The 288,358-nt window shown below is 44.3% G+C and overlaps 2 protein-coding genes and 1 long non-coding RNA gene across 8 annotated transcripts; 2 read left to right on the plus strand and 1 right to left on the minus strand.

Annotated features, from left to right (window-relative positions):
* The first annotated feature begins 34,148 nt into the window (after positions 1 to 34,148).
* On the plus strand, positions 34,149 to 211,774 carry SYNPR (synaptoporin). 6 transcript variants are annotated; one of them, XM_048859025.2, is made up of 9 exons: positions 34,368 to 34,418; positions 34,511 to 34,576; positions 119,958 to 120,036; positions 120,623 to 120,706; positions 120,827 to 120,929; positions 160,934 to 161,058; positions 193,310 to 193,508; positions 208,276 to 208,467; positions 209,928 to 211,774. In XM_048859025.2, the coding sequence occupies exons 5-9, from the start codon at positions 120,879 to 120,881 to the stop codon at positions 210,210 to 210,212; spliced, it is 852 nt and encodes a 283-aa protein (XP_048714982.1). In that variant the 5' UTR covers positions 34,368 to 34,418; positions 34,511 to 34,576; positions 119,958 to 120,036; positions 120,623 to 120,706; positions 120,827 to 120,878; the 3' UTR covers positions 210,213 to 211,774. The 6 variants fall into 6 exon arrangements, with proteins under 6 accessions (XP_048714981.2, XP_048714982.1, XP_048714984.1 ...); XM_048859027.2 differs by lacking the exon at positions 120,623 to 120,706; XM_048859026.2 differs by lacking the exons at positions 34,368 to 34,418; positions 34,511 to 34,576 and adding an exon at positions 114,593 to 114,726.
* LOC125640491 (uncharacterized) lies at positions 199,897 to 204,763 on the minus strand. Its single transcript, XR_007357794.2, has 3 exons — positions 204,491 to 204,763; positions 204,306 to 204,406; positions 199,897 to 201,160 (listed from the first exon to the last, which is right to left on the minus strand). It is a non-coding gene; the product is annotated as an uncharacterized LOC125640491 (long non-coding RNA).
* A 12,688-nt stretch (positions 211,775 to 224,462) lies between the features above and the next one.
* SNTN (sentan, cilia apical structure protein) lies at positions 224,463 to 233,442 on the plus strand. The gene is made up of 4 exons (XM_048859030.2): positions 224,463 to 224,601; positions 225,651 to 225,685; positions 227,901 to 228,040; positions 231,611 to 233,442. Exons 1-4 carry the CDS (start codon positions 224,492 to 224,494, stop codon positions 231,767 to 231,769), a joined length of 444 nt encoding a protein of 147 aa, XP_048714987.1. The 5' UTR covers positions 224,463 to 224,491; the 3' UTR covers positions 231,770 to 233,442.
* The last annotated feature ends 54,916 nt before the right edge of the window (positions 233,443 to 288,358 follow it).

Raw genomic sequence — 288,358 nt, forward strand, 5'->3', positions numbered from 1 at the left:
AGGTGCGAATTAAAAATGCTAGTTAACATCAACTTTAAACAGTAGCAAAACATTGTCATCTATTAAATAGTGGTCAACTAACTGTGCAGGAATAATAAAATACCTCCTGACTTACGAGGAACATAAATGACTTTATACACTCAGATTTTTGGAGAACTACCTTTCAGAACTGCACAGGTAGCTGCTCATTTTGCAATCAAAATAATTAAATTTCCTAGGCTTACAATGACATTTTCCTAACAATTAGTTTACAGCAGACTTGGTTCTCCTGAAGAGCACATTACAACAGCGCCATAGACAACTATAAAGAGTCCCTAAATTTGAATGTCTCCACTAGCCAGACCATATTGTATCCAGAAAACATTCCGATTTTCTGTTTCCATTTGCACATAGATTTACACACTCATCTGAGCCTTTAGTATTATTTAGTTCAATAATACAGGGCCTGATTCTGGTCACACTTTTGTTGGTGTAAATCAGGAGTACCTACACTGATGTCAATGGAGTTAATCTGGTATGAAACTGGTGCAGGAGAATTGGGTGTTTTTAAGACTCTCTTGTTGTGTTGGATAGCCCAGATGCTTGACTAAGAAGTGCACACCGTAGCTCAGCAAGGGGTTCCCAAAGATGGCTTTCAGGCACTTTTGAGCTCCTTTTGATCCTGGGCAGGGTGTGTGCCAGTCAAGTCCCATGATATAACTTAGAGAAACTTGAAGGCTGCTCTCACTTGCAAGAGCAACCCACAGCCTCAAGGAGCCAACATAGCAGCCAACAACCCAAGATATAGGGCAGCTCTGACCATGCTCTCTCTTCCCCAGCTGCGGCCCACAAACACCTGCTACTGAGGGGCTCAGTCATGTTTCTGTAACATTTGTGCTTAGTGTATATCCTCATGTATCTGTCAAGTCCAACGTGATGGTGGGCAGAGAGGTCAAATTCCCCTAAATCCTGGGAAACGCTTCCAGAAGATACCAGGTGCCAGAGCCAATTCCAAATTGCTTTGCCATGTGGAGGGGCCAGGCAGAATGCTGAGGTCTAGGTCATGGTCCTTACCCAGCAAGAAAGGCTTACATCAGAGCTGGATGCAGAACAAAGAAGTCACTGCAGACGTCTGAGTTAGTGGTGGAGATGTGGACGGTGACCACCCTGTGAGTCAGAGAAATCTTGGCACAACAGTTAAAGTATTCTGAGCTTGCCTTTTATTTAGAGTACGAGGGTCTGGCAAGATCATCAGTGCAGTACGGCCTACCCCATTGTACCTCCAAAAATTGTGTCACCTCCAAAACTCATGAGATTTAAAAAAAAATCTTGTGATTTTTTTAAGCCAAAGGATAAATGTTGGGGTCCTTTTGATTTCCATTCGGATGTTTGAGCCCTTTGGGGGCCAGGCTTTCAAGGTTTTTCTTGTCTCAAATGAAAAGTGCTTTCCCAGTCTATCTTCTTTTAGCTCTGATTGTCTTTAATGATGTGAATCATTTTTGCCTTTCCTGTATTTCTCATCCTTTCACATTAATCAGTCTGCGTGTGTGGCAAAACACTGCATCACGTACATGACCACTCACAACAACAGCTTACAAAGAGACATTGATCATAAAGCACCTATTCCCAGCGAAGAGCGATTACCCAGACGAGAGAGAGCAATGCCATGTAATGTCACTGCAGCAGGGCTTTGGAGCTGACTGGGAAAGGTGGTGGAAATTGAAGTAGATGTTGGTGTGAAAGCATCCTCACTGAACACAAAGGAGTTAGCAAGGTGTAACATGAAAGCAGCAGTGATAAACGCACAAAGACCTTCCTTGGGAATGAAGGAGCGGCTCATGGAAATTGATGACGCAAGCCATAGTCAAAGATCCCAGCTTTTGATGAGGTCCAAGGAAATGTCATTTACCAAATTGGTGGTGGTGGTGGGGAATCTTTAAAGAAACCCACCCGTGCTGAGAGTTTCTAATAGTTTGCTTTTGGGCATGTGATTTCTAGAGAATCGTGCCCAGTGCATTGGCAAGGTATGTCACACCTTCTTCTAGCAGGCTTCCAAATGGGGGTTGCCCTCCTATGCTGACCTGGCCAGGGGCTGGCGCAGCTCTGCGTCCCATCAATGGGGAGCTCGGAAGGGGCTGTGCCATTGGTGGCAGAATCCGTTCTGAGCTCCTTGGCATGCAGGGCTCGGTGCTGCTTTCTACTGCCTGTATGTCTGGCCCCACCTCCTTTTGGTGACTCCCAACGTTTGGCCATCACAATGCAGCTGCTACACAGAAAGCTGGGAGATAGGAGCTTCTTGTGACCTTCCCCTCAACCTTTATTTCCACTCCTGGAATAGCCAGGCACAATCGGGCCCCCTTGAATGACGTCATCCTGCAAAATCCACTCTCCATTAGCCACCTTGTGAGCCACACAGCTACCTTATGGGAATAATGGCTTGGGAGCCAGTTCAATCCCATGCCTCCATCGCTAGAATAATGGCAAACTGAGGCTTCAATCTAGCCACCACTCGAATAGCTCGTCTCGCATGACTCTGTAGGACTATGCAGGGGAGTCAGTGTTTGCGGGCTCAAGGCTTTACTCTGATTCAGTAGCACACCTGGTGCTGTGTGCAAGCCTAGCGAGTTACTATGTCGGTGTGACTTGATGTTGGCAACCAGGACCAGGGCTCCGAGATGCTACGGTAATACAAATAATTAATAATAAGCTTGCCTTTTGCTAGCTGCAAAATGGGTTGTGCACATTGCTGGGGGTTAACAAGTAATGCATAATAATACTTGGCTGTTAAATGACTTGTTGCCTAAGTGATTGCCTCAGATGTTTTCCTGATGTGTAATATGTTTATTTCCAAAGAAATTCAGGAAGTAAAGGCATCTTTTTATTAAACGAATTAATGAGGATATAGTTAATGGGTGAGCTAGTTACAGGATCGAAAGGAAAGGAAAGGAAGATACCCATAAAGTTACCATTCTAGCTTATCTGCCAACTTCAGAGGGCTGGATTCCGATTCTCCGGAGGCCCCTTCCTCCCCGAGAGAGTCCATGTGTGGATTGTGATGTTGTCGAGTACACTGATTCGCTGCAGCAAGAGAGGACTTCCCCCCCAACTGGTTCTCCCTACAAGGCAGAAACACACCCCTCGGCTGCACTTAAATGTTGGGAGATTTTTTTCTGTTTAGCTTCTCAGTCAAGGTTGTCCTGAACAGTAAACATACAGCTTGAGTGTGAGCTGCATCAGCATCCATCTTTCATGCAATACATCCTTTCATTGTGATGAAAGAGCTATTCTGTAAAACATGCACTTCACTTATGACTACACCGTGTATTTGGGTTCGAGAATACAGATGCAGTCCTGTTCCAACTGCTATGCCTAGGAGCCAGTGACAGAATATAAAAATAGCTTTTGCTGTCAGCATGGCTTTTTCTTATTTGTATTCCAAGTATCATCACTTTGGCAGGCACAGGAAGCTCTTCTTGTTTGCATTTTATTTTGCCTGCAGAAAATTTATAGTTCAAATGACTTCTGTATGCTTCATCAGGCTAATTGGATGACAAATTGCTTGAACTACATAGCAGAGACCTCAGACAAACAGAAAATTGTAACAGAAGAAAAAAAATTACATGTATGATTTTGGTTGGAGTGAAGGATTTTTGTTCGGTAGCTACCTTTAATTATTTATTTAATTAATTAATTTGCCGGGCTTTAATGGAAAGAGTTGTGAAATAGAAATCAAGTTATTTACTCTGGTTGCAGGGATCTGTAGACTTAGACGATGTGTCCTTCAGTGAGACAAAGCCTTAGAAATGTCACCCATCCTTAACCACGGGAAAACAGCAACATGTTCGATTTTGACCTGCAACTTCCTACTTCCACGGTAGCCTCAGAAAGCACTAAGAAGAGCTTTATATCATGCTTATCTTATTGATAATGCTTGATGATTTGATGCTGCTCAGCATTGGGAGTTTAATAAACACTGCAAGAGTTGTCTGTATTGTTGGATGGAAGATAGCAGCAGTATTTTTTGTCTTTCTTGTCATGCTGGCTGACCTTGCCTGGAGCGATATAGAGCAAAGGCAATAATGATACATTGCCCCAGTTTGGAATGAGCCTTCGCACTGACTAATTGTTAGCATCTGGGCTTTGAGCTGCCCTTGGAAACACGTTTACCTCTTAATTTCTATTTAGTATTAATTTTCTGATATTTTCTACAACAAAGATTCCTTTTCTGGTCTGCTATTTATGTTACAGACAGAATTGTGGCACCATCTTCTGGATGAGTCTTTAGACAATTAAAAAGAAAATCCCAACAAAAGATCTTTCTGTCTCATTCTGAACAATGAGAAAGGCTTGAATAGTCATTAAATGCACTCTCCTAATTACAGCAGACTTCAGATAATTTAATTATGCAGGCCGTTTTGGAAACAGTGCTAAGAGCTACACTCAAAACACTTGATTACCAAATGTTATCCCAAGGGAACAAAAGTGTTTTGCTTGTGAAAAGCTACTTTCAAACCTTTCACAAAGAGGCTCATAGGAATAACTTCTTAAATATTAAACAGTGAGCCATTTTTTCCCTGGGATAATGCGATAGTACTATCTTATTGTACTATCATGTACTAGCTTATTATTATACCAAAGTGAATATTTGTGTTCCTTTTTGGCTGACTGTAGTTGACTCAAAAGGTTTTTTTTTATTGTGATGGACAAAACTTTAGCCCCTAATAAAGTCAGTACACCGAAGGTATCTGCATATATTGAAGTCAATGGGCTTCCATCCAATTACAACAGGGATAATAAAGTATAACATAGACTCTTCTGTATATACTGAAGTCAGTGGACCTATGTTATCTTACGCTAGTTGAAGCCACCACCCAGTATTTCTCTGGTTGTTAAGACAAGGCTGTATATGAACTGTCAGCTTTTGACTGAGGAGCATGGCAGTAAGCAGTGTAAATAGCTCACCAATTGAATTAATACATGGTGTGGATTGTTTGATGTTTTGTACATAGGCTCAGTAGGACTGGTTAAAAAAAAAAGTTTAAAAAATGCCAATATTTCCTCCCCACAATATTTTACTTGGTTATTTAGTTTGGAAAAAAATTCCATTTTTTTTTGTAAATCCAAAATATCACCACCAGAGCTATAGCTGCTTGAAAAAAAAATTAAAAATTTCACCCCCAAATGTGACGTTTTTAATTTCTTTGGAATTTTGAAATTTCAAAAACATTTTACTCTTTTTTTTTTTTTTTTTGGAAAAATCAAAAAAATCACCAGCAATTTGGTTCCCAGAGGCTAGGGTGGTGGTGTTTATATATCTCATTAGAGATGCAAAATATACAGAAATATAAATCAACTCATTCATATGTTTTAAAATGGCAACGATTTCTGCCCTCTAAGATGCAAACAGGCATCCTTCCTTAAAGTAAGTAGGGGTTTGAATAGGCAGAATTTGGTGGTTTTACTAATTTTTATGGTTGATATTAAAGCCAGCAGGACAGTGGGGTGGGAGGAGGTATTGTTTCATATTCTCTGTGTGTATATAAAGTCTGCTGCAGTTTCCACGGTAAACATCTGATGAAGTGAGCTGTAGCTCACGAAAGCTCATGCTCAAATAAATTGGTTAGTCTCTAAGGTGCCACAAGTACTCCTTTTCTTTTTGCGAATACAGACTAACACGGCTGTTCCTCTGAAACTTTACACAATGTAACTACACACAAACTTTCTTAATAAATACAGAATCATATCTGTCCAAGGTACTTATCTGGCCCCCCATTAGCAGAATCGTTAATGTATTTAAATTCACGACACCCCTGTGAGGTAGGGCAGTGCTATTACCCCATCATACACACTGGGAATTGAGGGACTAAGTGACTTGTCCAAGGTTGTACAGGAATCATAGAATATCAGGGTTCGAAGGGACCTCATCTAGTCCAACCCCCTGGAGGTCATCTAGTCTCAAAGCAGGACCAATCCCCAACTAAATCATCCCAGCCAGGGTGTTGTCAAGCCTTACCTTAAAAACTTCTAAGGAAGGAGATTCCACCACCTCCCTAGGTAACGCATTCCAGTGTTTCACCACTCTCCTAGTGAAAAAATTGTTCCTAATATCCAAGCTAAACCTCCCCCACTGCAACTTGAGACCATTACTCCTTGTTCTGTCATCTGCTACCACTGAGAACAGTCTAGAGCCATCCTCTTTGGAACCCCTTTCAGGTAGTTGAAAGCAGCTATCAAATCCCCCCTCATTCTTCTCTTCCGCCGACTAAACAATCCCAGTTCCCTCAGCCTCTCCTCATAACTCATGTGTTCCAGTCCCCTGTTGCCCTCCGCTGGACTCTTTTAGTTGCCCTCCGCTGGACTCTTTCCAATTTTTCTACATCCTTCTTGTAGTGTGGGGCCCAAAACTGGACACACTACTCCAGATGAGGCCTCACCAATGTCGAATAGAGGGGAACGATCACGTCCCTCGATCTGCTGGCAATGTCCCTACATATACATCCCAAAATGCCATTGGCCTTCTTGGCAACAAGGGCACACTGTTGACTCATATCCAGTTTCTCATCCACTGTAACCCCTAGGTCCTTTTCTGCAGAACTGCTGCCGAGCCATTCGGTCCCTAGTCTGTAGCGGTGCATGGGATTCTTCCGTCCTAAGTGCAGGACTCTGCACTTGTCCTTTTTGAACCTCATCAGATTTCTTTTGGCCCAATCCTCTCATTTGTCTAAGGCCCTCTGTATCCTATCCCTACCCTCCAGCGTATCTACCTCTCCTCCCAGTTGAGTGTCATCTGCAAACTTGCTGAGGGTGCAATCCACACCATCCTCCAGATCATTTATGAAGATATTGAACAAAACCGGCCTGAGGACCGACCCTTGGGGCACTCCACTTGATACCGGCTGCCAACTAGACATGGAGCCATTGATCACTACCCGTTGAGCCCGACAATCTAGCCAACTTTCTAACCACCTTATAGTCCATTCATCCAGCCCATACTTCTTTAACTTGCTGGCAAGAATACTGTGGGAGACAGTGTCAAAAGCTTTGCTAAAGTCAAGGAACAACACATCCACTGCTTTCCCCTCATCCACAGAGCCAGTTATCTCGTCATAGAAGGCAATTAGATTAGTCAGGCATGACTTGCCCTTGGTGAATCCATGCTGACTGTTCCTGATCACTTTCTTCTCCTCTAAGTGCTTCAGAATTGATTCCTTGAGGACCTGCTCCATGATTTTTCCAGGGACTGAGGTGAGGCTGACTGGCCTATAGTTCCCAGGATCCTCCTCCTTCCCTTTTTTAAAGATGGGCACTACATTAGCCTTTTTCCAGTCGTCCGGGACTTCCCCGATCGCCACGAGTTTTCAAAGATAGTGGCCAATGGCTCTGCAATCACATCCGCCAACTCCTTTAGCACTCTTGGCCCCATGGACTTGTGCTCGTCCAGCTTTTCTAAATAGTCCCGAACCACTTCTTTCTCCACAGAGGGCTGGTCACCTCCTTCCCATGCTGTGCTGCCCAGTGCAGTAGTCTGGGAACTGACCTTGTTCGTGAAGACAGAGGCAAAAAAAGCATTGAGTACATTAGCTTTTTCCACATCCTCTGTCACTAGGTTGCCTCCCTCATTCAGTAAGGGGCCCGCGCTTTCCTTGACTTTCTTCTTGTTGCTAACATACCTGAAGAAACCCTTCTTGTTACTCTTAACATCTCTTGCTAGCTGCAACTCCAAGTGTGATTTGGCCTTCCTGATTTCACTCCTGCATGCCCGAGCAATATTTTTTTACTCTTCCCTGGTCATTTGTCCAATCTTCCACTTCTTGTAAGCTTCTTTTGTAAGGAAGACTGTGGCAGAGCAAGAGAATTAAACCCAGGTCTCTGGAGGCCCAGGCTAGGGCCCTAACCACTAAACCAGTGGTTCTCAATCTGGGGTCCATGGCCCCCAGGGGGCCAAGACCCAGCTTCAGAGGGCTGTGGGGCCTTGCAGGTAAAGCCCAGCACCCCCACAGGGCTGAAACAAGTAGGGGGAGCTGCAGAGAGCCCTGGCACCCCCGCGGGTCTAAAGCCTGGAGCCCCAGTGCCCCCATGGGGCAGAAGTCCTGAGCAACTGACCCCCCACCCAGTGGCTGAAGTCTGGAGCTCTGAGCCTCTCCAACCTCCATGGCTGAAGCCCGGAGTCCCACAGGGCTAAAGCCCTGAGCGAGTCCCCCGACCTGGTGACTGAAGCCAGGAGCTCCGAGGCCCCTCCACTGGGCCTTGAAGTTTTTATAGTATGTTGGGGCAGGGCCTCAGAAAGAAAAAGACCCCCTGCACTAGACCATCATCCCTTGCTTCCTCATAGGGGCATTCCAAGCAGGTACTTTTCCTGTCTTAAATCAGCATGCCACCCTTCTTGGCACTTAGCTTTGCTAACAAAGTCACTCACAAAAACATGGACAGCTTTCTCCCCAGGCATGGTTGCTCCTAGCGCTCCCTACTCGGGACTGGTCAGCCCACCTCCTTTATATTCAGGTTGGATAAAGATGGTGCAATCTGCCTGAGACAGCAGAACCCACCGACCATTCCCCAGGAATATCAGCTTCCGCTAACAGGGCAGAGCGCTGCACACGCGCACTGCCAGCTTGTTACAAACTGAAACCCAGTTCAAGGTGCAAAAGTGCAGGTGTCATCTGCGAATGCAGTTACTCCATCTGCGCAAGCAAAACGCGGATATCTGAGCTCTCAGACGGCCAGTTACACATGATGATAACGTTCCACTAACACCATACTGTGCAAATCTCAGCAGAGGCGAGAATATCTCAAAATATGGCTCACGTAATTCTGAAAAGACGACTCAGTGAAAGCACTATAAACCTGCTCCAAAGCCCATTGATGTTAATGAGAGTCTTCTCTACCTGTCAATCAGAGTAACAATTTGTCTAGGAAATCGACAGGCAAATGACAATTTCTGCAAATTGAGCAAACTCCCAGAGAAGATACCGACCTGTAGGCCTGGGAATTCATTTATATTGATGCAATCCAAAACAGACCCTATCCTACTCCAAAGGAAAAGTTGCCAGCCTGGGGACAAGTATCACATTGCCTCTATATAAATCCATGGTACGCCCACATCTCGAATACTGTGTACAGATGTGGTCACCCCATCTCAAAAAAGATATATTGGAATTGGAAAAGCTTCAGAAAAGGGCGACAAAAATTATTAGGGGTATGAAACAGCTTCCGTATGAGGAGAGATTAATAAAACTGGGACTTTTCAGCTTGGAAAAGAGACGACTAAGGGGGGATATGATAGAAGTCTACAAAATCATGACTGGTGTGGAGAAAGTAGTTAAGGAATTGTTATTTACTCCTTCTCATAACACAAGAACTAGGGGTCACCAATTGAAATAAATAGGCAGCAGGTTTAAAACAAACAAAAGGAAGTACTTTTTCACACAACGCACAGGCAACATGCGGAGCTCCTTGCCAGAGGATGTTGTGAAGGCCAAGACTAGAACAGAGTTAAAAAAGAACTAGATAAATTCATGGCGGATAGGTCTATCAATGGCGATTAGCCAGGGTGGGTAGGGTCCATGTATTGTTAAGTAGCTCTGTTTCAATGGTCATTCAGGGCCTGGACATACAAGTGAGATCTGACTGGCCAGGCAGCCAGGTGAAAAATTAGAACTCAAAGGCCTGTGCAGGGAGCTGGATCCATCCTCCACCTACTGTCTGTGGGCTGGGACAGTAGCTGCCCCACCTCCATGCCAGCTGTACAGGGCAATGTTGGCCACTGGAGGCACGTAAACTGAAATCCATTGTCTCTCCCCTGCCCTGCCTCCCGGTCACACCAACATGTGAACCTGTGTGACCATTCAGTCATCTGACTCCCCTCCCCCGCACCTTGTGTAGTCCCTAAACTTTGTGCTGACCCACCATGCGCAGATTTAACTCTCCAAACGCCTGGACCTCCTTTGGTGAGGCTCAGAGATGGGATGGGCTGTAGAACAGAGTAGGACTCTCCAGTGCCTTTTAGGTTACGGATAGCAGGATATAGCAAAGGGAATTTAACCCTAGGCCTGACAGACAGAAGGCCTCAGCTCTACCTCTCAGCCAGAGCTGCAGGCCTGTAATCTGGGCCCACCTTTCAATCTCTATCCTAAATTGGTAGCCGTCCTGGTGCCTTTGAGACTAAGGGCCCATTTAGGAGTGGGGAGAATGATGGAAGCAGGATTGGACCCCAAGACTCCTCATCCTAGTAGGTAACAAGTCTCTAAAAATACACAGTGGGATAAAGGATCCAACTTTTCTTATAGCCAGCAAAAGAACAAATGCAAATGTGCTCTGGCAAGGTTCAACTGCACTGAGCTTCCCTGATGGGAGAACAAAATATAGTTCTCAGTTCATTGCTTCTGCTCCTTCAGGGACTCCAGCCAGACAAACAGAGACAAAATTCAAGGTTTATTGTCCAGTTCATCCACCTCAGATGCCAAGGATTTATTATCGTTCAGTCACAGCAGCCACCCATTTATCCCTGACAAGGTATTCTATTGTGTCTCATTTCCATACTCTGAACGGCACCAGCCATAATCTCTATCTTCTAATGGAAGCTGTTACAGACGTAAGTTCTATGGTGAATTAGATCTAGGTTAGGAAATTGAAGCAGTTCCTCACTCGTCTTTAGGGCTGGATCGTTGCGGTTTGAAATAGGAAAATCCTCCTTTGAAGAGCTTGGCTTATCCTTAGACATAATTAAGCTCCTGAGCGCCAAGCGTTGTCAAAATGCCCAGTAATGAGAGCAAGCGCCATGAGACCACGATGATAAGCAAAAAAGTTAGGGGGGGATCACTTCTAGATGAAATAAAACCAATAACAAGGACAGGAATCTTTCATGATCTCTCTCACACTCCTGCCATAACAAATACTTCTATAGGTATGCCTAGAAGACCCATCTGAGATCCCATTATGCTAGGCACTATACAGACACATAGGATGAGATAGACCATCGTCCCCCTCACCCCATGTCTCGAAGGGGTTGTTTCAATAGACACAACAGACCAAGGGTGGGAGAAAGGGAGTATTTTCCCTGTTGGGAAGCTGAAGAACAGAAAGATTAAGTGACTCAGGATCACCCAGGAAGTCTGTGACAAAGCTAGGAATTAAAATGATATCTCCTGTATCCCAGTCCAGTGCCTTCACCACAAGATCTTCCTTTCTCATGTTGTGGACTGAAGCACCCAGTCGTGTCCTCTCTCTTTCACTTTATGATGCTGTTGTACAGTTCACAACAGCCTGCCTTGGTATAACAGAAGCAAAATCTTTGGCATAGAGCACTGATTCTCTGGCATTGTCTCCTGCTTTAAAAATAAACCACTCCAGTTTTGCCTTGACATTTGACCAACCAGCAAAAGGCATTATCCTGCAACAAAGTCAATCCTACCAAATGTCATGTTTTAATTTACTCATATTTCTAGTAATTGAAAACATTAGGAATTAACAGTTGTGCAACAGATTGTGGAGAAATACTATGGTTAGACAATGTAAATTCATGATCCTGGATTATGGTATACGGCTGAGGTATGTATCAGATATTTGCAGTCATCCTCTTTGAGTTTATGGTAATGGACACAGGTGAAGTGGGTGGTCTTTATAAACACAGATCCAAAAAGATGTTTTCACGTCTTAACTATACAATGTGTAATTATATATTAAAAAAGCATGACTTTATGTATGGCATGATCGTGAGCATTGTCTGAAGAAAATCACTCGTGCTTCGTATAAACAAAAATCATGAGTTCTTCATCCACCTCCTGTCCTGATTTTTCACACTTGCTATCTGGTCACCCTAGTCTTAGTACCATTACATGAAGGGAATGTGACAAGGAAAAATTAAAGGTAAAATCAGCTAGACATCCAATAAATATTTAGGTTGCAACTCTATGAGGTAGTGTGATGGGATATACCATGCCCTTAGAGGCCCTCTGCTGGAGGCATTGTGGTCCTACCACACCCAGCCCCCAGAAAAGGAGCAGTGAAGGTGGGTCCTCCAGGCCTGCCTAGAAAGGCTGCAGGGAAGCAACCAATCAGAGTGCAGCAGGCTCAGTTAAAAGGCGCTGCGGGGCCTGAGCAGTTCAGTTGCTGGTTGGGACCAGAAGGATGAAGAAGGAGTAAGGGACTGTGAACCTCCACAGGTAAAGAGACTGGGAGAAACCCTGGTCAAGCAGGGACAGGACTGTTACAAGGTCTGCGGGCAAAGAAGCCTGAGAGAAGACCCTGAGAAATCAGGACAGAGACTAAGAAACTCTCCAGGCAAGGAGACCTGGAAGAGACCCTGCTCAAACAGGGAACAGACAGAGAACCCAAGAGGAGGAAGGGGCTATGTGGGAAGTGTCCCAGGGAGTAGCAGCAGCACCTATTGCAGGAAGCAGCATGTGGCTGTTTATAGGATTCCTGGGTCAGGACCCCCCACTGGCAGAGTGGCCAAAGGCCCAAGAAGGGGATAAGGCTTGTTTAAAGGCCAAGTGACGGGCAGGTCTTAAAGGGGCACCAGAGAATGGCTAAAGGACTTAGAGTCTTCATGGAAAAAGTCCTGGGGTCACTGCTCTATACCAGGGTAGACACGGACTTAAAGCTAGCCCAGAAGGGGCTGAGAACTGAGACAGGGCTGCAGATATTACCAATGGCAAAGGGACAGGCCCTGCTGGACCTCTTACCTGGGAAAGGGTTTGTTCATTTGTGCATTTGACTGTGTGACTTAGCCAGAGGGTGACAGCTCACACCACAAGGAGAGAGAGAGTGCAGGTTCACACCCAACCAACAGGAGGTGCTCATGAGGGGTGTCCATCACCTCAGGTAGAAACATTCTATGAACTCAGTTTTTACCCTTTTATCACAAGTCTCATGATATCTGATGCTTTTCTGAAAGCCCCGGATGCTGGAGTCAAGGGAAATTTTTAAGGTCAGGCTTGACAAAGCCCTGGCTGGGATGATTTAATTGGGGATCAGTCCTGCTTTGAGCAGGGGGTTGGACTAGATGACCTCCTGAGGTCCCTTCCAACCCTGATATTCTATGATTTCAATGAGAATCTCTGCTTTCAGTTTCTAGCCCCCAGGGATCCAAAAAAAAAGCTTAAACTTGACCTCCAGTGCATCCTAAATGCTCCCAAACCAGAAGGCAAATAAAAAGAACCCCTGGTTTATTTTTATTTTTGCACCTCTCATGATTCTGGGTTGCCTGACACATTGCCCTTGAATACTTAGGGTTGGCAGTACTGAAATTGGAAAACAAAATTTCAAGGCTACTAGTCACAGCAGGTGGCCCTGCAATGATCAGAATGGGAATTCATTCCAAAGCCAAGGCATTTGCAGCAGGCTGGTGAGGAAAGAAGTTTGCATTGTCCACAGGCAGCAGCATCCTCTCATAACTGAGCCACTGCCTGTTAGAGAAAAAGACATCAGGCCTGGGACAATCTGCTTTCATTTGCACTGCTGTTATGCCAGTGAAATTCCATTAATCTCAGTGGAAATGCTCCTGATTTATACCCTTTTGGGATCAGAATCAGGCCTTGCTGTATTTCCCCCTTCTGCTTGGGGTTATGGTTCTGCACCCTTCAGTGCAGTGGCAATGAGAGAATAAGGAGAGCAAGAGAATGGGCTAGAGAGAATGCTAATACTAGCAGCCTTTCCCCAAGAGAAAGCAGGATTCAGTGTGCTATTGACTGGAGTCTCCTTAAGACTATGAATCCTCAAGGAAGAGCCAAAGAGTCTGCCATCCTGCTCGCGCATCACAGCCATGTAGCAGTAGGGCGTAAACTCTTGGTTTTGATGAGGATAACCAGGGGGTGTGGAGCTTGGGATGGAGGCGATTTTCTTACACATCACCACTTACTAACAGCCACAATCAAGGGCCATGGGGCAAACAGCTGTTTATTTTCAAAATGGGGGGTTGGTCTATTTGTAATCCAGATTTGCTTAGAGGCCCCAAATCAAGGTCAGGACCCTGTTGTCCTCGGTGTTGTCCAAATGTGCTGGAAGAGGCAGTCCCTGACACTAATTGCTTAAAGTCTAAATACCTTAGACTTTATGATCCCCAAAATCCCTTACCCTGATGAATTTTAACAATATGAATTAAAGGTCTTGGGGGGGATATAGGGCCTGATCCAAAGCCCACTGAAGTCAATGGGAGTCGTTTCAATGCCTTTGGATCAGGCCCCTAGTGCATTTGACTAGATGAAGGCAATAGAGGGGGGGTTTTTACTGGTGAAATTAACACGATAGTGACAGAAGTCTGTCCTGAAAGGTCTGAAATGTGTTTGCTTCCAGATCCCTGTGTACCTTCATCTATCCCTGGCAGTGACTAAAGCCAAAAGTGCCCTCCGGGAAATTTGATCGCAAATTGCGATCTTAATAGTCAGTCTAAAAACAGTGTTTGCAAAGCAATATCATATCTGCTCAGAGGACACTGCTGCAAAGCGATCCCTGTGTGACAGCCTCTCGGCCCCAGATTTCATTATCGCCAGCATTAGGGAATACCATCTCTTAATTTCCTCTTAGATACATGTGCCCCCACCCTTGCAAACACACAGACCATTTAGAAACTAAAGGTGAAAAGTGCATCTCTCCAACCCTGCAGTGTTTTCCTGAGCAACAGAGAAACAAGACCGATAATGATTATTTGTTGCCAGGCTTGTCAAGTCAATGTGATGTCAATTTAGAGGAAGTTCAACTAAAAATAGCTGCCATGACAAATTATACTAGTTCCAAACAGCAAATGAATATTTATAAATGCTTAGGCGTCCCTGATTTTCACTGTGCACACTGGATAGTTTTGCCAGCCCAGATTAACATGTAAATATGCATATAATCAGGCAATTATATGCAAAAATTACTCTCGTCACCATGGAACAAGAAGTGTTTTTTTCTTACTGCTACGCTTTGCTATAAGGGCTGATATACTAAGTTCCCTTTACACTGCTCCAGTAAGTTACTCCCATTTAAAGGCCCTCTGCCAGAGTGGTGTAAAGGGACCTTAGCATAAACAAGACTCAGTCACAATAGCTGATTGCTAAAATGGAATTAGCATTTCATCTTCATTTTGGATTATTGTTAAAAGACACAGACAGTAGAAAGCAATTCCAGAATGCGGTGGGTATCGATTTGTTGTAAGCGCAAGATATTAAAACCTTATTTTTTGATTTATTATGGATGTGGACCCAATTTGTACTTTTGCAAAGCTAAAAAAACTCTGAAAACACATGGAATAATATCTGAAATATAAATATCTTAAATACAACTCTTACAATCCCCAATAACACCATTTTTTGGTCTAAAAAGAGCACATCTCTTGGATAAAGTGGTTTTTGTTTTGCATTCCACAATGTTTTTCTTTTTTAATCAGTTAATAAAATCATGGTCCTCTTCGACATTGGTTTAGCTGATCTGGGAGAATTGAATCCACAAGGTATTCAAACAAGAAAAATATCCATACTATGTTCCTATTGACACTACGAACAGGATTTTCATCTTAGTCTGATGAGTAGAACGTTCTGAAAATGCTCCTTAAATGTCTTGATTTTTCTCACTGCATGCATGTAATTTCCATTATTGTTAACAAGTTTAATCAAAGAAACAATATACCCTTTAGAAACGCTGAGGAGGATATTTGATTTTTCTTCACTAAATAGCTTAGATTTATTAAAGTGCCTGATAATTCTTAGGGAGTTTGTTAAAACAAAGCAACCTGTCCTCTGTTATTTCAGATAAAGGAAAATTAACATGTTTTGAAATAATTTTTAGAAGTGCTTTTAATTGCCTAAACAATATCTTTCTAAATGAATCCAATTATTTAAATAAATGGAACATTTAATATAGCTACTATACATGGCTATCCTCAGTTCTCGGATAAGCAGCCTATATTGCTGTGCGTTTAAACCAATACATCATACCAAAAATGCACTTCATGTCAACCTTTTCATGTCAATTACCATGACCTCAAAGATCTGAGCTGAAATAAGTCATGTGGTCTATGAGGCTGTATGTAGGGAAGTTTAAAAGCACTGAGAATGAAGAGTAATATGGAGTGGGAGCTCATTTGTATGAGTCCTTTCTCTGCTCTGTGGCTATGGCAGAGATCAGTATTTATTTATCTTTCCTTATGGACTTAAAAGGAACAATGACAAGTAAAATGTTACATCTATTATGTACACATATGTATCCATTTCCTTACTTTTGTTGCTGTTAATACCTTAGATTGTTAAAACAAAGAATTTTAAAAATCTAATTTACGCTCATTTAACTTTTTCCATTTTGTTCAGTTACACAATGCAAATCGACTAGTCTGTTTGCAGTGGTCCTTTCTGACGCTAAAATCTGACCACATGAATCTTTAGCACAGCAGGAGTGCTACAAAGGAAATGGAGTGAGAATCCTAGACCTGGCCTATATATTTTCCCATATATAATTTTGGATCCAGAAGTACAAAGTGCTTTGTGCTAAACACGGGGCCTTATTAAGGGAATATAGAGCCATCAGGTCAGGGACATGTAGGACCCTCTAACATGATGATATAGCATCCAGTGTCTGTGACTCTGTTTATATTAGGAATTGCCAAGGGTAGCCAGAATTTGACACACACGCCCTGGTAGACTGTACATAGAGAGTTTCTGTCCATAAAAAGGTCACATGCGTTGACCTTTTTACTCACAGCTCAGTAAAACACAGTCAAAACCTCCCCGTGGTGAAATCATGAAACATTCAAAGTTTCATCATATAATTTCAACTTGATCAGTGGTTCTCAAACTTTTGTACTGGTCACCACTTTCACATAGCAAGCCCCTTCCCCCCTCCCCAATTAATTTTTTTTTACCGTATTTAACGCCATTAAAAATGCTGGAGGCAAAGCAGGGTTTGGGGTGGAGGCTGACAGCTCGCAACCCCCCATGTAATAACCTCGTGACCCCCTGAGGGGCCCTGACTCCCAGTTTGAGAACCCCTGAACTTGATGAAAGTATAAAGTGTCCTGAGGTCGCTCATCTCACTTCAATTTCCTTTAACCTGGACTGAGCTTCAAGTTTGTAACAAAACCCCAAACCAGGCAAGTTTTCATTCGAGTATGACTATTTTGCATGACTAGCTCACAATACTATAGCAGGCTGCTGGACAGAGGAGGAGGAGATTCATGTTAAAATCCATGTTGCAAAAAAGAAAAATCTGTACATATTGAAAGAGTCCCTGTGGTGGGGCAGAGCCCCACCCCCTGAGAAAAAGGGCTGAACCAGGCCAGAGAGGCTGCTTGGACCAGCAGCCAATCAGTGAATGCCTGGGGAGAGCCAATCAGGGAAAAGGAAGTCGCAGCCAATCAGGACCGGGCTAGGTCCTATATAAAGGCTGCCCAGCTAGGGAGAAGGTAATCACTCCCTGGCCAGCAAGGGAGAAAGGCTGGCTCCTGACAAAAGGAGCAGCACCTTGGACAGAGCAGTGCTGCACAGGCTTGGGGAAGCAGATAGGGGTGAGATTGAAGCAATGGGCACTGCTGGTGGGTCCTGAAGCAGATGAGGACTGTCCTGAAGAAGATACCGCCGAGCAGGGAGCAACGCTTACCTTACTTTCTCTTGTCCCCTCAGGCCCACCAAATTCTGGTGTCTAAGTTAGACCCTGTTCTAGTGGTTTCCTCCTGACTGAGATACTGTGATAACAGCAGTAGACACCAGCCTGAAAATCCTGAGGTGGTGTTTTTTTTTTTTCCAAGTTTGCATATGCTTTTGGAATCAGAATTCCCTTCCTCTAGACTCCATCAGACCTAGAGAAGGTAAGGTGTTTTTCATTCCTCCCAACAAACTGAGACCCAGACATGGGAGGCAATGGGTGACAAAGACCCAGAATGAGACCAAAAAAATTCATGCAAGAAAAATTAAAATGCTATGGGGTTCCCTCTAGTAGTATAAGTTAACTCTTTCTAGAGCCTCAGTTTTGTGATTCTTTATTTCTGAGGTAAATGATTTCTAGTGATACCTAGAAATGGATGTCTAGGGAAATGGGTGTCACTGGGACTAAAGTGAGAGACACTCGAGAGGTCCAGATGTATTTTGATTTGGTCCATTGTGTCTTCACCTCTTTGACCGGCAGCCTATAAGTATAAATATTTGCTAGGTGAGGCTGGGGGGTAAGTTAAGGCAGGAATGTAATGAGCCTACAAGGTCTGTAAGACAATAGTTTAGCTAAACCAGGCAAAAGGCCCAAAACCATTAGCATAAGCAGCTAACCAGAGGTAACCCTAAATCAGTGGTTTCCAGACTTGTTCTGCTGCTTGTGCGGAGAAAGACCCTGGTGGGCTGGGCCGGTTTGTTTACCTGCCACGTCCGCAGGTTCGGCCAATCATGGCTCCCAGTGGCCGTGGTTCAGGCCAATGGGAGCTCCTGGAAGCGGCGTGGGCCGAGGGATGTATTGGCCGCCGCTTCCAGCAGCTCCCGTTGGCCTGGAGCAGGCCCCGCCGCTTCCAGCAGCTCCCGTTGGCCTGGAGCAGTGAACCGCGGCCACTGGGAGCCGCGATCGGCTGAACCTGCGGATGCGGCAGGTAAACAAACCGGCGTGGCCTGCCAGGGGCTTTCACCACACAGGCGGTGGAACAAGTTTGGGAACCACTGACCTAAATCATATTATATCACAAGATATAATGCTGTAATAACTAAACAGCTGACAGGAAACTACAGGATGCCAGTTTATATTAACTTAAAATATCTCAAGTTAGGAACGTCAGTAGATACCTGGCCACAAGAGTGACCTGGTAACTAATTGACATATAGGCTAATAAGGTAAGGTAAAAGGCCTAGTAACCTTCTATCCAAACCAGTGTGCCTTGGGAGATGCCAGGATGGTGACCGCTGGTGATAATGGTGGTGAGGATGACTAACACTTCCTGTTCTTTTGGAAGGGATGATGTGAGTATATGGATCCTCAGACACACATTCCATATTGTCTCTTAATGTTGCTGGGTTGGACTGTTTAACTTTATTAATTGTGTCAATAAAACTATTGCAAAGGCAGAAGGCTTTTCCTAAATGTGAGTATTTCAATCATGCATATTGCAGTTCCCAACTGAAGAGAGAGTCTAATAAGACTGGGCATTATCTTGGAAAAAGAACCTATTAAACCTGAGAGGAGTGAAGGGGAAGTCCTAAGTAATAAATACATAATCAACAGACCATGAAACAGGCCCCTCCAAAATGATGGCTCTGTGGATTCAGGGTACCTGTTCTGAAAACTAGCTTCTCCAAGTCCACCCAGCAATTCCCCATTCTCCCCCCTGCCATACCAAACCAAAGGCTGCCCTCCCCAGAGATCTATATATGAAGTCCTTAACTCTGCCCCTTAGCTCTACCTGTGGGTGGAGCTTCCTTTATAAAACTCCATCCTTCATTTTTGAAGCTTTTCTGTAGCTTTTAATGGTGCACCTACAATCTCTAGACTGGGCCTTCCTCCTGCTTCCAGTCTCCCTTCCCTTCTACTGGTACCTTCCTCGTCTCTGATCCATTTGCCTCCTTGTTTTCACTTCACTCATCTCTCCTCCCCAGGATGCCTTGTACTACTATCTCTTGCTTCATTTAACCATCCGTCTTGTGGCTTTCACTTCAGCTTCCCCTCTACTCAGGGGCATGCATATGGGGGCCACATGGCTCCCCAATAATCAAGGGCACAGAACTCCTCCAGCCCCAGGGCTGCAGGGAAGTGGGGGCGGAGCGATTTCCTGCTGGAGTCAGGGGCAGGGAGGGAAGAGTGAGTTCTGCCTCAGGCCCAGCAGGGGGGAACAGAACCCTCTTGCCCCCACAAAAGGCATCAAAGTTAAATTTGTGCACACGCCCCTGCCTCTACTCTAAACAACCACCCTGGCTCCCCCAGCAGCTAGATGGGATTCCAGGTAAGATCCCTTTTACTTCGAAGTCAGGGAATGAGGCCATTCAAAATAAATCATTGGAAATGGCTTCTATCTTGTTAAACAAATGACTGTTCACTGAGCTCCCACCAATAGGAAATGGCTTTTGGAAACTGTTTTGAGCCATGTTGCTGAATTTTCCATCTAGCTGAATTCCAGATGGGGTGTTTTGTATGACAATCTTGTGGTGTATGCTTGATTGATTAATTAATCACCCTCTCAATGAACCTGCTACAAATATCTGGTTATCATTTGACAAGTAAAAGTGATAAATTGGTTTGTTCTCCTTATGTTTTTTTTTCCTTTTTAAATCTTCTGTGAACATCCATTAAATCCCAACCTCAAAGCCTTACTGACTTAGCTTAATGGAATCAAGAAACTAATTCCGAGTAAGGCCTTTCTCATACTAGGCTCCTGCCTGAGAGGAGGGACAGCTTTGTGGGCAAGGCATTGGCTTGGCACATAAAAGAGCTGGGTTCATTTCCCGCCTCTGCCATGTATTTCCTGTGTGACCTTGGGTCCCGAAGTGTGAAATGGGAGTGGTGATTCCATTTTCCCACTTTTTGTATTGTCTGCTTCACTTCTAAACTCTGAAGTGGAGGGATTGTCTTGCTGTGCATGTACAATTGGTTGGCGCCTCTAATTGCCACCATAACAGAAATAATAATGCTGACAGGGTTGGTGCTGCCTTAAACCGGCAGGTTTGGCGTAAGATGATGGGCTCTCAGCTGTCCCTCCCCCCACCCCTTCCATGCTGGAGCCCCACTCCTGGTACAAAGGGATTCACTGAAAGAAGTGATGGTGACTCAAATTTCCTCCCTTTGATGAAGCTTGGGTGAAAGGAACAAGTTTTCCTCTTCTTTCGGCCCCTTTGTAAATAGATAAATTGGTGGGGACTTTTTGGCCCTTTATCTTTCAAGGCTTACTGAGCACGTGTGCCCCAAACCCCCTTCACAGAGTAATTCAGGCTTTGCCTCTCACTCTTGCACGCCAAAATGTTTTCCCAACTTAAATTCCATTCTCGTTTCCTTAGTTATGACAGTGGCCCCAGGTGGAACAACGACTGGGCATACTGAGTTTGGAAAAGATTTGTGAACCCATGCGCCAGTTGCAAGGCTTTAATGTTGCTGTGGCAAAGTGCAAATACTGGTTCAGAGCAGTGTTGGATCACAAATACATCTTACTGCAGACAGTCCCCAAGCATCCAGCTTCAGATGAATTTAGATAATTAAGTAGGAGTGAGGCAAAGTTTGACCCCTCCTCTTCCTCCATCCATAAGGCCTCTGATCTTTGTGCTAAGAGCACAAACTAGGTCCCTATTAGATCAATCTTCCTTTGTTTACATCTTTTTTTTACCTTAGTAAGTACCTCACCTTCATTTAAAACTACTAACATGGCAAATCATGCAAGTTTTCTACCCCTTTTTCTACAGTTTGCAAAAATGTTTGGTCAGGCAATTGGGGATTCCTTGTTCACCCTCATGCTCTTAATATGACGTGCAAAAAAAATGTAAGCTGTCTCTTTCCTGCTACCCTGGACTAGTTTTCATGTGTGCTACCTGTGGTCATACCTTGCTGCATGCTGTTCTACAGGAATTCTCAGAGCTGAAGTTTCTTTCCTTCAGAAAAATATTGCTACCCATTATACAAATGACAAACCCCCGTGCATGCCTTTCAGAGGTATTCTTTATCTGAATTCCAGTAGCACCTAGTGGCTCCAGCTGAGGTGAGGCCCTGGTGTGCTAAGCTCCGTTCAAATATTATAAGAGATAGTCCCTGCCCTAGAGAGTCTACAAACTAAAGCAAGACAGATTACATGATGAAACAAAGTAGTGTTATCCCTATTTTTACCAATGGGGACAGGCAGAGTGATTTACCAAAGATCACACAGTCAGTAGCAAATCTAGGACTTGACCCCAGAGTGCCATCCCAGTGCCTTATCCACAAGACCATCCTTCCTCAATGTAAATAAATGAAGTGTCTTCCTGTCTCCTGTAGCTGAGTGGATTATAGCTTTAGCTACAGTGAAGGGATGGGCAGTCAGGATGAGCAGTTCAGAGAGAACTAAATGTCATGTTAATTCATATGAAAAGGAATGTCTCTTGTGGTGTTTTTTTTAGCAGCCGTCTATTGGTTAAGTAATTTTCCCCATGATAGATAAGTCTTCAATTCTGAGGCACTGCTGATCATCTGCCCTCTAGATGAACGGGCAAGTAATTCAGTTTGTGAGCAGAATCTGAAGTTAAATCAAGCAGAGCTACTTACTGATACCTGAAGACATACAGCAGTTAGTTGCTCCATGAAACCAAAGGCTTGTGAATGCAGCTGGGAAACTGTAGCTGATGCATGAGAAATAGAAGCATTGTCTCATAACAAATTAATTACATACAGTTAAGGCCACAGTGGTGGGGCGCCTAACATGCCTGTCAAGTGTTTTTGAAACCTTACTTCTCAAAATCCATGATTTTTCCCTTTTGCAGTCCATTTTCCGTGCTGCCCTATGCTACTTGAAAAGAAGCTAATTGTGTATTTGAGCGTTACTGGATAATGCGGACAACAGAACTCGGCAACAACAGCCAAATCCTTTCTACCTGCCTATCTTAAATACTGCTCCGGCCTTCATTACTATAGTCTCCAAGCACCTCACAAGCTATCATCGCAACAAGTAGGGAAATACTGTTATCCACATTTTACAGATGTGGAACTGAGGCATGAAGGCCCAAATCCTGAAAGCACTTAGGCTCCTAACTTGCAGTGAAATAATGGATGTGAGGAGCCTAAACACCTTTGAGGATCAGAGCCTAAGGCCTTGGCTACACTTGAGAGTTAGAGCGCATTAAAGCAGACCCGGGTGCCCTAGCTCACTCCCTGTCCACACTGGCAAGGCTCGTAGAGCGCTCTGACTCCACGGCTAGAGCGCTCCGGGTACTCCACCTCGGCGAGAAGATGAACGCTTGTTGCGCATTGGCTGAAACACCCGGGCCTCAGTGTGATCGAGGTGTTGCACTACTGGTCTCCGATCAGCCTCTGGAAACTTCCCATAATCCCCTTAAGTCAAGTGGCCACTCTTGTCATTGTTTTGGAATCGCTGCAGGAATGCGGATAGGCCCTTTGAAAGCTCCGTTTCTGACAGCCGGCTGCTTATCTGCTCCGGGACAAAGCAACCATTAGCGTGGAATGCTGTGTGTGGGGGGGATCTTCTGCTGTCTGAACTTACAAGACACATGCTGATATGCTCTCAGCCCCCCCCCCTCTCTCCCCCCACATTCCCTGTCACACTCCACCCCAATCCCCCATTTGAAAAGCACTTTGCAGCCAGTTGCATGCTGGGATAGCTACCACAATGCCTTGTATCTGTCAGTGTGGACGGACTGCAGCGCTTTCCTTACTGCGCTCTACGAAGGCTGGTTTAACTCAAAGCACCGTACACCTGCAAGTGTAGCCATGCCCTAAGTAACTTGCCCGAGGTAATGCAGGAAATCTGTTGAGGAACAGGGAATTAAATCGGGTCTCCCAAGTCCCAGGCTCAGCACTGGGCCACCAATTTTGCTGTTATACCAGTGGAACCATGCTGGACTCAGGGTTGCATGAGTGTAACAGAGAGCTGAATTTTGACCACAGGTGTCTGCTTGTCCGAAGAGTGAAGATCAGATTCCTATACAATAATTCCTTGCTAGGTGCCTTGTGCTCTCTGTGCTGCACTCCATAGAATAAGCAACTGTTTGGAAAATAGTTTAACAAAAAGGCCTCCAAGCGATTTGTGACTCTCTCACTCCGTTGCTACAGCTGGAAGTCCCTAGTCCAGATCTTAGGTCTAGATCTTGGCTTCAAACCACAGATGGGAGGGGTGGCTGAGGCGGATTACCCTGGTCGCAGCTTGGGAGATCAGACATATTCTCTTGGGGTGCTGAGGGGAGTGCGTGCAGCTTTATCTGTGTCTGATTCTTTTAACAAGTCCACAGCGGTGGCTGTTGCTGTGCCCTTTGATAGGGCTGGGAGCAAAGGGTGAGGCTTTGGCCCTGCTCCAGTGTTAGTCAGTCCTACTTCCAACATTGAATTCAGCCCTGTGCAAAGGACCACTGCCACCTAAACCCACATCCCGGGAAGAGCTCTGTTGATGATTTATGTGTGCAGGTCCCGCCATGCAGAGCTCTCTGCATGACCACAGTCTCAAGGCTAAAGTAATGCAAAGGCCTTATGCTGGCTTCCCACACAAGGTTGTGTTTTGTTTTCAGTGAGCAAGGACTGAGGGGAAATGCTTGGCCTCTGCACGACTGCAAGGGAAGCAAAGATCTGTGCACTCTCCATCCTCTTGTGCCTAGCCCTGTGCAAATGAACAATTCTTTGCTCCCTCCATTGCACAAGCGGATCTGCTGCCTCTCAGTGCTAGTCTGCTGAAATTCATTTTCTCTCTTTAAAGAAAGCATAGCATTTAAACTTTTGCTTTGGCTAAGAGATTAAACAAAAAAAAGTAGGTCACATTTGAGGCTACCAACCTTGACAGAGTCCCTTTGAGAATTCAGAGAAACATTTTGGAATGAAAGAGAATATGACTGTCTGTGTTACTGGAGTTTATGTTCACGGGTTGCTTGCCCAGACACACTACTCTTGTTTTTTGTATTCTGATATGGAAAACCTAACCCAACTTAAATATGGCTGGTGGTCAATTATATTCTAGTGCCTTTAATGAGGGCATTTGATTAACAGTAATACATTGTGTTTGCGGCATCTGGCTTTGCTAAGTGATAATTATACAATGGTATTGTGATTGCTTAGTTTGAAATTTAGCCTGATTTTACTAAAAAGAAATAGTAGCATTAATTTTTGCTTTGCAGTAGTAGAGGGGTTTTTTTAGCTAAATTTGCTGAAATTTACTAATTACAGAATGCTCCTGTTTAAAGTACTAGAATAATATAATCTGGGAGCTAATATCTAAAAGGATGTGATTGATCTAGACAAGGGGTTGGATTTTTAATAGGGAAGGGGAAATTGAATTAAAAAAAAACTGACCTCAATCTTTGTCCAAAACTAAACTTCAAGCAAGCCTTCTTTGGATTTTGAAAAATGATTTATGGTGTCACTTTCCACTTAATTTCACCTGAACCGTATATTGAGTTACCAAAGAAAAACTGATATGGCTATTCTAGGTTTTCCTATGCAGTTGGAAGAAGAAAAAATCTGGAGACTATTTGCATCCGATGAAGTGAGCTGTAGCTCACAAAAGCTCATGCTCAAATAAATTGGTTAGTCTCTAAGGTGCCACAAGTCCTTCTTTTTTTTTTTTTTTTTTTTTTTTGAGACTATTTGTGACACTGGCAGGCCAGAGGCCAGCTCTTGCCCAGGCTGCAGGCATTAGCGAAGAATGGGGACACTTATAGGTGGAGACCAGACCAGTTCACCTGTATGTTAGTTTTGCTCAAAATCGGTATTCGTCTTATAAGAATATATTAGTGTTTACACTCCATGAAATGCTGGTAAATTGCTGCATGCATTAATCTCACTTGCAATGTCTGTTTTCCGTGCTATAAGGAAATAGGCAAGTTTTGCTATATAACTTTTGAAAAGGTTTGCTCTGAACTTGTGCACGTGGGTATGGTTCAAGTGCTGATTTTCTATTTATAATATTGTAGTGCCCAGAGCCCCAGTCGTGGACCGTTGTGTTAGGTGTGTACAAACACAGAACAAAAAGACATTCTGTGACCCAAAGAGCTTCCAATCAACTCCCTGTTAACCAGAATACCTTGGTATCCCTAAGGCTAATAGCAAGCAATGGCATCTGCCCTCAATTTTACAAATGCTTTGAGTATCCTCTGAGACTCTTGTAAGAATGATGTTTGCCTGTAAATACATCATGAAACAGAATAAAGAGACATCATGAGAAATCTGACTGCCTTGTAATGTTACTTAAAAGAAGCTATACTGAATATAGCAATGAAAATTAAATGCTTTAGTTTCTTCCAGAGGTGCCAGAATGGCACATGCCACATGCTAAAGATGCCTTTTCCTCCTCTGCTCCAAAATAATTGTCATTTAACCCATTTGAATTCTAACCACTGATTCATTAAGTAACTGTTTGTCCTTTTTTCCAAGCTGTTTTGCGCCAAAGCCAACATTTGTCTGTGTTCTGACTGTTTCTAGTTCTAAGTTGTAGCTGTTATGTTGCAATACTTTGGGGTCTCTTACTTCACTGGACACCTTTCCACTTGAAGGCAGTTAATGACTCCATTTGGCCCCATTTTATATGCATAAAGCATTTTATTGGAAAACAACACTTTACTGAGAATTATTTAAATTCAGAGATACGTGACTATGTCTGAGGAACGAACAATGGTTTCCTACCAGATCTGTATTGCTGGTGGTCTTTTGGCTTTGTTTTTTTGGTTGTTTTTGTTTTTTGTAGAGGTATGTTGGCAAATCTGCATCTTCCTATTTCAGTATTTACAGGATGTCGGTTGGTATTAGTAAATTTCCGATTGCAGATTGTCTCTGTGATAGTAAGACACCTTCTATTTTACACAGGTATTTGCTGTGTTACACATATTGAATACAAATGTATAACTATTGACGGCTCCTCACATAATTTTCCAAAAAGTTACTTAGAGTGACTGAGTTGTTGTCAAAAGCACATCCAATTTTGTAAGGGGGTGGAGAGGGGGGGCTTGTATTTGGCCTTAGCAACCATGGCATCAAGAGAAAACCCTCTGAAGCTGTTCTAGAGTCATTGTATTTCTACTGAAAGACGCTTGAAACGAATACTGGAGCAGCTATTCCTTACTTCGTATGGTCACAGGCGTTAAGCCCGGGAGAGACATTATGATCATTAAGTCTGACCTGCATAATACAGGCCAAAGAACCCCATGCATCGACTCAGCCAGCAAGCCCAATCATGTCTGGTTGAGCTAGAGCGTATATTCATACTATGGGCAACCGTCCCCTGTTACCTTTCCTCTCACAGCATGAAGAGGGTCATTCATGAAGAAAGGCTGCAGAATGGAACCTCCACAGCTGTGAGTGCCACTTCCATGCTATAACCGGCTCAGTCTCTTCACATGAGTTTTTCTTGGATTGCCAGAGCAGAGGTTACTGAAGTCTCTACACAACCTCCTGTGCAGCAGCCCAAGCGCCCTATTTGGCTACTGGAGGTGGAATTCCTATTTGCCCCAAAAGCAAATGTTTGTGGGGGGCTGCAGGTAGCTTTGGGATTGGACTTGTCATTCAGACAAAACGCAGCCATAGAAACAATCCACAAAGACAGTCAGATGAGTGAGTGAGCTAACAGGTCTTTTCCTGGGAATTAGTTGGGGAAAGCTTTGTGCCCTGTGTCATACAGGGGGTCAGACTAGACAATTACAATGTTCCCTGCTGGCTTTGCAATCTATGGATCCGTCTCTAACTCCTGTGGCTCAAACAGGGTCTAAATGTATCTGTTCGTTGCTGGGGCATGAGGTGAAGGTTCAGACACTCCTATTGCTGAGGCAGAACATGCTACAGAGAAATATTTTAATCTAATCACTACTGATAGCGACTAGATGTACAGCTTTTAAAAAAAAACTTCCTTTCCTTCTTGGGCATCTGCCAAGAGATAATACATGGTGAACAAATTTGATAACTGAGACCCACGAAGGGCATAATGATCCTCATCAGTATGGATCCTGAAAAGAGTGACAAGGGAGAGTGTGAGACTTAGTCCTAGTCTACACTAGAACCATCTGGTGTGCTAAGCACCATATGGTTCCCCGAATGTGTGTGTGTGTAAGACCTCAGACCACACACAACTGCCCCCAACACAAAACTGATATTACATCCACCAGTGAGTTTCAGCTTGCTATAACCATCTGGTCTTCCTCAGTGCCCATCTCTACCGATGCAATGCCACTATGGATGGCGATCGTTGATGGATTTGCCCTATCACATAGCAATCAAGTCATAGATTCAATACTGGAAATACAAGAATAGGGGGAAGGAAAAAAAAAAGCAGAAAAGACCTCAGGATCATCTAAAGAATAGAGGGAAAATATACATCTGCTACTTTTAATATTAGGTCCAAAAATAGTGTTTTAATGTTACCAAAATTCCCTTTGGAACATCAAAACAATGTAGATCCCTGGTAAAGTAAGTTAGAACAAGCCTTTCTCCAAGTTAAAAAAAAAAAATCTTTCTAGGCTGATGCAGCTCTCTGCCATGTCTCCAGGTTGAACACAGCCTTTGCAGCTTGGAAGAGGCCTCTGCCTAGGCCAGGTTCTGAAGCTAACTTCAGTTCCCGGTGAAGTCTTCGAAAGCCGGAGCCGGCCTCTGCCAAAGTTTGGATCCCAACCCAGACCCAGCTCTGAAAGACTTTAGCAGGCCTCTAATCAAGCTCCACTAAATACTGGCCAATTGGTTAACCCTCTCAGTGAAGTACCATTCTGTCTCAAGCCCCAGATAATCCTCCATTACCATCCCACGCTGATAACTGCTTAGGTGGCCTGTCTGATCTGCTTTCTGCACTTCGCTGCACAGCAGTCAAGAATAGAGTGACCAGATCACAAGAGTAAAATATCAGGACACATGTGGGGAGGGTAGCAGCCACAGGCTCACAGCCCCCACTGGAACCATGGAGGAGGGGGACACACAGCCGTAGGAAGCTGTGGGGAGGACACATGGCCCCAGCTCTGCCCTGCCCCTCAAGCCATGGGTCAGAGGCGCACGGCCCTGGCTCCGTCCCCTGCTGCAAGGGGGGTGTCTCAGGGCTGCAGCAGGGGGGTGGGGTGCTGACTCGGGGAGGGAGTTTGGGTGTGGGAGGGGGCTCAGGGCTGGGACAGGGGGAGGGGGTTGCGGGAGGGAGTGCAGGCTCTGGGAGGCGCTTACCTCAGGCAGCTCCCCAGAATTAGCAACATCTCCCTCTGGGTCCTAGGCAGAAGCGCAGCCAGGCAGCTCTGTGTGCTGCCTTGCCCCCAGGAGTCGCCTCGCAGCTCCCATTGGCCACAGTTCCCAGCCAATGGGAGCTGCAGAGCTGGCCCTCATGGCGAGGGCAGCACGCAGAGACCCCCAGCCCTCCCTGCACCTAGGACCCAGAGGGAGATGTTGCCATGGATCCGGGTAGGGAGCCTGCCAGCCTGATGCCAACCGGATGCCTGGCAGCCCTACAGTATCGAGACAAACGGTGTCCCGATCGCACATCGGTCGGGACACAGAACAAAGAGTTAAATATCAGGACGGTTCTGATTTTATCGGGATGTCTGGTCACCCTAGTCAAGAATCCACTTTGCTGTAAACTGTGCATCACAGCTGTCCTCTCCACCAGCTTCTCCGTTGCTTCCTCAGTCTTCTCGTCTTTCAGGCTTCAGCCCACGACACCTGTGCGCTTTGCCTTCCCTTTACGGCCACTCGAGCATGCTGCTTCTGCGCTGCTGCTGAGAAAGGGGTTGCTAGCAGTACACACACCATTGGGGCAGCAAGGGGGAGTCCGGACATGTGGGGATCTAGCACGTGATCCTGCAGGGCAGAGCCACAGAGAGGTTTTTAGGAGCCCGGGGCGAAGTCTGAATCTGCCCTTCCATTAGAATTATGACTGTGGGGAGGTGGACCATTGAAGCATGAGCCTGCATGGCATGCACCCTGCAGCAGTTGCTCCTGTCCCACAGGGCTGGGTCTGGCTTCCCACTTTGGGCATTGTGACCTGGCGGGTGGAGTTGCAGCACCACTCAGGTTTGGCTTGGTAGCCCCTTGATGGAGGGGCCACCAGGCCAAATGTGAGTAGCGTTGCCCCTTGTGCCAGGTTGCAACACCACTTGGTTCAGTGGCCCACTCAAATGGGGGGCCTGGGGCAAACTGCCCCTTTTGCTTCCTCTTCTGGGCAGCCCTATGGAAGGAATAAAGCTGCAGGAGGAAACCATGCCATGGTGGAGTGTGGGAGTCAGACATCACTGTACATGTTGACAAAAAGGCCTCTCTTGACCTGTTTGTCCATCTTTTGGATTGTCTTATAATGGCATTAGTTGGGGAAGTTCTTATAGAATCACAGAATATAGGGTTGGAAGAGACCTCAGGAGGTCATCTAGTCCCATCCCTAGCTCTAAGATGGAACAACACCAACTAAATCATCCCAGCCAAGGCTTTGTCAAGCCGGGCGTTAAAAAATTCTTCCTGAATTAGTGTTTGTGTTTTCTGCCATTCAAGAGAATGAGGTATGGGCTTGCCGAGTTCTGTAGATGGGGCTGATCACTATTTTTGCCTAGACAAACAAGTCCATGGTTCTTAAGTTGGTATGTTTAATTCTTAAACCGCTAATATCTGCATTTCTGCCATTTTAAATTGACCTTGATTTCTTACACAAAGAAAGAAGAGAGAGAAGAAAACAACGACCTGATTGTGATTTTCTACACCCAGAGTAATTGCAAGCTGGCATTGGCAGTTTTCTTATTACTCTGTTTTGTGAAGGAGCGAACGAGCATATTGGTTGGATAAGAAAGGTGGAGCATAAGAATTGTTGTCCCTGTATTGTGAATGTAATCTTTGAGAGGTGCGCTCCATGGTTTTGATGACCCGGTGAAAGAGGTTTCATCCCTCTGAAACATTTTTTTAACCTCTTTAGTCTCTCTACCCTTCATCACAAAGATTTATAATTGCACCTCTTCTGCATTTTTGGGAGGCACTGCTTACCAAGCACAGTCATACAGGTGTGAAAACGCAGTGGAATATAATTTAGCACAAACCTAATTTTAGTCTCTAGATCCTTACTCTCCCCTTCAGAGTTTCCAATTGCAGACCTTGCACATTTGCTTGTTTGAATGCAGGTTTGAGATTTTTTTTTTATGTAGTATCAAAAGGCGTGGGTCTTTGTTTCTTGAATTTGAGGTGTCATTAGTAGAATAAGATTTAGATTGGGAGCTTTAAAGTCAGTGAGACATTTCTACTGCTAAGATGTCTAAGGTTTTGTGTGCAAAGAGAGCAGCTGTGAAAGCCAAAAAAAGCATTTGTGTTTCAATGTGGCAGAATGTGCTAACAGCCATCTGGAAGACTCAATAAAGGATAGGGCAGATATTGGTCCATAACCAGACTGGTCCATTGGTGCCATGTTCATCTGAGGATTTCCATTCAAAGAGAGATCTGACCATGAACTGGCTCTGTGCTGAAATAGCATCAAATGATCATGAGCCACAAATGCCATTAGGTCATAAGGGAAGAAAATTGAAAAAAAAAGAAAAAGACAAAAGCACTTGCATATGTAAATCAAAATGCAAGCATAAAAAATTAAAAAGCAGGAAGCAAAATAATCCTGTGTTTCTTCCAGATGGCCCAGCTTTTCTTCAATGTGCCATGTATAATCTCTGAAAACTGTAGCCAAGTGTATTGGTAATAAATTACAGGAGTGTCTGTTAAGGATGGGATTTGCAAGAGGCTAAGGAAGGTAGGTGTCCGAATTCCACTGATAGTCAAATTGAGTTGGCCACTTAACTCCCTCCTTTGAAAATCCCAGCCTAAATTACCCAGGTCAAATTGTGATTGTGAGAAATGATCTTTCCCTATCCATCACAGGTTCATCCTGATTTTCAACTGCCCCTCTGTTAAACATTTCAGTATTATTTTTATCCTCCATTTTTGGAATTACGTGAACCTAAATCGATTCAACAAATCTCCAATTTATAAACTATTCTCTGTGAAAACTACTCTATTAAAGGAAAGGTACCATGAAAGCTACTCTAAATAGTAAGTACCGGTAAGTAGAATGGAAATCTCAGAACTAGCAGTCTGGGCAGTCATTTATATTAGTGCAAACTAAGTACAAATCTTTAGATGACATCTGAGGTGTTATCTAGGCTATGATCTTGGGATGGAATTGGAAACCTCTGAAGGAAGAAGGACAATGTGCTAGCTCTTTACATACAGTGGCCCTATTTCTTTGTCAGGTCTGGGGCAAGGTCCTCACATTAATCTACCAAAGCACCTCCACACTGGCCTGGAGATACAATGTCTAGGAGTCGGAGGATAACTTGCATCTCTCTGCACGTTCATTCTGTCGCAGCTACATTGAGATTACCAACAAAGAATGTCACGTGGTGATGGTGTGTTTTGGCTTAAGACCACTAATTCATTTCACCTGTACAACCAAACAGCCAGCATCTGTCTGATCACTAGAGTCCCTCAAAAATGCTCTATATTTTTCATTGAAATTTTTGAATGAAAAAAAAATTCTGTGGATTTTTCAGTTTTATTATTAAAAGAAAACTAAAATCTTTTTCAGTTTTTAACCTCTCACACACATGCGCTCTCTCTCCTTGTTTTTTCCCCTAGGAAGAAAGAATAGAAGTGTGTGTATATATATATACATTTTTTTCTTTAAAATTTTAATTTGGGTAAAAGTTATTTTGCATTTGAAAAAAATGTTTTGATGAATTTTTTTTCCCACTTCTGTTGCATGCTACAGATCTGGCTCAGATATGAATTGATGACCTTTGGATGAAAGACTCTGTGTAAAATTACCATTAGGCTCTGAGCAATTCAGTTACCCCCTAAACTGTTCTTGATTCCTAGACTTTCTAAAACTATGTTTTTAATGCAGTTTCTGTATTTATTTGTTTTTTTACAGCTCTAGACTGGAAAAGGCTAACCAAATTACTGATTTAAACTTTTGATTAGCTCCTTATGTGGAGTAACAGCTTCAGGTATTTAAAAAATGAAAATGCTTGGAAATGTACTTAAGGCCCAGATGGAGGCCCAGACACTGAATGTGCTTAACTATACCAGCATTCCTACTGAGACAATTTGTGGTAGTTAAATAAAGCATGTGCATAAATGTTTCCTGGATTGGGGCCTAAACCTGGAAATGCTAGCTGCAGAGCACGTGCAGTTGTTATGTAATAAGATGCTTCGCCCCCACCCTGCCCCACCTTCTCTTTATCCTTCACTTTAGCAGGACATAATTCCATCACAAAGTTCCCACTGTGATGTTCTTCATGTCAAAAGGAAATGAAACTCTGTCAGCGTGAGAGGGTGATGTAAAGGAGGAAAGACAAATGGGAAATGCTCTCAATGCCAGGTTATGGCAATGATATATTATTAAGGCTATGTTAGGAAATAATGCCAAGCCCCTTGTTCTGCTGTCAAGCAAATGTTACAAAAATGCCAGTGTGGGTCTCTGCAACTGGTAGGATGGCATAACAATTCGGTTGCCACATAAATTTATGTTTCACTGGGTCTAATGTAGAAAGTGCTCTGGGGTGGGGAATTATCTTGCATTTCACTTTTTAAATGTCAGATTGTGTATTAAGGGAGCAGGTTCGTTGAAGATTTTTAACATCGATGACTAGAACTGGTGGAAAGATGCTAAGATCTAGGAACGTTTTTTCTTGAATTTTTTTCCACGCAAAGAAATAATTGTCAGATTTTCTGACAAAACTCACTGATGGTGGTTGTTTTCACTTAGCTTTTTCTCTCCTTTTCCCCTTTGGCCTCCTCCTCCTTTTACCTTCCCCTCCCTTCACCTTTTCTCCTTTTGCAAGTAAAAATGCATGTCCAGTGATTTGCGGGGGGACTGAAGGAGGAGAAAAACAATTGGAGAAACAAATTTTAAAAATGGGAGGGATGTTCTGACAAACGCCCAAAGACACACAAACTGGACAGCTAAAATAATCCCTCAACATGTTTTTGTGAAAATATTTTTAATTTTAAAACCATTTTTTAAATAATTTTTCAGCCAGTTCCACGGCTGGAGAATGGTGTTCTGTAAGGCCGTTGAACTCCGGGCACTAAGCCCGCTGTGCGTTTGCAGGATCGGGGACCAGGTGGTCCGTGTCTCTTTGGCAAACCTGGGGGGTTAATAGACGGGTCAGTTTGCGATTGGGTTTTTTGGGTTGAAAAGGAGCCTCACAAATGTCTCAAAGCATCAATGCAGCTGCCCTCTAGGTCCCCTGGAACGGGGCTGCACCTCGCCATCCGCTTGGAACTCCCCGGTTCAGAGCCACCGGCACCTTCGCCGGCTTCCCAACTCCATAGGGTGCCCTAAGCCATCAGCTGGCCCCCTGCACCCCATCCCTTCGTGCCCCCATCGCTCGGGCTCCCCTTAGCCCCTCTCAGCCCTGCGGGGACCTTTCCCTCCACCCTGCCGCAGGCTCTGTAACCCGACAGCCTCCCGCCCCAAACTCACATCCCCACCCCGGCTCCCCTCGCTCCTCAGCTCGTCTCCTTCCCCCTCTGAGCCCCATGCCCACTGCCACCCCCAGCCCCTCCCGGGCAGCGCCCCTCCTTAGCTGCTCGCCTCCCCGCGCGGGCCCCGGGGCGCGCCCTGGCCTCCCCAGCCCAGCGCGCCCATGCCCGGGAAGGCGGGGCAGAGGCGCCCGGCCAGCCCCTCCCTTGCCTCCGCCCAGCGCGCTCGGCTGGCGTGTGCCTCAGCCCGGCGTGCCCGTGTGGAGGGAGCGCAGCGCCCGGCTCCTGGGTGGCTTCTCCGGGCGCGCAGCGGTCTCCAAGCGGCCTCTGGGCGCCTTGACGCGCTAGCCGGGGAGGGCAGTGAACTTTTGGGCGTCGGGGGCAGAGGCTTCGGAGCAGCGATGGAGGCGGTGAACCAGGTACGGGGAGAGGCGGCTTGGGGCAAGGGCCCGGGCCGGGGCTGGCTCTCGGTCTGCTCCATGATCCCGTCTTGTGTTTGCTTTCTCCCTAGCTCGCCTCCACGGGCACCTTCCGGGCGGTGAAGGAGCCGCTGGCTTTCCTGCGGGCGCTGGAATGGGTGAGTCGGAGGAGCTGGCTGGGGCGCGCCGCGCAGGGCAGAGGATGCGCCCTGGTTGGGCGAGGGGCTTGCAATGGGGCTGGGGGCTGCAGCTGGCTCCCAAGTGCCTGGAGCGGTCTGGAGCGGGCGAGGCGTTTGCCGGCGCTGGTGCCGGTTCGCGTGCCGGGGGCCGGTCCCCTGCTGGAGAAGCCCCTGCCGCGCGGTCTCCCCGTTTCCCCGGGGCTTGGGGAGGGAGAGACGTGCCTTGGCGGTGGGCTTGGTGCTCATCAGCTAGCTCCGACCCTGGCACGCCGAGTGCTGTTGTGTTCTTCCAGTTCCTGGCCATGGACTCCTGGCCGTGTTGAAGGCGCAGTGGTCGGTGTGTATGCGCCGAAGCCCTTCTGTCTCTGGGGGGGCACAGCCTGGATCGCCTCCTCCAGCCATGCTGGAGTGGGAGGGTGGAGGCAGAGACTTTCCAAAAGTGTAAACACAGAACAGGCGGCTGCGTGCACATGTTCCCCCTCGCAGCGAGCTAAGGAAACGGGTAGCGATGGACAAAGGAGACTTGGAAATGAGGGGGAGACAGCAAGGGGGAAAGGAAATAGGGACTGGGCTGGGGTAGCTCACACCATCCCAGCTAGCTTCCCCCGTCACCCTAGCTGCAAAGTTCTTTGGATTCTAGCACCCTCCCCTTTGGCTCCGCTCTTTGGCTGTCGTCCCCTTCCCTGCCCCCCAGATCCTTGCACACAAATAGAAGGGGAGGGAGAATTGTGTTGTTTTTTTCCATCCTCCATTAAAAAAAATCTTTATTGTACATTTAGCAAATTTGTCTCTAGGCTGAGCTGCAAAGGAGGCAAATAATGGGTTAGTGGCCACTGTTTCTCTGATCGTTATTCAGAGTGAAATCTGCAGGTCAAATGACACCCACTGCCAGTAGGTCTGAAGGAGGAGGAGAGGCTGTCTGAAGGGAAAGTTCAGAGCATGTCATGTAGGATTAATCACATTCGCCTAACGCTGAGTGGCTGGTAAATGTCAGATACATGTATGTTTGTGTGTTATACATGTGTGTGTAGATTAACATGTAGTGGGATATAGCAATCTCCTTTGAAGAGGTATATTTTGCTGTTTCGTGCATTTTTATATTCAAATTGCAAATTCGATATAGTGTTTCTGAGCCCAGCATTTCAATGTGCTGTAAGAATATGTATTCATATTGCTCTGAGCTGCTTGGGGACATTCTCTGCAATGATTCTCAAGAGGCGCTCTGCTCTTGTATGTATGTGTCTGTAACAGCCATGCTAAGCATTAGTGCTTCTGGATTTCTGGGGAACTTGGAACATCAGGTTTTGTATGGCAGGGTCAGGGAGTCCTGCCTGCATCAGTTTGTTAGCAGGGCCTGGGCACCTGTGAAATTTTTAAGGAAAGGGTGTTTTCTCTTGCCGAATGGGTATTAAATGTAATGGGCGGTCGTGTGTCCCTGTTATAATGTCACTCCTGACCCCATTTTTTATATGGATAATTTAGGCCAGCCAGGGGATAAACAATGGGAAGCTTTTGGTGCTTTCAATCGTTACGACTTATTTTCAAAGCTTACTGTAGTTGTGAACTGGAAACATTGGTATCTAAGCTATGTGTACAGTTTACAGCTTCCCTTGTGGTATTGACCAAAATGACCCTCCTCTGATGGCTGTCTGGGAAATGAGTCGGGGCTCTTCGTCCAGTTCCTTATGGACAAGTGTCCTCATCATAAAACTTGCCCCCCTTTCTTGGCGGTCTCCGTACAGCTCCCAAGCAAGGACCAACTCGGTCTAGAAACTGGGCCTCCCAGTTTCACGAGATGGTTCCTCTCCATCCATTAGGTTCTTCAGGCAGTGAGTGGAAGCCTGCACTGCTGCTCTCAGTGCTGAATTTGTGCTATGACTAAAGAGTGGACTTCATTCTCTAGGGCAAACCAGCCAGCACTAACATATGACAGCAAGCTCTTGTGGTCACGGGTGACATGCAAAACAAGGGTGTGGAACTCTTTGCCTGGTATCCTGTGTTCTTGCCAGCATATGAGTGTTATAGAGAGACATCTCTTGACTCCATTGAAGTACACTGGATTAAAGGGAGCTTTATGCATTGAGAGAGTGGGCAAACTGTACTCTTTTGCTACATGTCAGAGGGGTTGGGAAATAATTGTTCATTCTAAATAGATGTATGTGAAACTGAAAGTGCTGTTCAGTATCTGATGTTTAAAAGAGTGTGGATGATTTTAAAAACCTTTCATATGATCCATTTTTCTGCTTTTCCCAGTTTGCCTCCCCCCCCCCAATCTTTTTGCTCCTCTCTGCATCTCCCCTTGCAGTCCTTTCTCCCTGCCCTCCTAGTGCGTCTGCACTCTCTTTTATTCCCCACCTCTTCTGAACATTCATTTGTTAAGCACTTTAATTTTAAAACCAAGCACTCCTGCAGATTCTGTGGCAGCTCTCAAATTCCACAGCGGCACTTGATCAGAACAGTCAAAGTACAGCGCTAATTGCTGGATTTACAGCTGTTTCATTTTGGATGTTGAATGGCGTGTGAGTGATTTTTGTTTTATGCAAAAAGTGCTGACCACAGTGGAATTCATCAAAGCTGCTCATGTTGGTAGTGATGAGTTTTTCAGGACTTTATAGTCATAAACTATAAGGAGGCCTATCCAGTGTTGTGTGTTGGAGGTTTGATAGTGGAATTGTAATGCAATAAATTGAACTTTAAAGTATTTTTTTTAAAGATTTCAAAAGAAAATTTAAATAATTTTCTGATGCCACCTTTTTGCTCCTTTATGACGTGTAAAGTAGGCCTAAACTTTTTCTCAGCAACCACAAAACTCATAGCTTTTTCCTGATTGTGTTGTTTTTTTTAACCTTAGCAATATTAAGAAATGTCAAGTCTGTTCTTTCCTGATTTTGCTGAATCAGATATCTTTTTGTGCGCTGAGCTTTCTCACCATTGAATTGAACAGGCACTGGGAATCTTAACCACAAACATCCTTTTCTCCCAAAATGTTGCTCAGATTAGCCAAGTAGGCGTGTGTTTATTTAAAGAAATATTCTGAAAATAGAATTTTAAGCAGCCTGACTAGCAAATCACTCCCCCTGTCATTTGTTCCTCTTTTGTGATGTCATAATCCCACTAGTTTTCCCGTCAGAAGGGGTGTTCCAGGAGAGACCAGGTTTCAGTTTCTAAAGTGAAAAAGTAGTAGGAAACATACCGAGGTGGGGGAAAGCTCTTTATATATCATAAAGAAGCAAAAAAAAGTACCAAACTCCCTTCCCCTCCCCCCCCGCCCCTTCTGCCTAAATATGTCCCACTCGAGTCAGAAATTGCATTTGTGCATATGATTTTTCTGTGGAGAAATGGTGTTCTTCGCTTCCTGCTCTTACTGATCGTGTGGTGTTACTGTGGGATATTGAGCAGCTGCCATGTTTCATCGCAGAAGCGTCTGCATTCTGGGGAAGGGGTTTGATTATTACAACAAAGATGATAAAGAAAAGAATAACACGCTGATATAGGAAGTCAATCCTGTCTATCTGTTCATAAAGAGCTTTGGGAATCCTTCAGCGTGGACAGTGCTGCAGAAACACAAGGTGTTACGTTTATTTACTGAGATGACTTTGTCTTGATCTTACGGCAGACAGAGGGAATTAAACACCCTTGATATTTAGAAACAGGCCTCTCTGTTTTACTGTGCCAGATACAGCAGTCAAAAGTTCAGATGAGCACATTTTAAATGTAGTCCAGTCACAGCCTTTCATTGCTGTCAGTTAGGCCCCTAGAGAGAACAGTTTATAGGCTAAATTCATGATAATCAGTAACTATATTTATTATAAATACTGATTGCCACAGAGCTTTTGGAAGGGCTAGCAAACCTACAGCCCCATCACCACTGGAGAAGTAAGCACAAATATTTATAAATCTAGGTCACTGGTGGAATGGGTTTAGCGTCACAACCTTCTATGTCCACATCAAAAAAACACCACACAGCTGGGCAAAATTCAGCTTACATGCCAATCTTTTCTAAGAGGAGGACACAGACCTTGAAAAGCAGGGCGGTAGCAGACTGATGCAGGAGAAACTTACCCAAAGTGTACTGATGTGTGGTTTCTCTCTGTTTTCCAGTATCATCTTTTGATCAGCACCAAACATCTAAAGAGATAATGTTGCAAAAGGAAGCATTTTTAAAAGGGCTGATTTCTCTGGATAGCGATGCAAGTCTGTGTGTAATATATTTTTATTTATATTTCTCATGTACATCATCAGCTGCTTTGTAATCTCATTTCAAGCAAAATTATGGATTCAGGGGATTTAGAGACTAAATTGATTTAGGTCCAATAAAAGAAAGATGAGAAAAGAGGTTTGCAAGAGACTTTAACTATTAAGCAACGGAGGTGGATACTACTGCCAGTACAGAACAGTAACATTATAACATTGACAGATATATAATTCTTTGTGTAGTAAGACAATTAAGAGTTGCACTGTCTGGATTTTGTATATTTCACTTTTTTGAGCTAGTGTCAAAATGTTGGAAAGACTTCTCTAAAAGCAGTTCTGTCTGTTGTTCTTTCTTCCCTTGTTTGTTGTTGTTAGAAACATTTGCATGAAAAGAGGATATTTGTTTCTTAAGGATTCATCTGTTTCTGCTGCTTATTTCTCTCATTGCAAGCCTCAGCAGCCAGTTGCGATGTCACAAACAGAGCATTGCCAGTCAACTGAGAAATGGCTCTCGTACATGTGTTTCTGCCAACAACAAACAAGTTAGGAGGCAAGGAAAAGCAGAATTTTCTCTCAATATAGATATAGACACATATATGCTCACACCCATATATATGGTGCATGTGTATATACACAAAAATATATGGCATTATTGTAGGCAGAATTATTTGTAAATACAAGGTTTTTCCAAAGTACTTCTTAATGTTAGCCAAGTCTTGACGGATTTCTGCTTTTTCTCTGTCATTTGCTACAGCGCATGCAAAAGTTCATCCTCAAACGTGAAGTAACTTCTTGACTTTTTTATAATTCTATCTATAAAAAACAGTATGAGTCAAAGTATCATTTTTAATATCTACACCCAAACAGTGAAATTGCTGCAGGTTTAGGAGCCCAGGGTGCTATGATTGCCTTGGGCTCAAATAAATTTGTTAGTCTCTAAGGTTTCACAAGTACTCCTTTTCTTTTCACATTTATATTGTTGTTTTTAAAGCCGACGTCGTAAACTCAAGTCTGGAGAATCAAGTGTCATGTTAGCCTTGTCTACACTAGGCTTATTTCTGAGTTTTCCCACCAGTTCAGCTTCCCACGTAAGAGCCCTAATGTAGAGAAGGTGCTAAGTACCTTCCTGATCTGAACAGGATATAGACAGCACCTGGCTACCTGGAGCTCTTTCTACACTCATATGGTGGCAACAGTGGGGCCATTTTTGACAGAAAAAGCCTGGTGTCGATACTCCCCTAGAGTAAGCAGGTGCTGTTTTTACCAGGGAGGGACTAAGTCATTTACACTAAAGGACAAATCATAAGGCCAGATTTTCAAAAGTGCTCAGCGTGTAAACCCACCTCCCAACATTGTTACTGGTAGGGTTACATCGATGTTTAATTAATTGGTATTTTTACAGCCTGTTAATTAGTGACAGAAAACCCTGCAATGTAAATCAGAATGGGTATTTTAATCTGCCCACACTGTAATGTTCTGAAAAATGATCACTAGGTGTTTTGGATGAGACAATTGGCATTTGGACATTAAAATGCTTAGTGAACCTGAGATCTTTAAAATGAAGTACAGGATTTATGAGTTTAGATAATCATTATATATGAGCATCTTTATTATATGTGGCTGAGATTTGCAAAGCTGTACAGGGCAACTGGACATCCAACCTGCCCAATTTCTAATGGGAATTGTGCATTCCAATTCCCAAGTCATCTTCAGCACTCCATTGGTCAGCTGATTGGTCAGCATGCAGAGCCAGGGCAAGGCTGCTTCTATCAGTCTGTCACAAGTCACATTTGCCTTGACTCTGTAGCCTTTTGATTATGCCTTGCAAACATTACATAGATCTATGATACAAAGTTAAAGCTCTTGACAGACTGGTAGCAACGGCCTTGCTTTTGTCTCAGTGACAAGACGTAAATTCAGCTGAAGCTGTCCAGAGCGGAGTGCCGGTAAATATTTTCAACCCCTGTGGAGTTTTATAGCATGCTGGGGGCAGGAGGAATGCGGGGGGGGGGGGGAGGGTGTAGAAGGGGGGGGAGGAAATACTCTGAGAATTTAAGCCCTGCTCAATGCTGTTAGTCAGCTGACCCATAGAGTGTTTTAGTCAGATTGTTTTGCTTGATATACGAAAGGACATCGGAGCTGAATGCTACCAAGTGTGTCCTGAAAAGCCATCAGGAGAGATGGGCCTAGAAAAACATGTCATCCTGGATACTTTGGGTCATGAGGTAAAGGTTAGCATCTGTTTTAATTAAGACATTTCTGGATAGCAAGTTATTCTACAGACTGTATTACAGACCCATAGTTTTTAAAGCAGCCTCAAGCCATCCTTTACATTTCCCTGTGCGAGTTTGATTTCTGCCTTCCAATAAGGAAGCTATCCAACCACCTGATCTGTGCAAATGGGGAACTTACAAATGGAGGGCCTGTAATGGGAACTGTGTCAGATGGACCGCAGCACAGAATTGTTGAGGTCAGCAGGGCTACACATAGATGCAGGGATTTGCCAGGGTTGGGGCCAGGCCAAATGGCATACCAAGTGAGGAGTATCTTCAGCCCCTCACCGCCCATTTGTTAAACTTCTGAATACCTTATCTTTTTATTGCATTTGTAGCCCATTTCACGACTTTGCATGGTTTTTACATGTATGATTTATCACTGTCATATAAGACCATACATTTGCACGCTAGGATCTGTTAATCTGTATTTATTCATGCCAAGAAGTAACGGTATTTCTTTTATAGTGTTGCATAGATAGGGGTTCGATAGAGATCTCTGGCGTCTCATTAAATATGTCCTTTATTAGTAGCTACTCACACTCTTCAAGTCTTAAAACACAAGTAGACTTTCACAATTACACAATAAAACAAGGTTCATAATATCGCAGCTGGGCTCTCACATCACTTCGTTCTTATATCTCACTGACTGATTGGTGAAGCCATTCACCTTAAATACCCGGGAGGGCCTGGCTGACAACAGTGGAGGCTCAGGGAAAATGTAGTTCTCAAAGTCTGGAAGGTTTCCCAAGGTTCTATAAAGGTCCAGAACATTCTAGGAGGTTAGTGACAAACGAATCTGCATATGGAATACTGGAAACATGTCAAACATTCTATTTTTCCTTTTGTCGCTAACAACAAAAATAGCAGTCGTCTGCCCCTAAATCCATCCCTAGTCAGGGCCAGAAGAGGGATATTTGACCCTCATGCATTTAGAGCAGAGGTAGCCTTGTTGTCTGCCTGGTGATGCTTACACTACACTAGCAGCCAGATACTCCGTTATGAATTAGGCCCTGACTAAAGGTTGTGAAGCTGTGGCCCCTTCCCCACAGATCTGACACAGGCAGGGTCAGGGAGAGGGATACCATAGAACATGTGTCAAGCTGTCCTTTAGTGGCTCAAAAGCATAAGTAATAAGAAGCAGGGTGCAAACACTAAACTGGTTGTGAGTTCTACACTTAGATTTCACCAACCAATTATCAAGTGTAAATCCCTCACACACTATAACAGCCTTAATGTGGAGTCACAGACGGTCCCCTGGGGTACTCCGGTCTATCTTGCTACCCAGGTAAGCTTGTCTCTCTGAGGCCTGGTCCCTTTCACCAAAAGTCACAATACTATTCAGGGTGCTCCCAGTCCCAAAGGACTAGTCACTTACCCAGGTCAGTTGCTCCTTAGACCTCACACCAAAGATGATGCTTGTAGCAAATGCTATCATAATCTATCTAAAGATCCATTAACTAGGAAAAGGAAGTAAGAATTTTTTAAAGGTTAAAGCAGGTAAACATGCACACACAAATGAGTTACAGTTTTAAGTTTCAAAAGGTAATAGAAGCTTGTATAATAAGCAAACTCTATGTCCTAGGGCTACCCCAGGCTTAACACTGAGGATCTCTTGTTTAGGCCTAGAAAATCTTGCCCTGGAGAGTCCAAGCAGTATAGAGATACAGTTCCTCCTTGTTAGGGCTTTTTATTCCTTCCCTCCTTCGGTTTTGCATTGCAAACTTAGCGGATGGGAAGAATCCACTTGCACCTCTCCTCTTCATGGGGCGGGGGGGGGGGAGCACTCAGGGAGAAAGAACAATCAACAAAGTCTTTTGTCCTCTGATGTTTGTCTGGTGTTGATGGGTCTTTTGTGTGGGGCAGGACCTAATGCCTTCTGTTGGAAAGCCAGCATTTCACACTCATTCATGCCCCTTTGCGGTCTAGTGATTTGCCCCGTCACAGAGGCTGACAATGCAAATGCTCAGCTATTACCTTGTAACGTGGGATACAGATGTCATAAGTGAGATTAATGTAGGCAGCAATTTACAAACATTCAATCGAGTCTAAACAATGAGCACATTTTTATAATTCTAATACCTGTTTTAACAATACCTATACCAGGGTGAGCCAGACTCATTCCAGCTATGTGTTTGTCAGTATCCAGGTGAGGCACAGGGACCTTGGCATAAGCTGGCACCTCGTTTGCCAGTGTTACATTGTTCCGTTTTAAAAGTGACTATGAAACCATGTACAGTACTTGAATATAATTATGTCAGTGTCACATGAGTCGCTCTGACTAAGCATCATTACCTGGTTGATTGCTTATAGGCAGCATGGCATAATGTCATGTTGACTGTAAAGCATTGAAGAATGTACTAAGGGTTCTCTCATAGCGTGCTTAAATGACTCGACAAAGGTCACACGGTGAGTCACTGGTAGAGCTGTGAACTGAGCCCGATTGTTCTAGTAACCACCTGCTGTTGCTGTTTAGACAGCACTGTCACCCTTTGCTATGGAAACACCCTAAAATCATTAGTTATTTTACAAAAGCTTTATATATACCGTTAAAGGTGAGAGAAACCTCAAATCCCATTAACTTCAATAGGTTTTAAGCACATTGAATGTCTTGAACCACGGACTCAGCCTCTTGTGGCACCAGGCCCTAAGAACAGACCTAGTCCTGATAATTGGCATACAGCTTCACCCGAAGCTCAAACCAGGATCCCAGTGGCCTGCGGGTAGAAACTCTTCCACATGTATTATTTTTATTATTTGAGAGGGGCCGGTAGCCGGGTTCTCCATTTAAAATCGGGACCCTATTATGCTAGGTGGTGTCAAAGTACATTAAAAGACCACCTATACCAGTGGTTCTCAAACTTTTGTACTGGTGACCCCTTTCACATAGCAAGCCTCTGAGTGCAACCCCCCTTATAAATTAAAAACACATTTTTATATATTTAACTCCATTATAAATGCTGGAGGCAAAGCGGGGTTTGGGGTGGAAGCTGACAGCTCGTGACCCCCCATGTAATAACCTCGCAACCCCGACCCCAGTTTGAGAACCCCTGACCTATACCATGAAGAGCTCATAATCTAATTTAAGACAAGATGGAACAAGTTGTTGTTACAGTCCATAGATAGGATTGGGGTAAAGGAGGTAAAGCAATAAGAACACATGCAGGGTTGCCAACTCTCTGGATATTTAGTGCTTTTCTTAAAGCCTCAGCTCCTGGAGTCATGTGATTACATGAGACTCTCAGCTTTCACTTTAAAAAATAGTACATTTCTAGCCTTCATGGTAGCAGAGAAAAACTTGAAGATGCAAACTCTCAAGGTTCAAACACTGGAAGACAAATAAAAGAACTGCAAATCCATGAGTGATATAATCTCTTTTCTATGATAATCTCACAATGTTTGAATGTGTGGGGCTGGCAGTACTGCACATGTTAACGTAGTCTAACTCTGTGTATTAACTTGAAGGGAAGAAGTTGGACTTTACTCAGATCTTGCCAATAAGAGCTGTGCTATTTTTTTCTCCTCTGAAAGTTAGTGTTACAAAGTGAGCCTGGACAAAATAGGTTTTATGGATTTCAAATGACTTTTTTTTTTTTTTGATGACTTGAACATAAATTGGAGGCATGTGATTTCTGGTCTGAGTGGTTGTCTTTTAGCATTTAATCAATTAATTAAATTAAACACAAAAGTACGGTTGACAAGAGACAGTGGGATCAGTATTGATTTAATTCCTTCAGTAACTTTAAAATTAAAACCAACGAGGAGTATTTGTAGCACCTTAGAGACTAAAATTAAAATTGTCTGGATACAGATGCCTTTTCCCTTCAGTATTTGCTATATTATTTCATCTGTCTTGAGATGGGAACTTAAAGTGCTTTCATCAATGGAGAGCACAGTTGTTTACTTTATTGCTTTCTGTCTTGAAATACAAAGTCTTTGAAACTGTTTTTGATAGTGTTCATCAGAGAGTCAAAATATGACTCTCAGCGTCCAACAGAAAAACGTATAATGGGAGGACCGAGACAAACAGTCTGCTAGAGTTAGCTACATTCCTCTTTCCTTTTGTGGATATAACCTGTAGGCAGCAACCATATGTAAGGAAATAATCAATCAAATAAAGACTAGGAAAGATCATCCTTTACCGGTGATATGCTCTGCATCTAAAACGAAATGCATTGCAGCTGATAATAAGCATTTCTTTGAATAGCTAACTCCCTGCCTTTAATGACAGAACTAACCAGATCATCTATAATAATGCCCCCTGTGACTCCTAATAACTTTATAAATAGAGCTGGTTGTGAATTTTTTGAGGGGTTTTATCAGGTTTGATGAATCTTCCATTAAGAAGGTTTCTCAGGTCCAGGATGAAGTGTATTTGGGGCAGAGGGTTGAAACACTCATCTGAGTCTCCCACATCTCAGTAAGTGCCATAACCACAGAGCCATGAAACACTGCTGCACAAAATAGGAAACTCTTTGGAGTTATGTGGTCCCTGTTTGCTTTGGTAGGTATTTGTCATTAAAACGGGTGAGATCGGTTTTTGGTGAGGCTTCTTTGTGACGGAAGAAAAGCTGGTATTATCATCATGTGTGTGTGAACGTTCTAAGCACTCAAAATAGGGGCTGGGGAGAGAGACTGATTAATGCTAAATGTTTATTATATATGCAAGTCAAGAGTCTGTGAAGGGAAGAGCAAAAATGATTTGACTTTCAATGAAGAGGCATGGGGGCAGAGAACTGTGTCATTAGACACACTACAGTAATGTGTATCAGAAGTATTCTTGCCAATTTGTATCGGGGAGATGCTTCAGCCATTTCTTTCCTATACATTGACGTCTGCATGATTTCAGCCACTGGGTAAAAAGCCTTACAAATTGACATCTGTGGGTGCAGATCCTGCACAAAGGGCTGGGGAAGGCTGGGACACCAGAGAAGCTTTGCTCAGTGAGCAAGCTGCTACTGTTACGATTTGAAACCTGAGTTCTGGATCCCTGACTTGAAGGCCGTGGTAACTCTGGTTACGTTAACATTTTTTGTGTAGTGAGTTGCCTAGCAATCCAAAGAGAAGGTATCATTTCCCCCAGCCTCTGTATGTACATCTGTCCTAGAGAAAGGAACTCTCTAGTCCCTTTTTGCTGAAGCAATCACATGGTGGTACAGAAAGAACGTGATACTGTCCCAGGTACAGTACTGTGGGCATCCTAACATTCAGTTCCACACACAGGCAAATTCAGTCTTTCCCCTTTTGTATCAGAGGCCGTTAAACATCGTAACAGGACTGTAAAACAATACATAAAATAGCGCATAGCCACCTTTCTGTTTGGTCAGTAACATAACTTCGAAACAAGGGTACATATAACTCATATATTTTAATCTTCCGCTAGTGTCTCTAAAATTACTGTAAAAAGTACAAAAGATCACACAACATGCTATGTGGATGTGCTGCTTCTAAGGTGTCTTGTTAAGAATGGCATATGTATTGCAAAACGTGACGTAGTTGCTAAGGTCGTGACAGCGTGGTTTTATCTGGCAGAGTGCTGAACTTTGGCAAACTGTAAATTGTTGCTTCATTTACTCTGCATTATTTACTCTTATGGCTGTTTTGGGCACCATTTTGTCAGAAGAAGCTTTTTCACATTTAGAAGATTTTACTTTCTTAATCAGAATGACTGGAACCTTCCCCCCGCCCCCTTTGAGCAGGTGCTTAGAGTGCGTATATAATTATGGATTTTTCAGTGGCTCTAATTGTGATGCAAAATATTGTATTGTAATACGTTTGGCAATAGGATACATTCACCTAAGGAAGTTTTCCCAAAGAAGTACCACACAGTATAAATAAAGAACTATTTATTTCTTCGTTAGCAGATCATGCGTAACTGTGCACACACAGCCGAGTGTCTGATTTGTGTGCACGTATTACTTTTCTAATCCTAGCTAGTAACCTTTGAGTGGGCTAGAGTTCGCTTCATCGCCCTTCGCCGATGCCTAAAACCCCCAACTCCCATAAGAAAAGTAGCTGGAGACCCAGAGTTCGGGCTTTTAAGGATTTTCAGCAAGGACTGCATAGGGTCAGTCTCCCCACATTCAAGTCCCAAAAGGAACTAAAGAAATGAATTCAATTAAATAACTTTATAAAGTCTTATGATAAACAAATTAATAATCTAATTTTCACAGCATAACATAGCTATTTTATAATCCACACACAGTATCTTCACAGTTATACATAAACATAAATAAAGAAAACAAATTAAAATCTGAACAGTTCAGTCCCCACAGAAACACAGTGAGAAGAAACGGAGAGTTCCCAAAAGCTTAGGGTTAGTTCATCTAAGTCTCAGTTAGAGTCTTTGGCCACCAAATCTAAAACAACATCTTCCCTCTACTTGCTTGTAGGAATCTTCATGGAATCCAGGCAGACTCTTCCTCTGCTGAAATCACTGCTAGCCAGTCAGCTGCAAAATGCTTCAGGGTTAGGGACAACAGCCTGCTCCTGCGCTCAGCTTCTTCCAACTCACACAGGACACATGGCCTTCTGCAAAGCAGCTGCCCTGGCTGTGTGGTCTGACAGAGCCTGACCCCGGCACCAGTGAACCTATTGGACCAGACCCAAAACTACCACATCCAAATCCAGCAGCTTCTGGATGTGGAGTGCTAAATCTGCCTAGCAACAATGACCCAGACGCAACTCACTCCTACCTCCCCACAATGGGTCTCTTAGAGACAATTCTCCCTATTAGGCACATGGATTACAGGTGCGTGTACAAAGCCCAGCTTGAGCATGTGCTTGGAGGTCCATGCGCACTAATGCGCGTAGCTTTCCAAGACAGAGTTAAATAGTTGCATGCTTACATCCTTCAGAGTCCGTGCTGTCCTAGGTACCATATTAAACAAACTGAAGTCTAGCAAGTCCACCAAGTACGTGAGATGGTGCTTATGCCATACAGGTGTAAGTCAGTGGTGTAATGTCCAGTGTATGTAGGGTGACCAGATAGCAACTGTGAAAAAATGGGACAGAGGGTGGGGAGTAACAGGTGCCTATATAACAAAAAGTCCCCCAAAATGGGACTGTCCCTTTAAAAAAGGGACATCTGGTCACCCTAAGTGTATGTGAAAGGGGAATCAGGCCCCATATCTCTTGAATGACATGGTATTTAACCTGGAGCATTAGACCAAGATGCGGGAGCAGAAATCTGTGGAACATAAAGCTCTCATTAGGTTCAGGCCGTTTCAGAAGACAGGAAGTGTACACATCCAGAACCAAAGTTAGAAATAAATCGGATCTGATTGCCTTGCGACACTGCTGGCCTGTCAACTCGATCTTTATTCCATGAGAAATACCAGAAAGCGCTGCAGACGTTCAAGTAGAATATTCCTTTAGAAATACATGAAAGCAAAGTATTGAGGGAGAAAATTCCCCCAGAATTTCACCAAGAGAGGAATCCTGTCTAAAATGCTTGAGATTTTTTTATACCTGAGAGGAAGATCTACAGTGGCACTCCAGTGGAGTTTTGAATTTTTTAAAAAAATATTGGTTATATTCTAGTGGCGTTTTAGCCTCCTTTTCTGCTAATGTTAATGCTTTGCCTTAATGTGAAATTCCTTGGATGATGCAAATCTACCGTTTCTGTGGTTTGAAATTATAAACCGAAGCTCAGATCTTCTTATGCAGCAATTGGATATCTGAGTGGGATTTGGCTGTATGTGTTTGTTACATATTGATTGTTTCCATCGTCTCCTTTTATTGCCGTAAGGAGTTAGGCAAGCATGTAGTTCCTGAGTCACACCCCGGATGTAGGAGAGTTCATGGGAGCAGCACCTCTGAACTGGGATGCAGCAGGATTTGCCGTGTACTGTGAAGTTGGGAAACATGCTGTATCAGAAGACTTGCCAGACGCCTTCACCTTGTCTCTTCCTTTCCGGGCTCAGTCAGCTTTGAGCCAGGTATTAACAGCTATATGTAAAACGCTGTGCACTCGATGTCCTTGAGTGCCTTCTGCTGGCACCTTATCTATTGCCTAACTATTGACCTCTATTCAGGTATCTCTCTTTATTGTGCATTCTTGTAATGCCTGGAGAGAGAGAGATGGTGAGCAACCTGAGCCACTGCATTCCTGGCTTGAGGTGGGCTTTGGGGAATCTGCATCCAGATGTTCCCCTGACGGAATCAAGGCCCATAGTAGAAGTGTATTAATCTTCCTTGCCAGTCCATGAGTTAATTAGCTTGTGTTATGCCTCCTGAAAAACCCATAAGGCAGTCTTCACTGCTGTTATTTTCTTGTGATTGTAGGTGGCTCATGGCTGACACATGGCACCTATTATTGTCCCTGCTAATGATGCACATGCTCAGAGTCCAAGTTGTAATACTCCAAGAAACACCTTGTGCTTTACGTTCCTATATGGCCAACAAACATAGTGTTTCCAGGAACGCTGGACTCAAAGCCCAGCCCCTCCTGGTCTGACATTTGTCAGTAGTAGTGGAACTGCACGTGGGGCACGGAATAAAAGTCGGATGGTCAGAAGCAGCTGTTGTTCTAGCGGCAGGCACTAAATATTATGCTTTTTTCTCCCCTGCGTGTGACAGGTTTAAAGCTCCTTGGCTGAAAGGTCAACAGCAAATGAACATTTTTAGCGTGCCCTTTTCCGCTCCTTTACAGTGCATAGAGTTGGACTCAAACGTTTTGTTCCAAAGTTTATTTTCTCCTTGTGTTTAGCCTTAGAAATAGCTGCAATATTAAGTCCCGACTTCCTTGTTTTCACTAGAGCACAGAAGAAATGGAGTGGGATGGTTTTATCTATCTGGATTGAAACTGGAGGAGCCACTGCTCTCAGCCCCCAAATGAGCCTGCGGGATTCTGAGTCTTTCAGAGACAGTTTTTCTCCCAACTGTTTGGGAATTGGAGGCGATGAGGTTTCTAATTAAAATACACATTCAAAACAATGGGCTCCAAACAGTCTTCTCTGTTCTCAGAGGAGGACTGGGAAAGTTGTAGCTCAGGCTTCAGTCTGTGGTGTCATATTGTGGTGTTGCACTAAAAGAATGTGGGTTTCTTTCTGTCCACTATATTAGCTAGTTCACAGCAGAGGTCTATGAGTCTGCTCGTGCTTCTACTGCAGGGAGTTTGTTCTTTAGCTCAAGTGGTAGAGGCTCATGCTTCTGGTATTGAAGGTGCTGGTTTAACCTCCCCTGTCAGTTTGGAGAAGTTACTTTATGTTGTCCTAGTCCCTCCTACTGCCAAAGCATCCTCTTGCAAAAATAAAACATGGAAATCAAGGTTCGATGTTTTTAATATTAAAAAAAATGGAGAAAATAAAATTATGAAATAAAAAAGTTGAAGTTTGTGCATGACAGACGCCTTGTTATCCATGCCCAGGGATTGACCCAGGGCCCTCTGTAGCAACACGCATCAGCCTCTACAGCTAGAGTGTCAGAAGCAGGCTCTGTATGTGGGGGTTATAACACACGCATCATCTGTGCGTTGGGCACTGAAGGGGGATGTGACTCACTTTGACGTGTTGGTTACAAGGGCTTTTATATAGTGCTTTATTCATCCTTAGATTTTTAAAACGCTTCACAAAGGGCAGAAGGTAGCATTATCCCCGTTGTTGTCCGCTGTGCTGTGGTAGCCATATTGGTCCCAGGATACTAGACAAGGTGGGTGAGGTGATATCTTTTACTAGATCAGCTTCTGTTGGTGAGAGACACAAGCTTTCGAGCTTGTCTGAAGAAGAGCTGTTTGTAAGCTCGAAAACTTGTCTCCCCAAGAGAAGTTGGTCCAGTAAAATATATTACCTCCCCCACCTTATCTCTCTATTGTCCCCATTATGCAGCTGGGGAAACTGAATGATAGAGACACAAGTGACTAGCCCAAGATCACACAGTAGGTCACTGGCAGAGTAGGGAAGTGTCTAGTGGACCCTGCATCATTAATAAACACAACAAGAGCACAAACACACTTTTTTTTTAGCTTTGTAGTTCATCTCCAGCCAGTTAAAGCCATTAGATGTAGTTTGCGTCCACCATAAATCCATATAACTCTCCACCAGGATTTATTCTCCTCTTCACCAGCAGCACAATGGTTACTGTTGTTCTTTTGCCTTTGTCTCAGTGTTCACTTTAATGAAACTCTGCACTGGACGTAGGGTGGTACAAAATTCTGGATAAGGCTCTGATGTGACAGTAATGGCTGTGCAGGGCCAGGGCTGTAATGTGTGAAAGTGATTTGATCACTGTCATTCAAACGTCTAAGTGAAGAAATGGTTCCGCATTCCGACAGCTGGCATAAACTCATCCGGGGTGCAAGCAAGAGCGACTTGTGAAGGGAGCCTTGACCTCCCACCTGGCCCCCCCATTCTCTAAGCAAGAGCAACTTGTGAAGGGAACCTTGACCCCACACATGCACAGTCTGTACTGGGGTCTTGTTCATAGAAGGTTCTAGGCACTTCTTTGAGTGCTGAGTGGGTGCCCACAATGAAGCTCACCCCCCAAACCAGTGAGTCCTTTGATTCAAGTAGGATGGGGCCCCTGGTGATGAGGAATTATCCAGCTGAGGACACATCTTCTGTGTTGGGCACAAGGAGAGAAATATCCTGCCTTGAGGGATAACGCTTCCTGCATTTAGCTGGGTGTTTAGGTAGAGATTAAAAGAAAAAAAATCACATGTTTACTCTGGCAGTGAACTAGTGTTGAATCTGAACGGGTATTCAATCACCACACTCCAGCCCAGAGCAAGAGTGGTAAGTGGTTAGAAGTTTGGACTGTACAGAACCACCAGGGGAGGATGTTCATGTCAATGACAGATGGGGGGCAGGGGGTGTACAATCCTGAGGGAACTACACCTCAGATTGTGGGGAAGAGTTAGATTCAGTAGAGTCACAGCCCCATGTTTGAGACGGCAAACGCTCTGCATCAGGGACTGCTTCTGTGTTTGTACAGCACCCTGTACAATGGGACCTTGATCTTCCTTGGAGGCTTTGGCGGCTGCTACCATATAAATATTTATTAATGAATGAAAAGTGTTTTAAAATTAGGCAGTTTCCACAATCACTATTTGGGGCCTGTAATTTGAATATATCCCTCCAAAATCAAAGGCAAATGTGTGTTTTTTAAATCCAGCTTCTGATAAATCCAGCAAAGTCCTCGTGATTATCATCTACAAGGAGGGCAAGAGCATATGACTCGAATTTCGATCCCACTTTCAAATAAGATGCCTGCTAACAGATTAAACAATAGGCGCCTTCCTGCTTAATTTTAACATTTTAATTAATTCTTTGCTGCTGTGTCTCTTTGATCTCAGCGAGCTGATACATGCAGTGTCACTTAGTGTGTTAGAACAGTATTTTATGCTAATCTTGCATAAAGAAGCGGGGATGCATTTGAGTGTGAATGGTTCTTAAGGTGCAGAAGATACACTCTGCCAAGCATTGACTGTAGCACAAAATGACCTTTCAAACTGACTAGAGATAGGTGCATACAGAGAAACTATTCATGAATGTTTTGGAGACTTCTACGGCTATTTCTACACTACAGTCTTAAGTCGACCTATGTTAGGTCGACTTACAGCGACCGCATTAATTACTGCAGTGGCTGATGTCCACACTACCCTTCTGTCAGTGGTGTGTGTCCTCACTAGGAGCGCTTCCACTGAATGAAGAGGGGCAGTGGGGGGGACTGGGAGTCCCCTCAGTTCAACGCAGCTCCCCACCAGGAGCCCAGCTGCCCCCCACCATGGCTTCTCGCCTTCCTGCTCCCAGCTGGCAGTGGGGGAGTGGGAAGCTGCCTGGGGCTTCTTGTCTCCGGCACAGAGATCTGCGCCCAGAGTCTGGTTGGCTGCCATGCTCCCAGCCTGGAGCGGGGAGCCGGGACCCCAGGGGGCAGCATGGTTCCCACCGGGGAGCAGGGAGTCTGGGCACCAGCCCAAGCCGGGAACCTGGCTGGGGAGCCAGGAGATGGCTTTCTTTTCAATTTCATGGCTCTGCATTTCAGTGTGTACACCTCCACTGTTTTGTCGATGAAAGCTGACTTGTTGACAAAATTGTGTAGTGTAGACAAGGCTTTAGTAGACATTCACTTTGACCACATTTGGTCCTCTTTTTATGAGTGTTGCTGAAAGAAGAAGTTCTGTTTATACGATTTTTTGTGAAAAGATTTCAGGCCCAGAGCCGAGATTGGCTTATCTGTGAAACAAAATTCATTTCCAGTGGAAGCAATTTATAAATGTAGGTCATCCAAGTGAGGGACAGAAACAACACCATGTGACTTTGATGACCAGCTTGTCTATTGAATACTCTCAGTGGACAGTTTGAGGGTATTCCACAGGCTGGAATTTGTTCGCACAGAAAAATTAACATGGCTACTTCAAACTGTGAGCCAATTAGTAAAAACCTCAGTCTGTTTGTAAATAATGCGCACATGGGCAGAAAAGGGCTAAATTCACCAAGTGACGAGTTAGTACCCTGCATCCTCAGCTCCATTGATGAGCAGCCTTTGCAAATAAAGGAAGAGAAATAAGCCCTCCAGCAATGTGTTAAACTTTAATAGCAAAGAACTGTATTATAATGGGTTTCCCCGTTTCCATGAGCTGGGTTTGCAAGTGGCTGTGGTTTGAGAGAGGCAGGGGAACGGGGAATGTGGAAGCTGAAAGAAAAAGTTCTTGGGAGTGGGGTAGGGTAGGGTGGGGTGATATGGCATGTAACTGGCTTTTAGGGACTAGACACAGTGGCATGAAGGCTCCAGCTGGATTAAAAAGGGGTGTTGGTAAATGTTTTTTCCCTCCCCTCCCCCAGCCGGAAAATTTTAAACAAACTGAAAAGTAATTAATTTTTTGTCTAGATTTTTCTATGGAAAATGTCAGTTTTTTGGTCAAAATTTGAGTACCAGAATATTTCCACTGGAACACAATATTTCAACCAAAACTGAAATTTTTTACTTTGGGAATGCTGCTGCGGTGGGACTCATAGTTTGGGTGTGTCATGCGCCTGTTCTCTGTAGGCTCCCTGGTTGGACTACATCTCCCATGATGCACGATGGTTTCCCTTCTTGGAGAGGGGAGGTGGTATATCATGGGAATCCCTGACCATGGTGCATCATGGGAGATTAGGAACACCTGCCTATAGAGGAGAATGAATTGCATTCAGATGCTTTAGATCTTTGATTGTAACATGTGCCCAACCTTTACATGGTCAGAGCAGGTGCTTTTCAGAGCATTATGGAACCAGCATAATTCAAAGTCAATAGAAGGGAATTGCTTGTGTTAGGGACTACCTGGCCTGCTACCTCAATTCACTGGGTTTTCTATGTTCCCACTGCTCTCATTCATGGCAGTTCACTCTACAATAAGAGCACCAGGTCCAGCACAGAATCTGTGTTTTCAGATTGGTCTAGCTCTGAAAGATAATCGATGCTGGCTTCAGGGCGGGCCAACATATGCGGGGAAAGCTCAGCTTGCCACATAACAAGAATTCTGCTGCTTTAGAGAAAGTCACAGAGATGTTATGTAATTGAGCCCCCCTGTCTGCACTCCACTAGTGCCTGTTCTAAGGACAAGCATACGCCTCACTGGGGAAACTGCGTGGGATATTTGATTTTTTTATTATTATTATTTTTTACCATGCTACACACAGTGGAGTTACAAAAAGCAGGACAGTAGAATCTGGAGAATCCTCATATCATGCAGCTGCCCACACAATATTCATAGATTACAAGGCCGGAAGACACCATTGTGATCATAAAAAGAACAGGAGGACTTGTGGCACCTTAGAGACTAACCAATTTATTTGAGCATACGCTTTCGTGAGATACAGGTCACTGAATCCGATGAAGTGAGCTGTAGTTTACGAAAGCTTATGCTCAAATAAATTGGTTAGTCTCTAAGGTGCCACAAGTACTCCTTTTCTTTTTGTGAATACAGACTAACATGGCTGTTACTCTGAAACCTGTCATTGTGATCATGTAGAACATAGGTCACAGAACTTCCCCAACATAATTCCTAGGGCAGATATTTTAGCAAAACTTCCAGTCTTGATTTAAAAATTGTCAGTGATGGAGAATCTACCAGGGCCCTTGGTAAATTGTTCCGGTGGTTAATTTGTCTCATGTGATCTTTCTTGTGTGTGCTGTGTCCTGTCTCCCACAGCCCAACTGTCACCAGCTTTACGAAAGAGGGCACAAAGATTGAGGGGAAGTCCAGTGTGACCAACCCCAATTGTTAAAAACCATGAGATTGGCATTAAAATCTTGAGATTAAAAACAAAAAATCCATTTTGCATTCTCTTTATTTGCCTTCAGGTTTGACTCTTCAGAGTGTGTTTGGGGTCTGTTTCCAAGCTTTCCTTCTCAGCCATGAGGGCTGGAAGAGCATACATGTAAAAGAGAGCTGGAATTCTCATCTAATAATATGCCTCCAAGAGCTGAGGCATTAAGAAAAACACCAGCTATTGTGTGACTCACGATAGAATTGTGAGGGATGGCAGCCTTGGAAGTCTGAAGCTTTTGTTACAAAGCTGCACACCATAGTCAGTGCTGCTGTATGTTAGAATGAAGATAAAAGTCAAATGAATTTAGGGTGAAATTCACTCCTCTTACAGATACCCAGGTACTCTGGCTCTTTGCGGATGGAGAAGGGAGGGGCAGGGACATTGTGGTTTTCTGCCCCCACAACCCTCGGCTGTTGAACAGGATTTACACGTTCCCCAGTTGCTACCATTTCTGTCAAACCACCGCCCATCTGCATCAGTGGGATCTGGTGTTGGAGCTATTGGAGCTGGGTAAATGTGAATGTTGTGGCCTGTCCCTTGACTTCCTTCCATCTCAGCCTTCTGCCAGGATCTATGAGAGGCTGATAACTTTCTACAGTATGTAGGGATTGTGCAGGCCCATATACAGGGCTTAAATATGATGGCAGTCCTTATGTTGCCTTCTGCAACCTTGGTGAATTTCACCCTGAGTCCAGTCATTATGTTAATAAAACGTAGTACAGTAGAACCTCCCAGTCAGGAACACCTGCAGAATGGAGCTTGTTCATAACTGAAATGTTTGTAACTCTGAACAAAACGTTCTGGTTGTTCTTTCAAATGTTTACAACATTGAATTAATACAGCTTTGAAACTTCACTATGCAAAAGAAAAATGCTGCTTTTAACCATCTTAATTCAAACGAAACAAGCACAGAAAGAGTTTCCTTACTTTGTCAAGTCTTTTTTTAATTTTCCCTTTATTTTTTTAGTAGTTTACGTTTCACACAGTACTGTACTGTATTTACTTTCTTTTTTTTTTTTTTTGTCTCTGCTGCTTCTTGATTGCATACTTCTGGTTCCAAATGAGGTGTGTGGTTGACAGGTCAGTTTGTAACTCTGGTGTTCATGACTATGAGGGATGAAACTAAAGAGACAGTAACATATCCTAGTCCAGCTGGTGTGTAACTTCAGTTGTCATATTCTCCAGTACTAGTCTGATGTAGGGCAGGAGGACCATATACCTTCACTGCCAATAGGTAAAGCAAAATACATGATATAAATTCTGAATTGCATTTAATTTATTTTATGGCCACAGGTCAGTAACTTTATATAAGCTCCCTGGTGTGTTACATGTTTTTAAATAATACTTTATGTTAGCAGCAATAAAATATTGTATGGTATCCAATAACTTGTTCATCTGATTTGGAAGCAGAACTAAAAGCTGCAAGAGTCCATTGATATGTTGCTTGACATAAAAGAATATTCTGATAGTCTCAAGGGAGCAACAAATCATAATAAGGTGTATTAGTATCTGGGAAGGAGTTAGATAAAGGTAGGTAAGTTATAGCTTGTTACACAACAGAAGATGGCCTGTGACGGAACCTTCTCATCACTCCTACATCTGACCATCAGAACTGTCATGAAAATGGTCCTTGATGTGCCAGACCAGCTCTGGTTAGCAACTTAGGGGTAGCCTGAGGGCAGCTTTAAGTTGTGCAGTCTGCCGCAGCCCGCAACGGGCCGTTCCAGTAGCGAGGGGTTGCTAGAGTGCAGAGCTGCTTCGGCCATGCCTTCTAGAGCCAAGCAAGGATTGAGGGGGAGGTGGCACAGAGCTGCCTCACTGACTGCACGGCACCTAACACAGTGGGCTCCTGGTCTGTTTCCTCATATTGCTCATATGCAAAACAGCTGAGTCCATGGCAAGGCTGCAGTTGGACTGTCTTTAGGCACATAAACGTAGCTCTGATCTTATTGTATATTTAGGCTTTGTAAATCAACACTTAGAATTAAGCATCTAAGTCCAAGTGGTCAGGGAGTTTATGATCTTACACAAGTTAAGGTGCTTAAAACATGCTAAAAACCTCTTGGTGGTTCCCCCAGATGCGCTATCACTTAGCACTGATGCCAAAATTAGCTCAGTCGCAGAAAGAATACTTCCATTTACACTTGCTTTACTCTTCTGGAAATTGCGCCTTAGAAGCTTACGAGGGCTCTGTCCCAGAGAGCATTAAAGTCCCAGAAAGCCTCCGCAGGCTTTACCAGCACAAAGTATGATGAAATTAAAGCCAAGCAAAAGAAATGTGGTTAAACCTACACATCCCTTTGCTCTATTGTCGAGCACTCTCTAAGTAAACAACTGGGAAACCCCCCAGACCAGCTACTCTAAAGCTTTGGTTCTGCTTTGGGCATAAGAGCAGTCTGCTTCGTTTGAAAGAGATTCTAGCGATTTTCACATCCACCAAGCACTTCGGGATGTTTTCGACCTTCTCTGCTGAATAGGGCTCCAGATGAAGGAAATAAATTATCATAAATTAGAATAGATTACACTCTTCAGCATCATTACATCTGTCATTGTTTCTCTAACAGTGCCATTTATTTAACATTGATACACAATTTGACAGCAGTTACGCGTGTGTGTGTTATAAATATTGGCTAAATAGCAAATAGCAATCCAGTTCTAGCTCAATGTTAGATTCTATTTACTGTTACAAATTTGTATGACGATGTGTGGAGGAGAAGCATTAAAGGCATCATAGTATTGTTCTAGAACTATATTTGCTAGACACAGGCATGCCGGTATGTTACTTGGGAATGGTGTTTCTGAAAAGTACATATGGCCTCAAAGATAAAATCCCTGTTATCTCTCCAGTTCTTTAGTCCCCTTCCATTTTGAGACTGTTCCTGACTCTTCGTTACATTTAGATCTACAGCTAGCAAATAACTTTTTCTAAAATTTTAGCACATCATATTCAATTGGCTGCATTGTTTTTTCAGAAAACAAGGTAGTGAAAGTTTGACCACAGAAGCAATGGTTGTGTACACAGTATATAACACCAGGAGAGAGTCAAGCAAGTAAGATATCTCCTGCAGCTCCTCCCTTAGAGACTAGCGTGTCGTCAGAAAGAGACGAGAGAGATCAGAGGATGGCTGTCTACATTCACCCTACATTGACAGCTATTGCTAACTCTGAAACTAATGGCTGTTAAAACACACTGACAGCCTTTGATAGCTCTGTTTTTAGAGTGGGAGGGTGGATGCAAATCAGTTGCCAGATGTGTCTGTGGTTAACATTACTTGGGAGCTTTGCACAGCAAATTGGCTGAAGCCACAGTGAAATCTCTTTAGTGACCACTTATAGGAATAACATCAAAGGATAACAGAGAGTGGAAGTGTGCTTTGTACACTTCGAGATACCTTGTGGAGGTGTGAGGGGGCACACACAATAGTAGAGAGCAGGCTAACGAGTTTTCATGGGTTCAGCCATCACTAACGACACACCTGTAAGGCTCCTGCCGCCTGGAGAGAGGAGGCTTAAAAAGGGAAAGCCTGCTGCAGGAAGACTGGTGAGTGAGGGGAAGACTGCTGGCTTCAGGGACAGCTCAGCGAAGAGAGAGACATTTGCAGACCCTGCTGTCCATGAGATTGTATGGACCGGGTATAAAGGAGGGGCTGGAGGCAGACGCTAACTCTGATCAGCCTGCAGATAAGCCAAACCCTGAAGGGGAGACAAAAAGGCTGACCGACAAGCTGACCACCTTTTGTCTTTTTCTTTTACTCTGATTCTCCCTCTCACAGGTTGGGGGAGGGGGGCGTGTTTGGAGAATCCCTGGTGTGCCACAACCTGGGGAAGGATTCTGTAAGCTGCCCAAATTGTGGTGGGGTGGGGTGAGGCTCCCTCCTACCCACCCACTACAGGTGGTCTCAAGACAGAAGCTTGCCTAGTAAGGGTAGCGCTTCGTACAGATTTCACTGCACTTGTGTTTGTCAGCTGCAGCCTCTTGGCTACTTGAGTCTGTCCACGGCGGGACTCTCTCAGGTGCTGGTATTTCTCGGGCTTCCCAGCTGTGGGCTGGTGGTGCGGCACCCAACTGCACTTGTCCCAGAGACTGGCCATTTGCGGGGAGCTGGTGAAACAAAGTGTTTAGCCCATCTGAAGCACCTAATTCAGCCGTTCGGTGAAACATCAGGCTAGTGCCTTCCCCGAAGCAGTTTTCCTCCTGCTACAGTTATATGCTTCCGGTTCTATGGATGCTTAATTTGCCACTGTATAAGGCAACATAGAGTAACCTTAATGTCCGAGCTGACTCCAAGCGTGGCATGTGAAGGCTGCAGGATGTGCTCTTCAAGCTGTAAATTGCTAATGGCCTCTATGATGCCTGTGTGTTGAAAGCTGGGAAGAAAAATCCTACAGCTGTGTAATTTCAAGACCACTCTCCTGAAAGCTGCTGAGGGGAAACAGATAGGAATGTCCAAATGGAAACTGATTTACATTTTGCATCTTGCACAGCTCTTGGTTATCACAAGGAAAACAGCAAGCGGGGGCTGTTTCCTTTTTCTTTGGAGCTGGAGAGGTTTTGTTTATGGCAAGTGTGTTCTCATGCTGTTTGCTGAGGGGCCTCATTGGGCTGAAGCGCTGAAGGAAATAAATACTGGACTGTGGAAAGAGGCTTTCGAAGGACCTTTTTATTACGTAACTTGGCTGGATGGAAAAATGAACTAAAATAATCCAATTCGGTGCTGGCTAAGGGTGGTGCTGCAGTTCTCTGCTAATTTAGGTCAGCTCAGTCTGGAGGCTTCGGGGGCTACGGGTCTGTGCTTTCAAACCCAAGTAACTTTCATAGGGAATTCTAGCACTCCCGGGGTCCATCCAGCCCTCACTGACTTAAAAGGAGCTGGCTCAGGGCCTTGTAACCCAGGGAGCTGTCAGAATTTACCCTCTCATAACTGATCAATCACCCTTAATTTACTTTTTGAAATCAAAGGCAGAAAGTAATCAAAGAAACTCTCCCTTTTGTGTTTACAAGGCTAAAATCGGCAGATCCAGAAAGACAATAAGCCCATCTGTGCTCCTCCCCAGCACCCAGCAATGGCCAGACTGTTTCTCTTGCCAGGATGGCACTGGCCCAGTCCCCATCCTTGCCCAGCACTTATGCCCTGTCCAATGGCGTGGAAGCTGCAGAGGGAGAGTATACTCCTGCCTAGTTTTTGTATTATGTCTTAAGATATGGGAAGGGAGCATGCTGCTTAGTGGCTGCTGTTTCCCTCCTCCCCCACGCTCAGGGCATCCCCACCACCCTTTGTGTTACATAGTGGCCATGTTGTGTTAGAGGTATGGAGGGGTAGGAAGCAGGTAAGCTCTCAGGAGGTGTTACATGAAGTTATTTCCCCCCTCTGTACTGCTGTCCCAATGCACTTTTGTTCCCTATCCACAACCATGGGAGAGTGATAAGGCCCATCAACAATAAATTGCCAGTACGTGTTTGGTAGTTGGTGAGAGAAGAGTGAATGTGGTACCTGGCTAACCCACTGGTCAGCATTTGTTGCATCTCCTTTATTCTGCCTAATCCACAGAGCATGTTGGAGACCAGCTACAATGCCTGGCACCCGAGGTCAAGCTGTAGCGACCTTCATTCAGTCCATACTGTGTTGGCCAATTGTTGCCCATGACACATGTGTAGGCTTTGTTTGTTAAGCTGACACACAGGCTGGCTAATAAACTTCGAATGGACTGGTTGCAGGACGAAACACAGGGTTACAGTCCAGACAATGGCTGCTGTCAAGATGCATTAAGTCTATGGCCCAACAACCTTGACAGCATCTTTTCAAATTGCTAGTTCTTGTTAAAATGCATAATTCTGTTAGGAGTGAATAGAGCTGTGCAAATAACTGACTTCGTGGTAGGTAGGTCAAGTGAAAAATCAAACGAATTTGGGGTTGACCGAGAAGCTTTGTTCAATCCAATATGTTTAGTTTTTGTTTTAACTTTTTTTAAAAATTAAAATTGATCTAGAATTTGACACAAACTTATGAAATGTCTCAATTTTTTTCTAACACCCCCGGTAACAATTTGGCAAATTTGCCACAAATTAGCAAATATTTCCATCCACCTGAATTGGTATTTTTCAATGACAAATATCTGCCTGACAAGTGTTGCCCAGTTCTACTTCTGAATTTCTGAAAAGATAGGGTTTTAATTTTGATTGCCGTTTGTTTTTATAGGACATTCTCTAGTGTTTTGTTGCTTGAAACATACAATTTATTTTCCTGGGGAAGGTGCCTATACAGTCTATTTGCGTCAACCTGCTAAATTTTCACTTTCCCACACTTCTGCAACTATGTAATAAGGGTATATGGTAGGTGTTTATCAATCTTATTTCCTTTTATAAGTACCTAGAATTGCCCCTCCATCTCTCTGAGTAAATTTTGAGGAATGGCATTACCCATCTGTTGCTCCTTTAAATTGCAGGATCATATCAAAAGATGGTAGTATACTGTAGTCTCTTGGTAAGATGGGAGGCCCGCATGCTTTCTGGACTTAGATCAATGCTAAATCTCAGGATTTAAAAATATTGCAAGTGAAAAGTGTGCACGTGACTCCTACAGACCAACTCCATATCCCTTTCATTCTAAGGAGAATATGAAGATCACAGACATTCATTCCTCAGATGTCTGTTCCTCCCAAGAGGTAGACACATCTAAGGTTTCAGTTCGAAGTATTTAATCATAAATGTCAGTCCCTATTGTCAGATACACCGTGAGATCTAACATATGACTGCTAAATGTCACTAGTTAATAGACTATGTAGAAATAAGTAAATGGTAATGGACCAATTTTCCTCCGTAAAAGAAAAGAAATTCACCGGAGGCTGAAATTTAGTTGGGTGTGAGTCCAGGTGCTCCACTGATTGCAATCTGTAGCAAGGGGTCCTCTTTGCAGAAAGGGTATGCCTCACTTTAGACCTAAACACCCATATATCTCACGAACCTGGTGCTGTAAATTGTTTCTCACAAATGCAGAATCATGGAACAATCTGCTAAAGAAATGGATTATATGTAGTGTTTATAATTTTTGCAATGTTTTCTTGCTGTTTGCTTTGGGTTCTTATCTCCTTTGCCCCTCAGCAGGTAGAAAATTATACTTTTGGGTCAGCGAGGCTGAATGATGAAAACTTACATTCATTTTCTAATTTTCAAAGCAAGTGCACATTAAAATGTATAAGCGTCACAGTTTCCCTGTGTTTATACAAGATTAATATTTTAAAAAGGACATTTGATACATAAGTGCTAAAAATTATTTACATCTGGCCCATGCTGCAGAGATCAGAGCATTGTGATAAACTGGAGAATTAACAGGAGTACTTGTGGCACCTTAGAGACTAACAAAAAATTTATTTGAGCATAAGCTTTCGTGGGCTACAGCCTATTTCATCGGATGCATGTTAATAAAATCCCATTAGGGAATGCTCTTCAATTTTAAATGACTTAAAGGTTTTTCTGGGAGAGAATTTTGCCCACACTTTTCATGTCTTCAGTCACCCCCTAAAACAATTAAATATTATGCTGTGGCTGCTGAGAGATCTCCATATTGCTCATAATGCAGGGTAACCTATCGATTCTAAGCATATGTAAGCCACTGGTGAGTGTGTGTGTTAGAGGTCCCTCTCTGTGTGTCTGAGCTGCGGAGGATATGGCTCTTTTGCTCAAGCTGTAACAGCTCATGCTTTGAGCACTGGCGATCCCTGATATGTCAGCCAAGATGGCTACATTCAGGCCCTGATTCTCTAATCTGTTCCATTTGGGCAGACCCCTGCAGCTGTGAGGCGTCTCATTGGCCTCAGTGGAACTCTGCTTGGGAGTACAGTCCTGCCTGGGCAGATCCAGAGATGGGACTGGGCCCTTCATGTACAATTTTACATTTTTATTGAAACCTTTGGTCGTCTTCCTATATAAAAGGACACAGACCGTGGCTGCCCTTTCACGATGCTCTAGAATAGAGTTTAGTACTGTTACTGCAATATCATCCATGAATTCTAAATGGGAGGCTCTTAATCAGAAATAACGCCTCATCTAACAAATATTTTTCCTGCGTGGCCTTTTGGATGCCTAAAAGCCTGTGCAACGTGACGTGAATTACAATTGTGCCTTACTCATTCTTAACTTTTAGAGGCCTTCATCTCTCCACAATCGCCCTTTGAAGCATGCCTGACATGAAAGCATAATAAAGGAATTAATATACCAGGCCCAGCAAATACTTCTCATGTATGTTGCTTTTAAAAATTGTGATTGGCAGAGGATGAAGTGGAAGCAGTGCCAGCTTCTTACAGCCGGAAGTTCCTCTCTGATGAATTAGATAAATATGAAAAATGGGGTGTGTGTGTGTATATGTTTGCAGCTTAAAACTCTTTCTGGGTTTCAGCTGGAACATATTTGATGAAACAATGCGAAATTAGCTTTTTTAAGTATTTTGTTGAACTTTTCTTAATTATTTCGTTATAATGGTAAGGAACAAAGTGGAAGAATCAGTCTGCTCAATTATTACATCTAAATGCAGAGAAATTAGTCAGTCTCTCTCTTCCCCCAGGAGGATTAATCTTCCTGTGCTCTATTTCCAATGTCTACTAGAAAAAATGAAAGGCTTATCATCTAGCAAACATATGGTCTTAATCGCACAGGTCTGGCATATTTCTGGATTTATAGGCAGACAGTGGACTCTTACTTAGCTGGTCTTTTGTCGCACAAAAATAGACTTTCATTTATTTTTAACCACTTCATCTGGGTTTTGTAGTTGGAAACCTTGGGCCACAAATGTTGATGGCTCCAAGAACTGGTAATGAGATAGAGTTTTGCTGACTGCTGGAGACCGTTCCCTGCATGCAGGCCTGAAGGGGGTGTGGTCTAGTGGATGTAGCACTGGGCAGATATGCAGAAGGTGGGTTCTCTTTCTGGCTCTGCCACCAGCCTGTTGGGTGATCTTGGGCAAGTCACTTTTCTTCTTTGTGCCTCAGTTTCCCTCCCATTGTTTGTGTTGTCTGTTTAGATTGTAAGCTCTCTGGGGCAGGTCTTTAGCTCAGTGTGACTCTGATGGCACTACTGCAATACAAAGAATTCAAAAAGAGCAATAAATGGGCCAGTCTGGGGAGACCTGCACTGCACCTTCTGTGGATGACCAGAGGACATGGGTCCTCCAGGGCTCTCACCTGTATAAATGAGGTCAGCATCAGTTCTTTGGGAGTCCATTTGTATGGCACATAGAAAAACATTAAATTGCTTTTATATCATGATAGTGTGATGTCCAGCCCTTCTCACTCAGTCACCACGGAGTCCTGAAGGAACCTGAGGCACCAGTTCAGTGAGAAGCTTAAATTCGTGTGAAACTTAAGCATGTGCATATCCAGTGGTGCAAGTGGAATCCATTTCTTACTGGTATGCTGCCCCCCCGCCCTTCCCCCACCGGGGCCACGTGACCGCCTCACGTGACCCTCCGTGTGAGTCCTCCCCAGCCCAGCCCAGGACCCTCATGCTCTCCTCGCGTCCCCTCCCCATGATCCACTCCCCTTACCGGGAGCCGGGCTCCGTCTGTCCTCCTCCTGGTGGGTCTGCTTCCACGCCTGGTCTCCTCCACCTGTACAGCAGCCAGCTGCACCAGAGAACAGGGCTAGGGGTGATACCGCTGCCAGCATGGGGCCGCCTGCTGGCCCCACGTTCTGCTCCTTTCCCTGCTGCAGTTCCCAGGAGAGCCCTGAACCTATGTGCTTAAAGGTACAGATGTTCCTAAGTACCTTGCTGAAGCAGGACCTTCTAGCAGCATTTACTTCAGAACTGTGGCTAATTGTTTTGGTGTAGCACCTGGAGGCTTAGGTCCGAGTCCCTTTGTGCACATGGAATACAGGGAGGCACAGTACATGGGTGCTGGGGCCCAGTGTCACCTGTATAATATTCTTTTTCATATAGGTTCTTATACCGCACTCATCAGTGTAGTATCTGGGCACCTTCCTTTAGCACATTAAGCATGGTGACTAGACATCTGTCACATGTTTGTTCACTCATCCTGTCCTCTCAGGAAGAAAAACCAAGAAAACGGGGTGGGGTTTTCACGTCCCAGATGACGCAGGTTGAGAATCGCCATCTTTCTATGTTTCGGCACAAATCATTGCCCTTAAATTCAGAATTCTCTTCCCACAAATACTCTGTCATTTCCATACACTTTCCAGCTAGTCGCCCTTTTCTGTTAGAATATTGACAGAAGGGGATTTGTAGAAGCACCGGGAAAAACTTGTGGCCTTTTCATTTTCAGGGTTCTCGCAGCCCAGTTAGATTAATTTCTTATATCACCAATTACCCTCTGTAATTCATTTTTAATATTATGTTCATTACTGGCTGATCATTAGTTAATATACTGCTGTATTGTATTGCTCTATGTAAATTACATTCAGATATTCAAATTCGAACACCTGCTTTAAGGAGCGGATCCAAGTCCCACTGAAGTCTTTTTATTGTTTTGAACTGCGTTTTGGATCAGGCCTTAAAGCTACGTTTTGGTCTTTCAACTGCCAAAATGTACAATTCAAGGCCGGTTGCTTACTGACAAAATTTAAGGGAGCATTTCAAAATGTCAGAGTTCCTTTCCCAGAGACAAACCGGACTTGCATTTTTTTGTGCTCCCAGGTCACTGAGTGAAGGTCTACCTGAGTACGCGTGCAAAATCAGATGTCGTCACCACTTAACGTTTGTATGTGTCATTACCTAAAAACGTGAGCACCCTTTATGGATGCAGTTTGCATCTATGAGCTGCAGGGTTGGGCCACTCCTTTGCTGAAAGCCCACCGCTTAGTATATAATAAATGCACCAGATAAAACATGAAGCCCAGATAAGGAAGGGCTCTTCTCTTGGGTTACAATGGGGAAATTGGCCTTGAGTTTTGCAAAACAGAGTGATAGCTAGCTAAGGGGGAGTGCTTGTTTCCATCAATTATTTTGCATTATTGGGATTGCATTACTCACGGCAGTTTATTAATTAGTTGCTATTTTATACTTTATCTCAAAAATAAAACAACCCATAAAACTCATTCTGTATCATTCAGTTCCAAAAAAGCATTCCTCAAATTATGGTCTGTTCATGTCCCCTTTGGCTATCCATCTTCTTATCCGTGGCGACAGTAACTGGAGGGCATGGGATGGGCTACTGATGAATCACCTGATTATGTGGCCAAAGAAAACCCTGAGGTAAAACCTCTGTTACCAGAATAAATTGGGATTTTCTGCCAACTAATTGTTGGTGAAGCCTGCGGTAATGTTAGTTTCTGCTAGATGATGCATTATGGGAGCCAATTAGCCTTTGCTGGGACAAAGTAAGCTTTGATTAAGCAGATTCAGGTGCTCTCATTGCAAGTAACCTGTATTACTCATTGGACATGCAAGCATATCTGTTGGGTGTAATTATAAAATATTTTATAGGCGTGACCTATTTAAAACAAGGTTTTTGTTCACTACTGTTCCTCAGTTGTTTCCACAAATGCAGTTGCAACGTCTAATTCAGCAAATATAAGTGACTGGCCTGAGGAGTTAAAATATCTCCGTAAATATTTTCTGCTTCAGATGCTGAATATAATGAAGCCCACTCTGGTGGGTCTGGAAGCCATTTGAAAAGGCGTTGTGCTCTGTAGCAAGTCTTCAGGAGCAGTGGACTGGCAATACCATGATCCAAAGCTTGAATCAGTTGGAGAGTGATCCTGATCTGATAACGAACTGTGCCAATGAATTCTTGCCGTTGCCCTGAGCTTTGGATCAGGCCTGTAGCTCATGACTGTAGCAAGAGAGGTCCTGGGTTCGATTTCTGCTTATGACTGCCATGGGGTCATGTACAGGATGTGCATGTTTGGGAGTTTTGCAACATCAGGCCCTGAGGTTGGGGCGGGGGGGGGAGGGGAGGGGGGTGTGTGTGGTTTTTACTACTTCAGTGCTAGGAGCCACTAACCTTTGAATTAGCAATTGGGTAACTCATTAATGAGACTTCAGGAGCCTAAACCTTTTCCTAGTCTAGGTGACAGCTTAGCATGTCTACAGTGGAATAGTAGCCCCCTGTGTAGTTTAATGTTCAGGAAGAGGCAGATACAAGCAGGACAGAAACGTATCCATTGGGTGATAGAGAGTTTTTGGTGTGGTATGGGATTGGGCAAGCAGGAGTTTCCTGCAGGTGACATTTTCTTTAGCATCTGATGGACTGAGTGATTGTAGGGGTGTCCCAGCTCTTTCTTCCCAACCTCAGCCCTGTGCAACCTTTCAAGTTAACCAGGAATTGATCCATCCTTCAGTGTCCTGTGCAGGGCTCGTTCTAGGGGCAGATAAGCAGGGTGGTTGCCCTGGCGCCAAGTTCCAGGGTCACTGTACCACTTAACCAATTTTTTTTTTCTCAACTGCTCTTGGAGGTGCCAAAAACATCTTTCTGCTCTGGCTGGCAAAATGCCTCTGTCTGCTCCTGATTCTATGTTGTTGAATCTTCAGCGCAAGGGAGAGTTCATATCATGGGTGTGTGCAGAGACTACAAGCCAGGACACACAGATTTGGTCGAGATCTTTAACTTTGTATTAGGCAAAAGAAAAAAAATAGATTACCACCTTTCTTCTACACTCTATGATAGATGCATATACAATCCTAAAAATATATAGCACCAAAATTAAGGGACATAAAGAGCATAAATGCTCTCTTAATCATAGCAAATTAGTAGAAAAGGTGTAATTTTAAGCAAATTGTGACTTGTGATTCACAAACTGATTAAGAATGTATATGAAAGCCAGGCACAAATTGTATTTTGAGTCTTGTAACACATTCACTTTCCTTAATCAAATAAGGATGCTGCAGTTATTTATTTGGCATGTTTCATAATGAGCAACTAGGGTTCAAAAAACATCACACTGCATCACATGTGGTAGGTTTTGAGTTGGCTGACAGTATTGTTTAGTGGGACTTGTATAGAAGTTAAGCTGTTACTTATTCATTTAGGTTTCCAGCTAAGTGAACTGCTTACTTTGGGCCAAATTCTGCAAAACTCCCCTTGACTCATTACTATAAATATCTACCATCCTAGCATTTGGTAGGTAAGGTTTTTAGCCAAACGACTAGGTGTTTGGTGACAAAACAAGAGCTGAAATATTAATCACTTGGGTTTTGTCATACACACTTTGGGACTCATGAGTTTGCATATTGGAAATTTTGCTTTTTATTTGAGACTAGGCTCCCATTTTGACAAGTGCATGTGCTGATGTGTGCTCACTTCCGTGCACATAATGCCTGATATGTACATCTGTCATAGTCTACGCTGAATTCAATGCTTTGTGAAATAATGGATTTCACCTGGCATAAAGGTTTTAAAGCGAAATAAAGTTTTGCTAAATATAACAGGGTCTTGTAGGTCACTGTCTATGTTTTAAATGTAACGCAACTTGAATCTTTGTGTTGGAACACAAGTAAAGATTCTGGGAAACATTTCCTTATCAGAAGAGAGACTGTCCTTTTGGCTCTGGGCACAAGGCTGTGTGGAGTGCTGTAGTGAAAGAGCAGCAGACAAATTTGTTCTTTGTAGTCTCTCTTTTTCTTCTTCTGTAAATAGCAACCAATGATTAGAGTAGTACAATAACTATTTCTTTGGATAATGTTTGACGGTTTTGGCTCTAAGGCTTAGCTTTTACACCCACAAGTTTATAGGGGCTGGATGATTGGAAAGAATCTCTTAGCTTCAGTAGAATAAAAGTTTTGTGCCATTGTTTTGGCTCATAGTAGCTTGGATCAAAATCATTCATGTGCAGCTTCGGCATAGAAGGGTGGTGTAACATATATGATGTTATGCACTGAACCTGGAACACCCAAGTTCTTAGGCGGTTTGAAGATCTGGAAGAGGGCAGATGTCTTGAGAGCCAAGGGCCATTCGTATAATGTATAGATTAACTGGGTTACTTTTACTTGTAACACAGCATAAAACCGGATTAGCTCCTCAAGCCTTGAATGTTGTTGTTGTTCAGTGTTGTATATTTTTAATGGGTAGGTTGTTGTTGTTTTTTTGGTGGACCGCAGGAAAAAACAATGCACTCAAAGAATGCTTCAACTAAATTTTGCAGAATCTAGTACTGAACTGCAGACAGAATAAGCTCCCCATATAGGGCCTGTTCGTGAGTCCCTTACTGATTGAGTGAGTACCCTAAGTCTGCAATTTGTCCCATGTCATTCAATGGGAATGAAGTATTATTCAGTGTGACGGTGGCAGAATCTATCCTATCATTACTTCGGGGGCAGAAATCTGTTTTAAAGCATTTTCAGTGTTTATGAAATCGATCATCTATGCTTATCACCTTTCACCCTCTTTTGCCCTGAGAGAATCACAGAACTGGAAGGGACCTTGAGAGGTCATCTAGTCCAGTCCCCTGCACTCGTGGCAGGACTAATTATCTAGACCATCCCTGACAGGTGTTTGTCTAACGGACTCTTAAAAATCTCCAATGATGAAGATTCCACAACCTCCCTAGGCAATTTATTCCAGTGTTTAACCACCCTGACAGGAAGGAAGTTTTTCCTAATGTCCAACCTAAACCTCCCTTGCTGCAATTTAAGCCCATTGCTTCTCGTCCTATCCTCAGAGGTTAAGAAAAACAATTTTTCTTCCTCCTTCTTGTACCTTTTTATGTACTTGAAAACTGTTCGTATGTTCCCTCTCAGTCTTCTATTTTCCAGACTAAACAAACCCAATTTTTTCAATCTTCTCTCATAGGTCATAAAAAGAAAAGGAGGACTTGTGGCGCCTTAGAGACTAACAAATTTATTTGAGCATAAGCTTTCGTGAGCTACAGCTACACCTCACTTCTTAGGTCATGTTTTCTAGACCTTTAATCATTTTTGTTGCTCTTCTCTGGACTCTCTCCAATTTGTCCACATCTTTCCTGAAATGTGGCGCCCAGAACTGGACACAGTACTCCAGTTGAGGCCTAATCAGTGCGGAGTAGAGCGGAAGAATTTCTACTTGTGTCTTGCTTACAACGCTCTTGCTAATACATCCCAGAAGGATGTTTGCTTTTTTTGCAACAGCGTTACAATGTTGACTCTCATTTAGCTTGTGGTCTACTATGACTCTCAGATCCCTTTCCGCAGTACTCCTTCCTAGGCATGTCAATTACGCTTTCCCTCCCGCTCTCATTTTCAGGATGAGAACAGTCTTGGTAAAATTCCTTCCTGGTTATTGACTTGGGGATGTGTATATCTGCTCATCTCTCTACATGGGGATTTCAAATGTTGTATCCAGGGTCCAAAGATGGATTCAAGTGGACACATATTTTATTCTCTAATTTGCTGAAGAAAAAATAACAGATTCTCTAGCCATCATTGGATGCTACAGGGATCAGGGGAAATTGGTATTCATTTAGAGGTTACATTTAAAATTGCATTGCTCCCTCATCTAAAAGCTCTTAAAAGTAGCATGTTTGTTACACTTTTATGCATGTGTATACATAATACAAAGCAGAAAAGAACTATATCATTTTGACGGCATTGATTGTCCTAGAGCTGTTTTGTTATACAAGTTTCTATATCATTTTGAATCTTTAAAAAAAATCTACTTTGACATATTTTGTGTTTTCTTCTATGCTAGATTAAATGCTAACCTGTCATCTAATTTTTTTTGGGCTCATGGCAAACTCTTGGAAGTTAAATGGTAAATTCTTGGTAGCTTAGAAATGCAGGATTATTTAAACCTTTCTTGACATTGTTCTGTACTGAAAATATTCTCATCTTTCCATGATGGAAAAATTACTGATCTGCACAGACAATACTTTACCTCCCTGCAACTATATAATTAATAATTATAACATTTGATCATGCTGGATTTTGGGCATTTTTTGCTTTCAGGAGTCAAATATGAGTCTTCTATGTTGTCAATGTTAGCAGGCTGATGTCCATTTCACTATGCAGCACCCACTATATATATAATGCTTCCTGATTAATAGGTTTAAAATGCCAGATTCTTTTACTCAGTATGTGGATAGATGCATCTGGGGATTTTCTTGCATATAGCATTCTGAACAGCCTTACAAAAGTAGCATATCGCTTCAGCTGAAGAAGGTTCTTGGTTAAATATTGGAAAAGGCCACATAAAGAGAATATGATTTAAGAGTGCCACATACAAAATATGGATTAATTTAATACCCACTACTAGACAACAGGATCCTAGAGTAGGGCATGTGTCATAAATACAAAGGGAAGGGTAAACCCCTTTGAAATCCCTCCTGGCCAGGGGAAAACTCCTCTCACCTGTAAAGGGTTAAGAAGTTAAAGGTAACCTCGCTGGCACCTGACCAAAATGACCAATGAGGAGACAAGATACTTTCAAAAGCTGGGAGGAGGGAGAGAAACAAAGGGTCTCTGTCTGTTGATATGCTTTTTTGCTGGGGACAGAACAGGAATGGAGTCTTAGAACTTTTAGTAAGTAATCTAGCTAGGTATGCGTTAGATTATGGTTTCTTTAAATGGCTGAGAAAAGAATTGTACTGAATAGAATAACTATTTCTGTCTGTGTATCTTTTTTGTAACTTAAGGTTTTGCCTAGAGGGATTCTCTATGTTTTGAATCTAATTACCCTGTAAGGTATCTACTATCCTGATTTTACAGAGGGGATTTCTTTACTTCTATTTACTCCTATTTCTATTAAAAGTCTTCTTGTAAGAAAACTGAATGCTTTTTCATTGTTCTCAGATCCAAGGGTTTGGGTCTGTGGTCACCTATGCAAATTAGTGAGGCTTTTTATCCAACATTTCCCAGGAAAGGGGGGGGGGTGCAAGTGTTGGGAGGATTGTTCATTGTTCTTAAGATCCAAGGGTCTGGGTCTGTAGTCACCTAGGCAAATTGGTGAGGCTTTTTACCAAACCTTGTCCAGGAAGTGGGGTGCAAGGTTTTGGGAAGTATTTGGGGGGAAAGACGTTTCCAAACAGCTCTTCCCCAGTAACCAGTATTTGTTTGGTGGTGGTAGCGGCCAATCCAAGGACAAAGGGTGGAATATTTTGTACCTTGGGGAACTTTTTGACCTAAGCTGGTAAAGATAAGCTTAGGAGGTTTTCATGCAGGTCCCCACATCTGTACCCTAGCGTTCAGAGTGGGGGAGGAACCTTCACAGCATGGAGTGGTGGTTGTTTTTAAAAAGCCAGCTTTTGATAGTATCGACTATATAATGGTATCTTAGATTGCCACCGTTTTTTCCTCTTTTCTTAAAGACAGATCTGTAGTAATGGCGTGGTAATGTTCGGTAAATGTTGATTTTTTAACGGCTGCCACTGTAGTGTGCCATAAAGTGAAGTTACCTACTTTACTCACTGCCTGTGTGTGTGTGTGTGGATGTATATGTCTATATTACAAAAAAAAGTCCGTTTGGCAGGTAGCTGTCACGTGAGTGAACTTGGCTCCGGAGGCTCAACCTGCTTTATGAACCAGGAGCTGCTGGGATTGGTGCATTGCTGATGCTGGTACTTTTGCCTCTAAGGAAGGATGATCAGTTGTTATGGAATTGGAAGCTCCTTCTAGCAGTTGCTCATCTATTTTGTGTGCAAGCAGAAGTATGTTGAAGGAGAAGAACATAAGAACAGACATACTGGATCAGACCAATGGTCCATCTAGCCCAGTATCCTGTCTTCTGACAGTGGCCAATGCCAGATGCTTCAGAAGGAATCAACAGAAAAATCAATGCCTTCCTTCAGAAGGAATCAACTGTCATCCAGTCCCAGCTTCTGGCAGTCAGAGGCTTGGGGATTGCAGAGCATGGAGTTGCACCCCTGACCATCTTGGCTAACAGCTATTGATGGACCTATCCTGCATGAACTCATGTAATTCTTAGTTGAACCCATTTATACTTTCAGCCTTTGCTACATTCCAGGGCAACAAGTTCCATGGGTTGATTGTGTGTTGTGTGAAGAAGTACTTCTTTGTGTGTGTGTGTGTTTTTAACATGCTGTCCATTAATTTCATCATGTCACCTCTAGTTCTTGTTGTATGTCAAGTAGAGGTAAATAACACTTCCCTATTCACTTTCTCCATGCCATTCATGACTTTATAGACCTCTATCTTATGCCCCCTTAGCTGTCTCCTCTTTCCTAAGCTGAACAGTCCTAGAAGAATTCAAATGGAGGAAAAGGTAAGTTTTTCAGAAACTGCCTCAATCTGAAAAACATAAGCAGGTGTGAATTAACCCAGTCTCCGGGAGATAACAGGCTCTTTGACATATGCCCTTTGCCACAGTCCGCAGGGAGAGGGAAAACTCATGCTGTGGTACTTTGCATCTGACACAAAACAAAAATCTGTAGGAAAACCTGGTTGTATGGTTTACTGAGAAATTATTGTGCCCATTTTAAAAAAATCCCTACTTTAACAGTATAGTCCCTGAAACTCTGGTACCCCCTGAGACTGAGTGGGCATTCTACAATCCTGTACAGGCAGGAAGACAATGCAGTCATATAGGTAAGATGACTGTTTGCTTGCTGATATTTGTGTTGCTGTAGCTCCTAGAGGTCCCAGGCAGGGATCGAGGCCCCATTATTCTAGGCACACAATACATATAGAGATGGACATAGTCCCTGCCCTCAAAGAGGCTGCTCAAAGCAGATACATCATATAAACATCTGGCAATCGGAAACAGCATTTCTGGCTTCACTAATTATTTGTTGTTGAGGTTTTTGTGTGTGTGTGCACGTGTGCGGGGTGGCGGGGATTAAAAGTGACAATGTGAAATCTCATTAACAAGAATCTAGAGCTGAAGGGAAAGAGAAGCCAGGAATACTAAAAAGAGAGAGAGCCCTCACTGAAAAATGCTGGCCAAGCAGCTGTTCCTGCCTTCTATTTAGTGTGAATGGAAGACATAGCTCTGACTACAGCTGCTACCTAGCATTCTGTAGCAGACTGGGCTGAAGATTACCAGATGGTTAGCTGTGATTAACTTGTCTCCATGGAGCATGGGGGCGGAGAGATGAAATATATTAAATGTGATGAACATGCTAGGTACACAGGTTTTTTTTGTTTTTTTTTATAATGAATGTGCCAGATTTGTTTACATGCTTTTCAAATAAAATATGGCTGCTAGTTTGACTTAAGACAGACATCTTTACTAAATACTGTGTTGCAAAACCTTGCTCTTTTGATTGTAGGTGTGACTAATTGTTTCAAATGCTGTGATACATTATAAAATTGGTTGGCAGAATGTTGATTCTGCAGTGCCGAAAAGAATTGCACGGATGGGAGTCAAGTGTCGCCTTTCCTTAGGCTAACAGCATCGCCAAGGTTACGTAGAAGTTTAAAATTGAACTTGGAATCCCTGTATTTCTTTAATGGCTATGAAGTAATAAAAACGGACACCTGGAAGAAAGGAACATGGATTAAAACATGATGGCCATATACTCCTTGTAGCTTTTACAGCAAAAGGTACAGCTGCTTATTACAAATTACAAATTCAAATGTTTGTGTTTTTGCAAAAACGCTCCTCCTTATTCTGCTAGCAAATAGGGTTGTGGTTCCCTGTAGATGTACTCTGAGGAAATGTAGGAAAGAATTGGGGCAGAGCCAAAATACTATTGCACTAATATGGTTTGGCACTGAGCTGGACTTTTGCCAGGAGGGCCCAAGATTGGGGTGAGGGAAGGGAGGTTCAAATGGGGTCACCAGATGTCCTGATGTTATAGGGACAGTCCTGATATTTTCAGGGCTTTGTCTTATGTAGGAGCCTATTACCCCCTTTTTCACACTTGTTATCTGGTCACTCTGGGTACAAAGGTGTTTTAACCACACAGCTCAGGATCTGGACATATGTTTGTCACCTGGGGAAGAGAACCAACAACTTCCATCTTACAGGAAAGAGCTGGAGCTGTTGAAAGACCCCTCTGAGACATACTGGTCTGGATTGTGCCATGGTGAGTAGCTGTCACCCATGCCCTGTAACTGGGGTGCTTTTTACAATGCCTTGCTGCTGTAGCCTCCAGCCGGCAGTGCACCTTGGCTCTTACCAGCCTGGGTTATGCAGCAGGGTGTCCCCAACACACTCCCAGTCCCTGCTCTTCCCCCAGAACAGTGGGTCTTGTATGGCCCAGCCCTCTGCTGGACAGTACAAATAGGTTAAGTCCCTTATTCCTTTAAAGGAATAATATGCACACAACTTGTTACCCCAAACGGAGGTATCCAGACACTTCAACCTGAACACACTGGATTAGATCAAACAGTAAAACAAGTATATTAACTACAAAGTGATTTGAAGCAAGTACAAGCAGTGAGGTGTAAAAGTCAGAAATAGTTGCAAGAAAAAGAAAGATAAAATGCTGACTGGTGCCTAACTTAACAAACTAGATTGGATTCAAAGCAAAGTTTTCTCACCATATGCTGTCAGCAGTCTGACTGACCACTTCTTAGGTTAGGACTCCTTTCCCAGAGTCCAATGGCTGCTTCAGGTGCAATGAATGCAATGGGTGATGGGGATGGGGGTGGGGAGCGTGAGTGCCTTAGGGTGTTTTTCCTCTCCTTTTTATAACTTCAGTTCCCCTCTTGAAAAACACTTCCAGCTGAGACCCAGGAGAGAGAGTCTATGTGGAAAGATAGTCTCTGCTGGTTTTTTTCACCTGTTTGAACTTCCTTTGTTTTCCCTTCCTGAATGATGACTCTGTTTACCATTTAAATGCAAATTAAGCAGAGCACATATTCCTTTGTTTAGGACAGAACTATTTGTCAACTTTTGTTTGGACGAGGCTGTAGGGTTTGGAACATGTGGTGCTAACATCCTATAGGGGAATCTTATAACTTCACATACAAAGTTGTCACACATTTTACCAGGACAATACTGATCAGCAAATTGAGTTCTAAAATGATACCTTACAAGGCATATTCCATACAAAAATTATGACAGTAGAGTGTGTCCATTAATGTGAACACACATGTACATTCTGTCACACCCTCCCCGCAGGAAAGGTATCCCTGTGACTTCTGACCTTGGGCTAAGCAGCCAGGGAGACAGCTACCAGTTAAGGTATACTTACTTCTGAAAATTGGGAACAATGGAATACTACTCTAGGTATCTCATGGCTGCCTATAGTTACCACCTTCCCTGGGGCAATCTCTACAACTTTGATAAGCCCAACCACCTTGAATGTCAGGAATGAAGCAAAAATATAAACTCTCCCAATCTGCGGGAATCTTCTGATCTGGATTTAAAACTGCCTTCAGACCCTGGGTATTTTTATAAGGCTGGGTAGCTCTTTGTCTAACTTTTTCTGTAAGATGTTTCCATCAGTTATTGGGTTACATTTTAATAAACTCTCAATGCCAGTGGAAGTGCTGGGTTAGTGTTGTGCTGTTAAAAGATTCCACCAGATCGTTCCACAGCATTCAATGAAAATACCTTTATGTTGGAAGAGGAATAAAATCTGAATAGCATTTGAGACAGCGGGGTTGATGGGTTTTAAGACATGATGAGATTGCTACTGTAGCAATTTAACTACCAACCAGTTATTTAACAGCTAAGGAGTTAAGTGGGAGGAACCTGAATGCTGGTAAGTAGTTCAGAACTGGATTTAAGGTCTAAGAGGTTCAACCAGTGGCTAAAGTATAGGCAAATAGCATGGACCACAAGAAGAATCTGTGGCAATCAGCTAGAGAGAGTAAACACAGAGCGCTTCCTAATTAGGACCACATTTTTCTCAATGAAATATAGCGGACCTACAATAATGTGTTGGGATGGCTTAGTGGCTAATCACAGCATATGGGAAAATTTGACTTTCTAGAAACTGGTTCAGATCTCAGTAGCTCAGTTCATCCATTTCTCTTCCAAGACAGCTAAATTGAAGACCATTCAGCTTACTATGTAGGGTACTTTGAGCTGGAAAAGCAACCAAGGTTCCTGCCTGCTCTCTGGATATTCCCTACTCTGGCCCTTTTTTTCAAGGTAAAAGTTTGCCCTCGTGTGCTGGCTGGATTGTCAGTCCTGTCTACATTGGGCCTTTTACCTATTTATAGACAAGCATGTCGGCTCTACTTAAATATGGTTCCAGACAGAGTTTTCTAACCTGGCTTTGTCAGCTAGTGTGGATGCGGGGGGGAAGGGGGAGCCATTGCAATAATGTGTCAGTCCCATCCCCACTGAGGGTAAGTAGATTACCTGTTTGTTTGTGATGCTTGAGAGAGAGAGTGCTCTGTACAAAGCCCTTAGTTTCACTTCTGCCAGCAGGCCTTGGTCAGGAGAATATTCAAACACCTTATCAAGCTCTCTTCTGTGCACATGGAAATGGGTTGGTGGCATTGACTAGTAGATAGGACATGAGACTGGAAACACAATACCCAGCTCTGCTGTTGCCCAGATGAGTGACCAAGGGAAGGTCACTTCAACTCTCTACCTCTGTTTCCCTTCCCACCCTCTGTCTCATCAGTGTAGACGTTCAGGACGGGAGCTGTCTCTTACCATATGTTTGATTGTAGGCCTGAGACCTGATCAAGCTCTCGCCTGTGTGCATTATACCAGCCTTGGGTGAAACTCAGGGAGTTCACCACTAAAATTGAAAAAAGGAATGTTTTGCTGCTGATAAAGCACCCCCACCTCAGGAGTGTCCCTAACGAGAGTTATAGCCACCCAGGTGGTAAAGATGCGGGGAAATTAAGGAGGATACAGAAAGAGACTCAACAAATGGTAAGATAAGCTCTGACCAGTGTTTTATGCTGACCATCTGCAAAAATAGAGAAGGTCCCAATTAAGTTACAGTTCGGGCATGAACAATAAAATGTAAAGAACTTGGGCAGGAAGGAGGACACATACATGCCAGTGCGTAATTGGTTACATTTTTGGTTATTTAGGAGTGTGGGATCATGTGATAGTTTTAGTAAATTTAAGAAGGGAACTAGTTTTACCTGTCTAATGTAAATGAAAAACAATGCTCGCTGGGAATCGTTTCTGGACTACAGTTCAGCATCAAGCTGCTGGAACTCTGACCCCTCTGCACGACTGGGATGGGCAGAGGCATCAACGGGAACGCCCAGATGAGTGGATCCTGACTGGCCAGCGGGTGGAATTTGTCTATATGGTGGGAGTGGTGAGCACAAGAGATTTGCTTGGTAGCCGTATTCTGTGTGTTGCTAATAAATAGATGTTTAGAGCACAACTTCTGCAGATCCACAGAGCCCTGAGCCCCAAGGGAAAAGGCAGGTACTTAAATTGACCAGGTTTCTTCCTGAGCCCCCTAGGTAAGGATGGGTGCCTTACACCCTGAGGCCTTGGAAGGGAGAGGGTGGGGTGCCTAAATTGATGGGTCACGCCTTGAGCCCTTGGTAAGGTATAGGCGGGGTGCTATAAGTGGGTAACAGTATAGTGCCCAGCACAATGAGACCCAAGTCTTAGTATGGGCTTCTAGCTGCTCCTTTAATACAAATAATAAATTATGCCTGTTGCCTACCTTGGCTCCCATTACTCTCCGCAACGTACAAGAGGATCAGTGCTAGAAGACAACTGCAGGTAACTAAGAAAAGAAACTGCTAATTCTGAAAATAAATACCATGCTGAGGCTTCAGAAAAACAGTAGCAAGCTTGAATAATTTAGAAACCTGAAGGTAAACATTGTATTTGAGGCAATGTAATGCCTCCAGCTGGGGTTAGTGAGAGCAATTAACTGTGGCTTTTCTCAGAGTTGAACATTTATTTTATAATGTATTTGTATTTATTTGTGAAGTGAATTACAAAAATGTCAAAAGGATTGAATTGTCAATAACTCTAACTCCTCTCTGTATATTGGATTATGAATCAAATTATATGATACAGATTTATGGCCATACTTGCTGTCTCCTAGAAAACATTCCTGTTGCATGTGAGAGGCTAGCCTGTGACATCCAGAGCTTTGGTTAATCTTATACAGTCATGATAAGAGTGCTGACTCAGGCTTGCAACATTTGCAAGGAAATTATTTATTTTGCCTTTTTTTTTTTTTAAGTATTAATGTGCTGGGTACCACAGACCCGCCAGTGCGGTTGTTGTACAGTAGAGCTAGTTGAATGTTCTCAACATTCAAAAAGTACAGGTGTCAAAACAGGCTGCAAATTCTTCATTTGTAAGTAAGCTGCAGATGAGAACTCTGCAGTAAGGGCTAATATTAATATTTTGCAATTCTTTTAGCACCTTCCATCCAAGACGTTTGAAGCACTTTGCAAACAAAATAAACTTCACAGAATAGGTCCCTATTATTCCTATTTCACAAATGGGGAAATTGAGGCACAGAGATTTTGACTTACACAGTTAATGTAGGAGAGAGCTGAGAATAAGGCCTATGTCTCCTGGCTCCAGCTAAGGTTCCCGATGTGAACTACAGTACAGGTAAATGTTTGGTTACAGATTTTTCTTGTGTTATTGTGATGGCAGTCCCCTAGCATTACCCAAATGCTAGCAACACTTAAGTAAGTATTTCAGGGTAATTATGAAACCTTCAAGTTCAAATATAAATGCAAGAGTCTGAGTTTGTGCTGCACTGGTGAGAATGCAGGCGGCTGTTTGAACTCTTACTCAGCCTCTGAACTTTGGGGGCTCAAGTGCATTTCAAGTTTGAGCCAGGCTAGTCGGAATAGAGAATGTAAAGCAAGTTGGATGGTATTTCCCTTATCCCTGACTGTCTGAACTTTCTTTCTCCCTATGATCAGGAGGAACAACTAAGCTTTACTTAGTAGAGTCGAATGAGAGGCATCATTGTGGTTGTGCTCTCTGTTGATGGAAAAATCAATGGTGGAAATCTGTTTTCTGCTCACTCGTGAGCCTGCCTCGTGGTCGAATAGCAAGTGTTTTTAGAAGAAGAATCCTTTGTTCCATCTTTAAAGGGGAAGGAATCCCAGACTATTTTTTCCATCTTCTTTAAACTTAACAATATTTACATGAAGTTAACATTCATTTGAAAGTTGTTGACATTAGAGCTCTGGATTCTCTTTTCATGTGTCTTACACTATCCGCGTGGCTTTCAGTCTAGCACAGCACGAACACTGTAAAGAAATCAACAAAACACCTTTTGTCCTCAACATATTTCTCCAGACAGATTTACACTTGCAGGTCCACTACTAGATTGAGTATGAAGACCATGTGAAGCAATAGCTGAAAAATTGAAGGAACAACTAAAAGAAGATAAGAAATTACCTGAATGTGGCCAGAGAAACATGAATTGTAACTGAATGCTATTGATGAGCTGTCTGAATATTGCATACAACTTCTGATGATGCTGTCCAAGATTAGAGACACTAAAAAAAATTTCCTCCATTTCCTCAGACAAAAAAATAAACCATGGAAGATGAGAACTTCTCAGGTGCAGTAATTCTAAATGTCCTAGATGTGGATGTTCAGCACTATTTAAACAATATTGAGAAAGAAATTGCCTAATACAGCCCTACAGCCTATTGTGGAAGTTTTAAAAAAAATTCTTCCACGGCCAACCGTCAATCAGCCTCTTATTTGGTTGATGGAAGGCGGATTGAGGGCCTAGCATTGCAGTTACACTTGGTAGAATGCTCAGGAAATTGTCTCTCCACATCTGCATCTAATTAGCATAAGAATGTTTAAATTTGCACGAAGCATGAGGAGGACTGATCAAAACATAGCATGTGTTTTACACAAAAAGAGACTGCAGTGAGGCACTAAATTTACAAAAGCAACTTGAAGGAAGTTTGAGGGACTTGACAGATTACAGGCTGCTGACACTATTGTCACAATCTCAGTGGAAAATATGGTTTGATCTGCTTAACAGCAAAGAACTATGGAATCACATAAAGACAAAATCAAAAAATGGTTCAGAGAAACTATGTGTGATGGGTTCCCCCCGGGATGCCACTTGGAACTGGGGTCCCACTGAGCTGGCATGAGCCACCAGCCTGGGTTCCCTTTACACTGTGCTGCTGTGACAGGCTCTCAAGCCTCCTTCCAGCATACACACACAGGTAGGGACATACCCAGCTGCAATTTCACACAGATGCTGAGATCAGCACTGCATGGGAAAGCTCAGTTAAAGAACTGCCCAGCATTCAAATGTACAGCCCCTCTGGAGTGCAAACCCAAAATTGTGTTGTATTTTGCATGGCACAGAGAACTGTACAGAGTAGGCTCATAAAATTTGCTCCCTCCATTAATGTGGGGGAATAGTCAACTAATTTAAAACAAACAAAAGGAAGTATTTTTTTTTCACACAATGCACAGTCAACCTGTAGAACTCCTTGCCAGAGGATGTTGTGAAGGCCAAGACTATAACAGGGTTCAAAAAAGAACTAGATAAATTCATGCAGGATAGGTCCATCAATGGCTATTAGCCAGGATGAACAGGGATGGTGTCCCTAGCCTCTGTTTGCCAAAAGCTGGGAATGGGCAACAGGGGATGGATCGTTTGATGATTACGTATTTTGTTCATTCCCTCTGGGGCACCTGGCTTTGGCCACTGTCGGTAGACAGGACACTGGGCTGGATGGACCCTTGGTCTGACCCAGTCTGGCCGTTCTTGTGTAAGATATGCACAGCTTTTTGCCTCCCAGTTAGGAATTCCACAAACTGGTTTTAGAGAAAACAAAAGCAAGTTTATTAACTACCAAAGATAGATTTTAAGTGATTATAAGGGTTAGCAAACAGATAAAAGCAGATTACCCAGTAAATAAAACAAAAACACAATGTAATCTTAAAATACTACAGAAACTGGTTACAAGTAGTAATTTCTCACCCTAAATGATGTTTTAGGCAGATTGCAGAGGTTCTTGAAGGCAAGCTTCTCTTACTTGCAGCTTAAAACTCCAGATATTTCTTTCACAGGCCAGATACCTTCTCAGCCTGGGCTCAGTCCTTCTCCCTCCGTTGGTCTTGGTTTCTTAGATCATGAATTAGAATAAAATCGGGAAAATCTTGGAAATGGCTGTAAAAAGGCACATTTGATTAGGCCCCCCAAACTGAGGGGCATTGTAACATGGGGCATGGGTCCACAGCGCCACTCAGGTTTGGTGCGTCTACACCTCTGCTGTGACTCTGTGCTCCAGATTGCGACACCTTCAGCAGGGAGCTGGGCATGACCCTGTGGGGGAAGGGGGAGTGTGTGGCAGGCTCGCTTTTCTACCTCCTCCCTCCCCCAGGTGACTTTTCCATGCCTTTTATTTCCCCCCAATGTCATGAAATTTACTAAGTTTCTGTGCCAAAATCATACCTTTAGCCTTTAGAGGACACTGTCTTAAGCTGTCTGAATCCATGTAAACGTGGATAGGTTGCTGTACTGATCAGCATAGCTGTTACTTATGTGTCTCGTGTTTGGTTTTAAATCGTACAGCAAATCCATGTTAATAAAATGCCACTGAATCTGCTCTTGAAGGGAAGTTTCTGTGAGCATGGCTTTCATGTCATTTGCTATTGACCATTGTAAATACCAGCAGAAAGGAAGAGATTTATGGCTTGTTTCTTCTGTGTTTTACTCCATCAGATCTAATGTTAAGATGGGCTTGTACAGTGCCTGAGATTTAATTTCTCTTTAATATAACATGCTGTATCGTTTACATTTCAAATCCTGGTCTATATATTACTGAAGCTTAACAAAAATAATTAGCTTGCTCTACGTCGAAAGCAGATAAATGGGACTGTTTTTATTTACTGAGCTGCATCCTTTGAAAAGACACCAGCATCCAACATTTTAAAAATATTTTTTGATTTAACTTTCCTAGCAGCCTTAAAAATCCATCAGCTCCATGTCATTTTATCACGGGCAGTTCATTGCATGACTTTTTGCTTGCAATGTTTCTGAGCAGAGGTTTTGTTCCCCCGGCCCCATCAGCAGAGTGGAAATGGATTTATGCTGTCTTAGCTCAAGGCCCAGTGCAGTACTGAGGATTCCAGTTCATCATAAATAGCAGCTGTATGGCAGAATGTCATGTGACTAGGGTGTTCGGAATTCTGAACCCCTAAATTGGTCTCCAAAAGCCTGCGATGAATTAAACTATTCCAGCAAACCCTGATAAATGGGCATTTCTTAGTAGCAGGGTGTCTTATAAGTAGCAAAACATGTAACTAGTCAGAAAATGGAAATCCAAACTAGCCCCGGTTTATTCATCCTGACTGAATGAAGGTTTGGCTTAAGAAAATAACATTGGGCTTTGTTCATATTCAGAGCTACACCAGTTGAATTTGTTTAAAAAGTTAACGTCATCTGGGGCAAAAAGTGTGGACGCTCTTAGTCTGATTTACCTCCTGTCTTTCAACTATGCGGCAGTTTTTTAAAAGCGCTCAAGTGACTTTGAAGCAAAAAATGCTTTTGACAATTCCGACCTGTGTTTCTGAGTAGTGAATGCTGATCTCATGGTCCTGCCCAGGCATTTTTCTACGTCAAAATTTAAGTAGAACAAATCAGAAGCTTTGCAGAAAGCAATCAAGTTGTGTGGTGCCAGGCCTTTTTCCTAATGTTAGTAATAATGGTGACTGGATCAATTTAAATTCAAGATTTTTTTTTTAATCTATACTGTAAAGGTGGGCCAGAATGGGGGTTTTAGTAGGAACACCCCCTGTTGTTGGGTTTTTAAACTAGGCAGGCGTAGCACAATTCCTGAACGTCTAGCATTTCAACAGAGAATCCTATTGGAGTTATGATTGGTAAATAACTCCTAGGGCTGCCTTTTGCAGCAAATTATTCAGCATTTTGATCTGTAATGCTCAGAAACATTAATATGTTTTGACATCTCTGCCCTTTACAGTGAAGCTTTGTGAATAGCCAATGCCCTACTAAGATACATCATTTCAGGTCATAGTAGTAATGCTTTCCCCAACCAATACAGTTTAGGCGCAGATTTAGGATGCCTAGACCATTCGAAAACTTAGAGCAGCTTTTTGGCACTGATAGGAATTGCCTTCGGGGAAGGGATCCAGATCACATTGCTTAACCAGTCTGCTCAGTCAACGGTGTTGACTCCAAAGGGACCTATGCATTCAAACTGTTGCCAAGATATCTAAATTAGAAGCCTAAGCAAGAAGGGAAAGGTGTGTTGGATGTAATCTGGCAAACCCCCAGGGAGGCATTTTTAAAAACATCTCTGGGAGTTTGGTGGCCAGCTCTCCCTGAAAGACTGGGGGAGTTAGGCCCTTAACTCCTTTAGCTGACTTTGAAACTTTCGTTGCAGATTCTCTGCTGTGGGCCATCTACTATTGGAGACCACACCCCTAATCATAGGCCTGTGTTTTTACCCCAGTTACAGTGCTGTGAGATGGCAGCTGATCCAGCCTGTTCTGAGCTCGGACCACACTTTCTTCTTCCAAGCTCTGTAGTCCTTTCTGCAGGCAATATTGCCATTGAAGTAAAGCTTGGTGTTTTTTACCTCCCCCAGCCCTTTGTCAAATATCTTCTGCAGTTTTACAATAATGCTCCTGTTTAACATTGCAAAACACGGTATTGTTCAGTATAGTTATATGTAGTGTATGTGGCCTAATTTTCAGGCCGGGGTGTGTACCCCATATTTAATCACATCCGTAAAAGCGGGCTGACTGACTCTGAGAGACGCTGAGCACCCACTGACTTTTTACATGGCTTCAGATGAGCAGGCATAGGCACCCAAACTTAAAAATTTCAGCTTTGGGTTTCAAAGCCTGTATGGAATTGCCCCCTGGAGCCCCATTGCTCCACTGTGGATTTGTTCTAGGGCTGCCAGGCTGACTTCGATAGAATGTGAACAACTTGGACTTTGATAACTACTGGCTACATTAAATCCCAGCTCAGTTCAGTAACAAGATAAAAGAGTCTTTGTTTCCCCATGTGTGCTCTACCCTTAAGGGTAAGCCTACAGCTTCCAGCTGGAAGATACATTGCGGAGACTGGAGATAAAGATAAACTATAATCACCCAGTTCAAAGACCTCAGTGTTATGAAAACCCTGTGTTTTGAGCTGATTTTTAAGCTTTTGTTAGGAGATGTGCGTGTATAAGTCTTGCCATACAACACTCTATTGATGTGGGGTACACAAGGCCAGACGTTCAAAATCACAGGGCAACGCAGGCACCAGGTAATGGGCAAGAGGTGTTATTCATCCAGTTGGAAGCATGTACTTGTGCAAACATGCCCAACAGTAGCCTCGTGTACAGTCTGACGTGTATTTTGCAGATGTCATTTGGGTGCATGGTTTAAAAATGTTCCCCAGTGTGTTAAGCCATTTAAGAATTGCTGGTGTTTTCACGTGTGGAAAAGTGCTTCAGGACCCTGCTGCACGGATGCAGCTTCTCTTCTTGTGGCGTCCCCTACAGTAATACAGCATGAAAATCTCATCATACAGGATTAGAGGGTTTAGTTTTGCATTGTATAATCAGGCTGGTTAGGCTGTGCTCAACTTATCCACAAGCCTGAGTATTTGAAAGGGTTCGTGAGTACCTAGCCTAGGAGTGTGGGATGTTCCACTCACTAGCTATGGATCAAATTAAAAACAAATCTGAAGTAATGGAGCTGAGCAACTGATCTGGATTAATCAGAGTCAACGCTATTAGCCTAATACAACATTAATCTGATTCCAAACTGTTAACATATGAAAGCTGCTTAATTGTCGTATGTTAGATTGACACAATAACATTGTAATGCTGTTTGATTTAGGGGCATATTATCACAGTGCTCGGCTTGACATAACACAGCACCAATAAAACACAATATGATTTAGGAGTTGATAGGAATGCGTTACCTAGGGAGGTGGTGGAATCTCCATCCTTAGAGGTTTTTAAGGCCTGGCTTGACAAAGCCCTGGCTGGGATGAGTTAGTTGGGGTTGGTCATGCTTTGAGCAGGGGGTTGGACTAAATGACCTCCTGAGGTCTCTTCCAACCCTAATCTATGAGTCTATGATCTATATTTGAATTACAGTAGGATCGAGAGGCCCCAGTTGAGATGAAACGCCTGTTTCCTGGTTTTATGCATGTAGCGCATGCTGAGATGTGAATCTGGAGAAGAAGTTTGCTCTGATCAGATTTTTAATAATTTATATGCTTAGTGTGCACAAAGGCCCCAATCCTGTAACACGTGTTGACATAGCCAAAGTCAGGGTGCCAACTCGTCCCTGGCACCAGGGGAGTGGTGTTTGCTGTGGAATCTGCATCTTGCTACAGAATTGGTGCAGCAGTCTCACTTTTCATCACAATAAATGGTTCTAGCCCTTTATGGGTTTGTGTGAGAATCTTCCAAGTGTAAAAGTAGCTTAAGTACATTCCCGAGTCGGTAGGTAGACTGAAACAAGTGTAACTGCACACTTTTGTCTGAACGCACACACTCAAACCTAATGATAGATTAACTGAAAACGTTGATATCTGTATCATTACACTGATATCCATACCACTGTTACCATTCCGTCAAGGCGCGTCTCCTACAATCACAAACCACCATCTATGGCTTTCTGGCTCTCGGAAGCTCTGGTGTTCAGGAACCCGAGCCTCCAGGTACCCCCCTCCCCACCAAATGTTTTCTACAGCGCAGCTAGAATGTATTGCAAATGCCGATAGTGTGTTTCACATTTTGCGCCTGCATAACATCTTCATAATGAATACAGAGCAAGTTTTTATTGCTTGAACAGATTGAATTACTCATTCCATATTTAATTCATCAAATCCTGAGAAGATTTTATATGTACATGCAGCTATTACAGAAATTTTCAAGTCTCTTGGTGTAGAACTTAGTTTAAACTTGTCACAGAGGGCTTGGGAAAGTTGGTCAAGGTTGCCCTTCAGAAGGGAAGCATTTCTGTAGGCAGTGACCCATAGTTAGGTTATTTGTGGTTTCATATCTGTTTCAGTAATTCACCATCTGTGTGTGAGGTCTGCAAAACTTTCTAGTCTCCATGGGTGTGTCTTGTAAAGTGGTGTGGGCAGAACTGCTCCTGACCTTACCAGTGCCTTTCACCAGCAATGCAGTATTAGCCACAGAAAGAAATTTACTTTCGCTCAAGAGATGAGTGACAAGCCTCCTTTCTTCTATTCAAAGAAAAAAAACCCTGCTTCTGGGAGGAAAAACATTAGCATATTCCAGTGTCCCAGGTTTGTCCTAGCACAAGCTGTTCTGCAAGATTTCACTCCCTTCAGCAAGGGAACCTAGGGATTATTGACCAGGAAAGAAGTTACAGCCCCAGATAAAATTTTTTATCCATGGCAGCCTAGATCGGAACTGAACAAACAAATAGTTCTGAGCCCCTACAGGGAGCATCTTTCATCTGACAAGACAGAGCCCAGGATACTGAAAAAATGTTTCCTCACTGATCATCTTCAAAATAGTCTCCATGTGGCTGTCTCTTTAGGCAGTTAGTGCTATGGCAGCATGCCCAGAATTAGTGCCATGGGGCCTCTTTCATATATGACACTCCTTCGTTTTTTCTCCCTGTGTTAGTACAGACTGGAAAATTTTACCTCCTCTGCTACTGCCATCTTTGCAGGTTACCCATGCGGCTAATAATACCTTCTCTTCAGTTGATGATGTGGCTTGGTTTTTAGAAAGGTCACCTGTGGACTAATAGAGAAGAATATCCAAAAGATACTTTTTCTTTTCCGGTCATTGCTTTTCCTGTATTCAGCGATCCCATCTGTTGCTGTTTTGGCTCTTTGTGTTTGAAGCTTGGTTTGTACTGGAAGTAGCAATGACCGCACACACAGTGTAGATTTGAGGACAGTTGGTCACTTAACACCAAATTTTTCTGAAGTGCCCCTTAACTTTGTGGGTGAGGGTGCTATGCCTGGCTTTAGACACTTAGGACCCAACTTTCACAACTGGGGCTGTAGGTGTTCTGCACCTCTGACAATCTCCTAAAAGTGGGCACCAAAATGAGGCCCTTTGGAAATCTGAACTGTAACCTCTCTGCCTCAGTTTCCCCTTGTAAAGCAGGGCTAATAATTCTTGCCCACCTCACAGGAGGGTTTTGAGGCAAGCCAGATAACAAGTATGGTTGAAGAAAGAGGTTAGTGTGTTAACATCATGGGGGGAGGGCGTGCCTTGACAATAACAAAAAATACTTTGAAATAGAAGATGAGTGCGTGGGGGAACTTTGGGGACACTAACTCCAGTCAGAACCATGAAACTTGGGCTCTGTTTTCCATTGCGCTTATTTAGAACCTGTGACATAGTGCGTTCCAACAATTAGTTGAGCTTCCTCAGTCCCCTGGCAGGTAACTAAAACAAATGGATTGGTTCTTTTATTCCTTTTATAAATGGTGAAAAATCAGAGTAACGGGGCATGAACAAAAATAAACAGCCAATAAAGTAGCTTTCTGGACGCTCAAATAATGAAAAATATTTAAAATAAACCCCCAAAATTTCTTAAATTAGATAAGTTTTTTTTGTATTGCTTGCTATTTGTACGTGTGGCAGATAAGAACCTGACATAATGGCTCCTGTAAAGGCACACTAGAAAACTTGATCAATATTATGCAAGAATTTGGTGACACCTGGTGGTAGACTATATAATGCCCTGTAGTAGTTATCTTTCAGAAAAAACATGTATACTTTTTGGTTGACCCAGTTTCACGAATGGATCCCTTTGCATTCACTTCCACAAAATGTATTATTGTTTATTGGTGAGGATAAAATGAAGTAAACGATATTTATGTCAAGGGTTTTGCAGAAGCAAAACCTGGTGTGTTTTGAGAGCTAGGTAATGGTAGGTAGCAGTAACAGAATATTGACTTCTGCATGATTATTTATAATGTGTGCATAGGAAAGATTATGTATCTGAGATTGCCCATGCATGTTCCTAGCTGTTTGAATTCAGATGAGTGCTCCAGTTGCTCATTGAGTGTGTTTCCTGTAAAAGAAGACATGTGAGGAAGATTTACAAACTGCTGAGTCTAACCTCAGATATGTAAACACCAGAGGTATACTGGCTTAGATAAATCACATTTATATTTATCTCAGTGGTGAATTATGAATTCTACTGGGGGAGATATTGGGGTACTAGGTCTCTTAAAAATAATAGCATGCTCATCTACTAATATCTTCTACACTTGTCAGTGCCTAACCCCTCAGGGAGTGTGCTTGTGCCCAAATACAACGGCTTTGTAGCTATGTCTCTGCAAACTGATACCAAAAGCAGTGACAGGGCCCTGAGGTCTCTGATATCTCAATAGGAAGACGTTAATGTCAGATTTTGAAAAAAGCCTGGATCGAATATATGGGAGACTTCCCCTGCCCCCCCCCCCCCCCCCGGCTATGCTTATGTAGGGTGACTAGATGTCCCGATATTAGGGGCTTTGTCTTAGAGACACAGCTATCCCCCTCCCCCAAAAAAGTGTCCTGATTTTTCACACTTGGTATCTGGTCATCCTAAATAGACATAAGAGGGAGAGGTTTAATAATGAGGCTATAAAAACACAGCCTATGCAGAGGTTAGAGCTGAGTGCATAATTTGAAACAAATTACTCACTGGGAGAATGTTTCCAATGTCTCCCCTTTTTCCCCCCAGACCCTCACACACCCTGTTCATGTGGGGCTGCTCACAAACTCCTACACACACAATGGACCCACCCACCCACCAATGAATGGAGAAAACTGGGTTGAAGTACTTCGTGGCAGAACATTAACATTCTGTATTTATCTGTGTGCATTTGATTGTGGATGTACAGACACTTTTATTGGTAAAATTCAGTTGCTCGTATTTTTGTGGGGAGTACACACAAAGAATGGAAAAAAATCTAATTTTGTGCTATTCACACCCGTGTATAGGGCCTGCTGAGGTGTCTGAATGCCTCAAAACTATTGACCGACAATTGTATTCCCCTTACAATCAAGTCGGTTTTTAAGGCGCGTATAACTATTCGCGTTCAGCATGCATGCACTGTGATGAAATTCAGCCCTATTTAGATGGGGCCCCATCCTGTCCCACTTAGGTCCATAGGTCTTCCAGTAGGACCTAAGTGGGATTTAAATGGTCCATAGGCTTTATGGTAGTCCACTGTCCAGAGATGAAATTCACCCGATGAGACTCTGATGTGTAAAGTGGATTAATCTGTATTGCACATGCACAGCGTAGCTGCATTATGCTAATGAGACTACACTCAGTAGTTAAGAATATTCAATGTGAAAATCGTGTCTATAAACATTTTGTATTTATGTAAAAAGACATGCAAAAGCAAATGTTTGTATAATGAATATTTACTGCCTTATGTAACCTTTTTAAGATGCTTACATCTTCCACCAACAAAGGAAAGAAAATTGGGAAGGGAGTGGGGAGTCTACAGATGTTTGTAGCTGCCTGGAGGTGAAGAGAGACAGTCAAGAAGAGTAGGCCTTGAATTTGAGTTGTCTTAGCCCTGGTCTACACTAGGGGGGGATCGATCTAAGTTACGCAACTTCAGCTACGTGAATAACTTCAGCTGAAGTCGATTTCAGCTACGTGAATAACTTCAGCTGAAGTCGATTTCAGCTATGTGAATAACGTAGCTGAAGTCGACGTACTTAGACCTACTCACCGCAGTGTCTTCACTACGGTGAGTCGACTGGTGCCGCTCCCCCGTCGACTCTGCCTGCACCTCTCGCGGCGCTGGATTACAGGAGTCGATGGCAGAGCGCTCGGGGCTCGATTTATCGCCTCTGGACTAGACGCGATAAATCGATCCCCGCTGGATCGATTGCTGCCCACCCATCCGGCGGGTAGTGAAGACATACCCTTAGTATTCATATGCCGATAAAGAGTCTCCTGGGGATTTTTATGCTGTCAGTAATCAAACCCACCCTGCTTGTACAGAATCTTTTTTTAAAGGCCAATACAATCGCCACAATTCATGCCTATCTGCAGAATATTTTTGCTCTCCTACTGAACAGCCAGATGAGGACAGTTTTTTAGCACTTTTGAACAGGCCTGTTGAAAAACAAGTTGCCCAATCAACCATTCACCCCAATATAAACAATTCCTGTCAATCCACTATCCCAGAGCTGCACATAGAGCTTGGGGGAAGGTTAGTGAGATGATTCTTTGGGACAACCCCCAAGTTTAACTGACTCAGTTGATGCTAAAAGTGTTTGTTGAGGGAGGGGACTCATAAGGGGAACGCTGAGCTAACCCCTCATTTTGTTCATGGTTTCTTAGGTATGAAGGTTATATTTCCACACTGCACACTTCAACAGCATTAAAGTGCTGAACTCAGGTAGTGCATTTTTTCGTGAACTACACGAGGGTCGCTGTTAAAATTCTGACCATGTGCCTTGTTTCAGTATGAACTGGTTTTTAATGGAATGCAGATGGAAATGGCAACAGTACATTTCAATCCCATTGGAGATGGGCTGACATTCCTCTTCCCCTTTCTTAAAATGCCGGTAACTTACGAGTAAAAGTGACTGTTTGTTGCCAGTGTCCCACTAATCTCCTAAAATGGTAATGTCCATGACACGCATAGTCAATGTAAGTGACAACAGAATGTAGACATAATTGGATTAGATTGTAAGCACTTCAGCACAAGTCTCTTCCTGCACTTGTGCAGCACCTAGCGTAAGGAGGCCCTGATCCTGACAGGTGCCTGCAAGCCTTGCCACAATACAAATAATAATAACAATAATGACCAATAATGCCCATTTGTAGGGCCTCCTGCTCCGCTCCTGTACGTGGTGGGGAGAAATCCAAAGTGTGGCAGACACAGCCATGAACAGGTGGAAGGGAGCAAGCAGAGTCTTCTCATCACTCCAAATCCTTTGATTTTGGGGCTCTGGGGAAGCCAGAACTGGGGGCAGCAGCTCTTGGTGGCAGGCTTTTCTTGGTAATGGGTTATTTCTTCTCGGAAATTTCCCTGGTCACTACTGCCGCTTGGGGAGCAGGCTGGGGCAGGCATGCACTAGCAGCCGAGGGCTGCACAACTCCTAAGGGAATCAGGCATCTGCACATACTAGCGATTCAGTCTGAAACTTGCTATCTACACTTTTCAGTTAATATTTGCTGTTTCCACCGTTGCTCCTGCTGGTAAACTGATTAATTGAGATATGCACCCAAAGTGAGTACGAAAAGGGTGTTGGGGATTTTTCTGCCAAGTTCTGGTGGAGGGGAGGACCGCTTGCAGCATGCTTTTATGGCGTGGCTGCTCTCTGACATGGACAGTGTGTTTAGCAATTTTTTCAATTGCCCCCCTCCATTCCCCAATAGCTGTAGGTTCCGATCCCAGCCCTGCAGAGGGCAGATAAACTTACAGTGAATGATGGATTATGTTTATCTGCTCATAAACTGAGTTATTAGCCACATTAAAAAGTATATGCATTCTCTATGCTGGACTGCACATTCTAACAGATCATCGTATATTACCTAAAAATAACTGAGCTATCGGTATTATCTGTGCAACATCTCTTTAAAGCAATTGCAAACTGCGAAGAGCATGTTCTAACCTGCGGTATAGACATCCATCATGCAAAGCCTACTGTTGTCCATAACTGTAGATTTGAAAGATATATAGAAAATATTACAAATCCGAGGCCTGAATCAGTCTCCAAGGACCAGAATTTCAAATATTTGGCACCCAGAAAACAGGGCCACATTTTTAAAGCATTCAGCTTCATTGTAACAATGTGCTGGACTTTTTTGAAAATCTATCCATTTTGGGAGGGGGGAGGAAGGGCTAAGTGGAAGCTGAGATCTCTGCAAACTCTGCACTCCTAAGGAACTGGATGGGTATCGGTGCTAGGATGTGGAGTTTGGATATGTAATATTTATTCTGTAGTGTCTCTTAAGTAATAGTGAGATTTGTTTAGTCAGACAGAGGATATTATTCTTAGTGCTTGGGAATAACAAATGCACAGTTTAATTTGTTACAGATGTCTGTAATGGAGAATCAGGACCCTGAAAAGCTTCCAAAGAAAGAAACCTTCGCTTCTGAAAACCATGTGCTTTAGGCTGGTGCTGAAATCAGCTGAGTCATAATTGCATACTTTGCCATGATGTAAATGGATCCAAACTCAGTCTTAATTTGAGGGGTGTTTTGCAGATGTCGGCCATTAGGAGGTTTATCTGTTTCTCTGACATTCTGTTTGCTTTGGCTTCATTTGCAGTCACTTTAAACCGTGAAGGAACATATGAATAATGTAAGTCTCAGTTTGGAATATGTTTTTTTTTTCCTAAATAAGTTTGATGTCATCAATGGGATGAATTGACTGCATTGTGAATGTGAGCCTCTTATCATAAAAGAGCTGACCGAGGATGTAACCAAAGCAGCATTTGTTTGCATCAATCAGTGAATAAAACCCCACTTACAATGAACTTGAATATGGGGAAACTCAACGAGGTGTGAAGTGAAATGCCCCCATTACAAAATCAGATTGCTGTCCTCTGCACTTACCAGATAGCAGCATCTGAGAACCTCTGGATTTCCCTATATGCAGACTAGGAGATACTCCTGCAGACTGTGAAGTAATGTTGATGTTTTAATGGCTTTTAATACAGTGCAAAAAGACCCCACTGTCTTTCAATGCATTGCAAGGTGCATGTTGCAAAGATGCTTATAGTGAAGATGTCTCTGAAAAATGGGCTTCGCTATTGGACAAATCTCATTCTGTGTACCAACGCCATAGCCTACGGGGTACATTGAAGGTGTGAAGAAGGGAGGAAACTCCCCACATTTGCTGCATTTTCCTATTGCAGCACCCATGAGAGAGCGCCATCAATTCTTCCCCCCTTGTCTCGCTCATCTATTCCCCAAGCTCCCCACCAAGATGCATTAAAGGAACAGACTGGGAAGAAAAAAACTTTAAAACAAAGCGCTCGTAAAGGAACAGACATTTCTTTTGAAGAGCAGTACAGCTAACTTTCCCTGTAACTCTTCCCAAAAGTTTCTCTGCGCTGGCAAATTAGAGTGGCCAAAATGGATAAGCCATTCCGAGCAGTTTCATGTTGCATCACTGAGTGTTGATAACAAGTAAATCTCCTACTTGGGATGTAACCCTTTCAGCACTGGGATTTTCTCTGTCCAGCATCTAGCACAGTGGGACCCCGATCTCGTTGGGAGCCAGTGGATGCAAACGTAATACTAATGCACCACGAGAGATGAGGCCTTACTGCACATCCAGGAGCGTATGTGAGACTTTGAGGAATCTCAGCAACTCAAACAGAATATTAATATAATGAGGCTCAACATGAAAATCTCAAGGAATACAAGGAAGAGAGCCTGACCTACTCTGACAGAAGACGATTGGTACAGGTAACTTTAAACAAAAAAAAAACTCCTGTGCTGAGGTGATAACCTACCCCAATATTCCACAGGACTGTGTATCATATGTTTGGAGTGTTCCCACAGAAGCTTAAGTCTTAATTTTGTGCTTTTAGAAAATGAATTAGGGAAGAGAAATGTAGTGGAGACCTTGTGTCCAACCAAAGCAGCCCAGATTTGGAATTTTAAATGTTCTCAATGTAATGCTCATGAACAGGTGACTGGCCAAGTATAACTTGCTGGACTCATTCTGCCAGTAATTTAGAATGGTGAGTATATTGGAGAAGATCACAATCCTGTTTGTGAACAGAAAGACTTAAAATTTGTTGGTCAAATTGATTGTTTACCCAAATCAGTTGCTGGACATATAGAATAATTCATGATAGACAATAAAGGGTTGATCCGTTATGAAAATGTGATGAGTGTCTCAGCCCTTCCCCGTGGTGGCCTGCGGGAGGACACGTACGGTGGATGGAGGATTGGTGAATAGCCTTGTTTTATATATCAGAGAAGAAATATATGAAGGTAAGAAACTTTCCAATAGCTTTGCTCTCTATCTTTTTGCTCTGCTTACAGTCAGCTCTGCTGAAGGTGTCTGTCCATGCCAAAACCCTCCTGGTCCTAAGCCATGACTGGATGGAGGTGCTTTAAGCAGGGCTCTTTAAATTCCCTCTCTTCTGTATATAGCCATCGCTGCATCATGCCACACACATGGTCAGACTTCTCGGAGGTCATCAGATGTCTCTATTTTATATACTCTGGCAGTGAGGTGCTTATAAGCTGATCCCAGACACTGAGGCTGGAATTTTCAGAAGGGCTCTGTGGCCCTACTTGCTCTTTCCAAAGAATTCAGCACTCAGCAGCTTCCAAAATTGGGCTGCCTTTTAGGTGCCTAAATGGCAGCTGAGTTCTTCTGAAAATCAGGCCCTAGGTGTAGGGGCTGAGCACCTGTGACAGTCTAATCCTGAGCATGTGAAGTCTGCAACCCCCCCCTTTCAGTGAGGCTGTCCCAAACAGCAGGGAACACATCACAACATCAGCGAGGTCACTAAGCCAAGCCAGATTTTTTTTTCATTATGAAGTGCAAGAATTAAGAGAAGAATAATACACAACATGGAGAGTATATGAAAGCACGGGCTGTTCTACAGTTTTCATCGACATTCCAAGTACACTCCAGATTCACTCCTTCCCCCTCCTTCCCGGCACCTCCCACCTGCTGCTATCAGCTGTTCCGCAGCGTGCTGGGGGGGGGGGGGGAGGAGGAGGAGGAGTGGGGGCAGGAAAAGGCGGGGAGGGGGTGGGAAGATGCAGGGTGGGATGGGGATTTTGGGGGAGGGGTGGATTGGGGGTGGAGCCTGGGAAGGAGCGGGGGTCGAGCATCCCCTGGGAACAGATGAAGTCGGTGCCTGTGGTCTCTCGTGTTGTCTTTTACCAAGTGTTCTGAGTTGCTTTGCTCTTATGTTGAATTCCCAGTGGCTGAAAGCCAGCACTGAAGAAAGTGTCTCAAACTGAACTGTAGCTCGGGGTACAGCTGTCTTTAAAATGTGGATTTCTTATTCAAATACCCAATTTTTTTGGTCAAAATCCTAAATATTTTGATTCGGAAGTGCTGCTGCAGTGCTCCCTGGGATGTCTCCAGCTGTCATTCTCGACAGGCCAGTATCTCTGGTTGGACGGTATCTCTCTTGGACAGAGGGAGTGGCACATGGCAGGAGATATAGTCTGGCCAAGGAGCTCTCCCATTGAGGAAAATGGCAGCATGAAGCACTGCAATCAAACTAGTTTGGGTTTTGCCCAAACCAGGTTTGTTTTGAGCATTTTCAGTTTTTTGTGTTTTAAAAAAATTCTGCAGAAAGTTCATTCCAGGGAAATCCCAAATTGATGTTTCTAAAAAAGGACATTTGATGGAAAACTTTAATCCAGCTCTACTCTGAAGATTTATTTTAACTTCTCTGGCTGCAGTATCATTTTTGTCCTTTACACCTAAGCGCATCCCATGTTGAATGTAATGTTGTGAATTTTGTACGTTTCCACAGAGTTTGGCTCCTTCGCGGTGAAGGCTACAAAAAAACTCCATGAGTGTTCGGTTGCTGGTGTGCAGAGTCCACTGTCTACTATGGAGACCAATATTGTCTCATTGTTTGTTTCCGTGTACTCCCCCATCTGTCTGTATCCATCTTTTGTCTCATACTTAAATTGTAAGCTCTTTGGGACCTTTTTGTTCTTTGTTTGTACAGTGCCGAGCACAGTAGAATCCTGGTCCATGACTGGGCTCCTTCACACTACCATAGCACAAATAATAATCTACCTTCACTTCATTGCACTCTAGATTTTTTTTTGGAAGAGTTACAGTGCCAGATTGAATGACTTTCAAAAGTAACTGCCGTGTGTTTTAATCGGTTGTGGCGAAATTTTTTTTTTTTCATTTTAAAGTTGCAGTTTCCCCACATTCCAGCAGAGGTCCTGGATGCCTTTCGGATGCAGTGTATGCAGGTAGCTTCACGTTTTCTGACTCAGAAATGTTGTTGTGTGCCATATGTGCAGCTATTAACTCCTGGCTTATCAGAAAAACACTCAAAACACGATTTTCGGAGCCTCTAAAACCATTTTATGGTAAGAGCCACATAAAATGTGTGGTGTTGTACTAACAGCATTTGACTGGTGGGCTGTCAAAGTGGCACCTTGGGGAGGTCTACCCCGAAATCCAGCTGACATTAACAGGACACTTGCAATTTCCCACTTGATGTTTTGAAAATTCCCCTATGAGCTTCAGAGAATGATAAACTACAGTAAGGTGGCCAATTCACGTAGTTTCTGGCATTTACTATGTATGTATTCATGTGGTCTTGTTAGCTATTGTAGATATTTTTGTCAAAACTGGGGTAGTTTTAATCTTGATTTTTTTTTTTTTAAAGCCAATGCACCTGATGTATTTCCTTACAACCTGACTTATAATTAATGAAAGATTTCTGGTGTCTGTGTTGTTGTTTTCTTGACCTCCAGTTAGAGAAGTACAAGGCCAACCAAGGAGTTGCTTGATTCTGTCCATCAAATCCTCAGTAGTTTTCTCTTCTTTCTTGTGGTTCATGAGGTTTGCTTGCAGGCCAAGACTGAAAACATTTGTTTCCATTTAGTTTATTTTAATATTACATTATGAAGCATGTAGGATTTTCACTTAAAAATAGAGGTCTGCTTGGCCTAATTATTAGACCTGACCCACCCAGACCCAAGCTTGAGAGGATTTTCCAGCCCAACCCTGACCTGAGTCAGCAGTGCCATCTCCTGCCCATGGGGTTGGCATTGCAGCGACTGCTAGTATCAGTGGCTGTGTGCCCTGTTTCTGCTCACTACCGCCCCCTGCTGTGCTGTGTGTGCTCCAGGGTGGGAGGGTTGCAACTCCCCTCAGTGCGCGTGCACACACAGCACAGAGGTGGCAGCAGCTGGCAGGAGCAGGGCATACAGTCTTAGTGCCAGCCCCAAGGACAGGAGGAGAGCCGACCCAAGCCCGAGTGGATCTGGTTGTTTTCCTATCCTACCCCACCCAGACTTGACACTTGTAATCGGGTCCCATCAGGGTTGGGTTGAAGTCCTCTACATATAGAGGGTTTTAAACATTTCTCCATAGTGTGCCAGATGTCATTTGTCTTGGAAGGATTAGATTATCAGTAAATGTTTGATTTCACTGGATACACACAAACCAACACAAATATTTCCACTGATAATCAAAATGTACTGATAGGCAAAGTAAGAAAAATGCTACGTGTACATACTGGAGTTTGATTTAAGGACATTTACTTTGTGTATTTTGACATGTGATGCTGAGCATTTGTGTTAACAGTTATAAAGTTTTAAGTTTTTGAATCTCAGCATCTATGGTCATTAAAAGATTGTCTGCCCCACCAGAACGTTGCTCAACTGGGAAAATGTAAATTGATAAAAATGGGGGGGGGGGGGAAATGCTCAAAAATAAACTGATATCCATTGAAATTATATTGTAAAAAAATCAAATTCTGCCAAGTCTGGACATAATTAACAATACACTATGTACACGTATAGTACATTTTAACTTTCAGTTAAAACCATAACTACTTAACAACACAACTGCAACGGTTACTGTAATTCTTTGGTATAGGAGTTTGCAGATGATACAGAAAAGGAACGCTCGACTTTCACAGCACAAACGTGAGACATTGCTGGAACTTGATCTATGATAGCAGTGCTGCCAATTCCTCTGTAATCCTTGAATGCAAAAAAATAGTTTCTTGTTCAAAGGAGTTTGCTGAAAAGTTCCCTAGCCATCATTCTGGTTTTCCATTCAGGGAGACTGTATGAAATTGCCATTTGGTACTGTAGTTTGCACAAAGCTACAGAGAAATTGCAGTCCGTACCACTCTCCACACCTTTGCAGACCTTGAAAGGAGGTGATGTTTGTTTATCTGTATGGCATCATGGCAACAAATCAGGCAAGATTCACATCAACGTGCATTAGCGGATACCACAAATATTTGAAAGCAGTTTTAAAACTTGCTGGGTTTAATTTTGTCCTCAGTCTCTTTGCTGGAGCTGTTATCCTTCTGTGACTCTCTCTCCTGAAGGAAGGATGGTTTTGCAGTTAAGGTATTGAGCTTGCACTTAGGACATCTGGGTACAATTCTTGGGCAAGTAACTACTTCTCTCCTTGCCTCAGTTCCCCTTCTGTAAAATGGGGGACGATAAATCCTCCTTTTCTTCTACCCTTTGTCTTGTCTATTTAGATTGTAAGCTCTTTAGGGCAGGGACTTTCTCTACAGTTGTGAGGAAATACACTCCTGTGTTCACATCCTGCAGGCTATTGTAATGATCTTTGTACAATGTACGCCTTGCGACAAAAGGTAGGTGATAATACTTTTATTGGTCAGAATTTGGTCTAATATTTCCTCCCTTACCTTGTCCCTCTAATATCCTGGGACCGATATGGCAACAACTACACTGCAGAAGATGCCTTGTATCATTTGAAAACTCATCATTTGCTTTTTCAGTATTGTCCTGGTAATGTGTTGCAACATTGTATGTGAAGGAAGTTCAAACAGCTGAGGAGAAAAAAAACCCAGCGGGGAATATCCTTCTACAGAGACCGTCTCCTGGGTCTCCGCCGGAAATTTTTTTTTCAAGAGAGGAACAAACTATAAAAAGGAGGGAGAAACCAAGCCGCTCCCTCCCCCGTTCTCTCCCTGCCCACCTCATTCTCCCCACCTGAGAAAACTAAAGGAACCAGCCCTTGGATTCTGGGGGAGGGGTCCTGACCTGAAAGTTTGGCCAGTAATCTGCTGGAGCATGTGGTGATTTTGCTTTGCAACTAAGCTAGTTTCTTAAGTAAATACTAATAAACATTTATCTTTATTTTCTTATGACCATTTATGACTCTTAAGTCTCATTATGTGTACTCGCTTAAAATCTACCTTTGTAGTTAAACTTGTTTTACTGTTTAATCTAATCCAATGTGTCTGGGTAACTCTATTTAAGGTAATAAACTGGCATATTATTCCCTTAAAGGAGAGACCCAGGGTGCAGGCTGCAGCTACCCAGACACGCATCGGTGTGGCTTGCTTGCTGTAAGGCTGTTTGTGAGCAGCCCAGGTGGGAGCTGCTCGAGCAAGGCATAGTGAGGCACCCAAGGTTGTACGGCAGGGGTGACACAGCTCCCCTCTCGTATGGATTGCATCCTGGTATGTCACAACAGTACCTAGCACAATGGAGCCCTGATCTTGGTTTAGGACCCCAAGTGTTGCCAGGATATAAAGCTCCCATTGACTTCATTGGTACAGGATCAAACCCAACGTGTAGGAACCTGAAGCTCCAACTGAGACATACCCAGCATTCTGTAGACAGGCCGAGTGCTCTCTCCTCCCCTGTGCTGATGTGCCAAAGAGGAGGGGCGGTAGCAGGGAACTGCATCCCCATATTCATGCCGTACAGGAGGATCTTGCCGTAAGTCAAGAAACTGCCTAGCGATTGGTTAATATCCTCTTGCGCAGCATATCCCCAAGATATGGATTGGATGACAAGTCCGTCCCCTTACCCGGCATGTATACTGTGCCCTATAGCTAGTGCTAAGTGGGGATGGGCTTCGCTGCTGCTCAGAGGAGCAGCAAAGTGGTCTCTACAGCTTGATCCTCATATGGAAATCTCTCCAGGCCAGCAGGTGTCCTGTTTCCAGTGTTTCTGCTCCTCCTTCCTGCATTGGCCAGAGCAGAGCATAACTGATATTACCACACCATTTAACTGGCTTACAGCTCTTTTATCTCTGTTCTGCTCACAGGATTTCTTTCACCAAAAACAGCCCGAGGACTAGACATCACTTGAGGTCTATCTTTAGAGCTTAAATAAAAGTTAATTGGTGCTTAAGTCTCAGGCTAGCTCTCTGCACAGGGGTGAATTTCACCCTTATGGTAACGTTTTCAAAAAACACCTACTTTCCATTCCATTAAAAGTGATGTAGCATGTAGGAACCTAACTCCCATTGGCTTTCACTAGCTCCTATGGCCTTTGGTCACTTTTGAAAATAGGGCTTATGTTCCTAGGTCACTTAGGCACTTTGGAAAATTCTAGCTGTAATTATTTTAAAACTGTTTAACCCCTGAAATAGAGTGGGTGAGGTGGTTAAGGGTGAGGCTGCAGGGTGTTCCCCAATACTGGGAGGGCCAGGTCTTTGGAGAAGATCCTGCTTTGTTCTATGTTTATAATACCAAGTGAAGAAATGATGATAACATACTGTAAACTGCTACTGGAAGCTGCTGGAGATGCCTAAATACTAAGCTTAAGATGAGTGAAGCAGACCTAAAAAAATCCACTGATCAAAGAATTCAGGCCAGGCTGAAAGCACCATTTTGTTCCTTCATTGGCCACAGCGTGTCCCATCTGTAATGCTAGACCTAGCCGATGCCATTAGAGAAATGGTTGAAATCCCTCCCTGATAAAATAGGTTGCACACAATTTAATTGTTCAAGCTCTGAGCTAAAGTTTGCGGCGTTGCCGGGGAAAGCGAACACAGCAGCATGTCAAGGAGATACCCTGAGCAACGTGTGATGCGGCTAGTGAAACAAGTTAGAACGTACAAGTTACAGCATAACCGGTAGTGTGGAAGAGCAGTTAGAGGTAAAAGGTATTCCAGTCTTGCAAGGAGGGTTGAAATGTTCGAAAGTCTCTGAGGGACTGGACAGACGACCTATAGAGGTCCCTTCCAATCCTACATTTCTATGATTTTATGCTGTTGGAATGTGAGATTTCTGGATGAATCTCGCTCGATAAAGAGGACTCTGCCATTCCATTTCTGGCAGACACAGTCGTACGAGTGGTAGAATTACCTCTCCCTTTGAGTGGGTGTAGAGAGCCTTCCTGGCAGAAGTGAAGATTCCTGACCTATGACTGAAACAAAATGTATCCAAAACAGAACTCTAGAGGGGAACCTCATACGAGAGTTTTTAAAGCTATTTTCCTGTCTGAGCTTTGAGAGTCGTAACTCAAAATGAAAGAACAGAATCTTATTTTAAAAAAAGTCTTTGCTGAACTTGCTGAAGCATCACTACGCTAGTCCAAGCTTGGATTGGTTACTGAACTTTGCCCTTTCAGGATAACAGCTCTCCAAAGAAAATCAAAGCAGGAACTGGAAGAAATGAGTCAGAGAATTCCCACAGGCTAAATGACTAAAGAATTACTGAGGGTGCTATGGTGCCTGTGGATGGAATCTGAATTCTTCATTTAACAGGCTTTTTATGTGAACTGCTATTTTGTGCTCCAGTTTCCCCCTATCCTGTGCAGTGTTAATGTGGGAACTTGCTGTGCAATATTAAATAGCCTGAAGCTCTTATACATGTGTTGAAAATGTTACTCACTGAATATCCTTTTTGTTTCCATTTTATGTTTAAGTAGAAAAACTTCTGCATCTAATTTTAAAGTCTTGTGTGTATTTAGTGGGCCAGTTCTCATCCTATGTCTTGTAATCGCTGGTCTAGTCTTCCCCCATCACCCAAGACTTGCTGTTTGTCGTAATGAAGACGTAATATGACACTTGGTTTTTGTTAACTCCTTTTGTTCATAAAGGGTGAAATTCACCCATTATGTGCAGAGGGCAGCAAAGGCCTTTGCACCCCTTGTTGTCTAGCAAGATTCATTTAAGTCACTAGGGCTTAACTCTTGTGTAGACCTGCATATGAGTGAATTTGACCTACTATTTGGAGTGCAACACTATTAATGCTAGAGATGGCTGAAACCAAACTCTAGAATCAAACTCCCCTGAACTGGGAAGGGGGTGACCTTTGGAATCTGGAACTGAATCAGAATATCATGAGCAGCTGCTACTTCTATAATGGAGTGGGAGGGTGCGGGTGGGAGGGAATCTGCTACAGGAGCCAAAATATGGATCCGGATTTTTTTCACTTGGGTCCATCTCTTGTGAGCACATCTAGTACTGCTGCTTGATAACTGTGACAGGGAGCAACTCACCACTGCAGTGCCTCCTTCTGGCTGTCCCGGGGATTAGCACTGCTAGTCTCACGGCCATCACTTCTGCATCCCAGGACCTGCAGTCCGCCGTCCAGTCACTTCCCCCAGTGGCAACTGCAGCCCATTATTTGGCCACTTCCTCAGTGGCATGGGCGGGGGGGGGGGGCTGCCCACTACTCTAGGTCCCAGCCCAGGAACCCTGGAGATGGCAGCCATTTGCCACGTCCCCTCCGAATCCTCCATTCATTTCCCTGGGCCACTTCCCCATGGTCCCCAGCACCTTCTTTGGCCTTACCTCAGGGCTTCAGCCTGCCAGTTTTAGCAGCTAGCAGTGAGCTCTCCCTAGCTTCCCTGGTCCTTGCTGGCAGCACTGTGCTGTCCAGGGTGCTGGCATGCCTTCCTCCTGCTAGGAGCCTGAGCTTCCCTCCTCAAGCTCCAGGCACCTACTGAAGCTGCTTTGCCCTGCAGCTCTTCTTATATGGGCCTGCTGGGCCCTGATTGGCTGCCCCCTCAGCCCTTCTCTGATTGGCTGCCTTGTGCACATCCTCCCTAGGGGCTTCTCTTAACCCCTTAGAGCCCAGTGTGGGGCAGATGCCCCATCACGATAGCCTTCTACTATTATAATATATTATCAAACTTTGTGATGTTATAAATTTCTTGTGTGACTGAGTTATGTTCTGAGCCAGTGATTTGTACTTAAAAGCATAATAAGAGCATTTAAAGAAAAGACTAAATGAATGTGAATTATGTGACTGAATGAAATGTTCAGCATTGCCAAGATTTTTCCATTGTCCTTTTTGCTAAAAACTTTTTTTTTTTGTTGGTACAGAAAGGTATACTTTCAGTATCAACTACTCTGAACTATGGTGTAAGTGTCATCCATTCCAAGTGCAATGGCTGGCTCCAAACAGGCCTCAAACTCCCTTGAATTCTCTGATGCACAACACTAAGTTGATGCAACTAAGTTTTATGCTGGAAAGTCATTTCTGGTTCTTACCTGAAAGTCCTTCTTACAACTATAATTATCAGTTGTAAGTGAAACTGACAGCCTGGAAAATTAAAGATCTTTCCTACAGTAAAATATCTTCAGGCAACGGTAGAACTTTGGAGAGCTACGCAAAACCTATCATCTCCAATGAAATCACTTCCTTTGATCTAATGCCTCATTTTAGCTTTCTCTGATATCAAATAAAAAATGAAAATAGGGAAAAAGTTGTAAATGAGAACATGACAAGGCAGTTGCAGGATATTGTGTAACAGTAGAAGCCTAAGAAGTTGGAAACTTTAAAGGTCTTTACTAGACCATGTTTAAAGTCATTGTCTGGCAAAAAACAATCAACAAGCCATTATAGCTGTTATAAAAGATGTTTGAGATGTGACTTTACCTTTATTTATTAGTTGGAAAACTAAATGTTTGGAAATACCTTCTCATTCTCTATGGAAATGGGGCATTTCATTTGCAGAACATAAAACGAAATATATTGGAAGATCAGGAAGTGCAGGAATGAAAACAGTTCTCTGAAAAGTGACTCTGAAAGTCACTTCTTACATCCTAGACCTGCTCCTTATGCATATTCGGTTATTTCTGTATGCGTTAGTGACTAAAGGACTTTTTTTTCCCTCACTCCTCCTCATTCTTCCTAGCACTAGTCTAGTCTTAACTTCACCCACCAGCACCCTTGGTATGCTTGGAGACTTCATAGGCATTCAGACAGTTGGTGATTTTAAAGTTGCATTACATACCACCCTGCAACATACTTCAGCACCTAGGCCGTCAGGGTAGTTTAAGAATGAAATGTCCATCTCAATTTTAAAATGCAAATGTTCAGCTGAGGCTTCTAAACTCTGTGCTCAAAAGTTCCCCATACAAATCTTGCATTTGTGATTTCTAATGGGAATTTGCATGTGAAAAGTAAGTATTTAGGCACATGGCTACCTAATGAGTTCATCCAAGTACCCAAGAGCAGAGTTTTCATGTTCTTTTGGGTTGTGCCTATGAATTGTTGTGTGTTCAAATATGTAGGGCAGTTTGGGACCAGCTGAAAACTTGGTATTTAATGCTGTTGGTTTTGTTGGTTTGTTACATTCTTTATGTTGTTTAGGTCTTATCTTTGTTAAATTGTTATACACTGAATATTAGCATTATGATTTCTCCTTTGGTTAGAATTAATCTTTTTGGCAGGTGATAACATACTGGGATTATTTTTACATTTATTACTTACCCACACACCTCTCCATCATCTGAGACTCATTGTTTACTAAGCCTTGATTTTTTTTTTTTGAGAGCGAGAGAGATTTATCAGCTCCAGTGATGAAATGAGTTCTCTTCTCTTCTAAATGATCAGATGACTTTGCTGGCCTCATGTAACTTTTTATGCATTTTCTCCATCGGCCTGTTACCATGGCCCAACCCCAAGTGACTTGTAACCTCGACAGCTGTTACAGCAGTCAGAGTAATCTACCAGCTGGTAAAATAAATTAATCTAATCTCAGTGCAGTAGCTGATTCTCTCCAAAGAAAATTAGTTTGGAACTAGATGTGACATCAGCCTTAATGTTCTGCCAACCAGTGTGGAAGGGTGGGCCCTTGTGCCACACTTCTTAAAAAATTCACTCATTTGTTTACAATTTTAGTTACAAACCTAAAACTTACACGAGATTTGTTTGCAAAAAAGTTGACTAACTTGTTTTTGTTTGCAAAAAAGGTGAACCAAAGCCATGTGCAAAGCAAACCCGTTCTGATTTATGAGAGCAAGAGAGAACCTAGTCATGTGGTTGATGGCTTTAGCTCAGTTTTGCTGTGAGTTTTGGGGTTTCTAAGAACCAGATGCTCGGATAGTGTCAGCACCCCTGGGCCACAGCAGAAGCTTCATGCAGCTATTGCTATTAAATCAAGAATAGGTAAGGGGAAGGTGCTGACCAATGGACCATGGGACTAAATATAGCCCGGGACTAAACAGGTGCAACTTGTCTTCCATGGAAGACAAACGTAGCAATGAAGGGGAACTACATCCACTTACATCAGTGGTTCTAAACTTTTTTAGTAAGGCAACCAACTAGTGGCTCTTCTGAACCCGGCACATGGGTTGCACTGCCAATCAGAGAAGTGTTCGTTTGCCTAGAGCCCCGTGACCCATCTAGAATCTTCTCCTGACTCCACTGGTGGGTCCGCACCCACCATTTTGGGAAATGTTGACTCATGTCACAACTGAGTGTGGTCCCTAGTTCCGTATCCCATTGACACATGTGAGCAAACAGTTTTCAATCCAGGGATTTTCACGGTAGACCAGAGAGTGCATGGAACCCGCCATGGTAGCTGTATCACTAGGGGAAGCCTTTCCAAGCTATGAGCCAGGAATCTGAAATGAGACGATGACCAGGACAGTTGGATCTGAGTTTGCAGAGCACTTCATTTGATGCTCCTGTGAGGGCAGGTGTCTTTCAGGGCCTGATCTAATCCCAGTTGAAGTCAGTGGGAGTCTTTCTGTTGATTTCAGTGGGCATTGGTTTAGGCCCCCTATGCTTTTACTTGTTGCTTCCCTGAACGACTCCTGCCACGTGCCATGCTGTGCCAACTCCAGTGCAGCTCCCTGATGCCGGGAATATCCCCCAGGGACCTTTGTGCCATGTGAGCGGTCTCCTCCTTCTGCCCTCTCCTCTAGACCCACTTCCTCGGCCTAGGGCTGACCTAAACTGCGTCTTCTCAAGAAATAACTAAAAGATGGACACAGGATCTCACGATTGTGGGACTCTCGACTTTTCTACTCTCCTGGTCATTAGTCGACTCTCATCCCTTGCTAATTATCTATTCTTCGTAGTCTGGTAGCACCCATCATGTTGCACTCCAAACACACAGGATGACTCCATCCCAGGCCCTGAAGAGCATGCAGGGCTAGGTCTGAGTTAGACTAGAAACTCCTCGACATTTCTCTGAAGTGCCATGCCAAGGGCTCTATATTATGTATCACTGTTCTGCAATCTAGTCCTACATTTTTACAGCGTCCAGCAGAATGATGCCCTGATCCTGATGCAGTGGCACCTGATGCTCCCAAATGTCCCACCATTGTGCTAGATACTGTCAATCACATAGGACTACACTGCACATGTAGGCAAGCAGTTTGGCCCAGTTTTTTAAAGGTATTTAGCCGCTGCTGCACTCAATGCCAGTGTCTGTCTCATTTTCAAAATTTAGGCACTTTGTCAGTGGGATTTAGGCTCCTAAGTGCCTAAATCTTTTTTAAAATGAGACTTAGGCTCTTAAATCAGGTAGGTGTTGCAACTTTGAGCCCAGCAGTGCTGAAATACCTTTTAAAAATCTAGGTTTCAGAGTAGCAGCCGTGTTAGTCTGTATTCGCAAAAAGAAAAGGACTAACAAATTTATTTGAGCTACAGCTTATGCTCAGATAAATTGGTTAGTCTCTAAGGTGCCACAAGTCCTCCTTTTCTTTTTATAAATCTAGGATTTATTGTCACGCAAGCGGTCCCATTGACGCCATTGCCGCTCAGCAACGTAAGAATTGCACATTAGCCCATAGCATGGGACAGGCTTTGCCCCAGAAAAAGTACAGGCTAAAAACACAAGCAACAGCCAAACGATGTGGGGAAATGAAAATAGTCAGATAAATACAATTACCTGCCATTTTTTAAGTGAGTATAACTAGATAAAGGAAGAGTGCTGTCTCCAAACCTCACTCAACCTAGCATTCATTAATTGGGTAGTTTCTTGTTGAAGCAGCTTGTGTAGGGATTATAATAATAATTAGCATATTCTGCAAAAAAATCCTCTTTGGGCAGAGGAAAAGCGAAGAAATGTGGGATGAACTAGTTGTGCGAGGGGCAAAAATGAGCGAGAGCTGAAGCACAATATAAAGAACCATTCGTTAGTTTCCTCCACTGTAATCACGCATTAAAGCTGATGAGTTTTTATCCAGCATGGAAAATCCACTGCTCAAATACTCTGGCACAAACTGCTAATGTTCTGTGCTCTCAGTTAGGCTTTGTAACCCTCTTCTTTTCTCTCTCTCAGAAGGGATTGTCGCAAAGAACCATCATAACAAGCTGTGTGGGGCCAAGTGTTTATTGCACAGTGCAGTATGTTGTTTCTGAAGGAGTCTGATCGATTCTGGGACAGTTACTTTTCTACATGAGTCGTCTTTCCTCTAATCCTCATTGTTAGCCAGATTTACACAATAACCTAACAAGATAAGGCACACTGTCTGCACAGGGAAGACAATAAGGGAGTTTTGAATGGTAGGAATGGGATTTGAAACTGAGGAGGGGGCCAGATTAGCACAGCTCCATCAGCTGCAGATCTGACCCCAAACTGCTGAATGATGCTGAACAAGAAGGATGTCATGAAGTTGCAATAAAAATGTTACACTCCCGCTAGCAGCAGGAGCCCGGGCTTTTGTGCATAATGACAGATGAGGAACTAAACATCAGAAGCAGAAACCTGCAAGGTTTGTAAACTGCAGTCAGTCCAGGTCAAGAAGGGTTCCATTATCCCATCAGATCTATTTAGAAAAGCTGGACGTGCACAAGTCCATGGGGCCGGACGAGTTGCATCCGAGAGTGCTGAAGGAATTGGCGGCTGTGATTGCAGAGCCATTGGCCATTATCTTTGAAAACTCGTGGCGAACGGGGGAAGTCCCGGATGACTGGAAAAAGGCTAATGTAGTGCCAATCTTTAAAAAAGGGAAGAAGGAGGATCCTGGGAACTACAGGCCAGTCAGCCTCACTTCAGTCCCTGGAAAAATCATGGAGCAGGTCCTCAAAGAATCAATCCTGAAGCACTTGCATGAGAGGAAAGTGATCAGGAACAGCCAGCATGGATTCACCAAGGGAAGGTCATGCCTGACTAATCTAATCGCCTTTTACGATGAGATTACTGGTTCTGTGGATGAAGGGAAAGCAGTGGATGTATTGTTTCTTGACTTTAGCAAAGCTTTTGACACGGTCTCCCACAGTATTCTTGTCAGCAAGTTAAGGAAGTATGGGCTGGATGAATGCATTATAAGGTGGGTAGAAAGCTGGCTAGATTGTCGGGCTCAACGGGTAGTGATCAATGGCTCCATGTCTAGTTGGCAGCCGGTATCAAGTGGAGTGCCCCAGGGGTCGGTCCTGGGGCCGGTTTTGTTCAATATCTTCATAAATGATCTGGAGGATGGTGTGGATTGCACTCTCAGCAAATTTGCGGATGATACTAAACTGGGAGGAGTGGTAGATACGCTGGAGGGGAGGGATAGGATACAGAAAGACCTAGACAAATTGGAGGATTGGGCCAAAAGAAATCTGATGAAGTTCAATAAGGATAAGTGCAGGGTCCTGCACTTAGGACGGAAGAACCCAATGCACAGCTACAGACTAGGGACCGAATAGCTAGGCAGCAGTTCTGCGGAAAAGGACCTAGGGGTGACAGTGGACGAGAAGCTGGATATGAGTCAGCAGTGTGCCCTTGTTGCCAAGAAGGCCAATGGCATTTTGGATGTATAAGTAGGGGCATAGCGAGCAGATCGAGGGACGTGATCGTTCCCCTCTATTCGACATTGGTGAGGCCTCATCTGGAGTACTGTGTCCAGTTTTGGGCCCCACACTTCAAGAAGGATGTGGATAAATTGGAGAGAGTCCAGCGAAGGGCAACAAAAATGATTAGGGGTCTGGAACACATGAGTTATGAGGAGAGGCTGAGGGAGCTGGGATTGTTTAGCCTGCAGAAGAGAAGAATGAGGGGGGATTTGATAGCTGCTTTCAACTACCTGAAAGGGGGTTCCAAAGAGGATGGCTCTAGATTGTTCTCAGTGGTAGCAGATGACAGAACGAGGAGTAATGGTCTCAAGTTGCAGTGGGGGAGGTTTAGATTGGATATTAGGAAAAACTTTTTCACTAAGAGGGTGGTGAAACACTGGAATGCGTTACCTAGGGAGGTGGTAGAATCTCCTTCCTTAGAGGTTTTTAAGGTCAGGCTTGACAAAGCCCTGGCTGGGATGATTTAACTGGGAATTGGTCCTGCTTTGAGCAGGGGGTTGGACTAGATGACCTTCTGGGGTCCCTTCCAACCCTGATATTCTATGATTCTATGATTCTGTGATCTGCCCACATGACTCCCATTGTAGCTAATGGGAGTTCCATGGACTCCCTAGGAGGGGAGAGCCCCCCCTGGGGCTGAGTGTCTGTTTAGAAGTGAAGAAATCTAAATGGCACATTTGTCCATTTGCAAATGAACTTTTGCAGCTGGTGAGATGTTTAGCTACAAGCACGGGTAGTGAAGTACCAGCTTGGTTAGCTGTCTTGAGCCTCCATGTTCAGCACGCCCTCCTGCTTTGCCTCTGGCTAGCTGAATTGCCCAAATGTGGACTCCTCCTTCTTAAAGAGCATGATGGAAGGGAAAAGGCTTCCTATTGTATGTATCCTTCACCTGCTGAACGAGGCAGTCTGTGTTAATTCCCTATATTACAGTAATACCTAGAAGCACTAATTGAGACAGGGTCCTGCTCCATGACTGGAGATCTTAGGTGCTATAGTAATATAAATGAATAATAACAGTGACTCCGTTGTGTTAGGTGTACACACACACCAGGAAAAAAATGTCAGTCCCGAACAGCTTGCGAGTTAGGTAGACAAGACAGACAAAGGGTGAGAGAAAGGAAGGGTTATCCTCCCCCCTTTTGCGGATAGGGAAACTGAGGCACTGAGCTGCAATGGCTTAAATCCAACTCTTCTTAACCACACTAGCCTCTTTTGCAATCTGTCCCAGAAAACTTTTCTACTCCTAAAACTAGTGCTATCCTTAGAATACCATCAGGGTTTCTGTCTAGCTATTTCTCTTCCCCCCATAATCATTTCTGGTAATAGAATCTTTTAAATGCTCCCCAATCCTGATCCCCCCCAGCACCCTGAGTATTTGGGATCCTGCGGGTCTGAGCAGAGACTGCTGGCCATGAGTTGTGTGACTCTCTCCTGTTTACTCGGGCAGTGCCAGGGAAATAGGGAGTTTGGGCTCCACTTGAAATTGTGATTTTTACCTTAGATTAATTACAACCAATTCTCATGAAAGAAAATAGACTGCATTGTATTGTTATGTCCTGTAGGGCCTGCCACGATAGTGATAAAACACTGTGCAACCCTCTTAAAACACAGCACAACAAACTCGCATCCAGTGTTCCACTCGTCATAGCAACTTGCCTCCTCCAAAGTGTCTAGTGAAAGAAAGTTGGATTAGTCAAAAGCCTTGGAGCATGACCTGCGCTTACCAGATTCAGGCTCTGACAGAAGGAGCAAGTGCTGGAACCTGCAATTTAAATCACCTTTTCTGACCCAGGACAGCTGGGCTCCAGCTTCTGACAACCACCATGTCTCATCAGGAAATGAGGGTGGAGACGGAACAGAAGGGAAAAGGGGCCCTGGACCGTGAAGATTGCTCTTAGCACCTTGAACACAATCTCATATCAAGTGTGTAGCCAGAGCCAGGGGGTGGCATGCAACACAGGGGTCCGGGATTCACGTTGTCCCACTCTGCTCAGAAGGCAAGCCTCTATGTTCTGTCTTATCTGTAAACCCCAGCCACGTCTCACGATAAGGGCTGCCCCGAGCTGATATGAATAAAGAGAGGGGCTTGATGGTGAAGAAAAGCATCTTCATCTCATATGCTGTCCTCATCATTCAAGAGCTTTGCATCTGCCCCATGTGCAAAGATGGGGAGGAGTTGTCAGCTCGACTTATTACTTGTATGAGTGATGCTTGTGCAGAGTGAAGCTGCCAGACTATTAAAAATAGCCAGGTTTTGTATCCCAGATGCTGTATAACTGTGTCAATTCCTTCCCCTTTGTTCTTTCACACTCACAATATTGATAACCAATAGTGTAAAGTATTAACATACTGGCAATGTGCGTGGCATCAACCTCTAGTGGCTGGTCAGCCCTGTGGTAATTAGTCCCACTAGCTAATAAAGCTAACTCAAACAGAACAGGTCTACGCTGAAGGGTCCAGATTCAGCTACTGCTGCTGAATCTGTTCATGGGGTCTTTACAATTGCTTCTGTCATCCAGTTATTTTAAAGCACGTTACCTGTCAACCGTTCTGCACAGTGTACCCTTTTTACATTTGGGGAAACTGAGACACAGAGGGAGGTTAGGTGATTTACTCAAGATCACGCTGAGAGTTAGAGGCAGAATTGGGAATAGAATCCAGGAGTCCTGATATCCAGTCTCTTGCTCTGATGACTAGAGCAGGGGGCCCAGTGTACTGACCTATTGTAAATTGTTGTGGTCTTCGGTAGAAATATCCCAGTAGAAACATCCCAGTTTCATCCTGGGTAGCCAGAAAAGTCTGGTATATTTGTTGGAATGAACAGACCAGCCAGTGAAAGCTGTTTTAACGTTGGAGGTCCCTGAGTACAGTCCTTTGCTTTTACTGCAGTAACCACTCCAGGGGTGTGCACAAGTTCTAGTATTTTGTTGGTTTTTCCGAAGATTTTTTTTTTAATGTCTCAGGGAGTCATTTATGAGGCCGAGACCATGAGCAGTCTGCATCAGCCTTTCAGTTACTGTGCTAGTTCATCCCCGTAAATAATTCTTTGCCGGATAAATAAGAGCTTGTGGAAGAATGTGAACAAGAGCAATGGGACTTGCGACCCAAATGCACCGTCCTAAACCAGTGAACAAAATAGTAGCTACCACTGTCTGCCTGGAGCTGGAAAGTCAGAGTGGTGAGGGTCCAAGTTCATAGAATCATAGAATCTCAGGGTTGGAAGGGACCCCAGAAGGTCATCTAGTCCAACCCCCTGCTCGAAGCAGGACCAATTCCCAGTTAAATCATGTGGAGTGAGACAAACCAAGGAGTAGTGAGTTTCCATATCCAACGGGGTGCTAGCTGGTGTAGGACATGCCAGTGGAGTTGTATTGCTACCTGCTTGGCTCTTGGAGAGAGTGACTGATTTTACTGGGCTATTTCTTGTGTTGCCCAGGAGTCCTGTTGTCCTTATGCATTGGCCAGAATCATTTAGTTTTGACTCACAGGTCTCCGCAACAGCTCTCCTCTCCCTGCACCCCCCTCACGTGCACTCTGGATACTGGCAGGCTCTTTGTTGTGAGGATGTTCTGCAGCAGAGCACGCAAGGGCATTCCAAGTGCAGACGGCAAGGAGATGTGGTGACTGGCTTTCTGCCTTTTCCATTCAAAGAGGCGCACCAGCTCATGGCAATCAACAGCTTTATGGGAGTCTGTACTGGGGGTGGGACCTGGGGGTGGGAAGGAAGACCTGGTTTCTTGTGCTTGATGGCAGGTAAAAATAGGCAAGTGGAGTAGGCCAGATCCTTAGCTGGTCGATGTTGGCATAGCCTCGTCGATGTCACTGGAGCCCTGCATCCCGGGATCTAGCCCAGCTTGAGTAGATCCTACATGCAGAGCTGCCACGTTCTAGCTGGAGGCTGGAAAGGGAACTGGGTTTTGTTTCTCCCACTTTGCTCCTGCATGTCTCCCCAGTTTGTCACCTCTTCCTACCTCCCTTTCCACCAGCTGGATGATCCACATAAGCACAGTAATGCCTGTTCTCTGACCCCAGTAAAACATTGTGAGTCTTATCAGAGTAGTTGGGACCCTTTAAATACTACCAAATCATGCTACAATCCTCTAACCTCCAACTGGGTTTATTAATGCACTCAAAACAGGCAGGACCCAACAGTTCCCCAATGCGCGGACCCTTTGAGTTATCTTTTCCACTAGTACCAGAGATACACCTTGTAAGCAGAAAACAAATGAATGTTTGCTGGTCCATTTTACATACAGGTACCACCCAGGCACAGTCCATGTCCTTGTTCGTGGTTCCATCTTTGAAGTTCAGTATGCACCGATGTCGCAAAGACCCAAATCCTCATCCCATAAACAAAGCCTGTGTTCAAAAGGCCTTGCCCATAAGAGCTACGTGCGGTTGGAAGAAAAAGACCTCAGTCCCAGGCAGCTAACCAACCCGCTCCTGCTACAGGCCATGGGAGGGGTTGTGGACATGCTACTGACCATATAAGTCCAATGGGTGTCATTATTATTAGGTGAAAGAGTACTTCAATCTTGACGGGTTCATCCCTGCCCTTGCTCTAAAAATGAGGCAGACATTAGTGGAGTCCCTCTGCCTCCAGGAGTCCATTGGTTTAGGGGAGTTCTCAGTATAATGAAAACAAAGAGAGGGGCCAGACCTGGCTCAGTCTGTATCTTTTCTTAGGATACGTCTACACTGCAGTTAAAAACCTGCAGCTGGCCTGTGCCAGCTCACTCAGGCTCCCGGGGCTTGGGCTAACGGGCTGTGTAATTGCGGTGTAGACGTTCAGGCTCAGACTGGAGCCCAGGGTCTAGGACCCTGCGAGATAGGAGGGTCCCAGAGCTCAGGCGAGCATCTACACTGCAGTTAAACAGCCCATTAGCCTGAACCCTACGAGCCTGACTCAGCTGGCATGGGTCCGCCGTGAGTGTTTAATTGCAGTGTAGACAGACCCTTAGCGAGACATGCGGGGGAATTACTCCAGCATTTGGAATTCCTGCCCAGCTGCAGTTGTGCAGTGCTAAATGAATGTGTTTAGAATGCGAAGCGGTTAGACATATTTACATTCTCTTCTCCTTCCATGTGCAGCGTTGCTACTCCCAGTACAGCGCTCGTCTGTTCCCCCCTCACCGCCCCTGTTGTCTTCCAAGCTAGACTGACCTTTCTTCTGGATGCATTCGCCCCTGTGCTCAGCACTCGGCAGCTCGGAAGGCAGTATTTTTCATCTACTGAATCAAGCCTTGAATATTGAAGAAGGCAGTGGGCAATTCAGTGTAAGCACATCTGTTTACTTTCTCAGAGGCATGGTCAAGGGAACTAATATAACAAGCAGCTGTATAATTAGTGGAAATTGATATCAGTACTCACATTTGTTGTATAATCCGTTTCAGTCGGAAATCGTATAGCACTTAAGGGGGGGTGGGTCGACTCATTCCACATCATTGTCTTTGTCACTTGCCAAGTTAAAACTTATGCTAAGTTGGACACAGGTGGGCTGCTAAGTGTGGTGAGAAATAATAGAGACTATTAGTTTTAGCCTGAAATAAATGGGTTGTCCAGCTGTAGTTGCTGTAGAGAGGAAGTTGAATGTTAATTAGATGCCAGCAGTAATTATAGTGATTATGTACTTTTTGAGTAGCTGGTGGGAATAGCTCGATTTACATCCAAAGAGTTATGTGAACGACATGCTAATCGCTTTCAGGGGAAAAGGAAGGTACTCTTTTTTTACTAAAGAAATTATAGTGAAGCAAAGCTACACTGGGATACAAAGAACTGCAAAAGTGGCTCATTGTAATTACTGGTTTCAGAGTAACAGCCGTGTTAGTCTGTATTCGCAAAAAGAAGAGGAGTACTTGTGGCACCTTAGAGACTAACCAATTTATTTGAGCATGAGCTTTCGTGAGCTACAGCTCACTTCATCAGATGTATACCGTGACTGCTTTCCACGGTATACATCTGATGAAGTGAGCTGTAGCTCACGAAAGCTCATGCTCAAATAAATTGGTTAGTCTCTAAGGTGCCACAAGTACTCCTCTTCTTATTGTAATTACTGAGTAGCTGCAAGAATAGCTGCATATTAGAGAAAGTAGGGGAAATGCTTTGGCATTGGTGCAATATGTTCTGCTTTACTCCATTCCTTAGTTATCACCTGATGTCTCATGGAAGGGTGTAGAAAAAAACAGCACTGGAGGATCCGTGACCATTGTGTCTTCATGACTTCCAGATCTCACGTGCTCGGTTAACAAGTGAAAAGTAGCCTTCCAATTTCCAGCCCTGCGAACTTTCAGCCTGGGATCTGAAAGAGCCCAGCTTCAGTCTTTCTGGCTCATGCTCAACAACATTAAAGATTCTGCACTTGGTACTTGATTAACTCTTCCGTGAATAACACACAAAACAGAAAAGGATCCAGGTTGTTCTCTGTTCTATAGTCCTGGTGGGAGTAAAACTTTAATTTTAGGGCCTAATTCTGTAAACTTGTACATGACTAACTTTACTCAGGTGACCAGTTGCGCTGACTTCAAGAGTACTACTTGCCCAAGTAAAGTCATGCGCGCACCTAAGGGTTTGTAAGATTGGGCCCTTAGTAAAGTAACTCCACTGACTCTGAAGATGCCTGGGGAACAGTCTAGTGCGTAAAAGGATGGCAGTTTACATAGTCAATCTTCAGAGCAGGTCAGTACTTTAAAACCAGACATTGTGTGGAAATGAACACTTCACTTCCCAAGGCTTACAGAATCCAGCAGAGCTCTCCTGGAGCTAACACTCAAGATACACTTCTCCAACTAAATATTCAATTTAAACAAGCATTAACAGCCCCAGAATTTCCTTTCTGGTTCTGGATATTTTGTCATTGGCAACTTTATTAGCTGGGTTAATAAAATTAATAATACAGTTCTTTAAAAAAAAACAAAACCCAAACACTTTTTGTCCATCCTGTTTGCAGTGATAATATGTATGTGAGTACGACGCAGAAGACTTCATTAGGGGAGTTCTCTGGAGCAGTGGAGAACAGACATGGAGAGGATGCCTTTGATGACCTCAACAGTTCTCCACTAAGAGTAGATGCCTCTAGGTCAAGCAACACAGCAGTATAAATAGCAGTCTCTGAACAAATGATATATTCTGCTCCTAGCCAGGGGGGAAGTATTGGGCTGCTCCTCCAACAGCAGAAGGGCAGAGAGGACAAAGAGAAACTCTTTAGTGCTGTATGTAGAAACTCTTTTGTTTGGGAGAAAAGCAAACTATAGGCTTTAACATGAACCACACAAAATCTTGTCAAAGTTTACACAGCCTAAAAAATAACCTGTGTGGATTCTGTATATCTTGAAGAGCTGAGTGAAACTGTTTGCAAATATTCAATCAAAGAACATTATTGTCCACATTCCCGTAGCACTAAGAGACCCCTACCAAAATCAAGGGCCCATCGTGCTGGGGATTGCACAGAGATACAGTAAGAGGCAGTCCCAGTCTCAAAATATAGACAGGCAAAAGTTGGTGAGAATAAGGATTGTTATCCCTTGTTTACCAGTGGGAAAGTGAGGCACAGATCGATGTGCTGCACACAAGCCCATCTTTCCTTTCAAAACCACTTTGAACTTGCTTTGTTTGTTTTCAGGTGCATTTGGTGTTGGTTTTTACATTCATTGCCGGAAATTTTCATGGAAACAGAATTTTGAGTGAGTCTGAGATAATATTAGCAGAAAGGGAATTTTATATTTCACACCCTAAACCAGATTCTAAGGCCATGTTTCTGCTGGCACAGGTACAGCACTGCAGTTAGACACTTCTGACATTGACGGAAGGCGTAGGGGTTTTTCCATTTCTCCAAGAGGCGGCAACTAGCTTAATTTAGGCTTAAATAGAGACTGGGAGTGGCTAAGTCATTATGCAAGGTAGCCTATTTCCCCTTGTTTTTTCCTACCCCACCCCCCGCCCCCAGACGTTCTGGTTAAACTTGGATTTAAACTTGGAGAGTGGTCAGTTTGGATGAGCTATTGCCAGCAGGAGAGTGAGTTTGTGTGTGTATGGGGGTGGGGGGGTGAGAAAACCTGGATCTGTGCTGGAAATGGCCCACCTTGATTACCATGCACATTGTAGGGAGAGTGGTCACTTTGGATAAGCTATTACCAGCAGGAGAGTGAGTTTGTGGGGGGGGGGGGGGGCGGAGGGTGAGAAAACCTGGATTTGTGCAGGAAATGGCCCAACTTGATGATCACTTTAGATAAGCTATTACCAGCAGGACGGTGGGGCGGGAGGAGGTATTGTTTCATGGTCTCTGTGTGTATATAAAGTCTGCTGCAGTTTCCACGGTATGCATCCGATGAAGTGAGCTGTAGCTCACGAAAGCTCATGCTCAAATAAATTGGTTAGTCTCTAAGGTGCCACAAGTACTCCTTTTCTTTTTGCGAAGACAGACTAACACGGCTATTACTCTGAAACCTGTAGCTTGACAGAAGAATTCTTCCATCGACCTAGCCACATTTACATGAGGATTGGTTTGATTTAACTATGACACTCCAAGCTGTGAAATCTTTCACAGCCCTGAGTGATGTAGCTAGGTCAATCTAATTTTTAAGTGTAGACCAGGACTAACAGTTACGCTTATACAGTCAGGGAACAGAATCAATACCATACAACCTGGGTGTCTGATCAAACATAGCTGAAAAGTGGGAGGTGTTGTTTATCGTATAATCTGAATAAACAGCTCCCAAGTAATCTCTAGGCCAAGAATTATTTGCAGAATAATTTTGCATAAGAAATCACAAAAATCACTGGCAAGTCACATGCAGAAAAGAACAATTTGTTGATTATGTTATTGTACTGTAAATGATTTGCTCAGATCTAATGTATTGTATGTCCTTTCACTGTATAAAATCTTTCCCAGGGATTCTTGGAATGTGGTGGTCCCTATAATCCCAGTACTGTACTGTGAACTTTCTCAGGGTCCCTATCTTCATGAAATAACAGGAAACTCTTGAATATTATACCTACTGACATGTGCATAAGTCTAACAGCAGTGAAATTATTTGCATTGAAAATCTACAATGGTTGAACTTGGACAAACCCACTGTTTAATAGGAAAAAGACCCTCCAGGAAATGTTCCCCCTTAAGAACTTGGACCATCGCTAACTCACAAACATAAAAAAATATGTCGTTCCCCTTCATTCACAGGGGACATACAGGTCTCCTGCATCTGATCCTACTGTTGATACTACTTGAGAGGCTTATGCTGTTGGTGACCAGGTAGATCCTTCCTTTCCTTTTGACCAGGTTACATTGTTCTGTCGCCGGGAAATGGTTGGATTTCCCATACATCAGCACTGTACAGGATTCCGCCCAATGAGTTTAACACACGCCCTTGCATTTCATGATAATACAATATATAGGGCAGTGATGTCGTGCATAGAATTGAAATAGACATCAAACTCATTGCTGTGTCCAGGTCCTGTACCCTCCTCAGGTCTGTCATGGCTTTTCAATGCCACACTCCCATCTGCCTGCTTCCTAGGAAGATCTAGCCTTTCGCTGAATGTCCTAGCCATCACCGCACGCCTACTTCCCTTCCTCCTTCAGGCAAGAACTCAGTTTCTCTAGGGTGCTCAATGGTAAAGGTTTCCCACCCAGCTGCAAATACAACATTTCCTAATTCCTTACATCCGGGAAAGACGACAGTCTCTTAGATGGCTTCTTTTATTGCTTCTGAAAGGTTGAATGAAAAGCATGTGGCAAGAGAAATGGTTTGTTTTCATGTTCATAATCCCGGTTCTAACCAGATTTAATCTTAACGTGAACTGTTTTTCATTGAACATTTAAACTGAAACGATATCTTACACGGTTGCATGCAGTGTTGTAGCCGTGTTGGTCCCAGGACATTAGAGAAACAAGGTGGGGGATGTAATATCTTTTATTGGACCAGCTTCTGTTGGGGAGACAAGCTTTTTTTGTCTCTCTCATTGACAGAAGCTGGTCTAATAAAAGATATTACCTCCCCCATCTTGTCTCTCTGATTGAAACAATAGGCCTTTACATTTTCACCGTTTCATTTGCAAGACTTAATTCTTGGGATAGGTAAAGTCAGACAAACCAACCCAAACTTTCACACAAGCTCAAGCCCTTACAAAGAAGTTTGAAGGGTTAGGATCAGAGGCGCCGACTTTCTAATTTCCCCAGGGGTGCTCAACCCCACTCCCCCTGCTCTGCCCAAGGCGTTGCTCCATTCCACCCTTTTCGCCAAGGCCTCACCCACCCCAGCCTCTTCCTGCCCCTCTCCTCCCCCCCACCCCCCGCAGCGCCTCCTGCATGCCTCTGAACAGCTGATCACTAGCAGGTGGGAGACACTGGGGGGGGGGAGGAGCTCACTGGAGGGGCCACGGTTGGGTGCTGAGCACCCACTATTTTTTCCTATGGGTGCTCCAGCCCTAGAGCACCCACGGAGTTGATGCCTCTGGTTAGAGTGACACTGATTATTCTGGTGGTTACAGATACTGTGTTTTCCCTTTTCAGGCTCCTCTTTAAGGATCTGCTGCTGAATGCCAGGGAGTTCCTGAAACACATGATGCCACAACAGGAAGAGCACCAAGGGGTAGCTGGGGACTTTTATTTCTTACCTAGATAGCAGACAAGCACCCTAGGTACTCCACAGAGGAACATGAAGATGAGTTTTCCATCTGCATGGACACAGTGCAAACCCCAAGGCCTGTGGGAGGTGTGGGGAATCAGGAACTCTCAGGAAGTGCTCACCACTTTGAACTTCCAGCCCCAAGGCATATGCAGTTCATACCTTAAGGCCACCGTTTTCCAAAGTGGCCATAGATGTGGTTGTGTGTCCAACTTGAGAGTTAGCCTGGGCAAAAATGGAGCATGCAGCAGCAGTGACCCCTTTAGAAAAGGCTGGTCCAAATCCTTGAGCATTACTTGGGTTTTGTTGGCTAGTTTTTACAGCCCAGCCACTCCCATTCATCCTCTTGTTGCCATCCAGGTGCCCTGGCTGCTCCAGTTTTCCCTTTCCACCCCAAACAATTCTCTCCTCCTCTTCTCCCCACCTGACACTCTGACCTAGGAGAGAATCAAAGGATCCTCACAAATGTCCAAAGAACGTCCCTGTGTCTCTCAGCCAGTGACTGCTGCTTGTCTCAATGGCAACCCTTCTCCTTCCTTCCCCATTCCAGAATAGTGGTGGTTTCAGTGGGCCGAAGCCAGGTGGTACGGCTGGGCCTGCCCCGGGCAGCTCAATGGCCGAGTTGTTTGGAAAGGTAAGTGTGAGGCTTTGAACTCCTGGTGAGCAGATCCATGGGCCATATCCGTTAATGTTCATTTTGTTAGTTACGTGATGAAGCGCTGAAGTTTAAATACCCCCAAACTTACCTTTACAGAAAACCCATACAGGCAGAGAAGCATGCGGTGCTCTTCCTGCAGACTTGCTGCATGTTTCGGCTCCGTCCTGACGCTCAGCAGCCGGTCCTTCCCGAGGAACCTGTAAGTAACTCTCTCTGAGGTTAGTGCTTGAAATGCTGCAGGTGTCTGGAAACAGGGAGTGGGGACAGGGCAAGGATCCTGATCCTAATGCAGCCTGCAAGGGTTAAACGCCCTTTTAAACCATTTTGGTTTTCTTGGGGTGGAGGTTGAGAGCACCAGTCCTGGTAGAGAGCTTCGTCTGTTGTGTAAGGACATATTTAGGCCTTAACCTTTGGGTTGTTAACCCGCACCGTTAGGGTCTGTGATAAAATCCTATCTGTCAAAAGCTTTGGGCTGGCCCCATGAGTGACATTCTGTTAGACCAGAGATCGTAGCTTCCTACCCTGCTGTCCTGAGCAGGGGGGAGGCAGGAGGCTCTCTCACCCTTCCCCAGAGACAGATGGTGCGAGGGCTAACTGTCTCTAGGCGAGATATAGTCCCAGCGAAGACGAGCCTGCAGGCCCTGTTGGCTCAATCAGATGGCTCCTCTTGTTTGGTTCAGCTGGTGAAGCATCTGTCCATGGGCTGCCCTGTCACAGGTCAGGGCAACTGCATTGGTATTCCTCCTCTGTGGTCGCTCAAGGGCACCCACGCCAGGCTTCTCAGCTGTTACCTCTGTTGGGCTGAGATCTGTCTCTCTCTCTCTCTCCTCACCAGGGTCTTTCCAGGCTGCACAGTTCCCTGCCCACACTCTGTTATTCCCCAGCAAGCCAAACTGCCTGTATTTTGCTTTCTCGCTGAAGGCTGTGAAAAGCTGTGGTTGCCAACAGCTGTGGTTGCCTTCTGAAGCAAGCACATTTATTCTTAAGGTGAAAGCGTTACCGAGAAAACATATAAAACAACACAAAAGAAACTACACATGTGCTAATAATCTTACCAGAGATCACCACCAGCTTCACCAGGGCTCTGCTAGGACACAGTCCTTCAAATCCCACAGAGTGTTGACCAGTTCACAACAGCCTTAGCCCAGAACTAGCACGCCCATGAATATTCAGTCTTTCCTTTATACAATTTGGGCCTTTGATCTTCAGACTCCAGGAACAGGTAATCAGTGGCCAGTGTCCCTCTCCTCAGGGCGTAGCTTCCAAAGCTGGGTTTTTGCATAACTGGAGGTGGGTAATTTGTATTCACCGCCCCATAAAGATTCCCCAAGCAAACCACGTGACACTATTTGTCCCAAAAGCCCGTTCTTGTTTGGCCCATTGTTCAGTGCAGTCCTTTGATGTTAATAACACTTCCCAGGGTTCACATCCTATCCTCCCCCGAAGTGACATGCAATCCAGGCCCAGAATAACACAGAACCTTTGTGTTTAATACAATGGACTCCAAAGAGATTTAAACTTAATTCACTAAGAGTTTTCAAGGATCTGGCAGGAAATTGTCACAGGCCTCGTTTCAGCTATGTGCATATGCACAGGGCACTTGGCCGCCGGAGGGAAAGGTCCACTGACTGTACGTGTCCACGGTATTGAGACTAATTCCAGCTGTGCAGTCTCAGCTGTAGCCATGGTGAATGGCCTGGGAGTACCCGAGGGCAGCATGGAGTCCTCTGCTTGTCCCGCGGACATTAGACTGACATGGAGAGCGGAATTCTTCTAGCAAAGGATAAAATAATAAGTTGTGAGGACTGGGAAGGGGGAAAAAATAACCCAGTGAAAGAAAAAGAGCTGAAAACAGCATGTGTGTAATATGGGAGCGAAACCAAAGGTGAGTAAGGCTCCAAGCCTTGTGTGTGTGCAAACCAGTGCATGTTTAACTTTGTACACTGTGAGTCATGCTGGTGGCTACCCTGAGGCTACTTGCAGTACATAAAGTTAAGTGTGTGGAGAACACTTTGCATGATGGGAGCCTAACTAAGCATCCTTTAGAATAGCTCAGTCTCACTTATGAATCAGGTGCTCCTTTAATGCTGCCAAGGCACGCGCCCCATTGTGGTGTGGCCGTTCAGGAGCTGGTCACTCAGCAGAAGGGGCTTTGGCTTAAACTGTCCCGGTTCCACCCGTCATTCAAAGCTGTTCATTTGTCTGCATAGCACTGCCATCTTCCAGATGTAGGATCTCTGCAAGGCAGTTGCTCCAGTGCACCGGCCACTAGGGGGCTCCAAAACAGCAGCAGCCAGGCTCCAGGCCAGGTGACCGTTGTTCATTCAGCCGTCCATCACCCACACAAAGAACAAGGGCTCCTTTTAACGGGGATGGGGAAGCTCCTGCCCGTGCTCCCAGTTCCTCTTTTCCGGCCCTGCCAGTGGAAGAGTGCAGATCTCCTTTCTTTGAACCTCCACCAGGGGTCGGGGGATATGCCTCTCCTCTCCCCATGTTGGAGGTCGGGGATGTGTGGAGCTCATTATTCTTACTTGCCCCATCTGAGGGACGCTGGCTTGACACAGTGAACTGCTCTTTTTCAGCTTGTCCTGATCTCACACATGGGTTGATAAACTGGCCCCCTCACCTGGGACACTGACTGGATAAATGCCTGGTGGCCCGGGCCAGGTCTGCCTTTTGCCTGCTGTGGCTCCCACGTATAAAGCAGACTATGACCATGTCCTAGTTCTCCCTCTGTTGCTACGAGCCTTCCAGATTCATGAAGCAATGTGGGCCCTGGCTATGCCAGTGTCTCTCTCGAGCTCAGGCCTTTGACCTTCCGCCCTGCTCCATGACTCCGGAGATGCTGCCTTCTCTTTCTCATTCATGACTTGTTAGTAATTTCCTTCTGTGCCCACCAGAGAGCAACACCGGTACAGGGTTGTTGTCTTAATCGAAGCAGTGTGCAGGCAATTGGAACACAGACTCAGTCAGATTACCTGATGGCATAGCTGAGAGGCAGAGCAGATAAAAGCAGCATCGGATAGAAGATGTGGATTTGTTTATAGACTCCGACCCTCTGTGCTCTCCTGTCACCCCAGTGAATGGAGATTTTCCCGTGCGTAATGACTCCAAAAACTGCCTTCTGCTGTAGTTGGCAACTGGGGTCACTCAGGTAGAATGCTGTGGTATCTCTCTGGAGAGCCACAGCCCAGCCCAATCTCTCACACCTGTTTTGCAGGGGGAGTTTTGGGCATGCAAGAAATGAAGGGTCAGGGTCGGGGTGAAGGATATATAATATTGTCCACAGGGGAAGTAAGACTTCCTGGCTTCCAGCAGCAAAACCTACTGGCTGGATGAGAGCTGTAGGCCTGAGATTTAGCAGAGGGAGAAAGGCTGGCTTAATAGTTAAGAAGCAGGCATGACTGTGAACAAGGGCCACAACTTTCCAACTGGAGCGTGTAAAGAGCTAACACACCATGAAGGCACCTAAGAAGTGGCCTGGTTTCCGGGGATGCTGAGCGCACACGGGTCCCATGGATTTCAGGCCCATTATTTGGATTCAGATGCCTAAGCATGGGTTTGTGTGTGAGATACTACTCTGATCGTGGGGGAATAACACCAATTTTTTTTTCTTATGCCCCGATTCAGCAAAGCCCGTGCGTGAAATGAAGTCCAGCTGGAGTCCGTGGGACTTCAGCCCAGTTGGAAGAGCATTGCTGAGCTGGGATGCTAGTGGGTATATAAAAGGCGAGGCTGAGCCCCAATAGCATGGGGGGAGAGGGGAGAAGAGACACAGCTTCTTGCTAGGTTTTTTTCTTTTTCTGGTATCATCTGGTGGCATCTGATTGACAGGCTCTGTTATGAAGCCAATACTGTGAGATTTTGGCTGTGAGTAAAATAATGCTGCTCATGTGGGAAGGAGAGTAAAGGAGGCAATTATACAGTAGTTTTAATAACAGCTTTCTGCTGGCTACATCGCTGAAAACTTAAAGTACAGTTGACAGTAATTCGGTTTTTTACTTTTAAATACCTTCAGGAAAATACAATAGAAATGGATCTGATTAATTCGTATTCCACATGGTTTTCATCCGCCCTCTGCTTGTTTGGCCTCCAGGTTGTTTTTTAAAATGCCAAAAGTTTAAGAAATACAGAGAAGGGACTTAATTATGGGAACGGGCTAGGCAAAATTTTGGAGCAAAACCATAATAATGAGGTGTCGGTGGCACTGTTTTGAACTTCAGAAATACAGTGGATGTTCAGATTGACATGGATAGGTTTTCAAATCTATTTATGCTGATTTTCTGCTAGATTTTGATGGGTACGTGCCACAAAAATAATTCCAAGTCCATTAAAATAAGTGGAGAGATTAGCCATGCTCCTAAATCCTATTTTCTGGAACTCCTCAAAAATCCTCCTAAATACACTTTTTTTTGGCCAGGAGTTAGCATACCCATTCCCACTCAATCCTGTCCTCTGTTCAAGAATTTGTAGGCCACAAGTTATCTCCCTTACTTGCAAATATGCCAAGTCAATTAAATTCAGTGCACTAATGGAAAGGGATGATTTTTTCCCTGTTTAGAGGGGCAGTGAATTTAGTGCAGTGGAAAGGTACCTGATGGAAGCTCTGTCGACTGCAGTCTGCACAGAACAGCATGAATAGATGGAGGCGGCACGGGTGTTGTTGAGCTGGTTGGGCTTCTTCTCTGATCCTGGAGGCGCTCCCTGTAAGCGGAGGTCCAGTCTCCAGCTACTTGAACCATGGATGAAGATGTTCTCAGCACGCCATCTGAGCGGGGAGGGAGGGGTTGGGAGCAGTTGGGGAATGCACCTCCCCTCAGCAAGGCAGAGAAATGGGAGCTCTTCCTCTGCTTTTAGGAGACAAGACAAGGGCTGCGCTCCACACCATTGCTTCTTCCTTAAGCCCAGTCGAGCCTCAATGCCAGGTCACTCCTTGACCTCTTCCCTGAGACTGTCCACCAAGATACCAGCAGTGAGGATGGTTTACACTGATATAAACGTCAGCCCAAGAGAAGTTGGACTCATACCAGTCCAGCATTATCATCCCCAGGAATATCTGCAATGGCGCTAGGGCTGCTGCCTTACCTTTATAACCCCACCCAAACAACTGCTGCTTTCTTGCGGAGATTGAGTGTTGTGGTGTTTGCACTGAAGAATATGCAGTCTACAGCTGTGTGGGCATCTCCTCTTCCTGTGGTTTTTCTGTCCCGATTGCTGCCTGTGCTTTGGCTGCTCTCCTTGTTACTTAAGGGTTCTCTCTTAATATTTTGTGTCTCGACATTAAATTCTCTGTTGTACCAGTAGCAGTGTTAAAACTATGAATTATTTTAACAATTGCGTAGTTTGGAATTTAGAGCAGAACTTGATGAGCCAGCACAATTTCAACAGCTTATAAATTCAAAGCTCTAAGCAGTATAAAGGGAAGGGACCAGAAGAACAATCAAGATTTAAAGCTCATGATAAGATGGCTGGCTTGAGGCAGAAAGTATTTTTTCCCTCTTTGCTGAATAACACAAAAGAACAAGGTGTGATTAATGATTTTTTGGTACTTGACATTGCAATAGGATGCTGACGGGATCAACTGCCAGGTCTCCTTTTGAGTGGTTCCTGATGGGATCTTTGACACATGCAGCCAATATTCTGATTAAGATTCATGGTCCCAGGTTCAGTGGTATCCATGAGTGTGACAATGTAGCACAACTCTCTCTATATGTGTATATATATATTTCTTTTCCATGTCATAAACTTCAGGTTTCAACTTTAAATCGGTGTTTTAATCCTAAATCCACAAGTCACTCTGGAGTCGCTCTGAATCAGAGGTATGGGGAAGGGTACATGCCAGTATACATTTACAGCTGCTTTTTTATATTGGTTGGCAAGAATATACCATTTTTGGGCCACAAGTAAATGGTTTGGATGGTGCAGATGAGAGATTTGATTTTAACCCCCTTTGCGTCCATTAAATCCAGTTCTACTCAAGTAGGTCCTTTTCAATGCACGTTGATTTTAATTCACTTTCCTGCCCCTAGCTCTGGATCAAGGGGGCAAACCTCAAAATAAATGTCTGTCCCCCTTCCCCCCATACCCTCCCCCCGAGTCCTCTTTGTAACCACAATGAACTGCTGCATTCACCTACCCTCAGAGCAATTCCTCCTTCTACCACCCAGTCCTTTTGGCAGGATTTTTGGTGTCCAGACTCTAAGGGTACGTCTAGGCTGTTTAAAAAAAATTAAAAATTAAACAGCAAAACCAAACCTGTGGCAACGAGTCTCGGCGCTTGAGTCTACAAGCTGGAGTTTGCGGGGCTTGCGTTACCCTGCTAAAAATTGCCTTACTGCTGTTTCAGCTCGGGCTCTGAACCCTCCCCCCCTCACTGGGCTTCAGAGCCTGAGCTGGAACAGCTACCTGGCTATCTTCAGCACCATAACTTAAGCCCAGATCTGTAGGTCCAGGCTCCGTGGCTCACTTCTGGGGTTTAGTTTGGCTTTGGTTTTTTTGCAGTATAGAAGTACCCTAAAGGGTTCTGTAAAATTGTATGCAATCCACTAGATTGTCACCCAAACCTTTTCCAAGCACCATCTAGAACGAAAGTGTGGTCACGTCTCAGATTGCCACTACTGTTTTGAATCTAGGGCTTGACTCTCTTTCACTGGTGTAAATCAGGAGTAACGCCACTCAAGTCAACTGAATCGGTCCCCCTAATGCTCACTCAACATGCTCATTTACAAATGCTTTTAAAGTGGATCCGTGAGGGTGTCTGTGTTTACATCTGGCATGCCAAGAATCTCTACCGCAGACTTCAGCTTACATAATATGTCGAAATTGGTTTTCTCATTAGCATTGCAAACTTCTGAAACAAGCTAGAGATTGATCAACTCTCTGTGATGTTTGCATATAGAAACGAATGGGGGAATGTTCCTTAAGAAAGATCCCATTTCCAACAGAAAGGCAAATGATTTCCAGTTGTAGCTCAGACTTAATTAATTTTAATGTCTTTGCAAAATTTAAATAAAAATCAAAACGGAAGTATGGAAATACATCCCACCATGATGAGAATCTGCTTTAATATTCTGTAGGCTCACAGGTTATTTGCACCAGCGATTCTCAGTGAACTAATTCTTTCGCCCCATTATTTTCATGGCCGAGGCTGAGACATCAGCCCATTCTTTTAGCAGACTGCAACCTCCTTTAACCCTCTGAGGCAAATGGCTCAGTGTTTGTATATATTTCAGGCATGGTATCTCAGACTTTCACACAGTGGATCCAGAAAGTCAAGGAGATCATGTGATAGTTTGACGTAATAGCCGAGCATCTACAATGTGCTAGGTACTACACAGGCCGGGAAGGAGGCAAGGGGTGTTATCCCAGATGCATTGAAATCAGTGACAAAGCTCCCAGTGACTTTAAGAGGAGCATTTTTAGGTTTATGGTAACTGACCCAAGGAACCTACAACCAAAGGCTCCCCGTCCTGAAATGGGAGCTTCAGTGAGACTCTGCTTGGATGCTGGGGTCCGTGCTAGCAGATTCCCTGGAAGCACTGTGGTCTAAATAAGGAACTTACAGTCCAAATAAACTTTCTCCTCCAAGAATTTCCCTGTGTAATACTGATCTGTATCTTGTGAAACAACCTAAAGCGGGGGAACCTCTCACCCCAGGGAAAACTGACACTGAGTTGGGATCATATTACAAGAATGGGTCTGAGCTTTTTCAGGATTGAAGTTTCAAATATAATGGAATTTCATGGGTTTTTTCCAGAGTTTAACTTAAAATTGGGCAAGAGGAAGCCATTGAAAAATGCCTCCTTAACAGTATATGTGTGTGTGTGTGTGTGTGTTTGTTTTCTGGGGCATCTGTCCTGAACATTATCTGGAGACAGGGCTGTCCCTAGGGGGGTGCGGGGCCAGGGGCAAATCAGCCTGTATGGGGCCCCCCTTAACATTTTTATACAGGTGAAATCTGGTTACAGTGAACTTCAAGGGCAGCTCCTGGCCGCAGGTTAAATATTGATAGCGCCCAGCTGTATAATTATAATGTTGTTATATTATATTGTAGTTCTTTTTTATAATTAAAATGAAATTCATATAATTAAAAACCACCAGTCACAATTAGTGTCGCACTGCTTGCATTCTCAAATCCACCTTCCTGGACTTCCTTGCAGCAAACTCACTTCCCAGGTGCCCATGGTCTCGCTACCCTCCGTGGGTTTTTTAAAACTGTAATTACACATTTGCAACACTGAGAGTTCATGTCTCTGGAACTGGGTGGCTCTTGGAGAGCCTATATGTGCCCTAATGCTGGAGAACCAGGACCCTCCAGCATGGAGGAGGGGATCTAAGATCTATTTTCTCTGGTGGATGGGAGGGGGCTAGGAGGCAGAAAAGCAGATGGATGACCCTAGTCCTGGTGGGTGGTAGAGAGAACAGAGTTGTGGGACCCCAGGTCTTGGTACTGCGGGGAGGGGGACCCCAAGGCTGGAGAGCTGAAAGGCAAGGAGGACCCTGAGGCAGGGGGGTGATAAGAGCTGGTGCTGGCCTGAAGGTGGCATTGAAGAACACCACCCAGTGCCTGGATAGAGGAGAAAGGGCAGTGGAAGCGAGAGGTGTGGGGCACTGGGGGGACACCAGTGCTGGGCGACGGGCGAGGGATGATGGAGACTACTGGCTGGCACTCACCTGTGCTAGGGGTGAGGGAGCCCCCTGTGCTGGTAGAGGGTCCTTCCGGAAAAGGGAAGGGTCCGTCTGAGGTGGAAGGGCAGGGTCAGGGTCAGCCTGCCCTGGCACTAGTGGTTGGGGGGTGCTAGGACTCTGCGGTGTCAGGCAACGCCGGGAGCCAGCAGAGCAGGAGTGGGCTGGGGCCAGCTTGCTTGCTGCTGCAGCCACCGAGACTGAGCCCGAGCCTAGGGGGCTGCGGGCAAGAAATAAATGCCCAGACCGGTGAGTTCGGGGTGCAGATCTGACCCCTGCTGCCTGCACCAGGCCCCCCCTGCTAGCCTCCTGGGCCGCCCTGGCCTCCCCGTGGCATTCCTCCCCAAAAGTGTGGGGGGCCCCCAAAGCACGGGGCCCAGGGCAGTTGCCCCAGTCTGTTATATGGGCGGGACAGCTCTGTCTGGAGAAGTCGTATAAAGAGGAGCATTCTCACAATATTTCCAGCTGAGTTAGTCTTTGATGGGATATTGAGAAGGAATACAATGCCAACCGCTAACTGGCAGGGGCTGGAAGGCCTTTCCCTAGAAACAGTTCATTCCATAACGGTCCACTATGAGGTTTCTTATGCCTTTCCATGAAGCAACAGGAGTCTAGCTGTAAGATGTACCAAAGCATTTTAAAATGCAACCAGTTTTCATACTAGCAAGAAAACTGAGTTGTTCATGATCATCGTGGAAAAGAGCATGCACAAGCAAGAGATCTCAGCTGGGAGTTCAATTAACCCAAGAGACTGGGTATCCTCCAAAAGCCTTGAACAACTGTGTATGAGGTGGAGTGGCAGAGAGAGCTTCATAAATAGTAATGGAAGGACATGGATTATTCCCCGTTCAGTTACAGTGGGGATTTTGGATGGTAACTTTTATGTGTTCCTGGGTCATCTTTTCACATCGTATTGAATATCCCTGTGTTGCACTTTATTACTGTGCTGTTCATATTGAAGGGAAGCTGCTTCATTTTCAGTCCATCTTGAATGCCATATACGACGCCATTTATGTATTGTCCTGTGTGCATTCGTTAGTTGATACAGTGCATTGACACTATGCCTCAATGTGGTTACGTTCATACAAAATGGGTCATATATAATTTCTACTTCCCTCTCTCTTTCCTGCTTTGCCATCTCTGAAACACAGAGAAGTGATAAAGCCCCAAACTCCTATGGGTGGAGGGGAAAGGAAAGAATTGTTCCCCAACACCCACTACTTTCATGTCCTAAAATGACCACTTGTCTAGTTAAGTAAGAATGCACTTTCTGCGTTTGCACTGTTTAGGTCCTTGTCAAAACCTGTATTCACTCAGTATGTAATCCATTGCTCCAGATTAGAAAGCCATTCAGTGTGCTGATTGAAGGTGCAGTGGAATTTGAGTGCTCCCAAGTGCTGCAGATCACAGGAGTTGAGATTGCTGTTTTATTTGGATGCCTGGGGCTCCAATTACCACCCTACATCTCATTGGTCAAATACTTCACTTACCTTTTAAATACACCAAGCACTGGAGCTGCATTGTAAAGTCTCTCGCAAGAGAACTCTCTACACACTCTATTTCCCATAAATAATAATGTCATTGGCCAACCTGGAAGCGTTGTACCTTCATGGGCCATGCTTGCCGAAAGGGCAACATCACAGACTGCAGCATCGCTCACATTAACATGGAAAGGTCTGGTAGGCAAAATACCTACCTTACAACAAACTTTTGGGTATCCACTGTGTTTGGGGTTGACTTAAGATCAGGCCTGTGAGAGAGTGCATGGCTGGAGTAGCTTAAATCTAATCATCCAACTAGGGCAACCTCCTTCATTTTTGTCCTAGAATGTCCCAATAAAGAGAAGGCCTGCTTCTCTTCTCATTCCTACCAGTGTAATTCCAAACCCACCCTGGGAAGTTAGTGGGGTTATACTGATGTAAAATCAATGGCCAAAGTATGGTAGCTCAAATTCTGCTCTCAGTGTCTTCAGTAGTCGAGTTGCACTGGTGGAACACAACAGAATCTAGCCCAATGCCTCCCCTGTGCTGGAACTTTCTCCTGTCCAGCTTTTGAAAGCAAATGGGTTTCAATCTAGCTTTGCAGACTTGTTGTCACACAGTTGACGTCTCTATGTGAAATATAATAATGCATCTCTTGTCCTCAAATAAAAGAGTGTGTTTTCTTGTATTAATTTGCCTTGTTTTTCTATAAAGTCACAGGAGCATGTGTCAGCGTATGTTTATTGCAGTGTACAGTGAAGACTTCAGATACGAAGGTTCAGGGAGTGGTAGGCCCTTGTGTGAGATGGAGGAGAAGCATGCAAAAAGGGCCGTTCAGTATTGGAGTCGGTGCAAAATGCCACTGTTGTGATCTGGGAGCACTTTACACCCACTATGCACTGGTATAAATGACAATACAAGGTGAACGGTTGAAGAATCACCCCCACAGACTAAGCAATGAACCAAGTCCTTTGCCCAAAAAGACAAGATACACGGGTGCTTTATACTTAGCCTGTCAAAGGTTAACCAGCAAGGGATAAAATAAAATGCTCAGTGTAGCAAGTTCCACTGCTATGGGCTGGTTTTTCTTTTGCCTCTTGTTTAACTGCGGAGAGGGAACAAATGTGAGGAACTGATGTTTAGGCCAAAGAATGGTGAGCTGTGGAGGGACAGAGCCCGGTGCTGCAAGGCATGGGGAACTACGGGTACGGCTACGTTGCAATAAAATGTGTGGCACCAGGTCTCAGAGCCTGGGTCAATTGACTCAGGCTCATGGCTCAGGCTGCAGGGCTAAAAATAGCAGCGTAGACGTTCGGGGTTGGCTGGAGCCTGGGCCCTCAGACCCACCCTCATTGCAGGGTTTGGGACCCTGGACTTCTGCCCAAGCCCAAATGTCTACACTGCAATTTTCAGCTTCACAGCCCGAGCTCGAGTCAGCTGACCCGGGCCAGCCGCAGTTCTGTCATAGGTATTTTATTGCAGTGTAGATGTACATCGTGTTCCTCTTTCCGAGAGAATTCCATGGAAGTGCTATAAAAATCCCATGTATCCAATCTGTGAGCTGGTCTCAATGTGTTTATCAGATGTAATTAATATACAATCTTGCTATCTTTCCCCCTTTATCTGGTTGGCACAGGTACGGGATTCATATTTCAGGTTTTGGACAATGAATTGAGTAGAACTTTTTCCTACTTTTCTTATACCAAAGAGAAGCTGTCAAGAAAAAATAAGTTCTATCAACCCTGTAATGTACTGGACAACCTCAACACCCATTAAAGCCCAGGAGGATTGGAGGTGCTCAGCACTTTCACGACTGGGCTCCTCTATGTATTTAATGTACGCGAGAATCTGTGCAGATCGACAGAATATAGATCTGTCTAGATACAGTAAATATCCAAAGTGCCCCATTAACAACATCATGACTCCTACCAAGTGCTCTTTTTAAAATATCATTGATCTGAATCAACCTTTAGTCTTAGCACAAACCCAGTAGAGAAGAGAGAAAGCTTCTTTCCTATAGCATGTTCATAAAAAAAAAAAAAAAAGCAATCCTGCATTTACTATGGTGAGTAATGAGCTACATTTTATAGCACACCATAGTGGTAACTACACCACAACAAAGCATTCTTCTTCCCACCAAGGGGAAAGTATTCAATTTCTTTACTTAGCCTGTGTGTAGTCATTGTCTAATAATATGACCATTTTGCCATCCCCCTGCAAATAAGGTTGAGGCTGCTGCCTGATTGGTATATCATCTCACTTTCTCTCAGCATTGATTTTCTTGCTCTCCTTATTTGCTTCATAAAAAGAGAGACAAGGAGCTGGTGCTCTCTCTACTGAGAAGCTTTTGGGGAGCCTTTATTTTTAGTATGAGACAACCTTTGCTTTATTTCAGGAGAGGGAAGTTGGATTATAAATCCTTTTGTAAATGTGTATGGTGATATTTGCTCCGGTAAGTTTATATAAATGTGTGTGTGTAACTGTACTGTTTTGGAGGGGTGGTTAGATGATTTTGAAACCTCCAGTTATATCAGGTTTGGTTTCTTTTCATTCACATTCTGACCCCCACTGATCTGTGCTTCTCCTGAAATTCATGTACATGAAGATATTTCCATTTTATATTTTGCTTCTCATAGTGGGGAAAACTATGTTGGAAAACTTATTCTGCACTTCATTATAATGTAGAGGGAGTGAGGTTGTAATAGGGAAGGGATTGTGATTGAGCATTTTACTTTTGGCATTTCAAATCGAAGAGTCTTTAAAAAATAGTGCAGCTGCGCTTGAGGGGTTTTTTTGGGTTTATTTTTTTAAACCATTAGGAACTGGTTAATACTGATTGAACTGAAGCATGTGAATACCAGACTGTACTTTTGTGAATATGTAAGAAAAATATTGTTGATTAGCAAGGAGGTGTTGCTGATTTTACAAATGTATTAATGAAAACTAAGGTAATCTTTAAAGGAAATAGCCAGACAGCTTTCTTCTTGCAGAGTGTAAGGTCATTACACAAGTTGGTATACTGTTGCTTTCCCGGCTCCAGCTTGTGAATAGCAATGATTGCCTCATTCCTTAGCATTCTGTCTTATTCATATACCTCCTTGCTCACCTGTAAATAAGAAGACATTGTCTTTTTATTTGTCTGTAAAGTGCCATGTACTTGGATGGGGCAATATAAACAGTGATGATGCCCATGTACCTAAGCAAGATAAAAAAATGTTCACCATTATTGGATTGATGAGGTTGCATGGTAAACGTCTGAATTTGTAGCATTAAATTAATTCATGCATTGGTCCCATGACTCTTTCATATTAGAATTAGCTAAATATGAGTCATTCTTCATTTGATGCTTAGTGTCCCAAAAGTCTTGAAAAAGTCCTGATAATTGTTATACAGCTACAGATTGATTGCTGTCATAAGAATATGTATGAAGAAATACATGTTTGTAATATCAAAATATTAGTTCTGGTATAAGCTCATTACTATCATGATATCAGTCATAGGGAGGGATTCTGGTAATGGAAATGGAAGCAGAGTTTGATAGGATGTCAGATAATCATAGGTGAGGTTATATATTAGTAGTGAAAGTTTAAGATACTGTGTCTATTAGTCTCAGGTGAGCTCTTTCAGAAAAGAAATTCAATTAGGCAATAAATGCTTTGCAATCTCAGAATCTGCTTTTGAAGCTATTTAAACGTTTTTCAGGATGAATTTGTTACTCATTCCTTCTTCCCCTGCATACGCAGAAATCAATATTCATTTCCGAAGGTTGCCACTGTGCCACTTGTACTCAGAGCTGCAGGGTTTGCTATTGATTTGGAATAATGCAATTGTAAGGACACATTCCTTTACATTTAACAAGAGAAATGATGTCGTGTATAGGACACTGAAAAATACAAGCAAAAGCTGGGCAAACCCAATCAGATATGATTCCTTTTGAAAATGATCCAATGTATACCATTCTTAGTCACTTTTGAATATTTAGCCTGTTAGCAATTTATAAATACTGTGTACATTTATACCTGCTGCCCGTTTTCCCATAACTGCACTCTTTCTGTACAAGAAGACTCATTTCTTAAGGTTGTAGAAGATGGTGTATATCAAAATAAATATCCAGTCACTTTTTTCAGAATCGCTATGTTTCTTCTGCTAGGGAAGGGTCAGTAGCACAAATCATGTACAAGCTGCAGAAAGCCAGGTGAACCAAAAAGGTAATATTCAAAGAGAACATTGGGTGGCAATCGGGGGGAAAAGTCTTGGTGATGTGAAACATCAGACATGGTTGGCACTTTGAATACCCTCAGAAGCAAGGATATCTAGAGCTTAGGATCAAATGTCTAATATCTAATCACAGTGGGGGTTCTCGGCTTATCCTTTACTTTGAATATAAGGCTCATGAAACACACCCGATTGAGAGCCCTGTTCTCTGAGGATCTCTATACAAAGAACAGCAGTAGCAGGGGTAGCATTAGAGTAAGCTCCACAAATTCGGTGCAGCCCTGTCTTCCAGGGATATATATAGGGGTCAAAAGATAATTAATTCCTATTCAGCCACTGGCTACTCTATCAAGTGAAAGTCACGAGAATTTATGTACAGAAAAGGAAAAACTTTTCTATTAGGAAAAACTTTTTCACTAAGAGGGTGGTGAAACACTGGAATGCGTTACCTAGGGAGGTGATAGAATCTCCTTCCTTAGAGGTTTTTAAGGTCAGGCTTGACAAAGCCCTGGCTGGGATGATTTAACTGGGAATTGGTCCTGCTTCGAGCAGGGGGTTGGACTGGATGGCCTTCTGGGGTCCCTTCCAACCCTTGTATTCTATGATTCTATGATTAAAAGCTCTCTGGGTTGGTTTTCATGGCTCTCACTGAGCCCTTTACAGCTGGCTACTAAGCCACCTGGGTTTCCAAGGGCTGGGGTTCAAAAGATGTGGTCCAACGCATCGTTTTTTAAGTCTGTGAAGCTATGCTAAATGAGTGTTTCTATAAGATATGTGGCATATCCTGAATAATGAAGGAGTGGAGTCCTATAGAGGTATTATTGGCCCGCTTTCAGACGGCTTGCACAGCTCGCTCATGGCTTGGTCAGTCACCACATTCTTTACCATCTCAAATTCATCCTTTAAAACCTGTATAGCACTCCACACCATCATGTACTTGCTCACACATGCTTCTGGCGATCTGTAGCATTATAGAGAGAGATATGGCTATATAGACATATATGTATAATGATGGGTGTGCATACATAACCATATGTGTGTGTATCTATTCTTCCAGCACAGTGGCTGATTTTAATGAGATTGTATAGTTTTGCTAACGGCTCAGCCGCTTTGCTCTTCCCTTCCTTTGGCGCTCTTGGATATATAATATCCAGTGTTAGTGACTTGTTGCTCAGCCTTTAATTTATCTGTGTGGTGTGTGTCCACACATTTATCTGTGTGGTCCAGCACATTTCACTCTTGCCACTGTAATCTCTGACAGTGCTTCATCTTTATCTACTGGCAAACAGTTGGGGGGGCTGGGTCTGCTTCCCGCTAATCTATCCCCACTGTGAATGCTTCTCATTTTTCAAACTTCTAAGTGGTTTTTAGCAGCTGCCAGGAAAAATATTACTTTCTTTCCCCCAAAATTCCCCTGGGCTGAAGTGCAGATCAGGATTCAGTCCTAGATCAGGGCCATCTTAACAGCTCAATACTTCAGTCCATCCAAAATATAAATGTGAAGTTTATGCCATTGGGATTGTGAGAGTCACACTTTCTCTCGCTGATTGCATGGGGGGAGGAGGGGAAGTATTTGGGCAATTTGTGGAGGTTTCTAAAGTTTTAGTTAGGTTTTTCTGTTCCCCTGATGCCTGTCCAACCAACTGCGTGGTAACTAAAGGAGCCTGGTGAGATGCAAACAATACCAATAGCAAAACATTCAATTCTACAATTCCTCAGATAATTGTTGCCTACAATGTGAGGCATACACAGCAGGCAGGGCCTTATCCTGGAAACATTTAGGTAGGTGAGTAATGTGACTCTTGTGCATTAGTCCCATTGAAATTGGTAGTATTTCTCTTGAGTAAGTTATTTACATGCATAAGTGTTTGGAGGATTGGGCCCTTAGGCCCCAATCCTGCATGGATTCCACATGAACAGACCCTGTGCCCCCATGGAGTTCTTATTACAGGATCAAGGCCTTGGATTGGGACCTCAGGTTGGGACATTTGTATGTTTGTTTGGCACCCAGCACAACAGAGCCCCGATCTCTGACGGGGCCCGTAATTGCTTCCACAACACAAATAATAAATGTTGTGTGCAATTAAGGTTTCATGGGCTCCTGTATGGGATCAGGAGCATAATTCACTCCTGGCTCCATTAATCCTGAGTAATGCAGCTGTCAAGGAAGCATGCAGATAAAACGTTTATCTGGCAACACCCCATCATGTGCATTCTCACCCCAGCCATACACGACACACACACTCTATAGACAGCCTGGGGAAGACGGTGGCAACTATCTCCTGCCCCATATGTTGGTGTGAGGTGGAGTACCATTGGCCCTGCAGGAGCTCCCCTGTGTTGTGTGTATGATATACACACATACGGTGTGTATACACATACCTACCTAGGCTAGTGAAACTGTTCAATACGTCCTTATTTTTGTACATTGTTTTCATGTTTTGTTTCGATTTTCTTTCTAACACCCACTTGACCTTCATTTGCAAAGGTGGACAGTGCGCGTCCCATGGGGTGGAATTCAGTCCTTAAGTGCCTCCTGAACTCCTCTTGACTTCAATAAGTGGGAGTGCAGGATTGGGCCCACAGAGATTTCAGGGTGCTATAAAAGTCCTCTCCCTTCTGTGTTCCCCTCTCATCATGTTCAACTTCCCAGTTTTGTCGAAGGCCTGAGACATCGTTGAAGCTTGGTATATTTATCAGGTGAGTTAATTTTAAAATGAACACAACTGTCAATAACCTTCCCAAGCACTTTGGCATAAACAAAGCTGATGCACTGCAATACACTCACAAGCCTTTAACATCTGGGCACCAACAACTCATTAACTGACTGATTTCATACGAGGGAGTTGGAAGATTAGGGTAAAAAGGTGATCACACTTGCGTAGAGTCGGTGTGTAGGAAAGATCCTTGTTAGCATCAATAGGAGTTTCACCTGAGTGTTGAATGATACTGTCAGTATATACATTTTGTGCCCAGATCCTGGGGTTCTGGCTTTTATGCACCCAGTCCAGCTAGGTGGCTTTAACCCTCTCTGTGCTTCCTGACCGTGGGACCATCAGGCTAGGTATTCCGCCTTAGATAGATAACTCAGCCTCCTGTTGTGGCATTAACAAACCAGAAACTGATGGAAGAAAAACCACGTATTTGCACATTTCACTTAAAATGGGTCAATTTCATAGTAATATCTTTTAGTATGTACAGTGCCTAGAACAATGGGTCCCTGATCAGGGCCTCTAGATGGTACCATAAGGCAAATAATAAGTGCTAATAAGTGTCTCACTGGCTATCATCTTCTCTTAGTGAGAACCACTATAATTAGCTCTTCTCTGTTTCTGAATTTACAGCATGCTCAATTGCAGAGAAGCCCATATTGATGCATTATTGGTTTTAAACAAGTTCTTGCTCTTTCCCATATCTGGCAAGAGTTGAAGCATATCGGGAAGCAGCAAAGAAAATGCACGACTGTTAGCAGTAAAAATAAATAAAAGGAAGTCTGATTATTTGAGATTGCAAATATTTCAAAACAGAAAGTAAAAATGATAATAGAATTAGGGAGAATTCAAGTGAGGGTGGGAGGTTTGCCATATTTCTTGTGTTCACAAGCTATTGTAGCTGCAGGATTTTTCTTCCTCCCCCGACTTTAAATATTAAACCTGAATAAAAATCTGTGGAAAGAGAAAGAGCCCAAGAAGATGTGTTAGGAGAAAAGTCGTGAGGATGAAGCTGTGGAGGATATAGGGGTGACGTAAGCAGGCAGTATATAATGCCTCAAAAGCAGAGGATAAAAGGAACTTTTCCAATTTTTAAGAACCCCATTACTCTTAGTATCATTCTGTTTAAAAATTAGTCAAGTTTTGAGCTTTACAAGGCAATATTGAGAGTGAAAAGAATGAAAATTTCTTTGTGGAGTGGATGAAGGAGGGGCTGAGATATACAGGAGGAAAAAAGTTTTGCAAATTTTGCAAAATTTTCTTTGCTTGAAACATATTCTCATCACTGAATTTGGTCTGCTGGTTAGATCATTAGCATCCCTGGGCTGGGCCAGGTACCGACAAAGAGTGCAATGTGAACACTGATCCATGACCCCCAACGGGGCCATGATAAAAATATACAGAATGCTGAATGGTTTAAAGGAAGTAGCTCAAGACTCTCTCTCTTCACCCAAGAACAAGGGGACAGTCAATGAAATGGAAAGGTGGCAAAATAAAAAAAAAAAGCCAGCAAATATAAATTTGAAATAAGGCACAAAATTTTAACTACCATGGGAATTGGTGGATTCTCTGTCTCTTGATATCTTCAGATCAAGACCAGATGCCTTCCAGGAAGATGTGCTTTAGCCAAAACTCAAGTTATTGGGCTCAATATTGGAGTAAATGAGTGAAATTCAATGGCCTGTGATATACAGGAGGTCAGACAGACGATCTGATGGTCCCTTCTGACCTTAAACTCTGTGAAAACTGCTAAAAGGGAAGGGTTCTTTTCACATATGCAGAATTAACCTCTGGAAATCATTGCCGGAAATCAGTGCTTTTGGGGCTTCAAAATGATAAGAACAATGAGATACGGCTGAAATAGGTTCCCCTAATTGAAGGTATTAATAATGGTGCACTGAGTTGCTGTCTCAAGCCTCAAGCTTCACCTCCCAGTTGCTCTGTTTTATGGGTATACAAAGCCAGGAGTCAGGGAAGCTTTGCCTGTAAAACCTAGAGAACACTCCCAAACTCTGGCACTCCTGTGCTTGGTGCCAGCATGATGGGAGGGCTGGAGTCACATTCCATGAACGTGCTTTACACGTTCTACTCATGATTCTCAGTGTCAGGGGAGGGGAAGAAATCATGCAACCGGCATGCGCTAGATACTTCTGTGTCATGACCAATGTGCAGCAGGTGGAATACAAGGGTATTGCAAGCATACCCAGATTGCTGTTGTGGGGCTAGTCACTATCCCTGCAATGACTGTGTAGGACACCAGCACCCTGCCACCCACTCTTGGCTTTGGTCCTGTGTGCTGCAGAGAGAGGGGGCCTTTGATCCCCACTTTGGGCAACCTCTTGAGGAAGGTTTTAAAAGACTTAGGCCCAGATTGTCACTTTGCACAGCTCGGGCCATTGCTGGCCAGCAGGGAGTTCCCATGGTGCAGGGTTTTTTCTGTGCTAAGCACAGTATGGATACAGAGGAGAATCCAAGCCTTTATAGCGTGTTAATGTTGTTGTGAGTGGCTTCAGGTGCCTGTATTTTATTAGCAGGTTTCAGTTCTGTCCTTCCCTGCATCCAGCACAGGGCTGTTGTGAATATTGACCCTGCAGCTCAGCTGACCTGGCGGGGCAGGACAAGTGCCATGTTCTAGAGTCTGAACGGAGAAGTGCTCCTTATGTCATGGGAACGCGGGTGCAGAATGGACACCCCCAGAGCGCTCTCCGTGGTATATAAGTGTCCACTAACCGATGGAGTTAATAATACCAGGCCACGGGTAGACACACATGCCAAGCTCTGCTGCTGAGTTTCTGTGCGCGGCCTGTGCCCTGAAAAATTGTTTCCATTTTGACTGAGCTGGTTGCGGAGATTTTGCAAAAGGCAAAAAACAAAATAGCACTTCACTCTTTGCCCTTTCCCCCTCTCTCTGCGTCCTTCACCAGCACACGCAGCCATTCCTGTCAGTGGGATAATCTACCCATTCTGGTTTAACCTGTTCGTTTCCTTATTTTCAACTGGATCAGAGAGATCAGCTACACCCAGCCTTTCTGTGACCGAGACGGTCACATGGCTTCCACCTAGCCCCCCAGACTACCTGGGACCAGGTTCAACTCTCCAGAGTTAAGGGAAATGGCCATATCCCAGGCAACTTTCTGGACTCTGCCATGTCGCTGCCCGTGAGCAGCCAGCCTTAGAACAGACAGAACAAAGACGTATGCAGATTTGCTGAGATGCTCCCAGGCCTGGCGCACTGCTGAGCTGCGGTCTCAATTGGAATCAAGCTGATCTTGAGTGAATGCAAGGTTCAAGTTGGATGTTTTGCACCCCTCTAGATTTAACCTCTCTGGCTTAATAATGGGCATGGTGGCGATAATCTTACAGTGAGCACCATTCAAACCAGCCACACGGGGAGATCCATTCATGAGGGTGGTCTGCGCGGCAGGCATGGTTTTGAGTTGTATTTCGGATTGGAGAGGAACACTTTGTCCTGAGAGGTGTTCTTCTGTAGAGAGCTGAAGGGACATCGGGGAGCGATGAAACCCTTCTCACAAAGATCTAGGGTGCCGGAAAAGGAGTCAGTGAGTTAGACCGATTGTGGTCACTGTGTGGGGGAGCACTTGGTCCTGCCGTTTGAAATTCTTAACCCTTATTTGAAAATAGAAGTCCTCCAAATAATGGAGGCATCTGCTTATTTGGCTTTGTACTTGGGGTTTGCTTCAGGGTATTTATTCATTTGCAATCATATCCTTTTTCCGCACATATGACATCCGCTGACATCAATGGGATATCCATTGTTGGCAGCACATTGTCCTTGAGAAGCAATGAACTTGGCTATCAGTTCAGGCAAGAAGAGTATTCTGTTACTCCCTCACTGCCCTTGGACACTTGAAATAACTTCATTGACTGTTCCCAGTCTGGTCTCAGACAGTCAGGGAAGTCCCGTGCTTCTCATGTTATTCAGCCTTAGGGTGGAATTCAGCTGATCATAATCATCTGCTAGAGAACCGCTATAATTATAGTGGTGTGGGAGTAGTTAGGGTTGCATCACGACATCTGTTTAAGGTCAACCTTTATAAGTCCTCTAATAAAATCAACATTCTTAGTTGGAGTTCTTTGAAATTTTGGTGTGCCTCAGGAAGACTCAGGGTAGGGTTAGTGACCCAAATTTGGAGTCATTTGACTGAAGGGTTCTGGAGATAATGATTTTTTAAAAAATGGTTCTAGTGGTCTTCCCCTCCCCCATTGAGCTAGAGATCAAACTACTTATGAGCTGTGGGACAAACTGGTCTGAGACTGAGTTTCACCCAAGGTAGTGCATGGCACTCACTAAATCTTTGGGGAACCCAAACTGAACACTACATTTAACAGAATGTACCTTTTTACACTGTGTATTTGCCAATACAGAGAATTGGCGAGAGGGCTTCCATTCCTCCCATTTTATATGCTTTAAACTAAAGCTTGACTCTTAAGTGCTCTACAATCTGAACGGTTAATTGGATTGCTTTGAAATTTGGAGTATGTCATGGAGGTATGGGGTAGTGTTAATGGTCCAAATGTGGGTCATTTGACCCGGATTTCTGAGTTATAGCGCCCCCCCCCCCGTTTACTTCTGCTGCCTGAGACCGTCTACCCTAAAAGGCTGCAACCTGTGTCATTGTAGCACGTCAGTGTAGACACTCACTGCAAACAATGAGAGGGTTTCTCCCATCACTGTAGTTAATCCACCTCCCCAGGAGGGGGTAGCTAGGTTGACAGAAGAATTATTTTGGTATCCTAGTGCTGTCTCACTGGGGGGAGTTAGATCTATATTGCTACGTCTCTCGGGGGTGTTGATTTTTTTTCACACCCCTGAGCATCATAGCTGGGTTCATCTAATTTTCTAGTGTAGACCAGCCCTTATACTGTTAAAAGAGAGGAACCAATGACTGGATGAATCAGACCACTTGATTGTTGTAAACTCACCCTCCCATTAACATCTAAAGGGTGTTCTATTTTGGAAATTTACATCAGCGTAGCTACACCCAAAATCCACACCCTTTAGAGACATAGTTGTGCCAGCCTAATCCCTGGTGTAGACAGCACTAATTGATGAATGAATCAATTGATGGAAGAATGACCTAGCCACTGCCTCTTGAGGGGATGGATTAACTTTGGCAATGGGAGAACCCCTCCTGTCCTTGTAGCGAGAGGTTACACTGAAGTGCTACAGCGGTGCAGCTGTGCGGCTGTAGCATCTTAAGTGTGGACATAGCCTACGGGCAAGTTAATCATAAGTCCCCACCTGACAAGACAAAAGGTGTTTTGAACTGAGTAACTGGAAGTTGCTACAATTTGTGAGTTATGGGTGGCAATTTTAGGTTGGGGGGGAATATAATCAAAGTATTTTTGGGGCGGGGGGGAACTAGTCATGTGAATGCTTCCTGGGAAGAGAGGAGTAATAGGGGGTGGAGCAGTGGGGGAACATAGGGAGAGGGATGTGGGTTGTATGAGGAGTGCACTAGGCTCAGAGGCCTCCTGCTGGAGGCTTCGGGGTCCTGCCAGACCCATCTCAGGAAAGGAGCAGTGCTAAGTCCTTCAGGCTACGTAGAGAGACTGCCCAGGAAGCAGCCAATCTGGGGGTGCTGCAAGGGACTAACCAATCAGGGTTGCAGGTTAACATAAAAGGAATAATAGAATAATAGAAGATTAGAGTTGGAAGAGACCTCAGGAGGTCATCTACTCCAACCCCCTGCTCAAAGCAGGACCAACCCCAACTGAATCATCCCAGCTGGGGCTTTGTCAAGTCGGGCCTTAACAAAAGGAGCCGCAGTGCAGATCAGACTCAGTAAGGAGTGCAGTTGGTGCTCCTGGCTGGCCAAAGGGAACTGCAGAACCATGGACAGCTCAGTTCTGGCAAGGACCAGGGGAGTGAGAGAGAGCTCCTGGCTAGCTTCTGGGCCTGAACACAGAAGAGCCCCAAGGTAAGGATGAAGCACTGGTGAAGGCTGGGGCTGTGGGGAAGTGGCCCAGGGGAAACTGAAAGCACTTTAGTTAAAGGGACACGGCAGCATGTACTGCCACTGTTAGTGTCCCTGGGCTGGGACCCAGAGTAGTGGGTGGACCTGCTTACCCCCATAAGCCACTGGGGAAGTGACCCACAATTGGACAGTGATAAGCCTGCAGAAGGGAATCTGAACTGATAAGAAGCCCAGATGGACCCAGAACAGACCAGAGTTGATGAAGAGTGTCCAGGGAGGAAGCCCTAGAAGCCTGGCCCCTTACCGCATGGCCCCCTAGCAGGGCAAGGAGCACTTAAAGACATTGTTGGACTAATACCCTGAAAGGGGTCTGTTTTGAATTATGTTCTGTAGAGACTGTGAGTGACTTGGCGGGAGGGCTGAGTCCCTAGAAACTGCCAGAATGAGTCACCATAAACTGAGAGAAGTGCAGACACACCCAACCAGAAGGGGGCACTCATGAGAGGTGGGTGCCATGCCATTACAGACAGCAGTGAGGTGAGGAAGGTAGTTGGGATGGGTGGTAAGGGAGAGGTTGGGTGCTCAGATGAGGGAGGTGCAGAGTATCCCAGAGCTCTGCCAGGGCACCCCAATCTGCCTGCACCCCTCAGAGTCCTTTTGGGGTGGGGGTGTGGAATTAGACGTGTGAATGCTTTCTGGGAGGGAAGGGATAATTAGGGGGTGGCAAGATGGCAAAACACTCCATGAACGCAGGGTTAAGATTGCTTTGGTGCTATGTTGTCCTCTTGTAGAATAAAACTCAAACTTCTGAAAACCAGGAAATGAGATTTAAGATTGCACAGGCAACCTTAACTCTGCCCTCTTTCAGCAGTGCCCCAGCACACCCTGTTAACATGCATACCTTTACTCAGTCAGCCCTGCAGCTATCGTAAGACTCATGAAAACATTGCCAGAGTTGGGGACTCCAATCTGTCACTGGAGGATGAGTATCACTTGGCAAATTCAGATTGGAAACCCGGTGTAAATTTCTAACTGTGAAAGTAATTAACTGTAGGAACAATTGACCAAAGATCAGGGTGGATTTTCCGTCACTGACCTATGTGACAGGGTCAGGCCAGATGGCTACAGGAGAGTGTTAGAAGGCAGATATATTAGTCCCAGATTAATCAGGTCCATTTTCCCTGGGTAAGGTAACAGGGGCAGTTCCAGAACAAGAAGGGACTTGCTGGAACAAATTCAGGTAGGTAGGCTAATTAGGACACCTGGAGCCAATTAAGAAGCAGCTAGAATCAATTAGGGCAGGCTGGCTAATCAGGGCATCTGAGTTTAAATAGGACCTCACTTCAGTTTGTGGCATGCGTGCGAGGAGCTAGAGGCACTAGGAGCTGAGAGTGAGATGGCGTACTACTGGAGGACTGAGGAGTACAAGCATTATCAGACACCAGGAGGAAGTGAGGTGAGGATAAAGAAGGTGTTGGCAGGAGGCCATGGGGAAGTAGCCCAGGGAGTTGTAGCTGTCACACAGCTGTTCCAGGAGGCACTCTAGACAGCTGCAATCCACAGGGCCCTGGGCTGGAACCCGGAGTAGAGGGCGGGCCCAGGTTCCCCCCAAACCTCCCAACTCCTGGTCAGACACAGGAGGAGTTGACCTGAACTGTGGGTTCCACCAGAGGGGAAGGTCTCTGGGCTGTTCCCTAACCCACATAGTGGATCAGCAGAGACTGCGGAGATTGTTCTCCTTCCTTTTTCCCAGGCTGGCCAGTGATGAGGTTAGCTGAGTGAACGGCAGGTTTGAGCCACTAGCAAAAGTGGCCAAACTGAGGACTGCCGTGAATCTCTGAGGTGAGCAAATCCGCCAATAAGCGCAGGACCCACCAAGGCAAAGGAGGAACCTTGTCACAACCTATTTTAAATCGAGGTTGGATGCTTTTCTAAAAGTTCTAGGAATTAATTTAGGAAGTTTTCTGGCCTGTGATACACTGGAGGTCACGCTAGATGATCACAATTGTCTCTTCTCACCTTGGAATCTATGAATCTTGGCAGATATGTCATAGGGCTATTTGGAAGTCCAATTGTTTTAATGATTGTAGAGCATTTTGAGATCTTCAGGTGAAAGGGGCTGTACCTACAGTACCATTTTATTAACACAAAGCTATTTATGCAGAGGTCATGTTCTGCATTTTAATCTAGTTCTAGATTCCTTGACCCCATATATGTAATCTACATACATTGTCGTAAGCTTTCTTGATAAAAGGAAAAAATGTCAAATGATACATTTCTTGATAAATGGGGGAAAAATGGAAAAAAGCAAACAACACCAAGCCACTAAGCTGTCCAACTCAGTAATGCTAACAGCTAAAAGGAAGATATTAATGGCTTCTAATATGCCCTGCCATGGTGGTCCGACAGGACAATAATGAGGTTAATTCCCTCTCACTCATCCAGAAATATCTTTGCTGAAGTATAATTTAAGGGTGCCAATAAGCAATAATTAGATCATAAATAATGCACTGTGATTGAAGGACAGAGGCCTTTCCTGTAATCATAACTTTTTAGTCCATTGGGACTCTGGGAGTTTTTTTTCTTTCTTTCACCCATGCTATGTCTTATAGTCATCAGAGATTAGTAGGGTCACATTTTCTAGTTAATGTAACACTGCCCATCATTTCTGTTCTGTACATTTGCTGGTATCAGATTTTAACAAAACTACAAGATAATGCTGGACAAGATGAAAAGAAGCTAATGGAGAGAACAAAGAAAAATAGATAATGAAGTGATTCTAGCACCCATCAGTTTCCATTCCCTGGGGACATTATCTGCCTACCGGACTTTCCAAAAGCACAGCTGTATAACACTAATGAAACCCACACTGTTGCTGTATTCCCAAAACTTGGTAGAGCAGCTGTGCTCTCAAACCCCCCCCCCCCCCCCACTGATCAGATGCCCAAACTGGGAAGTACCTGCATAACTCCCTATCTTCAAGTGCAGATGCCAGTTTGTGCACAAAAATGTAGGGTTTGGTGCATGGAACTGGCATGCACTCATTTCTGCAGGTGCAACTGCTGCAACCATGTTTTGGAAATCTGGCTCTAGATATGGGAAAAAGCTGACAGGGCCTGTAGTGAGTCTAACAGTATTTAGCGCTCTCCTTCCTGGATATTCACCTAGTGCCTTAGTTAGCCTATTTTGTGTCCGTTCCCAGTAATGGAGTTTCCAGAATTGTTCTTGGTAGACATAGTCACATTCTTAAGATAATAACAAGAAAATATTTTATTCCATTCTACATTGCCAGATAAGGTTTGTGAGCAATTTGATACCATTACTCCTCATCCTTTCTTGTGGCATCCTGAACAGCGCTTTATGCCTCTCCAACGTTTACAACTTTCAGATATTTACAAACTGCTGTCACATCCATCCGTCATCCACGGGATTTGGATTTATGCAAGAAGGACAGCTCATGCTCAAATAAATTGGTTAGTCTCTAAGGTGCCACAAGTACTCCTTTTCTTTTTGCGAATACAGACTAACATGGCTGTTACTCTGAAACCTATGGATATATTTGGTTTTTATTCAGCCCTTAGCGTTGTGCTAGCCATCCACAATCATGATATTTTAGCTTTCTATCATACTTTTCATTCCAAAGCACCCAGGGAGTTTCACAAATGGTGGATTCAATTCTGCCATAATGTGAGATCCCTACAAACACCCCAGAAGGAGAAACACTGCACACTAGAAGTAACTTGGATCCAATGCAGATTTCCATTTGCAGTTCTGGTCCAGGAGGGCTCCAGGAGGTTTGTGACTGGCTGGGAGTGGCCTAGGAGACGATCTTTCCCTTTGCATTTGCTGCATGGGAGGCTAATATCTCATGCTCAGGCTAATGTACAAGCAGAAGGATGGTGCTACCAATTCAGAGGCCTTTTGGATGCCTACTTGGACAGTTTAAAATAGCGAATGCGCAGGCAGAATGCAGCAGTCATTCATCAGAAGGCCAGAAGTAACTGCAAATGGAAAAATCTTGCTACTTGGGGGCTGCACTGACCCCCCCACCCACCCAAAATGGCCACATTGCAGCAGGTTTGGTGGGATGGAAGGTGCAATATTTCAGACTTAGCCCTAACACAGACTCCAGCAATGTACATTAATTTTTTTCTTTTGGGTCACTGGTCTGCACTAGCGCTTGGAAAAGTTTTCAGCTTCCAGAATAATTTTATTGCTCCACCGAAGCGTTCCTGTTCCTGGTGTGCATCGAGACCTCAGGTATTCAGCAGCTAACTGTGCAAATCTACAGTGTTTAACCCTTGCTTTCATCTTTTTAAAGAGCAGTACACAAGGAGGTGCTTGTCGCGATTGCATGGGAAGAGCTGTAACTTCTACTGTGCTTCATGTCTTGAAAAACAATGAACTTCATTCTTTGAACACTTCAATTCCAACGCATTGTGGAATACCCCAGCATAATTACCAATGGAATCACTGTATATGGTAAAAAGAAAAGGAGGACTTGTGGCACTTTAGAGACTAACCAATTTATTTGAGCATAAGCTTTCGTGAGCTACAGCTCACTTCATCGGATGCAAAATGTATCCGATGAAGTGAGCTGTAGCTCACGAAAGCTTATGCTCAAATAAATTGGTTAGTCTCTAAGGTGCCACAAGTACTCCTCCTTTTCTTTTTGCGTTTACAGACTATCCCGGCTGCTACTCTAAACCTGTATATATGGTAGTTATCTCCTGTACTCCTAAATATATCTACAATGTGTGTCAATAGATCTGGGGTTTTTGGAAAACTGTGTGTTGGTGTCTGGGTAGAAAGCCACTAGTGCAGGAAAGGGAAGAAAATGGAGCACGAGCTTGTACAAGTCCTCGGGTAACATGAGCGTTTTATATATGTTAGGGAAAGGACTGAAACAGCTTATTGTTTTATACATATTGTGTAATTTAACTAGGTTTGTTTTATGACAACTTTTAATTTCCGTAAGACTAAGATGTTCTTAGGATATGTTCTAAGTATGCCTTTATTGTCTGCATATTAACTCTTCTGTGTATACTGCCACCTTAGCATTAACATTCAATTTTATGGCTGGCCCATCAAATACAGAATGATGAAATGTATCTCATTAGCTTACATTACATTTTGAACTTAATAGGAAAAGCGGTACAGAGAGTTCTGTCTGGCCGTCTGAAGGAACAATATTCTTTACCTCAAAGACTGCATATCTAATCTTCTAGTGTACAGCTGGGTTTTATTCTATTAAAGTATAATGAGAGAGGACTAGTATATCATTCTGTGGGGGAGGTAAATGGGTTTTTTAGAATGATCAATGAAAGATGATTAGGAAAGATGATTTTCTTCAAAGGAAAAGAGAAAATTCTCTTCTTGGGATTAAAGTAGAGTAATGCTAAATTATTGTAACATCTTTCCTCCCTTAGACCATCCCCAACTTTAGTCCCATCATCCTTCCATTAAGAACCAAATTAAATATTTTTTCATTTTAAAATTTACAGCACTGAAGGCTGGAGTAAGGAGTAGCATGTAGTTAGCTCAGAGACAGTATTGTGGTTCCCTGTACTGGGGGTGCATTAAGATCACAAAATGGTCCCTCGCCTCAATGGGGATGTAATCTGCACCCGTCCTAATACATCTGTGCTGACTTAGTAATGCTGGCCTGTGTGTTGAGGGAAGGAGGAAGGGGTTAAGGCTTTACTATGTGGGGGAGAGAGAAATCGCCCTGCAGAAATTATGCTGTCCCCTACACTGCCACCTGCAATACAGGTAACCAGCATGTATGAATAAGTGGGCACTTTTCTCCCCTCTCTGGGCATGAAACATGAGTCACTGTTTTGACGTAAGGGGCCTTTGACAATGACCATAGAATGATCAGCAGAGTTTGCAGCTGGCAAGTTCTCCCAGCTTTGTGGGGTACCTAGAAGGAAGGGCCTCTGCCCTGTTGAACAGCTGCACTGCCCCCTAGAGGTCATGGCTTCTATTTGCTAGGTCCCCCAGCTAGGGAGAGGACCAAGGACATGGGCTACATGTTCACTTGAAGCTAGGGTGTGAGTCCCAACCCGTGTAGACATACTTGTTCTAGCTTGCTAAAAATAGTATAAGTACAGACAGCAATGAGCCGTGGCATGAGCTAGCTGCCCCGAGTATGTAGTCATGGGGTCCAGGCAGGCTTTTACCTGCGATGGCTGGTCTTGGCAAGCTACCGCGGCTGCACTCCTCTATTTAGTGCACTAGTTCAATGAGTCTACTATGGCCATGCGAGCAGGGAATCCCACCCCTAGCTCCAAGGGTAGATGTAACCTAGTTAGTACAGCTCCAAGCTGTATTGTATTCAATAGGCTGGCAGGGTTTTGCTACCCTGCTCGGATCCTGGTTGCCCACAGAGCTGCTCCCTCACAGGTGGGGAACCTCAGTTGGGCCCCAGGCAGAGGGGGAAGAACGTGCAATGGAGTCAGCTCTTGGAGCACAAAAGGAGTTGAGTTGAGGAGATGTTCCACTAGGGTAGCACTCACACCAAGCTAACAAGTACAGAAGACAATCCAGCCCCGTATGGACCTGATGTGTAAGTTGCTGAGCATCTCCTTTGAGATTCCCATTGACCTGACACTGGTATCTAATGTGAGCTGAGGACACTCAGCACTCAGGATCTGGCCCCATATCATTATCTTGGAATTATGTACTCGAGGCTCATTTTTGCTAAGGCCACTTTAACATGCCCTAGAAATGAAGAGGGGCCTCAGTGTGAGTGCAATGTAACTTGTTAGTGTGAGAATCAGAATCTGTTTAAATGCACCCTGATGAAACATTACCTTGCTTATCTAACCCTGGGTTAGTGTGTGTAGTTACTGAGATTCCTGGGTCTACAGGAGAATGTTCTACTCTCTAGAAAGCACTTCTGTTCTAAAGCATTTGCCCAAAATTATCGGAAAATGACTGATTTCTGGTGCCTCCATTTCTGGATGCTTGATTCTTTTCAGAGGTTGGGTGTCTCACTTTTGGAAAGTCTTGGCCTTTTACTTTAAACCTAACCTATGTTCTAGAGTGGCTTACTATAGTTGTTTTAATGCAGTTCATGCAATAGAATGATCATAGAAATATAAGAATTGCCAGATGTGATCAGCTAACGGGACAATCTAGTCCGGTATCCTCTCTCTAACAATGGGCGGCACCAGCATTTTCAGAGGAGTGTCCTCGAAACTCTGAAATTGATCATTATGAAATAATGAAATAAAACAATTGCTTTAGATTTATGAAGCCCCTGATATTGCAAATTCCCATTAATGAGAGGTACTCAGACCAATGCTTTCACCAAAACAATTTTTGTCCATAATGTTGCTGTTTGTTTAAAGATGGGATGCTAAATCCAGGCATTTAGTCGACGGTTCCTGTAACTCTTAATTTTTATCCTAGTGGGAATAATCTCAGCAATCTATGTGGATAACAGTGGGAGGAAGATAATTCTTATCAATCATCCCCCTCCCAGCACTGTACAAATGTGATCATGTTAGCTAGCTCTAATTTATCAACCAGTCAAGCTTATATAATTAGGAATCCCAAAGTCAATAATCTGATCATCTGCCCTGCTTGTGGGATAAGTGATTCCAGGAAGTGCACATCTCGGATTGGCATGGGAAAAGTGCCAGCGTTTAAAAAGGGAACAGGCAGAGATTTAGATCAGAAGGCACTCTTTAATCTTTCATCAGTGACGTTTTGGGATGTTTAAATGTTTCACCATATATTTGCGCCGTGCTTTTGAATCTTCCCGTTACTATCTTCAGTTGAATTGTCTTTATATTTACTTTAAACAAATCCTAACTTAATCAAGATACGCTGTGAGTTATACAGTGTCCTCTGAAAGCCACACGGTAGAGCTAAGTGTTTCCAATGCACAAAGGGAAACTTTTTGAGCGATATACTCTTCTGACTTATTCTCATGTAGCCCTATTGGAAGTTGTTAGGCAGTACAAAATTTGCCAAATATTTTGTAATCTCTTTATTATAGAGAACTGGGAAAAGGGAATATTTGTTTGATCATCATGCCAGAAAGTGTGTTTGTTGTAAAACACTTTAAATAGATACAAATCGTTAATGAAAAGGTGCAAATATTTAATATGTTGCTATTAAAAATGGTCGTGGCCCCTTTTGCTTTCCAGTTTTAAGGGAAGGGGAGTCATCTGGTGGAAGGGGTTCCATTCAATTTTAGCTCCTTTAGCACAGAGTGCAAGTTTTAAAGGCCGGTCTTGTTATGGTGAAAGTGGTACCAAAGCTACACCAGTGTGATCAGAGTGTGTGTGTGTGGGGGGTGGGGGGGGAGGGCGGGCGAGGGAAACAGCTCTTGATGGTTCTCATGACTGTTATTGCATTGCTTGTAATCTCTGGTTTTCATTTAATTTCAAACACTGAAGAAGTAAGTACCTGTTGGCATAGCTTGGTGTGGACCTCATCCAGTTCAGATTAGGGTTCTCAGACAGTGGTCCATGAACCCCTGATGTTAGCAGAGCTCCTCAGAGTCGGAAACCACAGCCTGAGAGGCAAGTTATGATCAACTGAACAGTTGGGAAAGAAAGGTGGCCTAGGAACATGCTGTCTAATGAAGAAGGCACTGAATGAAGACGCCAGGGAGCGATTCCTCTAGTCTAGATGAAGCTGAACAACTTTAAGGTCAAATATGAGAGTTTTAGCTTTTCTGGAAGAGCAGGAAGCCAAGATTAGCTGATAAAGCTGGAACCTTACCTTTCCACTTGGGAGGATTTGGGTGTATACAGAGACCTGCTTTCCTCTTCACATTTCATATGGGTAGGGCTCCATCACTAGATGTTGCACCTCAAAGAACTGATAAGACCGTCAAAGTTAGAGCTATCACACGGACTCTTGCATAAAAGAAACCTATGTGTGCAAAAATCCAGTGGTTTATATAAATGTTTCATCAATTTTTAAATGGCCGTTAGCTTCATAATAGGATGTTTTAGCTGCCACATGCTCTACATAAGCCTTTTAACTTGAGAAACATCAGAAATTTGTACATCTTCTAATGGTTTGACTGAAAAAAAGCTCTCATAATTCAGCAGACCTTGAAGACTTTTTTTGGAAAGAGGGTAATATATCCCCCCTACCCCTCTTTTTTTAAACATGGGATGGCAGGATGAGTGAAGGTTGGGTGTTGGGGCGGGGGGCAAGTGATAGGAAAATGCTAACTTTCTTACATACTGGTAAGACTTCAGACCTACATTTTCAATATCTGCCCTCTCTTGCTGTGAATCAAATATTTGAAATTCTGAACTTTCAGAACGTTTGACTGGTGACTACAAATGTTTGTGTCCCCACATCAGACTGATCGCCACCTGATGTGTGTCATTGCACTGGCAAATAATATTTCTGAGTATTATGTAAACCCGAGTGCAGTGGATTGCAGGAGCAAAATGAGAGGCTGGATTGTCCTCCTGTTGAACATATGGTCTGATCTCAGAATAGAAGAAAATTCTAAGTGCTTCCAATTGATCCAAGTAAATCAGCTATTGAACCCTGGCATCTCCTAAGCTTGGCCTAATATGACTGTGAGAAGTCAATGGTTTGTTGTGTGGCTTTTCCCCCACAGCAATTAGTAACAAATGGATCTTTAAAAGATGGAGTAAAATGAGTGCTGGAAGTGTATTTTTCATTACAGACTATTCACTAGGCACCAGATAATTATTCGTTTTACATAGTGTTCTAACACTTTCCAGGGATAACATACGATAGTCACTACCTGGAGATTTTTACAGTGGAGTTTACACAGGTGAAGGCCTCAGATTGTGGAGGGTGTGGGGGGGGGGTGACAAAACAAAGAGAAGGGGAGACTCATAGAAGAACATGTTCTAACCACCACCTCGCTGAGCATCCGAGATGTGCTGCCTTTTGAAAGAGGCAAGAAGCATGGTCTTGTGGTTAAGAACTGGGATTCAGCAGCTCCAGTTTCAGTCATAGTTCTGCCACAGACTTCCTGCATGACCTTGGGCAAATCACTTAATCTTTCTGTGCCTCAGTTCTCCATCTGTGAAATGGGAATAATAATCCTTCCTTTCTCCCCCCCATCTATTTAGAGTGTAAGTGTTTTGGGGCAGGGACTCTCTTTCACTCTGTGTATGTGCAGTGCCTTGCACAGTAAGGCCCTGATCTCATTTAGGGTTCATGAATGCGACTGTAATACAAATAATTTCCCCTTGGAATAAGTGGGCTAGTGGTGCGTGACGTGGCATATTATACTCTCAGACACTGAGAAGTGTGGGAAATACCACCCATGAAGGCCATGCTCTCTGTGGCATGCAATAACCGAGTTTCCTGAGGGCTTTAGTCTAATTCAGGTTGCTGAGCTTGGTGCATGGGTGCTGGGTGGTGTTTGGTGCCCTGTGAGATAGTGGAGGTCAAACTTGGTGATCTGGTGGCCCCTTTAAGGCCCAAACTCTAGGACACACTCTATGTACACAGTCTCCCATTCAGTCAACGGTGCTCTGGCCCCCTCCCCAGCAGTGACAGCATGGCTGAACGAGGCCAGGCTCCCTCTCAGTCTGATGCTCAGGCCCTCTCAAGGGCAGCTATTGCTCGCTTGTGCTGTCCCGAGAAGGGAACATTTTTGACGCAGGGCAGCTGTTCACCTGACTCCTCCTGCTGCTTATGGCTTCTTCAGCCACAGGGAGCTATGAAGTGAGCTGTAGCTCACGAAAGCTCATGCTCAAATAAATTGGTTAGTCTCTAAGGTGCCACTAGTACTCCTTTTCTTTTTGCGAATACAGACTAACACGGCTGCTACTCTGAAACCTGACATAAGAGAGTGTGACTCTCCCTAGTATGGCTAATCAGGAAACGTACGGCAATGACCTCCCCACCTGTGTGGCCACAGGCCGGGTCCTGTGTGGTGCAGCTTTGTAGCTGCTTCTTCACACGTAGCAACTGGGGAGGCGGTGGAGAGCTGCCAGAAATCGGTGGAGCCTCATCTCTCCCGTGTATCAGCCGCTAGGCTGAGTGGGCACAAACTGAGCAGTAAGCCACCCCCTTTGTACTGCATGATTGCATGGTGTGTGACCCTCTGAGTCATTATTCCTCCTGGAGCCGTGCTGCTTCCCCATCGCTTCTTGCTCAAGGCTGAGCCTAAGGACACAGTCTAGTCCATAGTTGCTCATTGCAACTATGTGGTCGGAAGAAGATGTATTTAATTTCAAGAGGAAATATGGCATGCATGCATAGCACAGATGGGAATATTGGTACGTGTGGATTTATGGGTAGGAAGTAAATAGGAGCATAATGAAGCATGACTTTTGCCAATAAACTTTTCTATGTCAGAGGGGCCAGGTTCAATAAAATTATTTTCCAGATGGCGTTTTTATTGAATCTGGTCCATCAAGTTCCCATTGCTGGGTTCACAGCTGCAATTTACACAAATCTACCTATAATAAAAGTACAGTATGCTTGCAAAATTACAGCACAGGCAAAACCTGATGGGTAAATCTTGGTTTAATACATAATATACTCAGCTGACAGCAGAAAGCAGTGAAAGCAAAAAGGGACAAAGAAGCGTTTGAACAAAAAGAAAACAATGCTTACAAGTTTGTCACGAAACCCAGGGGGAAATATCCATTGTTGAGAGCCTCTGTTCTTCCCGTCTGCCATGTGACATGTAAAGCGTCTCCCAAAAGGTGCTGTTTGTATATTTCCTGCTGCTGCCTCCAGACCAGCTGTGCTTTTGTTAGCTTCTATGAGTTCAAGGTGTTAGCATATAGACGACCCCCGCACATCAAGAGACAAAGCAATAGGAAGTGTCAGGGCAAGTCCCAGCTTTTGCTGAGCCTTCTGTAAAGTCAGACATGCAGAGCCCTATTCAGCTGTCTTTTCACCTGTGGCCGGGAGCCCATGTCCATAACCTCCCCCAGGCTTCTGAGCAAGCCCAGAAGGCTGCTGGATGTGACAGGCAGGCATAGGAACTAGCCTGCAGCGTTCTTAGGCTTGGACCTGGATGGATAAGGAATTTAAAGAGGCTGCACAAATTCAGGGGTAGCCTACACAAACTCTGCCACTGAAGAGAAGGCATCAAAACAGGAGAGGAGACAGCGTAGAGGAAAAGGAAGGTTACTGCTCCCTCCTGAGTAGTAATAACTGTGGTTGTGGGTGGCAAATTCTCTATGAAGAGATTTATAGTTTCATAGATCCCAAGGCCAGAAGGAACCAGGATGTGACCATCTAGTTTGACCTCCTGTAGAACACAAGCCACAGAACTTCCCCAAAATGATTCCTAGAGCAGATCTTTTAGAAAAACATCCAATCATGATTTAAAAATGGTCAGTGATCTTGGTCATGGTTAATTACTCTCCCTGTTAAAAATGTACACCTTATTTCCAGTCTGAATATGTCTAGCTTGAACTTCCAGCCATTGAATTGTGTTAGACCTTTTGTCTGTTATACTGAAGAGCCCATTATTAAATATTTGCTCCCCCTGTAGATACTTATAGATTGTCCTCGTCACCCCTTGATTAAAAGGGGCTCCTTGAGTTTAAATGGCATAGGTGTATACTATCTGATAAAGCTTTAGCAAAACAGATATACCTTCAATGTGTTCATTTCTTTGAACTCCGTGCCCCAAATACAGAGCAGCCCAGCTGCCAGGGAAATGGAGGAGATGCTACTGTGTATTCAGAGCAGGGCTATCTCTTCCTGCACTCCTTTAGCTCCCTCTTTATTTATTAGGGTCTATTAATCTTTGTGGCCCCCTGCATATCTGCAAAATAGTTGCATTTACAACTCCATTAATTAGGCCAGAAAGCTGCTCAGCTCCGGTATTTCCCGTTCTTCTTAAATGTATTGTTTTCTGACTTTGCCTTACAAATTAAAACAGAATGATTAATCCCAATTTCCATTGCTATTCTGTATGGAATTCAATTAGTTCCAAGTGCAGAATAACTCCTCTTTACAAAGGAAATGTTTGACCTCATTTACTATCAAGGCCTATTATTCGAGTTACAGTAGCAACATTTATAGTTTTGGGATAAATATTTAACAGGCTAATACACAGCAAATCTCAGCTTTTACCCACTTAGGTTGTTAGCCAACCTGACATTTAAAAAGCGATTGAATAAATGTTGTATTACGCCTTTCTATTACTGTTGTTCATTATTCAGAACACAGTGGCAGCTGGAGGCCTGTATCAGGGCTCCATTATACGAGGTGCTTTACAGGCCTTTAACAAAAAAGACTGTTTCTGCCCCAAAACATTTATAATATTGCATCAGAGATCGGGTAAGAGAACTGCAGGAGGGGATGGCAAGGTAATGGTGGAATATGCTAATGTGGTACGGTAAACAGTAGTTGTTCATCACTAGCCTATCTGCGGTCAGATGGCAGGGTTCTGTGGGCATCATAGCAGAGGTAAATTTCTAAAGACTCTGCCCAAAAGTAAGTGAATTAATAATATTGTTTTAGAATTATCTTCTTATCTACAGTACTTATGGTCCCATTAGCTTAGTGTCTGAACGTCCCATAATCTTTTTAATGTATTTATCCTCACCGCAACCCTGTAAGGCAGGGAAATGCCATTATCCCCCTTTTACAGATGGGATGCTAAGACAGAGGAGCCAAGGGCCAGATTTTTAAATTCCGGTGCCTGAAGATGTAGGTAGATGTTTAGTGGGATTTTCAAAAGTGCCTAGGCACTTAACTCCCACTGATCTCAAGCTTTTTGAGTAGGGCCTGTCTGTCCTTTTTGTCTTGTGCAGGCAGGGCCAAGGACACTGCTGGCATGTAACAAGTACTTAATAATGCTGTGGGGAAACAGAAGAACATAGTGTATGCTAGCATTGGGATACCTATGAGTGAGTGTTACGGGTTCCCCGCTGTGCATAGTCCACAAAAAATAGGAGCCTGATACAGGCCCAGCTAGGGAGCCCTGGCTCTTTAGCTCAAGCTACAGCAGTGCGTGGTTTTAGTTCTGGAGGCCCCTTGTTCATTCTCTGTTGTGATGGCCAAGATGGTGGCTATCACACTGGCATGAAGAGAATGTCTCAACCCCCTTCACTATAGGGACTCCATTTTAACAACGGTCATTGCAAATTTACTGGAATGCCACCTGCTATAGCTGCAGATTTTTGTGTTTTGATTTGGCTTTAAACTCTTTCTCTGGATTTTAATTATCATTGCCCCTTATAGATTTTCCTTTCAGCTCCCACCCATCGCTGACTGAAATCCCACTAGGATTTAAGTAGAAGTGTGTTGTACAGACGCTGCCATGTGAGGAGTCATGCCTTATTTATTATTTCTATTGGGATAGCTCCTACAGACTACAATCAGGGCTCCATTGTACTGTGCAAATGAACAATACAAAGTCTCCGCCCCAGAGAGCTCTCACTTTAAGAGCGGTAAGCCTTCACACTAGGTTTGTTGGGAGGCCAGACTCATTATGCCGGGCCCAGGGCAAACTCATAACACTGGCCCCTATCCCACAGGCATAGAACATAAGAACGGCCAGGCTGGATCAGACCAGTGGTCCATCTAGCCCAGTATCCTGTCTTCCGACAGCAGCCAGTGCCAGGTGCCCCAGAGGGAATGACCAGATCAGGGCAATTATCGAGTGATCCCTCCCCTGTTGCCCATTCCCAGCTTCTGGCAGTCAGAGGCTAGGGACACCCAGAGCATAGCCTGACCATCTTGGCTAATAGCCATTGATGGACCTGTCCTTGATGAAAACATACTCAGATTATATAAATAACATTGAATCAAACCAAATGGCCACAATTTGGCCTGGATTTTTTTTCTCATGGTGATGGGCTTGTGGCCCTCTGCCTAGCTGCCCCCTTTGGACTGGGCCCTGATAGTGTACCCATTCCTCCCCCGCTTCTACTTGGGGCCTGTGGCTAGGCAGTCTTGTCCCTCTCCCTCCTGTAGGCCTTGGGTCTACATGGGCTGGACTGACTCCACGGATGCAGGGCCCACATGTCACACACATAACTTCGGGGGAACGTGAGGGGTCAGGTCCTGTCAATCATTTGGAGGGACTGAAGTGACTGCGTCGTTCCTAACAGGGATCTCCAAAATGGAACTGGAGTCTACCCCGTCTCCATGGTGATGAGGGCGGGGAACGAGCAGAAGTTTGCGGGCCCTCTGCAGGCCCTCCCCCAGCCACACCTAGGTGCCATTGCTCATTTGGTTTTTATTAGATTGGGGTCCCAGTGCCCACCCTCCTCTTTCCTCCTGCAGGAGTGACACAGCTGCCCTAGAATGGCGTAGCATGGCTTCAGGGGAGAAAAGAGAGGGGGAAGCAAGATCCATAGAGGGCTGCTGGGGGAATGGGTCAGGATCCCCATCTGCCATTCCACCCCTAAATTTCCTACAGTTATGTTAGTCAGTCCATCTGTCTGTCCAGTGTAGGTCTGACACATCTGACTTCAAGGAGTTACCTTGCTCTTACTGCCACGTTGCAAAGTCCTAGGATTGGGCCCTACATATCTTCCATGCCATTGAGCACAAAATATTACTTACATGGGAAAAGGCCAGAATGTTCACCTGTCTAGCAGCCAGTCTCTCCAATTATCACAGACCTCGTACTTCAGCTTTGTTCCTCTCCACTTACTGTTCCTCTTGTGTTGAGTGTTTCCTTCCCATACAATCTCAATTGCCTGTACAAACGCTGTGGCTTGGCTTTGTTCTGAGTCACCCCCAGCAAATCATCTTGTGCCAGCAAAAAGCTTTTTCCGTTCCAAATGCTCAGGAACGGTAATCTGGCAACAGGTGGCAAAAATATACAAGTATATTAAGGAAACCTGAGGACAGAGGAGGATAATGCCACTCCCAGTTTGGCTGTGATTGTGCCATGAATTGGAGTGGTTGGTGGGGTGAAGGTATACAGCTGTTATTGACAGCACTTATTAGGGTCTTTTGCCTTGGATGGGTTACAGTATGCTCTAGTTTTCTGTTTCCTGCCTCTCTGTCTTTAATGCAGCCATCGTTCTTTCATTCTGCCTCAAATTTACTTTTCCTGTTGCGGCCCACATCTGTCATTTCAGTGCTTCAGGACAGGCTCTGCTTTATGTGACATGTGTGTGCTATGCTTGTATTCCTCCTTCGTCACTGCCCATCGTTTATTTCATTGTTAATATGAACGTGACATAATCTAGGCAGCCAAATTCCACTCTCATTTACACTAGTGTAGATCTGGAGTAACTCCATTAAAATTAGTGGAATTACTCCAGATTTATACTGGTGTGAGTCAGAGCAAAATTTGGCTCAGAATGTGATTTTTATTTATTTATTTATTTATTTTTATAGAAGGGACAAAAATAGAATCAAGTGCCTGACTCATGTCCATGTCAAGTGGTGTGTTCGCAAAGCATCCTAAATGGACAATTGCAAAACCCATGGCAGCCTTGTCCTCCTAGATTTAAAACAGAGATGGAGCAAAAAAGAAAACCAATAGCACTGCGACCTCCGCCATACAAGTATGCACGCGTCTTCGGGAATTAAGATGAAATTGAACCTGGATTTGAACCACCTTACTTTTTGCCCAGGCCTCGTTGGACTGTTGAATTTATTCTGTAACTTGCTTTGCTTCCCTTTTACTTTAGTATTGATTTATTGCATCTGCTCATTTATCTAAGATTACAATAATGATTCCAAAAACTAATAAATCATGTTAGCCTTTTATTCAAAGTCATATGTAGCTTCATTAAAAACTAATGAAGGATAATGTGATAACATATTTTGCATGTTGTGTCAATATATCTACATGAACCATGTGTCTGCCTTTGTGTCACTCCTTCGAAATCCCTATACTGGCTCCTTAGAACATTTTGCAGTGATTTTATTTATATTTAAAGTTTAAAATGGTCCATTGTACTTGGTCAATCTTCATTCTTTCTCCATATGTTCTTAGTCTAAACTAAGGTCTAAATTGCCTGGTTGTAATTTTTGGCACTGAGAGCAAGAGAAGCTTATAATTATTCCTCTTAATTATGGAATTCACTTCCTATTACTATTCAGAATAACCAGTCTGTTTGTATTAAAACCCAGATGTTCTTGACCACTCTGCCTTATTGATAATCTGAGCGAGTTTCTTGGGCAGCGACCTCTGACTCAGTCAAGAAAACCGCTGTATAGATACAGTTGTTCTTGTCGCTGAAGTAAAATGAAAATGTCATTTGTTTTTGACAGCTTTTTGCAATCTTTGCATTTGCAACATGCGGTGGTTATTCTGGAGGCCTGCGGCTCAGCGTGGACTGTGCAAACAAGTCAGAGAGCGACCTCAGCATTGACATAGCCTTTGCCTATCCTTTCAGGTAATCCATTTTGGTTCTTGACCGTTCATATTCAGGGATGCAGCTCACCTGGGACCTGATCTGAATCCCACTGTCAACAGTGGGAAGACTCTCATTGATTACAGGCTTTGGATCGGGTACCTCTTTCAGAAAGTTTTGGACAATAAGGGTAGCATTTTCAGAAGCACTTAAGTGACATAGAAGCCTGTCCCATTTTAAAAAGCAACTTAAGAGCTTAAGACTCACTGAAAAATCAATGGGACTTACGCTCCTAAGGGCCAGATTTTCAAAGGTATTTTGGTGCCTAAATGCAATTTTCAAAAGCACTTGAACAGGTTATTCTAATGGAAGTTAGGTGTTTGGGTACTTCTGAAAATCCCACTAGGCATCTATCTGCATCTTTCGGCACCTAAAATCTGGCTCTAAATCCCTTTTGAAAATGGGATTTAGGCTTCCTAATCGCTTAGATACTTTTAAAAATCTTACCCTAAATATAAGAGGAAGAAGGTGGGTGAGATAATATTTTTATTGGACCAACTTGCATGGACGGAAGAGACAGAGACAAGCTTTTGAGCTACACTGCCTTTGCCACCAACAGAAATTGGTCCAATAAAATATCTCACTCACCTTCTTTCTCTTATATCCTGGAACCAACATAGCTACAATAACACTGCAAACTCTAAACACAAGAAAGACAGAGTGGGGCAAAAAAACGTTTAAAATTGAAAAAATGCACATGCTGCTAAGGATTCTAATTCTGTACAACTTTGAGTGAACATGATGCCCCCAACATCACTTTTAAAATATGACTGAGGGCCACTCTAGGAACCTGTACTGCATTTCTAGACAACTATACTCTTTAAGAAATCTTGAGATGACAAGAACAATGAAGAATGTGTAGCCCAGTCTCAAATTAAGTACACCATGACCTTATCGGAAATTGTTATATTGCTTCTAGAAATTACATGCTGTTTTGCTTAGGATTTCATTATGCATAGACCAGAAATAATGGGTTCACCTTTACAGCGCTAACTGAGATATAACATCTTCCAAACTATGCACGCTGTTGGTGATTTCTTGAATTGCTGTTAATTTATGGTATATTTATATTACTCCAAAGAATCGTATTTCCTTTATACAAATGGGTTTTTTTCTTTTACTGTTCTGCACAGCCTTTAACATCTTTTTAGTATGCATGAGATGAGCTCTGAAAATTGAGTTATGTGAGTTTATAATGTGATTCGCTTTCAAATAGGTCATTTCACCAGCATTTATTATAGAAGTAACCGTAGTAAAGAGCTTTTAATTTAGATTATTATAAAACATTATTTTATTTTAAAAGTTAACACTAAATGGTAATTAAGTATCGATTGGCACTATAAGTGGAATGTAGAGTATTGCTTTGGGAAGAAAACAACCAGGTATACTGTATTATTGTTCATTAGGAAATGGCAATTAATTTGCAAATAACTACTGAGTAATTGTACCTTTCTAACAAATATGAAGGACAACTTGTCAATAGGATGCCACTGTAGCAAGGAAATCTAACAGAATTACTTAAATTATAGGACTTACAAGTATGTAGTTCCACATCAGAAGGGAGATGTCATTTATCGAAGGAGAATCTTAGGACAGATACTGAAGATACTCAAAGTGTTTTTGCAAACGAGACACTTGTGTGCAAAGATCAAGTATTTGCATACATAAATTAGGTACTCAGAAATATATGCACACAGTCTCAGCTACTAACTTTGAAAATCTGTCCCTGTGCTTCCACTGGAAGTCAGTTATGTTTCACTTAACTAGTCTTTCCTATTATGCCTGTTATTCACAAGCGTTTCCTTTCTCTTTAATGCTCATGTCAAGCGATGAGATAAAGTGCCTTTGTTCAGGCTGTCAAGATGGCTAATGCAACTCTTGAAGCAATGGCAAGCGATCTGTTTCCTGAGCTCTCATTTATTTTCATGGCTCTTTCTTCCATTCTCTTGCAAACCTGATTCTGCAATTTGATCTACACAGGCAGAACTCTGACCACTAACTTCTATGGGACTCAGTAGGCGTCCACCCACTCAGATCTTATTTCAGATCCCTAACCTGCACCCCAAAGAATGTGGGCTTTGTGCAAGCAGGGTGAATTTCCCACTGTTTGTTCCCTTGTGTGTCCATGACTGAATAAGTCTATATTCACACAGCAGTTTTTATCAAGCTGACTTCTGATTTCTGATCATTAGCCGACAACTGAAGGAGGTGTGGGTGAAAGTCAGAAATGAGAGAAGCCGCACAGATCCTGGCTGTGCTTATAACTGTCATGGCTGTCAACTGTAGCACTGGAACATTTGAATAAGGGAGAGCTGTCATTTTAAAAATCTGCCTTGCAACTTAACTCGAAGCGATACAAGCATGCAGAGGGTTTAGCAGATGCTTTCCTTCCTATTGCAGGATTTTTCACTCTTGTTCTCGGAAGTTACAGCAACCAGGCCTAGGCTGTTGAGTTTTTAAGGGGTAAATGTGAACAGCTTTAAACAAACAAAAATTGAGACTCATTGCCCAAGAAAGGCAAGCAGGATCTGGCTTTGCGGGCGTCTGCTGGCCAGCTTCTCATCAGAAAAGATGAGATTTCAAAGTAAGGAGTGTAACAAGTTTTGTAAACGTATTAAAGTGGTTTGAAGTTGATAAGAGGATCACATTTCCAAAAGTTCCCAAGTGATTTAGGGGCCTGTCTGATTTTTAGAAGTGATTTAGGCATGAAGGGCGCTGTGCTCAGCATGATAACACCTAGCTGATTTAGAAGCCTAAATCTCATTTCTTCAGGGATTTAGGCACATAGGAGCCAAAATCCCATTGCCAGTTTATGGGATTTAGAATAAGTGCCTAAATCACTTTTGAGAATGAATTTTGTCTCCTAAATCAGCTGGGGTTGCAATGTTTAGTGCAGCTAGGGCTAAATACCCTTAAAAATCTGTGCCTTTGGTGCCTAAATATGCAGATAGATGCCTAGAGGGATGTTCAAAACCACCTACGAGGTGCCTCACTACATCTTTAGTGGCCTTTTTAAAGTCTGGCCCTTAGGCCCTTTGGATGAGATTTTGGCTCTTAAGCCACTTAGATGCTTTTGAAAATTTTACCCAACATGCTCACACTAGAGCAGGTTCAGAAGATTTTCAGGGAAACAAAAGAGAGTTGGGTACCCAAATGCACTGGAAGTTGTGCATCCAACTCCCTTTTCTGCCTCTGAACCACTCCCCTCCAGTGAGTAGGAAGTTTAGGAATAAGTATGGAACCCAGGCAGAACTACTGCAAACCCAGGGCTTGTCGTCTGGGGATTAGCTCCATTCAGGTCTGACACTCCCCTTCTGATGGTTGGTCCCGCCACGTTCCTCCTTGCTCTCCAGGACTTGCAGTGCTTCCTCTTTATGACTCGTTCCTCTAGCCATGTCACTGTGTAGTCCTCCCGTTCCGGGGTTTCAAAGTCCTGCCGGCTCAGCTGTCCGCATGCCAATCCAGACAGTCTTCCACTGCTGTGCCACTTTCCCAGCAGCTGGTAGGGGAACCCAGGCCAACCCACAAATCTGGGTTCCAGCTCAGGGACCTGATGTCCAACAACTACAGTCTGCTTGCTCCCAGACCCTGTCACTATTTCCCTAGTCTCTTTCCTTCTCCCTTCTCTATCTTCTGTCCCCAGTTCACTGGCCAAACTCCTTCCTCCCATGGAGTAACTGAAGACTACTTCCCCTCTTTGACTCCTTGGCAGACTCTGTAGCTGTTTAGAGCTATGCAGTGAATTGGGGATCCTATCAACATGCAGTTAGGAAGTTACTCTTTGATTTCTGTTCGCCATGTTACGTATTATAAAAAATGAATTTGTTGGAGTCTAATTTTCAGACTAGGAAATGAAATACAGAAACGACATTAACAGTTTTCAGAGGAACAGCCGTGTTAGTCTGTATTCGCAAAAAGAAAAGGAGGACTTGGGGCACCTTAGAGACTAACCCATTTATCTGAGCATGAGCTTTCGTGAGCTACAGCTGCATCTACTTCGCACCTGAATTACCCCCAGAGGTTCACATCTGTGCATTTCAAGAGATTTACAAACTCATTTCTGAAGAAGAATTTGCATACAATGCCATGCCACACAAGGTGCAATAGTACTGTATAGTTATAACTAGCACTCGGTAAACTTCAGTACAGATTCTTATCATTTTGACATCCCTAGCAGGACCTCCTCCCTGGTATTTACAAACCACCTACTCAGAATTATTTCTGCTAGTCTAAGCAGCTGATTATCATTCTGGTTTTAATTTACCCAATTATCCTGGTGCCTGGAAGCACTATTTCTCTGCAGCTAAGAACCTGCCAAGGTTGCCATTTTTAATCCTGTTTTTACATTATTTTTTTCAGATTCCAACTACATTTTGTAATGCATTTTGCTATTCATCAGTGTCACTTTGAAATCTGCTGTTTGAATAATAAGCCCTGATAGGCAGATATTTACTACTGGTGTTCATGGTTTAGAGTGCATTTGATCAATATACAGATGAAGCCCTTTCAAAGTTGCTATGTTAGTATTGTCACCTACATAACATATTTCTGAATTACTACCTTTGTGCTGAACACTGTTACTTCATAATTGTCCACATAACAAAATGTATTTAATGTGTTTTTTCTTGTAAGTGGCAAAGTCGCATTGAAATGATCAGGCTTTCTCAGCTGCTGATTTAATAAAACTTTTCTCATAGCAAAAATGCAATGCAATAATGTATATTGTACTAAAATGGCATTAACTCAGCCAATCGGCATACAGGGATGCTAGGGGGTTAATAACCCACAACAGTATGATTATCTCTCACGTATGCAAATCCCAGCACTGTGGCTGATGGGGAACTGACCTGAATAACGACTGTGGTTATATCTCAATAAACATATAATATGCAAATCTCTGTGCTCTGGCTGGCTAAGGGTCATTAGCCAATCAGAGTGCAGAAATGTGCATAATAACTGCATAGCTGTTTCATGCAAAATGATTGGCTAGTGAACCAAAACTCCACATTCCTGTGTGCACAGCAAATATGGCTGCCTCTCCTTCCTACCTCCCTGTTATGACACCCACCTCTGCTCCTCTCAGGAGCCCACCCTCACCCCATCTGCTGCTCTTCTGAGGAAGCTGCTGCTCCGTGGGCTAAGGCTTTTTTAATTTAAATCCTGTTTATCTGAAAAGCTCTCTCCAGCACCCAGTATTAGCTGCACTGATAGAGGAAGAGTCTTTTACCCTGCCCTAGTCCGTGTTTAAAATAAAACTTTGAAATAGGAAAAAAACCACTGTTTATCAGAAGGCACAAAGGAAAAGCAGGAGAGGAGTATAATGTGTTATGTAATGAAACATATTGCAAATCATCCTTGTGAGTGCTCCTTCCCAAGAAGGAGGGAGGATACGTTTCAATATGATAATATAAAGGTACTGCCTGTTCACTATTGAGTCAGATCCTGGACCTATAAACTCCTTCATTTTCAACTATGGGATTGCAGTAGCCCAACCCTTGTAATCCAGGGACACCCTCGAGTTAAGTAGTGTACAGACATTTATTTTAGCACCTGCTGGTTGCACTATGGATTCGATCCTGCAAGGTTTTGAAAATATTGGCCCAGAAGAGCACATGCTTAAATTACAACACGAGTCATCGTCTTAGCATATGCGCAACGTACCTCAGGTGGCACGTGATCGGGATTCATCACCGGATTTAGTCCGCTGATTGGATCATTTGCTTCCCTGGGCCAGGCCAGGTACTGACGGGGAGTGCGACAAGAACGCTGATCCACGTAGCCCCACTGAAGTCAAGGTTAAAGCTCAGCATGTGCATAAATGCTTGCAGGGTTGGGCCATGCTTACTAGAGAGATGGAGATGTTGATTGTCACCCAGCTGTTGTGGAAGGCCCGGGAAGCTGATGCAAGGGGAATGTGATGTTTTTTCCATTACCATTTCTATGCATCACAGCAGTGAACAAAACAGCATTAATGTTTGTCCTCATCGAGGCTGGCTTGAGGCACCAGCAAAGCAAGCGGGTACTTTGGGGCAGCACATTTGCAGGGCAGCATTCGGGCCACCCTTTTATTTATTTATTTATTGGCTTGGGGGCTGGCCCTGTGGGCGCTTACCCAAGCAGATGCTGTCCCGGCCCCCAAACTGACGCCAAAGTCCAGGTGGAAGAGCCACAGTGGGTGGCAAAAGCTGGCCCCGGGACTGGGGTCCAGCAGCAGCAGTGAGTCATACACGGGGGGCGCCTTGGGGCCGCTGTGGTTTGCGCCGCCGGCCGCGGCCGAGCCATCTGGCGGGCTCTGGCACGTGGAGCGCGGGACGCTCGGGCTGGGAGCCACCCCTGTGGGGCGCACGGAGCCGCCTGCAGGGCTGGGTGGAGCAGCCTGAGCCGCCCAGGGGCTGTGACAGGGCGGCCAGGAGCAGCAGCGGGGCCATAGAGGGGACTGGTGCCCGGGGCACGGCCGTGCGAGGCCCGCATCCTGCTCTCCGGGGCTCCGCTCCACACCGGATGCTTCCTCTGGGGCTGCCCTGCCCCGGCTTCTCAGCCCCCTGCTGGGGCGGTCCCCCCAGCTCTGCCCTCCCAATTCCCAGCCAGTCCTGGAGGCAGGAGCCCCGGCTGGAGGGACCCTGGGCTGAGGTGCGGCCCGGGAGCCCCACTGCTTACCCCTACCCTGCCAGAGCCGGACCGGCTAGAGGTGAGGGGGGAGCGGGCGGAGTCAGGGCCCCCCCGGGTGCTGGGAAGGAGTAGGGGGGGATACAGCCTCCGCCCCTGATAGTGTCATGTGCAGGATGCTGATGACCCGCCCTGGGAGCAAATTACCAGTGACCCAGGGCTGGGGCAGCAGTGTGGGGGGGAGGGCACTGGTGGGGAGGAAGTGGGGGAACCCAGAGCTGGGGTGGCAAGGGGTGCGGGTATTGGGAGGAGAGCCCAGGGCTGGGGCAGCAGGGAGGTGTGGGGGGGGAGCCTAGGGCTGGGGTCAGGGGCAGCCAAAAATTTTTTTTGCTTGAGGTGGCAAAAAACCTAAAGCCGGCCCTGGTCCTCATGCTTTAATATCTTTTCAGTGAAATATTCAGTGCCTCTCCAAATAATCCTGTGTCAGTTTATGAAGTCAAAGAACAGAAAGCTCTGTCTTTTTCATTCATTCTTTCTGAGTATCTCATTTGAATAAAAAATTCCTGGCTGAGCACCCTTTAAAGTTTGCTTGTTTGCTTGCTTAAAGTTAAAGCTTGTCGGCACATAACGGCTGGACTAGTATTTCTATTGAAATACGGAACCCAGGCCTGATTGCCAGATCAGAAGCCACAGATTATCATCAGGGAAACTGTGGCTAACCAATGCATTTTTAAAAAATCTTCTTTTCAAAAAGCCTATTTTCTGTCCCAAAATGAACCATTTTGTTTTTAGGTTTCTCTTCTTCCAAATGAAATCCCTTTTATAAAAGTTTTGTTGGCTTTTTTATTGATGCTTTTGAATTTGACAGATTGTTAGGGGATCATTTGTTCTGCTAATCTGTGGGCATCTAGAAGACCTGCATAAAGGTCTTGATGTATTTGACCCACTAAATTATTATTTTTAAAATTAAGAGCGGTATCTCTTTGCAGAGAATTATTTCTGAGTGTCTGATCCTGGCCATCGAGAGAATAGTTGCAGAAATGTCACTTCAGAAGCATGTTTGCAATGTAGTTGTAGCCGTGTCGGTCCCGGGATATGAGAGAAACAATGTGGGTGAGGTCATATCTTTTACTGGATCAGCTTCTGCTGGTCTCTTTGAAGAGCTCTGTGGAACTAGAAAGCTCGTCTCTCTCACCAACAGAAGCTGGTCCAATAAAAGATATTACCTCCCCCACCTTGTCTGTCTCAATTTAGAGCCATGACAAATGAATGAAACAAGTGCAAAACCTTTATGCAGAGACAGATCTGGGAGAACTGGTTTGCAGGGGGGTAACAGAGAATCCACTTTGCTCAACACCGGCCATTCCACACTGGGGAATCCTAAGCTGCCTGCATAAGCCAGTTTTGTGGCATTGCTGAAGTAGCAGAAAGAAGCAGCCATAGCATGGGCCAGGACCTGGCCCATTGCCCAGTGAATAAATTAAAGCAGTGGAGGCAAGCGAGGGTGGAATCAGCGAAGATTTTGTAGTGTTTGAAGATGTTCCTCTTGCTGATAAGAAGCAGTTCTGCCTTTAAGGCATTTAGCTGAAGGTATCTGAGATGAAGCCAGAGGTTTGCTTGGCCAAGATGAGCAGTTTGGGTGAATGTGAACGGTTATTCAAGAGGTTAAAGTATATCCCGATGTACAGCCGAGCCTCCTCAACATTAAAGGGTAGTTAGGGATGAGGGTAGAAATAAGATGACTCCGATGAAAAGGCTGAGGAAACCAAATGCTGCACCCGCCATAAATCCAAAGAGGGGAGTGGTTTGTCGTGGTAACTGGAGCGGTGAGAAAGGGCTGTTTCTTCAACCACTTTGCTGAGCAGTGTAGATTTGGGAATTAGGGTTGGGGGAAGGGATGGATAGTGGCAGAGTGTAGAGAACGGGGCAGTATCAGAGAAAAGGAGCTGTTAGCCATAATGGTAATGTAATGGCTGGAGATGAGGGAGATGATGATTAATACATAGAGTTGCGTGAAAATTTTCGGCAAATAGTCAATTAATCATAAAACACATTTTGGGGGGCACACTGAAACTGTGTGTGAGTTTGGGCTGAATTTGGCAAATAATTTCAGCAGGAAAAAAGAATTTGGAAATGTCTAGAGATTTTGTTCTGGTATTTTGAAAACAAACGGTTGCAGCGTTTCACTTTGAAATTTTTTTTTCAAAACAAAATGTTGGGTTTTTTTTTCATAAAATTCAATTATTTTCTCAGATCTATTGATAAGCAAAGAGGAAGTTGACTTTTTTAAGTGACTAAATTCTACCAGCAAGAAGCATGCAGGATAATGGTGAAAGAAGAAGAGGGCTTGGGGAAATATTTCCCCCTACATCTCTATAAAATAGACCTTCCATTTATTAGTAAAATGCTTTCATTGTATGACCCATAGATTTAGCCACTGTACTGGGATTTAATAGAGCACATTTCTGTTAAGGGGATTTCCGCCTCTGCTTAAAAAATGTATTTTTCTGACCGTTGGAAAACTTAAAGGCTGCGTAACTCTACCTCCTTTGGACATGATCAGCATTGCTTCTTGTATCATGGTGGTATCTCCTTCTGTGAGCAATGATATAAGCAGGGATCCTAGTGCGAGTGGTGTCAATTAGTAATAGTGAAAGACAGAACGTGTAAGTTTACAGACCAGTAAGTGAATGTTAGGGAAGCCATGTCTAACTGGTGTAATTTACAGGATGAAGGACCATAAGAGAGAGTTGTAGCAGCAGAAAAACTAGCCGTGTATGTTCAAATAGGCCACCCACTGCTTTGACTCACAATCTTCCTGCTTCCTTTGAGTTTCATTCTCATTTGCCTGGCACTTTGTGCAGTCATTATACCAAATCAGAATGGTGAGTTACTCACTTTGCACAGGTTTAAGAGATTGTACAAGGCAGGGGAGAATCAGGCCTTTTGTGCTCAGGCCCTGGGTTTGAGGGATGGCAGGGGTATGGGGATGAGGGGGCTTGCACTGGGATAGCAGTGCCAGTGTACGAGGGGGCCTCCATTGGTGTGGCTTACCCCAGTAGTTGACCGGTGCAATGGGTCTACAGTAGGTGTCGTGTTACACCTGTGCAAATTGTCCTCGTCTAGACAAGCCTCAAGACAAATTCAGAACAGAAATAAGTTGCATTATTTTTCACAGAGAGGGCAATTAACCAGTAGAGCAACTTACCAAAGGACGTGATGGAGTCTCTGTGACTTGAAGTCTTTAAATGAAGCTGGGATCTCTTTTTAAACGATATGCTGTAGCACAAACACAAGTTATTGGGCTGGATGTAGGAACTTCATTGGCTGAAGCGCTCTAGCCTGCGCTATGCTGGAGGTCAGACTAGATCATAATGGTTCCTTCTAGCCTCTATCAATCTGCAAAAGTCTCCTTTAAACCTGCTTACCAAGGTGTGACCTCCTTACCTATCACCTCTGAACTATGCCCATTGACGTAATATCCAATCCTTTAAGGCTTTGTGTTCAATAATAGATCAGTAAAGCTGGAGATCTTGAGCTCTATTGCATAATTATATACAGTTAGTATAGGCATTTAGGAATAGGTCACTGCTTTTATTATCTTCATCCACCATGCAGCTTCATATCGTGCTCTCAGCAATGCCTTTTATGCCTAATTTTGGCCCTCTGTAGATAGACAGATTTGCCTAACCAGGCCTTTTTTTTAATAGCTGTAGTACAAACTGGAAGTGAAGTGAATAAAGACCATAATGTGGCATCCCACTGTGCCAAGCTCAGGAGGAGAATTCTTCTGGGTTCATGCTGCTCTAATTGTGACATTTTAGCAATTCCCTATTCGTTTTAATGTAGCCTAATAATACAAAGCCAACTTGAGTCTTCAGTATCTTGGTTTTCCCACAAGAAGACATAAGTATTAGTTTATGCTTCTTTTCATTTAACTCTGAGTCACATACTTTGGTTATGTATGGTATTATTGGAAAGAGGGAAAGGTTTTATTTTTTTAATAGGGCATTGAAAAGTACTGACGTGTTTTTCCATGTGTGGTTGCAGCCTTTAACAACAACCTGGTGGTCAGATTTGCAACTCATGTAAGTCAACATAGCACTCTTGAAGTCAATGTCAACGTTCATCAACTTCAATGAGGCTACACGGATTTCCACCAGTTGAGAATCTGGCCCTTTGTTTTTGACTGTGATGATTTGTGGAATCTGTGTATGTACAATGTATAAATTCTGTTGGCTGTTCAATTGCTGTATCATTGAATGCCTCAATGTGTGTGGAAACCACCATTTGCTGTCAAGACTGTAGAGTGTGTCTCCCAGACCAGGGAAATTGGAGTGGCGTTAAAGCTTGATGGCGGAAGCCGCTCTGGAAAATTCGTGGCTGAAGCCCAGAGAAACCAGTCCAACCCAATTAGCTGGAAGGGGAAGGGGTTCAGAGCAGAGAGGCTCTGCGGGACTTGCAGACACAGGAAGCTTGGCCAGGAAGGAGGAAGAGAGGGCCGTACTGTCATAGCAGACGGGTCCTTTTGAACTGCAGGACCAAGCGTGGAGGGAGGAGACTGGCTGCCCAGGAGAGAGGGAGACTCCATGATTTGGAGGAGAAGCCATGCACAGGAGAGGGGATCCTGGACTTCTTGGGGACTCTGACTTCAACGCAAAGAACACTCCAGAGTGGTGAGGAAACTGAGGCAGGCAAATGGCTGGCTTATTGTTCGGTCTAGATCTGCATATATCTTGTGATATATCAAGTAGAGAGTGATTGGTTTTGGGGAAGCCTTACAAAGCCCATGTGTCTCTTTGCTTTCACTGTCAAGTTTCCCTGAAGAGGTCAGCCATAAACTCAGTGCAATGACAAGGTTGGAGCTCTGGGAAAGGGGATGTTTAAACTACTGGAGGCTGAGGGGTACTTGAACATCAGAGTAGTTTCAAGTTAAGCACATGCTTAAGAGCTAAGCATGTATGTGGAGTGCTTTGCTGAATTGGAGCCTTAGTAAAGGGCGGTCCATGCTTTACAGATCTCTAAGGCTCATCAGTAACTGTCTTGCTACTAAATTTGAAGAGCAGCCTCCCTATCCCAGTGAAGAGTATCACTTGATGTACATATGTAACACCGACAGACCCCGGTCGTCGGCAGGCAGGATCGAACCTGGGACCTCTGGAGCTTAATACATTAACCTCTACTTGTTAACTAAGGCTGTAAAGCAGATTCATTAATCTCTCTCTCCAAGTGGTCTGGGTGCCACTAGATTGGACAGAACACCACAGCCAGGATTTGTTTGGGTTACATACTTCCCCTAGCTGAGGAAGCATGTCCCAAGCTTCAGAGACTTACCAGTTGAAATCCTGCATGAGCCCCCACTTGTAACACCAAGAGACCCGGTATGGCCCACCAGCCATATGGCTTTTAGCTCATGCAGTAGAGGCTCATGCACTAAGCTCCAGTGGTCCCAGGTTCGATCCTGCCCGTGGATGACCAGGGTCTGTTGGTGTTACACATACACACTCAGGAGACTCCTTTAACACGTAACTGACTCTGAAGTGAATGGGAAGCAGAGTGGTAGCAACATTCTACAGGTACTGTTTTGTGGCAAAGGAAGGAACATTTGGATTCTTAAATCAGCACTAAATTGTAGGCTCCTCTGTTGTACCCGCAGCAATTGCATTTTTGATGAATTGCGACACTATTGTTCCACACTGGCTTCTTTCTCTTAATTGACATGGTATTTTATGCTTCTTTACGCTGTTTTGGGGCCAGAGGAGCCTTCACTAAGGCTTTACATATAGTTGATTCTTAAAGTGTAAGTAATCCTTGGATTTATTAATGTATTCAGCTCTTTCCCCATTTCCATTTTGATATATATTCATGCAGGGTCTCTGTGGCATTCTACATGTCGTCGGGTTTTATCTATGCCTGCCACACGGAATTTTTTTCTGAAAGCAAGACTTTTTTTCAAAGTTACTTCTCTTGCAGATTTTTTTTACACTTTGTAATACTACTCTTTTCTAGAATATTTTTGAACATTTCAAGCCCTGACTTCAATGCCAGAACATAGGTAGCCAATGCAGAAAACATTCCTGCCTCCTTTACTTTGGTTGGGATTTGACTGAATTCCCATTGAGATTATGTAGTGTCAATGTAGTGAGTAATTGAACAAATTCTCCCCCTTTTCCATCTTCCTTCAAAGTATGTGTTCACAGTGCTTCTCTAGAATACCGATTCCAAATCTAGAAGAGTCTATGGACCCATTTGGAAAGCTTTCACAAGATGTTTTTGGTCTGTTCTGCTGTTACCCATGGCTCAGGCTTGAACTTATTTGCCTATGGTTTAGTGAAATATATCAATATTTCTATCCACAGTTAACAGATTACTGGGAGTGTATGTATGATCTTTGCTAATATGGCCACATTCTTTTATGAAATCTAGTACTGCTCCTGGATTCCTAGGTAATTGTTGTGGCATTTCAGGCCAGACCCTTAAAGGTATTTAAGTGTCTAACTCCCTTTGGTATAATAGGTGCTAAGTGCCTAAATACCTTTGAGGATCTGAGCCTTGATGCCTTCTTCCAGCAGTGCTTGAGTTCAACTATTCTGACTGCAATTTATCCATGTGCTACCTGTAGACAAAACAAAAGACCAAAAAAGTCCTGTCTTTGGCATCGACTGTGTCCTATGCTCACCCTGCTCATCTCTTCCCTAAGAAGAAATATGAAAGTTTGCTGGGAACAAAATTAACTTTTATTGGGATTCTTGTAAACTTGTGCAGGGGTCTAAAACTAATTGGTTAAAGTTCTCAGGAACTTACGTTGTTGTTTTTTTAATTGCATTTAAAATACAACATTTCAGGATAGACCGTTGCTGTGTTTTAATTAATTTCAAGCTCATCTGAGCTCCTCTTGGTGCTAAGATTTCTGTTTTCTAAACCTAGGCCCAATTCCAAGTGAACTCCTCCTTTTTCCCATAGGCTGGCAAAGGATTTTGAGTGGAAACATGGTTCTGGCCGAGCACCAGGAAAACCACAGTGGTTAGGGCTGAGTTTCACTTCAACGGGGGTTAGGTTTTTTTTTTTTTTTTTTTTTTTTTCGGCTCATTCAAATCTGAATCATAAGGTGAGACTCAGGTGGTGCAAAGCTTTGTGAGTGAAAGCATCAGTGCTCAAAGTGTTGGCTGGACTCACTGCAAACTTGAAGTGTGATTTATTGTACAAGATGTTGACCACCCCCTCCCCCCAAAGAAACAGAATGTTTGACTCAACTGCTTTTCTGATGACTTCCTTTGTATATTCATCATTCTCTGCAGTGTCCTTTTCAAAGCCTGGTCATTTATTTTCCCTACAACTGTAGCATTTGCTGTTTGGCAAAGGTTTTTTGATTGGTTGGTTGGTTTTGGTGGTACTGGACCTCTGATTATTTCTTAGTTGGAACCAACTTCACCTGTCAGGACAGAGGAGGAAAACTGGTCTTGTGCTAAATCGCAGGACTGGGATTTGGGAGACCTGAGTTAAACTCCTGACTCTGCTACAGTCTTCCTGTGTCACCTCATAAATCACTTAGGCCCAGATTTTTAGAAGTATTTAGGTGTTGCTACACCCAGCACTGCAAATACTAACTGATTTAAAAACCTCAATCTCCTTTTCAAAAGGGTCTTGGGCACTTCGGTACCTAATCCCATCACCCATCAATGGGATTTTGGGTCCTAAGTGCCTAAATCCCTTTTGAAAAGGAGATTGAGGCATTTAAATCAAATAAGCATTGTAATGCTGAGCCCAGCAACGCCTAAATATGTTTAAAACTTCGGGCCGTAGAGTCTCTGTGCCAAAGTTCCCCATTTGTAAAAAAACTACCTCCCAGGGGTATTTATAGGATAAATTCATTGACGTGTGTGAGGCACTCAGAGATGACATGTAAGGTGAAATCAGTGATGCGAAGCCTGGGTATTTTCTTACTGTAAATTATCGGAGTTACACTATATGCAGAGGGGGTCTAACAGCATGTAGGCAAACTCCTCGTTCAGAAATCTCAGCCCAGACGCCAAAACCTGGTTCTTGGGAAGCAGAGATGAATGCAGAGAGCAAACTCCTGTGCTCTTTGCAACAGTTCCCCCCACAAAATATGTATAACAAGATGAACAGTGACACAGCAGGTACTGTCTTCAAGGGCAGCATACGGCCCACACGCTAAGAAAAAGAACTTGACTGTCTCTGTGCCACCTCGTGACTGTCACCATAATAAAACTGGGATAATCTGGGGATTGGGTTTTGCTCTGCTGGGTCGACCACCGTGAAGCTCAATCTTGCCGAGGCCACGCATAACAACTGGTGGTGTGTTTTGCTTTGGGCATCAGTGCTAGATTTTGAGATAATATATAGACGTTGAGATCGGGAGGGGGGACAGACACGAAAATATAGCCAGTGTTTTTCTTCCTCCTTGACGTCTGTGAGAGAGTGCTCTGTGAATTTACACTCAAAGTCCTGAACCGCTCTGTCCTATTGAGGCTGATCTGACCACAGTAGGATCGTGCTTGCATAAAGGGATCCACAGTTACCATAGAACAGACTGCACCATTCCCTTCCCTGCAGCTGGGTGGCTGAGGTGGCCGAGACCTGCCAATTCCAGGAGCTGGATTGGCCCCTTGGGACTGTCGCTGGAGGCACAAGTTAGAGCGGCCTTCAAGCTCCTGTAGTTTGCACCAGAGGAGAGTCCTTGCACAGAGTGGTTCAAGGATCAGGGGAGCATTGAAGAGAGTTAAAGGCATCTGTGCATTGCACTCAGGTCTGGTGAGCATGCATTGGCCTTGCGTGAGGACCTGGCCCTCATTTAACAGAGAACAAAGTAATGTTACAAATTCCACGAGGTGCTTATATGGCTGATCTTAAGCATTGGAGATGTTGTGTCTGTTGCTCTTTAGGTAACAAACATAATATGTGGCAACCAAATGGGCACAGTTGGATTCCAAATAAGCAAGTGTCACGTGGTGACTGGTCCCTTTATGGGGTGATGGGGCCAGCTATACCTGTGCTGTAATTAATTAGTTGCTTCCCAGCCTGAGGGGGTGAGTCTAAGGAGGACCAGGTGACAGCTTAATGGACATTTGGGCCTTATAAAATGGTTGAGAAAGATCGGTCTGAGGAGTGGAACCACCAATGGCTGGCTGGTTTCTGTGGAAAGCCCTGAGCCAGGGTCTGCAGAATAGTATTCCATGGGAACCGGCCTCAGGACCCAGTGCTCTATACTGGAGCAGCAAAGGATGCAAAGAACACAGCCCAGCAGGGGCTGAGAATGGTACACCGGAGAACCAACCTGGGGCCCAGTGCTCTCTCCCAGAGCCAGAAAGACTCTCACAGGTAGCCCAGAAAGGGACTGGGAATAGGGCCCAGAGGCAGGCTGGAGAGAAGCCCCTGACGGGCAGAAGAACCTTTTTGTTTGTCTGGATGTTTAGTTGGACTTCTGCTACTCCAGAAGGGGTCAAGTTTTGTTTGTGAGTTGACTCGGGGGCTAATCCACACCTGCAGCACAAACTGGTGTGTGCAGAGCTGTGGAGACCCACCTCAAGGAAGGACACTGAGGCAGAAAGTACCCGTAATGCCATACTCAGCCAGGGGACTCTAGGACAGCCATATGCCATGAAATGTATTTGCTAAATATATACTCATACGGAAACCCATCAAAGAGGATCTCAACCTCCCTCCATCAGTTGTGGAAGTTATAAAAGCCATCAACATCCAGAAAGGATGGTATTCTAGCAGAATTATATAAAGTAGCAGGCCCAAAGGCTACTGAGGTGTTTCATGACATCTTGAGTAGCATTTGGAAGGAAAAAGAAATGCCACAAGACTTCAAAGATGCTATTATTGTATCACTTCAAAAACAAAGGCAGCAAAGCTGACTGCAGAAATTACAGAGGCTTTGCTCTCCTCTGTGCAGCAGGGAAAATACTAGCTTGCATCCTACTGAACAGACTCATTGCAAACATATCTGAGGAGACTCTACCAAAAGCGCAGTGTGGATTCAGACCAGGTCGCAGCTCTATGGACATGATCTTTGTTGTAAGGGAAAATGTGTAGAGTAGAAAATGGACCTCTATGTAGTTTTCATTGATTTGACCAAAGCTTTTGATACGGTCAACGGAGAGGGTCTATGGGCTATTTTACATAAACTGGGCTGCCCAAGAAGGTTCCTACAAATCATCCATCTGTTCCAGGACCACAGGACAGTGCAAGTGCTTGCCAGTGGTGACTTTCCTGACGTGTTCAAATGGAGTGAAGCAAAGCTGCGTATTTGCTCCAGTACTGTTCAACATGTTCTTTGCCCGTGTCCTCAGCCACAAGGGACTTGGATCAGGGGATATACATCTGCTGCCGACTCCATGGCTCCCTCTTTGACCTTCAAAGACTCAATGCTAAGACCAAGATGCTGGAGAGACATCTCGTTGAGGCACTTTTTGCAGATGACTGCACCTTGATGGCCCATAGACATGACGACCTTCCGGTCATTGTTGATAGATTTTTCTGAAGCACCCCAGCTCTTTGGCCTCACCATCAGCCTCGGGAAGACAGAGGTCTTGTTCCATCCAGCACCTCATTCCAGTGCCCCAGTGCCGGCCATCTTCATCCAAGGTACACAGCTGAAAAATGTGGATCAGTTCAAATATTTGGGCAGCATCATCTTGAGTGACAGTTCCCTTGGTAAGGAAATTTCCTTCAGAATTAGTAAAGCCAGGCCGACTCCAAACAAAAGTCCTTAACCAACACAACATTCTCTCCACCAAATTGAGGATCTATAGCGCAGTGATTCTAACATTTCTCCCGTATGGATCTGAGACATGGACTCGCTATACACGTCACATTAAACAGCCATAGCAATTTCATATATGCTCCCTCTGCTCACTAATGAGCTTTCACTGGCAGGACAGAATGACCAATATTAAGATCCTTGAGAGAGCAAACACAACCAGCATTGAGGAAATGCTACCGAGAGCGCAACTGAGGTGGACCGAACATGTCATCAGAATGGAAGACCACCGCCTCTCAAAACAGATCCTGTATGAGGAGCAGAGTCAGGGCAAAAGAAAGAAGGGTCGTCCGCATAAGCGCTTCAAAGATAATCTGAAGAGCAGTCTCCAGTGAGCTGGCATCAATCCCAAAGAACTTGAGCAAATGGTTCAGAACAGGACTTAGTGTTGCTCTCTGACAAGATCAGCATGTAACAGGTTTGAGCGGGATTGACAAAATCATCTCCAGGCTGCACGCCACAGAGCTGCATCATCAAACATCCTGGATACAGACTTTCCTTGGCCTCAGTGTGGCCGACTCCATGCATCAGGGTTCGGACTTCGGAGTCATATGCACAGCCAGAGATGAGAACTGCGACAATATCGTCATCATTGTCAGCAGTGGACTACGAACACCACAGACATGGAAGGAGTAGGTACATACACGCTGCAGTCCTGGCCGGTTTCTGATGGCTTCTAAAACACAGATTACAGTGAGCACCACTCAAGGGCTCACACACTTATCCTCCTCCCAGAGGGAGAAGCGTGTGGAGTGGAGTGTCTTGTTTTGGTAGGGTTTAGTGGAAATATGCCTTGCACTTGGAGTGGAAAGTGGTGAGGGTTTGTGATAGTCCTTGATTCCTTGTCCTTGTTCCTATACGCTACAGAAAGCCTGATTCTCCACACACACCCCCCACACTAGTAATACACACCTGTGCAAAGTGTGTGCAGAGTGTATATACGGTGCCGCTGCCCCTGGAAGTGAGAGGAGAACTTTGACCGGCGAGAGTTTTATACCCTCTTTGCCCCATTGTAAATGTCTGTAGAAGGAGCAAAACAGAACCCTTGTTGCCTTTTATTTTGTTTCAGGCTCTATTTCCGATGGGACTGAGATACTGCAAAAATACCAACAGTGACTAAAGGCTTTTGCAGGCTGGTAGAAATAAATTGTTTCCTTGCATGCAATTAGAATTGATTGTAGTTGTTGTTGTTTTGCGTAGCAGTGGCATCTACAGGTCCCAGTCAGTGATTGAGGCCCCACGGAACTAGCGTGGTTTTTGCCTCCAAAAGCTTAGCATAAGGTGAGAGACAAGAGGTGGAGAAAGCAGAGGGGACAGGGTAGAGGACATGGCAGCAGTGAAACAATGGTGTTTAGTGTCATAAGCTGCAGTCACCGTCTGCCCACTGCTTAATCATTGACTTTATACGGAAATAACCCATTCATCCCACAGTGGCATATACAGCATAGAACATGTGAATAACAGATTGTCTCATTAAAAACAGAACTTCAACAAAAATTGCATTGATCAAATGTTTGCACAATTGCCATGAGCAAGGGCCGGGAAACTAACGAGTCAGGAAACTGAAAACATGTGAGAGAGGAAAATATTTTCCAGTATTATGACTAGAAATAACCCAACAGAGAATACACTTTTAGTAAAGCTTTTCCAGATAAATTGCCAGTGGCATATTACACTTTTTTATATAGTGTCTGCTGTGGAATTACACCAATACACCAAACACAATTAAACCAGAATGCTTTCTGACAGCATTCTAGGGAAGTGGAACCCTTTTAAATCCCTAAAGCCAGCTGTAATAAGAATGAGATTTTTAGGATCGATGTAAGGGCCTGGCCCTACAAACATTTCAGCAGGTGTGTGATGCATATGTGCAAGTATTTTCAGGATCGGGCATGTAGTGAAGCTGATGTCTGAAGCAGGGCTGCTTGTGATTTTGCGTAACCCTGGGAAGACCTTAGTAAAAGTTATGAAAGGATTTTAAAAGTGAACATCTCTTGACAGTGATGACAGTGAACAGTTTAAAAAAATACAAGGGGCCAAATCTGTAGCAACTGGATCAAGTTCTTAAGTGACACTTGATTTTTTCTGTCCTGTATTCACAAAAGGCATTGGGCCAGTTTTAGCAGTGATGTGTATATGGCATAAATTAGATTAGGTTTGCCAACTTTCTACTCACACAAAGCCAAATACCCTTGCCCTGCCCTTTTATCTTTCATCTGTCTGCTTAACCACACCACACCTTCACAGAATCCTCTGCTCCATCTTGTACTGTAGATGTTTGACCCTGAAAGGGCAAAGAGAACTTTAACTCTGAAAGACTTTGAAAAGATCACATGCAGTATTAAGATATCATCTTTCTTTGAAAATAGATCCTACCTGACAGCTTCTTGATCCTGAGAAGTAAGTGGGGTGAGTGGAAGTCACTGGATAAAGGTTAGAATTGATGGGAAGTGGACACAGAATGGTAGGAACAATGGAATAGTCCACACTTCGTAGTAAAGCTCCGTATGCAAGTATCCACATTATTTAAGAGTACCTTCTGGAAGCTCTTATTATTGCTTCAGTTCTGCAATTAAAGATTTCCCGCATTGTAAGGAATCCCTCTTCAAAGGCTAAACTTTAGAACAGGAGTGAGGTGTAGGCTAGGGATTCCAATCATAGTGAACAAAAGCTCTCCGCTTCATTGCTGTTCAAATGTTACTCTTCCACAAAAGAGCAAACCTGAGCCTAATCTGGCTAATTGCAGGAACCAACAGGGTTCATAAAAACTCCAGATAATAATCACAGATAAGCTACAGTGCTGATTGACCTCACCTCTTATCAGTGGCTGCTAGTCGGCTCCCTCTACCCTCCTTATTACTATAATAGAACCTGCTTCTTGGCTTGCTGCTATCAGATGGCCTTTCTGATGTTGCTGGAAGAACATACTTTCCTGCTTGGTTAAGAACATACTCTCCTTTGCTTTCCCTTTGGAGAACCATGTGGGAAACATTGGTGCTTCAGAAGATGTTGGTTATGGAAAAGAATAAATTCTTGGGGATTTCAGAAGAGTGGAGACCATTCCTTCCCAGACAGGAAGGATCTTGGATCTTGGAGCACTTTTAAAGTATTTTTCCTTCATCAAAGTGGTGTGTATATATAAGAAGCTGTTTCTGAGAACATGATTTAGTCCATTAGAGGAATGGCTAACAGATGTAAGGTCAGCATATGCCCACTTCTGCAAATATTCTTCAAATGGAGTTGATGAAAGATTTAATATTCAGCACCTTTGTAAGATGCACTGCTTCTCTATATGCACAATTTCTCAGAGAAAGAATGGCTGAAGTCCATTGTCTGCAGAACAAATCAGCATGCTCAGGAGGAAGTGCTGAGAACTTAATTATTTCCTAATGTATCTAAAAGAAGTTTCTTTACTTTGTTCCTTTGTTCACTAGAAAAATGTAGACCATTAAAAAATGTGTTGGGTTTGTTTTTTTTTTTGGTCTCTTATCTCACCAGGGACTGGGAGCTGTATGGATTCTATTCATTTCAGGAGATGACTTTTGTATTTCAGAACAGCACGTCCCCTTTTGAGAGATTACCAGCCTAAAGGAAACATCTCACCCAGGGGTGAAAGTAAGTTAGAGGACTTACCGGTACGCCAGAGTCCTGAGCAGGGGGTGTGGCCTCAACCGGAAGAGGCAGGGCCTTAAATCCCCAGGTCCTTTAAATCTTGATTTAAAGGGCCAGGGATCCAGCTGTGGTTGTGGCACCTGGGAGCCCCAGGCCCTTTAAATCACCCCCGAGCTACCAGCTGCAGAGGCGGCTGGGAGCCCCGGGGCTCGGGGGCGATTTAAAGGGCCCAGGGCTCCAGCTACCACTACCGCAGCGGAGCCCCGGGCCCTTTAAATCACTGAGGAGCCCTGGGGGCTCCTGGCTGCCACCACTACCCCGGGGCTCTGCGCTCTGGCAGAGGTTTAAAGGGCCTGGGGCTCTGCTGTGGTAGCAGCTGCCGGAGCCCCGAGCCCTTTAAATCCCTGCTGGAGCCCTGCTGCCCGAGCCCGGGGGTCGCGGTGGCCGGGCTCCATCGGGGATTTAAAGGGCCCCAGGGCTCCAGCCGCCACTACTGCCCCAGCCCTTTAAATGCCCGCCGGAGCCCCACCGCCGCGACCCCAGGGCTTTGGCAGCAGGGCTCCAGCGGGGATTTAAAGGGCCAGGGCAGTAGGGGTGGCTGGAGCTCCGGGGCTCTTTAAATCCCCTCCAGAGCCGCCTCCCACCACCACGCTGGGGCTCGGGCAGCAGGGCTCTGGCGGGGATTTAAATGGCCCCAGAGCTCCAGCCGCCGCTACTGCTCCAGGGACCTTTAAATCCCCGCCAGAGCCCTGCCGCAGCTACCCCGGGGCTCGGGCAGCAGGGGTCAGGCCGAGATTTAAAGGGCCGGGGGGGAGGGGTAGCAGTGGCTGGGGCTCCAGGGCTCTTTAAATCCCCACCGCAGCCCTGCTGCCGCAGCTACCCCAGGGCTTTAAATTGCCCTCTCTGAAAGCTGGTCCTGGTATGGCGCACTGGCTCTTACTGGTACGCCGTACTGGGGTGTACCGGCTTACTTCCACCTCTGATCTCACCACACGTTCCTACAAGAATTGCTACTGCAATAACTCGTTTCCAGAACTCTCTCTCTTTTCCTGGTGGTTGGTCTGGTCGCATTGCTGTTAATACTTCCTTCTGTTTAAAATGGCAAAGAAAACTGACAATGGGTGTAGCAGATAGCAACAAACAATGGGGAGGAAATAAAGCACAAACGCGAGGAAGAAAATTTAACATTGTTTTTCCATGGGGATTCTTGGACCAGAGCAAGAACAATGGGTGGGTGTGTGATGGGGTAGTCTGCCCCTTAAGAGCAGTACAGCCTACTGGTTAGTCTTACACATGGCATGGCGCTTCAAGAGTTTGGGTGGTCTGCTACACACAGCCTGAGGAAATATGGGGAGAGGGGAAAGGAGTCCGGGAAGACCTGGCATTCAGAAGGAATCACCAGGGCCTGGGCCCAGGAGCCTTGCAGCGGGGGTGGTGCTGGGCTCTCTTCTCACTCAGCTAATAAGGAATGAGCTAGGAAGAGAATCCAATATAAATCCTGCCTCCTCCTTTATAGCAGGGCCAATGCGTGCAGACACTGACGGGAGTAAGAAGGCTCCTGCAGCACCTAGGTTAGCAGGGAGCCTACACCAGCAGGGGAAGGCTGCCAACCTTTCTGAGCCTGAGCACTATGTGGGGCTAGCGGAACGAGATAAATTGCCTCTCAGCTCCGGGAGGAGAGCTTGGGCTTCTGCCATGAGGAGAGACTTAAAGGCAGAGACAACGGACTGGAAACAGAGCTTAGAGAGCTGGCGTGGGAGGAACCCTGAAAGCCAGAAGTACCTTTTGTTATTTGAGACTTTTTGTTATGGCCTTTTTTTTTTTTGTAGGAGCTTTTGTAATAAACAAGGAGGATACGATTGAATCAAGCATCCAAAGTACCTCAAGTGGAATGGTTGGCTTCCTGGGAAGGGACACTGAGGAAGGAAGTATGTACAGCACCACACTGGCTCAGCAGGAGGCGCTACAGAGCAGGCACTCCCTTCGACAGGGTGTCACATTGTGTGTATGGATGTCATGCATTGTGTGTTGGCCAGTTTGTAAGCTGTTATTTTAAGAAAATAGGACAACTTATCAAAGTATATAGTGGCATCAAGATGTCTGTATTGAAGTGTCTGCTTTTCTGCTCATTTCCAGTAATGAAATGGAGAAAATACCCCTAATTCAGAATTTCCCAGGCAGAAAAAAGTTCATATTTTTTCTTTTTACTAGGAACAGATCATTGCCCTGACTCAGGAAAGCACTTAAAATTCTTCTCTATTCGGCAGAACCCCCTAAACACATGCTTAACTTTAACCACATGCTGCAGTGCCTTCAACATCAAAGTTAAGCCCATGGTCAGATGCTTAGCTGAACAAGGATGTTTCCTGAATCAGCTCCCGTGTGAGGTTTATTGGTTATAAGAGGGGATCAGTAAGATCGAATGTCAAAGAGATGCTCATTCATGAGCAGGGGACAACTCACCTTAAAACAGCCTCCAACTAAATAAGGAATGGGGTCCCTTTGATGCTGCCACTTTCGCCACTGAAGGTGTCTTGAAACCTCACAATGCAAAGGTAGCTTGAAAGAGGGGCATTCAAATGGAAAGATCTCACAAGCATCCCACAAACTGTATGCAGGAGTGATAACCCTTATTCTGTGCTCCTACCTCCAAACTCTTGTTTCCTAGGGACATATAGTGAGTGTCTGAAAAGACAGCAGTGCTTTTACTATTGCAGCACAAGGCAGAATCCAAAATACCCAAGGGGCCCCTTTATGATATTTTCAAGCTGGACGTTATAGCTGTCTTGTCATCACATTTCTCATGACAACTTAGTTTGCAAAGCTGAAGGGGAAAAAGGATATAAAACTTAGGGTCTGAGTGTCTGATCTCACCCAAGGTTTACACCTGTATTGCCGTCAGTGGGCTTATTACAAATTTACACTCATGTAAAAGAAATCAGAAAGAGAAACCTTGGCTTGTAGTGGTCAAGAGAGACGAGTCTGAGCAGGGGGTTGGACTAGATGACCTCCTGAGGTCCCTTCCAACCCTGATATTCTATGATTCAGTTACTTGATGTTCTTGGGGGTGCTATGCTGTGATAACAATAAACCATAAGGTTAATCTCACTCTGCTATGCATTTTACAGGATATAAAGGCAGGTTCTCATTAATCATTATTAATGCTTATTTATTAAACACCAACAATGCGTTTGGTGCTGTGAGAGACACAAGATACAGACAGTCTCTACCTTGAAGAGTATCCATTCTTATTTGCGGGGGGAAAGGAAATTTCTGTCATCTTTAGTGAATCACTTTTTCCCAATTAAGAGTTTTATTTCTGAAGTGGAGAGTAATTTTTACTTGAGCTACCCAGCAATCAGTGCGAATCTGTCTTGCTAACACAGACCAGCAATGTGCCTGACAAACTCACCAAGCAGAGCGGCGTACCTGTTTTTATGCGTGGCTGAGTTTAATGAGACAGCAAGACGCTGCAAAGAATAGTTGTTAGGGCTGTGAATACTTTCAAATTGCAGTCTTCTCCTGTCCATTCTGATGCTAGAGAGCTCTCTATCTGAAAGGGAGAGAACTAGCCCACGTACACACACAAGAGGTGAACCTCAAATTGTCATGAAGTTTAAAATGAAATAAAAGATGGATTGTGGCGCTGAACAGTGACAAAGCAATTAAACTGTGAACGAGCCAGGTCGGTGTGGTGTCAGATCAACCATCTGAAATTTGTCATTGCTTCATCACAGGCAGGCTTTGAAACTGGGTTTTTTCTGGTTCTCTTACTCCACACGGCACACTTATGGGCCTCATCCTCTGAGCAAAATTATTGAAGACAGCTGGAGATTTTCCTGCATAGGAACTACAGGGGAGGACACTTAGCAACAGCTGGAAAGAAAGATGGGTCCAAGCCTCAAAGTTTCAGGAGTGGTTGGAGCTGGGCTTTCAGTTCAGTGCATTTAGAAATGGAGCCTGGATGCTAAGTTCAGGTACGAATCGGAACTTCACCAACGTTTAGGGGTGTTTTGATCTGGCGTTTCAGTTCAGACCCATCCTCTGCCTAAAAACAATTGCTCACGTGAATTTGCAATGTTGGGTGGAAGGAATTTATTGGGAGGTTGCTGGGACTTCGCAAGACAAAACTGGGGGCTGTGTCTTTTATCGGCATCTCTGCCTTCATTGAGTTTGATGTGTGCCGAGTGTTTCACTGGACTTTGCTAGCGCTGCTGGAGCAGAAAGAAGAAATGAATTACAGAAATTACGGACTCCAAGGATAGAAAGAGAAAAGGAGAAATGTTACTGCGCCATTCTTTTCCCCTACAGCCTCTCTCAGCCACCTCCTTTCTCCATCTAGTGTTGTTCTATAGATGTATGAGCAACAAGTCACATGCAGTGATGTTTTCCCTGTCAGACACATATTTAGCAGCAGTCAACAAACACAAGTATGTCATAGAAGAAAAGAGGGCAGTTCACAGCTGCTTATACTAATGTCTGCAAGTAAAATTCATGCCAGGTTGAACTTGACTTTGTGGCCTTGGCACATTGACTTACTAGGACAGGTAGCACTGAATGTTGGCGGTGCTGCCAGTGAGCTGCTCCTTGGACTTAGGAGATGGGGACAAGAGAGTTACAAGAGAGGGTAAGGTGCAAGAGGTTGTTAGAAAAAGCAGAAAGGGGAGGTTGAGTGGAGGAAGAACTGAGGGAGAAGACTGATGAGAAGAGGGAGAGGTGGGCTGGGTAGAGAGACCGGAGATCAGAAGCAATGGGGGATGAATAGAAAATAGAAGGGCAGGCAGAGATGCAGCAAAAGCAAAAGGAAGAGATGGACAAAATGTCTTTGTGAGTCACTGAGAAGCAATGTTATCCCCAGAAAAGCTGAATCAGGCATCCAGCAGTGGTAGGACATTAGAGAAGAGTTTGGAGCTCCCAGCCTAACACAAGAAAATATCATTAAGGGGTGGGTAGAGGATGATCCTGGTTGATAACCCCAACTCTTCATTTTTCACCTGGGCCCTGTTCCAATTTAACAAATATAGAATCATAGAACTGGGAGGGACCTCGAGAGGTCATCTAGACCAGTGCCCTGCACTCGTGGCAGGACTAATTATCTAGACCATTCCTGACAGGTGTTTGTTTAACCTGCTCTTAAAAATCTCCAGTGACGGAGATTCCACAACCTCCCTAGGCAATTCCAGTGCTTAACCACCCTGACAGTTAGGAAGTTTTTCCTAATGTCCAACCTAAACCTTCCTGGCTGCAATTTAAGCCCATTGCTTCTTGTCCTATCCTCAGAGTTTAAGAAAAACAATTTTTTTTCTTCCTCCTCCTTGTAACAACCTTTTACATACTGAAAACTGTGATCATGTCCCCTCTCAGTCTTCTCTTCTCCAGACTAAACAAACCCAATTTTTTCAATCTCCCCTCATAGGTCATGTTTTCTAGACCTTCCGTCATTTTTGTTGGTCTTCTCTGGACTCTCTTGAATTTGTCCACATCCTTCCTGAAATGTGGTGCCCAGAACTGGACACAATACTTCAGTTGAGGCCTAATCAGAGCAGAATAGAATGGAAGAATTACTTCTCGTGCCTTGCTTACAACACTCCTGCTAATACATTCCAGAATGATGATTGCTTTTTTTGCAAGTGTTACACTGTTGACTTATATTTAGCTTGTGGTCCACTATGACCCCCAGATCCCTTTCTGCAGTACTCTTTCCTAGGCAGTCATTCCGTATTTTGTATGTGTGCAGCTGATCGTTTCATCCGAAGTGGAGTACTTTGCATTTGTCCTTATTGAATTTCATCCTATTTACTTCAGACTATTTCTCCAGTTTGTCCAGATCATTTTGCATTTTAATCCTATCCTCCAAGGCACTCACGACCCCTCCCAGCTTGGTATTGTCCTCAAACTTTATAAGTGTACTCTCTATGCCATTATCTAAATCATTGATGAAGATATTGAACAGAACCAGACCCAGAACCGATGCCTCCGGGACCCCAATCGTTATACCCTTCCAGCATGACTGTGAACCACTGATAACTACTCTCTGGGAATGGTTTTCCAACCAGTTATGCACCCACCTTATAGTAGCTCCATCTAGGTTGCATTTCCCTAGTTTATTTATGAGATGGTCAAGCAGGACAGTATCAAAAGCTTTACTAAAATCAAGATATACCACATCTACCACTTCCCCCTTATCCACAAGGGCTTGTTACCCTGTCAAAGAAAGCTATCAGGTTGGTTTGACATGATTTATTTTTGACAAATCCATGCTCACTGTTACTTATCAGCTTATTATCTTCTAGATGTTTACAAATTGATTGCTTAATTATTTGCGCCATTATCTTTCTGGGTACAGAAGTTAAGCTGACTGGTCTAATTCTCTGGGTTGTCCTTATTTCCCTTTTTATAGATTTGCACTATATTTGCCCCTTTCCAGTCTTCTGGAATCTCTCCCGTCTTCCATGACTTTTCAAAGATAATAGCTAATGGCTCAGATATCTCCTCAGTCAGCTCCTTGAGTATTTCAGGATGCATTTCATCAGGTCCAAACTTGTCCAAGTAATTTTTAACTTGTCCTTTCCCTATTTTAGCCTCTTCTGATCCTACCTCATTTTCACTGGCATGAACTACGTTAGACGTCCAGGCACTACCAACCTTCTTGGTGAAAACCGAAATGAAGTCATTAAGCACCTCTGCCATTTCCCCATTTTCTGTTGTTGTTTCCCCCCCTTATTGAGTAACGGGCCTGCCCCGTCCTTGGTCTTCCTTTTGCTTCTAATGTATTTGTAGAATGTTTACTTGTTACCCTTTATATCTTTAGATAGTTTGATCTAGTTTGTGCCCTGGCCTTTCTAATTTTGTCCCTACATACTTGTGTTAATTGTTTATATTCATACTTTGTAATTTGACCTAGTTTCCATTTTTTGTAGGACTCTTTTTTTTTTTTTTTGAACATCCAGAACAAATCCTGCAATGGTAATAATCCTGCCTAACCACCTATATGTGAGGATTATCTATCTTCCTCCTGTTAGGACTGAGTCATGGTCTATTTTTGAGCCCTTCTGCACAGCTGATCTATAGATTGCTTGTTTGGGCTGAGGTTTGGGCTGAGGTTAAGTGGCCACAAGTGGCACCAATTTCTGCAGGCTCTCTTAGGGGCTCGGAAAATCTAAACATAGAAGCTCATGAGTAAAAATAAGGTAATGAAAGAAGGCTGGTGTGATCACAGTGTATCCAGTATCTCTGTAAGACACTTGGCCAGGAAGGTACTGCCAGAGAGATGCAGGGATTAGAAATTTAAAACAAAAGCTTCAGGCCTATCATGGGTCAGATCAAATGACACAGTAAGGGTTAATGGGGGGTATAAAAGAGAAATTATATCAATTAGTTTTCAAAAATCCCATCAGGCTTGCAAAAATCATTTTGAGAGACTCAGGGCCAGATCCTCAGACTTCAATGATGTGAAATTGATTCGCACCAGCTGAGGATCAGGCACCCAGCTTGAGATGCACTGGAGGAAACTTTGCAGGACTGATCCTTAAATGTGGTGAGAATCATGTCCTTTAGTTACTTTACCTTTGGTCAGCTGTTTGCTACCCAGGTTAATTGCCTCAAAATGTTATTTCGGGACTGCAAGAGGAAAAGAAAGAGCTGGATACATATTTTAAAATGATAAAATGTCAGCAGACTGCTAATATAACCTCTTCATTCTTTCTTTTTCTTCATGGTTTAATAAAGCATAGTTCCATGATGCTTAAAAAGCTAATGCTGGGGCTGAAGTGAAATTTACAAGTCATGGTCTTGTGTCTTTGCAAGTCTGTTTAACAGGTGTTAGCATAAAAACTGCCCAGATGGCTCCGATCCTCAGAGCAAAGCCAGTCTCTTAATAATTTCATTCTTCACCATTAGAGGACAAAGCCTTCGCTCTGCCCAGCTGGTAAATATATGCATCAAACTCCCTCAGTGGTTGTCATTAAAACATCACCACAGTTGCTTCAGAGTCATATTTGAGATATAACAATATTTCCTGCAGTATTTCAGACCCATAAAGTCCTAGACAAGCATTCAGGAAACTGAGCTTAGATAAATAACTGGCAACTTTGCTGTCAGGGTCAGAGGGGCTGAGGACCAAATGGGCATTGGAGACTGAACTATTCCTAGTAGTGGTTCCCCTGAGTAGATCACAATTAAGATACATTGGCAAAATACCATCAAGGAAGCTTGGAGAGCAGCTACTGTGCTGTTCCTGTTCTATGGATAAATAAAGGATTTCCCCTCTAAGAATGTCAGCCTAGCACGTTTAACAAATGTACCCTGCTTGTGGAATGAGAGGATGGTCATGCTTAATAGCTGATCCAGAGCCCACTGAGATCAATGCAAAGATTCCTGTTGATTCGCATAGGCTTTGAATCAAGTCTTTATTTCCAGTGTGCCTTCTGGATAGGTACGGTACATAAGCAAAGGTGTGCAAGGGACGTGTTTATTGCTGGTTGCTGGCTGGAGATTATTTTTCTGTGCATGGCCAGGCAACCTTGGGAACATTCTAACCCTGGTTATGTTTAAAAAAAACAAAACCTTTTGTCTCCAGGACTTGCAAAATCCCAGAGACAGGCACTAGGAGATGCTTTATTTTTCCAGGGGAAGACCATAAGCCTTGATGAAAAATGTTTGCATAATAGAGACAGGAAGCTTTAAAAGCAAGTCAGAAAACTGTCTGAATATGTTCAGTATCTCTCTTATATATTCAGTTTTAATCAGACTTTGTTGGCTGATGGGGGACAAGAGCGTCTGTTACTGTATATCTCCAGAATGCTGCAATCTAAGGAGACAAATGAATTATTTTAGCCATCCCAAGGTTATAGCAGCAGGAGCTCAGTGAAGAATATGTCTGCAGCAAGTAAATATCTTTATGCATCAGCCAATGAGAGTGTTCCTTCTGTGCATGTAGTTAGGTTTTGTTTGGCTTACAAGAGGAAAAAGCCATGCAATCCACTAATGTCCATTAATCTGCCGTGTGAGAGTTCTACTTTGGATACCTTGTTTTCCTCTAAGGGCCTAATTCTCTTTAATTACAAATATATTCATGACTGCTGTTACCTTTGACACTCAGTTCCACACATTAATTACCCGCAGTGCTAAGGAATGTCTCCCAGAGGCTCAGCCCTTTCTTAGTTTCAGATCATAACCGCTTTTGGAAATTGCTGGTACCTCTGTAATAGCTCTGTCCCCTCCACCTTTCCTAGACCCTCAGAATTGTATCTGCACCTCTGCTGTGCCCTCCTTAATCTGCTCTTCGGTTGTGTTCATTAGATTAGCTTTCCTAACCGCCCAATATCTATTACCCCAGAGCCCCCTGCCTATGTAACAGACTAGGGCATACAGCCATGGTTGTGCCAGCTCTTCGTGCAGCATTACTTCTGCCTGGTGCTCTGTTCCTGCATTCTAATGCTGTTTGATTTCCAAGTTACTATAAGACACTGAGTTAACGGGATTAGGTTTCTGTCTAAACCCAGTTGTTGTTGTGGTGACTTGCAGTCTGGGACCATTAAAGTCGAGGCATCTCTTACCATTTCTCTTTACATTGGGCTACATTCCATTCCATGAGCTACTCACACCATAGTGCCTTGTTAGTCTGTTTCTTCTTTGCTGTGGGCTAGCCCTATGTGTGGAGTTCTTTGGGGGAGAGTATTCTGGAGTATATCATATCATAGGGTCACCTTTTCATGCTGCAAGAAAGGGGGCTCTTTGGCTTTCCTGAGGCAGGCTGGGAAAGCTAGAAGTCTGTCTGACATTCAGCACAGCCCCTGTCAGCCAGTCAGAGCGGCCCCTGCACAGCGGCATCAAGGACTGGATTTTCTGCTTAATGGAATCTCTTCAAATACTTGGTGCCTGAGTCCTTGCCACAGGGCGGTGATGGGAATAGAGCTACAGCTGCGTAAGTGTTCGGAGTTGAGTGCCAGTTGACACTTTCCAGCGTTCCAGATCGGCTGTGACACAGATGATTTTGGAGCGGAATGGCGAGGGGAGATTGATTGGCTTCCCAAACCATGGGGAGATCTTTTAACTGGCCTTTGTTGGGAAGCAGTAATATTAAAAATAACCCCCCCACACACACAGTCCCAACCTTAACCTCTGTTCATGCCAGTGTTGGATAACAGAACCCAGTGCATCAAGCCAGGGGGAGTGTTGGCTCACAATGTGCTTCTTCCTGGGCTTGCAAACATCTTTCCATGGCATGATTCGAGGCAGGTGGTGTTGGCTGAACAGAGGGGACAATCTCTTCATGGGAAATGCTGGTGCAATTTAGAGCTGAGTCAGTAGTGACTGGTTCGTGCACTCTCTCACACACACAGATTTTCTGCTGCATATGGTGTCCCTAGGAATGGTGTCCACATTTTAAAAGCCTTTCATGTCAAAGTGCCACATATCACACAGTCATGAGTGAAAGATCCACGATGCCATTCACAGAGCTGAACTCAAGACCTGAACTTGCTTTAATGATTTATTAAACCAGCAAACTGCACGGTCTTTGTCTTTCATTCTGGATTAGATTGCAAGCAATGTTTGTGCTGAATTAATTGTTCTCAAGAAATCAAGAGTCACCCAGTTTTGTAATGTTTCCTCTCCTTAATGATTGCAAAAGTGAAAAATCTGGGTTTTATTGCTTAGATGAACAAGAGTAAATTTTACTTTTCCCCATAGGACTTCACCATTATCTCAGATGTTTGTGCAAAAATGTTGAAATATTCTTACTTAAAGCTAATATTTGTTTATGATGCAGTTGATTTAAAGGCTTTAATTTATGTGATTCTGTTCCCAATCCTGCAAACACTTGCACATATGGTGTCCCAGGAATGGTGTCCGTAGCCTCCGTTTGCCAGAGGGTGGAGACGGATGGCAGGAGAGAGATCACTAGATCATTACCTGTTAGGTTCACTCCCTCTGGGGCACCTGATCTTGGCCACTGTCGGCAGACAGAATACTGGGCTGGAAGGACCTTTGGTCTGACCCAATATGGCCATTCTTATGTTCACATATGAGTAACCTTAAGCGTGTGAAAAGCTCCACTGAACTCAATCAATGGGACTGCTTACACACACAAGTGTTTATAGGATTGAGACTTATATATGTCAGCATTTAAAGCAATGAAAATACAGCTTGGATGTAACCATGTCACTAGTAAGTAACAAATGCCTAGGCCTTTTCAATTCACCTCTCCTGTCTTGGATTTTTTAGGTTGCATCAGGTGAATTTTGATGCTCCCACCTGCGAAGGCAAACGACGAGAAACGCTCTCGCTAATAGGGGACTTCTCTTCTTCTGCAGAATTCTTCGTCACTATCGCGGTCTTTGCTTTCCTCTATTCCTTGGCAGCCACTGTTGTTTACATTTTCTTCCAGAACAAATATCGTGAAAACAACAGGGGGCCTCTAATTGTAAGTGGAAATTTTCAGTGTCCTCAAATCTGTCTTTTTCCTGTTAGATTTTTGGTGCTTGTGTTTGTTGTCTTGTTGGAGAATTGATGAGTGTTCCACTTCCTTGTGCAGCTCTTGACTCTGATACTTTAATGTTGATTTAATCATTTGGGACCATGAGAATAGGGATGATGGAAACACATGGCCCATATAAATATAATTTGGTCTCAATCCTGTGAGTATGTGTGGTACATTATGCCCGTTGACTTCAATGAGACTTTTCAATTGTGTTGTAAGTGTTTTCAGGATTGGGTCCTTAGTGTGAAGCTACTGGTGGAAGGTGGGGTAGTGGTGAATGGATGCTCTGGGAAGGAGAGACTACTGAGGCCAGGAAGAAGTAGGCAGGCGGAAAAGCAGAGGGAGAAAATAAATCTCTAGGAGCAATACAGATCCCCTTAGAGTGACCCTAACAGGCCACTAAAATGATGCCTTGGAATCCAAGTTTAACCCTGAAGACACCTTGTTTGATGATTTAGCAGCTACATCTACATCTAAATTTTAGACCATTATTTGCTGTAGATGTGTTGAGAATGCGACAGGGGCCTAAGCTACTGTGTAGTCAGCTAGAAATATTTTGCTCCCTGGGATGGGGTTTTGTCACATTATTTGTGGAATGTTTCTGGGGCTGGTTCTGCAGCATCACACTGTCCTCCATGCTGAGTTCCCCATACTCAGGTGCACAGTTCCATACTGGGTCTTAGTTTATCCCCCTATTTAAGCTCACAGCATTTTGTAGCTGCTGCTTCAGTGCACCATAGCTGTGGTTGTTTCTCTACAAAGATTGATTCTTGTGAGGTCAGAATAAAAATCAATGGCTATTAAATAACCACTTCATAATAAATCAGTCTTTTAGGATCCTTTTCTTCCTGGGTTTCATTTGCACTTGAATGCATCGTGAATCGTGAGATGCACTTTGGTCTGTTTATTCAGATAATCTCTGCATATTTGAGCCTCACGCTACACTCTCATTTAATTGGTTCTGTGAATGTGCAAGCTTTTATGGGAACCCACTTGTGTCTTGTCTCCTTATTAACATATAGAATTCTTCCCTCCAAAGATTGTAGAGGAGAAAAAAGATATACTAGGGTGAGTTGTGAAACATAAGGCTACGGAGAACAATTAAATTAGAGAGGAGCTTAAGGGAAAAATTTAGCTCTGGATTTCAAATGCCCTAAAGTTCATTGAGGCTGGCGGGGGGAGGGATCCAGGCTATTTGGTTCAGAACTGTTTCTACAATGACTCATAGTTTTACATGCATAATAAAAACACAAGGTAAATAAAAGCAAAATACTATAAATTACCAATATAGAAGGGATGTACCTATTAAAGGAAATATCTAGAATAAAAGTAATGAAAGAAGAAAAATGGGAAGGTAGCATTAATGTCTTTTTAGTGCTGGCTGAAAAATTTTTCTTAAAAAAAATGTCTATTTTGAGCTATTCAACTTTTTTGCAACATTCAGAATTTCCAACATTTTGATAAATTGTTTTAAAATAAAAAAATATTAGTTTCAATTCCCATCTAATGAAATAAAAATGCAAGTGTTTTGGGTTTGGGGTTTTTGTCTCTCCTTTTCCTCTTTTCACACTGGAGGGCAAAACATTTACTGGAAAAGGTGAGGGAGAGGGAGGGGAAATCCCTAAAAAAAAAGTGAAATCCAAACATTTTTTGCTTTGATTCCATTTGATTTTATTTGAATTAAGTACTTTTTTATTTCAAGTTGCTTAATCAGAAATCTGAATATTCCACAGGAAAAAATCTGAACAAAATGAAAAATTTTGGTTTCAATTTTGTTGTGGAAAATAATTCACATTTTTTGACCAACTCCAATCACTACAGAAAATAACTTACACAAGGAGAGTGGAAAAATCATACTAAAATCTCAGAATACCATGTAGTTTGTTTTTGCATGATATTTTACTGTTAAGAATATCACTGCCATATTGCTTCCAAAATTCATTCAAAATCCGTGATGCAGTCACGGGTAACAGTTTAGTATTAATTCACTGTGTTCTATTTAACCAATTGTAATGGAGTCCAGGGGTTAAATTTAATAGGCTTCTGTGGCTAAAGTTGTTGTTCACAGTTTTTCCATCTGTAAAACAAGGATAATTTACATTACTCATATGGGTGTTCTAAATATTAAGCCGTCCATTTGCACGGTGTTTTAAAGATGTAACCAGCTGTTGGTGCTGAATATTGTTATGAAGTGTCATTGGAGCATCGCATCTTGCTGGGTATCTTAATAATGAATACACATGAAAATTTCAGAGAAGTTCTAGTAACTTGCTGAGATTTTTTCTCTTGGAAATATCATTAAATGCAACTTTTAACTGGCCTGTCCATTTACACAGCATGGTTGGGAGCATAGTAACCATTACAAAATTATGCAGACAATTATTGACCCTCTTGGTTATCTCACTGAGTACTTGTACTTCCCTGCCTGTCTCTATCCATCTGTCCAGCTCCTTGGGGCACAGACTGTCTTTATGTTCTGTGTTTGTGCAGCGCCTACCACAATGGGCTCTGGTCCAAGACCAGAGTTCCTAGGCACTACCATAATATAAATAAATAATAAAATTAATAATTTGTACATGCAATGAGATTGATTGGGAGTGTTTGGACGCTGGCAACAGAGAATTCCTGAAGAGGTTTCCTCAAAGAAAACAAACTAGTTCTTAATCTTCTCTTCAGGTTGGAGAGACCAATTTCTATTACAGAGATAACCTGGGTGGCACAAATCAACACCGAGTAACCCTGCCCTTCCCATTTCAGCCAGAAACACATCTCCTAGTCAATTGTGGAGAATCTGCCACCTCTCCAAGTGAGAGGGAGAAAATGGAAGTAATGCCTCAGTCACTAAGCCCAGTGGAAAAGAGAAGTGATTTTGAGAGACAGTAATTTAAAACGTCTCTACCTGAAGGAGTTAGTGGAGTGGTAAGGCACAAAGAAGCAAAAGAATGTCAGCAATCAGGTGGCCAGTTAGTCTCCGTTCTTTTCACCTTCAGGCCTAGTTGCTCCCCCTAACCATCTACTGGTTCCAAAAGAAGGCAGACATAGGAAGACAAGTGGAGGGAAGACATTAAAATCCCTGCTCTGTACAATGGCAAAATATCATCAAAACAGAGAGCCCAAGAGACCAAGAGGCAGAATCTACAAAGGAAGAAAAAGCAGGCATAGCCAGACCTCATTCAAGGGCCTATATCATTTGAGTTTACTTCCCAGTATGAAAGTTAAAAGTGCAAACCAGTATCCTTTATGGCACAAGTCCATGTAGCCCATATAATGGTGAAATACTGGCAGTGAAAAGCCTGTAACACACCTTTCAGCTGCAGGTTGATGTTGCAGAGGAATGTAGTATCCAGGAAGATCTATCCAGATGTATGGCTACCTTTGATCCCTGAGATGCTGATCCTCCCAAAGACCATTATTCTACAACTCTAGAATGTTCTGAGCAGCGATGAAGCAATCTAAGAGGCCTCCTGTTCACATCACTAGAGATACATAGAGCAATTGTCAGTTATTTCCTCTAATCACCGGGGACAGGCACTCCTAGTGCCATTTCTATAATGCATTTTTTTCCTGCTCCTGCAGGTAGAAGATGATCATGATTTCAGTCTTCACCTTTGTTCTTGTCCCTGATCCCAGCCTGACCTTGAACAAAAACCCCCACCCCTTTTAAACTTCACTCTCACTCTTGAATTGACATTTGTTCATTCTGTGATTACTCCCGCCTTTAAACTTCATGCTTCAGGGAGCTGCTTTTTTCTTTTTTCAGGGTTTTAAAATAAATTCTATAGGAAAAATGGGGAAAAAGCTGTGTCACTCGAAATTTTAAAAAAAGGACGGAAACCCTGAAATAGACAATAGGAGCACTGCCAACGAATCAAATTGCATTGAGCCTAATTTAAAGTAAAGTATAGTATCAATAGAACAAATTCAATATTTTAATTCCTTGCAGGAACAAGAAAATTACATAGCATATATTTTGGTAATTAAAGGTTTTAAATAGTATGAAAAAGCAATCTTTATTACCGTGACAACCCAGAAATCATTAGATAGTATAAATTATTTGTACAAATATACATGTTTGTGTGTTAGGTTCTCAATAAACATCACTTTAATTGAAGCTTATATTTTCTTGAAAAGGACAGAACAGTAAGAAATCAAGCATTATTGGGATTCAATATTTCCAATAACGGAAGATTTCAGTTCCGTCTGCCACCAGTCTGTTGATAATGTTAAAGACAATGCAGGTAGTGATGCCTATCAGTAAAGTTTCCATTATAAGCCCCTGTTTTCAGTGACTTATTACTCTACCAAATTTTAACCATTTAGGTTGAAATTTTCCATGCAAGGCGTCTGCCTAAGGGTTGAACTTTTTTGAAAAGTTTCAGCACTACTGGTTCAATTGCTTCTGAGAACAATGTTTTGGAAAAATACATTGTTTTTCCATGTTAAAAAAATTCGTACAGCCATTTCATTGAGACGCTCTAGCACTGCCTGGGGTCAGGGTTGTGCTTTTTGTCACTCCTTTGAAGATATGCCCACATTGGACCAAGTTATAAGCCTCTGAAAAATCTCAGTTTGCACCTACTCAGTAGAGACTTGTTAGTGATTGACAGCTAAATTGTCTGAAATTGTCTATGTGGACTTGTGCCAGTGTCTGAAAGCCTGTGCTGTGTCACACAGAGGCACAAAGTAATCCACCATCTGTGCCGTTTCCTTCATGCAGCCAATGAAATTGTTGCTTGCTGTAGAGTAAGGGTTTGTGATTGGTTGAGTTATCTCTGAGTGGTCTAAGACTTGTGGCATAGAATAGATACATACCTTACTGTAGCTGTACAATGTACACGTTTAGTTTGTAAAGGCAAAATGCCTGAGAACTTAAAATGGGAGAGTAACAGACTGCCAATCCCAGGGATGATTCAAGTTGGTGATAACCTAGACAAAATTGTTCTCAGCTAAGCTTGTAGTGCTTTCCATTGCTTCACACAGACTCAACAGACATTCTGGGCTTCAGAGTGACACCCGGTGACAATCCTAGAATCTTATATAGATTCCTTCTGCACTAAGTATGCTCTGTCCCCCCTCAGCTCCTGCATGCTGACCACACTGAATTTGGGCTTATCCTCACAGAGCAATTGAGCAGGCTCTAGCCCAAGGCTGTGCTGGATTTTCCCTGTAATTGTTTCCTCTGACTCCTGGCCTCTGTGGTACCAGGCACAGGAACTGAAAGCAGGGAGCCTGTCTCTCCTTTCTCTCAATGCAGGCCCCCACTCAGACAGTGTGGCAGAGAAGGCGGGAGCTACCTGACTCAAATGCAGATGGGAGAAAAAGAGGAAGGGGAGAGGGAGCAGGGATTGGAAAGAGAGCCATGACTGGGGGACAGGAGTAAAGGGAGCAGAAGACAGGGCAGAGGGGACAAGAGCAGTCTTAATTCTGGCATTTCCTGACTTTTGGGTGCTTGACTTTGCAACCGCAATGTTCTTTTAACATAGTTTTTGGGATGTAATAAGTATGCACAGTATGTACTGAGCTGTTTGTTAATAATTAATTATAAGCATCAGTCACATTTGACTCTGCAGATGAACTTCATTTTCTTTCAAAATCCTAAATAACATGCACATTCTAAATATAAGTCTGGGTCCATCTCAAGGAATGAAAAAGTAGGGGAACAAATATAAAGGAAAAGCTATTTGAGTGACAGATTAGTATTCAACAGCCAGGAATATTTTTAAAGGAATTAATTACACAGGTGACCTGGACTCTAATGGACATAGAGTCTCATTCTGAGATTTACCAAAAAAAAAAAAAAAAAAAAAAAAAAGTAATTTTCGGAGACATCCATTACTCAGGGCAGGTATCTAATCTGAGGCTGATGGCCCTGTTTCTGAGCACATTACAGTGGAGTGACTCTATTATCTTGCAGGGAGTCGCTCCTGATATACACTGGTCTGAGATCAGAATCAGGCTGGATAATTGTAATGCATTCCAGTCTCATCTATTCCAATAATGTACTGAAAAACTATATACTCTCAGTCATTGAGAAGCAGATAGGAACCAATCCAATTAAGCCATACAAAGCTTTTGGGAATGTGGGGTAGGCAATGGGATATTTCCATCAAGTCCTGAATGGGAAACTGTTTGGGGGACATTCATAATCTGCATCAGTCAGTAGCTATCACTCCATCGTCTTGTTTTTCTTCACAAGCTTCTCCATGTGTACACCACTTAGAATATGTAATGTGACAGCTATATTACATTGTATCTTCATCTGCTTTTACTGTTTTCTGGGGGAGAGTTATAGGTCATCCTAAAAAATCACATACATGTAATTATCCTTGAATGTAACTTTAATATTCAAATCAATTACAATCACTGCACAAATTACTAAGAGCATTAGAAAACTGATACTGATGAAGGCTATGAAAACGATTACAAAACTGAAGAGAGACTTCTCACATACAAAGTGATCAGTGGATACATCCCATTGATAATACACATAAAAATTAGTGGATGTAAGTTTCCAAATGCAAAAGGATGAGGTCTTTCCTTAGTCTCTGGAATTCAGTGAATAATTAAAACAAACAGGAGGTTATTTGGTATTCTACATATGGTATGTAACAATTACAAATATGTACATTTAAAACAATACTGTCTATTTTTCTCTTCCTCACAAGGTATCCTCTGCTGCATATTTTTAAACTTTGTCCTCCTTTTGTAGTTTAGAAATCAGTAAGAATTCCCATAAACATCCAGAGAAGAAAACAAATACACCGAACAATGATCGCTTCTTTACAATTAAAACGAAAATGAAAGCTACCAACCAACTTAAGGAGTCTGTGCATTTCAACGTGACATTTCCAATCCGCATTTGTCATTTCGTTTTTAAAACACAAGACTGTTTTACTGCGTGCTTTATTAGAATAGAATGTGCGTCGTCTCTTCGAACCAAGAAGGTTCTAACTGTATCTGTCAGATTCTTAATGTTCCAAACTATCATGGTTTATCATCACAGAGCTAAATCATCACACCTGAAGTATTATTTTATTTTACTATTCAAAGAAGTTACACTCTTGTCCAAGCTTCAGTTACCCATAGCTTAAAACAAGTAAAATGCAGATTTACTTTGGGCAGGGGCAAGAGAAAGAACAGACAAATGCCCATCTTGCAGGCCAAAGGCAGAGTCTGGAAAGTCTTCATTTTCCTCTTCGCTGATCCCTCAGAACTTTGCGAGTTTCCATACCAGAATATGGCAGGCTGCTAGCAAGCTCCATCAGTGAAAAGGCAAAAAGGATATAGCCAGCTCTCTGGACTTCTTTTCCTTTAACTTTATACTCTGGTTCAGGGGCTTCCTCATCCTGAGAATTTGCTGATAGACAGGCATCAATTTTGATTGAGGGGGAAATCGTTTTTCAGACTCTGTCAAATCCGCTCCAAGCCTTTGCTTATCCCTAGGCATATAAATCTCGTAGAAAACCTTATGCCAGATCTAGAAGTGATATCTCTCCAGCATGGTCAGATTTATGTGGGGGGAATTCACCAATCCAGGAAGTATTTTCAGAACAGTATTATATGACAGGAGGAAAAACAGGTAGCCAATGTATTACCTGAAATTAAAAAAAAAAGGCTTACAGGCTTCTTTTAAAGGTTAACAGAAGGGAAGGTGAAGACATGTGTAGCTGTGACTTTTGGCATTGAGGAATGTGATCACGTGCAGTAGGGGGGCTGTACATTTATTTTCCGAATAGTTTGTTACCGTTTTTCAAAAAGTAGTCTGAAAAATGGATTGTGTTACCTTGCACATTGCAAACCTTTCAGTAGAGGTTGAAATTGTGCTTCCTTATTGAATCTAAGAACAATGAGAGAGAGTGCGGAACATCCATTCTAAGGACAATTGGTTAGTAAATACGAATTTTCAAATCCAAGTAATAGTCTGACATTCTGATAAATACAGAAAAACCTCATATGCAGTCCTAGAACTTTAAGCAAGAATCTACGCCCAAGGGAAGCCTGGTTTCCAAGTGTCCGCAAGGAAGCTATAATTTAGAGCTGAGTCACATCTTTTGTTCAGGGGAGCACCTCAAAGGGAAGTGCTGGTAGGCATTGTTATTTTTCATTCATTTGAATTACAGCAGTGCCCGGAGGCCCCAACCATGATACCAAGATCAGGGCCCCGTTGTCCTACACTTTTATTTCATAAGAAATTGCCCGAGCCCTGAAGAATTTACAGTCTAAATACACAAGAAATAGGCTGGGAGAAGGGTAATACTATTGTCCCCATTGTACCAAAGGAGAACGTTTACACCCCAAACTGGAACATGCTAATATAGAGCTAACTTTGTCTCCAGACAAGGGGCACTTTGTATGGCTGAAGGAACGTGTGTATTCTGGAAATGAATGGAAAGGCAATCCTTGCCAGAGGATGTTGTGAAGGCCAAGTCTATAACAGGGTTCAAAAAAAGAACTAGATAAGTTCATGGAGGAGAGGTCCATCAATGGCGATTAGCCGGGATGGGCAGGGATGGTGTCCCTAGCCTCTATTTGCCAAAAGCAGGGAATGGGAAACAGGGGATGGATCACTTAATCATTACCTGTTCTGTTCATTCCCTCTGGGGCACCTGGCACTGGCCACTGTCGGCAGACAGGATACTGGGCTAGATGGACCCAGTGTGACCATTCTTATGCATATGCTCTAAAGTCTGCTATGTGATTGTGCCTATCTTAACATACATAGGTACAAATGTTGCTGTTGTTCATCAAAGTATCCCTCGATGCCATCAGACTTGGTGACCTCCCGCAACACTGAAGTGTGGAAGGTGGCAACACTCATGGCAAAGTAGCGTTTGTGAATTTGACTGCCATTGGTTTGAGAGATGCTCTTGTTCTTGTGTTTTGAGGGCAGTGGGGTGAATGCCATAGTCACTCCTATGACAGCTCATTTTAAGGTTTTATCCTCTAGTACATGCTGGCAACAAACTTCCACACCATTAACCAATAAACAGAGGCTGAGTTTTCATTGAGGTGTCCTAGGAATCAGGCCATCTCCACACTGATCATTGCACTGTGGGACAGGAGCTGGAGGGCTGTTTGCACCATGTGTGCTAACACGATAGTGAGATCCATCCACACGGAAAGGATTAAGGCTACAAAGATTGAGCATCAATTGCTGTTCGTCCTGGTGAAGCATAGTCTATGTGGCATGATTGTAAACAGACTGGAGCACCTGGGAGAGATCTACAACTAGTATGAATTGGTGTAGCTTCAATAGAGCCATGCTGATTGGCACCCGCTAAAGATGTGGTCCTGTGTGTGTGCATGCAAGTTGCACGTCAGTAGATTAACAGGGAGCAAATGGAATTTAGCATCTTCAACTTAAACAGGTGCTCCCTGGTGTGTTGTAAATATTTACATATATTTTGTCAAACCAAGACATCTGTGGAGTGGGCACTAATGAATGGAAATGCTACAGAGAATCTAAAAGCTTTTCTTGAAAACAAGGGAGAGTTACTGTCTCTTTGCAGTTAAGAGTGATACGTTTTTCTTTGTGAGATGGATAAAGGAGAGTTAAATGCATGTAATGAGCAGGTACTGAATTGCACATAAAACTTAGACAAACTTGCTAGGGTTGGTACAATGGGTGGAGGATGTTCTACAGTTTTTTGTCGGTTCAATTTGTGTGGTTTTTGCATCTCTCTCTCTCTGAAATGGTTCTAGTAAGTTCCAGTTTCAAGTTGAAATTTTGCATTTTCCAAATTTCACAAGGAAGTGCTATGGTAGCGATCTTTGGCTATTTTGGGCTGGGACGGGGGGTGGGAAGACCAATGGGAGAGCTTCTGTTGTTGTTGACTGACTCAGAGCTCACCAAATTCAGGTACTTCCTCTGAGAAATTCATTCACAGTAACTTCTCCTAACCCTCTTAGCCACCTGAGCTCAATTTAGACAGCAAGGGACCCAGAATCAATACTATGAGACTAATGTGATCAATCACAACAACGAGTGCAACTTGAAATTTGAAAAACAGTAATGCGGCACAAGTTTGACACCAAAAAATGTTTCTCAGTCATAATAGAAAAGATAAATCATGTAAAATTTCATTGAAAAAAAATAAAATGTCATAAAAGTGCTCCAATTAGGATTTTTTTTTGCCAAACTCAGAACCAGACAACAAACTATTGTGCTATGAATATTAAATGCAATTCTTAACATTACCCTCTTGGATCTGCACAGTATATTTTAATTCAAGATTTCTGCTTTCCCAGACTGTGCAGCACTTGCCTCTTTCCCAAAGGCACCTGCTGGAAAACAGCCGAGTGTATGAGCTGAGATTTGAGAGAGAAACTTTGCAATGACGAGTGAACGGTAACCATGCAACAATACACGTTGGAGTGATCCATAGACATCGTTGAGGGCTAGCTACTAAAAACGCTTATTTTGTTCCAAAGAAAAAAATTGCTCAGGGGATATTAAACATTCAAAATGTAAGATTTGTTTTAGAATGCAGAAACTCAGGCTTTAACTACGAAGGAGAAATCTTCATGCTAAGCATTAAACTCAAGAATAACTTAGCTTGAAATTCTCTCTTATTTTCAGCATGTTGTTATCTTGTAGCTCTGCTCCTCCTGGAGCTGTGCAAACATTCAGCCAGAAGCCCAAACCCACTTGAAATCAGAGTGGGTTCAGGTTCTAGCCAAAACCACAAAGGTCAGCCCAGACTGACAAACCTTTGGTAGACATAAGGTTGTTCTACTTACACAATTGTTCCCTTCTACCCAGCTAGTCATGTCTTCAAAGTCTTGGGACCTTGCATCCTGGTCTCCAGGGACGCTGGGACCTGCCTCTCTTCTGTGGCCTGCTAAAGGTGTCAATTAAAACACAAATTGTATTACCCTCTTGGCCTGCAATGTAGACAATCCGTTTGGCTTCAGGCATGACTCACCTTTTCTGGTATTTAGAATGGGGCAATGGTTTTTACTCAGCACCCTGGTTCCCAGAGCCCCACCTTCTGACATTCTCCTTCTGGCTGTTGTGCCTGTCCTCCTGTACGTTTTCTCCCCATGCTCTGTGCCCCAGTTTGGAGCGGCATTTTTCTGTATCCCTCTCCCTAGATCGGGGTCTCATTTTACAACCGCGGACTGCCTTGCCATTTGTACCACCTGCTGTAGAGTGATGTTTGACCAAATCACAGTTAGCCTGCACCGGCTTAAAACCTGTTTGTGTTAATACATTCCCAATCCAAAGCATCTGTGCCGCTGCAGAACAATCACACAGGATTCGACAAACTGCAGCTCAGGGATCCAGCACATTTCAGCTGACTGTGTTGTCCGCTCTTGTTCCAAATGACGCTAGAGAAAGGAAAGGGATTAGCCAACACACCTGATTGATAGTGAACACTACACTAGCTCTGAAAAGTCTCTGGCTGGAGGCACCTGCATGAAGTGCTTTGCCAGTTGTTAAGCTTTCCTTTCTTAGCAAGCTTAATCTTCATTATCAAGTTAGTTTCACTCAATTTGCTTCTACCCGCCTCAGATTTCTACCCAATGTTATTAAAAAAAACCCTTGACTTCCTCGGCTTGATTTAATTTCCAAGGTATTAAAATTCTGGCAGAATTAAGAAAAACAAATTATGCTTAATAAAAAAGGCTTGGATTGGAACCCCATGTGACATTTTATGTGCAATTTTGGTGTGCAATTAGATTACATACCAGGCCCTGTAAGGGTGGACCTCAGTAAATAAAATGCAAGTTGTACTAAATGTCAATTTAGCAATTATCTCACCAGTTTCAGCCCCAGTTACAATTTTTCAGGAAGATGTTTGCCTTTAAACCATACCCATAGGAGCTAGAGTGTGGGTTTTTTTTACCGCTTAAGCTTCAAAGAATAACATCTTTTGCTTGAGAATAAATGAATTGCTCTCAGGCCCAGCGTTTTTACCCACCATGAAGCCCCTGGGTGTTGATATATTTGTCATCAATTCCGTAACACAAGTGTCAAGAGAATTCCTCTTCGTAGCAAGAAGCAAGGTCAGTGTAAATCAAAGCATTGTAGCATGGCCATTTAGCTGCTGCAGTCCTGTGTGTGTCAGAAAGGTTTGCCATTAAAAAAATGTAGCTAGCTTTTGGCATTCTATTGAGGTGCAGTAAATTTAATCCTGTTTGTGAGGGTGAAGAAATCGCTTCCTCGTTATTTCTTGTAAGGGTGGCTTAGGGATTTGAGTGGCTTCCAGCATTAAAAGGACATGGAGGGAGGAGGGGGGGGTGCAACTGAGGAGGTGACCCTCCTCTAAATTTAAAAATCACTTATGCTTTGCATGTCAGCCCACCATACTGCACTTTGTATTGCGTTCTTTCACGTCCAGTCATATCTCCCTTATAGGTTAAGGCCGGAGGGAGGCGAAAGGGCAAGAGAGGGAAAGCAGCCTGCACGGGAGATGGTGGGATACCAAGACACAATCATGTAATGAGTTGTGCGTTAGACTCGCAACACGTCAACCATCTGCTGCAGACTGACAGATGGGATGAACAGTGACAGTAGAATGGCTCCTTAGTTTTAGCAGGACATAAAAAGCTTGAAAAATAACACTTTTTTTTCCTCCCAAGACCCACACAGTAGCAATAGAGTTTGGTCACTTGTTCCTGTAAAAAGTGAGTGTGTGTATGTGTATAGGCATATCCATAACAGAAAACGGGCAAAGCAGTTCAGAATAAATGCAGTTTCGGTCATTAGTGAGACTCATAAAGCCCTGAAGTTCATTCTCTTGTGGCCTCACATTGACAGGAAGTAGGTAATGGTGCTTGGTACCTTGCAGAATCAAGCCCTTGGAACGTTTTTGTTTGGTTGGTTTGCTGTTCCTAGTAGTAACGGGCTAGTCAGCTTCAGAGGGCGCTCAACTGAAACACTGATGCACAATGACAGCATTTTGCAAAGGAACCCCTAAGCACACAGCATATGGTAACTGAGCTAAAATGAAGAAGCATTTTGTGGAACTGCTTGTATGGCCAGACTGAGAGTTCAGCTCTTACATCTAAATCAGGGCCAGATTTACAAATTCACTCACCACCCAGCAGCCTGCGTTGTGACACTGAGGGACAGATTTTCAAGATAGTTCAGCATCCAGCAGGCTGGATAGATTCTTCTGAAAATCTGGCCACTTACTTAGAAACTTAAATTGGATCTGTGCTCATTTCATTGAATCATAGAATATCAGGGTTGGAAGGGACCTCAGGAGGTCACCTAGTCCAACCCTCTGCTCAAAGCAGGATCAATCCGCCACTAAATCATTCCAGCCAGGGCTTTGTCAAGCCTGACCTTAAAAACCTCTAAGGAAGGAGATTCCACCACCTCCCTAGGTAACGCATTCCAGTGCTTCACCACCCTCCTAGTGAAAAAGTTTTTCCTAATATCCAACCTAAACCTCCCCCACTGCAACTTGAGACCATTACTCCTCGTTCTGTCATCTGCTACCATTGAGAACAGTCTAGATCCATCCTCTTTGGAACCCCCCTTCAGGTAGTTGAAAGCAGCTATCAAATCCCCCCTCATTCTTCTCTTCTGCAGACTAAATAATCCCAGTTCCCTCAGCCTCTCCTCATAAATCATGTGCTCCAGCCCCCTAATCATTTTGTTGCCCTCCACTGGACTCTTTCCAATTTTTCCACATCCTTCTTGTAGTGTGGGGCCCAAAACTGGACACAGTACTCCAGATGAGGCCTCACCAATGTCGATTAGAGGGGAACGATCACGTCCCTCGATCTGCTCGCTATGCCCCTACTTATACATCCCAAAATGCCATTGGCCTTCTTGGCAACAAGGGCACACTGTTGACGCATATCCAGCTTCTCGTCCACTGTCACCCCTAGGTCCCTTTCTGCAGAACTGCTGACTAACCACTCAGTCCCTAGTCTGTAGCAGTGCATGGGGGTCTTCCGTCCTAAGTGCAGGACTCTGCACTTGTCCTTGTTGAACCTCATCAGATTTCTTTTGGCCCAATCTTCTAATTCCAATCGTCCCTCTGTATCTTATCCCTACCCTCCAGCCTATCTACCACTCTTCCCAGTTCAGTGTCATCTGCAACCTTGCTGAGGGTGCAGTCCACGCCATCCTCCAGATCATTAATGAAGATATTGAACAAAATCGGTCCCAGGACTGACCCTTGGGGCACTCCGCTTGATACCGGCTGCCAACTAGACATGGAGCCATTGATCACTACCTGTTGAGCCTGATGATCTAGCCAGCTTTCTATCCACCTTATCATCCATTTATCCAGCCCATACTTCTTTAACTTGCTGGCAAGAATACTGTGGGAGACCGGATCAAAAGCTTTGCTAAAGTCAAGGAATAACATGTCCACTGCTTTCCCCTCATCCACAGATCCAGTTATCTCATCATAGAAAGCAATTAGGCTAGTCCGGCATGACCTGCCCTTGGTGAATCCATGCTGACTGTTCCTGATCACTTTCCTCTCCTCTAAATGCTTCAAAATTGATTCCTTGAGGACCTGCTCCATGATTTTTCCAGGGACTGAAAGTCTCTACCTAACTGGGGGCAATGAGCACTTTTGAAAATTCTGTCTGTGGGTTAAGACCACCATATTATTTCCAGGAAATACAAAGCTCTCTTTCTGTCCTATAATCTGAAGTTTGATTTGTTGATACATTTCCTCTGATGCTTTCGCTGCCCAGTTGACCCATCTATCTAATGCTTTTGTCTCATCTGGTTTTACAGGACTTCATCGTGACAGTGGTCTTCTCCTTCTTGTGGCTGGTGGGTTCGTCTGCTTGGGCCAAGGGACTGTCTGATGTAAAGGTTGCTACTGATCCAGACGAAGTGCTATTACTGATGTCGGCTTGCAAACAGCAGTCTAACAAATGCATGCCTGTGCGCAGCCCTGTTATGTCAAGCTTAAATACTTCGGTTGTAAGTAGATCTGTTTATTTTTTTTACTGTCAGGCAATGAAAGTGTGTGCACGTATTTTCAGCTCTCCAGACATACAGATTGGGCCACATCCTCACCTGGTATAAATCAATGTAGGTCCACTGGCTTCTTTGGAAGTTCCTAAAATGTTGCCAGTGATTTGACTGAAAATGCTGCCTCACTGAGATAGTTACCATGGAGAAAAATTATAGACTGACTTACAGGTAGTTTCATTCAATAGTCAGCTCGCTTTGGAAGTGAACATTGGGAATACACCTATAAAATAAGTGTGATTTTATGAATGTATATCCCACATGTGTGGTGCTCTAACGTGCGGAATATTTATGCCATACCGAGGTAGATATGGTCCCTGCACCAAAGATCTTCCGGACCAAGGTTCCAATGCTTAGCTAAATTTTGAACCGCCAACAAGCCATTTCCCTTCCTTTGACACTCCAGCTTTTGCTTACCTATCCATCTGGATGCTCATCCCCATGCATCCAGGATCTAAGCCAGACTGTCCATAAGAGCACCCTTCCATACACCCCACCAGTAATTCAGTTCTGCTTGTGTATTGCCTTCTCCTGCAAAGGCGTTTTCTTCAGCGGCAATGAGCTCTACAGGTGGAACATCAGAGCCCAGCAAAGGTGGCTGCAGCGGCAGCATCGGGATGAGACACAAAATCCAGAATTAGTACGGTGCACGCTCGCACTGCCTTTCCTGGGGGCCATGAAGGGTCTGTTTGCTTTCAGCTTCAATCTACCATCACATGTTGAAAAAGAAACACTCTGTCTTTGTCTTATGTAGAGCTGGGAGGAAAATGGTCTTCCTGCCCTGGCAAAATGTTCACGATTTAGACATTTTTTTCTCTATTCAGATTGGGTCAATTGAAATTTTGTTTCGATTTTGGCTTTAATTTTTACTTTGAATTCCTAAGCCAAGTCATTTCAAAGCGAGAAGCAGGACTGTTCATTTAGAAAAGGGCGAGGGTGGGTGGGGGGAGAACATTTTGACAAATAAAAAAAAAAAATGAAATTTGTCAGACTGGCCCGTTCCCATACAAAGTTTAAGTTTCAGCAAATTGTGAGTGCCTCTAACACTAATTAATATTACAAAGACGACAGCAAAACCTTCAACCACCAACCCAACAAAATAGGCAAGGCTTTCCCTCCCAACTCCCATCCCCTATAAACCACCATCCCCATCAAGCCCCAACTGGTTTAGCTACCTGGGCAAAAAGATGGGCTTTGCAGCCTCTGTCGTTGACTATTTTGGGGTAGGCACGGACCCCTGTTTCACAGCTGAGCATGTAGCTTCCTGAGCCTTTTGGGAAGGGTTGTCTTTAAATTGCCTTTGCTCATTTCATTAAAAGAAGTGTATTGGATAAAGCTGAACATTACATATATACTGGGCCACAAAAATCATGCCTTTGTACTCATGAATTGCTTTGATTCTTGTTTAGGTCTTTGGATTCTTGAACTTTATTCTCTGGGCAGGAAATATTTGGTTTGTTTTTAAGGAGACTGGGTGGCATTCCTCGGGCCAGAGGCACCCTCCAGACACCATGGAGAAACAATCAAGCAGCTATAATCAAGGTGGTTATAATCAAGACAACTATGGTCCAACTGGAGGATATAACCAACCTGCAGGCTTTGGCCAACAAGCCAACTATGGCCAGGTGGGTGAATATGGCCAGCAACAGAGCTATAATCAGAGTGGGCCCACCTCATTTGCCAATCAAATTTAGCATTCACAGAATTTGCATTCCTACACCCCTTATATGTAGACAGTGTAACAACACTAGGTTTCAGTGGCACCAGATTTGTAAAGAAAGTTTAAATAAATTAATACTCCAAGAGAGTATGTAATGTAAATCAAAGATCTAATGGTACCTATTGAAGCAGACGGTGGTGGCTAGTTTGTTATTTTTGTCACTAGACAACTGATGATGATGTATTCATCACAGGTGGTGAACTGAAGTATTGTTGTATGTATTGTATAGATAACTTTATGGTAGTTTGTATGTGTACTAAAATGGTAAAAGCATTTTGTAGCCTCAAGTCTGTATTGTGTAATATGCATAACATAATGAAGTAGAATAGAATTTTTCTTCTGCATTTTGGTGAGAAACAGAAGTGTTTTATTCTGATTTCTAAAGATTATTCAGTATATCATGATGCATGTAACATTACTCCTAAATTTTCAAGACTGCCTGTTTGTAATGCTTTAGAGCGTTTGTTTTTAGTATATTTTTTCCAGAGGAATTTTTTTAATTATTATTTTGATTAACCAGTTCCTGTGTGACTTAGTGCATGGATAAGCAGTTTCACACCAACAGAATGTTTTGGACCCTGTATATGGAACTTTTCAATTTCTGCCACTCCTTTTTTTGTTAAATGTATGTTTAAGAAAATGTATGTATATTTTATATATTTTGCAGAATTGGGTATATGGCTTACCCAAGTTCTGAATGCTTTGTAACTAAAATGTTTTTCCTTGAGAGAGCATTCAGTAGCATAAATGGTACCTGACCAACGTTTATTCCGGTTAACTAAGCTCAGTATTCATTCTATAAATCACTATTTCTATTGATGTTTTGTGAAAATTTTAACGTGAGCTGTGAAAACTAAGGACCAAGTAACTGTGTTATATGTTTACAAAGATATTTATTTAATTAGGATAACAGAGGTGCAGATGTCAGTAACCAAAACCACGTGAAAAATATGCCATGTGTCATGTACTTAATTTAACAAAACATGGCAAGGACATAGATCATTGTTAGTCAGCATTACAAAGCGTAATTATTCCTTTATTCCGGATGGAAATAATTCTATCTATGCCATTTGAAAATCATTAAATGACACTTCTGTTCCATCATTATGGTGAATGCTGGTTTTGAATAATGGTTTTGGTGCTATCAGTAAATGTTAGGAAACTGGCAAAATCTAAAAAACCTCATCTTAAAATATATAGAGGTCAGATTCCTAGCAGGTGTAAATTGGCATCGCTTCACTGAAGATTTGGACTTTGCTTCTTACAGTACATGGGATTCTGTGTAGCCAAAAGGGTCACCCTAAACTCTCTTTTCTTACTCAGTTTGAAGCCTGAAACACAGCATCATAATCGAAACTGATCATCTGCATTTCTAAATAAAAGTGTATCCGTCTATAATATTGTATGAGCTGTAATGTTAAAAGCATAAAACAGCATAGTCTTATATGATTGTTGTAACCAATTTATGGCTACTCAGTGGATGGATCTATATTGTGATATCTATTTGACCCTAATAAAGTTAATGCATACAATGTACATTTGAAGAGTATGGTGGTATTATAACAGTGTAAAATAATTCTCATTTTGAGTATTTTCCAAGATTTTTACAAGGATTGTACAGACATACATTTGGAGACATGATTCATTTCTGGTAAGTCAGTGTCACAACATAAAAATACCCAATTTTAACGTATACAGTCCAATTTCTGTGTGTGTGTGTCTCTCTCTCTCTCCAAGTATTAATAAATCAGTACTGTGTTGTTTAATTGTCCAGAACAAAACAAAAAACTGGAGTGTGTGTGTGTGTGTGCGGGGGGTGATCTTCCAGCTTTGCCCCTTTAGTTTGGTGCCCCCCAGTTTCTTGAACTGGGGGAGAGACTGTCTCTAGGCACTTGTGACTTTCTGTCCTGAGCTCCCTTAAATGTAAAACAGACATATTGGAATTGGAAAAGGTTCAGAAAAGGGCAACCAAAATGATGAGGAGTATGGAACGGCTGGCAGATGAGGAGAAATTAATAAGACTGGGACTTTTCAGCTTGGAAAAGAGACGACTAAGGGGGATATGATAGAGGTCTATAAAATCATGACTAGTGTGGAGAAAATAAATAAGGAAGTGTTATTTACTCCTTCTCATAACACAATAACTAGGAGTCACCAAATGAAATTAATAGGCAGAAGGTTTAAAACAAACAAAAAGAAGTATTTTTTCATACAATGCAGTCAACCTATGGAACTCCTTGCCAGAGGATGTTGTGGGGGCCAAGTCTATAACAGGGTTCAAAAAGAGCTAGATAAGTTCATGGACGACAGATCCATCAATGGCTATTAGCCAGGATGGGCAGGGATGGTGCCCCCAGCCTCTGTTTGCCAGAAGCTGGGAATGGGCGACAGGGAATGGATCTCTTGATGATTACCTGTTCTGTTCATTCCCTCTGGGGCACCTGACATTGGCCACTGTCAGAAGACTGGATACTGGACTAGATGGACCTTTGGTCTGACCCAGTATGGCCGTTCTTATGTTATTTGCCTATGCAAATGGGAGGCAGCATTGCTTAGTGGCTAGAGCACTGGCCTGGGATTCGAGAGATCTGGATTCTGTTCCCAGCTCTGCCCCTAGTCTGAGAAGTGGCCTTGAGAAAGGCACTTTCCCCTCTCTGTGCTTCAGTTCCCCCATCTGTAAAATAGGGATAATACTGACCTTTGTTACATGCTTTGAGAGCTGTGGATGAAAGTACTATGTAAGAGCTAGGCATAATTATTATATTATTAAGTTTCAAGTTTAAGCAAACATTTTCATCTGAAAAACAGAACTGAGGGAATGACTTAGTAATAGAACCAAACAACATATCCATGCTCAAAAAAGAACTTATACAGTAATATATTCAAGGAAGGAGTAGGATATACAGGCTCTTTAATAGTGTTTAGCCATAATGAGTTGATTGGTATCTGATACATCCTCTGCCTGGGGACTATAGTTTCATGGTCAGGCGTGTGGGTTGCAAGGTCCAATAAGTTTTTTCCCTCTCTATCTTCTCTGATGAATATAATATAGCAACCGCAAAAATGAAAACAAAAATCCATGCACGCATTTGTATCTGTTACAACTGGAGAATATGCAGGAATGTTCCCTTTGTGTTAAAGTCACGGTACAGGGCCAGTTACATCCCAGGGGAGCATCAGGAGAAAAAACACTGAGTTTGGTGTTTCCTAATGTAAGGCAAATAAATGGCTCTGTAAACTCCAGCTTCCTCTTCAAAGTCCTGTGTGCAGACGGATTTCTTTCCCACTGCGTTATTAGTGGGTGTATCTGCTAATTAGTTAAATAACTAGGTCAACCTTGAAGCATACATGTCCCTTGATGTTCAGGGCAGTCCTTCCTGCTCATTTATAATCCTTCCTGTGTGTTTCTCTTTGTTGCCCATTTCTCCGCTATCCTAGCCGTTAGACATGTTTGTATTATTAGGTATACACACTGTGGAGGCTTTTATCCCCTTCCCTCCTCACACACTCCTTTTCCCTCCAAGTAGCAGGCAGTGCTTGTGTCTCAAAGCCCAAGGCCACATGTGTGCCTCGATGCTTGCCCCTGGGCTCCCTGCAGCCTTGCCCAACGCCCTGCCTTCCAGAGCTGCTCCCCTCCCCCCACCACACATCCGCTTAAACGGCAGGTTATCCCAGCAAAATGAGAGCTGCAGAGAGTAACCCCTGGATGCGTTAGCCCTCCACCTGGGTAGCGATGGGCATCTCCCCTGCCTCAACCTGGGCTGGCCCTGTTTCCAGCCCTCATAGACAGAGGGAGCTGTGGGGCCTGGAGCATGGGGAGCAGAGACACAGAGATTGCTGATTCCCTCCCACACTGGGTGAGGATTCCTGGGGCTCTGTCTACAATGGGGTTTCAGCACAGACTTCTAGGGCAGGCCTGGCTTAACACTGGAGAAGCAGGAGGTGCAGCACAGGAGTTCTAGAGAAATAACATATAGACTGTGATCAAGTCTTGTAAGTATCTACATGGGAAACAAATATTTCCTAATGGGCTCTCCAATCTAGAGAGAGAGGTCTAACGTAGTCCAGTGGCTGGAAGGTAAAGCTAGACAATTCGGATTGGAAATAAGGCAGTGAGAGTAATTAACAACTGGAACAACTATCCAAGGTCTGGATTCTCCATCACTGACGATTTTTAAATCAAGATGGGATGTTTTTCTAAACAATCTGCTCTAGGAATGACTTTGAGGCAGTTCCCTGGCCTGTGTTACACAAGTGGTCAGACTAGATGATCACTATGGTCTCTTTTGGCTCTGGGATCTATGTATAAGGCCTGAGTTTTTTGCTCTTCGTCGTGATGGGTATAAATCCGCAGTAACTCCATTGAATCCGCGTGGCTAAAATTCCCTTGTCTTTCCCATGCAAATTCTCCAATATTTGTATTGTCCACCAGCTATAAAGCTAAGCAAAGGAAGAACAAGGCTCCAGTGGCCTTTTGCTGCCATTTAGGGACACACTCTGTGGTCGGGTACATTGTACCACTGCTTCTGGCATGCCAGGGGCAGCAGGCTGTGCAAAGGTACTACATTCCCCTCTCTAGCACGGTTAGTCTGGAGGGAGGAGGGAGCAGAGCCTTGATTCTACCCCCCGCCTCCTACAGTATATTGAGAACCGAGCAGAGACATGGAATTTACTTCCCGGAGCAGTACAAAAACCAGGAGGCCAACTATGCCTCCTGCATTCGCAGGGCAGCCCATAAGCCTAGTTGGATATTTTCTTTATTCCCATAAATCTCTGCAGATCAGTGGTTATATCTTGTCTCCTGCTTGGCACTGAGTTGGCCTGTGATAAATCATAAAGGTTGGGTAACAAGCGAGACGCAAGGAGATGCTGAGGTTCTGTGGATGGATTCATCTCGTGAGCGTTTGACCCAAGTAGCCTAATTATTCCCAATTTGCATATCCTATGAATTAAAAAGAGTTGTTTAAAACTGAGATCTAGCTCTGTATTTATGCCTGGCAAAGTCTCTGATGTACTGATGAAAGAAGCCGTTGCATGCATCTGTCTTTATTCTGCCACATGCAGTATCTCCAGAGCACCACAGTTAATATTAGAGATTTTAAAAAAACACCTCAAATAATAATAGTCCTCTGAGTCTGTTTCATGCCTATCTCAAATATTTCCCTTTCATTGTATACCTATCTAGTGGTTCTATAGTCCACTGTGTCATAAACCTTTAAGTCCTTCAGTCTACTTCTTTTAAACCAGATTGATTCAAAACTCTCTCTCTGGAATGGATGTGCTCCTTAACTTATACATTCCCCTAACATATATTTTATTCCTTCCTTTGAGGAAACAAAGAAGCTTTTTCCTTCTGGAATCCTTCCAACATCAGGAATAAACTACATTTCAAGATTAATATCGACAGCAGCTTGACACATCATTCCTTATCTGAACTATATATCTAATGTAACATTTTCAGTGCATCAACATTAAGTTTTAGTGGTATGGGGAATACTTGTCATTGCCGTTCGCTGCCATTTTCTTTATTTACATTTTCACCCTTGTGTGTCTTTTTCTTTAACAGAAATTTGCTCTTCTGAAGGCTACTGGCACATGCCTAAGAACCAGTTCAGTGATGTATTTCCAGTAAAGAGATTTTTTTCCCCCAAATTTCCTTTAATAAAATGCTTTGGGGGTGGGGTTTTAACAGGTGAATTATGTAGCTGAATAATTGTACCAAAGAGTGGTGTGTGCATTTACACCTTACACCCGATATTTTCAAATGAGTCTAAGCGAGTTTGGTGCCTGAATTCATTAGGATTCTACACCGGCTCCATGGGTCAGAGCACTCTACAACCATGGGTTACAGAGCAGAATTTGGTCCAAAGTGATATGCCGAATTCTGAAAGGTGTCTGGACTTGAAATGAGAAATGACTTTTCCCCTCAGACAGAGACTGATTCTAATAGCTTTTCAAAATGACATTTCACCTGCTTTGTCTTCTGCAGTGGGCTTCATTAATAATTGAATCATTAATGACAACAGAGCTAAATTCCACTCTCAGAACTACACGTACATATTTCTGAAGAGCGAATTCAGGGAGGATTGTGTGGGCAAAAGTGCTCAACTGATACACGGTGGGATTCTCCGCTAATCCCAAACAGGTCTGATTCCTGATGCACAGCTCTATGGTGTCCCAGGTGGTGCAGTCATTTGTATTTCCGTTTGGCGAAGTGGTCCCCATCACAAAGACCATCAGAATTCTTTCAGAAAAGGTAAATACTAGAGCACTGTTATGCTTGGGAAGTGAGAACAAGCTTGAAAGTCCTGTTTCTGGAATGTGGAACGAATGTGGAAGACCTGGAGTTAACCAGATTATAGAAGAGAACCAAAGAGCATCAAATGAGTAGTTTAGCCCACAGAAGACATTATCACTTCTCAGGGAGACGCATGCTCACCATGACTCCATCCTCCAGAATTTGACTGCCAAGTCTGAGTTGCTTGACTTCAGGAGGGGTGTGTTTCAATCAGAAGGGAAGATGGTTTATGCAGAAGAGTGATCATTGCAATGGAGATATATAATGTGTCTGTTCATGATGGATGGAAGTAAATGGCAAACCTTTCAACAATGCACTTGCTGTTCCCAAAATGAACTCATAAACCACCTCCTCAGCCCACTGCACACAACTACATTAATACAGTCATGATCCTTTGATCATTATTATGCAGGCTCTGGTAGTGAAGGTGAATGAGTGCCCTGCAAAGGAAGGAGTCAGGCCCTGATTCTGGGAGTTTTGCCAGTAGGAGTAGGATGAAGCCTCCAGCGATGAGCTAGAAAAGAGCAATGGCAGCCGAAAGGCAAATGTTCCTGAGCTGCCACTCTGGTTTGTTTGGGGTGAGGAACACAGAACACAGGGGTGGAGTGGCCCAAAACGGTACTTTGAGAAATAAACCACTTACTGGAAAATGATTGTTCTGTGAGTATTTTTGTACCCTACGTCTCCCAGCAACTTTGCCCTCCTTCTGTCAGGATGCTCATAATCCATTTGTTTTTAAAGATGAAGTGACTTTCCTTTGCGTAGCAGTCCAACCTGAAACCCTCTCCCAACATGCCATTTAAACAGCTTCCTAGACGGGAAAATATTACAATGCCAACAGCATTTCTATAATATGCTCTGTCATACAAGCCCTTTAACAATTTAAGGGCAATGCATAAGTAGAGTCCTTCCAAGCCTAGCCTATCAGTAAATGTTGGTAAACATCAGTTTCACCCTACCCACACACAAACCAATGACAAAATATTGACATTGGTCATCAAAATTTACGGATAGGCCAAGTATGAAAAATGCAGCTTGAGAACTTCCCAGAGTCTGATTTTAGGATATTTACTATGGATGTTTTGAAATGTGAAGTTGATGCGTTGGGTTTTAACCATTATAAAGATTTAACTTTTTGAATCTCAGTGTCTATTGTCATTAAATAATTGTCGGACGCCCTGCACCATAATTTCCCGCAACTGAAAATTTAAATTGATAAAATAAAAACTTAAATAAACGTTGATAGCATCCATCAATATTGTAAAAAAAAAAAAAAAATTCAGTCCCCAACCTACTTATAGATTGATAGTCCCCTTGAATTCAGTAGGACCACTCACGTGCAAAGTTATGTATGTGTTTGCAGGATCTGGTTATTAAAAGGGTGTCCATTCTCCTGCTGAATAGCATTCATTGATGTCAGTGAGAATTTCCCACACGCGTAGAGTCCCTTTGAAATTAACTAGCACGTGCTGATCGAACGCATGTTAAAAATCCAGAACAGATTCAGCTTCCAGCCAAGAATGGATCCCCAAAGCCATGGCTCAGACTATACCGGACCAGAGCTCTGACTCCAGTTGTTCTGTGCTTGATTCCAGGGGAAACCAGAAAGTCAGTGGATACAGACTTTAGTGAATTGCTGCCACTCGGCGTGTAACAAGCTGTGGCTATGTACATATAGGTGCAACGGTCATCAGCTAAATTACATGTATGCAGACAGGGGATAGGACTCTGGATTGTTTGTTCTAGTAACACAGGGTTCAACCACATGAGCTAAAGGCAAATCACCATTAGTGCTCGCAGAATTGGATCCTGTGTCCTCTTTTTAGGCCAGCAAACAGAACATGAGAAAATTCACAAATAATTTAGCAGGTCTGATTCCGTTCACCAAAGGGGAGAGGGAGATGTACACACTGGTGAAGGGATTAAAGACATATGCTAGACCATTGGGATAAGTGGACCAGTTTTTATATAATGGGTGCACTTAAAGATCTACTTCTAATGGTTTTCCCATTTTGAGGATATATAATGTATTTCAAAGTGTAGAGTAGTAGAAACATTAAGTGTACCTGCTCTGGTCAATATCACTTTCAGCTTCTCATGCTTTGGCTGCAATACTTGGGTTGCAAACCTTGCAGGAGAATTTTGTTTTATCAAAACAGTTTCCACCAGAATTTTTTTTTAAATTCCATTTTAAAAAAATCTGTTGATGAAATGTTTGGTAAATATATAAAAAGAATGCTGTAGAAATAGGGTTGCCAACTTTATAATCACACAAAACCGAACACCCTTGCCCCACCCCCTGCCCCACCCCTTCCGCAAGGCCCTGCCCCACTCTGCCCCTTCTCTGAGGTTCCACCCCCACTCACTCCATCCTACCTCCCTCTGTCGCTTGCTCTCCCCCCACCGTCACCAACTCATTCATTTTCACTGGGCTGGGACTGGGAGTTGGGGTGCGGGAGGGAGGGAGGGCTCTGGTTGGGGGTGCATGCTCTGGGGCCAGAAATGAGGGGGTCAGGATGTGGAAGGGTGCTCCAGGCTGGGGCAGAGGGTTGGCATGTAGTGGGGAATTCCCACGCAATGAGAGCTGCGGAGCTGGTGCTCAGGGCGGGGGCAGCATGCAGAGCCCCCTGGCAGTACTTCTGCCTAGGGGCCGCAGGGATATGTCATCGTTTCCAAGGACCTGCACAGAGCCAGCCTCATGCCAACTGGACTTTTAATGACCCAGTCATCAGTGATGACTTGATCCGTCAGGGTCCCTTTTTGAACCAGTGTTCCAGTCGAAAACTGGACACCTGGCCACCCTATCTAGAAAATTACACAAACTTCAAGAAGATTTGGACCTACATATGAGACATCAACTTTGGCACCTGTAAATAAGTATTTACAAGTGTCAACCCAAGAGATGACCTAAGCAAATAATGTCATATCCTGTATTTATTTTAGTAGTGAAATGAAGATTATTTTAAATAGCCACAACAATTATTATTAAAATCAAACTACTCTTAACAATGGTACATTTTATAATAATCCATACTAATAGAATTCATTCGTTCATATGAAGATAAGATCCCAATGAGAATGAAATTCCCCTTACCAAAAAAAACCTAATATATTACCTTCTTGGCTGCAATTTAGCAGCATTTCTGCTCCCATAAGACTACACAACTATGTTTTGATTGAAGAGATGTCAGGGCTAGAAAGTCTGAAGGCATTAGGAAAAGGGAAGCCCTGCCAAATCCATTATTCTTGTTTGGGCTTTAAATTTTAGTGGTAGCTGTAATGATATCTACTAAGCTGTTAGTCTTTACTCAAAACATACTCCCTCCCAAACCTGGGCAAGCCCATGCATGTTTATAGGTATTGTTGAGTTCAACGCCATAGAATTCAGGACTCTCATGACATGGTACATATTGTATTAGAAATGTAGACCAACATGAAGATTCGGAATTCTTTAGTGTATAAAAAAGGAAACACCTCTGGGAGAATGCCAAGAAGAAACTTCATAGCCTGGTCTTTTGCAGCTGCAATTAATTTAAATGATTGCATGAATAATTTATGCAGTCATGTGTTTGTGTGTGCATTATTGTGGGCATGTGAAATCTGCTAAAACTTGTCCAGTCAATAATAATGAATGATTTGCACATTACAGTATAGCTAGAAATCAAGATAGCTGTGTAAAACAGAATAATGTGTATATATACACAAGTATATTCTTACGTGCCGTATGTGTGTGTGTGTGTGTATCTGGGTTTAAAGCCTGAACAAAATACTTCGACAGAAAGTTGCTTAATATTGTGAAATCTGATCATTTAAAAAAGATGTGTTTTCTCTTTAATATTTAAGTTTGCATATATATCCTTAACACAGAATCACAGACATGATAGATGGAAGAAACCTGTTAGTTCATGCCCGGGTCACAGAGTTGCCCTCTTTCAGTTGTTTATCTGTGTATTTCAATTATGTGTTTACAAAATGTCAACTACTTCTGGCTGAATTTTAAATAGAGGTGGAAAGTGCCATGAGCCCTAACAACATTTGCAGCTACTCTGTGCAAGCTAAGAGTAATTAAATCTCATGCTGCAGAGTATGAATTGATTGCTTGCAGCATGCAGGCATGGATTTTTCACCCAAATACAACATGGCATGGCTGCTACATTATAGAGATTTTTCATCTTCCTTTGACCAGCATTGGCTACCTCTAGAGACAGCATGGTAGAAGAGATGGGCCAAAATGGTGGGGAAGGTGAGCTCAGAGGTTGGTGGCACACCATCCATTGTCAGAGTGATACAGGGCCGATTTGGTCACGTGCAAGCCAGTGCGGCATTGACTGGCCTATGTCAGGGGGTGGAGAAGCCCTCCATTAACTGCTAGGCCAGCCCTCCCAGGCCAAATGAGGCAGCCGCTGTGGTTGGGTGCACACCCTTCCCCCCCCCCCCCCACACACTTTACCTGAATTTGAGAGGAGCTGTGAATATGGGGGCAAACAGAGATCAGTGGGTGAATCAGTCTAGGGTTTGGGGCACCGGGGACGTAGCAAGCAGTGTTTTGACACTGCACACGTGGGCCCTCCTTGCTCTGAGGCAGAGGAAGGTGAGTAAGCAGGAGAGGTAGCAGGAGAATCACAGGAGTTACTGTGGGAATGAACCAGTCATCTCTGTCTACATGCTTTCTTTTTTTTTTTGGTTTGCATGGGGTCTGGTTTGCGCTGGGTACATTGGGAGCACATGTCCGTGGATGACCAGCATATGGGAACAGTCCATTAGCATGTGCAAAGATGACAAGTAGAGGTTGTGAAAAACCTGTCTTGAAGCCATACAGGTCAGGGAATGAGTAGCAAGAAGTGGTGCATATCGGAGTTGTGTTCTGGGGGGTCTGCTGTTGCACATTTGGGGTGAAATTCACCTCCAGGCAGGGGCTCGCCCTTTATATCCCACTTCAACTCGGGTTGCCAATGCTTGTTGATACATTCTACCTGGATAATGTATCCCGGATAACGTATCCCATGTCTGTTTCAACTCATTTCTCACCCAACAGGGAAGTTACTCACTGTCACTGCCGGAGTTCAGATCATCCTGAGGACTGGGGAGCCAAGGTAATACAAATGAGGATCCTCGAGGTATGCAGAGTCAAATCTACAGATTACAAAAAGCAAGCATGCGGAGGGCTGCCTTTGCTCTCCAGACGCTTGTTGCAGCTGAGATACGCGCATCAAGTTTCCCGTTTCGATCCATATTTTTGCCCTGGACTCTAAGACCAAAATGTTCTTAACTTCTTGCACATTAACCAAGCTGTAAAACATTTGATGCCTTGTTTTATGGTCCTAGAGATGAAAAAGCGAATTATTGCTTCACCACGAGAAAGGTGTTTTGCTTTTTTGTTTTGTTTTTTAACTGATGGCAGATTACTAAACCCTAACTCTTGTTTAATTTTAGTGTGTTAATTGATGGGATAATGAGCATTGATTATATGTGTTTTGGCTGCGTCACTGCAATTATGGCTCTGTTTTATTCATGAGCCAATCCCGAAGAATGCACTGGAGAGGTAAGACAGCTTAAACCTTTCAAAAGAGGCTCAGAGTTGTCTGAGTAATGACACTCTTAGATGGAAAATTAGGGGTTCTCTTTTCCCAGGCTTTTTAAGATACTTAAAATCCAAGAACAGTAAGGTGGTGAACATCCTTAGTCATTATGCTTCAGTAATTTAGTTTCTTCTGAATGAGGAAAACATTTTAATTCTCTCGGCCATCTGTTGCAGTCTCCTTTGACTGTCCTGTTCCATAAAGTCTCATTCTGGGTAGTTTTGTCATTGGTATTTTACCCCTTAGCAGGAAAAGTGAGTTGGAAATTGTTGAAGCCATCCTATTCACTGTCCAATCTTAGAGGGGGAAGGACCTATAGGACTTTCAGGTATAAGCCTATAGGCTCATAGGTAAAGCAGACAGAGCCATGCTCAAAGCAATTTTTGGAGAACTTTGACAAGAAATGTGCAATGTGTGCCAGTGTATTTTCAAATATCAGCAGTCATGCTGAGACATAACGGAGTTAAGAGGCGTTCTGAGAGTGGGGATTGAGCTGTCATGTGGCTCTGTGATTTTTTGGAAGCGGAGACCATCCGCTACAGTCTAAATGAAACACAGGATTACTCTTAGATGCGATTTTGCAAGAAGCCTAAGAAAAGACAGAACACCTCCTCCTACCACAGTGTGGAAAAAATTATTAGAAAGGCCGCATGCTCTAGGGTACAACCACTGGCCTAGGAGGTGGTCTAATCCCGTGTATGACAATGACTCACTGTGTGGCCTTGGAAAAATTACTTAACCTCCCCAGCCTTGTCCACACTAGGAAAATTATCCAGTGTCCACACGAAGTGCAGCTGACCCAGTGCTGTGGCTTTGTTTCCTTGTTTGGGAAATGGAGGTAATGAAAGAGGTACTCTGACCTCTTCTGTCTCCTGTACACAAAGGGACAGAATCTGGCCCTAATTCCCCTGCTGGGGGTGCCCTTAGTGTGGGGGAGACCCTAGTGGGCACAGATGGAGAATTAACAGCATCTACTCCACTTGTCTCACAGCCTCTACCACAGGGGGCATGCCAGGAAACGGGGAGGAGGCGTGGCTGGAACCTGCTGCCCTCCAGCTGTGTTCAGGGGGTGCACGCTCCCTTAGATACTGTTGTCAGCTGGCACAAGTTGGAGCAGCCCCCAGGATGCTCTCACCTGCGCTGGGCCAGAGAATCCAGACGTCAGAACTGGTTCCATGTTGGTGGTCCTGCTGTGTGCTGAGCTCAGGGTCTGCTGTGGGCAGCAGAGAATCAAGCCCACGATTCCTGCTTACTTGCCTCGCAGGTGTTGTTAGTGTTGACCAGTTAACGTTTGCCCAGCACCTTGAGAACACAAAGCACTGCATTCACATGAATACTGTTACTTTAAAAGGCTAAACCAGTCTGGTGCCATTTATTCTGGAGAACAAGAGGACTTCAGGGACAAGTTTCAGTGGCACGTATGTGAGAAGGGACCACTTTGTGGTAAATCGATGCCATCAAACCTGGACTCAGGATGTCAAAAGGAGGTTGAGTAGATGGTAGGTGTGCTTACAACTGCCAAGTTCGTTCCTTTTCATGCTAGCACAGTGACCACTGACATGGTGTCTGTCATGCAGGATAGCTCAGGAGAGCTTGTTGCTCAGTTAGTTTCAGCTCACTTTGAAACTTTTTCCTGAAGAAGGAGGAGAGCTCAGAGCCTGATCATTCCTGGAGAGTGTGTGTGCGCTGAACAGCATGACTAGTCCTTGGCATGACAAGCGTCTACACACAAATTTGCCACAAGTGTTCTAAAGGCACCTTTACATTAGACCTGCTGCAAAAAAGTCTGTGGCCTTGTCTTGATTAGGATTTAAAAGTATGTTATTACAAGATGTTAGCTAACACACGATAAATCTCCAGTGTAGACAAAGCAGTATAGTTTAACTCCTGCTAAGCTGGTCTAATTGAAGCCTGGCATTGAACATTTATGGCTTGTCTACACAGTGCTGCAGTCTGATCTACGGGGGTTATGAATTACAGAGCGCTCTAACTCCCCCATATAGAGCCTGCTGGCGCAAACTAAAAGGTATGTAGTTCATACTGATGTAGTCAGTACCAAAAGAGTACATCAAAGGCCTTTAAAGTCAATGGGAAGATTCCCATGGTTCAGGCCCCCATTGAATCCAGTTCACTTCCTCTTAGTCTTATATAAAATAAACAGCAACTTCTACTTTCCGATACCTCTCCATTGTCTCAAACAGGCTGCTCCAGACTGATTTATTTAGCTAGCTTCACCAAGTGGCATTTACATTATTGATGGGGCATGCTGAAGCCAGGCTGTGTGCTCTTTCCCTTTCACAGCAGGGAGTTTGAATTCATCTGTTTGCAATTACTTGAGTTGCTTAGAGATCATAAACAACAAGGCTATTGTGAAGGATGTGTGGCTGTACTCCTAGCACTCAGAACTCAAAACTATATTCCATAAATCAAACCGGTGCTGCTCCCACCCAAAAAACAACTTCAGCTACCGCAAACATGCCCAAACGGTAAGTGAAAATTTTGTTCTTTAACAATCTGACATTTGTCTTAAAGTTCATTATGCAGACAGATTTGTCTATATCCATCACAAGAGATGGATTCCACAGCATGATGGCTCATCTATAATTAGTTTCCAGCACTTTAGCGAAAGTAATCATGCTTTAAATTTTAATAGAACGTAGGAAGAGCCCTTCTCACCAAAATGACTTCTGGTAAAAATAAAAACCACATATGCTGCGCTCCAGAAGTGGGAATGGTACAGAGTGGAAAGTGCATAGACCTGCTGTATTTCTCCAGGGTGCACTCCAAACCAAGTCTGAACACTTACAATTGCTGTCGTACTTTCATGCTTTGAAAATGAAAATGAGCATCCAGTGGTTCTCAACCAGGGTACGTGTCCCCCGGGGGTACGCAGAGGTCTTCCACCGGGTCCATCAACTCCTCTAGAGATTTGCCTAGTTTTACACAGGGCTATCTACAAAGCACTAGCGAACTCAGTACAAACTAAAATTTCATACAGACAATGACTTGTTTATACTGCTCTCTATACACTGAAATCTAAGTACAATGCTTATATTCCACTTGATGTATTTTATAATGATATGGTAAAAAGGAGAATAAGCAATTTTTCAGCACTAGTGGGCTGTGGCACTTTTGTATTTTTATGTCTGATTTTGTAAGCAGGTTGGTTTTAAGTCAGGTGGAACTTGGGGATACGCAAGACAAATCAGACTCCTGAAAGGGTACAGTCGTCTGAAAAAGTGGAGAGCCACTGTGTTACAGTTTGTTCCACTTATTTCATATTTCATACAAATGATGGGCCAGAAGCTGAGTCTGAGAATCAGAAAAAGTCCATTGTTGTTGGATTATTTTGTGATAGTAGTTTGTAAGAATATTGATCTTTCCACGATGGAGGAAACTCATTCCTTTTTGAGGAGCCCTATGATACAGTCTGTGGAATGGAATAAAATGAGTAGAAATGAGTCAGTTAGTTTATGAAGGAACTAGTCACACAAGGTTCACCAGTGTAACAGCATTTCTTCCCTCTTGTTACCAGCCTACCTATATCCAAGCAGCTGGCTTCTGTGAAAGGTAAGGAGACCGACTCCACATGGTTCCTTAATCCTTTTGGGTTCTGATTTTCAAGACAAAAAACATCAACAGCAGGAAATAATGGAAATTTAGTGGCGACCCCAAAATCCCACTGCTCAGGCCACAGCCAATGGCAAATAGAATTGGAAGAGTTGTGAGTGAGTCCTCTGTCCTTCACTGCTGGGGCTTTTGCGGACAGCAGAACGGGACGCCCCTTTTAGAGGGATCTCCATTGCAGAGTGATGGGGGCATGGAAATGTAATTAGCCCCAGACTGTGTTATGCTTCCAGGGGGGATCTGCCCAGGCTCAGGGAACATGGGGCGGGGGACGACTGCATCTCGCACCTTGTCCTGCCTCCGGCTTGCCCCTTCCCTCCTGCAAACCTATAGGGAGCCCACCTCAGGGGACAGGAGAAGCAGAGCTGCTGCCTCTTGAGGTCACGGGCTCTACTTTAGAAATGGGGAGCCAAGGTCTGCCCACATCTCTGGGGCATGATCGGGCCCTCAAGGTGGACCCAGGTCTTTGGGATTTAGCCCGTTGATCTAGCTGGGAGTTGAATACACTCAGTAGTTCCCAGGATTTACCCCATGCTTAGAAGTTACACCTCCTCTGCCTGAATGTTTCCATTCTCTGCCCGTCCCTAGACAATACTGCCCAGCAGTGGGCAGCATTTTCCCCAGGGTAGGGGGCCAGCTCAGACCCCGGCACCACTTAAGTTTTACAAGGAGAGTGTATGTGAAGCCCAGGCTCTCGGCGCAGGGGTGAATTTCACCCTGCCTGTACGTCTGTATTATAGTGGCATCTACAACGTGCTTTGCACAGACTCACCGGAAGAGCTAGTGCCTGCTCTGCAGAACTGGGACAAAACCCAGACGGGAGGGCAGAGTGAGGGGCAGGTGGGAAACGACAGGTCAGAAAATGGGCTTTTTGCCATGATGAATTTTGAGTTTTTGGTGAAAAATCCTCTGTCAAAATATTTTGGCTAAGACCAAATATTTCAATTCTGAGATGCCACCCTGGGGCCTCACTGGAGTTGCAGTTTGGGCACCTCATGCGCCCATTCTCCTCTGGAGACTGGGATCCCTCCTCAGACTACATCTCCCATGATGCCCCACATTGGGGAAGGGAGGCGGTACATTGTGGCTGTCGCATGGCTACAGTGCATCCTGGGAGATGAAGTCCAACTGAGGAGCATGCCCCATAGAGGAGATAGGGAGCAAAAGGCACCTGACCACAACTTCCATGAGGCATCATAGCAGCATTTCAGAATCATAATATTTACATTTTTAGTCAAAAGATATTTAGTTCTTCAATGGAAAAAAATCAAGATTTCCTGCAGAAAGCAGACACCTTTCACGGAAAATTCTGTTTGGTCAAAAACTCAATTTTCCATCAAAAAACAGTTTCATTGGAAAAATTGTCACTGGCCCTAGGTATAACATAAGAGAATCCAGCCCTACATATTTAGTGCTATGCCTGTGTAACCCCGCTACACTGAGTGGCTCTCTGTGTCCCCCCATCCCACCCCCGCCAGTGGCTGGACCACGTTTAAGTCTGCCACAGTTTTTGAACTAACAGACCCAGTGACCTAGACCCACAGCACTGGTTATACCTGGCTCACTTTTTGTTAGTGCTTTTGTTTTATATTTATTCATAGCATAAAATCTTAGTGGTAGGGTGCATTGAAATTTTGGCAGGGCATAGTGCATGTTGGTACCTCGCTTGTAATAAATTCTGGGCCAGATCCTCAGGTGGTACAAATTGTCAGAGGTTTATTACTTTCATGGAGCTACACTGATTTACACCAGCTGAGGGTCAGGAGACCAATTCAGAGCCGGAATCAGGCCTGCTGGTGAGAACCAGGAACCAGGGCCAGAGTCAGTCCAAATGCCAGAGCCCAGAGTTGAGACAGAGCTGGAGCCAGGAATCAGAGGCGAGGGTCAGAGCCAGATTACCGGGAGTCAGGGAAGGCAGGAGCAAGGCTGGGACAGGAGTGGAACACGGCTGGGTGCAGGGCAGAAGCAGAGCTTGGAGTCAGGCAAGCACAGGAAGGCAGAGAATCTACAGAGGTGAGCACTGTTCAGCTGTGGCCCAGCGGCACTTGTGATTGGGCAGGCACCGCTGCAGGCTCTCATTCCTGACACTAGGGCTGTTTCTAGCACAACATTTTCAATAATATTGCAAACCTTTGTATGTGTCGTCTTCTTCCCATAGCTCTCGGGAAAGGCTCAGACCTGGAGAAAGCATTTGCTACCGCGGCCTTGGTTTACAACAACTCTGCTGACCCCGATGGCAAACTCAGCAAAGCTGAAACCAAAACCCTGCTGCAAACTCAGTTTATGAATTTCATACAGGTAAGAAAAGCATGTCGAGCGGGTGTCCAGAGCCCAGCCCTGTGCAAGTTCACCTCTAGGACAGGTCAGCCCCTTTTGTCATTGCCGGTCAAGATGTTTTCATTGTGCACCGTTTGCGCAATCGCAGCCGACTTGCATACTTGGAAGCATGAAACATGCATTGGACAAACTGAACTATCCAACTTCCAATCTCCTTTCCGGGCGAACCCTTTGCCCCGTGTCTGCCTTTCACCTAACGACCAAACAAATTATTCCTCAGCGTGGGAAGGCATTTTGGAGGCTGCAGATACAACGTGCATATTGTCGCCTTGCAAATCTCCAGTGAGATTTTAATGACTATGTAAATACATTGTTGATGGATTCCTTGTCTGTATTCTTGGCCACCTCCGTATGCAACACAGGGCAAGAAATTGAAAAACCATGGTTAAAGTATCTGCCTGCATTTCCATCTGGAATGTAGCACAATTACAAGGGCTCAGACAAAGACTGGATACTGGGTATTTGTGGCAGGAAGAAATGCACACACGTTTAATGCTGCATCTGCCATTACATCATAAACACCTGACATGAGAATCAGACTTAGACCCCCAGAGCAGATGACACCAGATAAATTGCAGAGGCATAAATGATCTCTCCAGGAGACGGAGAGCTGAAAGCACCATGTTATCAGCACCTCTTTTTGAGAGTGTTACTGACAGCTCTACAGGGGATCTTGTCATCCCAACCTTGCTAGCTCTGTCTGGAATAAAAACACAGTATGAGAGGAGGAAAGGAACTCAGTGGAGGTTGAAATAAGGGAAGAATATATTATTTCATATGGGTTCTAAATACATAGGGCCGGATTCCATGATGCACACAGCTTCCATTGGGTGCAGAAGAGAGGGGAGGCTGTTGGAGGGCCAGATAAAGCTTCTTGATTCTTCATCTGGCACCAGCACTGGGCACAGTTTCGAGCAGCCTATTGGCTGCTCTAACATGCACTACTCATGAATTATCCACGCTTAAGAAATAAAGATTGGATTTTCCTCAGCACTCCTGGCCAGCAAAGTTAAGGACAAAAAAAGGAATATTTTAAGTATATTAGGAACAAAAGAATCCTAACAACGGTGCTGGTACATCATTAGATAGAAATAGTAGAATTGTCAATAATAATGCAGAAGAAGCAGAAGTGTTCAATAAATATTTCTGTCCTATATTTAGAAATAGGCAGTTTATGTATTCATATCCTATGATGATGATGATGGAAAATAGTAAGTCAGGAATATGAGCAGCTACTAAAGTCAGAAATGTTTAAATGAGCAGATCCAGTTAATTTGCATCCCAGACTTTTAAAAGAGCTGGCCACAGAGCTCTTTGGACTTTTAACATGAATTTTTCAATGGACAATGGGGGCGTCCTAGAGGACCAGAAGAAAGTGAATGTGCCAATAGTTAAAAAGGGTAAAAAGACTTGTCAGTCTGACATCAATCCTGGCCAAAATGATGAAAAGGCTGATACAGGACTTGATTAATAAAGAACTAAAGGAGAATAGTATAATGAATGCCAGGTTTATGAAAAATAGGCCCTATCAGTCTAAGTTGATATCTTCTTTGGATTACAAGTTTGGTTGATAAAAGTAATAGCTTTGATGTAATATACAGTAACAGCTTTGGTATCTGGCATGTTGCGGGAGTCGGGGTGCTGGCGAGTAAAAAATTGCAGTTAACTAAGAGGGAGAGAGTTTGGGTGTGGGAGGGGGCTCAGGGCTGGGGGTTGGGGTGCGGGAGGGAGTGTGGGGCATGAGCTCTGGGCGGGAGTTTGGGTGCGGGAGAGGGCTCGGGGCACAGGGTTGGGGTGCGGGAGGGGTTTCGTGGTGCCAGATCCAGGTGGCGCTCACCTTGGGCAGCTCCCCGCAAACAGAGACTTGTCGCTGTCCTCCTCCCGAAGGCACTGCCCCAGCAGCTCCCATTGGGCACGGTTCCCAGCCAATGGGAGCTGCGGGGCTGGCACTTGGGCTGGGGGCAGTGTGCAGAGCTGCCTAGCCACGCCTCCACCTAGGAGCAGCAGGGACATGTTACCATTTGCGGGGAGCCACACGGAGCCAGTTAGGGAGCCTGCTGGCCTCGCACCAACGGGACTATAAATCGGACTTTCATTGAAGATCAAAAATGCCAGTTTATAGAGCTTTCCACTTGGTAGAGTGCTGGATAACAGTTTTTACTGTACATAGTTTTCTGTAAGGCATTTGACTTGGTACCACACAACATTTTGATTAATGAACTAGAATAATACAAAGTCAACATGGGACACATTAAATGCATTGAAAACTGGGTAACTGATGTGCCTCAACATTTAATTGTAATGGGGAATGACTGAGGGGGTCTATTTCAAGTGAGGTCCCATGGAGATCAGGAAAGACTGATGGAGCTCCAACTATTTAGCTTATCAAAGAAAAAGGTTACGGTGTGACTTGATTATAGTTTGTAAGTACCTATATGGAAAACAGAAATTTGGTAATACAGGTCTGTACATCTGGCAGACAAAGGTATACAAATCAGATGTCAAGAATTATAACATTCATAAACCAGTCAGAGAACACTTCAATCTCTCTGGTCACTCGATTTCTGATCTCAAAGTGACTATCCTTCAACAAAAAAACTTCGAAAACAGACTCCAATGAAAGACTGCTGAATTGCAATTAATTTGCAAATTGGATACAATTAATTTAGGCTTGACTAGAGACTGGGAATGGCTGATTCATTATAAAAAGTAACCTGTTTCCCCTTGTTTTATTATCCCCCCTCCCCCCCCCTGTTCCTCAGACGTTCTTGTTAAACCCTGGATTTGTGCTGGAAATGGCCCACCTTGATTATCATACACATTGTAAGGAGAGTGATCACTTTAGATAAGCTATTACCAGCAGGAGAGTAAGGTGGGGGGAGAGAAAACCTTTTGTAGTGATAAACACCCATTTTTTCATGGTTTGTGTGTATAAAAACACCTTCTGTATTTTCCACAGTATGCATCCGATGAAGTGAGCTTTTTGTAGCTCACGAAAGCTTATACTCAAATAAATTGGTTAGTCTCTAAGGTGCCACAAGTACTCCTTTTCTTAAAGGTATAAGAAGCTCCAGTGGTTTGTTGTTAAAAGCTAGACAAATTTAGACTAGAAATAAGGTGCAAATTATTCACAGCAAGTTTAATTAACCACTGGACAACTTCTCAAGTTTTGTAGTGGATTCTGCATCAGTGGAAATGTTAATATCAAGATTGGATGTTTTTCTAAAAGATCTGCTGTAGTTTATACAGAAATTCATTAAGGAAAGTTCTGTGGCCGGTGTTACCCTGGAGGCCAGACTAGATGTTCACAGTGGTCCCTTCTGGCCTTAGAATGTATTAATTTCCTGTGAGACATGCAGAAATTGCAATGACAGGCATGATTATAAGAAGATGGATGGATGGATGGATGGATGGATGGATAGAAAGGCAGGAAAATGTATCAACATTTACATAAATGTTTTGCTATTTTCAAGAAGATGCTGGAAAAAAGGAATTTTGTGTTAAAAACATTTTTATTAAAATTCTCCACAGGGCCAAGAAAGCAAACCAAAATACCAGGAAATCATTTCTGCCCTGGACGAGGATAAAGACAACAAAATTGATTTTGAAGATTTCATGATCTTGCTCCTCAGCCTCGCTCTGATGTCAGACCTCCTGCAGGAGATCAGAAATGTCAGAACCACGAAATGAGCTGTCCTCCCAGCAGAGACTGAAAGGAAGAGCTGTGTACATAAGGGAAGTGGGAAAACAGGGATAAATGGCAAATATTTGCATGCACTAATACCTACAAATATTTTTTTTCAGATTTGGGAAAATAATCCATTTTCTATTTTTTTGTTTAAAAAATGGAAAATTTCCTTGAGAATTTTCCTCAGCGTTTTTTAATTACTTTGAAAAAATGTTCACAGAAAACATCATTTTCCAACTATCTCTACAACTCACACATGGTAGAACCTTCCACTCCTAAAAGCCTAGAAGGAATTTCCATTTGATCATGTATATAATAATAATAATGACTAAATCTTAGCACTTTTAAATAGCACGTTCCATCAAAGGGCTTGGAATTAATGGACCTGCACTATCCACTCAAGAAATAGATCTTGGAATCATTGTAGATAGTTCTCTGAAAACATCCACTCATTGTGCAGCGGCAGTCAACAAAGCAAACAATGTTAGGAACCATTAGGAAAGGGGTAGATAAAAAAACAGAAAATCTCATAATGCCACTGTGTAAATCCGTCGTACCCCTGGATCTTGAATACTGTATACAGTTCTGGTTGCCCCATCTCAAATACATATATTAGAATAGGAAAAGGTATAGAGGGCAACAGAAATGATGAGGGATATGGAACAGCTTCCACGTGAGGAGAGACTAAACCGGGACTATTCGGCTTAGAAAAGAAACTAATGGGGGAGATATGACGGTGTGGAGAAAGAGAATAAGGAAGCGTTATTTACCCCTTCACATAACACAACCACCAGGGGTCACCCAATGACATTAACAGACAGTAGGTTTAAAACAAACACCAGGAAGTACTTTTTCACACAACACACAGTCAATCCAGTGGAACCTGTTGCCAGGGGATGTTGTGAAGGCCAACAACCGGGTTCAGAAAAGAACTAGATACGTTCATGGAGGATAGGTACATCAACGGCTCTTAGCCAAGACATTCAGGGGTGCAACCCCATGCGCTGGATGTCCCTAAACCTTCCAGGATGACAGGGGATGAATCACTTGATAACTGCCCTGTTCTGTTCATTCCCTCTGAAGCATCCAGCATTGGCCTGATGGCAGACAGGACACTGGGCTAGATGTAGCATTGGTGTGGCCCAGTATGGCTGTTCTTATCTTCACTGGGGAAAAACTAGCCCATGGAGAGGTCAGGTGACCTATTCCATTGTGCGCCATGAGACAGAGATAATGTTCTAAATGGACCCCAGATAACCTGACTCTCCACGGAGTGCTCCGTCTCATCTCAATTATCATGTGCTCAAGAATGATAACTGAGTTTAAATCAAAAAGAACAGGAGTACTTGTTGAACCTTACAGATTAACAAATTTATTTGAGCGTAAGCTTTCGTGAGCTACAGCTCACTTCATTGGACGCATGCAGTGGAAAATACAGTAGGGAGGTTTTATATACACAGAGAACATGAAACAATGGGTGTTACCATACACACTGTAACGAGAGAAAATGATGTTTTCTGTGAACTTTTTTTCAAAGTAATTAAAAACACCCATTGTTTCATGCTCTCTGTGTATATAAAATCTCCCTACTGTATTTTCCACTGCATGCATCCGATGAAGTGAGCTGTAGCTCACGAAAGCTTACGTTCAAATAAATTTGTTAGTCTCTAAGGTGCCACAAGTACTCCTGTTCTTTTTGCAGATACATACTAATACGGCTGCTACTCCGAAACCTGAGTTTAAATCGGTTGCTTTATGATCTGAAAATGACCATGCTAACAACTGCCCAATAAGTGGGTGGGAGAGGGCTTCTTTAAAAGGTTGTCTATTGAAACTGACACCAACCACCCAGCTCTGTGCTTAATTAGGGCCAGATCCTCAACATAAGGATGTTTCTGTGCTGAGTCATACCAACTGAGGCTCTAGTTCACACTCAATATAGAGCCTATTAAAACACCCACTCTCCCACACACCATAGAAAATCCACAGCTTTTTAAACAGCCCGGTACGGTACGGTACAGAAAACATGTCCAAACTCCAGTTCTACGGTCAATTTTTCAATTTTTACATGGGGAAAGTTTCTAAAGGAGGAATTGGAAACAAAAGAGATTTCTCTACAAGATCTTGACACATCCTTAAAAGAGCACTCTGGTGAGAGAGCCAACAAAGCCATTACAACCTCCTAATTTTCTCTTTCCAGGTCTGGAAGAGACAAGAGATAACGATTTAGCCTCGCCCTATTCTTGCTTTCATTAAGCAGAAAAAGAGAAAAAAATAGCCCATTCATTGTTGACCTTTGGTTCTAATGGTGGGGGGGGGGAGAATAAGATTTTAGGAACTAGATTTAGGGCAGAGGGTTTAATAGAAACAAGAGGAAGTATTTCTTCACGCAACACACAATTAACCTGTGGAACTCATTGCCAGGGGATGTTGTGCAGGCCAAACGTATAAGTGGGTTCAAAAAAGAATTAGGTACGTTCATGGTGGATAGGTCCATCACTGGCTATTAGCTAAGGTTGTCAGAGATGAAACCCTATGCTCAGGGTGACCTTGAACTTCTGACTGCCAGAACGTAGAAGGGAAACATAGTGGTGGATCTCTCCAGCTGCCTTGTTCAGTACATGTCTCCTGAAGTTCTGGTATTCGCTGCTGTTGGAGACAGGATACTGGGCTAGATGGACCATTGGTCTGATTCATTACGGCCATTCGTATGTGGTGCCCACTGGCCATAAGAGCAAGCACTCCTAGTACAGTTATGGCTGTGGGCAGCTATGCAGCTTTGCTACAGAGGGTGTGCTTTTGTGAACTTGGACTTTTTGTGGTTGCCCAGAGTGCTCCGGTCTGACAGCTTAGATGCCTGACCTGACACACGCAGTGCATGAAGCTGGATCCTCAGGAGGCTGCTTAAAAGCTTATCTTGCTTAAAAGGCTCCTGTCATGTTTCATTTAAGATCTGGTCTTGATCCTATTGAAGGCAATAGGAGTCTTGCCATTGATTTCACATCGCAGAGGATTAGAGCCCATACATTTATTCTAAACTAAGTAAACCCAAGTAAGTGCTAGGGAATCTAGAGAGGGTCTAAGTGGATGTAACTTACAGCTTCTTCTGCTTACATCACTAGCACATCAATATAGAATCCCTCCAGATCTACTCGGGTAAAAAGAGGCTCATGCAGCATTCAGAGCAGATGTTTAAAACCTGACCTGGTTTTTTTTTGCAACTGCACTTTGCTGATGTAAATAACTGCAGCCACAATCTGGGACATCGGAAGGTTAAAGGGGTTGATCCAGTTCCCAAGGAAGCCAACGGGAGTCTTTGCACTGATGTCAGTGGGAGTTGGATCTGATTCTAAGTACCGCCCTGAGAAGTCTGAATTATACCTGCAATTATTTGCACTTTCAAAGTAGAGGTTTATGTTAGGACTCGGCTTATGTTTATGTTAGGACTCTTCATCTTCCACTTACAAATATTTGATCAATGGAGCGACATCTATTGTCACCCTCCTCATTACCAAGCTGGTTTCTGAGATGTTGTAAATTGCTAAGTCTGTACCAGCCGCAGCCGCTAATCCCTGTGACAGTACAGACTTCATGTGTTCAGCTGGCTGCCAGGAAAATAGAATTTCCATTTTCTCCCCGGAACTCAGCCAGAGAAATGCAGGCACGAGCGTGCAGCAAGCTGTGCATTATGCAGCAGGCACTTCTTGTCTGACATCTTTCTCCGACAAACGCTTCTCAATAGTTTTCTGTTCACATTCCATATGCCAAAGGACTCAGGGTGCCGGTCAGTGAGTGTAGCTAAAAAAATGCCCAGGTGTTTCAGTGGCCACAAGGGAAAACTCAGCTTATTTTTAGCATATCTCCGGGTGGTTACCGGAGAAGCTTTTACCTGAGTTTAATTCTTCAGCTCTAGAAGCTCATCGTGACACAGTCAACTGCATTCCTTAGGCAGGACTTTTCAAATGGGGCTCATCTTTGGGGAGATTTTGTAAAGCCAACGTCTTATTTTACCCAAACAGCAGAAGTTCTTTAACTGAGATTCAAGTAGTCCTGGCCCTATCAAAGTGAATGGGAATTTGATGTCTGTGTGGGGTCAGGATTTCACTCAATGGGGCAGATCCTCAGCTGGTGCAGATTGTCATAGCTCTGTGGAAGTCAACAGAGCTAAGACAGCTGGGGGTGCGGGCTCTGGGGTGGGGCCGCGGATGAAGGGTTTAGGGTACAGGAGGGGGCTCCAGGCCGGGGCAGGGGGTTGAGGTGTGTGAGCAGGTGCAGGGTGCAGGCTCCAGGAGGGAGTTTGGGTGGAGGAGGGGACTCTGGGAGGGGGTAGGGGGTTGGAGTGCAGGCGGGGGGGTGAGGGCTCCAGCTGGGGATATGGCCTCTTGGGTGGGGCCGGGGATGAGGGGGTTTGGGGTACAGGAGGGGGCTCAGGACTGGGGCAGTGGGTTGGGGTGTGCGTGGGGTGTGGGGGGGGACTCCAGGCTGGGGCAGGGGGTTGGGGTGTGGGAGGTGGGTGAGGGCTCCAGCTGGGGGTGCAGGCTCTGGGGTGTGGCCGGGGATGAGGGGGTTTGGGGTGCAGGAGGGGGCTCAGGACTGGGGCAGTGGGTTGGGGTGTGCGTGGGGCGTGGGGGGGGGACTCCAGGCTGGGGCAGGGGGTTGGGGTGTGGGAGGTGGATGAGGGCTCCAGCTGGGGGTGCAGGCTCTGGGGTGGGGCTGGGGATGAGGGGGTTTGGGGTGCAGGAGGGGGCTCAGGACTGGGGCAGTGGGTTGGGGTGTGCGTGGGGCGAGGGGGGGGACTCCAGGCTGGGGCAGGGGGTTGGGGTGTGGGAGGTGGATGAGGGCTCCAGCTGGGGGTGCAGGCTCTGGGGTGGGGCCGGGGATGAGGGGGTTTGGGGTACAGGAGGGGGCTCAGGACTGGGGCAGTGGGTTGGGGTGTGCATGGCGTGTGGGGGGGGGACTCCAGGCTGGGGCAGGGGGTTGGGGTGTGGGAGGTGGGTGAGGGCTCCAGCTGGGGGTGCAGGCTCTGGGGTGGGGCCAGGGATGAGGGGTTTGGGGTGCAGGAGGGGGCTCAGGACTGGGGCAGTGGGTTGGGGTGTGCGTGGGGTGTGGGGGGGGACTCCAGGCTGGGGCAGGGGGTTGGGGTGTGGGAGGTGGGTGAGGGCTCCAGCTGGGGGTGCAGGCTCTGGGGTGGGGCCGGGGATGAGGGGGTTTGGGGTACAGGAGGGGGCTCAGGACTGGGGCAGTGGGTTGGGGTGTGCATGGCGTGTGGGGGGGGGGACTCCAGGCTGGGGCAGGGGGTTGGGGTGTGGGAGGTGGGTGAGGGCTCCAGCTGGGGGTGCAGGCTCTGGGGTGGGGCCAGGGATGAGGGGTTTGGGGTGCAGGAGGGGGCTCAGGACTGGGGCAGGGGGTTGGGGTGTGGGAGGTGGGTGAGGGCTCCAGCTGGGGGTGCAGGCTCTGGGGTGGGGCCAGGGATGATGGGTTTGGGGTGCAGGAGGGGACTCCGGGCCGGGGCAGGGGGTTGAGGTGCGGGAGGGGTGAGGGGTTCCAGTGGCACTTGCCGCGGCTCCCAGGAAGTGGCCGCCAGGTCCCTGCAGCCCCTGGGCACATGGGCGGCCAGGGAGGCTCCGTGCGCTACCCTCGCACCCACAGGTGCCGCCCCCGCAGCTCCCATTGGTCCCGGTTCCCGGCCAGTGGGAGCTGTGCAGCTGGCACTCAAGCAGGGATGGTGTATGGAGCCTCCTTGGCCGCCCACGCACCTAGGGGCCACAGGGACCTCGCGGCCACTTCCGGGAGCCGCACTGCGTCGTCCACCAGACTGGTAACGGCCTGGTCGGTGGAGCCAACTGGAGCCACCAGGATCCCTTTTTGACCAGGTGTTATGGTCGAAAACCAGATGCCTGGCAACCCTGCTGAAGTGTTATCATTTTGCAGAGAGGCAAGACATCACTTACACCAGGAAGTTGTGCTGCAACGGCCTGGGTGTAAGAGCGGAGATAAGGACTGTGGACCTGAGCCTGCCATGAGCTTGGTGCAGGTGGATTGTGCAACTGCGTGGAGTCCCCCTGACATCAGTGGGGGTCCACGTGAGCACAGCGGTCTGCCTGTTCAAAGTCCATTGCAGGGCCAGGGCCTATGCATTGGCTGCTTGACTTGATTATGTTGCACCCTATGTTGTCTGCTGCCATCTGGTGACTGGTTGGGATAATTTCAAGCCACGTGGGTCAGGAGAATACCATTGCTGCCTGCCTCTGGACTCCTTCTTTTATGCTCATCAATCATTTTGGGGAGTAAAGTCCTCTGTGCCCAGAAAGGCAGGCGTCCCGCAAACTGCCCAGTCAACGTGCCTCTTGCCTTATCTGGAGGGATCACATCCCTTCGAGTGCGAGAGGGCGGCACAGCCTCCATGCCTATTCAGCTTCTCTCCTGAGGCTACCAACGAGGCCACGCCCGTCAAGGCTAGACAACCCTTCCTCCCCCAGATATGAAATTCACCCACCGTTTGGCCAGGTGTGTGTGTGTGCGTGTGTGTGTGTGGAATCTCAGTGCAGATCTGAACACACACTGCACAGATGGCCTCGGCTCTGTAATGAGCTGGCCCAAGCCCCCAGGAATGAGGAGGGCTTTGAAAATCCAGTTTGGGCCCATCTCTAATCAGAGCAGGCTCTTTTGCATAGCGGACAACACATTTTATGCTGGCCCCCATGGAGTCAGCAGGTGATGCCTGCCCATTCTGTTCTGAATTGAACTTCTTGCAAGGAGCCCAGGGTCTGAATTCAAGATGCAGATAATTTTGCACAAACGTTTTAGCAAAGATTCAATGTGCGCTCTGGCCTGTGTTGCTCTGATTCTCTATGCTGGGCACTGCACTTTTAACTGGAATACTTTGTTAAATAAAAATGTAATGGTCAAGTTACTTCCAGGTTGAGCTATTAACGAAATATATTTTGATTTTACATACATATATTTTTAACTTCTTGCGGGCAAAATCCTGCATCAAATCACCCCTTTCAGCATAAAAACCTACAGAATGGCATAGAGAACCTGCCTGCTCGGGAGGTTAGGGAATCGTCTTGACTGAGACTGACCTTCTGCTTGCTCCCTCTTTTTAAATTAGTTCTTTGTTATTTTCTTTAACCTAAAATAAGCCACTTGGGCTGCAAGTGTATGCTTTGCTCTTTTCAAAAGGGAAACAACACACACGCACCCCCCGCCGTAACAGCTTACCTTTGTGTCTTCTTGCGAGGTGCATTTCTTGCTGCATGAATCCAACAGGAATGATTACAGCTGGCCATCTCCTGCCTCAAGGCAGGATGACAGTGCAGCTATGGCTCACACTTTTGAGCAACTTGGGCAGCATTTAAACCCTGGCTTCATTTTAGGGACCCTGTTCAAGAGCATCCGAACAGATCAGAGGGCAACATGGGTAATGCATTGTCTTATGAGCTTACTATTTTGTGCTGAAATTACACTATTTCCAAAGTATTATACTTTAGAGCAGGGGCAGGCAAGCTTTTTGGCTTGAGGGCCAGATCTAGACATGGAAATTGTATGGCTGGCCATGAATGCTCATGAAATTGGGGTTGGGGTGCAGGGGACGGGGGGTTGCGGGCTCTGGGGTGGGGCCAGAAATGAGGAGTTCAGGGTGCGGGAGGGGGCTCCGGGCTGGGGCAGGGGGTTGGTGTGGAGGAGGGCTCCGGCTGGGGTTGCAGGCTCTGGGGTGGGGCTGGGGATGAGGGGTTTGGGGTGCAGGAGGGTGCTCCGGGCTGGGATCGAGGGGGTTGGAGGGCAGGAGGGGGATCAGGGCTGGGGCAGGAGGTTGGGGGGAAGGCTCCAGGCGGCGCTTACCTCAAGCAGCTCCTGGAAGCAGCAGCACGACCCCTCCTCCAGCTCCTACTGGGAGGCGCAGCCAGACAGCTCTGCACACTGCCCCGTCTACAGGCACCGCCCCTGCAGCTCCCATCAGCCATGGTCCAAGGCCAATGGGAACTGTGCGGGCGGTGGTTGGGCCGGGGGCAGTGTGCAGAGCCCCTTGGCTGCCCCTACATGTAGGAGCCAGAGTGGGGACACGCTGCTGCTTCCAGAAGCCGCGCAGAGTGGGGCAAGCCCCTGATCCCGCTTCAGGGGTCCTGAAGGGGCAGAAGAGAGGGAGGCTGCTCCTGAGGGAACTCTCCCCACAAGGGGACACTCAGGAAGCGGCAATCCAGTTCCAGAGCTACACAAGAAGGGCCCCAACCGTCTCCATTAAGAAGGATTAACGGGGGCGGGGGGACAACGGTGGGAGAGAGTTTGTTCCTTTGGCATCCCCACTCATTGCACCCCCAGATCTGCTGCGGGCCCTCACTGGAGGGCAGCATCTGTTAAATGTCCACAGTGCTGCTCTTAGCTACAGAAGTCCGATGTTCTGCCTCTACGTGTTTCTTGGCACGCTCCTGGGCAGTCACGTGGCCATTTTGTTCTCCGAGCTCTATGGCGATGCACATGGCGTCCGAGGGACTTCACTCCCATGCTGTCTCCATTTTATTGTTCTCTTCATCTAACTCCTAGCTGTGAGCAACTGCTTGGTCTTTGTGTCTGGAGGAGCACAAGGGCCTGATCTGGTGGTGGTTCTACCTGCAGAAATCAATGGGCGTTCAGGAGCCTTCAGACTAGAGGCTAGTAAGTCTCTTCCGGTATATTTGTGTTTAATCCCTTCCCCCAATCAGAGTGGGTGGACCCCCATCGATGTCAGTGGGGCTCCTGGTGGGTACAGAAGCCTGCTTGTGCAGAGCAGCTTGCAGGACCGGAGTCCAAACTTCGGCTTAAATTTACAAACTCAAACCGTGCTGCACTCGGACATCCTAGCTAACCCGTTGACAACATGCAGGGGCCAGCTGGCCTCCTGCCACATGAGTGGTTGGATCAATAGAGAACAAGTGGTAAATGATCATTGTTGCAAAACGTACTTTACTGTATATTTTCTGGGTGGCTTGTCTGGGGATGAAACGCCCCAGGGCTTGCGAGATACACTGTCCGTCATGGAGTGCTCGCCAGAGTTGGGACGGCCCTTTGCCCTGGTAAAATGCTAACGCCCGGGCAGCTGCTCCAGCTTAGGAAACAAAATGGCAGAGACGCACCAAGTGCTAGAGATTCCCTATGCATGCTGGTGGCTGGGCCAACCGTCTGAAACCAACATGTACGGAGAGACCTCTGTGACCGAGACACGGAGAGTTCTCGAGCCTGCAATCGTCGGTGCAGGGCGGTACCTTGCTGAGGACGCTGGCAAAGGACACACCGATTGTGTCACCCTTTGGGGGGCACATCACTTCAGCTCAGTGCCAGTGTTTGCCCTTCCCACCCTTTGTTTGCCTCAGCGGATTAGATCGTTAAATCAGGGGCAAGGACCGAGGTTGTGGGCAAGGCCTAGCACGATGAGGCCTGGCCGTGGGCTCTCTGGAATGCACTGTTTCTCTATCGTTTTTGATAGTGGATAATCTTGTGGTTGCTCTATTTACTCCGGCCCACCCCTGCAAAAAGAAAAAGCGAGGGAGGAGAGGCTGAGGCGGAGAGTCCAGTAAGGGTACATCTGCAGCAACATGTCCTCAGAGTGCAACCCTCTTGTCCCAAACCGTGGGGCGCAACCCCTAGGGCGGCACGGAGGAACGTCCGGGGAGCACGATGGGGCCCAGGCCAGCCCCCATGAGGTGTGGGGAGGGAGCACACCCAGCCCCTCCCCGCCCCCAGCTCTGCTTCGGTCCTGCTCCCAGCCCCATGCCTGGCCCCATCCCCAGCCTCGGCCCCTGGCCACGGCTCTGTTCCTGGCCCAGGTCTGAGGCTGGGGGTGGGGCCAGGAGTGGAGCCGTACCTGGCCGTGGGCCCAGCTGCCGGCCCCCACTGCCGCCCGACTACATCTCCACTCCCACCTCAGCCTCAGCCCCTGGCTGCAGCCCTGCTCCTGGCCCCAGACCCATCCCCCAGCTGTGACCCGGCTCTGGGGGGATTGGGGGTGCAGACAGGGATAACGGGGGGGGGGGCACAACCTTCAAAAGTTTGGGACTGCTGTGCTGTTGCATGGCAGCATTAAACAGTCCAAGGATTAGCAGTGTATCCAAAGAGGGAGAGGAGGAAATTGACAAAAGGAGAGAAGCTGGGGGGGAATCCTCATTCATAGAATCATAGAATCATAGAATATCAGGGTTGGAAGGGACCCCAGAAGGTCATCTAGTCCAACCCCCTGCTCGAAGCAGGACCAATTCCCAGTTAAATCATCCCAGCCAGGGCTTTGTCAAGCCTGACCTTAAAAACCTCTAAGGAAGGAGATTCTACCACCTCCCTAGGTAACGCATTCCAGTGTTTCACCACCCTCTTAGTGAAAAAGTTTTTCCTAATATCCAATCTAAACCTCCCCCACTGCAGCTTGAGACCATTACTCCTCGTTCTGTCATCTGATACCATTGAGAACAGTCTAGAGCCATCCTCTTTGGAACCCCCTTTCAGGTAGTTGAAAGCAGCTATCAAATCCCCCCTCATTCTTCTCTTCTGCAGGCTAAACAATCCCAGCTCTCTCAGCCTCTCCTCATAACTCATGTGTTCCAGACCCCTAATCATTTTTGTTGCCCTTCGCTGGACTCTCTCCAATTTATCCACATCCTTCTTGAAGTGTGGGGCCCAAAACTGGACACAGTACTCCAGATGAGGCCTCACCAATGTCGAATAGAGGGGAACGATCACATCCCTCGATCTGCTCGCTATGCCCCTACTTATACATCCCAAAATGCCATTGGCCTTCTTGGCAACTAGGGCACACTGCTGACTCATATCCAGCTTCTCGTCCACTGTCACCCCTAGGTCCTTTTCCGCAGAACTGCTGCCTAGCCATTCGGTCCCTAGTCTGTAGCTGTGCATTGGGTTCTTCCGTCCTAAGTGCAGGACCCTGCACTTATCCTTATTGAACCTCATCAGTTTTCTTTTGGCCCAATCCTCCAATTTGTCTAGGTCCTTCTGTATCCTATCCCTCCCCTCCAGCGTATCTACCACTCCTCCCAGTTTAGTATCATCCGCAAATTTGCTGAGAGTGCAATCCACACCATCCTCCAGATCATTTATGAAGATATTGAACAAAACCGGCCCCAGGACCGACCCTTGGGGCACTCCACTTGATACCGGCTGCCAACTAGACATGGAGCCATTGATAACTAACCGTTGAGCCCGACAATCTAGCCAGCTTTCTACCCACCTTGTAGTGCATTCATCCAGCCCATACTTCCTTAACTTGCTGACAAGAATACTGTGGGAGACCGTGTCAAAAGCTTTGCTAAAGTCAAGAAACAATACATCCACTGCTTTCCCTTCATCCACAGAACCAGTAATCTCATCATAGAAGGCGATTAGATTAGTCAGGCATGACCTTCCCTTGGTGAATCCATGCTGGCTGTTCCTGATCACTTTCCTCTCATGCAAGTGCTTCAGGATTGATTCTTTGAGGACCTGCTCCATGATTTTTCCAGGGACTGAGGGGTGAGGCTGACTGGCCTGTAGTTCCCAGGATCCTCCTTCTTCCCTTTTTTAAAGATTGGCACTACATTAGCCTTTTTCCAGTCATCCGGGACTTCCCCGGTTCGCCACGAGTTTTCAAAGATAATGGCCAATGGCTCTGCAATCACAGCCGCCAGTTCCTTCAGCACTCTCGGATGCAACTCGTCCGGCCCCATGGACTTGTGCACGTCCTGCTTTTCTAAATAGTCCCTAACCACCTCTATCTCCACAGAGGGCTGGCCATCTCTTCCCCATTTTGTGATGCCCAGCGTAGCAGTCTGGGAGCTGACCTTGTTAGTGAAAACAGAGGCAAAAAAAGCATTGAGTACATTAGCTTTTTCCACATCCTCTGTCACTAGTTTGCCTCCCTCATTCAGTAAGGGGCCCACACATTCCTTGGCTTTCTTCTTGTTGCCAACATACCTGAAGAAACCCTTCTTGTTACTCTTGACATCTCTGGCTAGCTGCAGCTCCAGGTGCGATTTGGCCCTCCTGATAACATTCCTACATTCCACCACTGAAAACGTCAGGCTGGTTTGGTTTGGGTTTTTTGTTTTGTTTTTTTTAATAAGCGGAAGAGTTAGGGCTGGGACTCTGGGGCTCACCCTGAACACACAGGCTGTTACATTAAATTCTGCATGGACTGATTCATTTTCCAAACCCAGCAGATCATTTGCTCGACCCCAGAGTCAACTGAATTAGTATGTATCTGCTACATTAAGGGCTGGATTCTGTAGTCTTGCCTCCTGCAAGATGTAACATGATCCAATGGCTGGAAGTTGAAGTTAGGCAAATTTAGAATGGAAATAATGCATAAACTTTTAACAGTGAGAGTTCTTAATAATTGGAGTGGCATACCAAACGTTGTACTGGCAGTTTTTAAATCAAGATTGGCTGTTTTTCTAAAAGATCTGCTCTAAGGATTATTTTGGGGAAGTTCTCTGGCCTCAGGAGGTCAGACTAGATTATCACAGTGATCCTTTCTGGCCTGGGAATCTATGAATGAAAGAATGAGGAATCTCATTGGGACTACACACATTAATACAGATTGCAGAAGCCGTCCCTGTATAACATGGTTTAACTCTGTGTGCAGCTGGAAATGTTAGCGTACATTCAAGGTATGTAACCAGGTCTGGAAGCAGATCTTTGGCTGGATCTGAGTCCTTAGGTCAGTTGAAGCTGAGACTATTTACCCTGGCTAAGGATCTGTCCTCTGCAGTAAGAATTTCATAGACTTTAGTCTAATTAAAGAAAGAAATAGTAAAATGGTTAGTTCTACAAGAAATTTCCTACATATTCAACTCATCTCATGCTGGAAGAAATGGTCTGATTCTTTCACTGACACACTTCATTAGGCAGCAAGAACAAACTGTAATAAAGAACTCAAATTAAAAACAGATCATACAATGTTCAACATAGCAATTTCTAATATTAATACCTCATTCCATATACAACTGAATTATATGGATGAGATCATTCATTTCCATCTGGCAAAAAATTACCATATTCATTAAGGAAGAACAGTTTCTATATAAAACTTGACATTAATAAGCAGATCATGTCGTATTTAGCATTAGTCTAGTATCAACAATGGCTCTCTAAGTTTATCATCTGATGTGTTCTCCCAAGCCTGGACTGTCCCAATGAATTTGCCTTTACTCATTTCTCTAAACGTTCCTTTTTGGAATGTGTGGCTCAGCGCAGCACATAATCTAAAATTACTAGCGAATTCCTTGGAGGAAAAAGCTTTAAGTTGTGCCCATATTGGCTAATCTCCTGATTGCATTCTGTGGGGGTTTGTTTTTGTTTTTTTGACTCTTTAGCATTTGGAGTGGGCTAAGCTGAATACAGAATCCAAAGTGAGATGCAATTTGCATACATAATTGCCAGCAGCAAGGCCAAACAAAATAGAAATTTTAACAAGCACCCTAAGCTAATGTTGAATGCACACTGACGAGAAATGTTTCAGCTTCGCGCGTGGGATAGAATGGTTGGAATTTACCACCGTGTGGTTTTTTTTCCTTAATTTTTCTAAAAATAACCCTTAAATACTTGTAATACCTGAAGCAATGCCAATGGAATTAAAATATTTCTTACCCACTGACTTACACGCAACTTCAAGAGAGAGTCTTTGTCACATGCCCTGAAGTTCAGCAAATTTGGATTCTGTTGGACATGAAGGGGAGGGAAGAGTTCTAGACTCAAGGTCCCTTCAGTAAAAACCCTCTGCTCTCCAATGGACAAGCCTAACGACTGTTGGCCCACTGACTTGTCCATTGGAGAGCCACAGGTAATAGTGCAAGGAGATGAGGCAGTCTTTAAGGGATTTTGTCTGGGATTTTTTCAGAGGTGTCGAGCACCTGCAATTCCCATTGACTGTAGTTGGAGCTGTGGGTGGCCAACGTGTCTGAAAATCAGGCCCCAAGCTGTGTCTGCATTGCATTTGTAGGCCTGGCTTGACGTAAGTAACTTGCCTCATTTCTTAGTGGGGAGGAAGGTGAATGGAAGGCTAAGTTGCAAACAGCGGCTTGACAAACGGTACGCTGGAGTCAGGATGCCTTGGCTAGCTAAGATAAGCAGCAACATCTTGATGCTAGTGACTACAGACAAGATAAGCCTGGAATGTAAAGATCAGGTTCCAGGTGAACAGAACATGGACACAGCATGCTCTCCAGGGACTGGCTCCTGCAAAGTGACCAAGCCAAGTCAAAAATGTGTGGTATAATATATAGCCAATACAATGTAATGTGTAAATGTCTAGAAAGGAAGATGTGGTCTGTAACTGGATGTTGGCATGTTTTATACCCACCCCCTCTGCTTGAGTCTGATCAACTCAGCACAGCTGTGCTGTATGCAGTATAAAGGAACCGGAGTGACGAAATCCAGGGTCGACTTGAGTGTTTTGAATCCCAGAGCACTGGATGAAGTGTTCTCCCAGAACTGAATGAAGTTGTTTTGGATGAGCCTAATGGAAAAGGTGGCAGAGAGAATCCCAACAGCATTGTCAACTCCGTTTTGTGAGACATGGACTTGTGGACTCACTGTTTTCAAGCCCATGCTTGAGCATCCACACTGCATTATAAACCTGGGTTTACAATTGCTGGACCCAGGTCTTACAGCCATGCTTTTGCATCCATAACTGCACTGTGCAGAACTTCGGATTTGGGTCTGCGGCTAGAGCTGCGTCCATACTACAAAATGACGGAGCTTAGACCCGAGTCACAGTAGAAGTTTGGCTCTGACTCACTTTCCTCCCCCTCCAGCAGGGACCTAGGACCTGACTGCTTACTGGTCCAAGTCAAACTGATTTGAGTTTGATTGAAGCAGGGCTTAGGTTTGAGCCCAAGTCAGAGCCTGGGCTAAGTGTGCAATGTAGACATAAGCTAAGTATCCATAATGGAAACTATTTGGATCTAAACCAATACCCTGAGTTATACCTCAAATAGGAAGCCAGGTCAGGCAGTGGACCACCAGCATGAATTAGCAGGCTGGCCTAGAGGATAGAGCACTTAGGCCTCAAAGACCTAGCTGAATTCCCATCTCAGTCACAGACTTCGTCTGTGTCCTTGGGCAAGCCACTTAATCTGCCCTGTGCCTCTCTCTGTTCCCCATCTGTATATGGGTATAATACTTCCCTGCTTCACACAGGTGCCATGGAGATAACGTCCCGTGGTGTCTGAGTGCCTTCCATGTAAAATCAATAGCAAAGTTCCAAGTGGATTTAATGGCATCTCTGGCGTTTCTTCCTTCACAGTGTGAGAACTCTGCTTGGAGTAGGTTGTTTGGGGGCTGGGAATAAATGCAGTGCTTGAATTGTGTGGGTCACTTATGGTGGAAAGGCTCTCTCAAGGAGGAAGGCTTTGTAATGCTGGGTTCATCTGATCTCCTCTGGAAGATTGTTCCGTTGCCAGAACCCCTTAGCTGAGAATGTTTTGTTCCTGGGCTTCTGCATGGCCCCAGCGGAGTCCAGCTCTTACGGTATTTGCACAGATCAAAATCTGGGGCTTGATCTGTTCATTGCTTTGAATTATTGACTGTGAGGTGCTCAGACACTGTGATGAGGAGGGCCATGTGAGTCCCTAAGTTGTGCACAGCACAGAGACTACGGCTCGGGTCAAGTTCTGCTCTCGGTGACATTGGTGTGGAAGATAATGGAATCAGGTTGGAGGGATCGAGGAAGTGATGGGGAGGGAAGGTGTGGATGTGATTATCGGCCCATTTAGTTCGGGGAGGCTATTTTTTGTACCATTTGCAGATTATGGGGTTTTTAAAATTTTGTCTATGGGTTATTTTAAATCCTTGGTTTCAGAGTAGCAGCCGTGTTAGTCTGTATTCGCAAAAAGAAAAGGAGTACTTGTGGCACCTTAGAGACTAACAAATTTATTTGAGCATAAGCTTTCGTGAGCTACAGCTCACTTCATCGGATGCATTCAGAAAGCTCATGCTCAAATAAATTTGTTAGTCTCTAAGGTGCCACAAGTACTCCTTTTCTTTTTTTAAATCCTTGGCTTCTTCTGTGTGTCCAAACTGCTTTTATCCATCTTTGCTTCCTGCTGAATTCAGCGGCTCTACTCCTGGCTTACGCTGGTGTAAATGAGAGTGAAATCAGACCAGAAGTGAGGAGGCCAGCCACACAAACGGGGCCCGTTAAGGCTGCTTTGCCCTGTTGGCCCCTAGAATATCCGGCATAAATCTTCCAAAATTCTAAACACTATGAAGGCAAGTTCAGCCCACAATGTCTGTCACTGGATCCTTAGATTCCTTCCTTCGTTGTTCACCTGTCATGGGTCACCCACTTTGAGTGAAATCCTGGCCTCAGTGAAAACAACGGGAGTTTTGAAGTCAACAGGACCAGGATTTCATTGCTTAGGAAGAGTTTGTGTATGTTTAAGAGCTATTGTATTGATAGCTCTGGACAGAATAAAAGGGTGAACCAATAAAATGGGTGGTCTGCCTAACAGGACCAAAGGTGGGCCTGGCTGACCTCAAACCAAAGGAGATGACACTCTGAGCATGATAACAATGTTAGCCCTATTTTCCATGCCCAGGACAGGACCCAGACTGTGCCCAACTTTACCTGTTGAGACAGAAACTACCTGGTTCTTGGGCTAACTTAGAAGAGTCATTGACTGCAGGAACGTTAAAGTCCCCAAGGACTTTCAGCCTGGACACAAAGTCTCCCCAGGGACTACAAGATGGAGAGGAACTCCATTGGCACAACCAACGTATTGGAGGCACGTGAGGACAATCTGTACATCACTATTGCTGTGTCTTCCATAGGCAACGTGCAAAAGGATGCACTCAGAATAATTAGACTCTTGAAAAATTGGAGCCAAAAGACATAGGAGTCACTGCTTTTAGAAAAACACACTGACGTCCTTTTGATACATTTTTTAGCATTTCTGGAGTGATTTGATGTGTCTGAAGCAGTGCAGCATTTTGGATTCAGGTCTAGTTTTCTTTAACTTAGAATTAGCAAACTGAAGTCACAGCAAAACCTTAAAATAATCTCTGCTGTATCACGTGGGCTAATGTTATCGCTTTACAGCAAGATGTGCCATGGCTTTCCCTTCGTAAATTCCAGTGGAAAATGAAAGGCAGGCGTTCAGCTCCCAGGTGTTCCAACTAGTGAAATCTGGATATGTAGAAGAGTTGATGGGTTTTGAGAAGGATGTGGGAAATTTGTCCAACAAGTTTTCATCACGACAAAAGGAACCAAATGCATTATTTAATGATCATACAAAGTAGGTGAAGACGCAGCAATGCAGGACTATTGGGACACGATGGAACACCGGACTCGACTCACTGCTGCTCCATTCCACATTTCCAGTGGCTCAAAATGGAGAATCTGATCCACAGTGCTTAAAAAAAAAGGGGGGGGGGCAGTTCCTCAGCTGGTGCAAATCAGCACAGCTTCACTGACATCAATTTATGCCAGCTGAGGAGCTGTGCCCATCTGAACGGTTTTGCATAAGGAAAACACACATCCAAACCAATGTCCAATTTAAGACTATCTTGTGCCCTCCTCACTTGCCTTCCACTGTGCAATGAGAGTTTAAAATTAAAAGAGAGGACTCTGCTGAAAGGATGCTGGAGAGAGTAAAAATGCCCTTGTTCTGCTGAATGAGCAGGGAATATGTTTCTGCTGGATTGATTTTTGTGCTCCCTACATTGAAACATGAGATTCCTGCCAAGATTTGAATGAGGACTTTCACGTGAATTAAAATATTTAATCTGTTGGTTTAAATCATAGAATATAAGGGTTGGAAGGGACCCCAGAAGGTCATCTAGTCCAACCCCCTGCTCGAAGCAGGACCAATTCCCAGTTAAATCATCCCAGCCAGGGCTTTGTCAAGCCTGACCTTAAAAACCTCTAAGGAAGGAGATTCTACCACCTCCCTAGGTAACGCATTCCAGTGTTTCACCACCCTCTTAGTGAAAAAGTTTTTCCTAATATCCAATCTAAACCTCCCCCACTGCAGCTTGAGACCATTACTCCTCATTCTGTCATCTGATACCATTGAGAACAGTCTAGAGCCATCCTCTTTGGAACCCCCTTTCAGGTAGTTGAAAGCAGCTATCAAATCCCCCCTCATTCTTCTCTTCTGCAGGCTAAACAATCCCAGCTCCCTCAGCCTCTCCTCATAACTCATGTGTTCCAGACCCCTAATCATTTTTGTTGCCCTTCGCTGGACTCTCTCCAATTTATCCACATCCTTCTTGAAGTGTGGGGCCCAAAACTGGACACAGTACTCCAGATGAGGCCTCACCAATGTCGAATAGAGGGGAACGATCACGTCCCTCGATCTGCTCGCTATGCCCCTACTTATACATCCCAAAATGCCATTGGCCTTCTTGGCAACAAGGGCACACTGCTGACTCATATCCAGCTTCTCGTCCACTGTCACCCCTAGGTCCTTTTCCGCAGAACTGCTGCCTAGCCATTCGGTCCCTAGTCTGTAGCTGTGCATTGGGTTCTTCCGTCCTAAGTGCAGGACCCTGCACTTATCCTTATTGAACCTCATCAGATTTCTTTTGGCCCAATCCTCCAATTTGTCTAGGTCCTTCTGTATCCTATCCCTCCCCTCCAGCGTATCTACCACTCCTCCCAGTTTAGTATCATCCGCAAATTTGCTGAGAGTGCAATCCACACCATCCTCCAGATCATTTATGAAGATATTGAACAAAACCGGCCCCAGGACTGACCCTTGGGGCACTCCACTTGATACCGGCTGCCAACTAGACATGGAGCCATTGATCACTACCCGTTGAGCCTGACAATCTAGCCAGCTTTCTACCCACCTTATAGTGCATTCTTCCAGCCCATACTTCCTTAACTTGCTGACAAGAATACTGTGGGAGACCAGCCAAGCTGGTCGCCTGCCATATTTACTATTCTTTCGACTCATCGGGATGGTTTGTCCCTGTAACCTCAACAGGGATTCCTTGAAATACAGCCAGCTCTCCTGGACTCCTTTCCCCTTCAAGTTAGTCCCCCAGGGGATCCTACCCATCCGTTCCCTGAGGGAGTCGAAGTCTGCTTTCCTGAAGTCCAGGGTCCGTATCCTGCTGCTTACCTTTCTTCCCTGCGTCAGGATCCTGAACTCAACCAACTCATGGTCACTGCCTCCCAGATTCCCATCCACTTTTGCTTCCCCCACTAATTCTACCCGGTTTGTGAGCAGCAGGTCAAGAAAATAATAAATAATAAAACAGGGTCTGTATCAGTGGGCTAAATGTTTAAATAAGCTGAGCTGGTTTTATTTTTCAAATGTCTGTGGCATCCATCACCATAATCTATAACATCTGGGTTCTTTATGCTAATTTAAAAGCAACACACGCACATGCTCACCATATGGGTAGATCAATGAACTGTTGTAGCTAAGGGAGTGTTATTGTCTGTCTCCATGATTTGTTGCATGGCCATGACAAAATTTGTCTAACAAAGTTTGACTGCACACTGTGCTCTGAGGGCCAACAGACAGCTACCTTTGGGTTCTGTGGGCAGCGGCTGGTGAGTAGACTAGGTTTCATGAGTCCTTTTGAACTGTGGAAGTGGCCCATTTACTCACAGGGATGGCTTAGTAGTCTCTGACTAATGTCACACAAGTTCTCCAACAGTCCATAGGTTCTGTGTTGTTGCTTAATGTCATCTTCTCAGTGGTGGCAGATGACAGAACAAGAAGCAATGGTCTCAAGATGTAGTGGGGGCGGTCTAGGTTGGATATTAGGAAACACTATTTCACTAGGAGTGTGGTGAAACATGGAATGGGTTATCTAGGGAGATGGTGGAATTTTCATCCTTAAAGGTTTTTGGCTTGACAAAGCCTTAGCTGGGATGATTTAGTTGGTGGTGGCCCTGCTCAAAGCAGGGGATTGGACTAGATGACCTCCTGAGGTCTCTTCCAACCCTAATATTCTATGATCCTATCCAAACTTCTTTGTTCTCCAGCTCTAGCCTGGAAATCTTTGAAGAACTGCTTCTCTCGTGAGACTTCTAGCGCTAGATGTTGTTGGTACAGCTGGAAATGCCATAAGATCAGCTTTGCTCAGATCTTAGTATTTCTGTACCCTCAGCTGGTACCAGAAAGTTGCAAAACAAACCTCACTAAAAAATTGGCATTTCCAACCCACGCAGGTGCCTTTTGAATGATTTCTCCATCCTATCCAGCATTCACAATATCTCCTACTTTAATATAATGAATTTATTATAAGAGAAAGATGTTTCTTTTCTATATAAAAACAGCAGTGTTCCTTTTTGGAAATTAGTTTTGCTGTTTTGCCATTTTGTCTGTAATAAGCAGCTGAATTTTAACTGCATCAGAAAAATGATCTAGTTCTTCCCAAGAGACTACCTGTAACAGGTGTGCACTGTGAGAGCCAAATATTTGCCAGCAAACCCATCTGACATATGCTAAAGTGAGCAGAAAAATGCATCTCCAAAATAAGCTCTCTGTTAGCCATTAGCTAATGATTCTTCAGGGAGGGGTCTGGGATTTGTATAATTACCTGTTAAAATAAAAAAAGACCCAAAAATGAGTGCTTTAGATTCTTATGCCAGTAAGAGTATGATAGACTGCCTGGTCTGGGGAGGCGTCATTGCTCTGGTCAAAGGAAGGGTTCAGATGGTAGTTAGCATGTTTTCACATCAGAGCCTTCTCATTGGCTCACAGCCTCAACACTCTTGTCCACCATCACAAGGGGATGGACTTGAGTGGAATGGTCAAGTGAACAGGTGGCTGAAAATTTTCAGTCAACTAGTTTTCGTGCCAACAAATGGGGTTTCATTGATAAGGAAAATTTTAATGGGAAAAATGGCACTTCTCGATTTTTTTTTTCAGTGGGAATTTTTGAATTGAAATTCAAACTTCAGTTTTTGAAAACCAAAAAAAAAAAGAAAATCAATATTTGGGATTTTTTCCCTTTTCTCTCCTTTTTTGGCCCTCTGAACGAACTGTGGGCAGGTTCCAGAGTTGCAGAACCACAATATTTTGTTTTCCTTTTGCTGCTCCGTAACTTTATCTGCATTGGAGAAGTTCAAGAGGGTGGAAAAAGTGAAGAACCTACCTTACCCTGGCCTTCATTCATTTTACTGAACTTGGGGCCAAAAGTAGAGGGGAGGGAAAAATCTAGTAACTAAAACTCAAGCCCCAAAATAGGTTAGTTTTCAAAAATCAAAATGAAAATTTTAAATGAAAAATGTTGTAATAAAATTCCTCCTTCTGTTTTTTCCCAGTGGAAAAGAATGGGGTTTTGTGATACCTCTAGACAAGTGGGTAGGGGAGGCTAAAGAGAGGACCTGGAGCACTGAGCCAGGAAGGGAGAGTTAGTGAATCACCAGTGAGGTGCATTCTGGGAGGGATCAGCTTTGACATCCAGGGTTTCCAGGCAATGGGAAAGCACATAGCAGCCCTTGGTGTACAGGACTGTTAGAGCTTGTTGTTAAAGGGGAACGTCAGGGGGAAGTGGTTTGGGGAAGAATGTCAGCCTTGACTGCAATGCCTCTTGCTCTTCTTGTGCTTCGTATCTGTGAAACATTGCTGGGTATCCTCCTTTAAGATACAGCGAATAGCGCATCAAGACTGGCCCTCTTCTTCTGAGTCCTTTCTCTCGCAGTCTCACAGATCTCGTGGTGAGAGCCGTCCCCACTGCAGATCTTGCCTCCCGTATGTAGGGGGGACGCTGTGTTAACCTTTCTAGAATAGCTCAAAGCTATGCAACTGTTTCCCGGCACCTGCTCTTTAGAGTAGCCTTTTTCTATAGCTCCTCTATGTACCATCAACCCTCTATCCCTTCACAAAGCCCATCTTCAGTGCAGCTTACCACGGAACTTCCCTCTCCCTGAATGGGCCAGGTCCTCAGCTGGCGTAAAGCCGTACAGTTCCTCATTGTGCTGCGGCTGTGCCGATTTACTGGCCAAAGGTCTTTAATGTATTCGGAGTACAATGTCTCTGCACCACTGACAGTGTTGTCTTGTCCGACAATTGTGTAAACCTATTCAAAATAAAGTCACACTGTATATCGAATGGCGTCTTGCAACTAGATGTGTTTGAGCCTTACTGGGGGCCACTTTAGTTTATGGACTGACGTACTAAATGGCAATTCGGTAGCTAAGGCACATGCAGGAACCCTTTAGTTTGCTGATCATTAATGTAAATCTTACAGGCCTCTTCCCATCACTGAATCTCTGCAGGCTAGCACGGACTATTCAAGATACTCACGAAACTGAAAATGATCAGCAGGTGTTAGCCGTGGACCGAATTGCAGCTCTGTTGAGGAGGATGGCAGTTGCTTTTTTTGCTGCCCCTCACCCATCTGTGCCAGAGCCATGCACAATCACTGTCTCTGAGCACAGGGACTGTTCACTCCTGGTACCCTATGGGTCTATGCCATGCTAAATGGAGGAGTTAGAAGAAGGGTCGGGCTCCCAAACCTCTCCACACCACATAGCCAAGCTGGCTGGCTGTAGGGGGAGACATGACTACACCATCCCACTTGCTAGTGCAGTATGCAAGCAGCCTGGGGCAAGGGGTGGATCTGTGCCACTCCAGGGCAGGTTTGCACTTTCCTGGTGCATGATGAATATCTGGCATCTAAAAATGAGAATATATATATTTTTTGTCTATGGTGGACACAATGCAACCATTACACTATCGCTGTAAGAATTAACAAAAAAATAGCGTTCTTGGACTTCTGGGTTGTCACCATGTTGCACATCACTTCAGAGGAGACAACTGCTCTGGAAGTATAGGTCTGTTGCTTGAATGAAAGGAGTTTGACTTGGTGTTAACTTAAGGGCTGTGACACACAGTAGAGCAGTTCTGAATCCATCCAGTAGAAGGCAGCGGTAGACGTGCACTAATCAGTTCTTTACACTTGCAAAACCAATGTTAAAAATAAAGCCGGCTTCTCCCTGTGTGGCTGAATGCTCTGTTTCCGGAATGCTTCGGGAAAGTTGTGTGCTCTGTGGTTTGGTTGAATGGCAGCCACATTTCCATAGGAGAGCACTTCAATCTCCCTGGACACTCAATAATAGCCTTAAAAGTGGCCATTCTTCAACAAAAAAAACTTCAAAACCAGACTTCAATGAGACACTGCAGAACTGGGATTAATTTGCAAACTTGACACCATCAAATTAGGCCTGAATAAAGACTGGGAGTGGCTGGGTCAATACAAAAAGTAAATTTCCCTCTGTTGACACCTTCTCGTCAACTGTTGGGAATGGGCCACATCCACCCTCGTTAGCACTAAAAAAAGTAATTATCCCTCTGTTGACATTTGCCCCTTCTTGTCAACTGTTGGGAATAGGCTACATCCACCCTGTTTGATTTGGCCTCGTTACACTGACACCCCCCGCCCCCCCCCAGGTAAGGTAACTCCTATCTTTTCATGTGCTGTAATATATATACCTGTGGGAGAGGAAGATGGCTCTGCAGAGGAACTGTGTTCTCCCACCACCACTTTGAGTAGGTGGGTAAAAGGTGCGGAGCCTCAGCTCTACCTTCCCCAACACACTGGGCCAGCATGTCAGTCATATGTTGTGCCAGGCAGAAACCCCCTCCTCGGAGCAGCAGGAAGATTTTACCCACAAGTCCGTCTCCTTCCCAGACTGCTCCACAGGCAGCATGAATAGTTAACTCAGCATCCAGCCTAACACTCTTTAACTGATGTTACATCAGAGAAGATTTCTTACTGAATTGTGTGACCTGCAACATACCCTAAAATCGAGTCCTATGTTGTTATAAAAGTATCTTTGTTTGGGTCAAGCCTGTAGTCCTTGGGTCTGAAACTAAAAATGGCTTTGAGCTAGAATCTCCTCTTGTGTGACTTGCTTGCCCCAAGAGCCCAGTATTCCCTTAAAGAAATCTGTGGTTGGCAAATTTAAAATACCAGATCTCGGGCTGAGTAAAATGCTGAGTTTCTCTTATTTGGATGCTGACCATCTACCATCTCATTTCTTGCACTCAGTGGAAATGGAGTGTTGTCTTTGGACTAGTGTTCAGTGTTGAATGAACATGAAATGTGTTCGTTTTTATTTATTGTATATCTAGAAATGAAGTCTCTTTTGGTTACTACACGGGACAGCTTCCTGAGTTACCTCTAGGAACGTGTATCAGTGGTGATGATGATGCTCTATTAAGAACGCAATGAAAATGTCCATTTGTCTTTTTAAACTATTTATCAGAATGTTCTTTAATAGTGTAAACTGAGATTCAGTCATCCAAAGAAAATTGCATTTCTAGAAAGATTTGCTTCAACAGGGCAGCAGTATTGCTGTGTTCCTATTATCTGAAAAGATATATTGTCAGCAAATGACTGGCTGTCCATAAAATGAATTTAGCATTTAAAGATACATCTACATGCAGAGTGGGTAAAGGTGTATAACTTTTTTGTGGTGAATAAAAATATGTTACAAATTGAGAATTCTGAACAGCCAGTTACTACTTGGAGGTGATGCTCAGTGACTAGTCTCGTCAGTGTCCAGTCAAATTCTCCCTGCTCAGTCTGAGCAGGTCTCTAATGTAAACCGTGCAGTACAACATATCCAACTATAGTAAATAATCGTACCTAGAGAAATCATCCATAGAAATCTTTTTCATAGACATGACAGACTTCACCCCACAACACCCAGACTTGATTTCAGATCTTTATTTTTGATCTGATCATGTTGGAGGGGTAGCCAGTTCACGAAGTATGAATAATCCAGACTTTGAAGATGGCTTGATTGCTGTAAATCTTTGCCATGATTCTACTTCAGTGTGCCTGCAGCCATGTCACCTTGGGCTGAATGCCCTTCAGAACCCCCATCAGCTAACGTGACTCAGGCCTGATCAGTTCTTGCAATAGACCTCCAAGGGGCGACTTCAATACATGGCATTGGTCTTTCAGCAGGTGCCACTTTTCCCTCTGAGTTCTTGTTGAACCAGTGCCCCAGGATGGTGTTAAATGTAATGTGTACAGGAGTGATCGATACATGAGAGAGGTGTGTGGATATCTAGACAACCTCCTAGCATTAATTAATGTTTTATGTAAATAGTTAATAGAGGGCAGTCAAGAACATGTAGCAGTCCTGCCCAATGTTCCCTCTAATTTTTGACAGGCCGTGTGTGCAAAAAATTTCTTCTGTGCAAATGTTTGTGCACACAGTGTTTTGCCGTGTGCGCGGGGTTTAGGATCTGTGTGTATGCGCACACTTGCACAGCGTAGAGGGAGCAGTGGTCCTACCCCTTGCTGCTGTTTCCCTGGGCTTTTCCTACCTAATCCTCTCAGGCTTCCTTTCCCCACAACTCCTCTGGGGTTGATCCTTCTTCCAGGGCTAATTTCCTCTTGGGTTGACACCTCCCCTTCTCTCTGCTCCCACAGATTGACTGCAAAGGCTCTTCCTGGAGCCCCTTTCTGCTAAAAACTTCTTGACTTTATAATCCAGCCTACTCCTGCTCAGCTGGGCTTCTTGTTCACTTAGGCTTGGCTCTCCCTCCAGGTGCAGTCCGGTACTCTAACTGGTCCCTCAGGCCCATATTAACCCTTCAGGCCCTGTGTGCGGGTGTGATGGGGTTAATGGAGGCCACATGGGCCAATTAACTTAGTAGATTCAAGGCTGAGAAGAAGCCCTAGTTAGAGGAACAGGCTCACTTGTACAGAAACAGGTGGGGCCTATATAAAGCTAGGTAGATGGCAACAGACAGAGGCTGCTGGGAAAGGCTGCAGGAAGGCAGGGAAGAGGGAGGAAGGTTTGAGCTGGTACACCCCCATGACAGGAGAAGAAACAAAAGTGTAGGTAGCAGGCCAAGGAAGGAGCAGTGAGGGCTGAGAGTTGAAAACCTAGAACTGCTGGGTTGAGGGTCCCTGGACTGGAACCCAGAGTAGAGGTTGGGCCCAGGTCCCCCTACCAGCCACTGAGGGCATGGAAGTGAATGGGAGGACTGCCTAAGACTGGTGATGGACTGTACCCCAGGAGGGGGAACACTGAGTGACCTAGCTGGAGGGCTAAGTCACGAAGGAGACGCTGAGGATCCTGGAGCAAGAGAAGCTGCAGACCAGAGCTGGAGTGACGGCATGCAAACTGTGGACAGGGGTGTCGGCCTCGAGAGCTAATCCCCGGAGTGATCAGAAGGTGGCGCAAGCCCAGCAGTGAGTGGAACACCCTGTACATACCCCATCACAACCTCTCACTGGGGTACCTGGGGCATCAAACATCCAGAGCAGCGAATACGTTTGGTGCATGCAATGCACCCCCTGTGCCAATTAATTGCAAGGTCTGTGCACCCCCAAAGACCCATGTAAGCCCCTCATATGCCTAGGCCTTGTGCCGATCCAATACATAAGGTTGGATTTAACTCTCTGTGGTCTCTAGTATGTTCAACAAAGACTTTCTTTTACTTAGACTATAAACTCCTCTAGGCAAGAAGCGTGTGTGTGTGTGGTTTGCCGAGCACAGTGGAGCAGAGGCCACTCTGCAATACCAGAATACAAATAATTAGGTTTACCGTATGCAGCCTTTTTAAATCTGTGACTCCATCTCTCTTCCTGAAGTCGTCATAGAATGGCCCTTTGCTATGGCACTTGTTCTGCTCCATGATGTACCCTGTCTGATAACTCGGGACTAAAGGGCTTGTCTACACAGACGAACAATGCACACTCCAGGGCTGTGATTTGTAAGTGCTCTACCATGGTTTGCACTAATTGGTCTGTGTAGACCCTGTTGGTGTTCGCTAAAAGTTTCCTAGCGCTCTTTAATGTAGCCCTGTTTGAAACAGAACTATGTTAAAGTGCCCCGGCTGGGTCCCAGGGATCAATTAGTGTGCTTAAAAATCACACCTTTGTGACTGCAGGTCCATGTAGACGTGCCCTAAGAATGTTCAGCCCATCAAACAATTTGCCCCTTGGTAATGTCATTTTTCTTTCAAATCCTTCCGAAGCCCAGTGTTGCTACTGTACTACAATGACGTGTCAGCTGGACTTACTTCAAAACTTGTTCTTGGTAGAGGCAGCGTATTAGTTCTAATCAGGTGTCTGACCATAACGACAGTCCCTGTCATGGGCCGGAGAGCCGTCCTGTGGTACAGGTTGTCATCAACACTGTTAACCAAAAGGCGGTAGCACTCCTAAAATTCAGCCTCAGCTTCACAGGTAAGTGTTTTTCCCGATTAGTTTCGGTGTATTGGAACCCCGGGCTGGGACAAAGGCAAAATGATTGTTGTTTTGCCTAAAAGGAAAAAAAATTAATCTCTCCAGAACTTTAATTTTCCTCAGCATATTGTGACATATTTTATGATGTCTTCTGCAGCCTGAAGTCCGTAATGTCCTGTAAGCCTAAAACATTCTGTTCAGTCTCTAAATCTGAAAACTCATTTGCTGAATATGCAGGATAGAAACACACTTCTAAAGATTGTTAAGTAAAGAGAGAGAGTCTGATTCTCCATTGCCCAGCACCAAAGCCACTGTGCAGTGGGTGCCCGGTGCTACCATTCTACCGCCGTAGCATTTTACATCCCCTTTGCACGGGGGTCAATGACAATAAAAGGTGCGAGTGAAGCCAACGTCCATCATACAGGATGGAGTCGACGATAAAATAATTATTGGTAGGTTTAACGTGCGTCTCCTTTGCCTGTTTTCTGTCTCTCCTTGAAGCTTGTGGAGGAAGCAGAAACATTTATGCGTTGCATGCAGAACTCAGGAATTTTTCCAGACAAGTGCATCGAAAGACTCCTTGGCATCACTTGAAACCCATAAAGGAAAAGGGGAGCCTGCTGAGACTGTACCTCCAGCTGTGTGATGGAAGGTGTCTGGGAAGGGTTTTCCTACCTATGTTACTGAGATGGGGCCCTCCAGGAATGTGTTTGGGTTGTGGGATGTGTGTTTAGTACTTCAGACTTGTGCTAGTTGGCAACACAGGTTGCCATTAGACTGGGCCATGCCTTTTCTTTTGCATTGAACATTGGTTTGGGGAAGATATCATGAATGCTACAAGGTGCCCTCCATGATATCTCTAAATGCTGCCTGTTGAAGGCATTCTTTTGGGAACTGATTAACATTCACTATGTGTATAAACCATGCCCAGGCCCTCAGATGCTTGGCAAAGGGCACATGATCAATAAATACAGATAATACAGAGCAAATGAATTAGCACTATTAATATGGACTAATCTTCAGTGTGTTGATTTTCTGAAAGGCCACATGAACATTACCGTTTGAAATAGAAGAGGTATAAATGCTTCCTTTAAAAGCAATCAGTAGCTGGGTTCCAGCTGCAGCAAATACAAAAGCCTTTACCAGATACTATCCCAAACCATATTGTAGAGTCTCTTGAGTCTGTGTCATGGCAACTAAGCCAAAAGGTGTTGACGTTTGGCCCAAAAGTAACATTGTCAGCGGTGATTGCCTTATACAGAGGTGACTTGCATGTTGGTGGTTTATCGTTCTTTTCTTCAGTGTTCGTTGTAACCCGTTCAAGGATTGAAGAAAAACGAATGAGTCCATGGATCATATAGTTATAGTTTATGATTTGCCTTTGTGCACCATGCATGTTCTGTAGACAACATGAATCTTCATCGTAGATTCACTGACTGCAAAAAGCTATAATTTACAGGCCTTGCACGGCTAAAAGCTTAACTCCCTGGTGTGACTATTTACTACTTAGCTAGATATCTGTGAATTATGCTTTTGATGCTACAAGCTGATACTTCTCTCTTCTCTTGACGCTGCAGATGCCAGTTTCAATGCTGCACTGCCCACAGCCATTCGGAGCTTGCACTTCTTGTATAATATGAAATCAAGTGTATTAAACATTTTGCTTTAAAAAGTTGTTTGAATTTCAGAACTATGGGGTGGGTTTTTTTTAGCTGCAGTGGTTTGAGGCCAGGCGACATACGAGCTTTGTAAATTAAGTTATTGTGGGCATTACAGTTTTGCTATAGCCCAGCTGTATTGTGTGTCTCCCCAGCATGGAAAGAAAGGAATGAGCCACCATGTGCTACCATTCCTCTTGCCTATGTGTCCCTCTGTCTTAAGTACTTATGTAGCTCTCATTACCTGAGCACTTCACAATCTTCAATGTATTTATCCTCTCCCCTGTGAACAAGGGCAGTGTTGTTGTACCCATTTTATAGATGGGGAACTGAGGCAGAGTCAGTCTAAGTGACATGCCCACAGTCACACAGATTGTGAAGGGGCAGGGACCAGACCATCCTTCCTCTCATGGAAGTCTTCTGGTTCAGGATCCACATGAGACAGGGGCATATGAGAGCCTCGGTTAGTGGGGAACCCATCGCCTCCCAACTATCAACACAAGTTCATTCTGGGCCATGGAGGTGATGCTGTGGAGTTGGGTATGAGACCTCTGATTTGGAGACACTGAAATCACCAGATCCTGTTTAATGAGTTTTAGCCAACAAAACTGTCTCAGGCCCTGACAGCCATGTTGTCACGGGTATTAATGCAGCATAAAGGTTGAAACATCGGCTGTCAAAAGTGAGAGTTGCTCCCTCCAGCTTAGTACAGCCACTTTGCTCAGCCTCCCTACGCTCATAGAATCATAGACTATCAGGGTTGTAAGGGACCTCGGGAGGTCATCTAATCCAACCCCCTGCTCAAAGCAGGACCAACCAACAATGGCCAACCAACAATCGTACATTAAAGTTTACATTTAGGGGAAAAACAGGCTACGAATATGGACGTAAAAACTTCTGGGCATGTGTCTCCAGCCTGTTATATTGACACCAACATTTATGGCTTTCAGGAGTTTATAAACTCCACAGATGATCTAATATATAATTTCCCCCAACTGCGATCCCTCAGCAATACTACATCCGGGCTTATTCAGGCAGGTTTCCACCCGATGATTGTTAATTCCTCCATTTTGTTTCCAATGATAAAATCTCTCCAATCTGGTCGTTCTTTCCCTGGGGAAGTTCAGCAGCTCCCTGCCCTATTAGCTGAAATAGGCGATGCTGTGATGTAGAGGTTTCAACTCTGAAACCTGTACAAATACCAACAAGGTTTGTCCTTAGTTACCCAAAGGCCAAAAAATCTGTTGCACAAAATGTCATCCTGGTACCAAAGACTTTTACAATAATTTCTATAGCAGGTAACATTTTTTTTGAGAAATGGGAGCGGTAGATTCCACAGTGACTATGTGCTTGATCGCTAGGGGTAAACCAGATGAGGGGGACTCCACTGAACCACATCAGAATCTAAAGGCTCTGAAACGAGGCTGACGGCAAATGAATTTCTGATTGTTTTTGCTGCAAACTTTAGCTGTGCTTAATGACAGGAGGTCAGTGGAGTCTACAGTGTATCTTTCTCTGGCTCAGGGCCCTTTTCACAATGCGTAAGCTGCAACACTGCATGCTGACAGGAGGAACAGGATTGATTTGAAATGTGTGATGGCCATCATTAGTGGCTTGTCGCAGTTTTCTTAATTAGATATCTCCAAACGGGGAGAATAGTGTGCTACTGCACAGTGAAAAGTCGAAAGTATCAATGATTCTAAAATGTCAGTGACTGAATGCCAGACTGCAATGTAAAGGTTATCTGCCTCTTAGATGAGTGATGGAGCTTCACCTGCGACATTCACAGGGGTACCCTGTTATGTTTGTCTCCTGTAAGAACACCCTGGAGAGATGATTTAACTTTCCTCAACTTTTTATTAACTCAGCCAAATTACAGGAGCCTTTATTCAGCACTCAGGCAGCTGTCCAAAAGCACAACTGCAGAGCTCAGTCTCTGTCTCTGCTAGGAGCCTTGCAGTGCTGATAGCTCTCAGAGAGGAAGCTTATTTTCACACAGGCGGTAAGTAGTTGCTCTTATAAGATACATTTGCCAGCTGTTTCCAGATGGGGGGATCTAAGCTATGTCTACACTACAGCTTATGTTGCCTAGGGGTGTGAATAAACCATACGCGCTATGTCGGTGGGAGAGCTTCTCCCTCCGACATAGCTACCGGCGCTCACGGAAGGGGTTTTATTATGCCAATGGGAGAGCTCTCTCCCATTGGCATGAAGCAGGGATCGGCAACCTTTGGCATATGGCCCGCCAGGGCAAGCCCCCGGCGGGCCGGGCCAGTTTGTTTACATGCCACGTCCGCAGGTTCGGCCGATCGCGGCTCCCACTGGCCGCGGTTCGCTGCTCCAGGCCAATGGGGGCTGCGGGAAGTGGCGCGGGCCAAGGGACGTGCTGGCCGCCACTTCCCCAGACGCGCTAGAGTGCACAATGCTTCTAGTGTAGACGAGCCCTAAGAAACCACAGTTGTTTCCTATTCCAAGGTCTGCAAACCTGGGCAGCATCGCTGTGTCAGTCGGAAGTGTGGAAAACCCACACCCCCTGGCCGACAGAGCTATGTTGGCAAAGCCCGCAGTGCTTCCGTCAGCTTAGTTATTGTAGTTAATATCAGGGAGGTGGTGTTATGACACCCTCAGAAAGTCTCCTGTTGGCATACACGGCCTCAGTACTAGGGCGCTCTGCTGATATGGCTGCATCGGCAAAGCCTGTGTAGTGCAGACTAGCCATAAGTGTGTGGGGAAACTGAGGCAACTCAGATATCAAAAACTACTTAGAGTTTTGCCGTTTCCAGTCATTAACTTTACCATGGTATTGCCAGTAGTCTCTGGACTCAGGATAGGCAGTAATGTCCTGATCTTGCTCCCGTTGAAGACCGTGGTAAAGCTTCCATTGACTTCACTGGTGCAGAGCTGGGGCCCCATTGGGTAACGTTCATTACTTGAAGATGGCACATATACAGATTGTAGTAGTGATCACTACTATCAGCAGAACTCCATCCAAAGCACAGAAAACCCTGAAAAGCCTCACTCCGCCCCCTCCAAAAGAGAGATGGAAACCAGTTAAGGGGAGAAGGTGGCTTGGGGACCTGCATCTGGAATATCTGCCTGTCCCCGCACATTCTATCAGTGGTTTGGTGCAGCATCACTGCATGCTGGGATAGATAAGTACACACCGTCAGGCTTGTAACTTCTAATCAGTAAACCTGTTCCTTTTATTACATTAATCCCGTGTCGGCAAGTATTAATTAAATGGTCCCCATAACCTGAGACACAACAACCCCCCCCCCCGACATTCTGAAATACCAAGTGAGCTGTAGATCAGCTCATATTGTATCTGACCTGACAAACAGCCACAAGGAGCTCCTCGAAGCATCAGCCATGGCTCCAACTCCCTCGGCTCACTGTTACCCATTGAGCCACAAAACTGGAAAAGAAGAGTGGGGAGCAGGGGGAATGGGCTGCTCATCTTTTCACAGTAATAAGTTACATTCGCTCATGTAGTTCTGTGGTCCCTGTCCCACAGCGGATGAGGAAAAGGTTGAGGCTTATTCTGCTAGCATCCAGTTTATTCTTTCCTGGGCCTGGAGTACATGTCAGTTGCAAGGATGCTATTTCATCCTGAAGTCTTATTGCATTTATAGAGTCCCCCCTGTACTAACACCTGTAGGCCTGGCTTGACATCAGTAACTTGCCTCATTGCTTAGTGGGCAGAACTGGGAAGGTGAATGGAAGGTTAAGTTGTAAACAGCAGCTTGACAAACAGTACGCTGGAGTCAGGATGCCTGGGCTAGCTAAGATAAGCAGCAACACCTTGATGCTTGGGCCTATGAACAAGATAAACCTGGAATGTAAAGATCAGGTTCGGGGTGAACAGCACATGGACCGAGCATGCTGTCCAGGGATTGGTTCCTGCAAAGTAACCAAGCCAAGCCAAAAATGTGTGGTGTACATGTCTATAAAGGAAGAGGTGGTCTTGATTTTGGATGTGCAGTACGGCCTATACCCACCCCCTTCGCTTGAGTCTGATCAACTCAGCATAGCTTTGCTGTATTCCAAATAAAGGAATCTGATTGACAAAATCCAAAGTCAAACTTAAGTGTTTTGGATCCCAGAGAACTGGATGAAGTGTTCTCCCAAAACTGGACAAGGTGTTCTGAATAAGCTGAATGGAAATGGTCTCGGAGGGAATCCCAACAGCATCATTGCTCTGTAACTCTGGTTCACTATTCATTATAATACATGCCTTGCAGTATAGATGCTCCAAAACAACTAAATGTATATTTCAGGTCACAGATCACATTCTGAGTTGTTAATGCATCCAAAATATTTTAAAATGTTTGTGATAAACCAGGTTGATAGGGAGTTGACAACAGCTGGAATAATGTAGGATTTCTTTTTATTATGGGGGAATTTTGGAGGGGGTGGGTTTTTTCCTAGTGGTTAAGACAGGACTAGGCATTGGTACTTGATCTACCAAACTGGTGGTTTCACATCTCAAGAGTTCATGCAAACATTTCCTTTGCTTTCTAACCACAGGGGTTCACAAACTCCTGGCCACTAGTTTCAGGGGAAGCTGAACCCAAAATCTCTAAGCAAACTACCATGTCCCACCTAGTTTTACATCAAAACTGTGACCGTAGTATAATTTCATTGCAAAACCAACCAACACCTGGCCTTTCACAATGACAGTCCCAGAACTCACTGAGACAGCTTCCTGTGGGCAATCCTGGGGAGCACATCACCTGAAGGAGGAGGGACTCTAGTTCCTACTACTCCCACAGAAGGATGGTGCAGTAGCGAGGCCAACAGTCCGTGACCTGGGAAACCCAGGTTCAATTCCCTGCCGTATCAGACTTCCAGTGTGACCCTGGGACACGCAAAGATATTTAAGCTACAATAGGAATGACCATAGTGGGTCAGACCAAAGGTCCATCTAGCCCTGTATCTTGTCTTCCAACAATGGCCAATGCCAGGTGTCCCAGAGGGAATTAACAGAACAGGTAATCATCCAGTGATCCATTCCCAGCTTCTGGCAAACAGAGGATAGGGACACCATTCCTGCCCATCCTGGCTAATAGCCATTGATGGACCTATCCTCCATGAATTTATCTAGTCTTGGCCTTCCCAACATTCTCTGGCAAGGAGTTCCACAGGTTGACTGTGCGTTGTGTGGAAAAAATACTTCCTTTTGTTTGTTTTAAACCTGCTGCCTATTAATTTCCTTTGGTAGCCCTTAGTTCTTGTGCTAGGAGGAGTAAATAACACCAGTCATGATTTCATAGACCTCTGTCATAGCCCCCCTTAGTTGTCTCTTTTCCAAGCTGAAAGCTTTGACGTTCGATTTATTAGCAGGAAAGTTCAGATCTTTGTGGAGCTGGGCCTTGGTCTCTCTGGGCCTCTATATCACTAAAATAGATAACTGGGTAATGCTATCTCACGGCGGCGTTCTGACGGTCGTGAGGTACTCTCAGTCTATGACAATGGTGACTACAGAAGTACCTTAGATGGCTAGGTGGCAGGCTGTGCCGTCCCAAAGGATGTGCCATTTCTGCACTGTCCCTCTGTGCACCAGAACACGAGGCACAGAGTTTCCTTGAATTTGCTTTGAGGTGATGCATCTCTCCCAATGCACGGTTTACCACGATCGTTTTTTACCGAGTTCCTCCCCCAACTCTGGTCCTTCAAGTGCAACGCAGAGTGAAAGGGAAATAAAAATCTGTGTGCTGGTTCTGTGGTGACTAGAATAAAGGCAGCTCTGAATGAGTTGTCTCCTTGTCATTGGAGAAGAGTCAAACTATCTCCTAAAATCATTGAGCCAGTCTGTCCGTACTTGTCTAGTTCCCAGGTATCTATTCTGGATCAAATCCTTGCCTGTCCACACTGAAGCAGTAATCTGTTCTGAAAAGAATGCGAGTTCTGCCTATAAACTACAGCTCTCATTTGGCTGTTGTCATGTCCCTGAAAGTAACTTGTCTGCTGTTGATTTTCTTTGTCCCCGTAGGACTGCATGAGGCAGTGTGATTAATACTGGAACGCAAAGCATTTTTAGATTGAATGTCGGCTCTCAAACTAGACAACAGGTACTTATCTGTGCATTACAGGATGAATTATTTTTGCACTAACACCTGGTAAAGTTATGCAGCAGTTTTCACCAGATAGCAAAGCTGGATCAATTCTTCATGAAAATAACTCTGTTCAGACTTCACTTTTATGGACCCGGGACAAAAAGAGCGGCAGCGGTTTGAACATGACACGTTAACATAATCCCAGCAAAGTTTGAAACAAAACCTGTGGCAGCCCCCATGGTGCAGTGTCTGTATTTGAGGAAAGAGGTTGTTGACTTTTGAACAAGGGGAAGGATTTGGGCAGTTCAGAGCTGAAACATTTCTGTTGGGCGGCCCAGTGCTTCAGGAAGGCTTCTTGTGCTCAAGAATCACAAAATACAGTAGACAGAACGGGCCTCATTCTAACCTCACACATGGTTTCACATTAGTGCAATCCCACCAATATCAGTACAAACTCACAAGTGTGTCTAAACTGATCTTTTATAGCATAAGCACAGACTATTGCCAAAGTAACTTGAAAATAGTACCAGCCACATGGGGAGTTTTTGCCAACCCCCAAAGAAACATCCATAACTCACCCCTAGCCGTGTAGGCACATGGCACAGAATGTCCCCTCCCCATCCCTTGTGATACGGTGATCCTTCATTGTATATGTAAACACCTCCTGCCCACAGAAGACCTGCCTCCCAGACCTCCCTTGCTCCCATCCTGACTCACCTGGCTATTGGTTTTACCAGTAAGCAAAATAAAATCAATTAAATCATCCCTCTGCTACCAGCCACACCAAGGCAAGCCATAGTTCTCTTCCAGTGGAACCAAGGAGGCTGTTGTTTAACTCAGTGGCTGGCTGTTAACCTCTTGCTAGTTGGCTACTCAGTGATTCGCTCATCTAACCAGCTGCTACTTCTTTCCCTTTCCCCAGCCACCCATCCATGTCTGCCATCTTAGCCCACCTTGCTTTTAGCATTTGCGCCTTCTCATTTCCCTTCCACACCAGTCCCTGGTTCTTCACCATTACGGTTTTTTATTGAGTTGCCCACCCCTTCTCTCTCTTTCCCCCACACCTCTGGCGCTTAGGTCTCTGCTCTTCATCTCTCCTTGGTTTCTAACCCTTTCACTTTCCTGGCTCATTTTCTGCCACCCAGTCTCTTCTCTGCCATCGTCAGTTTTAGTACAGCTAATTCTTTTTCTTGACTTCTTTATTTGTCCCATGGTTCTTTTTATGGTGCAATTAATCTCTTTGTGGTTCTGTGTGACTTCAAATTCTTCAATTTCATTGCGTCTTCTAGCCATTCAGGTGACAAATCCAAACAGCATCCTGGAAAGATGGATAGACTGTGTGAAGGAACTTTTCGATTATCCTGAAAAATTGGAAGAGAATGAAAATCGCCACATATTACACTTTGGGAACTAGAAAGAGTGCTAAAAAGTACAAAGTGAGGTAAAGCAGCTGGGCAGGATGGTATTGTGGTTGAAATACTACAATCCCTGAATAAAGATCAAACTTAAATGCACTTTTATGCTCAAGATTTGGCTCTGGCTGTGCATTTGGAGTAGCTAAAGACATTCCATGTCTGCTTGTAAGAAGGTCCAGTTTTCTGACCCATATAGCAATGCAGGTAGTTCGCAAATTTGATAAATCCAAACTCATCTCAGCACAAAATGTTTTTACGTCCATGAACTTCATACAGGAGGCAATGAGACTTATCTCATTTGTTGCAACTCTTTGAACTTTGCTTGCAGCCTAGATAGATGAACTCATCTACGCTCTTGCTCCCCACCGGTATTTTGACCTCACCTGCACCAGGGGTTCCGGTGGCTGTGATGAGGTGTGCTCCCCGCACTGGCCCTGAAAGAGCTAAGTAGGCTGCAAACAGGGGGAGCTTTAGGCTGAAGGCAGCTGATTAGAGAGAAGCTCACCTGTGAGGGACAGACAGGGCTTCTACAAAAGCCAGGAAATTGGAAGCAGAGGAGGGGGCAGGAGGAAGTCTGCAGTCATGCCCTGGGAGAAGGGAGGAGTGTTTGGAGGGCTACAGAGATGAGTCGCCTAAAGTAACTCTCTGGAGGAGGAAATTAAGAGACTGGCAAACCCAGAGGACTGCCTGAGACTGCTGAAGAGCAGGAACCTTAATACACGCTCCCCTGGAAGGGGAAACCACAGCAGTGACTGGCCAGAGGGTTGAGTCACAAAGAGGACACTGGTTCCTGGAATGAGAGAGGGGCTGCAGAGAAGAAACTGGTGGGGGCTGACCATGGGGGAGGGCATTGATCTGCCGAGCTATTTGCCAGAACGATCAGGAGGAGGTGCCAAACCTTCAGTGAGTGGACCCCATCACAGTGGCCCAGCTCTGAGGTTCTGGACCATGGTCTTCTGCCGGGAGATGTTCAACCCCATAGTCCAGGAAGGCAGGGATGAAATTTTCTTGCTTCCCTAGAAGCAAGTCGGTGTTGTCTTGGTTGGTGAACACTTCTTGACAAATCTTGATTCCAACATGTGGAGCAGCAAGTCCTAATACTCAGTCGATAACCTGACAGAAAGATGCAAGCCTGCATCTTTGCCACGCACCCGAGGTTGTGTAGACACGTGGAGAAAGCTATGCACCGACGCACACTCTCTTGCTCTGACACGGGTTGGAAAATCCTGCCTGAGACGTAGCAGAACATCCGGAACACCAACTCCTTCCATTAATTCTTATGGAAGTGCTGGCTTCACGAAAGGTTTGCTAACAGAAATCCACATGACAGGGATTGCATAGTACCAGGGTGCTCTTGGACATTTTTCACATGGCGTGCACAACTGAATCCCTTTCACTTAGCATGGCACCACTCGCGTTTGCCCCGGCTGTGCCCGAGGGGCTGCCTGACCGAATTGCACTGACTGGTCTTGTGACCCGGCACACAGGGTTACAGTACCACCCAGTTTGGGAGCTCTCTCAGATGAGGAGACTGCCCCTTTGCCCTCCCTTCCCCGCCCCTCTGGACAGCCCTGCTCCTGCCAATGGCACGCATGTAACATGTATGGCTGCAGGTGCCACTAGTGTGGTATGAGCAGCAGCAGATTAAAAACTCCACATCTCAGTCTGCCTAGATCTGACCCGGGGAGACAACCACTTGGATGAGCGGGTCGGTAAGTCCTCATTCCCACTGAGCCCTTATCCATTCTGATACCTCACACTGCCAAAGGATGTGAACCCCAAAGCGATTGCCAGCTAGTACTGGTATTTTGGGAAATTGCTCATGCCTACTCTTGTTCTAATCTGGATTCACATTCCCTCTTTGTACCACTTGGATTCGCATGAGCATCACTTCGTATTGTGGACTTTTCATCGGCCTGTTACTGAGACCCACAACTCTGCAGTCTCAGTGCTGTAATTATCATGCACTGACACTGTCTTGTAGTTCCCATCGAGGAATAATATTAAACTGTACGGGACCATTCTCTCATGGCAAGGTATGAGCAACAAGCTTTGTTGCCAATAACGGTAAGAAGAAGGCAATACTAGTGTACTGCCTACTCTTCCTCAGTTCTGCTATGGAAGTTGAGGTTACAGGGACAAACCATCCCGATGAGTCGAAAGAATAGTAAATATGGCAGGTGACCAGCTTGGCTTAATGGTGAAATCCTAGCGGATCTTAAACATAAAAAAGAGGCTTACAAGAAGTGGAAGGTTGGACATATGACCAGGGAAGAGTATAAAAATATTGCTCGGGCATGTAGGAATGATATGAGGAGGGCCAAATCACACCTAGAGCTGCAGCTAGCCAGAGATGTCAAGAGTAACAAGAAGGGTTTCTTCAGGTATGTTGGCAACAAGAAGAAAGCCAAGGAAAGTGTGGGCCCCTTACTGAATGAGGGAGGCAACCTAGTGACAGAGGATGTGGAAAAAGCTAATGTACTCAATGCTTTTTTTGCCTCTGTCTTCACTAACAAGGTCAGCTCCCAGACTGCTGCGCTGGGCATCGCAAAATGGGGAAGAGATGGCCAGCCCTCTGTGGAGATAGAGGTGGTTAGGGACTATTTAGAAAAGCTGGACGAGCACAAGTCCATGGGGCCGGACGAGTTGCATCCGAGAGTGCTAAAGGAATTGGCGGCTGTGATTGCAGAGCCATTGGCCATTATCTTTGAAAACTCGTGGCGAACGGGGGAAGTCCCGGATGACTGGAAAAAGGCTAATGTAGTGCCAATCTTTAAAAAAGGGAAGAAGGAGGATCCTGGGAACTACAGGCCAGTCAGCCTCACCCCTCAGTCCCTGGAAAAATCATGGAGCAGGTCCTCAAAGAATCAATCCTGAAGCACTTGCATGAGAGGAAAGTGATCAGGAACAGCCAGCATGGATTCACCAAGGGAATGTCATGCCTGACTAATCTAATCGCCTTTTATGATGAGATTACTGGTTCTGTGGATGAAGGGAAAGCAGTGGATGTATTGTTTCTTGACTTTAGCAAAGCTTTTAACACTGTCTCCCACAGTATTCTTGTCAGCAAGTTAAGGAAGTATGGGCTGGAAGAATGCACTATAAGGTGGGTAGAAAGCTGGCTAGATTGTCGGGCTCAACGGTTAGTTATCAATGGCTCCATGTCTAGTTGGCAGCCGGTATCAAGTGGAGTGCCCCAAGGGTCGGTCCTGGGGCCGGTTTTGTTCAATATCTTCATAAATGATCTGGAGGATGGTGTGGATTGCACTCTCAGCAAATTTGCGGATGATACTAAACTGGGAGGAGTGGTAGATACGCTGGAGGGGAGGGATAGGATACAGAAGGACCTAGACAAATTGGAGGATTGGGCCAAAAGAAATCTGATGAGGTTCAATAAGGATAAGTGCAGGGTCCTGCACTTAGGACGGAAGAACCCAATGCACAGCTACAGACTAGGGACCGAATGGCTAGGCAGCAGTTCTGCGGAAAAGGACCTAGGGGTGACAGTGGACGAGAAGCTGGATATGAGTCAGCAGTGTGCCCTTGTTGCCAAGAAGGCCAATGGCATTTTGGGATGTATAAGTAGGGGCATAGCGAGCAGATCGAGGGACGTGATCGTTCCCCTCTATTCGACATTGGTGAGGCCTCATCTGGAGTACTGTGTCCAGTTTTGGGCCCCACACTTCAAGAAGGATGTGGGTAAATTGGAGAGAGTCCAGCGAAGGGCAACAAAAATGATTAGGGGTCTGGAACACATGAGTTATGAGGAGAGGCTGAGGGAGCTGGGATTGTTTAGCCTGCAGAAGAGAAGAATGAGGGGGGATTTGATAGCTGCTTTCAACTACCTGAAAGGGGGTTCCAAAGAGGATGGCTCTAGACGGTTCTCAATGGTAGCAGATGACAGAACGAGGAGTAATGGTCTCAAGTTGCAGTGGGGGAGGTTTAGATTGGATATTAGGAAAAACTTTTTCACTAAGAGGGTGGTGAAACACTGGAATGCGTTACCTAGGGAGGTGGTAGAATCTCCTTCCTTAGAGGTTTTTAAGGTCAGGCTTGACAAAGCCCTGGCTGGGATGATTTAACTGGGAATTGGTCCTGCTTCGTGCAGGGGGTTGGACTAGATGACCTTCTGGGGTCCCTTCCAACCCTTATATTCTATGATTCTATGATTCTAAGTCTAAAAAGCAATGAGGGTTAAAAATGCAACAAATGTTGCACATTCATGTGAAGAGACTATGTAATTTTCACACTTAACACTCTGTTTAATTGAGTGGAAAGCAGATATTTTTCTGTAGGTGTGAAATTAACCTTTCAATAAAACTAAAAGCTATCTTGAGTATCTTCAAGATGAAGTTTAAAATAGAGCAATTATGAAACTTGCTGAAAGACTGCCAAGTTTTCTAGCTGAAAGCTATTGTAAATGAATTATGTTTCCCTTGTGATTTACAGCACAATGTGAAGGAACTTTAGTTTGTGTTTTAAATCTGCTCTTCTGAAAAATTATTTGCAATTTACAGAATTCCTTTTCACTCAAAAGCTTTTGCCAACTCTGGATCCACAACGCTGTCAAACTCCATCAGAGAAAATTACTTTCAATATTTGAGATCATTATAAATTGTTAAAAATTATACAGTTATCTAGACACTATACAAGGCAATTGTGTATTCTTACTTTAAAAAAAATACAATCTTTTCAGAAATTTCTGTTTCTTAGAGTATTTTGAGAGCTTGAAATACAGTTTTGTTCCAGTTTAGAAAGAAACCCAAAAGTTTCAAAATTCTCAATGACAGAAAATTTCTAACAATTTCATTTCAGATCAATTCAGTGTTTTTTTTATTTCGACAATAACAATGATGAAAATCAAAACAACTCATTTCAATTTAGCATTTTTATTTTATTATGGTACAAACTTTAAAAAAAACCTTCGAAACAAAACCCATTTGGAAAGAAAAAATCAGACCCTGAGGCTCTGAAAACGTTGCAATGGGGAGTTTCAACTTTCCCCCCCTTTTTGTTTCTAAAACATGTCAGTGAAATTAATGTGATTTTGTGAAGCACTTCAGCTTCGATGGAACTGCATTTTACAACAGAAAACTGTTTTATCAATGTTTTTTCGACTGACTCCAGTTAGCCAGAGCTTGTTTCCGCTGATGAGAGTAAAAATTTTGTGAACTCATTCAGTGAAAACAAACCACAAAAAAGTATCTTGAGCTGATGAGAGTCCCAAGCCAGGTGTTAGGGATGGCAGAACCCCCTGCCTCCGCCGTCCCCTCCCAGGGAACTAGCCTCACATGACTGGGCCATGCAACTCCCTGTAGACTTTCTCTTGCTCCTTCTACTCCTTTCATTAAAAGGTAGTCCCAGTGCCAAATTTTGTCCCCATGATGTCTGAGAGGTACCAGCCCATTCACCCAGACCTGTCTGAGCCTTAGTTCTATCTCCTTTGGGAGATGGCTACCAGCTGTATCCTTATGTGACTTGGGGGAGACATCCTGGACTAGAAAGGGTTGAAGTCCAGACTAGGGCTGAGGTTACCACACCCATAGCATCTGTGTTGGGTTTGGTCTTAAAAAGAGGGAAGTTCAGCAGTTGAGACTGGGAAGAGGAAGGGTGCTTGCTGGGAAGCAGGGAACTGGCTGGGGACTGAGGCCAAAGAGACCTCGTTGCTGAAAGGTAGGCTTGAGCCAGGAAGATTGTGTCTGGACCTGAACGGGCCATCTGCAGGGTGCAGAGCCAGGCCATAAGGGCTGGCAGTTATGTAAAGGAACAGGGACTGGAGGTATAGCCTGGCTGGACGGAAGATTCCTTTGCTGCACACCTTTTGAGTCTTGGTGTTTGGAGGACTCCTTTAGCCTGGCAGGGGCTGGATGCATTGAGGTCACCTGGCCAGAGGGCTAAGCTGACATTATGGCCGGATAGGCCGTAGGATGAGGGGCTGTGGGGCAGGAACTGAGACAGAGTATTCACAGGTGCTGCAAGGGGGCACATGTGAGGTTTGTGCCCCATCACCACTTACTTCATGTCTCTTGCATTGCTCATAAAACTACTCACCCAACCGGAATTTTCAACCCTTGGGACCCGTTCAAAGAGTTTCCCAGCGCCGACTGGCCTGCTGTTGGGCTGACAGTGAAGCACATCTGGGGAGACATCCTGGTTGTGACATTTCAGCTCAGCAACAACTGAACTATTTGCAGTAACCTCAGTGCCCCTATAGCTAATTAAAGAGAAGCCATTAAAATGTCAAAGAAATGGGTATTCTAGCCATAGCTGTAATTATCCTCCGTTAATGCCCATCAGCTATGTAAATGCTAATATGTCACCATCCGTTCAACAGATATGGGGCCAGATCCTCAACTGAAGTAAACTGATGTATTTCTGCTGTCATCAGTGGACCTCTGGTGACTTACAGCAACTCAGAATCCGGCTTGTTGAATTTAATACCTAGTAGGTATTTCTTGGCAAATCTCAATTGAGATAGTTTCATGGTTCTACGAAAACACAGTAAAGCAAGTGATGAGTCGGGTTATGAAAAAGACTCATTTTGATCTCACTGACACCAGTTTTAGATCAGTGTAAGCGCGACATTCATAGGCGTTATGGGGTTTGGGTTCAACCCTGAGCCCATTGAAGCTACCGTTCAGATGCCCATTGTCTTAAATGGTGTAGCATCTAGCCCCGATGTTCCAGTTCAGCACTGCCCCTTCCTGCACCCCCCGGTGCAGTGTTAGGACCTTACACCAGTGTGCCTAAGGGGAGAACCAGGTTCATTGTCTGTGATATTTGATGCATCTGTGGTGTGGAGCAAATGCCCAACACGGATTATGAGGATGTAAAATAACCCAGTCTTTCCAAGAGCAACAAAAGGGTAGATTTTGGCCAAATCTTATCAAACGCTATTCAGTGGAAAATAGTAACATTCCTAATTTAATATCACAAATAAAATGACAAACAACGTTTACCTGATGAACTCATTAGTGTTCCTACCCACTTGACTAGCAACACAGGAAGTACGTGTGAGCCCCCCAGGTTTCATGGTCAGCACAGTAGGTTAGTGTGACACACCTCTTAGGGGAGCTGCTGTTCTATTTTGGGTGTAGTATTATTAACATATGCAGATTTATTGTTGCTCAAAACAACACGGCTGCTCTGATGCCGGAGTGAGTGCCAACTCCATTAGGAGCGCTCTTAGCTGGATATCGTGCTCCTTCTTCATCCTAGGTTTGAAGGACTTGAAGATCCAGCACTTGTCACTTATGTGCCCCTCGCCTAAGCACCTTAGGCAGCTGGTATGTGGATCACTGATGGGCCTAGGCCGTTTGCAGCGATCGCAAGGCTTCAAGCCTGAGGACCGGGGCACGCCCTGACCCCCGGCGGGGTCCCGTTCGGGACTAACGACGAGTCTGAAAACTACTACTAATAGTAACTAAGAAAACTACTAACTATGCATAACTATTTTACAGGATTTCAAAATGTGCAAGAACAGGGAAGGAATCAACGCTCTCTGAAGCAGCAGATGTTCCAGCACCGTCACTGAGGCAAGAAAGAACTGAGGCTGGGAGAAGCCAGTGATGCCCCTTACACCGCGTCCTGTGGTGTCACTCCAGGGGGCACCAGAGCCGATCCTCTATGGATACTGCTGAGGGAAAAATTTCCAGCACCGGTGCATGTGGCGAGCACAAACACACCTAATATGGAATGGAGACGAGCAACACGTCTCGAAGAACACCAGTTACGGAAAAGGTACCATCTTATCATTGGAGTGGATGCTTTCATTAGGTATAAACTGAGTATAGAAATATTTCAGGCACTGGGAAGAATTTCATCTGAGTATTTTTAATCTCTACTAGGTTTGAAGTACAAATTCTACCAAAATAGAGGCTGGATTGCTGCCATCCATTATGGCCATTTTGTGCTGCCAAGCCACTACAGCTGGGTGGGAAATGGTTTTCCCATCACACAAATATTTTTGAGGTTGAAAATTTTGGCTGTCCCAATCTGAGATGAAGAGCTGAAATTTTTGCAAAATCTTTCATGGAAAGATTTTCTCAGTTCAGGTCAATCAAAAAAACTTAATTCTGATCATTTGAAAACATTTTGTTTTGATTTTGACCTTTTTTCTTTCACCTTTTGTTCAGTAACTAGCTTAAATTTCAAAATGAAAAATCACTAAACCAGTGGTTTTTTATATTGAAAATGTCAAAATGAATCATTCCAAACAATTTTGATACTTTTTTCATGTTGGGAGACTCATTGAAACTGACCCTGTTTTGCAAAAACAGTTTTGGTTTTGACAAATCAGCATTTTTCAATTTCCGGACCAGCTCTACCTTTGATATAACCAAGGGAGTCATCTTCATCATGCAGACTTTGCTTACTGTCCTATGAGATCTCTCCTGCAAGCCACAAATTGACTGCAAGTCAGTTTCAGCCTCGGAGGCAAAGCATAGCCAGAACCAGTGGAAAGCTGCACTTTAAAAAACAAAACTGGAAGTAATAAACATTTGTCTTAGGGAGGATAATTAACTTGTAGAACAGTTTACCAGTCCCTCACTTGGAGTCTTTCAATCAAGACTGGATGTCTCTAAAATATGTTGTATGCAGTGTTGGTGACTGTGTTGGTCCCAGGATAGTTGAGAGATGTCTCTCTAAAATATATGCTCTAATTCAACTACAAGCTATTGTGCTCAGTGCAGGAATTCCTGGGTGAAATTCTGTGGCCTCAGTTATGAAGTCACATTTGTCCCTTATATCCTTTAAAATCGATCAATCCATGGATCAATCCATTTGTGATCTCAAAATATAGGAAATAACCAATAACAATAGAAGGAATCTTTAACTTTTTCAATCAGTGTTGGCACCCTTAATGTATGACTCAATGCTGAACCTCTTCTGGTGACAGCATATTTATAACATTTAACCTCTCTAATATCTTGCAGTATCATAGAATATCAGGGTTAGAAGGGACCTCACCTAGTCCAACCCCCTGCTCAAAGCAGGACCAATCCCCAATTTTTGGCCCAGATCCCTAAATGGCCCCCTCAAGGATTGAACTCACAACCCTGGGTTTAGCAGGCCAATGTGCAAACCACTGAGCTATCCCTCCCCCCCAAGAGCGAAGCACCTACAGTGAAGCAGAATGGAGGTCCTGAATCCATTCATGCATTGCAATGTGCAAATTACCCCTCTGGTTATAGAGATTCTCCACTTAATGTGAAGCCCTTCTGTGACAGGGAGGGGTATTGTTTCCCAAAACAAAGAGTCCACAGTAGCACAGCTTAAATAAATTCCAGATCATAGCTGGGAAGACAGAACAAAATCTCATAGTCTTGTTATATGAGGACTACACTTTAAAACTTGCCACAAAAAAGCCTTGAGCTTTAATCTGGTGGTTCATCACTCAGTAGATGACATACAGGTAAGGCAAGGATGATCCTATTTCTAAACTGTTAAAGGTCTGACCCCATCTGTGCATAACATAAAAATGGGGGAAGGGTGTTTATAGTTTGTATATTACATGTATGTAGGGCCAGACAAGGGGCCATATCTGTGTAGGAGTGATCCCCTTAGCCCTGAACGAACTGGCTGTGCAGTTGATGACCCATGGAGTGGGTCAGAAAAGCTCTGGGCCTGAGCCACAGATGCGCCATATGAAGCTGCTTTGTGGGAGGCATCCAGCCACATGATTTCTCTGCTACTGTCTGGGCGCATCAGAATGTATGAATGTTCCACAGTCCACTGCAAGGCTCTCTGGTTATCAGTACCACGGTGTGTCTCCATAAAGGCATCTTAGAAAAGATGATAAACACAGGCTGAAAGCCTCAGGATTTGGGTCTTTCAGTGGACATTTTCCTGAATGAGAAGGAAGCTTTGGCCAGCAATATTGTACCTAGCATAGTTCCACTTACCTTTCTCTCTCTTTCTTCAATCCAGATCAAAAGGTGCTGTTGTAGAAATTGCCTCAGTATCCTCAATAGAAAACTCTTGGCCCCTTGGTAAAATCTCTGCTGTGGTACTAGACAATTAGGGGAGAGACAGGCATTACAAACTCTCCTGTGTGCATACGCAGGCTTCCCTTAATGTCTAAAAAAAATATTATTTTTAAGTTAAAGTGCCAGACAGTTAAATAACAAGATATATTATTTAATAAAATTTACCCTTTAAAAGCCTGTATCTTGTTATCAGGGTCACTGAACCTGTTTCTAAGCTGCAAGCAAATTCTTCACTAAAAACAGTCGAAGTTCCAATAATATGAAAAACTAAATCTGGTGGCAAATGCTGTAGCAATTTGGTGTTGTGAAATGATTTGTGTAAAATCCCTTGGCTGCGTACAGTAATAAGAAATGAGTGGTTAACTCTGACTCATCCAGGAGAGGATTGTTCAATCCTTCCTTACTTGTGCTTTGCTGCAAAAACAATCCTACTAACTTCAGTGCAACTACTCATGGGGCAAGGCCCTACTCATTGTGCCTAAGGGGATCAGATTCTGGACCGTGTGATCTAAGCAGAAATAGAAAGTCCCGTTTTCCTTGGGTATTAATAATTAGTTCTTATCAGTAGATCTCAAAATGCGTTACATAGGAGGTCGGTATTGTTATGCCCATTCTTTATAGCTGGGACAAAGGAGGTGCAGGGCCACGAAGTGACATTGCCCAAAGTCTGTGGCTAAGCCAGGAATAGAACCCAGGTCTTCTGAATCCCAGTCCAGTGCTCCAGACGATGAGAAATCATATTAGTGGTTATTGTGTCCAGTTAGTTAAACTGGATAGCAGCTGATTGGCTTACTACCAGGATGCACTGTATAAATGGCCACCTGGGGCTGGGGGAATAAACCTTTGGGCCCAATTCTGTGCTCCCGTGGGGTGCCTTCTCAGCTCCCACTGCGAGTGTTCAGCGTCTTCAAGTGATGGGTTCTGCTGTGGGAGCCGGTACCACTGCTAACCTCCCCAGGGGACACACCCCTATAAGCAAAACCAAAATGGGGGCCCATAAGGTGGACCTGTCTTAATATTTAGTCCATGAGTGGCTGGTTCTGTTAAACCAATCTACTGACAGATCTCCCGCCCCCCGACCCCAGTAACTTAACTGGAACTTGTTTCAGGGGATGTTGTGTAGCCCAAAGTATAACTGGGTTCAAAAAAGGACTGGATAAACTCATGGAGGATAGGGTTATCTATAGCTCTTAGCCAAGGTGGTCAGGGATACAACCCCATGCTCTGGGTGTCCCTAAACCTCTGACTGCTAGAAGCTGGGATTGGATGCCAGGACATGGCTCTCTCGCTAATTACCCTGTTCTGTTCATTCCCTCTGAAGCATCTGGCATCAGCCACTGTTGGAAGATGGGATACTGGGCTAGATTAACCATTGATCTGACCCAGTAAGGGTGTTCTTATGTTAAGCTCATCTTTGGGTGCTTAAATTTCTTTGAAAATCTGACCCCATGAGACTGGCAAATTTGGCAACCTTGAGAGACTTTGTGTCAGCAATCGTAGTGAACCAGTTGCTGCTGCTGTTTAATAAACCTCGGCAAGATCTTGATGCTGTACAAAACCTGAAATGAGCCAACTCTGGGAAACCCAGAGGAGGGAGTTAGCTGTTCCGGTTGATGTTGGGAAGGAAGAGTCTTCAGGAGGGACTTGACTGAAGCTGGGGACGTGGCATGAGATGGGAATTCCATGAATGGAGGAAGGCACCGAGACAGGAGTGAGAAAAGATGACAAAGGGGGCATCTAGGCTGGAGTCGTTAGAGGAGTCGAAGTGACTAGGTGCAGTAGAAGGCTAGATCGGAAATACTGGCTGAGTCATTCCTGTAAAGACGTAAGGGTGAGGACAAGATATCTGAATCTATGGCAGTGGCTAAAAGCTAGAGCTGAGTGAACAATTGGGTTTTGACAAAGGTTTTCTTTGGCCACCAAACAAACAAAATAAAAGACCCACTAAAACTGAAGGCCTTGTTTCTGTAATCATCTCTGCATGGGGAATCCCTTGTTTTAAGCGGTGGGGGGTGGTGGTGGTGTCTCCTTTAAGTCAACAGAGCTTTATGTTGGAACAATAGTTTACCTGTGCAGATCTGTTAACAGATACTCTTGGGTACCCCTCTCCTGCAATCATTTTATCCACCTTTAAAATGCCAGACACTGTTTCTAAAACATGAGGTGAGAACTTGAGTTTATAGCCACAGCTTTTTCCTTATTTTTTATCTTCTTATACAAAGAATTTTGCTGGTAGTTACCAGGTTCTGACATCTGCAGTGTGGCTGGCATGGTTGCTAGGCAATGTAAAGGCTGTCAGGCAGCTGAATTGCTTAAGAAGCTATCTGAATGAATGTTCATAAGATTAACGAGTGATCTTAAGTGGCTTGCAATCACTACTGAACTGGCTTAGCCATCCTTTGATCATCAACAATACCTGGAAGTGGGGCCTTACCCATCTCATCCTAGAGGCTGTTCCCAGGCAATACTCCCCCTGAACTCCACAGTGGGATTGCCCACGTGAGGACTGGAAAATGCGTCCTAGGGTGACAGTCAGTAATTCCCCTCCTCCCCCAGTATATTGTTCAGGAATCAGTACACTCAAAGCTGAAGATCTGTTTCCCCACAGGCCAGATGCAGGGTAATAAGATTGTAAACCCATTCCTAGTATAGCCCGTCAGTCCACATGACCATTTCGGCCCCTATGCTCATGTTCAGCAGGAAGAATAGTCTGTTAGAATAGATGTTAAACTCCTTGGAGCAGTAAACCTGTCTTCCTCTGTGTCTGACGCAGCAGGCGGCTGACAATAACAATAGATCCTTCCATGTCTGTTCCTTGATCTCCTTGCAGAAATAATATAACTTATTTTGGGGAAAGTATTGGGTTCATGCGCAATGGTAGATATGAAACCCAGCGTATTATCACCTAAGAGCTGAGAGAGAGATTTTTTTCAAAGGCATCTAGTGTATTTGGGAGCCCATTCCCCAATAATTTCTAATGGGAATTTAGCATCCTTTTCCCTGCCCTTACTTAGCTTCCATGGAACAAAAGCTTTGAGACAAGCCTTTGGCCTGTCTAGAATTCTCCCCACGTTTGGAGGGAGAGGAGTCCCTGACCAGTGCACAAACCCACAGTGGGGTGAATGAAGCCAGCTAGTCCTGGGAACTCCTATTTAAATTTGGGCAGCACTAAATACGTAATATGGTAAAGTCCAGTGGGATTGCTCCTTGCTTTAAAGGTGTCTTGCTGGATTGAAACCAGAGCTAGTCAGGAATATTTCTGCCTGTTTTTTTGTTGGAAAACACCAAACTCTTCACAGAAATCTATCAATTTCCTTAAAATTTTCTCAGGTCCAGGATGGAATTTCTGGATGTGCTCTGCCAGGCTGAGAGCCAGGACCTGAACCTGGGGCTCCCGGATGAGTGCTCTAAGCACAGAGCTATTGGCTCTTTTAGGATAGACAGTCTGTCTCATGTTTTTCATGAAAAATTTCAGTGTCTCATTTTCATACTGATCTAAAACCAATGGTGAAGCCTCGACATTTTCTATGAAACAGAATCCTCGCTTTTCAGCCAGCCCTAATCAGCGTCGGATGCTTTGGGGGGTTCACCCACACCAGGAAGCGGTTCTCTCGCCACCTGTCCTACCTCCATGTTGTGCAGCTTTGCTTTAGAATCCTGACCCCAGCAGCCTGCTCACAACACAATGGTCTCACCCTGGCTTCCGCCAGCCCGGTTACTCCTGGCAGGGTGACCCCAACAACCCTTCCAGTCCTGAGTCTCCCCCAAATAATCTCCCCTGCAGTGTCCGGTCCCTCTGGCTGGACACTCGCTGAGGTACTCCAAGAGCCAGTGCACACAACAGTTTGTTAGCCCAGCTGGGGTTATACGCCCCACCTGAATACACTGCAGTGAGGTGGTTTGTAGTAAAACCAAGAATAAGTTTATTAGCAAAGAACATAGCTTTACTTGAGTTCAGTCAAGAGTAAGAGTTGTGAAAGGGTTACCAACAAAACAAAAATAACATGCTTTCAAGTGTCTTAAATGTAATTCTAACAAGATACGGCATTGCCTAACAATTTCTTACTCACACCACGTTGTCAGCTTTCTCCAGCCTGGTTTTAGGAGGACCCATCTTTCATGGGTACAAAGCGCTGGCTTCTATGTTCTCTCAGGTGATGGATTCCCCCCAAGTCTTTCAGCAGTTCCTCTATCCCCAAAGCTTATCTCTGTCTTCAAAGTCAGGAAGCCCACCTGGGCTGTGTCCACCAGGGAGCTGAAACCTTGCAGTCTCCTGTGGTTTACAATGCAAATGAGCTTCCTGCAGCCTTCAGTGCAAACGAATAGCCCATCGTCCCAGTCTCTGGTCACACCTGGCTTGATTTGCAACTGAGCCAAAGAGGTGTTGGCCTCTCCTTTCATACAGGGCCTCAACCAATTTTTGTTTCTTTTTAACCTAGACTGATGCTAAGGAGGCTTGACTTGTCCTCTTAAAGGGACAGAACTATCTATGCAGTGTCTACCCCAGTGGTTCTCAACCTATTTGCCATTGTGGGCTGCATATATGGTCCACAGTGTGTTATGTGGGCCGCATTCAAAGCTATCTGTATGGCCCTCAGGATGTCACACGGGCTGCAGCTCTGTGCTGATTGGGCTGCAAACAGCCCGTGGGCCACAGGTTGAGAACCACTGGTCTACCCCAAGCAGACTTGCTGGAAATGAGGCTAAAATAAAGCCTTGCTTTGAGAGTAAGTAGTGTCCTCTGTCATTGACTATAAAGGCAGGTCAGTTCTTTGGTCTTAGCTGTTTCGCCTTGCATACTTAGCAGCATTGCACAGAGTATGCCTAGAGGATGTAAATACTCATGCAAACAAATATTCCAGAGTGATTTAATCTCTGCCGAGCTGCATCTTAAAAAAACAATATTCTTTCTTTTCTTCAGCTTGTCATTCAACAGTTTTGATTCTGCGAATATTCAGATTTAAAAGTTATATGATACTAGTTATTTGTGACGAGCTGTATGGATTTTGTGTTAGAAAGTGAATAATTGAATTAGCAAAAGTTTTTACTGTTTTAGTTTTTAAACAATGATAAAACGTTCAATACATTGTGTCTGATTCAGATCGCAGGTAGTAACTAACTACACAAAATCTCCACTGTCACTTGTCACATCTCATTTATGGGACTTGAGTGGTCTAGATATTACCTGAATTAAGTTTGCTCAGGGCTTTGAAGATGTAAAATGCTAAAGAAGCATTACGTATTCATTATTACCATTTGAGGCTCTATAGAGAACTTTAAGTACAGCATTTTAGCTATTGTTGATTAATGTATATTATGAACTTGTATGCCACCTTGTGGATGAGATAACTTTTATATTATTCTAACTTGTAATTGGCCTGTGGGCCCAATCCTGCAACCTTTGACTGTGAAGGATTTCTTTTGGGCTACTCACCTGAGTAACAGATTGCAGAATGTGGCCCTGTGTTCAGATATGCGCAGAATGAAACCTAGCCAACTGTAATCGAGCTGGAAGGCCATAGTATTAGCATGGATTTTCTGCTTTAGATCATCCCTTTTATTTGTTTACTTTCTCCTGCATTACTTCCATAAATGAAGACTGTAGGGTCAGATTTTGTGCTACCCTGTGCCCACAGTCAGAGCAAAATTCACCCCATAAAGTCAGGGCAGCTTTCAGTCTTAGCTGAATTTCTTGCTGTTTTGGAGTTTACACCAGTGGTCCCTAACTTTTTACGTTGTGCCCTCCCTTACCTCTGTCTGTGGCCCGCACCGGAACCACAGTCAGGAGACAGAGCCAGGAATAAGGCCACAGTTGGGAGTAGGGCCAGAGAAGAGCCGGAAGCAGAGTGGGGCTGGGTGGTGCTCCCTTTCTGCCTGCCGTGGGGGCTGTCCCGGCCCCTGACATGCCCTCCCAAAACATTCCCCCATGCCTCCCTAGTGGGGTGTGCCTCACAGTTTGAGGGACCACAGGTTTACACTGAGATAATTTTCAAACTCTTGTATTTGGCATCAGCTCTTATTTGCACTGGCACCAGTTCTCCTCACACTTGCACTGTTGTAACTGAGAGCAGAATTGGGCTCACCTTCCTTCCAAGGGAGTCATGCAAACTTAAACATACACTGTTCTGAATCATTATGCCTCAGGCTAATGCTCCATCCAAACACTTAACTGATGAGGTTAGTTTAAATTTCTCCAAAGTTTATAAAAAAGCAAGGCACAAGCCATGAGCATGCGCATATATGCAAAATTGTAGTAAGGTCAGACATGAGGAAAAACTACCTAACTGTAGATAAGCACTGGAACAAATTACCTGGGGAGGTTTTAAAGAACAAGTTAGACAAACAACTGTCAGGGATGGTCTAGAACAGTGGCTCTCAAACTTTTCTGCTGGTGACCCCTTTCACATAGCAAGCCTCTGAGAGCGACCCCCCCACACACTTATAAATTAAAAACCCTTTTTTATATATTTAACACCATTATAAATGCTGGAGGCAAAACGAGGTTTGGGGTGGAGGCTGACAGCTCGCGACCCCCCATGTAATATCCTTGTGACCCCCTGAGGGGTCCCAACTCTCAGTTGGAGAAACCCATGTCAAGAATAATACTTAATCCTGCCTCAGAGCAGGGGCCAGCACTAGACAATCCCTTGAGGTCCATTCCCTACATTTCTGTGATTCTATGAAAAATTAAACTTTAACTATTCCATAGCTCAGAAACTGCCAAACTTGTTTTAATGTTCGTTTTATAGCTGAATTATCAACATCTGAAGAGAGCCGTTAATAATTAAAATGCAAACAGTTTCTTAATTATAGGCATTGCTACAGTACCATTCACTATCGTTGTTTAGCCTTCTGATGAAGAACATGACTAATTGTTTCGTTTGGAGATACCAGAGAAAAATATTCTCAATAGGACTGTGATCATTTCATGCCCTGTCAGTCTACCTGCCAGAGAAATGCACAGTGCTTAAAACAATGCACAGTTCTGGTCAAATACGACATCTCTCTCAGTAAGAAAGAAACTGCATGGTCAGATGCCCATCTTGTTCAAATTGGCATAGCTCCACCGAAGTGGGTTGATGCCAGCCAAGGATCTGACCCAAGAAACGTTAAGGCCCGTCTTCTCTTCTCACACCACTGGCAGTGAGGATGGCTCTGTGGACATTGGTGGAGTTAAGCTGACATAAGTGCTGGTATCAGAGGGGTAGCTGGGTGCTGGGTTTCTCTCTTTCATTCGACATTCTATCCATCTTCCATTATCCTGTGGGGAAATTGCAAAACTGCTAGAAGGATTTTCTTTAATCTCTCTATCACTTTGTCTAAATTAAAGGGAGCGCAGAACCCTAAACTTGTTGGGTTAAATCCTACAGTCCTTGCCCCTAGTCTCACAGGGAGTGGGAAGATGGTTGCTTGCAAGATTTGGCCCCTATTACTTGGATGCTTTGGAGGCTGTGTGTCCTAGTGGTCAGAGCACTAGACTAGGACTCTGAAGACCTTGGTTCTTTCTCAGTTCTTCCAGATTGGATGGATGACCTTGAACAAGTCACTTTTGCCCTCCCTGAGCCTCAGTTTCCCCATCTGTAAAGTGGGGTTGATTATATTGACCTCCTCTGTATAGTGCAATCTACTGATAAGTGCTATAAAAGAGGTAAGCATTGATGATCCATATTTTTAAAATATCAGCTCTAGTAGGACATTATCCACCACAGGTCTATTTCTTAACAAATACTTCACTGCAGGAGCAAACTTTTGTAACTACAACCCCATTAAAGTAACGTCACTTTCAGTGTATTTTAATTTCTCATTCAAAACAGTTACTGTATATTATCTTTAAAGCAGCTGCTTCTGGCTCCTTGGTGGTGATTGGAAAAGTGGCTAGTGACAAGGAGATCCTCTGCAATACCACCTTCAGCAACTGCAGTAAAAAATGACCTGGGCACAGTTGAGAATTCAGTGTCACATCCTCTCTGAATTCCTGGAGTGCTTCAGGGTGATTCTTTCTAGCTGAGAAAAGCCTCCAGAAGGATAGTCAGGGCCCACTGTATGTCACTTGCAAACAGGGAGGCATGGGAAGAGGAGAGACTGTAACATCAACCAGGCACCATTGTGCAACCATACTATAGAATCATCTGTGGAGTCCCTTGCCAGGCCTATGCAGCAACGCTTGAAATCCTTGCCAGTGTGCCCGGTTGCAATTCCTGCTCAGGACTATGGGAGCACTGAGGGTGGATTGATGGCAGGATCAGGCTCTTAGTGTATATTTAAAAACAGAGTAGATGAAAGTGCTATGAGCTATCCATAGGATCCATTTTTAATAAGGTGCACTTACTGCACAAACAGACGATACTTTCTCTATAATCTAGCAGCATTGCTTCATAAAAACTACTCCACCACTAAGATTCATGTGGTACCTCTCCGTGACAGGTCGTTAGTGTGCCAGCAGGGAGCTGCATGTGGGGGGAAGAGCTGGATGGAGGTGGTCGTGACTTGGGGAGGGTTGAGGGAGTAGAGAGGATCTTTGGTCTGGGGCTTCTCCGAGGAGTAGCATCAAGGAGCAAGGGAAGAGCTGCCAGAATGGAGCATGTGATCCTACGATGGTAACATGGGTGCAGAAGGGACTGGCCAGGTCAGCAGTGGACAGCAGAAAGCGTGGGTTCCAAAGAGAGATGTAGAATGGCCTAATGGAAATCAGTGTGACAGGGTCCAGCCAATGGGCTAACTGAAGTGAGATAGACGGGGCTAGATTCAATAGCATCTTTCAGTGCCTGTTGTCAGAAAGCCTATCCAGCTATTGCAATACCCGCCCAGAGACTTGTATGGCTATTGGGTTTACTTCGAAAATAAATGAGCTAATCTTCAGCTGGTGCAACCTGTCGTAGCCTAACTGAACCAGCTGTACCAGTCGCCATCAGCTGAGGAGGGATAGCATGGTAACTGTGCACAGGGCTCCCGCAGTCTGGCTAACAGGTGGGTTCATCTGTGGCCTAGGACCCTATCAGCATTTCCTTCCAGCAGTCAGAGCTGTACCTCCACCTGGCTCGCCCACTGCAGGGCTTTGTTTCAGAGCTGTAGCTGTTCTGAAGGCCCAAAGGAGAAGAGGTAAGGGCCCAGCTGGCAAAACCAACAAAACAGAATCATAGAATATTAGGGTTGGAAGAGACCACAGGAGGTCATCTAGTCCAACCCCCCGCTCAAAGCAGGACCAACCCCAGCTAAATCTGCTGTCATCTACCAGCATTTTCTGCCCATCTTGATGCCAAAAGGCCACTGGGCTTCTCTGGCCAGGCACTTGGTGTGAAGTAAAACCAGCATCCAGGTGACACCACAGTAAGCATGTGAGGGGCTCCCAGCCCCTTCTAGCTGTCTAACCTGACTCCTCCTTGTGGACACAGCTCTTGGACGAGGCTCACAGGGAAAGAAAGGAGTTTGCATCAATATGTCCCCCCAGGCAAGCTGTTGCGTGGTCACTGCGGTCCCATTTCCTGGACCAGCACCTCTCTCCTGTTTCCCCTCTCTCCCCACCCACTTCCTTGCGTACAGCACTTTCACAGAGCACTCCCATGTAAGAGATTACTCTCTACTGGAAAAAGTCACTCGCCCTCTGTTCTTCCCAGCAGTTGGCCATGGCCCCTAGAGAAGGACCAGGGGTTTCTCCAGCTCCTTGGAGGTAGAGGGAGACTGTGTTCAAATTGATTTAGATATTAAAGAGACCACCAGGGATTGATGAGAATGACCTGATTAGCCCCAAGACTATGGGGCATGCTCCCTGGGACTGGTCAGGAGCCACTTCTTCTAAGGGACAATATCCCTTAGACACATGAGAGCAATGTGGAGCCAATTGTTCAAGGAGCCATCAGCTTGTGTTGAAACACATGGCATATAGTTCTGCAACAGCCATAATTGCACTGCCCTAGGTGTTTGGCTTGCCAAGGACATGCAAGGGAATATGCCCAAAGAGGCACATCAAGAATCTGAATTTCTCAGACCCTATGGGTGATGCCAAGTTTTGTGTGATGCAAGAAACCAGACTGAATGCAGCATCTTGTCCCCTGAGTAATAACCTTGCACATTGCGGGACACTGAGAAACTGACTTCCAGACTAAGTCATGCCATGTTGCTTCTTCCCACCAGTGGAGGGAGGAAGAGAGAGAGACAATCTACAGGAGTGCCCTAGTTAAAGTCATCAGGAATAAAAGAAGTTCCCTAGTGCTGTACTGAAACCTTTACTCTTCTTAGCCTTCATCTTCGTACTGGGGCCAATATAAGGTCTCTTGTCAGCTCCAGCATTCATTCCAGAGTCTGCACAGGTCCAAATGTAGACTGTGGAGCTAA

The sequence above is a fragment of the Caretta caretta genome, chromosome 7, assembly GCF_965140235.1.
Source record: "Caretta caretta isolate rCarCar2 chromosome 7, rCarCar1.hap1, whole genome shotgun sequence".
NCBI lineage: Eukaryota > Metazoa > Chordata > Testudines > Cheloniidae > Caretta > Caretta caretta.

Bases quoted from the DNA above. Each gene is read 5' to 3' on its own strand.
- SYNPR (XM_048859024.2), top strand. From the start codon at position 34,164: ATGCCCGGGAAGGCGGGGCAGAGGCGCCCGGCCAGCCCCTCCCTTGCC. The intron at 34,419-34,510 runs GTACGGGGAGAG...CTTTCTCCCTAG, and splicing joins CGATGGAGGCGGTGAACCAG to CTCGCCTCCACGGGCACCTT. The intron at 208,468-209,927 runs GTAAGTAGATCT...ATTCTTGTTTAG, and splicing joins CAAGCTTAAATACTTCGGTT to GTCTTTGGATTCTTGAACTT.
- SNTN (XM_048859030.2), top strand. From the start codon at position 224,492: ATGTGTGGCTGTACTCCTAGCACTCAGAACTCAAAACTATATTCCATA. The intron at 224,602-225,650 runs GTAAGTGAAAAT...TCTTGTTACCAG, and splicing joins ACCGCAAACATGCCCAAACG to CCTACCTATATCCAAGCAGC. The intron at 225,686-227,900 runs GTAAGGAGACCG...TTCTTCCCATAG, and splicing joins GCAGCTGGCTTCTGTGAAAG to CTCTCGGGAAAGGCTCAGAC.